The sequence below is a fragment of the Emydura macquarii genome, unplaced genomic scaffold, assembly GCF_026122565.2.
Source record: "Emydura macquarii macquarii isolate MOO-44397 ecotype Brisbane River unplaced genomic scaffold, CSIRO-AGI_Emac_v2 contig_2473, whole genome shotgun sequence".
Taxonomy (NCBI): Eukaryota; Metazoa; Chordata; order Testudines; family Chelidae; genus Emydura; species Emydura macquarii.
The window spans coordinates 3,679,295-3,952,247 of NW_027132610.1; the positions used below are offsets into that span (position 1 = coordinate 3,679,295).

General features: G+C 41.5%; 4 protein-coding genes and 1 long non-coding RNA gene across 11 annotated transcripts; 2 read left to right on the forward strand and 3 right to left on the reverse strand.

Annotated features, from left to right (window-relative positions):
* Nucleotides 1-13,971: 13,971 nt before the first annotated feature.
* On the reverse strand, nucleotides 13,972-79,877 carry LOC137162931 (gap junction beta-6 protein). 5 transcript variants are annotated; one of them, XM_067562841.1, is made up of 3 exons: nucleotides 77,945-79,877; nucleotides 44,717-44,791; nucleotides 13,972-17,450 (listed from the first exon to the last, which is right to left on the reverse strand). In XM_067562841.1, the coding sequence occupies exons 1-3, from the start codon at nucleotides 78,133-78,135 to the stop codon at nucleotides 16,637-16,639; spliced, it is 1,080 nt and encodes a 359-aa protein (XP_067418942.1). In that variant the 5' UTR covers nucleotides 78,136-79,877; the 3' UTR covers nucleotides 13,972-16,636. The 5 variants fall into 5 exon arrangements, 3 of the variants coding, with proteins under 3 accessions (XP_067418942.1, XP_067418943.1, XP_067418944.1); XM_067562842.1 differs by lacking the exon at nucleotides 44,717-44,791; XM_067562843.1 differs by lacking the exons at nucleotides 44,717-44,791; nucleotides 77,945-79,877 and adding an exon at nucleotides 28,968-29,354.
* A 144-nt stretch (nucleotides 79,878-80,021) lies between these two features.
* CRYL1 (crystallin lambda 1) lies at nucleotides 80,022-153,456 on the reverse strand. The gene is made up of 8 exons (XM_067562844.1): nucleotides 153,298-153,456; nucleotides 150,152-150,259; nucleotides 138,192-138,318; nucleotides 119,822-119,983; nucleotides 118,944-119,138; nucleotides 96,833-96,938; nucleotides 84,717-84,823; nucleotides 80,022-81,955 (listed from the first exon to the last, which is right to left on the reverse strand). Exons 1-8 carry the CDS (start codon nucleotides 153,336-153,338, stop codon nucleotides 81,842-81,844), a joined length of 960 nt encoding a protein of 319 aa, XP_067418945.1. The 5' UTR covers nucleotides 153,339-153,456; the 3' UTR covers nucleotides 80,022-81,841.
* Nucleotides 153,457-171,994: 18,538 nt separating this feature from the next.
* On the forward strand, nucleotides 171,995-240,480 carry IFT88 (intraflagellar transport 88). Of its 3 annotated transcripts, XM_067562845.1 has the most exons (27): nucleotides 171,995-172,118; nucleotides 173,799-173,894; nucleotides 175,324-175,386; nucleotides 177,014-177,070; nucleotides 180,223-180,276; nucleotides 180,981-181,044; nucleotides 181,122-181,191; nucleotides 184,680-184,770; nucleotides 185,481-185,585; nucleotides 187,295-187,397; nucleotides 188,317-188,431; nucleotides 188,534-188,765; nucleotides 191,200-191,270; nucleotides 192,637-192,723; nucleotides 196,001-196,100; nucleotides 204,529-204,615; nucleotides 205,768-205,954; nucleotides 207,026-207,134; nucleotides 208,262-208,412; nucleotides 212,615-212,730; nucleotides 217,704-217,756; nucleotides 218,916-218,981; nucleotides 220,378-220,484; nucleotides 225,451-225,511; nucleotides 229,256-229,306; nucleotides 234,202-234,300; nucleotides 235,131-236,564. In XM_067562845.1, exons 2-27 carry the CDS (start codon nucleotides 173,805-173,807, stop codon nucleotides 235,250-235,252), a joined length of 2,511 nt encoding a protein of 836 aa, XP_067418946.1. In that variant the 5' UTR covers nucleotides 171,995-172,118; nucleotides 173,799-173,804; the 3' UTR covers nucleotides 235,253-236,564. The 3 variants fall into 3 exon arrangements, with proteins under 3 accessions (XP_067418946.1, XP_067418947.1, XP_067418948.1); XM_067562846.1 differs by lacking the exon at nucleotides 229,256-229,306; XM_067562847.1 differs by lacking the exons at nucleotides 229,256-229,306; nucleotides 234,202-234,300; nucleotides 235,131-236,564 and adding an exon at nucleotides 240,155-240,480.
* Nucleotides 240,481-243,809: 3,329 nt separating this feature from the next.
* LOC137162808 (uncharacterized) lies at nucleotides 243,810-252,715 on the reverse strand. The gene is made up of 3 exons (XR_010922504.1): nucleotides 252,656-252,715; nucleotides 244,895-244,991; nucleotides 243,810-244,086 (listed from the first exon to the last, which is right to left on the reverse strand). It is a non-coding gene; the product is annotated as an uncharacterized lncRNA (long non-coding RNA).
* Nucleotides 243,925-257,919, forward strand: IL17D (interleukin 17D). Its single transcript, XM_067562730.1, has 2 exons — nucleotides 243,925-244,193; nucleotides 255,840-257,919. Exons 1-2 carry the CDS (start codon nucleotides 244,048-244,050, stop codon nucleotides 256,156-256,158), a joined length of 465 nt encoding a protein of 154 aa, XP_067418831.1. The 5' UTR covers nucleotides 243,925-244,047; the 3' UTR covers nucleotides 256,159-257,919.
* Nucleotides 257,920-272,953: the final 15,034 nt, after the last annotated feature.

The window sequence follows — 272,953 nt, forward strand, 5'->3', positions numbered from 1 at the left end:
AAATAGTTATATCTTCCAAGGCTTCCCCAGCCAGAAACAAAGTTAAAACCAGTATCGGTAATAATGCTCTGGGCAGGACTTTATCACACCCCCCCTCAGGCAGGCCCAGATTTATTTATTGTTTTAATGAAATTGGGATGCCTATAGTGTTCCAGTGTTAAGATCAGGAGTGTCTGAGCAGGAGAATTCATAAAGGAGTAAGAGAAGCATTCCAAAATGATAAAAATTGCAAAGTGTGGCCTTGTGTTGATGAAAAACATGAAGTGGGGGAGAGGGAAGTCTTTCATTTTTGTTCCCGTGGCAAAAATATCACTATGATCCCTCTTTCATTTCCTTTGCAGGCACTTCCACATTAGATGGGCCAATCCTCCCAGGCTGGAGTCTGGGTATCAGGAGTGTCCAGCAGTGGGGCAAATGATGGAGGGCCATGGGAGAACTGTTTGGCAAAGTGACACCCGGGAATGAAAAGCACTTTGAATACAAGAGGGAGAAGGAGAACGGGTCACAGTTCAAACCATTACAGGCCTCCCCATTCCATGTTTTTTGCACTTCCACTTTACTGTATACAGCACACTTGTTACTTATGATTTGTGACCTGTCAGCTGGGGTACAAATAATGCCTATGAGTTTGTTACTTGTTTTTTCCCCAGCCTGGGTTAATTTTGTTGTTGAAGTGGTTTGGCTGTACAAGAGGATATTTTGTGGGTGCTTACCAAGGAAGGAAGAGCCAGAAAGTTGTGCAGTAAAATTTTAATAAAATTGTAAATCTCACAACAAAAAAATTCAAATCATACTACTCTAAGCCCACTATAAATCATTATATTCTTATATACACCAATACACTGAATGTGTACTGTGGATGTAGATATAGAGCCAGCATAAATCACTGTACACCTAGTCACGGAGTGGATAGTGTGTAGCATACATAGCCCTATACACTGCACAGGTAACTATATACCTATATGCACATTAAAATTTAGTAAAAAATTAACCCTGGTCTACATTTACTGGGCGATTCAGCGGCAGTTGACAGGAGTTACGCAAGCTATGCAGAGTAGCTTGCATAACTCCTGTCCACTGCTGTGCTTCCCTTCTGCGTGCCGTCATCACTGCACTGCGCCAACGGGAACCACGTTCCCATCGACGCAGCGCTATACCACTTGAGGGGGTGGTTTTACTGCATCGACTTCTGGATCGACTGAGCGGGTCTTCACTGATCGCTCAGTCGATCCAGACAGGTCGATCTGACGGCGGCGACTTTGCCACCGTCAGTGTAGACAGACCCTAAGTAACAGAGGAAAAATGTAGTAATACAGGGAAAATTTATGAAGCTGGTTCAAACCATTACAAGCCCTCAGTGTAGCATCACACCTCATTCACCACACCCTGCATTGCAAGGATCGGGGCATGTAAGGCAGCCCGTATTTCCCCTGCCTGTCTGGACTGGATCTCAGTGATGATGGGGCACTTTCTGGTTGCCTGTACCCGGCCTGCAAACCAGCAGTCTTGAGACCCCTCCATGCGAAAATAATTGCCTTTAGTCTTGCAGATATGCAGCAGGCCACAATCATATGGACAGCACTGGCCACACTAACATCCAAATGGTTTTGTTGGCAGTGCCATTGTGCCATCAGCCTGCCCAGTGCTCACTCTACCTACCACCATCCTGCAACTGCTCAGTGTGTCATTGCACTTTCTTCTGCCAGACCCTCTGATGTCAAGGTAGGATTTCACAAGCCACGGCAGGAGTGGGTAGCACACAGCCCTTACTAAAAATAATGGGCACTGAAACCCAATTTATAACAATGTCATTAAGAGGTAATAAGGCCCCCCAGCTTGTCCCAAGAAGTAAAGGTTAGACTGTCTCAGTCCCCTGGCAACATGCACCGTTCTAGTACTTCCCACAATGGCATTCATGAAGTTGCCTCTGTGGTCAACCCAGGCCTGCAGAACTAGGGAGTGGAACCCTTTGTAGTTTACATAATCTCTTGCTCCTTCTAGCAGGCAAACTATGGGTACATGGGTCTATTGAGTGTGCATTAATTATATTGCTCACTTAAGAATTCCCAATTAGCACTCTGAGGTTTGGTAGGTTCTTGTCACGGGATCAGGCCTGGCGTGATTAGACTTACTATTCCGTTGGGAACCCTGACATGCACAGTTGCAACACTCACACTTAGGGAAAGTTTCTGACTTTGCACTATTTGTATTAACACTATTAACAAAATCACAAACACTCAACCCAGCAAGGTAACTAGAGATAACACAGAATAAGTGTCTGAGCAGCCATATACTCACGCCATTCCTTGCACAATAACCTGAAGTGTTAGTCATTATCTTCCCTCTCTTCTTCCTCTTCCTTGTTACCATCAGCAGTGACTGTCAGCCTGGCACCTCCCAAGGCTCACAGGCCGGGATACAAGTTTTTATAATGTGTTATACTGACACCACTATGCCTAATGCATATACAGTCGGGTTTTCATATCCTTTTCCTTACCTATATGTCCTCACCCTACTAATGTTGCGGTGCCCTTCTCCCATAGGTTACTAGGCCTATTACTTCAAGTTCATTAGCCTATATGTCCACTAGTTACCATGGCATTCTTGTGGTCAGACAGCTGCTGATGTTCCTAACTTTATAATGTCTCAAGCTGGTATAAACTAGCATCTTGTTGTGACCTGTCAGCAGTTTAGTCATACCTGTGTATTACAGAATTCTGTCTTGTGATAGCTTCTGATCTAGATTCTAGGGTTACTACTGGCCAGCTGCTGCTGCTGCTCAGGCTTTTTGGCCCTTATGCCTTGTTTAACTAAGCTATTGTCTTACAGGCCTTGAGGCTTGTAGGCTCATTGCCTAACGTTACTGCCTTAACTGACACCTTTACCTTGCCTAGCAAATATGTATACTTATAGACTACAGTGGCCCCCCCAGCCAGTTGGGGAAACCACAATCTAGGAAAGCCTGCTAGTATTTTAGGAATATTTCTAATGGCCACCACCTGCTGACAAGTCACAGGCAATTACTTCTCCATGGGGACTGGGGAAGCCAGACAAGTTCTCCCACAATACACCATCAACCGATTCCTAGAGCAGCTCCAGGTGGTGCAGGAATATGGTCAGTGGGATATGTCCTGGGACATCTTAGTGTGAAATATGTGCAGTCACACTGTGCGGTATACAGTGGTATGGTGTGTGTGTGTGTGTGTGTGTGTGTGTGTGTGACTCTGCAATGTGGCCTCTCAGTGGTGAGTGTGGTCAACAAGCAAACAAGGAACACACCCATTGTAGATACACCCAGACACAAGTTACTGGGCTTAGTCAGGACGGGGGTAATTAGGTGAAATTCTTTGGCCTATGATTTACAGAAGGTCAAACTAGAGGAATTAATCTTCCATCTGGCTTTTGAATCTGAGAACTTCAGTGGCACAATGGGAACTTAATCGAGATGGAAAAGTTGGTTTGTTGCTTTTCTTTCAGGCCTTCTTTATAATTCATGAAGATGCATTAAAGGGCACAAGCCCAGTGCTTTTCTTTTATTGGTCATCTTTAATTGTATTAGAAGTCGTTATTTTAAAAATTAGAAGTTAAATCCTATTGAGGAAAATAGAAAGGAGCATAAAGTCTGGCAAGTCAAATGTACAAATCTAATTAGGCAGGCCAAAAAAGAATTTGAAGAACAACTAGCCAAAGATTCAAAAACAAACAGCAAAAAAAAAAAAGTAAAGTACTTCAGAAGCCGGACGAACCAATCAATGGGGCCACTGGATGATCAAGGTGCTAAAGGAGCACTCAAGGAAGACAAGGCCATTGCAGAGAAGCTAAATTAATTCTTTGCGTTGGTTTTCATTGCAGGGGATGTGAGGGAGATTCCCACACCTGAGCCATTCTTTTTAGGTGACAAATCTGAGGAACTGTCCCAGACTCTGGTGTCAGTAGAGGAGGTTTAGGAGTAAATTGATAAATTAAACAATAATAAGTCGACAGGACCAGATGGTATTCACCCAAGAGTTCTGAAGGAATGCAAATATAAAATTGCAGAACTACTAAGTGTGGTATGTAACCTATCATTTAAAATAGCTTCTGTACCAGATGACTGGAGGATAGCTAATGTGACACCAATTTTTATAAAAGGCTCCAGAGGCAATCCTGCTAATTACAGGCTGGTAAACCTAACTTCAGTACCAGGCAAATTGGTTGAAACTATCGTAAATAACAGCATTATCAGACACATAGATGAACACAATTTGTTGGGGAAGAGTCAAAATGGCTTTTGTAAAGGAAAAACATGCCTCACCAATCTGTTAGAATTCTCCAAACATATGGCCAAGGGTGATCCAAGTTACTGTACTTGGACTTTCAGAAAGCCTTTGACAAGCTCACTCATCAAAGGCTCTTAAGCAAAATAAACTGTCATGGTGTAAGTAGGAAGATTCTCTCCTGGATAGTAACTCGTTAAAAGATAGGAAACAAAGGTTAGGAATAAATGGTCATTTTCAGAATGGAGAGAGGTAAATAGTGGTGTCCCCCAGGGGTCTGTACTGGGACCAGTACTGTTGAACGTATTCATAAATGATCTGGAAAAAAGGCTAAACAGTGAGGTGGAAAAATTCGCAGATGATACAAAATTACTCAAATTTTAGTTAAGTCCAAAGCAGATTGTGAAGGGTTACAAAGGGATCTCACAAAACTGGGTGACTGGGCAACAAAATGGCAGATGAAATTCAAGGTTGATAAATGCAAAGTAATGCACATTGGAAAACATTATCTCAACTATACAAACAAAATGATGGGATCTAAATTAGCTGTTACCATTCAAGAAAAAGATCCTGGAGTCATTGGGGATAATTCACTGAAAACATCCACTCAATGTGCAATGGCAGTCAAAAAAGCTAACAGAACGTTAGGACCCATTAGGAAAGGGATAGATAATAAAACAGAAAATAGCATAATGCCACTATCTAAATCCATAGTATGCCCACACCTTGCACACTGTGTGCAGTTCTGTTTACCTCATCTCAAAAAAGATATATTAGAATTGGAAAAGGTGCAGAGAAGGGAAACAAAAATGATTCCGGATATGGAACAGAGAGAGATTAAAAAGGAGGAGAGATTAAAAAAGACTAGAACTTTTCAGTTTGGAAAAGAGACCATCAAGAGGGGACATGATAGAAAATCATGAATGGTGTGGTGAAAGTGAATCAGGAAGTATTATTTACCCCATCACATAAAACGAGACCCAGGAGTCACCAAATGAAATTAATAGGCAGCAGGTTTAAAACAAACAAAAGGAAGTACTGCTTCACAGTCAGTCTGTGGAACTTGTTGCCAGGGGAGGCTATGAAGGCCAAAACTATAACAAGGTTCAAAAAAGAATTAGATGCATTCATGTACGCAATTAGCCAGGATGGGCAAGGATGCAACCCCATGCACTGAGCCTCTGATTGCCAGAAGATGGGCGTGGACAATGGGGTGGATCACTTGATGATTGTCTGTTCATTCCCTCTGACGCACTTGGCATTGACTACTGCTGAAAGACAGGATACTGGACTAGATGGACCATTGGTCTGATCCTGTATGGCCATTCATATGTTCTTTTTATTAGGAATTCCCCAACAGTTCATTCGGTTCTGCCCAGACATAGAATAAGGCTTTAGCTACACTACAGCATTAGGTCGAGGTAAGGCAGTTTAAGTCGACCTAACTCTGTAAGTGTCTACACTGAAATGTCGCTCCCACCAACGTAACTCACCCACTACACCAGCTTAATAACTCTGCCTTGTGAGACATAGCACTGAAGTCAATTTAGTTAGGTTGACGCAGTGTCAGTGTAGAGAGTGCATTGCTGACATCGACTGTTGCTGACTTTCAGCAGCCATCCCACACTGACAGGTAAATTGGAGCAAGTGCTCTTGGGGAGGACGCGCGCCACTGACACAAGGAGTGTAGTGTGGACATGCAAAAGCATGCAATTATTGCCCTGCCGGTACGTCGCCGTAACATAGGTCAAGTTAATTTTGTGGTGTCCTTGTCCTAAAACAGGCCCGCTGCCCTGATGAGTTTACAATTTGAAAAGGCAACATAGAGGGGAGGACAGCGAAAAGGGATAGAACAGAGATTAGATTAGCTAGGACCTCTGTGTATTTTGTACTAGCGAAGCAATGTTGTAACATGTCAAGCTAAACATTAGCTGATAAAACTAGATAATACTTAATCCTGCTTCAGTGCATTGGGTTAGACTACCAAAGTCTCTTCCAGTTCAGCATTTCTGTGATCTGTGAAATCAGCCCTGCTCCCCTAGGTCTGAACAAAGTACATGAACCTGAGTCGCCACTGTGTATGCATTTTTGCACCCTGTGTATGCATTTAACCCTTTGCAAACTGAGGGTATGTACACACTGATGGCAGCAAATTCGCCACTGTCAGATCGCTCTATCCGGATTGATTGAGCGGAAGTGAAGACCCACTCAATCGATCTGGAAGTCGATTCAATTAAACCACCTCCTCAAAAGGCATAGCACTGCATCGACGGGAACACATTTCCCATTGGCGCAGCGCAGTGTAGACAGCTTGCTAAAGGGAAGTTACGAAGTCAATGGAAGTAGCTGGCATAACTCCTGTCAACTGCCGCCAAATTTCCAGGTAAGTGTAGACTAGGCCTTAATGTAAAATACTACTAGTCTGATTTGAAAGCATTTAATATCCACTTTTCACAGGCTTGGATGACTAAACAATGTGCAAGGCAGTAGAGACTTGGGCCCCATGTTTGTTTCTAAGGGCTCCAATCCAAAGCATATCAAGTCCTTCTCCTTTCACTTTGAGTCATCAAGCAACAATCCTGGAGCATTTTCTATAGCAGTCAGTGGCTATTTTGCTCAGTTGATCCAACAAAAATGGCTGGAAATGCCTAAAATGAGTTTAAAAGAGGGACTAAATGTCAAAGGTGTGTCAGTTAGTACTGCACCCAGATAGCATTAATTTCTGTACAGGGAGGATCCCTGATTAAAGGCGCTAATTATTTACCTAACTCACAAGAATGTTGTGAAGTGTCACTAGATAATGTGTGTAAAGGGCTTTGATGATGCAAAATACCACACGGTACATGCTCAGTAGTTATATGGTGTCAGGTGCTGACACACCTTTCTAAGGGCCTGAAGGTCCAAACCTACTGAAGTCAAACTCAATGGGAGTCTCCCTAGTGATTTCAGTGGGCTTTGGATCAGGTCCTAAAATTTTAATGCAGCTGCAAAATTTTATTATTGTAAAATACTGATAATCTCCTACAGCTATTGTAGGAGGTAGAAGCGGAAATTCTGGGCCTATAACAGGCCTGAAATACAGGCCCTGCAGTACAGGGTGCCAGGATGGCAGATGAAGGGAGTGCCAAGCCTGTCTATGCGCCTGACTTGGCACATACAGCGCAGAAAGCTGACTGGTGCCCTTAGTAGGACTCAGGATCTCTGAGTCAACCCTCTGCAGCTGCCCCACCCTTTCCCCTCCTGACACAGCTGCCCTCTACGCACCTGTGTTTTCTACAAAGTTCATGCTAGCAAAGATTTTATATTTGAAGAAACCCACTCTGAGCTGCACTTGTTCAGTGTGGGCAACTTGAAAAGAGCAGCGTTACTCCACTGCTGGCAGGAACTGTAAAGTACAACAAATGGTAGGTCAGGAGCAGGAGAACTGCTATTCAAAAAGTCACTGATTTCTTGTTGGAAACAGCACTAGAGCCAAAATTTGGCTTTAGTAGAATTCAGAAATCAGGCCACTTTTATTCAGGTGCCTAACTTTAAACACCCAGCTTTGAAAATGTAGCGCTGCCTGTGGAGATTTGATAAGCATTGCCTTGAATGTGTGACAGGCTCCTACACCAGAGGCCCTACACGCGGTGTCAGTGGTCCAAGATGCCTCCATAGTTTCTGGACTGGTGATGGTCTCTGCTTCTGGCATTGGCTGAGCTGTCATCAGCACTTTTGAAACAATTGGTTGTTTCCTTCCTCCAAAACACTGGTTTAAACAGCAGAGTAACCGGGTGAAAGTTAATGGCCTGTGATATACAGGAGGTCATGTTAGAAGAGCTAATGGAGCCTTCTGACTTTAAACACGCTGAAAACATAATATATTTCGGGCCATTATGAGTCCACTACCAGCCAGTCCCTTAAGGAACTAATGTTACATAAAAAGTGTGCATTCCCACAGCTCCAGTCTCCATTGCAGTAGTAGAACACAGCCATGTGTTACTGTCATTTCTACCCAAGTGATCAGTTTATATCAGTGCATCAAAAAAGGTGTTTTCAGGGAAAGCCACCAGCTTTGTGCCTTGGAGAAGTTTTCTAAGCTCAACATGTCATGAGAGAAATGCTTGGAGGCAGAAGCTAAATCCAAGATGGGATAATCTGCAGCCACAGACTGTCATTCTCCCATTCAGAGGATATCCGTGGACCTGTAGTTACCTGTGAGTTACCACATGTTATAGCTTGTCCCATTTACGCAACCCTGTCTACACACAACTATGGCGCTCTGAACAACGCTGGATGCATGCAGTTTAAATTGCTAGTACTGGAAACGGCTTGCAAACATAGGGAATGACTGAAGGACAGGCCCATATGCAGTGGTGGGTTCTGGTTCAGAAGCTGGGAATAGATAGATGGCAAGAAAAACACCATTGGGTGAGGGGGCCCTAGCAGAATTGTGGAAAGGCATTGGCAGACTAGCAGCCCTTGCTGGTTCTGTTGCAGCACTAGCCTGTATGCACACGCCAGAGCGATGGTGTTACCAGCTGAGTGCTTTCAAGGGTGCTCTATATACCCTCCTGGTCAGGCTGGCCAACTCATGTTACGACCGTCACCACCTGAGAGACGGGAGTTGTGTATGGAGGGTGTCAAGTTGCTGGAACACTTGAGTTATAATCTGATAACTCGTCAGTGAAGACAACCAACTAGTGAGAGGATACGTCCATGGATCCCACAGCCAGTAAGGAACCTCCAGCAGGCATCAGGTGACAAAGATGAGAGTCAAGGTAACCTTTAGTGATCCGAGTCATCAACTGTTACTTTTGCCGTGAATCAGCTAACTCGGTCCAACTGCTGGCATTTAAAGAGAACAGCAATTATAACATGTGGGTGCAAAGTAATGGGCCTCTATTGTCAGCTATAAAAAATCAGATGATGTCTTTAACATAACCTGACTTGCAGAGACCCCCCGGTTACAGCAGAGGGCAGCACAGAGACTTGACACAGGTTTAGTCTGTCAAGCACACCTGAGTCGGCTCAGAAGTAGAGTGACAGAAAGTGAAGTTGGGCGTCTCTGCTGGTTGTTTTATAAAGGGAGTAAAACAGATGCCAGCATCATTTAGAAACAGAAAACTGATCAAGAAACCTGTCTGAGGCAATCTGGGGCAGTAGTTTAGTGCCGCAGCAGATGATTTATTATTACTCATGTTTAGCATGGTAGGGATCAACACAGCTTGTCCACTGCCACACCCCCTGTACTAGTATGGTACAAACACTGAGCAGTGGCCGGGCCCGGCCTGGAAGAGGTTACACGCTAACTAGATTGGGCAGACACAGGGTGGAGGGGAAGGGCAGGGCCCCCACATGGGAGGAAACAAGGGTACACTTTACTGGGGCCCAGAGGCCCTGGGGGGGGGCCCAGCCCAGGCTGCAACCCCCATTACTATGAGGAAAAAGTTTTTCATGGCTCATAAGACTGTATGTATGGGATGAGGGATTGTGGTATGTGTGTGTGGGAGGGAGCCCGTGTTACAAGTTTGTACTGGGCCTGAAAAAATTATGCTTGGGCCCTGGGAAAGGGTCTTGCACATAAGTGATGTGATGGTCTGAAACCATCGTGCTAATGCCATAATTTTTATTTAATGCTTTGTAAATGGCTTTGCTTCTTGGGAATGAGCTAAATGGGAAAAAAAAAAAAAACACAAAGAAGGGAGGGAGGGAGATGAGGGGGGGGAGCATGCAGGGCTGGTGGAGTGAGACTGAGATGGGAGGGGATGGCGGGGAGGAGGGGGTTTGGAGGGCATAGCCAAACAATTCAGGGGAAAGACTGCCCAGAGTGAAAATAGTGGCAAACTTCCTGACACCTTGATCAGTATCCAACAGCCCTTGCTGAGGTTTCTGCTTGTGCGTTTCTCTGTGATTTCCTCCTCCCTCCCTAGCTGGTGACACCCTGGATTATGGTTCTTCCACAGGCCCACATAGGTTGGGGAAGGGAGATGCCCTCAGAGGAGGAGCTGGTCACCCCTGGACATATGATGGGTCAGCACATGGGCATGGAGCTGCTGCTTGAAACCATGGAAAGTATCTTACGTTAATAATGCACCAGAACCATGTTAGCATGTGCAGCGGGGAGGGATTTCCTGGAAGCATTGCTAGAAGGAAGGACGCCCCCTGTCAGCCATGCAGTAAGTGCTGGACTTTTTCAGCTGCAAGGTGTTAACTTCTCCCAGCGGGATGATGATTATGATGATTATTAGTATTAACACATAAGAACACTTTTCAGCTTCAGAGTACAAGAAATGGCCATGTGCTGCGTGGAACAGATCCAATGGGCCAGCTTCTCCAGCATCCTGGGGGTCCATGTGCTCCAGTGTACAGATACAAAGGGGTGGTGGGGAGCGAAAAAAAACCCTATGGGGCAGTCCTTGTGTAGAGTGCTGCTCAGGCCCTCTTTGCCCTTGACTGTGGGGTGGGCCTGGCTGGACAAAAGAGGGCATGAATGATGAGGCCCTACAATCCATGGCTGCTGGAATGAATCGTGTGTGTTCCTGGCACCCTGCGTAGTTTAGTGTGAATTTAATGCTTGGTTGAAAGCCCTGGCGATGCAGCTCTTTATTATCAACAGGAGATGTTGTGAATGGGCAGCAGCAGCCCAGGTTTTCCCCAGAGAGAGAGACCCATCAATCTGCCTTATGCCTGGCCTGGAGGAATCATTTCCATGGGGTGAAAGGGTAGTTGAATTTCCATGCCAATTCCTTCCTTGGGTTCACTGCTAGGACATCCACCAGCATCGACAGTGTTTGTGATGGGGCTGCTCATCTGCTGGAAACTAGACTGAGATCATCATAGTCTGGGGCTTCCAAGAAGCTCTCAGCTTCTAAAGTTATGGGGACTGATGACCTAAGCTATGGCAGCCCACCACATCTGTGTCTGGAGGGAAACGAGGGCATGGTATGGCCAAGTGAATGTTTTTTACCTGAATATGCCCGTTTCAAATTCAGTCATTCCATCTGTGTCTGAAATCAAGATCATGGCACGCACAAAAGAGAGGAATAAATGCCATATAAGATGAGTTCCAGAGGGGTAGCCGTGTTAGTCTGTTTTTAGCAAAACAGCGAGAGACCTGTGGCACCTTAAAGACTAACAAATGTATTTGCTCATAAGCTTTCATGGGCAGAAGTTTCTTAGTCTTTAAGGTGCCACAGGATTCTCGCTGTTTTGCCATATAAGCATTACTCCAGCAGTCATATGTGCCACTAGGGGCAGGAATAAACCTACTGGGCCAGATTTTCAGACTGGGTTGCCAGACATCTAAAATGTTCAGTTGGAGTGGGATCTTACACACGTTTCCCTTTGACACATACTTCCATAGGTATCAAGAGAAATTACCTGAATGTTGTTCTGTCCCATCTCCAGCTAATGCTGTTTGATTTTTTTTTCTGGCATTTGTCTTCAACTGTTAGCGAGGCAAGAGCTAGAGGATTTACCTTAGGCGTACAACACAGTGGTTCTCAAACTTTCTGTATTGGTGACCCCTTTCACACAGCAAGCCTCTGAGTGCAACCCCCCTCGTCCCTGTGCGCACCTGCCCCTGCCCCCCCTGGGCTTCCCACTCCCCTTTCGCCCCTGGCCTCCAACCCCTGCACCCACCTGGGGAAACAGACCTGCATGCATGGAGCGGCTGGTATTGCTGCTGGCTCCCACCTTGAAAGCTGCTCCTCCAAGCACCCCAGAAGGAGTGAAGGGGGGAGTGAGGAACAACGCCAAGGCTCCCTGCATCCAGGTCACTTTCCCCACCCGGGCTGTGTAAAGGGAGGGCAGAGAACAGCAGCTCCTGTTGCTCGCCTCACAGCACAGTCCAGGTGGGGAAAGTGACCTGGATGCAGGGAGCCCTGGCATTGCTTCTCACTCCCCCTGCCACACACACACACACACACTTAGGAGGTCACGGAAGAACGTTCTGAAGGAAGACAGACCCTGACTCAGCCAGTCTGCTGGGCTGGCTGCCCTGAGGTTGTGGGCCCTGGCAGCCCAGGAGATGCAAGGCAGGGAGCTTGGCAGTGAGCACTCCCCAGTTCCCCATTAGCCTACCAGCCAAGCTGCAGAAGAAGGTGGATCCCATGGCCAGGGTATTGCCCTAGGACTTGGGAGAACTGGGTTCAATTCACTGCTCTGCTACAGACTGCCTGTGATCCTGATATAGCACTTTGCCTCAGTTCCCACCTGTAACATGGGGCTAGTAATAGTACATCTCTATGTCACAAGAGTGTTGTGAGGATGAATCCATTCAAGATTTTGAGGGGCTCAGATACTGTAGTGCCAAAGGCCATATGAGTACCTCAGATAGATTTGGGAGCCAGAGCTTCTAGGCTGTTATCTCCCCCACCAGGCTGTCTGCTGAACAAGCATGCTGGCGGGAAATCAAACAGGTTTCTGATGGCATTTCAGTGAAGGTCTGAGTGAAGCTTAATATGATGGAAGGTAATTTTAGATAACTGAGAGACTGGATAATTGAAGGATGTGTCTGTGCAATTAACAGAAAGTCAGGGAATTTCGTTATTTAAAGGCCTATGGTGTGCAGTTCAATATTACATCATTCACAACTTCAGAGCCAAATTCTCCTCTCACTGACAGCTGATCAACTCTGTTAAAGTCAGTGAATTTGCCCCCTTGTAACTCAGCAGAGAATATGCATCTTCATTTATAAGACTGAATAAAGACTAGACGGGAGCGGGGTATAAGTACATTAGCTTCTGGCCTACCCACTTTCTGCTGGAAAGCAAGAAGAATACTGCAATTTATGTTATGAGTGGAGAGTGAAAAAACCACATGCAGAGTTATTGCCACATCTAATTTAACTAGTTTACACTTTTATCTAAATCATGAACTTATTGAATGCCCTATTTAAGGTAAGCCTAGTGGGAGGAAGGTACTTTGACTCTTTCTGGAAAGGTTTATTTAAGATTATTTCAAGCAGATTACTGAAGATGGTTAACGATTATTTCTGATAGCATCTAGCTGACCTTACTTACCAACAACATGTGACTCGTAGATGAAAGACCACAGAGAGTATCTCACTGAAGAATATGACTCTGCTGCAAAAGCATCCCCATGCAAGCTTGTTGTATGTGGTGCTGTCTGAACTCTCTCAGTGATCTAGGGCCATGTTGTGTCATCCATAGGAGAAATATTTCTCCATTTAATAGGCATTCACAAGCAGATCCTCATTAGGTAGGTATTTTCAGTGGGTAGAGGGAGCAATTCAAGCCTCTGTAATTTACAGTGTTGCTTTTATCCCAGTTGCCCACAGAGAATCTTAGAAATGAACAGCCGCTTTCTTCCACCAAAGAGTCCTGCCATATCAAAACACCAATCCATTGATTCCCCCAGTAGAACAGAGATTGTGAGTTAGGGATCTAAGCTCAGTATCATTCATTAGCAGCACCCTCTGTTCCTAGTGATTTAAAGAAAAGAAAAAACCCACCAACCTCAAAACACACTTTAAACTGCTTTCTGTAGTGACCCACTCTAGTCAGTTTAAGGAGGATCACCATAATAAACCCATGGGCCCAACTATGCGGTCATTTACACTAGTGTAAGAGAGTAGTAACTATTGAGGTCAGTGGGTTTACATGTTTATACTGAAAGGAGGAGATTCACACCCTTTGGGTGGAGACAGAAAAGCACTGACCTCAGCATTGCTAATACTTGCCCTGTTATTCTGAGCACTGTACTGCTCTCACCATTATAGCTAAACTCCAGCAAAGTGCTCCACCACATGGTACATGCATACCAGGTTAACAGGCTAGAAACATGCTGCTATAATCCTGACCCTGCTCCCCAACCCAGGAAGAAGCCATTCTGCCAGCTATTTACAGCTCTTGTCACAAAGGGGTATTCTGTGGTGAAGCTAGAATGGAAGTGGGTATGGGCCATATAGGTTCTGCTTGTATGGCCCCTAACCAGGAAATAGCTCCTAGGAATATTTCCTCCTCTTCTCCCTCCTGGGGCTGTAGGTGTGGTCGTTGCTGGCCAGAATTTGTGCCTATTAATGAAGCATTTTTTGTTTGTTGTTGCGTGCACACGCGCACTCACACAAGACATTTCCAACTGCAGACAAAATTTGGTAGTAGGATTTTTGTTGGTTTAGGGTTTTTTTTTTTAAGTTAACTGAAGTATTTGAAAACAGGGAAAGTGAAATAACTCTACATGTAAAAATCATGATTCATCAACTGCTATAGGTCATTGGCAAAATCTTTACAATGCTCACATATAAACTTTCACGTCATTGCACAAGATTACAGCATGTCTTTTATTCAGAAAACCTTGTACAGATTCTAGCCCTTTTCCTTATACTAGTGGAGACATTGCTTCATGCTAATTCCAACCAGATGGCTCCTAGTTTCATAACATTTTGTCATTTTCAGTCTACAATTAAAAAAAAACCCAAAAAGGTTCCATAATTATATACAGTACAAGAAATGCATTGAGAAATGAACAGAAAATAAAGTAGGCTATTTCCAGAATATCTCTGATTTCCTAACATTGGCAGTATGCAAGGTAAAATATTAAACAGATATTTACAACAGATCAGCTAGATGTTTAAAGTTGATACATTTATATTTTATTAAAATGGCATTAGCGGTTACCTCTGCTTTTCTGGTAAAAATAACAAACCCCACACTACTCAGTCATACACTATCACTCTCTAAACATGGAATTTCAGACCTTACAAAAATACTTTAATTATGCATTCACAAGTAAAAACATCTTGTAATACTAGAATATCTAGCCTGGAAAAAGTTTGTTCTCACTCCTGTTGAATGTATAGTTTTCAGGACTCACATTCACATAAAGGGTTAGATTCACAAAGGGACTCAGGTGCCATATTTTAGGTGCTCATGACCAATCACAAAAGCACCATTCAGCTACTGCTTAACCCTGTAGGTGCCTAGGTTTCCATCTGATGTCACCCCACAGCTAATGAGCTGCTTGGAGCCCTACTTTATACCTAAGCCACAGCAAGATTCTCAAACTAGGGGTTCCCCTGCCCATCTTGCCAAAGGAGACCAATTTGGTAGGCATGCCCAGAGCATGCCTAACCTGCACAAGAATCAGACAGAGATGTTGGGGCCTGGCTGGCAAGCGTGCACCCTTCCAAATACCCAATTGACCAGTAGTTAGGGCACTCACCTGGGATGTGGGAGAGTTCTTCTTAAATCCCTGTTCTGCCTAATTTGGAGCAGAGACTGAAACCCAGGTCTCCCACCTGGTAAGAGTGCCCTAGTCACCAGGATATACGGTATTCAGGGGTGGGTCTCTCAGTCTACACGGTGTTAGCTTCTCCCAACAGGATTTATATTATTATTATTATTATTAACACTTACATTTAATAGAACACTTTTCCTCTTCAAAGTACAACAAATGTCCACATTGTGGAGCACTTCAGTGTAGATGCTTACTACACCAACGGGAGGGGGTTCTCCCATCACAGTAGTTAATCCACCTCCCCAACAGAGGGTAAAATCCTTCCACTGACCTATCGTGATCTATACCAGGGTTAGGTCATCTTAACTATGTCACTAGCTATGTGGATTTTTTCACACCCCTGAGCGGCGTAGCTGGGTCAATCAAACTTCTTAGTGTAGGCCTTTAGTGTAGTGGACTCAGTCTCTCCTCTTGAAACTGTATAAATAAGTCAGTAGGCCCGTGATTCTACAGCCCACTGAACGAGTCTCCTACATTTCAGGGGAGACCAGGCAGAGCAGGGATTTAAAAATGGTCTCCCACTTCCCAGGCGAGTGCTCTAACCTCACTGGGCAGTTGGCTAGAATGGGGTCTATCCTGCTCTTGTTATGAAAAGGGGCTGACCTGGCTTAGGCACCTAACCGCAGAAGAGGGTTCAGGGCCAAGAATCCTAAGCGGACTTAGGTGCGTATGCACCGTTGAGGATTTGGAACCTAAGCCCTGCCCTTTTCCTCTGCATTTCACTTCTGCCTAGTTTAGGCAGCTCCCCACTAGCATGCTGGCTTCAGAGAATCCCCTTCTTAGTCGCCTAACTCTCCCTGTGCATTGGGAATTGCACTGGGAGCAAGGTGCCTAGGTGTTGCAATGCTAACTCCCAAGTCCCTTCTGTGACTCTAGCCCAGAGGTACTAGTGAGTTTCTGCTGGTCATAGTTGCCTTGTTAAGGATATTCTTATGGAGACAGTTTCCTTTCGAATCTTTATGTAGTTCTCACATTTTTATGCTGCTTTGACTTTTTTTTAAACTAAATATTTAATTCCCACTTGACATAACATATTAAAACCTCACCCCACTTAATGGTTTAATGTAGCTGATTTCTTTTGCAGCTTTTTAAGAGGAATATTCACTTCACACCAAGTGACTCCTCACATTTTCATCACCTTAGCTGCTTGGAAATCCTCTGACTGTGTTCTGACAGCTATCAGATATTAGCTCATTCATTTCATTTTGTTTACTTTCCTCTTTAGTCTCATGGTTGGGGTGATGTCTTGGAGATGCTGCTTTGCGAGACCTTCTAAGGAAAACCTTTATCAGCAGATAGCAGAATTCAGCCACATTTAACAAAATGCAAATACCGGACACAGCAATCATGAAAATCGTGAACACTGTCTTTTCAGTGGGTCGAGAAACAAAACAATCCACTGTGTTGGGGCACGGCCACGCATTGCACTTCACGAGGCGCGGCATCCGGAAGCCATCGTACATGAAGTAAAACGCATACATAAAGAGGGCTTCAAAGATTATTCTGAAGAAGATGCTGCTGGTGTAGGTCCACCACAAAGGGCCCTGGATGTGAAATCTTTGGGATTTTATCTCTTCAATGTCTTTGTATTCGCAGGTTTGCCCTCCCTTTCTGAATTGTCTTTTCTTCTCATGCCTTCTGTATGCAACATGCATCGCCACCAGCAGTGCAGGAGTTGAGACAAAGATGAGCTGAAGGGCCCACAATCTAATGTGAGAGACGGGGAAGAAGTGGTCGTAGCAAACATTTTTGCATCCCGGTTGCAGGGTGTTGCAGACAAAATCATTTTGTTCATCTCCCCAGACTTCCTCCGCAGCCACCACCAGAATCATAACACGGAAAATGAACATGACAGTAAGCCATATCTTTCCAATACTGGTGGAGTGTTTATTTACACCCCCTAAAATGGCCTGCAATGTTCCCCAGTCCATGGTCTCGTTTGAATCCTTTGACCTAAAAAGACAAAATAATACACCAAATGATCCTAAATCTTGGATTAGGATTCAACGTCATATGTCTTGTATCACAAGTTTTATACCGGCAGCATATTTATGGGCTATAGTAACTTTTTCACAACTTCTTGGCATACATCTTACACTGTCACTACAAATAGATGTCACAAAGATTGTCAATAAAGCATTACTAGTTAATACCATACTAGTTAGGCGCCTTAGAGAGAGATTCCAATAAGCCAGCAAGCTGAGTGGGGGAGCTGCCTAAGCAAACCAGAAGTGAAAAGCAGAGGAAAGCTTACAGCCAGAGCTTCAAAATTATTTATAGGCCTAATTCTCATTGGTATGGGCCTCTAGGCACCTGACTGATGGGCTAGAAGGTGGTACCTATCTTTGCTCAGGATTCTCAATTCTAAAGCCTCTCCTGGAGTTAGGCAACTAACCTAGGTCAGCCTCTTCTTCCAGGAAAAAAGAGGGCGATTGCCCTAAACTATTGGGTTTAATTGGGTGGGTCACTCATCTGGGGTGGGAGATTCAGGTTGAAATCCCTGCTCTGCCTTATTTAAAGCAGGGACTTGAACCAAAGTCTCCCACACCCCAGGTGGGTCCCTAACCATGTGATTACAGAGTCACTCTCTGGCCTTTGGATGTGGGTGACTTGGGTTCAGGTCCCTACTCCATATGGGCCAAGTGGGGATTCAAACTTGTGTTTCCCATATCCCTGCTGACTGCCATAACCACTGATTGTGGGGTATTCGAGTGCACAAATGCCCACTCAGCCTGAAAAACTCCCAATCTGTTCAACCCTAGCTGTCTTTTGTGTTGGGCCCAATCATAGAATCTTATGATTGGAAGGGACCTCGAGAGCTCATCTAGTCCAGTCCCCTGCACTTATGGCAAGCCTAAGCATTAGGGATGTAGTAGTAGTAGGTGTGCCTAGAGCATGCTATGGGAATTGGGCCCCGTTGGTGTAACAGGCAGAGTTATGCCTATTTTGAGAATTCCATGGGGCCTTAGATGTGATCCAGGATTTTCGGCAGCTCATTAGCTATGAGACAGCATCAGGACAGGCAGCTTTGCGCATGCCTTTTATTTCTTACAGGATAAAAAGATGCACAAAATGTGTTAGAATCTGAAAAATATTGTTTTGTCAGTTAGAACCCTAGCAACATTTTCATTTGTAAATGCTGAGTGGGGGGGACTAACACCAAACCCAGCACAAAATGAGAGTTCGCACTGAGCTGGAGAAAAAGTTTTGAATTTGGTGTACACTCAGTTTTCTCCTGAGATTTTCTCCATAGCCCTGAAGGAAATGGGTGAAGAATGCCTATACTGGGCTATTGGTTTTTATAGAGATTTTTATTAGTGTAATACCTTCAAAAAGAGGAAGATCCCAGGAAAAAAATAAGCAGAAAAAGAATGAACCAAAACAAAAAACTTTTCACAAAACTAACTTATTGGGGTTCCCCACCCCTGCCCCTCCCTTATCAGTGTCAGGCATCATCCTTTGGAAGTTCTCACTCCACATTTTGTCTTGGCTCTGAAATTTCTATACCAGGAGACTTCTCTGATGCTGGTTTTATTTTATTTATTTATTTATTTTTAAAAGGACTTTCTAGACTGTCAGCTCTCCAGGTCAGGCTCTTTCTTTGTTAGTGTCATTTACAGCACCAAACACATTGTAGAAGGGTCAGTACAAAGTCCAGTCGTAGAGCTGACTGGAAAGTGAAAGTCCTCGTTTGTGAAAAATGTCAATGTTTCTAAAGTTTTTTTTTCCATTTTGATACAAGTGACACTCGGCCTTGTGTATAAGGCACTGGGCTAGAACATAGGAGACCCAAATTCAAGTGTGTCTGCTCAATTCTGCTGGAACCTGCTTCTCCCATTTCCCAGGCCAGTGCCCTAACCACTGGGCTGCAATATCGGTCTCAGATAAAATTGTTGTTGTATCAGACCTGGTTCCACAAAACACTCCGGTTTTGATGGAACAGCATTTTCCATCAGAAATAGATTTTATCAAACAATTTCTGACCAGCTGGAGTGAATACAAATAGCAAAGAACTTGTCAAAAATAGCCCTGGTGGTTTAAATGAATCCACATTCATAGCATTGCTAGAATATCACACCTAGCAACACCTTATTAGAATCACTCGCTCAGAGATTCACGGGCACTAGGACAAAACCTTAGTGCCAACATCCAACAAAGATCATTAACCCTGATTTAGGTTCTAAAAGGTACAGGTCCACTAGGAAACCAGAATAGAAGAAATACTATCAAAAGAATGACAGTTATTCCAATTGCAAATAGGAGAAAACATTAGATTTCAAACCAAAAGCAGCTGGCAATATGCCAACATAATAGCAATACCATCTGCGCCAAGGTTACAGGTCACAGCCAGCCATGATGGTCAGAAAGCAACTGACGAAACCAAAGAGGACTACAGCTTCATTTCATGAGGATGTTCAGGATGTTGCTAACAATTCTCATGCACTGACAGAAGTAACCCATGCCATCTAATCACTGACAAGGAAAGGCACCAGGAGCAGCAAACAGGTTCACCATAGCAAATCAACCTTTGACTGAGCAGGCCACTGCAGAAGGAATGTCTGTGAACAAGAAGCAGCCATGTGATCAGCAAGCCGATGAGATACCAGTAGTCTAATAACCTAGAGCTCCACTTCAACAATTTCCACTAGTCTGAATTTCATTGGTTGGCTATGTTCATTTCTGGTTGATATTATAGGTGTGGTTTAAAAATAAAGTAAATAAATGGGAAAATAAAACAAGAGCTATTGGATTGGTGGATACTGACCTGTCATGTAACACGGCTATAACCTTTTGTAAATCTGATCCAAGGTCACATGACATGGGTCAAAAAAATAAGGCTCAGTCTCCTACCAGCAATCTTTTGTGTACCCTAATTTCTAGGCAATACCAAAAACCCTTTTGTTTTCCTGGTTAAATACAATTGCATTGTGAGTTGGAAGCTACTGCACAGAGAATAAGTAAAAAAAAAAAAAAACCAAAAAAAAAAAAAACCACTTAGGTAAGTCAGGGAAACAAGGAAATTGAATTTTGAAGAAAATACAAATTTTTATTATTGGAATTAAAGGTAATTGCCCCTTACAGATGGACATAGTATATGGCATTCCAAGTAAATCTAGAGGATTTAGTGGGATTACTTCCCAGATGCAAGTTTTTAAAAATACTTCTTGTCCATTATCTGCAGGCTAGAGATCAGGTTCTTTCTAGACTGAACTAGCCCTGTGTTGAGACGTGAAGAGTTGCTCCTTCAAGACTCAAGATGCTGAGTGAAATTCCCAGGAGTGCTCAACACCTTACAGAATGGAGCCCAAGTCACATTATTTTATCTTGCTAAGTTATTTTACAGGGGCAAAGTAGATTTTTCATAAGTCTGATCATATAAAAGAAAAAGGCTCCCTGGGTAATACCTCATGGCAGCACACTGAAGATCCTCAATCCATAAAAGATTCTTCAGAGGATATTTCATCAGATTTCTGAATATTTAGTTTTACGTCACCTGTTCTCTTATTTATCATATTGCATGATTTTTAATCAAGACTGAATGTCAGGATTTACCTTGGGGATCATATGTTGCAACTTCTCTTCTGACAGTGAATTTACAACTGAGTAATTTTTTTTTTTTTAATCTCTGTAAGGCACTCAGCTATGTATTGTGAATCTTTCCTTGATGAGGGCCAGATCCAATGTTCTTTAAAGTCTATGGAAAGACTCACGTCAATTACAATAGCCTTTGGACAAGGCTCTCATTGAGCTTTAGATATTGGAATGTTGTAATTGCTTTTGTTATACAGATTAGAGATGCTTCTCTACAGCTAAATATATAGCATTGAAAAAAACCACAACTGCCTCATAAAAGTTTGCTGCTATACACACACCAGTTAATTTGTCCTTTCTGGATTCCACCAGTTTCTTTGCATTCCCAGTTTTGTTTGCTTTCCTGCATCTCTTCTCCTGCTGTCGGTTTCCCTCTTCTCCTCTTGTCTCTAACATAGTGGTCTCCCAAATTTTTTACCACCTGCCAACCTTCCCCCTGTTTGTGCCCCACCCCAGTTGGGGCTGGAAGTGGAGCCACGGTTGAGGCCAGGGGCCAAGGCAGAGAGCGGGGCCGGGGTCATGGCTGCTGCGACCGCGGGGGGGCCAGGTGCTGCAACCAGGGGGCCGTGGCTGGGCCAGGGGCCAAGTGTGCAGCCAGGCCAGGGACAGAACTTGGAGGGAACACCACCCAGGCTCACTCTGCCCCCTGCTCCCCCTGTGGTGGCTGGCCTGGGCCCAGCCACACCCTCCTGAAATGTTCCTCTGCACCACCCCACAGTTTGAGGACCTCTGCTCTTCCAGTTGTTTCTCATAGCTCCTCTAATTCCCTCCACATGCCCTGTTTCTTAGGGCAGGTCTACACTTAAAACACTTCAGCGGTGCAGCTGCGCCATTGTAGCTCTTCAGTGAAGATGCTACTACACCGACAGAACTGCTTCCCTCATTGGCGTAGCTAATCCACGTCTGTGAGAGGCAGTAGCTACATACACCAGGGGTTAAGCTGGTATAACTGCATTGCTCAGGGGTGTGGATTTTTCACACCTAAGTGACATAGTTATACCAATGTAAGTTTATAGTATAGACTTAGCCTTACTTGGTTGACTGCAGTTTCTCCACCTAACCCTATTTTTCTTTCCTGCCACAACACCACCACCTCTCTCCCCTCCCCTTCAACCTCCCAAGTCTCATTATTCCTTTTGCTGTCACCAAATCTCTTTTGCCCCTTCACCACTTAAACACTCATCTCTCCTCTTCTCCTGAAAGCTGGACCTGCCATCATCATCCTTTTGCCCCTTTCCTCCTCTACTTTTCAAGGCCTTTCCTTAACTCCTGCTTCCAGTGATTAGACTACAGTCACCACCCCCTTAGCAGATGCCCTTCTGACACCATTAAAAGAGGAGTACAGCAGGTGATCTTTAAACAGAAGTTAACAATATAGCTTCAACAAACCAGTTGTTAGAGATTGCAGCATATGTAGACATGCTGGGTTTGTATTAATAAAAGAGACAACAAAACTGTATTCTTTTCATGTATACCTAACTTGTGGAACTCACTGCCACAGGGTATTACCCAGGCAAATAACTTACTGGTAACATTAAAAAAGCAGCATTGTAATATTTGTTTGTATTACAGTAGCACCTGAAGAACCAGTCGGGAATGGTGTTTTACTGTCTTATTCTGAATTTGTACAGCACCTAAGATCTTGCCCTTCTCCTCACACCTACAAATACGATCCTGATTTACTCATTTCCCCAGACTTGCGTATGGACATGGATGATATTTATGGTGCCTCCATTGTCTAGTCAGGCTCAGGTTTCCTCGGCTGTCAGATGGACCTTGAACTGCCCCTTTGTTGCCTTCATCAGCATGCTTTTAGATATTAAAGATGAATAAGGATAGCACCTGCAGTTAAACCAGCCATCACAAACTTAAGTGCATTATCAGATGTTCAATAGAAGCATTTGGCATTGGGCAGTGTCGGGAGACAGGATTCCATACTGGATTCTCTGTCTTGGTGTGGTTAATTTTTTCCATCAGCAGAGCTTTAGAATTGCTAAACTACTTAGGATCCCAAATCATTAACAGAATGAGACTGATCTTGCAACCCCCATTCAAACCAGTAGTTCTATGGTACTCAGAGGGCTGGTCTGCACGTCCAAATTTTACCACCATAACTCAGTTAGGGGGTGTGATTTTTGCCAAAATCATTTCTGGTAAAAGCCCTAATGTAGACACAGTTATAATAATATAAAGGTGCCTTATACGTATAGCTTATTTCCATTCCCAAACCTGAATAAACGATACTGATATAAGCACTTTTATACTGGTATACCTGCTTCCACACGAGGGGCGGGATTGCCATTTTAACTCCACAAATAGTTCCACTGAAACCAACAAAGCTGCACATGTGGGAGGGAGAATAAAGAGGGCAGGATATGGCCCTGAAAGAGTCCAAATAAATACAAAAGGACTTAGCAAACAAAAGGACATCTTTCCTTTTTTTCTTTACGGAGGAAGGATTGCCCAGTGGTTATGACATGACTGAATCCCTGGCTAAATTTCCTGCTATGCTACAGACCTCCTGTGTCACACTTAACCTCTCTGGGGCTCAGTTCCCCATCTGGGAATTGCGGGTAGTAGTTTTTCCCTCCCTCACAGGAGTGTTGTGAGGATATATATATATACACACACACACACACACACACACACACACACACACACACACACACACACACACACCTTCAAGTGAGATGCTCAGACACTATGGCAGTGACGCCCATATACGTATGTAAGATAGATGGATATTTATCGGCCACAACATGAATTCAGAGGTTAGTGTCTCTCCTTCAGCAGTTGAGGACACTGCTCTCACCTAAAAAGAAAATGAATCTCCCTATGTTGCTTTAGTTTTAAGCAGCATCTTCTGTTGTGGAAGACAATTTAAACACTGAACTCAGGCTTTTTAGCTGCCAAAACCTTTCTGTTCACTCTGCAAAGAAAATTGCAGCACTTTGTAATTCTGCTGCTGTATACTGTGGAGAATCAAACAGTGCCAACTGGAACACCCTTAACAAAATGCTCAACTATTATTAAAGAATTGAAGAGCAGTTGATAAAGATCAAAACAACAGTCCCATCATCTTAAGCAGGATTAGTTCTCTGGCAGCTCTCAATTGCTCCTCTACAAGTACAGCTCTGTCTTCAAGTGAAGGCAGCTGGTAACTGACAGAAAGGTAAATTCACAGCAAATTTGCAATGACAGGTGGGGATCACAAGATGCCTGATTTAAATCAGTGGTAGGCAAAGTCCACTCTGTCTGCCCCGAGTACCTTCCACTGCCAGAGTGGGATAGGTGCAGGCTTGAGCATTAGCTGCAACAATATATTTCCTTTATTCTGCTTCTCAAGCACCTTTAGTCTCAGGAAAACAAGTGCTTAGTGTACTAATTAACCCAGATGCAGAAGACTCAGAGATAATTAGACCTTTACTTGCTGGATTAAAATGTAACACTGCAAAGCATGTGGCAAGCAAATAGATGTTTGTCAATTAATTATTTACTAAATAAGGGCTCAATCCTGGAAGATGAAATGTCTTCAACTCCCATTGTGACTCAGCACCGCAAAGGATATCCACAGAGCCTTACCAAATTCATATCTAAGAACATAGATTTAAAGTGAACTTTGAAGAGTTTTTAGAAATACTTGCCACTGTTTAATTCACAGTTACGGGGCTAGTCAAACTACTATTGCTTGGTGAGCGATGCCATTAACTAATATTTCTCCACATAAAAGCCATTCTTATTATGCAAAGTAGAACACAAGGAATGCGGATCTCACTTGAAGGCATGACAAGGCAGAAGAATTCTTGCCTGAATTCAGCCAAGCCACTGTTAAATTAACCATGTTTTTTCTTGCAAACTTATTTTTGCAAGAGTTCTGAATTCCCCAAGACAAATGCACTACGTCTGTAAGTGGGTGCAGCGCCTCTGAACTCAACAGAATTATACTTGCCTGCTCTAGCACTGAACTGGGACCTCTGGATCCATCTCTATATTAGGCTGTCAAGCTGGCAACTTATTATTTGATTAATTCTATTTAAGACATTCATAAAGATTTTGCATTGCTTTAATCTTCTGTGACCCGGTGTAATTACCTGCACTGATCAGGTCAGTGTTTCCCAAACTTTTGAAGAACGAGTGTGTATACACACACCCAGGATAGCACTCCCACATTTTGGGAAATGCTAATTAGCCTATGTTTTATACCACAGTGTGGTATAAAAGAATTCTTCGGTGGAGCTAGCACTGTCTACACAGGGACTTAGGTCAGTTTCACACTTTAGCTCAGGGGTGTTCGTTTTTCACACCCTTGACCGAGGTAGTTAAACCAACCTAATCTTCTACGGTAGACCAGGCCTCACTTTTCTGGTATAGCTTATATACATCTTCCAAAGCCATCACCTGATTTATACAACAGAGGCGTGTGCAACAACACAGTGGCATACCAAGGGGGGGGCAGGTCCCTGGGCGCTAGCTTGCGGGGGGACACCGGTCTGGCCCTTCATGATGCACAGCGGGGGGGGGCACAGGAGGCTCTGAGGGGCTCTTAGAGTCTCCTGCGCCCCCCACTGTGCGTCATGAAGGACCGGCTCAGCACACCCCCTGAGCCAGGGGGTCAGGCAGCCCCATCCGAGCCAGCACCGGGCTGGAGTAGGAGAGGCGGGTGCTGCGCAGGAGGAGGTAAGTGGTGTATTCACCCCCTCTCCGCCACAGGTATAGACCCCCCATCCCTGGGGCTTCTGGGTGGTGGCGCTGTCTTGTGGGAGCCAGGAACTCCTCCTGCCTTGCATGGGGAGGGGTGAATAAGGCCTTGGGGGTGGGCAAATGCAGGCTTGGCCCCTGGGCACCAGAAACTCACAGTACGCCACTGCAACAGCAGTTCACAGCAGAGGGCCAAAGATCAGAAATTCTAGGGGGATCTGTCTGATTATGGGAGGGAGGAAAATGCTGTCAGAATATTAAAAATAATTATTTTTATTTTTGATGTGAAGTTTTGTCCTCCTGAAGTGTGCCACGCTGATAGTCTTGGGAGACTGAAATATTCCATTTAATCACAGAACTCCTGCAGCACAAGCTTCCCTACAATGCCCTGCTAACATGCCACTAGCCCTGTTTGGAAGAACCATCTCTCTCCAGGATTGCGGCATTTTGCCAGGGCACCGTGGGGATGCTTGCACTGGCGCCACCCAGTTCTCTCAGCTGAAACTAGGAATCAGAGTGGTAGTTTGTGTAACATGTTTATTAGCATTTCTCCAGTGCTCATCACTACAGCATTTCAGCACCTTGCAAATATTAATACATTTATTCTTCCTTTGAAGTATTATCTCTCTGTTATAGACTGGGAAATAGACAACAAGGGCTGGATTTGAACCAGCACCCTCAAAATGAAAGACTCCCATTACCCACTCCCTTGAACCACCCAGACCCTTCACTCAGAACCTTTCTATGCTACATGAGGAATACTGATGGAGCATAGTGTATTGATGGAAAAGGAAATAGAACAAAACCAGATTCCACGGTCCAAAGACAGGGGTACTGAGACCTGATTGCCAAGAGACCTTGTCTGGGATAAGGCAGCTCTATCTAGTGGGTCTTGGGGAAGTTTTCAACCACTATCTACCTCAACTGCCTATGATCTAGGGCCAAGTACAGCAGCCTTGTTCAGGCAGGATTCCTGCTGATGTCAACAAGAGTTTTGTCTAAGTAAGAAGTTGGGACTGGGCCCTAATGTGACTTCAGCCAGCCACCGTGACCAGGAAACCTTTATCCTAGCTCACATTTTTCATTTCCTCTTTCCTCAGTAAAGGAGAGGAGTGGTCTAGTTTGAGCTGGGGTAACGGTGCAAACAGGACCTGTCCATTTTACTGATACAAGCTGGTTTACCTTCATGAGAATCTCTTTAAAAAACAAAACAAAAATAAACACATTGTAGCATGCCACAAATTACCTTTAATTGCTGTTGCCTTTATATTGCTTGTTGCTTTGGTTTAACAGGTATTTCAAATATTGTGCATCCAAACTTTGTATGCTGCACAATTCTCTGAAATCATGGGCTTGTGAACTTAGACACATTGCCCCCTGTTAAAGGATTAGCGAATAGTAACAGGCGTGTTTAAAAAAAGTAAGTCTCATGAAAAATTAAATGAAGGCCAATCTTTAGATTTAAACATTCCCTGAAATGCCTGCAGCCCCAAACCACCAACATTGTATAGTGCAGAAGAACCAGAATGGAAACAAAAGAGAAGCTTACTAATCTATTTACATTTTCCAGGCTGAGTAAAGGAATGAAAAAGTAGGATATTTTAAATGTTTTCATATGTAATGCTTGCAGCGTTCTAGTACCCATGTCAGTCCCAGGATGAGAGAGACAAGGAGAGTGAGGTAATACTGCCTATTGGTTGAGCTTCTGTTGGTGAAAGAGACAAGCTTTTGAGCTCCACACAGAGCTCTTCGTCAGGTCTGGGTCTCCCATCCTTCCGCCTGCTTATAGGTAAAGAATACACATGTTGTGTACACACACACTTTGCACCTCTGGAGAGCCTTTTGTACAAGAATGTCAAGGTGATATACAAGCAATAATGAATTTAGCTTCCCAATGCACCTGTGAAGTAGGTAAGTATCATTCTACCCAGTTTTACAGATGAGGTTAAGTGACTTTCCCAAGTTTACCTCAGACTTCCTGTGCAACGCCCGGAAAAGAATGCAGGTACCTAGGTCCCAAACACAAAAGACTATCCTTCCTCTCAGGAATTTAACAGAACATTTAATCTATGGACAACGTGTCCCTTCAAGCGCAGCACTGGAGTATTTTGTTTTTCCTGGGTTAAAGTTAGCAGCGAGGGAAAGAAAGTTAAAGACAAGAGATTACAAAAATAGATACTACAGCAAGACGCCCTTACAAAACAATCGATTTAGCAAACCTGTCATGCAAGTAATTTAAAAACCAGTCTTTTTACAAAACTCAGACAGACGCTTCACCCTGTTTACCTTGCCCTTTGGATGCTGAGTGCATCACAAATCTTGTCCAGTTTAACTAAAACCCTGGATACTTTCAACACACAGGGCAGGCAAGACAGTCTTGTTGACAGAGGCGGAGACCTTTTAAACTAGTTAAAAGCTGCTCAACACCACGTAAGAATCGAATGGATTCGATTTATAAAATCATTCTCTGACTCCGGGCGCATGTGTAAACCCTCAGTGGAATACAAGAGAGAATGCTGAGATTCCCCGAAGTCCAACAACCCCTGATGTCTAAGGCTATCCGGAAAAGAGGATGGAAATGCCTGGGACGGGTGTAAGAGGCAAAGCCAGGGTGCCAGCCAACCCCTGGGTGCCCGTGGGCAGCTGAAGGAACACACAGAAGGGGCTGGCGGAAAGAACCCTTCCACTGAACAGGACTGAAAACCCCGAGGCCATGCAAAGTGCACCCGGGACAGACCGGGATGCTGATGAGCCTCGCAGGGAGGATTCGGATTCGGACTCAGGCAGCTACCAAAGGAGCCGCCGAGTGGGACGGGTTTACAACCGCTCGAAGGAAAGCCCAGGGCTTCGCGGCGCCTTTACACAGAGAGGGGCCCGATCCTTCCACCCCTCCGCCCGCCTCGGCCGGTCTCCACTGCTTGCCGAGTCCGAGCCGGCAGGATCGGGCCCTAACAACCCTTAGCCACAGAGCGGGAGTTTGCTCGGTTCCCCCCCGAGGCCAGTAAGGGGATAAGAGCTTGTCCTGGCAGACGCAGCCCCAGCGCTCCCCGCCTCGCCCCAGGCGGCCGCTGCCTCTCGGGGCTCACGAGAGGAGAGACGGCGGCCCCCAACGCGCAGGGCTGGGCCCGAGCCCGGCTCCCCGCGCCGCCCTGCAGGGAGAGCGGCACGGCGCTCACCCACCTGTGTCAGCCAGGCGCGCAGATGAGAGCCGCTGTGCGCCTCGTGCGCCGGCACCATAGGCGGGCGGGGGGCCCACGGCGGACGGGGCAGGAGGAGCCGGCTCAAGCCCAGCCGTGCGCGGTCCTTGCTCTGCCCGCGGCGCTCGGTCGGGACCTCTCCTGCTGGCTCGGGTGTCAGTGACTCGACGCCTCCCGCGGAGCTTTAAGGTTCCTCCCTCCCAAGCGCCCCGGCAGCTGCTTTTAAGTTTTAACCCGCCCCTGCCCGCCTCCGCCCCTTGCAAAGCGCCTCAGCGCGGGGGCGGCCGGAGAGGACAGTCCCGAACTCCCGATCTGCAGAGCGATCCGGGCGGGGGCATTTCCCCCCATCTGCCCGCCCAACTCCAGCCGTTCTGGCCCCGCCCAGGTCCTGCTGCTGGCCCCTGGCGTGGTACAGGGCGTTCGCCAGCTGACTGTAGAACACCTGGTCTGCAGTGGCCACCCAGCCCTGGGCCTCTGGCTGGCCAATTGGTTTCAGTAGGAGCGAGGCTGTCCAATGGGGTGATGGGGGGCTAAGGTCAGGGGAACTTTCCCTCCTTGCCTAGGAGTCAGAATCAGGTTATTTTTCAAATTAATCCTATCATTCCCCATTTGGCAGGTTTGGTACCACTCCCCCCCTCCCCCCACTCCACTCACTCCCCAAAGAACAAAACCTTGGAAATGCTACAGCCCTTTCAGGGAGTTACCTCTCCAAATTCAAACTCTCTGCCTCTAGAAGAGAGGGGATTAGCCATTTGCTCCTTTCACCATAGGTTGAGCAATGACTGCACCTCACTGGGCTTCCTCCCTGCCAGGACAGAGTCTAGCGTCCAATCTGGATTAAGAAAGACTACCTCCTGCCCAACTATTCAAGCCAAGGACAGGGAGGCTGAATTGAGGATTCACAAAACTCAAGTACTGAAGGCAGGTAGGCAGATAAATGGCCCACTGCTCACTATAGTCAATGGGAGTCTTGACTGAGTGCTGAACTCTCCTCTCAGGATGGAACACCAATCAAAATTTCTCCTGTCTTCCTTGAAATTGCCTCAGCGTAACAAAGGAAAATCTTATGTGAGCTAAAGAATTCTGATTTGGACTATCAAATCTCCCAAAGTGGATTTGCTAACTGACTTTTCTTTCTTTCTTTCTTTCTTTCTTTCTTTTTCTTTCATTTTTAAAGATACAAGGATTGAATCCCTTTATCAGGGTTTCCTCTTCCTCCTCCAAATCTAAATATTGAAATTAGCATTATTTTCTCAGAAAAAGTGACCTAGGATCAACTCCTGGTTTGTGAATTTTAGTCTCTTTTGGGTGGGAAATGTATTGGGATTCTGAGGTTTACTGTGAAGGAGACTGAGCTGTTATAGAAATAAATTGAGAAATAAAAGTTTTCATCCAGCCGCAGGAACATCAGACAAGGCTGTGGCTCATCCAGTTTTCAGTTCCCATCAAAGGATAAAATTGCTGATGAAACACTGTATTTTTCTTATCCATAGGGAACAAAATTCCCTGTCTTTGTACTTTCAGTTCCGTATCGCACACATACACTTTATGCAATTGTTTAAAACCCTTTCTCCTTCCAAACAAAATGGATCAGTCTGCAGCACGTCAAGAAGAACTGTAGCTGACAACACTAGCACAGTTCCCCTTAGTTTTGGATTAAGGATATGTGTTCAGACTTGCCAGGAATACCAGCATAAGGGCCCAGATTATCAATACCATCTAACTAAATTCCTCTGCCCTTCATTTACAAAAATAACAAATAATCCCAGAGAAATGTTCTATAGCAGCCAATACATGCTAGCCAATATCAGTAGATCAAGCAAAAAGAGGTGGGAATGCCTAGAATGAGCAATTTGATCATATAGCATCATTCCAAATTGTCATAAATTAAAATCAATAGAGATTTTGCCATTCACTCTAGTAGGGTCAGGATTATGCCCACAATTTTGTGACTGCAGACTGAACTAGACAAGAAGTAAATACTTGGGACCTGATCCTTCTCCTAAACTCATTGACTTCATTGGGAGTCCTATATGCGTAGAGTGCCTGTGGCATCAGTCCCCTAAAATTCAAGCATATGTCACAAAAGGATGTATTTTCTTTAGAGCCATGAACTTCTGTAGCAACATGCCCTTGCTTTGGAAGAGAGGAACCCATTTCCTAAAGTAAAAAAGGTATAAAATGAAATCTGGAGCTTTCTATACTTGCTGTGTGGATCATTTGCTAATCACACCGTAGCTTCATTAACAGATGATGGCAATTTACACTAGTTCATTAATTTCCCCCCTTGCCCCCCAATCAAACCTTTTCATTCAAAGGTGAACAATGGACCTTTCAGCTGAATTGGCGGATCTTGAGAAAGCAGGGCTGTTTAATCTATGGGCAAGTCTACACTACAAAATTAAGTAAACTTAAATTACATCGACATACAGCCACCACAGTGAATTAGTTTTACATATCCACACTACGTTTCTTGTGATGGCCCTGCCTGTCCCCACCAGGAGCGCTTGCACCGATTTAACTGTCAGTGTGGGACGGTTTCTGAAAGGCAGCAACAGTCGACTTAAGTAGGTTGACCAGATAGCAAGCGTGGAAAATCGGGACATGGGGTGAAGGGTAATAGGTGCCTATATAAGACAAAGCCCTGAACATTGGGACTGACCCTATAAAATCAGGACATCTGGTCATCCTAGGTGTAAGCAACTCAGTGTCTACACTGACACTGCATCGACCTAACTACATCGACTTAAGCGGAGGTGGAGTTATTAAGTCAGCGTAGTGGGTGAATTGCATCGGTTGGAACTACATTATAGTGTAGATGCTTACCGGGTTAGGTCAACGTAAGGTGGAATTAACTCTGTAGTGTAGACCAGGGCTAAGTCTTCACTGCAAAAAAGCGATAGCTTTTCCTTGTTGAAATAACACTGCAAGGTAGGCTAGGTGAAGTCAGCCCTGGGTGAGGATATTGAGCTGACCTCATCTCGTAGACAGAGCCTCATCTTGTAGACAGAACCTTGTCTCCACTAGGCTTTTACAGCTACTTAGCTCTCATCTTGTAGACAGTCTCATCTTGTCTCATCTTGCAGACAGAGCCTTGTCATCTTGTAGACAGAGCTTTGTCTCCACTAGGATTTTACAGCTACTTAGCTAACATATGTTAGTTATCCCATGGTAAAAGCATCTCTTTTGGCAGCAAAGACAAAATCTTTAGTCATATTCTAGGTTCAAAAAGCGACCAATTGTTGGAGTAATCTGGTAAGCACTATGCATAGGGTGGATGAAGGGCTGTAATTCTCCTCTGCCTAGCACTTTTTGTCATCATTTACATATGTCTACAAAATGCCAAGAGGGTGTAAAATGTTACAATTCTAATTTGGCAGCGTCCTACACCTATATTGCAGGTATATAAATGACTATGCAGGGTGCATATTGCCCAGACCTGAAGACCAGCTCTGTGTAAGCTAAACAGCTTGTCTCTCTCACCAACAGAAGTTGATCCAATAAAAGATATTGCCTCATCCATCTTGTCACTATAGTATGCAAGGTGCATGACAGCTAAGAACTGGACCCAAGGAGAACTGTGTATTATTATAGTCAAGTCAGAAAATCTAATTCTAGTGAGTAGAAAGTTAACATGGAATTGCTGTGGAGATAGGTCACAAGTGCACTTTCCTCTGAGAAACATGGTGGGTGAGATAATATCTTTTGACATGGCTACAACTACCCTTTTCTCTGACATTTTATTAGGGGCACCTAAGGCATTCATGTGGAGTTAACACTATAGGCTAACTGTTCCATACAGCGCTATTAATATTGTCTGTTTCATTGGTGAGTTATTTTTCTATATAATTTTGTTTAATTTTAATTAGCAGGAGGTCATTTCTGCATAAGTATAATCCACCAGTGCAGATGGACTAGCTAGAAGGGTCAGGCACACAATGCTCACTGGGCTTTTCACACACACACAGCAAATCACAGCCAAGTGTTGAACCCACAAATGACACCCAAAGAGTCACTTCCTTTTCAGTATAATTACTTTAATGACAACATGCAGTATCATAAAGATCTCCTACATAATGCACTATTAAAAGTCACCTGTTTATTACCCATTATGGCTCAGACATCATAATATTTTACATGTGGTTCAAACACCAATGTTCGTGTGAGGAGTGCCCGATTTTTCCCAGCTGAAGTAGCCTCCTAGGCAATATGCCTGGAACCTTAGGGCTGCACCTAATTTGAATAGAACGGAGCAGATTGCAGTCACCCTTATCTTAGATATGAGGTTGTCCTCCCTCAATGCTCCAGCTTGATCTAAGACTGTGGTCAAATTATCATAGTCCACACAAACACCATGTCTATACAGAGAAAAAAAGGTGTATTTTGACACCTCTCAGCTAACACGTTAGTCTTAGTGCAGACAGAGCTGAAGGTTTATTTTGACCAGCTAACGTGTTAAAACTACACCTTGCCCTGTCTACACTAAGATTTTAACATGTGTTAGCTAACGTGTTAAAATACACCTTTTGTCCCAATGTAAATATGGCTCTAGAGAGAGGTATAAGGTGTTCTCCTTTGGTTCATGCTGGGAAATAAATATGTCTATGGGACTTGTCTATATGGGAGAATTGCATGTGTTTAATCAAATCAGTTTAAATTCACACATTAAGTTAAACTGATGCTCCTTTCCCACAGAGACAAGGCCTCAATCTTCTCCTTCTTCCTAACCATTTGGTGTATAGGAGGAAGAGAATATTTGTAGAGGAAAGGAGGGGAGAGCCATCATTCAGCCATATGGAGGAGAGAAAAAGGCCTGTTCATTACACAGCTTTGAAATGTTGGATAAGTAGCTGATTAATATTTTTAACCAAAATTTATACTGGTGCAACCCATATTGTGGACATATTTATACTGCTATAAAAGTGCTTTATACTTAGTCTTGGATTAGATTTTTATCAGTAAATGTCGGTCAGTGTCAATTTCACTGTACATACACACATACTGATGAAAAAATATTTGTATCAATAATAACTGAAGTTTACAGATAGGCAAAGTAAGAAAAATCCTGCTTGAGAACTTAGTAGAGTTTGAATTTAGGATATTTTACTTTGTATCTTCTGACATGTGATGTTGACAATTGGTGTTGTAATGGTTATAAAGCTTTAACTTTTTGAATCTCAATATCGTCCACATTAAATAATTATTGTCTGACATCCCCTCAGCCCCTCCATAACTGTGAAAATTTAAAATAGATACAAATTGGGGAAAAAAGCTTAAACAATAAACAGTATTATCTGTCAAAATTATAAAAAAAATTAAAATTGAATTCTGTCAAACTGACTTACAATCGTATAGATTATTCCCATTCCCTTACTCCTACATTGATATAACTCTGTCCACACTAGAGATTGTACTTCATTAACTCTACTTAAAGTGGTACAAACTTTAAGCACAGACAAACCCAAAGTAGAGGAGAGAGGATTAGTAGACCTGAGGGAAAGGGGATTTGTTGAAGAAAAGGCGAGTTTTAGAGGACTGGCACTCTTAAGAATAATCTCAACTGGGCTCTCCAGAAATAAGAACATTCATTCTGAACTATGGTCATGACCAACATACCCAAAGGAATTGTTTGCCCAAGTGTAACACCTAAACATTCACTTCCTTCTCAATATAGTCACCTTAATAACAGCTTGTATTATTATAAACCTTCCTTGTGTAAAACACAATTAAAAATCACTTGTTTGTTAATTACTGAGATTCACTTACTGTACCAGGTAGCTCTCAGTAACACATGATGAGAATATGTAAACTCTTCTGAGCTGTGGACGGGTTAGGAATGGAACACAGTATCTCTCTGCAGATGTGTAATTGGGAAGAGGTGGTCAAAAAACCAGAAACTTGCAAACCCCAGTTGCTTTTTATCTATGATCAGTGGGTTACTCCTGATATTTACAGACACCAGACAGTTTAAAAAACAGTTTTAGTGGGCCTCTAAGTACCTTGCTGTTTAACTAGCAAGATGTACAGGTTCTTCAGTGATTTGTCTTCATGATAACTACTAGCATCTGATATTGCTAATTCTTGGCATGAACATCTCACTACCAGCTCAGTCAGCTCCAGCTGTTCATTTCTTTTATCCCACTACCTGATGATTAAGCCTCTCCCTGCACATAGTAAGCCATGCTCCCCAGACACTGAACGCTGACAAGGTAAATATAAAAGTAGGTTATCCTTCTTCATAAGGCAGTGTTGTGGTGTCCTCACCTAGAATTGAAGTTGGTGCTAATGATTTATGACTGACAGCTCTGGTTACCAATTGTCAGCCTGTTCTGAAGGCTAAAACTTCCTCCCAGCTGCATCTTCACCCTCAGATAGGCTGGTGACCTGCATGATACTGTTAGCCAGTTTGGAAGGCTGGTGGCCCCTTCCGAAATTAGTGAAGGAGGAGGGGTTATTATAACTGATTTCTTCAGACCTGCTGCCAGTCTGGGACACCCTTCTCCTTTGCACTAGAAAATGAGGAGCAGCTGGAGCTGTCATCACTAATGCAAGGTTGTCTCTGTGATATTTTTAATGAAGCAATCAGCTGTATCATTCCTTCCTCTACTCTGTGGCAGCAAGCCAATCTCCAAATGTACTCATGGAGGCACCAAGCTGTTTTAATTGGTTCATCGTTCCCCACTTTGACTTAATTGAAGCATTGTAACCCAATTCAATTGACAGATTGCTGCCTCACTGGACTGACTCTACTGACTGTCACTTTAATTCACTGTTCCCCACTAGTCACTGCCCCGCCAAGTTCTTAACATTCCTATCCCGGTGTCTGTCCTCTACCCTCTCGTTCCCTCGTCTTTCCCCTTCCACCATCTCTCTCTATTTGACCCCTATTCTCTGCTCTCTTCGTACGGCTCTGCTTTGCCACAATAGCTCTCTCCCCACCACATCCTCTGCCCATTCTAAAAGTCCTCGCATGTCTCTTCCTCCATTTCATACATTCTCAGTCCCACCTCTTCCCATAACTCTCTCCCTTCTACCATGGCCCACAGTAACCAATCACATCAGCCTCCTTCCCTTCTCCTGTGCACACTGGAACTCCCGCTCCAGCTTCAACAAGCTGTCTTACAGTTCACTACCCCCACATTGAAACCTAGCTTTCCCCTCGGCTTTGCTGGCTGCCCTCGTCTAGTTGTTTCCCCACAACTCTCATATTGCAGCAGCTCCTGCCACTTCCAATACTTCCCTGCACCCACTAGTTTGCCTCCTTCAAAGCACCCTCTAACCAGCTTTTCTCTCCCCTTCCCCAATGTATAGTTGTTATCTACCATTCTCCTGGCTCCTCTTCTGATTTCAGCTCCTGGCGCTTCTTTCTTCGTTTCCTTCCTGTGCTCCATTCTCACCCTTTGGGATTTCAGCTCCCATGTTAAAGATCCCTTCAACTCTGCTACCTGCCAATTTCCCCCCCTCCTAACTTATTCATTCAGCCTGCAGTTCTGAAGCAGCTCCCCATCCAAGTCCATGCTGGGACTTCTGACCCTTCAGTTTACACCCAAAAATGTTCTCTGGATGTTTCTTCTCTCACTGAATTTCCACTCTCTGACCAACCCTGATCTCGCTAGGCACTACTTACTTTCCTCTCCCACCCCCACCTCATCTCCTACTTTTGTGAGCTCCAAGTTACAATATCTCTGACCACCCTGACTCTCTCCACCTCCTACTTTTCTCAATATTCTCCCTCTCCTCAGTTGAGTCCATGGCCTCTACCTAGAGCTCCATCCTCTTTCTCATCTCCACTTGAACTCCTTTTCTTCTCCGCTCTCTTAGGCCATGTCTAAGGATAAACAAATGTATGTTGTTACAAGGAGATACTTATCATGTTTTAAAATTGGAGTGTAGACAGGGCAAATTGTAATTTTACCTCTGTGTAGCTGATCAAGATGAATTCCAGGCTTCCTTCTAGGGATCTCCTCAACCAGCTGAGTCAAGATAAAAACAAACAACTTGCCCTGTCTACACTATCATTCTACAATGTGCTCGCAATCACTAGCTAGCTCTATGTAAAGCCACATTGTATTTCCTAGTGTAGACATGGCGTTGTTGCAAAAATCATGGTTCACACTTTATATCCACCTCTTGCTCCACATTGCTGAGCAACTCTGGAGAAAGTCCAGGAGGCTGGGACTTCCTGTAGTGCACATCTATTCTTACACAGTGATCTATATTGCTCAGAAGGCAGGTTGGTGCCTGCCTTTTGTAACCCCTGGAACAATTTTAGGGTGTGTGGCTTCATTCCCTGTTGCCTCTCCTTCATCTTTGATTCTCTTTAAGCCACTTCCCCCAGTGGTCTCTTTCTGCCCAGGATCTTAATTTTTTCAAAAAGAAAATTGACTAGCTGCACTGTGCTTTCATCTCCCCCTTCTTCTCATTCATTCCCTCATCTACTCTATCCCACCCCGGCTTCTAATCTCAAAGTGTCCTACACTCCAGTGCTAACTCTTCCACCTGCTACTCAGCCCCACCTCCTCACCTTCCCCTCTTCTGTCTCCCGCATCTTCACCCACTCCCTTTCATCTCCTTCCTCTCTGGCTTCAAGCATTCCATTGTTTCCCATCCTCATTAGTTAATGACAATAAATGATTGGTCTTTGTCTCTTTTATACTATCTCTTCTTGTATGTATAGATAGTTATCTTCCCTCCCTGCTGTCTTAATTTCCCTTACCAGTGAGCATGCCCTATCTTAGTCTATGTGATTTAGGAGCACAAGTCCCACTGAAAGTTCTCCAAAGTCATTTTGGCACTTTTGAAAATTCCACCGATAGGCCTCATTTTCACCAAGCCTTATATAATTCTTTTTTCTCCTCTGAATTCTCTCCAAAAATTAAAAATTTGTCGCATTTTTAAAAAAATGTGGTGCCCAAACCTGAACACAGTTCCCTAATAGAGGCCTCTTCAGTGGTGAGTAAAGCAGAATAATTAACCTGTTTACACCCAATTAATATAACCTAATATGACAGCAGCACAGTACTGACTCCACCCTGTGGTTTGTCATTCATTCTAACACCCATTCTTGTTCCCATAAATAGGAACTGGCTCAACAGTGTTCCCCCATTCTCAGGTGGTACATAAAAACAGTTACTAGCCTTTTGTAACTGTTGTTCTTTGAGATGTGTTGCCCATGTCTATTCCATGTTAGGTATGTGCGTGCCACTTGCACAGTTGCTGGAGATTTTTCCCTTAGTGGTATCTGTAGGACCGGCTCTAGCACCCTCAGGGGTTATGCGCATATGTGCCGGTATAAGGGGTGCTGCCAGCGCCCACCCTCTCAGTTCCTTCTTAGTGACCGTGATGGTTGCTTGGAATGACCCCCTTGCTTTTGCCAGGCTTCCCAGTGGTTTGGACTTTGTTATCTTGTATATAGTTTATAGTAAGCTTTAGTTGTTAATTAGCATTAGTGTAGATAGTGTAAATAAAGTTCCCATCGAGGGACATTATACTAGGGACAGGGCCTGCCCCAGTCTTCAGGCTTCAAGTCTTGTGCTTTCCGTAACAAGCCCATGTCAGGGAGCAACTCGCATTTGAGCTGCTTAAAGTGCCTTGGGGAAGCTCACGTTAAGGAGAAGTGCAAGATCTGCATGGGCTTCAAACCGTGCACCCAAGAAGACAGGGACATTTGTCTGAAGGCTGTATTCATGGAGGCAGCACTTAGAGCATCCTTGGAGCTGTGCTGCTCTGAATTGGCACTGAGCACTTCGGCCTCTATGCATAGTACACCACTAGCACCATGATCTTCCTGGCACCGTTCACCATCCCCGCTGCCGAGGAAGAAGCACAGGAAACAGCACACTGAGGGATAAGCGGGAAGCAGCCGACGCAGTGAGGCCTGTGATGGACCACTCATCCTCCCCAGAGCCAGGGTCACTTCCAGCAACTCCACGTAGGGCATTGAGCCCGGTCCGGGACCCACCTTCGACTTCTGAAAACAGTCGTGGCGCCCTGCGCCTGTGGACCCCTTCAACGCTGGTGGTTTTCCACACTGCAAAGGACTTGATGTCCCTCTCAATACCACCCAGACCTGAAGACTCCTTTCCAGACAAAAGGGTGCAAGGGCTGGCGACCTCTACCATGGCATCATCTGCATGGCACCTCCTAGAGGAAAGCCCTCCATGGCCCTGCCACTGCGATCGTCAACCTGACACCACCTGCAGGTGGACTGTTCCACCATAGTGTCTGAGAGATGAGCCCTCTTCAGAGCCTGAGGAAGAATCCATTGCCCTGCCGAAAGGGCACCGGTACCCGATTTACGCACTGGACTTCGGTACTGGCCCTGCAGCCAGCACCTAGTCACTGGCCCACTGGCCAATGCAATGGCAATATTGGAACCCATGGTGGTTTCTCCTGGTACCAGGACTCCCCTCCCAGCTGTCATACTCAGTCATGTCCAAGAGACGAGCCACTGTGTTGTCCCAACCAGCACCAGACCCCAAATCTGTCTTCAGCCCCAGCACCGAGGTCCCAGAAGTGGCCCCAATGGAGGTGATTAAGGTGGAGGAGGAAGGACCAGTCCCTCCTACGGTGCTAGTCTCATCCTCGTCATCCCTGGACGAGGCAGTCACAGGTCCTGCTAACCAACTTCCACCAGACGACTTCACGGCCCATCAAGAGCTCCCGAAATGGGTCACTACAAACTTGGGGCTGGAGGCCAAGGAACTAAAAGAGTCCACTCACAGCCTGATTGACATCTTGGCTGCAGCGCCTCTCCCCCCACCAGCCCAGGAGGCAGTGTTGGGACCTGTCAGGGCACTATGGCAGACCCCTTCTTCTCCGCTCCTGACCTCAAAAAGAGTGAAGAAGAAATATTATGTACTGGGCAGTGGGTTCGAGCAATTGTACTATACTATTTATAGCTTTACTTTGAACATGCTGTTTGTGTTACTATGGCTATGTCTATGCTACAAATTACTTCGGTATAACTTACATCACTCATGGGTGTTAATAATCAACACCTCTGAGCGACGTCAGTTATACCGACCTAAGCACCGGCGTAGACGGAGCTTCTCCCACCAACATAGCTGCCACCTCTCATGGAGGCAGGAGTTATTAAGCCACTGAGAGAGAGCTCTCTCCTGTCAGCTTAGAGCATCTTTACCAGAAGTGCTACACCAGCGCAGCTGTAAATGATGTAGTGTAGACATAGCCTTTTGCTTAGGCTTCATTCTGTGGAGGGACTAAAATGACTGCATTAGACCTGATCATATGTAAAAAAGAAAACAAATTAGTTTTAAAAAAAATAAGCCCTCTTAAGATATGAAACAAAAACCATGTTAGGTACAAGAGCCATTTTTCAATGGTCAGGTTCAACAGAACAATAGCAGCACCTCAGTTCCAGACATCCTCCATTCAGAACTCCAAGCTGACTGCTCTCTTAGATTTTATAGCACTCAGCACCATACTATCTCAGCACTCTGTTAAAAACAGATCTGTCTGCCAATGCCTGCTCATTTTCATTTTATTCCCTCTGACATTAGCTAAATGCTTGTAACTCTTTTATGAAACTGTGTAAAGCATCATGAGCTACAGTCTACAGTAGAGTCTTGCAGCAGGGCCGGGATCCTGCGGGTCCCGCAGGGCCCACTGCCATAATAGCGGAAGCAAGACAGGAGTGGGGTTAAAAATAGTCCTGCTCGTCTGTAGGACAGATGCTATACAAAACAAGGACTGATAGTCAACTTTTAAAGGGAGGCTGGATCAAGTCCTAGAGTTGTAATTTGTGCATGGATTTATGGGACCCAGGAGAATGGGATCCAAATCAGTCCTAAATGTGCCTTGATTCACGTAGGCCCAGATCCTCAAATGTATTTAGGTTTCTATTGATTTCAATGGGAATTTAGCAGCTAAATAAATAATACCTTTATTTGAGGAGCTGAGCCTTAGCTCCTTAAACTGGTTACTCTCTTCTTCTATGGCTATTCCTATCACATTGTTATACGGCCTTGCTGCTCTTTATCTGACTTGCCAATTTTTTTACATATGATAGGTTTTTGATCAGATCAGATATGGCAGCTGTGACCAGACCAGACAGCTATGGCAGTTTCCTACCATATCATTGGGAGACCTTATTGAATTATGTTTAAGTATCTTTGGAGTCCATTGAATTAAATGAATGGTTTATGTATTATTGTATGTAACCTCTCAAGTGGGGGAGGTGTCTAAATGTGAGACCCGGGAGGTTCAAGGACTGTACTGGACAATATGCCAGGCAAGAATGGACTTTTGGAACAAAAAGCACAAAGCGGTTTTCCTGGGGAATATCTAGGGGAAGGTGAATGCAAATTCCCCACCTCTAGTTACACAAAAAAACAGCTTTTTGAAGCTACACACTGAGGTGTGGGCCATTGTCTGCTAATTATCTGTTAGATAAGGCCAAGATCAAAGGCCCAAGCTGTATAAAGGAAAGACTGAGATATTCCTGGGGGTTCTGGTTCTGAATCTGACACAGTTATGACCCTGTAACCATGGAGAAAACACAGTTGTGGATTTTGAAGGACCGATACCTACCAGAGCCCGAGGTTGGAGTTGGGTGATCTCTGGTAAGCTTTTCAGCATGCTTATAGGTTCTTTTATTGTTTTTACTATGTTTCTCTGTAATGCTTTCACCTTAAGAATAAATGTGCTTGCTTTGAAAGAGCTGTGTGGTCATGCAGGCAATCATGCTGTTAATATCCTTTGGAGAGAAAGCACAGTCCAGATGCTGGCTTGTTGAGGATGTCTGGCTTGCAAAGGATATCACAGTGTAGGCAGGGACCTGTGCAATCTGGAAAGAGCCCAGTCAGGAGGGAGAGAGACACATGTCTGCTCAAGAGAAGCAATACCTGAGGAGCTGGGAGCCTAGAGTGGCCCAGGGATGGGGAATACATATACAGTTGCCCTGATCTGTGACAACCATTATGTTATAGTCACAAGAGAAGATCCTTGACTTTGGCAAAAAAATATGATTATGGTGATTGAATATTTTCTTTGATCTCTGACTTGTGTTAAGCCTGAGTGCATATTCACAGCTGAAAGTATTATTATTCACAACAAAATAACTGTAGCTATCATGGGTGGTAGGTGGGGGACTAACTCTGTCAGTGATCACGTCTAACTTCCCCAACTTTCTGGAGGATAGATAAGTGAAAAACAAAAGACTAAGGGATAGATCCTCAACTGGTGCCAATTGTCATACTGTATCTCCTTTGACTTGAAATGGAGCTCTCATATAATCTACACCAGCTGGGTACCTTCCCCTTAATACCTGAGGGCCTGATCCTACAAAATCGTGCATACTCATGTGAACAGCCACAGGGACTACTGGCATAAGTAAATGTATTCACATATAGAAGTGTTTGCAGAATTGATCCCTAACTATGGAATGCCACCTGTCATGGTGATATCACAGTGCAATAATCAAAGTTACAGCTGTCCTAGTATATGAAATCTCAATTAAAATCTTTGACTAAATGAGCACAAAACAGAGTAGTCAGTAATCTCCCTATCAGAAAGTGGCTCTAGTGGTCAGGAATGGAAAATCTATCTGAGATCCCATTTTTTCTCATTACCTAAAGCAAATGTTTACCAGTGTTTAACTTGTTGCTTACTCTTATTTTTTTCAGGATAAAGAGCAAAGAAACTATCCTGTTATCAGTTCCCAGCTTTCCTGCAATGTTCAGTTTGAGTTCTGTGTTCTATTTCTACCCTTACAGACTATGAGGCTTCCAAAATGTTGCAATAGTTTTCTCTTTACTATCTATTTTTCAAGGAACAAAAATTACATATTAATCTCATTTTTGGCTTCTCTCTGAAGGGAACTCTGACAACCCGCAGAGAAAATAATGAACAGAACCTTGAATATGTGTACATGCCTGAGCTACCACATAGCCTTATTACTGTCACCCTTGCCCTTCCTCACATCACCCTATATCTGTTTTTGTCCCCACTTGTGTCCCGTCAAATCTAGACAGTGCACTTTTCAGGGTAAGGACCATATTTTTTATTTGTTTTTGTGAAGCATTTGTTAAAATTAGTTACCACACAACATGACACTGGATTTTTTGATTCCATACAGTTTTACATCAACCACAAGTCTTTGTTATGTGCTAGATTTTTATCATGAGCTATTTCCAGCATCTACACATTGTGCTGGCAACTTCTATTCACAGAAATATCACAGAAGCTTTAAAAAAGCACTTTTTTTTTTTGCAAAGCACAATATAGAAAAGATACATAAATAGAAAAAATATTGCAATATATAGGCACATTCTGAGCTTTCTTATTACTAATTCATTTTTTTCAGAGTAGTTTTCCCTTTTAAAATAACTCTGAAAAATACAGATTCATTTTTCCAGGTTCAACCACCATAATCACAATTTTTCAAGATAAGTGGGTTGAACTTTGTAACAAAACCTAAAACTGAGCCAAAATACCAGCTACATTTTCCAGCTCTTCATATAATATCGTCCCATTCCTACACACACTGTGCCTAACTTTAAACATGAGTAGTCCTATTGACACAAAGGGATTACTCATCTGTTTAAAGTTAAATTTGCAGGATTGGGACCTATATCAGAGGAACAAAAATGAGTTGTAAAAAGATTGCAGTGCAGTCCTGAATACCTAGGACTGGACTGTAAGTCCTGTAGACTATACGAACATTTTTGTGGCCATGTAAGGTGTTATAGGATGACTGCATTGCCAAGGAAGTTGATTGGCAAACCAGGAAAGATTCTGTCATGTGGCAAACAGCATGGATTTTTCCCTAAAGTAATAAGTAATACACTAATTATTTCCAGAAAGTGGTATCTTATGCTGGTTAGGATTTGTGTTTTCATTAACTTTTTTTGCTGTATTTCATCATCCTCTGTATATCTGATAGGTATTAATTATTATTATTATTATGTTTATTATATCCATTGTGTTAGCACCTAGCAGCCCAAAACAATGATCAGGGCCCCACTGTACTAGGTACGATAAAAACAAATAACACAAAGATAATCCCTATTTCAGAGGGATGGCAAATCTAAGATTTAGACAGTGCACAAAAAGGCACTGCTCAATCCTGCAAGGTGCTGAGCACTCTGGTTCAGTTCAGAAAAACACTTAAACTCGTGCTTACCTTTAAATAGATGAGTAATCCCTGACCATCTAAAATTGAGCTGAAGATGTTACCTTTCATCTACAGTAGAAAAGAATTGAGTAATAGTAATAAAATAATAGCTATTAACTTTTCCTGGCCAAGACACATGTTTATATATATATATATAGAGAGAGAGAGTGATCCACTTAATAAAGAGGCTGGAGAGCCATTTTCCCTAGAGTTTATGATGAAATGCCAAATGGGGAGGCCAAGGAAATGATCTAATTTTCTAAATTTTCTAAATAGACTGTTTATACATCACAACAATGTCAATAAGTGGGAGGAAGGAGGAGACATATGTCATAATAAAAACAATGAGGCATGCAAACTATGAGCTACTCCAATTGTATGTCCTATATGATCTTTATTATACATTAGTAAAGTGGAATCAAAGACAGATTACTAGTACAGAAGGAGGGAGAGAGTTTCTTCAATTCACACAAAAGTACAGAGCGATTTAACAGGATGAAATCAGTAAATTTCCTCTTTAAAAACTCAGCATTCATTAGCATCTGTTGAACAAAGGTAAAAATGTCAGTTGAAAGGGAGTGTCAGTAATAACATACCTGCTCTCCCACTGCTGTGCTTTCAAAGAGTTGTAAAGAATGAAAACTGCAATTTTGCCTGAGGAAAGTGGGATTCTGAAAGTTAAAAAGAATTGTTTGGAACGTGAGATGAGTAAAATGCTTTCCTTAGAAACTCCTGCCTCCTGATCATATGCTGATGTGAGTATAATGCTTAACTCGATGGTTGCGAGAAAACAGTCAGTGAAGACCTCCATGAGAACTTTTGAGGTTCATTCTTCAGAAGAAGAGACTTGGAGACATGTAAGAATAGGAGAACAAATAAGCATACAAAAATTTGGGCAGGTCTTGCTCTCAAGAATGTCTGCAGGGAGCTACTTACATTTCCCTCTAGGCAAAGGAGTCCTGGTTTATCAAAAGCTGCATCCTTTACCTTCCAAGATTTTTAAATGCAATATTTTTGCTAAATTTGCTGGGCTTGAACCTGTCTCTTTTGCCCACTCTGTTACCTTAAAACAATCCAAACAAAAATGAAGCAGTACTAACAAGGTGTGAGCTAAGCTTCACAATTCAGTTAAACTTTCCATTCCTCTCTTGCACTGGCATCATGTCTATTCAGATTGTAAGCTCTTAAAAGAAGAGATCTTGTCTTCTTATCATTTAGAAAGGTGACTAATGCACTGCTGGCGTTATACAAAAGATAACTAATAATTATGTAATATTCTCTTGTGTCTTTTTGGTCCAGAGCAGTTAGCCAGTGTTGGGGGCCTTGAAAGGTTGTTAGGAGGAGAAATGGATGATAGAGTCAGGTATGGTTTTGGTGCAATCCTGCTTATTTACAACGAATGTACACAAAGTCCTGTTTCCTTGAACACCATAAGGACAAACAATACCAGGCAGTTTCCTTGCTCATAACTTCCAAACCTGTCTGTCCAGCCAGTTCTGTGTTCCAATGAACTATGTCTCTCTGTTACATCTCAGGACCACTGTCACAACTACATCTCTTGTTATCTGCAGCTAACTTTCTCTTGGTTTTCTCATGGCTTTTGGCCTCTCACACACACAAGCTGCAACCAATCAATCCCCAAGATCCTGCATTTGTAATAAGTCTCCAGGGAAACCCAGGGCTTAGCTTCTGCTTAGGACAGGGGTGTCAAACTCATTTGCTATGGCAGGCCAGATTTGAATTAAATGTACTTCAAGTGGGCCATAAATCAAAATACTAGGCACTTTTGGAGCGCTGTGTCTTGTGCTCCATGCGCTGCTGCCAGAGTACACAGATCTCATGGCAGCACGCAACACCGCAAGATCTCATGGCATCGTACTCTCTGGCGGCAGCGCTACAGAGCTCCTTCCGGTCTGGAAACTAAGGTCTGGAGTCCTGAAGAAGCGCTCTGTGTAGCTCAAAAGCTTGTCTCTTTCACTAACAGAAGTTGGTTCAATAAAAGATATTACCTCATCCACCTCACCTCTCTTATATCCTGGAACCAACACAGCGACAATAACACTGCAATTTAACTAGATCTGTAATTTATCTATAGATCAAAGACATGCTTGATGGCAGCCATTAGCACGTTCCAGCATAACAACATTATATTTGCATTTGCCCTTCTCCCACTTACTATTGCACTACACAGTGAAACCCGTACAAGCAATGACCTTTATAAGGCAAACACCTGATTAACAGACTGTCCCAAAATCTGAGTTCAGCTCTGCTACACCTTTATTAGGTGGCCACATTGGTGGAGCAGCCAATTTTTGTGGTACCTTGCATGAATGTAACAATTCCTGCTCTTCCCTTTCTTTCTTCTCACCCCTCCATTTCATGCCCAAATATTGATACCAGGGAGGGAGAGGAGGTGTTTACGATGGCTCAAGCATGTAGAACTAAAGATCAGCGAGATGAAACTGAGCACAAGAAAATGTGAGTTTGAGAATGAAGAAAAATAGATCTTACAGTGAATTTTACGACCCTCTTAAAGAGAGTGGTGGAAGATCTGTAACAAAAGTAATTTAAAACTAGACTGAGCAAAGCCCTTGAAAATATACCACAATAGATCCTTTCCCTGGGAATCAGTGGATTAACAAACTAAGGCCTGGTCTAACCCTAAAAATTAGATTGACTATCTTCATCACTGAGGGCTGTGAAAAAATGTCATGCCCCCAGTGCAGTGATTAGGTCAAAATCCTTGGTGTAGACACAGCTAGGTCGATGGCAGAATTTTCCCCTCAACCTAGCTACCTTCTTCCCTCAACCTTAGAGAGGTGGATTTACTACATCGGCAGAAAAAGCCTTCCGCAATATACGTCTACGCCACACCGGCATAGCTGCAGAGCCACTGTAGCTCAGCCACTGTAGCACTTGTTGTGTAGACATAACCCATGTGAGCAAACACAATAATACAGTGATACAACATCACAGCACGGTCTCTGTTCATTCAGGAGCCATTTCTGATAATACTGCTTGGTCTGTGATTATTAGTAAACGCTTGGTAATATGAGACCTCACTGCCACTTGGCTCTTAAATCTCTGCAGCGGGAGTGAGCCTACACTGCGAAGGGAATGGATTAGTTGTGCTAACACCTGCAGCATTACTATGGAGCACAGAAGTATCGCATCAATGGAAACCTAGAGCTGCTCTTCACAGCAGCAGTGTCTTACAGAATAAGCTACCTGCTAGCATGAGATGCAACTCGGATTGAATTGATCACTGGTGAGTTGTAAAGAGGGGACAGTTAATGGGTTTGTAAACATGCTTTTTGTGAGATTGCCAGACGTGAAGAGTCAATGGGAATACTAGCTAGCAATAACAACCAGCTGGTTCAGATTGTACAGTGATTTGGATGGATTAATCTGAAGCACACAGCAGCCAACCAGAGTCTGTGCATCCGTGTGTACACCAAGGAAATGTGTTTTCAAATGGGGTGCTTTTGACAGCTGGGCATGGTAAGAAACAAGCGGTAATATACATAAATTATTTCAGAGGAGCCAGCGATGCCAACATGAAAATGTGATGCTGCAAACACAGCCAGTCGCTGCCTCAGTTACTTTTGTAACCTAAAACCAAGACACAGTTTAGCAGAGGGCACCTACACTCACGCACTCACCCCTCCCTGGTATTCTGACGCATCCCATTCCTCTCCCACAACCGCTCACCACACACTCAACCCTCCTTTCTCTTCCTCTTCCCCGATCCAACCAACCAAAGGGGGGTTAGAAGGATGTGGCAGCTGGCCTCAGGTTTCTTACAGCCTGGGGAACAACACTAGGCTTTTCCCTGGTCCCCTTTAGGGAATGAGAGAGGCTCCAGCCAGGAAAACCAGCTTGAGCTTTCTCTCCCCTTTCCCACAGGAGAAAGTGGCCAAAGCCTCAGGCATCTCCTCTTCATCCCCAAGCCCAGCGAGGCCACTACTGAAGCAGGTGATTCTTCTTTCTCATTCCCTTTCAGAGGCCAGAAGACACAATGCTGCTAGGAGGGCATTTTTTCATCCCTCATGGCAAGGGCAGTAGTTTTCAAGTATCTGGGAGAACGGCATACACTGGGGTAAGGATTCTGGGAATTCAACATAGGACCATGTGCAGGGTGAGTGGGAGCACTATTTGGTTCTTCCCTCTGCTCAGGCTCACATACCACTGAGCTGGCCACAGCTCTGAGCTTGTGCTTCATACAAGGGACTAGCCCATAGGGTGAAGGCCTGGTTGCCCCATCAGTTGAAAAGATGACTTGTTTTCCCTTTCACTGGTGTTCCCACCCGGTGACCATTATCTGTATCAGAAAAACTTGAAGACGGGATCTTTGGTTCAGGCAGCCAAGGCACAGCTGTGTCAGCTCCACAGCTTTGCAGTCACTGAGGGAAGGAAAAGTCTGTCACAAGAGGAGATCCTAGTCCTGGGTCCCTCGGGAAGGGGCAAATCCTTCTTGCTTGTCTATAGCAAGGAAGACCCTGAACACAGAGGGACCTGAACAGTTCTGGGGAAAGGGGAGCAGGATGAGGACAGTTTGCCAACAGGATTACAGGCCTTGGGTCCCATAAAATACACCACCTGTGTTCCACTATGGAGGGAAACTTGAGGGGCAGGCTGCAGGAAGGGTGTGGTCAGAGGATCTGTGACCATACTTCTTTATTGACCCAACCTGCCCATGTCTCTGATGGGGGGAATATCAGGCACAGGAGCTATTATAACCTAAGGCAGGGCTCGACAAACCCCAGGTGCCAGGTCGCCATGGCACCTAGAAATTTAAGTCTGGCGCCTAGTATTTGTTTGGGGGGAGCGGCCGCCGCGCTTTGGCCAGGGCGCCACTGCGCCCATGTGGCAGGACTGGGACGGAGGAGCATGGCTGCTGCTGCGCTCCAGCCAGGGCACCCTGCCGCTGGGCCCACATTGTGGGAGAGGGGCGGGGGCGAAGGGGAGGGGCCGGGAGGGGAGAGTGGCTGCTGCGCTCCAGTCAGGGTGCCCCGCCGCTGAGCCCACGTTGTCTGGCTCCTTAATTTTTGGGCTGGCTCCTAGCTCCAAAACAAATTTGTTGAGCCCTGCCCTAAGGTTACAGTAGTTACCATGAAGTGGCCTGGTAGAGAAGATTCCTCAGGATTTACTTGGACTGTAGACTGGGTCTGGCCAATACACCATGGTTCTATTCTACAAAGTGATTCTGTAAGACTGGCAGCTTTTTACTCACCAGATGTGTATGTTCAGAATCACATCTGCTGACAGTAGTAACTTCACATAACTTTGTACCACTTTTTACTCTTGCTAGCTAGCGCTGCACAGCCAAAAGAGCTGACTGTCAGAAATGGCTGACAAGGGATGGATCACTTGATAAAGGCCCTGTTCTGTTTATTCCCTCTGAAACATCAGGCACTGGCCACTGTCAGAAGACAGCATACTAGACTAGATGGACCATTGGTCCAACCCATTATGGCCGTTTTTATGTTCTTACGACAGATAGTGTCAAATTCAATTCCTTCTTGTACATCAGCAGCAAGATGGAAGTTCTAATTACAAGCCCCATCACTTACAACTGTGCAAGCCCACTAGAGGCAATAAAGTTACACAGGTGGCACCAACGGCATAATCTGGAGACAACGAGGTTACACAGGCATAACAGGCATTTCTACGGAACATTGGAAGAATTTACCAAGGGTTGTGTTGGCATGCGTCATCAATGGCAATTTTTAAATCAAGATTGGATGTTTTTCTAAGAGATCTGCTCTAGGAGTTATTTTGGGGAAGATCTATGGCCTGTGTTACACTGGAGGTCAGACTGGATGATCATAATGGTCCCTTCTGGCCTTGAAAGTGAGGGCATAGCCTGGCCTGCAGAATATGTATTACCAGTATTAATGATGATGCACAAACTGTAAAGGACCCAGCTCAGGTCTCCAACCCCAGAATGACATTGCAGGGCTGGCTGTTAGAAAAACCATCCATTTACTTGTCAACGGAGCACATTTTATCTGGAGACACAATAAACAGGGAAATCCCCAGTTCCATTGGGACATGGAGCTCGGGACTATCTGTGCGTCATGAGACAAACAAGTGTCAACCTCCACGTAACCTGGGTCTATTTGGCAATCCTGATGTTCTACATTCTGAAAGAATTAGATTGCTACACAGATGCACACAGCAGAGCAGAAAAAGTTGGGGAACATTCCCTATGGGCCAGTAAAGCACATTCCCAACTCTTCCTGCTATTTGAAATGCAGCAGAACAACAACGGAGGGTGTGGCTTTCCCACATTGCAAAATCCCTGCCCACTCAGAGGTGTGTTGAGTTGAAGGCTCCACCCAGGGGTTTGGGAGTACTTCACTCTTGTGCTAGGAAAGAAGACTTCAGGAGTTTTTATTGTGAACAATTACTGCCCAGTGGTGATTTTCTACAAGGTAAAAGCATGTCCCTAGTTTACGTGTATGATTACAGGTATTTTGAATTGGAAGCCTTATCTAAACAGAGAGTGTACCTTCATGTTATCAGGGATTAGATTTATGTGTTCATATGTCAATCAAACACATTTTGTGGATGGAAATTCAAAAATGTATGTAATAAATGAAACAATACCGACGAGTACATAGGCACTGCAAAACCTGTTCAGACCCATGGTTCATCTAGTCCAGTATCCTCTGTCTGATGGAGACCAACACTGGATGCTTCAGAAGAAGATGCAAGAAACCCTGCAGCAGGCAATTATGGGATAAATTGCTCATAGGGGTATGGAATACTGAAATAAAATTGTAAACTATTATTTTAATTGCTCAGGTGTACCTGGCCCTGCTTGCGGGAAAAGGGAAGGGGGGCTCTGTGTACGGAAGCATGCAATCAGATTCAGAGTCAGATTGCAGAAAGCCAGCAAAGGCTAAGACGGGGTGTGTTGTGCCTCTGGTTTAGGGGGCAGCAGGGGATGTGCCTGGGATCAACTAGAGGTTTGTTTTGCCCTGAAACATTCAGGTTTAACGGAACAAGTTAATAAGAAGATAAGATTTTTGCATTTCTATATTCAAGGTTCTTTTTAAGTAGACTATTCACTAGAGTTTCCATCTTTGGTGAGGATCTCAGGAGGCAGGAAAGGTCTCATTCCACATAAAACTAAGAAAAAAAGAAAAGCAGCTTTTATCCTTGTGGTTAGAGAGTCCTTCCAGAGAATGATCAGCATTCTTAAGACCCCTCCTCCTTTCCTACCCTGAAGGACCCAAGCTGCAACCACAACTCCTTTAAGCAGGAGAGAGGGTGAGATGCCCTTCAGCTCTTTAACCGGTCATTGGTGGGTCATTATCAAGTGACATCAATGGTATCAATCGGCACTGTATCTAGAAGGGCTGAACAAGCGACCTCTGCAGCGTCAGAATGAAGCCTGAACTCTCCCTGGCACCGCAGAACACTAATAAGAACACTACGTTCATGGAGCCCTTTCTACTTAAAGATCTCAAAGCCCTCTATAAACATTAATGAAAGGACCCTCTCAGCCAGGGCAGTGTTCTTTCCTTGGGACACAATGAAGCCCAGAGAGGTTAGATAACTTGCCACAAGAGATCTGTGACAAGGCCAGGAAAAGCACCTAAGCCAACTGATCCATGGACCTGTGTTTTAACCCATCACCATCCTTCCTCTAGCCCAATCCCATGAAGTTTTTATCACTCCTTCCTCTTTCTCTGCAACGTACTGGGGAAGAGTATGTGATTGTCATTAATGCACAGGGCTCATATTCGGCCCTGAACTGCATGGATGCAACAAAACTGTCTAGTAGGGCTGCATGGATGCAACCAAGGGCAGTGGTTGACCCACTGTGTCTTCTTTATATCAGGCATCTTTGCCTATCATACTAAGATGCCTCTTATAGCACAGAGCCGAAGGGAAGCAGACTGCAGGGAGAGGGAAACCGAATATAAACATGTGTTAAACAACAGAATGTTGGCTCTGTTGGCCCATCCCAGTTCAACCCAACAATTTTCAGGTGCATTTGCATGGCTGAGAGTTTGACTGGCCCCTCCCACGGCTGCTGACAGTGTATTGCTGGCAGCAGAAGTTGTTTTGCTCTCCCTGTAGTCCAATAACTGCCCCTCTCCCCTTAGCTGTGTGCTGGCAGAGAGAGATTAGAAATGAGACAATGATCATGGCCCCCATTCCCGCTTCCCTCAGTGTAGAGATAGGAATGAAGAATGTCCTGCCAGTGGTATCTCTGGGCTGGCCTGCTGGAGAAAACAGAGAAAATAACCCCTCCTCCACTGGCCTCATAGGAATGGCAATGCTCTCCCTTGTTCCCTCCAACAGACAGCTAACTGTTGGTCATTACCCGTCATCACATTCTAGAGGAACCACCCCTGGCCCTGAACCCTACGACTCTTCTCTCAGCATGGTCAGAGCAGCTGCTTAGCTTGACTGCTTGGGAGGCCAATGAGTAGGCCTGATGCCAGCCAAGGATCTCCCATGTCCTGTTCTGTGGGGTAGATGGCCTGGTTCTCTCCCCCACTCAGCAGCAGGGGGACAGGGCAGGCCCTCCCAGTGCTGCTGCCTCTGCTCTGTAGGCTCATAACCTCACTATGGAGTTGCACTGTGCGTGTCCAGGAATCTTTCCAAAGATGAACGGGCCAAAGAATATTCTTGCAGAGTTGAAGTAGGTGTTTGTCAGGGGTAGGTCCAAACTAGAGTCGCTTATTCACTTGATCAGTATTAATATTGTTTTCTCCATCTGACAGCCCACGGCACTTCAGTCTTAGCCGGCGAGAGCAGGATTGGCAGGACCAGGAGGAGACTTTCAGCCTCACTTATGCTGAATAAAGGGTGATGATAGGAGGGCTGGCCATCATTACTCTTCCCATCCCATGAAGATCACTAGAAGATTGGGGTTGGCAGTGGGTATACTTGCTGGCTGCTGGAAGGATGAGGTTCATGAGAGCCATGGGCCAGATAGCCACCTGACGAGAAATGGGACCATGGGGACATGCCAGCCAGCCATCCTAAAAGAGCTTTGAAAAAAATATATAAGGTCTCCAAGCTGCCCCCACCAAGATGATAACTAAAGGTATGGGTGAGGTCCCATTGCCTGTTACTGAGAAATATTCAGTGGTCCAATGGCTGAAATTTGGCTGTGCATAGTGTTTGAGGGCCAGCACACAGGAGGATTGAAATATGCTGTATCATCTCCATACAGCAATTCAAATACAAATTTCAGCCATTCCCCACTATGGATCCATAACAAAAACAATATTCTGTAAGAGAAAACCCTAGGAAATATGTAGCGCACATTAACACAATACAATAAAAAAAAAAAAAAAAGAGATCTGCTAGCCTAAACTCAATCCTTCATGCCCAGCACATAAAATTCTCGATTGTCCTTTCAAAGTGTGTATAAGCCACTTCCCTTTACATGCATGGCAGCTGCACAAGCACGAAAAGAAGGAAACAGGAAATAGGCAACATCACTCAAAACAAATAGTTCAGTAAAGTCTGATTCTTACATGCAAAGTTCTAGAACACATTGCACTAGTGAGGTCATTATATATAAGTGACTCATATTTCCCTCTTCTATTGCTCAGCTAACCATATCTGAACATACAGGCTTAAGCCTAATTGATGATGAAAGATAATCTGAGTGATATTGAAATGCACATGCCATGTGGGTGTGGGCTTAAATCTCTGAAGTATGCCAGCTCTGTGCTCTGAGTAGTCCAACCTGTAGGTTCAGGATAGGAACTTGCTTTTTTGCTCTACAGTGAGTTAGCCAGCTGGTTTATAAGAGCAAACTCGAATCCTGCACTGTCTCAAAAAGCTACTCGTAAGACTGCCATTTAGTAAAATTGAATTGAAATGAGGAGTGAAATTGAAATGTCATCTGGCAACTTCATTATTGAGCATAAACCAGTGTATAAATAGAACTGTTGTGATCAGGGATTGCTATACTGAAATGAGTTACTTTAAACTTTAACCTACCTTAAAATGTCTTGTTATCTTCCTTTACTTGGCTTTTGTCACATCTGAAAGGACAAGTTAAAATACTGGTGTGCACTAAAGTCAATCTTTAAAGTCACCTAAGGCTTGCTCTCTTCTAAATGACATATGATCACAGGCAAGAAGAAGGTGTGGTAGCTACACGCTTGCCCCTTCAGAGATGTTTTAAATAAGGTGAGTCAAACATGTCTCTTCAGAATGTCATTATAAAACAAGGAAGCAGCTGATGAGTAAGGGCCTCAGACAGATGTAATTAACCTTACTATATATATATTTTTTTTGAGATGGGCTTTCATTCAGGTGGTAATAATGATGAAATTCCTGCCAGTGGTGCTAGACCAATTTGTATAGTGGGGGTGCTGAGGGACATTGAACCAAACTGTAAACCCTGTCGATGATAGAAACCACTTCAAGTCAGGGGGTGCAGCAGCACCCCTGGTTCCAGGGCCTATGATTCCTGCAGGTCTATGAAACACCAGGAACCAGTGAATGCAGAAGCTCCATTACAGCTGTTTGGACTTGCCCCCACCCTGCTTGGAGCTCCTGTGATCTCTAGGATACCAGCCTCAATATCCTCATCTCCTCCCTTTTGCATAAAACATGAGTAGTTTGTATGTGCTGCAGTGGGAAAGAGGACAGTCAGGGGGGAGTGTCTAATCCACCACCATCATGCCGCAAAGGATCACCGGCAGCATCCTTTTCCTCACAGCCTCCATTCTCTGATGCCTGATGTGTTTCTCTGGTTATTATTTCTGTAAGGCCATAGGTAGAAGGGAGACACCACAGCACAAGAATAAAGGGAACTCTGTACTTGGGGAGCATTATTGATAGCTATTGAGACCATGACTGCTACTTCACCCTGATTAGGGTTGGTAAATTACAACTAAGCTTTGTGGCAGCAGTTCTTTGAAGTTTGATAGTCTAGGAAGTATCTAAGGTTGAGGAATCCACGGAGTCCCACCATTGTGCTTTACTGTGTATCCAGCCACAGTCCCTTGATAATGCTTTGAGATAAGTACTTGGGGTGGCATCCATGAAGGGACTTAGTGTTGCAGTGGTGTGTTTCATAGTGCCTAACTACCACTATAGTAGCATTTAATTTCAGGAAGGGGAACTACACAAAAATGAGGAAGTTAGCTAAACAGAAATTAAAAGGTATGGTGCCAAAAGTGAAATCCCTGCAAGCTGCATGGAAACTTTTTAGAGACACAATAATAGAGGCTCAATTTAAATGTATACCCCCAAATTAAAAAACATAGTAAGAGGACCAAAAAAGCATCACTACAGCTAAACAACAAAGTAAAAGCAGCAGTTAGAGGCAAAAAGGCATCCTTTAAAATGTGGAAGTTAAATCCTATTGAGGAAAATAGAAAGGAGCATAAACTCTGGCAAATGAAGTGTAAAAATATAATTAAAAAGGCCAAAAACAAATTTGAAGAACAGCCACTCAAAGACTCAAAATGAAACAGCAAAAAAAATTTTTAAGTACATCAGAAGCAGGAAGCCTGCTAAACAGCCAGTGGGGTCACTGGACAATCAAGATGCCAAAACAGCACTCAAGGAAGATAAGGTATTGTGGAGAAATTAAATGAATCCTTTGCATTGGTCTTCATGGCTGAGATTGTGAGGGAGATTCCCAAACTTGAGCCATTCTTTTTAGGTGACAAATGTGAGGAACTGCCCCAGATTGAGGTGGCATTAGAGGACGTTTTGGAACAAATTGATAAATGAAACAGTAATAAGTCACCAGAACCAGATGGTATCCACCCAAGAGTTCTGAAGGAACTCAAATGTGAAATTGCAGAACTAGTAACTGTGGTATGTAACATATAATTTAAATCAGCTTCTGTATTGCATGACTGGAGGATAGCTAATGTGACACCAAAATTTTTATAAAAGGCTCCAGAGGCGATCAAGGCAATTACAGGCTGGTGAGCCTAACTTCAGTACTAGGCAAATTGGTTGAAACTATAGTAAAGAACAGAATTACCAGACACATAGATGAATATGATTTGTCGAGAAAAGAGTCAACATGGTTTTTGTAAAGGGAAATCATGCCTCACCAATCTATTCAAATTCTCTGAGGGGGTCAACAAGCATGTGGAAAAGGGTGATCCAGAGGATATCGTGTACTTAGATTTTCACAAAGCTTTTGACAAGGTCCCTCACCAAAGGCTCTTAAGCAAAATAAGTGGTCATGGGAGAAGAGGAAAGGCTCCTCTCCTGGATCAGTAACTGGTTAAAAGATAGGAAACAAAGGATAGCAATAAATCATAAAATATTAGAGTTGGAAGGGACCTCAGGAGGTCATCTAGTCCAACCCCCTGCTCAAAGCAGGACTAACCTCAGCTAAATCATCCCAGCCAGGGCTTTGTCAAGCCACAGCTTAAAAACCTCTAAATGGTCAGTTTTCAGAATGGAAAGAGGTAAATAGTGGAGAGAGGTAAATAATGGTCCCAGGGGTCTGTACTAGGACCATTGTTGTTCAACATTTTCATAAATGATCTGGAAAAAGGGGAAAATAGAGAGGTGGCAAAATTTGCAGATGATACAAAACTATTCAAGATAGTTAAGTCCAAAGCAGACTGCAGAGTTACGAAGGAATCTCACAAAACTGGGTGACTGGGCAACAAAATGGCAGATGAAATTCAAGGTTGATAAATGCAAAGTAATGCACAGTGGAAGAGATAATCCCAACTACACATATAAAATGATGGGGGTCTAAATTAGCTGTCACCACTCAAGAAAGAGATCTTGGAGTCATTGTGGATAGTTCTCTGAAAACAACCATTCAGTGTGCAATGGCAGTCAAAAAAGCTAACCGAATGTTGGGAATCATTAGGAAAGGGATCAATAGCAAGACAGAAAATATTGTATTGCCTTTTTATAAATCCATGGTACGCCCACATCTTGAATACTGTGTGTGGATCTGGTTGCCCCATCTCAAAAAAGATATATTGGAATGGTACAGAAAATGGTAACAAAAGTGATTAGGCGTATAGAAAAGCTTCTATTTGAGGAGAGATTAATAAGACTGGGACTTTTCAGCTTGGAAAAGAAATGACTAAGTGGGAATATGATAGAGGTCTATAAAATCATGAGTGGTGTGGAGAAAATAAATAAGGAAGTGTTATTTACTCCGTCTCATAATACAAGAATTAGGGGGTCACCAAATGAAATTAATAAGCAGCAGGTTTATAACAAACAAAAGGAAGTATTTCTTCACACAACACACAGTCAACCTGTGGAACTCCTTGCCAGAGGATGTTGTGAAGGCCAAGACTACAATGGGGCTTAAAAAATAACTAGATACGTTCATGGAGGACAGGTTCATCAATGGCTATTAGCCAGGATATGCAGGGATTGCTGTTAGCCAGAGGCTGGGGATGGCCGACAGGATGGATCACTTGATGATACCTGTTCTATTCATTCCCTCTGAAGCACCTGGCATTGGCCATTGTCGGAAGACAGGATATTGGGTTAGATGGACCATTGCTCTGACCCAGTATGACTGTTCTTTTATGTTCTTAACTTTTAGGCACCGAGAAAAACAGTTACAACACTGAGATCCACAAAGCCGAGTTAGGTGCCTAGGCTCCCTATACCATGGCTGGGGAGAGACAGGCACCTGAGAATGCGCTCCAGAAAAGCCAGCACACTAGGTGAGGAGCCAGTGAAGTTGCATAATGGGAGATGCTGACGAGAAGGGCGTGTGCTAATCCCTGCCCCCTCATGGGACATAGATAGGCATCTAATTGCAGGCTGCAGGGATCTATGATCAGGAGCTGCTGCTTGGACTCAGGTGGCTTAGACACATAACCCACTTCCTGTGGGAATGAGATAAGTGCCTGCCATACTCCATGCAGAACTGGGGAGGGGGGGGAAGTCACCCCCTTATTACTTTTAGCCCAGTGGTTAGAGCACCCACCTAGGACGTGGGAGACCAATTCCCCCCTCTCCTCCTGCCAAAGTGGGAGAAAGCATTTCAACAGGGATCTCCCATCTTTCAGGATTGCTCCTGGACCGCTGAGTTATGGGTTATTCTGAGGTGGGGTTTCCTCAATCTCTCCTGTGGAAGTTCTTCCACTGTAGCTAAATAAGGACAGCCACTGGAGCAGGGGGATGGGACCCACGGTCTCCCACCTCCCACGTGGTTGTCCTAACAATTGAGCTACAGAGTCATTCCCTCACACGCTCTATTTCTCTGGCCCAGCGACAGTTCCATTGTGGGTAAATACCTACATAGTCATTGGGCTAGAGAGAGAAAGAGAATGTGAGAGAGTGACTCTGTCACCCACTGGCTAGGGCACCCACCTGGGAGATAGGTGACCCAGATCCAGTCCCCCTCCTCCAAACACTCTTTCATTGTTTAGCCAGTGGAACAGCCTCAAGAAGAGAGATTGAGGGAGGCCCCCATTGGAAGAGACCAGTGTAGTGGTTAGAGCAGCCTTCTGCGAGGTCAGAGACCACTGTTCAAATCCTTGCCCCTCCTTTTGCAGAGAGGGGGGAAATTGAACCTGGGTCTCCCACACCCAGCTGAGCCTGCTAACCACTGGGCTAAAGCATATAATGTGGGTGGCACCACTCCCTCCTCTGCCTCAGTTTTGAATGGGGCCCAATCCAGGAAGTGTGCTCAGAGGATCGGGGCCCACACGTGACTTAGATGGCTGAAGGCCTATCTTCCTTCAGCATGCGAATTGCTCTGCAGCGTAGTCAGGAGGGCTGTGGGGTAGGCAGGAGAGAGGCATCTGGACGCCTAGAGCGGGGCAGCAGTGCGTATGCCCCGGGGTCTAAACTGAGGCAGGTAGGGAACCTTTACTGCAGAAAGCTAGGTGCGCAGTGAGGTTAGGCATTGGCCAAGAGGGAGTTTTGTGAATCACAGTGGTGCTGAGCATAGGGGCTGAGGTGCTTAACTTTGGAATTTAGGCACCTACATTGCTTTGTGGACCCCATCCTTGGTTCTTTGGGGAACGGGGGCATCTCCTCACCTACTGCTGCTTCCGACCTTCTGCATTTCCAGAGAAACAGCTGATGATGAAACTCAGATGCCATGAAACGACATATAACAACACAACAGTGCCCAGGCAGTAGGAACTGAGGAAATTCTGCACGGTGGGAGAAGCAGCCAAGGGGAGTGTGAGCCTCTGACAGGCATACACAGAGCTATGAGGCCTCTGAGTGATCTTTAGCAGTGACGGTAGGATCTCATTGTGAGGAAGAATTACAAGAAAAATGAACAATGATCCAACCATTCCCACTAAGCAGGGGAATTCTGAGAATGCAAAAGGCCCTGGGCCACTTACTGGCAAAGGCAAATTGATCCAGAGAATAGAAGGGGGTATTTTTTTCAGATTTTGTTTACTAGGCTCAGGGAGTGCACAATAACTATTGTCACTTCTTCCAAGACACTAAATAAAGATGGCTCCTTCCCACGCTCCTGACCGCATGGGGTAGGCTCAGCCATTCAGGAATCAGAAGTAACACATGACTTTAAAAAAATATAATTTTTTTTAACAGAGTCATGGAACACGATCAGTGGCATGATATGAAAGAAGAGGCCGCTCAAGCCACGCCTTTCACTTCACTGAGGGGCAAAATGGCATCACCCTAACTGCAAAATGCTGCAATACACATACACAGCCACGTACATTGTTGTGTTCTGTATAGAATGTGCAGTTGCAACAGCCACAAATAGGGCATGAAGAATGGAGACAATTGTTACATTTACTGCAAAAACAACGAGAGCTCTGTAGCACTTTAAAGACTAACGAATTTAATTTTAGCAGGCATAAGCTTTCGTGGGCTTAAGCTCACTTTCTCAGATGCAATTGGTAGAAATAATACAGCAAATATTGGCAACATATATAGGAGATCAATATATACATATCCAAAGGCATAGACAACAATGGGGTAGGTGGATGAAAGCTGGGTACTTGAGGCCTAATGACAACCATTGAGTAGGAGGTGAGAATGGATGATCAGATCAAATTACTTCTTGTAATGAGATAGCCATTCCAAATCCCTGTTTAAACCCAGTTTGAATGCATCTGAGGAAGTGGGCTGAAGCCCATGAAAGCTTATGCCTGCTGAAATTAAATTTGTTAGTCTTTAAAGTGCTACAGAACTCTCGTTGTTTTTGCTGTATACAGACTAACACGGCTACCCCTCTGGAACTCTGTTACATTTACTGTATCCCTAATCATAGCCAAACATTTCATTTTCACATAATTCTGAGCTCAGGTGCTGTGTGGAGCTAGGTTATGCCCAAGAAAGAAATGACTAAAGCCTGGTCTACACTACCACGCTGGGTCGACGGGAGATATGCAAGCTATATAATGTAGAATGTGTATCTCCTGTAGACTTACTTATGCTCCCTTACCGCGGCATCTTCACTATGCTGCGCCGATGGGAAATGCCCTCTGGTCAACGCAGCGTTACTTTTTTCCAGGGGGTGGAGTTACGGCATCAAACAGAGAGCACGTCCAGGATCGATTGAGTGGGACTCCATTGGCCGCTCATTCGATCCCGCTGTGTCAATCCGTGGAGCCTGACGCAGGAGAATCAATGTAGACATACCCTAAGAAAACTGTTGCAGAACAGAGAGCCAAAGCAACATGGACTGTCTTAGTATTTGCATAGCACTTTCTTTTGAATGATCTCAAACTGATTTACAAACAGCAATTAAATCACACAACACTATTATGGAACTTCATTCATAAATTTGCAGGACCGTCGAGTTGCCAACGCTCACATTTTATCACGAGTCTTGTCAGATTTGATGGTTTTCTTAAAGCCACAGTCTCTCAGGTTATGTGACTATGTAAGAATCTCAACTTTAATTTTAAAAAAAGGAAACTTATGGACCTCATGGTTGAGGATAAAAGCTGGAAACTGACCTGAATATATCACAAAGGCTCAAAATCAGAAGACAAACAAAGAATCTGACAGGTCTTTATTTTTAATCTTACGATTTCTAAGCCAATCTCATGTTTTTTCAATGCCTGTGGTTGGCAGTACTGAAGTTATCACGGTGCACAGCAAATGCCTTCCTGATTACACAGCTCTTAATAAGGAGGAGCCCGTGCAAGTGCCTATTCCTAACACACAAAGGGATTATGAGGAGACAGTTGGAGCATGTAATTCAATAGATCAGGGGTGGCCAAACTTACTGATCCTCTAAGCCATACTACAATCTTCAGAAGTTTGAGAGCCGGGGCATGCCTGCCAGGCCTCGGGGTTTCAGCCCTGTGGTGGGACTTGGGGCTTCTGTCCCACGCAGCGTGCCTGCCGAAGCCCCGAGACCCAGCAGGTGCCTCCCACATGGCTGAAGCCTCGAGACCCCCCCCCCTCCCTGCAGGGCTGAAGCCCCAGCAGGCGCGCCCCATGGGGCAGAAGCCCTGAGCCCTCACAGGTGCCTCCCTGCTGGGCAGATGCCTATAGTTCCACCACCCCACTGCAGGACAGAAGCCCTGAACTCCCCACCCCAGTCTGTTAGGCAGACAATGGGGCGGGAGCTCAGGTGGCTGCACAAGCTGCACTTTAACTGTAAAAGCGCCACATGCGACTCCTGAGCCACAGTTTGGCCACCCCTGCAATCGATGGCCTACGGCAAAGTTTCTCAGCCTGTGGTACGCGTACCCCTGGGAGTACGTGAGACACAGGCAGGGGGTACGTGGCAAAAAACCCAGTGAAGGGAGGCGGGCGGCAGCCGCCAGCTTCTAGGGTAGGCGGGCAGCAGCCGCCGGCTTCCTGCCCAGTCCCACCTGCTAGCTGGGATGCCACCGGCTTGGGTGGCAGCCACCCACTTCCTTCCCAGTCCCAGCTCCCAGGTGGGAGCCCGGCAGCAGCCTCCTTCACCCTGTGATCTGGGCTTGCAGTTGGGTGGCTGCCACCCCTGCCCTGGCTCTGAGCTGAGAAACAGCCTCCCGTGCCCTAGCTTGAAGATGGGCAGCAGCTGCCTGCTGCCTGCCCACATCCCCGGGTCCCAGCCTGCGCGGAAGCCTCTTCTGCCCCAGCTCAGATTGGGTGGCAGCCGCCCACCTCCTGGGCTGGCAGCCAGATGGCAGCTGCCTGCAACTTGCCCAGGTGGCAGCTCCCATCCCTGGCTCAAAGCCCGGTGCCCAGAAAGCCAGGTGGAGAGCCCAGCAGCTTGCCCAGTCCTGGAGCCGGGCTCTACCCAAAGATTTACTTATCAATTCCACTGCTCTAGCTGAGCAACTATGACAGCTCCAGATTTTACCAGTATAAAAATCTTAAGGGGGCCCACACAGTGTGATTTGCCCCAGACCCGCACTCTCTCGGGATGGCCATGGGGAGCGCTGCTATCCACTCTGGTGGGCCGCTACTGTCTGCTCATACCTCACAAGTTCCTGCCTGTGTGAGGAGAACACCACGTGACCCCACCGTCAGGCCATAGTGATTGGCTGGCGTTGACTTTTGCTCCTATATGGAGGAAGGGGAGGAGGAAGGAGGGGAGAAACAGCAGGGGGTTTTGTGATCTGCCACAGCCACACAGCACTGCAGAACTCAGAACTCTCCTGCTTAACGAGAAATACAGTCGTTCAGCAGTAAAGGGGAAAAAGATTGCATTTCTCAGAGTGGAAAACTGAGTGTTGGGGTACTTATTAAAATGTTCAGCAGTTAGGGGGTACATGCTACTTAAAAGGTTAAGAAACACTGACCTATGAGGCTTGGATTAAGAGTTCCAAAGAGAGGCCTCTGATGAACTGGTACATTCATATGAGTATCTTTCCTATCATATATTTAGTACTCTTAATACATTTAATAACGTTTAACGGTTTAATTCTTCCTTTAATTCATTTATATGCCCGTCCTCAATCTCTGTCCAGATAGCATTACTGCCAGTTATCCATAAAAAGTCCATCCAGAAAGGGTAATGTGCTTAAACACTGCTTGTTATTATTAGACTGTAAGCTTTCTGAGGCTGGGACTCTCCTATGCTGTGCTTGTACAGTGCCCAGACAATGGGCATTACTGCCCAGTCCCACCTGGGGCCTTCAGGCAATATTGCAATACAACTAATTATTATTTCTCTTCACACTACCTGACTCATCCTTAATGTTGCAACAAATCACCGAAGTCTTTGCAGTCTGTTGCTTACGCGGTGCCATGTACTAGCTCTTCAGGGCAGAGACTCGCTCTGTTGTGTCTAGCACAATCATAGAATCATAGGAATATGGGGCTGGAAGGAACCTCGAAAGGTCACCAAGTCCAGCCCCTGAGCTGAGGCAAGAGCAAGTAAACCTAGACTATCCCTGACAGGTGTTTGTCTAACCTGTTCCTATAAACCTCCAAGGACGGGGTTCCCATAACTTCCTTGGAAGCCTGTTTCAGAGCTTAACTACCCTTGTAGTTAGAAAGCTTTTCCTAATATCTAACCCTTTCTGCAGATTAAATCCACTACTTTTAGTCCTACCTCCAGTGGACATGGAGAACAACTGATCACAGCCCTTTTTATAATAGCCCTTCAGATATTTGAGGAGTGTTATCAGGCCCCCCTCCATCTTTTTTTCTCAAGACTAAACATGCCCAGTGTTTTAGCTTTTCCTCATAAGTCAGGTTTTCCAAACCTTTGATCATTTTTGTTGCTCTCCTCTGGACAATCTCCAATTGGGCCACATCTTTTTCAGAGCATGGCATAGCTGCACTGCCCAACAGCAAGGCAGGAACCTGATTGTGACTCACGCTCACCCTCTGGTTCCTGCTCTCCCTGCTTTGCTGGCTCAGCTGTTCTAGCTGGCACCTTGTGAATACAAGCCAAGGCTCCATGCACTCACTACCCCTGCCCACTCACTTCCTGCTCACCGGCACCAGGCAGGCAGAGACTAGAAGTAGTAACTTGCTAGTGCAGAGTCTGGCAATCTAGGAGGTCTGCACAGGGGAATAAGGGCCTTCTTTTGCTCCCTTAATCCCTTGCACAGTGCTTGGGGGCTCATGACTGAGCTTAATGTGAATAATTTTGTAAATTAACTAAAAATCAATAAGAAATAAACTAGGTGAAGACTAGTGTTCTTCTACCTCCAACTGGGAAGGCAAGATTGATGACAGTCTAATATGAATTAAGGCAGTGGTTCCCAAACTGTGGGGCACCCCCCAGGGGGGCATGTAAGAATGTTCAGGGGGGGCACAGCAGTGCCGGGTCAGCCCCCATGTGGGGTGTGGAGGTAGCACCACCCAGCCCCACTCTGCCCTGCCGTTGGCCCCCAACTCCCGGCCACAGCCATGCTCTGGGCCCCGAGCTGCAGACTTTCTCCAGGCTTGTGCTCCCCCAGCTCCGGCTCCTGCGGGGTGTGTGTGTAGACTGGATAAGGGGGGGCATGAACCAAAAAAGTTTGGGAACCACTGAATTAAGGTCATTACCTTAGATTACATGGAAATTGTGCCTAGCAAAGTACTCCCAAGAATGGTTTCTAACTTTGATACAATAAAGTGGCATCACACTTCTGCCTCAAAGACTCACTGCAGGTCAATGAATTCTATATAGATGAGCAAAGGCCTAATCCAACACCCATCAAGCTCAATGGAAAGACTCCCATTTACATTGGTGAGAGCTGAATCTGGCCTGAAGGAAGTAACATGATAAAAAAAAGCAATGATAACGAATTGTATGATTATTGAGGACAAGGGCTACTAATAATGATAGGACCCAGATATTCCTGGATGTGATAGTTGACAGATTTCTTCACCAAACAGTCACTGAATCAACAACAAGTGATGCCATTTTAGATTTGGTATTGGTTAGTACCAAAGACCTCATGGATGAACATTGTAGAGGACAACCTTGGTTCAAGTGATCATGAGTTAATTAAGTTTAAACTAAATGAAAGGAGAAAGAAAAACATCTGCAACTTGGGTCCTCGATTTCAAAAAGGCAGATTTAAAAAAATTAAGTGAATTAGTTAGAGAAGTGGATTAGCCTGAAAAACTCTGAGGAGGCTTGGAATTACTTTAAGTGGAAATTACCGAAACTATCTGAATCCTGCATCCCAAGGAAGGGGAATAATTTGTAAGGAAGGGTTGCTGACCAAGCTGAATGAACAAGCATCTCAAACAGGTTATTAAGAGAAAACAGAAAAGTCTGCAAGGAATGGGAGAAGGGATGGATCAGCAAGGAAAGTTACCTCTTGGAAGTCAGAAAGTGTAGGGGAAAAGTGAGAACTGCCAAAAATCGAGCAGAGTTTTTATTAAAACCAATAGTAAAAGGTTCTTTAGCCATATAAATAAAAATAAAGGAAAGAAGAAGTGGAACTGCCAAGCACTGAGGATGGGTTGGAGATTAAAGATAATCTAAGTATGGCTCAACATCTAAATGAATACTTTGCCTCAGTTTTTCATAAGGGTAATGAGGAGCTGGAGGGTGGGGGGAGGGGCAGGATACAGAAGTAGAAATTACCACAACTGATGTTGAATCCAAATTCAGACAGTTTAATTGGACCATATCAGGGGACCTGGATAATCTCCCATTCAAGAATATTAAAGGAACTGGCACATGAAATTACACGACAAATAGCAAAGATTTTTAAAGAATCTGTAAACTTGGAGCTTGTGTCCTATGACTGGAGAATTGGAAACATAGTACCTACATTTAAAAAACGAAAAAAAAGTAATCTGAGAAACTATAGGCCCGTTAGTTGGAACTTAATTGTATGCAAGGTCTTGGGACAAATTTTGAAAGGGAGAGTAATTAAAAACATAGAGGTAAATGGTAATTGGGATAAGATACAACATGATTTTACAAAAGGTAGATCATGCAGACCAACCTAATCTGCTAAAAAGTTTTGCTATCAGTTGGAAGTGACAGAGGAGAAAGACTACGTCAATCACGGGACCACATACTATAATTTTACCATAAATTGACAATGTTATTCACTTTTCCTGTTCAGACAGTGTGACAACAGAGGCCCATTTGTGTTTCACTACTCCGTGTCAGCAGCTCCTATCAGGCCCGACATACTACTACACCTCACACACAGGTGTCATGATATTTATTTAAACAGTGACAGGTAATATATAATTTAAAATCTACCACCACACTGGTCATTAATGTCATTGTGAAATGTTTGTAACAACTAGGTAGATGAAATTATTGATACTCTCTGATGATATGCCCTGGAGACTGTAAACAGTCAGGTGACAAAACAAGTTTCTTCTATATGAAGGGGAAAGAAAATATGGTGGCAGATGCCCTGTCCAGGAGAGAGGGCTCTGAACAGCTGCATCTGGGTCAGCCAGAGGATAGCCCTCCTGCTCCTTTGGAAGGAGAGGGGTGTGTGACCCCAAGAGCATTCCAGTGCCAGAGGGGAAGGGACTCATTGGTATCAGGTAGTGAGTTCCAGCTGGCCTGACCAATTCAGTGTGCCCCTAGTCACTATGGTTACAATCTGAATCTAAAAGGTGTCATGGAAGAGATCATTGGAAAACTAATAATTCACTGATCATTTATATTCTCGTACAAAAAGTTATGAACATATGGTGGAATTATGACTGAAGTGTGTTTAAGCCAGGCACGTCAGGGAGAGTTGATAAACAGGTCTCCCTTAGACAAAGGGGTGTGTAATTGATTCTCTGAACAGCCCCGTCTTCAGGCAAAGACAATGAATTTTTACATATTAGGTAAACAAAGCTATTAAGGGAACAAGTGGGGGAAGAAAAAGCATGGAACTTCTTTCATCACCAGACTCAATGTGGCCTTTCTCACAGCTTGAATAACTTTACTTGGAGGGTAACCCTCAGAAGAATCCATTTCAAAGGTTTACTGGTCTAGAAAGACAGGGGGACTGAACCTCAAGTGATACGCACTTGAATCAACTGATTGTATAACATATTATACTGTATTATAAAAGTGTAGAGAGTGAGCTCTTTTCTGGAAGCTGATGACACACTGATGATTAATATCATTGTGAAATGTCTGTATTAACACTATATGAGAAAATATGGCTACTTAATGATACTAGGCTTTAAAGTATGTGGCCGCACAGGGAGAAAGAGGTTCCTTCCCAGAAAGGAGAGAAGGCGGCTATTTACCTGTCTCCTAGGTAAATTAAGCATGGTGGAATCAAAACAATGGAAGCTCTATTTACATACAGGAAGGGGAAAAAAACAGCATGAGGTCATCCTGCCTCTTGAAACAAAGTCACTGAACATTGGAAGTTATAAGCAAAGACAGAAGCCATCTTTGGCATCCCTCACTGGACAGACACAAAGGAACAAAGCTCTTGCAAGCTGCGAAATATAGGTTAAGCCCATGCTAACATTCTTTACCTAACTGCGTGCTGTCACACTCTGTCCCTAATACCTTTTGGTTTTTTAACCACATTTCTCTGTTGCATCCTGCAAACTCTTCAAGGCAGAAGATTTATCTGGGTGTTTGTACAGTATGTAGTACGATGGGACCCCAATCCTGAGAGAGGATTTGTGCACTACTTCACTATAAAGAACTACAATAATAATTAACAATAATTAAAATAACCAAAATTTTTACTCTCAGTTTATAAATATATTAATGGGTTACTTCCCCCTTAACATAAAGTAATAAAAATAATATATAAAAATAATCCAGGGATCAGAGATAAAGTTGTGTTGTGATCAAATATGTTTCTTTTTGTAGTGGATAAGAATAATGTGTTTATGTGGGCACTGTACCATTTATGATGTCCTTAAATATCCATTTCCTTGCCTTTAATAGCTATATTTTGCAAAAGTAATAATGGGTAACCACATTGCTGTCATTTAGAAACCTTAACTTTTTTTTTAATTAATGTTTTAGGTTTTAATATACACATATATAAAGTCATCCTTAACCACTGATATATAATAGGGGGTGGGGATATTACTTTTAATTCCTTTTTCTTAATTAAAAAATGAAGACGTAATTCTGGTTTATGGAATTATGCAATTCTGTTTTACATCACTTTATAAACTGCAGAAGGGTTACACACAAACCCTTCCCACTAACCTATGCAATTGCACAACTGTATTTTTCCACAGTATGATAGGTTTTAAATGACATTGCACTGTAAATACAGGAAAAACTTAGTTCTGGTACTATAGCGTGCTGGAATGTGGCAGGTACAGATCAGTGCCGCTCCAGAGAACTGCAGTACTCTATACTATTATGGAGATCAATTTTAATAGCACATAAATAATTTTTAATCATCACTTCAGAATATTTTCTTTCCAACTTATCAAGCAGCTACCTATTCCTCAAGGAAGATTATCCATGTGACATTTTAAAAACTAAGCCATTTGAGATATTTGTGTGCATTAAAAAAAATACATGAAATATGGGGAAAATATGTATTCTTCCTGCTTGCCTAATTGAAAAACAGCTGAATGGACCCCACTGCCCACACACAAATCACTTTTGATTGGCGACCAGGTATATAAAATTTCAATTCAAAAGGAAAAATTTAAGAAAAAGTGACAACAGGAGGTTATAATGAAAGTTGAGATATAGCTTTGCTATGCAGTTTCCCTTACTTGGTATCTATATGCAGTGTACAACTTGTGCCTTCACCAGCAAGCATGTCCCCAAATGCCCAAAGTTTTCATTGCATGGGTTGAATTATTGAAGCACAGTGAAACTGTGTCACGCATTTTTGTTAGTGGCAGCAATTTCACTTCGAGCATAAACAAATAGTTCTTGGGAAAGTTAAAATGGATTGGTTCTTTTTTTATGATGACTCTTAATCTCCACGCAATTCCCCAGAACAGTTCACCAAATGCCAAATAAGAAGCTGGATATGATTCAGCAGTGTGACCTGTTTGCCAAGAAGGTTAATAGCATATTGGGCTGCATTAGTAAGAGCATTGCTAGCGGATCGAGGGAAGTCCCCTCTCAGCATTGGTGAAGCCGCATTTGGAGTATTGTGTCCAGTTTTGGGCCCCCCACTACAAAAAGGATGTGGACAAGTTGGAGAGAGTCCAGTGGAGGGCAACAAAAATGATTAGGGGGGCTGGAGAACAAGACTTATGAAGAGAGGCTGAAGGAACTAGGCTTGTTTAGTCTGCAAAAGAGAAGAATGAGGGGGGATTTGATAGCAGCCTTTAACTACCTGAAAGAGGGTTCCAGGGAGGATGGAGCTAGGCTATTCTCAATGGTAACAGATGACAGAACAAGGAGCAATGGTCTCAAGTTGTAGTGGGGGAGGTCTAGGTTGGATATTAGGAAAAAAATTTTCACTAGGAGGGTGGTGAAGCACTGGAATGGGTTACCTAGGGAAGTGGTGGAATCTCCATCTTTAGAGATTTTTAAGCTGCACCTTGACAAAGCCCTGGCTGGGATGATTTAGCTGAGGTTAGTCCTGCTTTGAGCAGGGGGTTGGACTAGATGATCTCCTGAGGTCCCTTCCAACTCTAATCTTCTATGATTCTATGCCAGTCCCATTTTAGAAGACACAAAACCTCGTGAGTAATGACGACACATGGCAAAGCTTTCTTTTGGAGATGGGCCAGCCCAAGGGTGACACTCTCACCATCAACAGATTACTGGGCTGCAAGAACTGTGACCCACATTACTATTTTTATTGGGGCAGCACTCACAATGTGCTGGGGCTTTCCAGACAGACAAGATGGCATGGTCCCACATAATAAGCATTTATGGGTATAGCTTTGGCAGAATGCAAGCAAAAGCCGATGTTTAAACAAATCCCATGATACAAAACAAGATTTTCAACAGGGGATAAAAAAATATTTAAAAAACCCAAACCTAACTACTGAAAAGCGAGATCCTTCATCACAAGTTCTGAAAGGCAAACTGGCATATCTCGTGAAAGTAATCTGTGCTTGCTCCCAAATTGTTATGGGCTTGGTCCAAAGCCCATAGACTTCAATGGCCCTAAGTGATGTGGAGAGCCTCACATGAGCTAATTTCACCCCAAGGGCTTGTCTACACATAGTTTTGTGCCACTTTAACAATATGTGTTAAGAGATCCACAGAGCCCCTAGTGTGGACCCAGTTATACCAGTGTAAAAGTCGGAGAGCAATACAGCAGAGCACAGACAATCCAGGAAGTTTTTGGAGAGTGTTGTGGACAATTTCCTGGTGCAAGTGCTGGAGGAACCTACTAGGGGCCATTCTCCTCTTGACCTGCTGCTCACAAACAGAGAAGGATTGGTAGGAGAAGTAGAAGTGGGTGGTAACCTGGGCAGCAGTGACCATGAGATGGTTGAGTTCAGGATCCTGACAAAAGGAAGAAAGGAGAACAGCAGGATAGGGATCCTAGACTTCAGAAAAGCAGACTTTGATTCCCTCAGGGAGCTGATGTGCAGGATCTCCTGGGAGGCTAATATGAAGGGGAAAGGAATCCAGGAGAGTTGGCTGTATTTTAAAGAAACCCTATTGAGGGCACAGGAACAAACCATCCCGATGTGCAGAAAGAATAGCAAATATGGCAGGCAACCAGCTTGGCTTAATAGAGAAACCTTCGGTGAACTTAAACACAAAAAGAAAGCTTACAAGAAGTGGAAGCTTGGTCAGATGACTAGGGAGGAGTATAAAAATATTGCTTGAGTATGCAGGGGTGAAAGCAGGAAAGCTAAAGCATAACTGGAGTTACAGCTAACAAGGGACGTGAAGGATAACAAGAAGGGTTTCTACAGGTATGTAAATAAGAAGAAGGCAGCCACGGAAAGTGTGGGCCCCTTACAGAATGGGGGAGGCAACCTAGTAACAGATGATGCAGAAAAAGCTGAAGTACTCAATACTTTTTTTGCCTCTGTCTTCACAGACAAGGTCAGCTCCCAGACTATTGCACTGGGCAGCACAGAATGGGGTGGAGGTGAGCATCCCGCAGTGCTGAAAGAACAGGTTCAGGACTATTTAGAAAGGCTGGACATGCACAAGTCTATGTGGCTGGAGGCAATGCATCCGAGGGTGCTCTGGGAGTTGGCTGATGTGATTGCAGAGCCATTGGCTATTACCTTTGAAAATTTGTGGTGATAGAGAGAGGTCCTGGACAATTGGAAAAAGGCAAATATAGTGCCCATCTTTAAAAAAGGGAAAGCGGAGGAACCAGAGAACTACAGACAGCTCAGCCTCACCTCAGTCCCCCAGGAAAATCATGGAGCAGGTCCTCAAGGAATCCATTTTGAGGCACTGAGAAGAGAGGACGGTGATCAGGAACAGTCAGCATGGATTCATTGGTCATATCTGACCAACCTTATTGCCTTCTGTGATGAGATGACTGAATCTATGGATGTGAGGAAAGCAGTCAAGATGATATACCTTGACTTTTGCTTTTGATACGGTCTCCCACAGTATTCTTATTAGCAAGTTAAAGAAGTATGGGTTGGATGAATGGAGTATAAGGTGGATAGAAAGCTGGCTAGATCATTGGGCTCAACAGGTAGTGATCAATGGCTCAATGTCTAGATGGCAGCCCGTAACAAGCAGAGTACCTGAGAGGTCAGTGCTGGGGCCAGTTTTGTTCAACGTTTTCATTAATGATCTGGAGCAGTTTCTCAACCTTTTAAGAAGCAAGTACCCCCTAACTTCTGAAAATTTTAATAAGTACCCTAACACTCAATTTTCCACAGGATTTTATATTTACAGACTAATGTGAGCCATATGTTGGAAGAAGGACTGAGTATATAAGGCCGTGATATGACAGATGTCAGATCTAGTGTGGGTAGCGTTACCACCTTTACACCAGGGGTGCACAACTCAAGTATGTATCTACGCTAGAGGTGATGTTGGCCAAAGCTAGGAGGCATTGAGCAGCATGCCAATGCTGGGGAATATAAAGTGCCGTGCCAAATTTTTGGCCATAGGTTTGAGAGGAGGAAGGGGTGAGAGAGACAAGGAAGGAGGGCGAGAGAGAGAGACAAGAAAAGAAAGGAAGGAAAAGCTAGAGCAGTGAAATTGGCAAGTTTTCTGGGCACTGGGCTTTGAGCCAGGGAGGGGGGCTGCCACCTAAGCAAGTTGCAGGTGGCTGCCACCTGGCTGCCAGCCCGGGAGGTGGGCAATTGCCACCCAATCCGAGCTGGGGCAGAGGAGGCTTCCGCACAGGCTGGGACCCCGGAATGTGCGCAGGCGGCTGCTGCCCGTCTTCAAGCCTGGGCGCGGGAGGCTGTCCCTCAGCTCGGAGCCAGGATGCGGGTGGCTGCCACCCAACTGTGACCCCAGCTCACGAGACGCAGGAGGCTGCCACCAGGCTCCCACCTGGGAGCTGGGACCCGGCGGGAAGCAGGGGGGGGCTGCCATCTGCCTTCCCCAGAAGCTGGGGGCTGCCGCCCATCTCCCAGCTCAGAGCTGGGACCTGGCAGGAAGCGGACGGCTGCCGCCCACCTCCCACAAGAACCGGCAGCTGCTGCTCACTTTCAAGCTGGGAGATGGCAAGAAGCAGGCGGCTTCCCAGGACTGTGGCGGCTGCCACCCGCCTCCAAGCTGGGAGCTGGGACCGGGTGGGAAGCGGGCAGCTGCCGCCCGGTTTCCCCAGAAGTCAGCAACTGCCGCCTGCCTCCCCTTCAGTCTGTTTTTCCCTGGGTATCCCCTGCCTGTGTCTCGTGTACCCCTGGGGGTATGCATACCACAGGTTGAGAAACTATGATCTGGAGGATGGGGTAGATTGCACCCTAAGCAAGTTTGCAGATAACACTAAGCTGGGGGGAGTGATAGATATGCTGGAAGGTAGGGCTAGGATACAGAGTGACCTAGACAAATTAGAGGATTGGGACAAAAGAAATCTGAAGAGTTTCAACAAGGACAAGTGCAGAGTCCTGCACTGAGGATGGAAGAATCCCATGTATTGCTGCAGACTGGGAACCGACTGGCTAGGCAGCAGTTCGGCAGAAAGGGACCTGGGGGTTACAGTGGACAAGAAACTGGATATGAGTCAACAATGTGCCCTTATTGCCAAGAAAGCTAACGGCATATTGGGCTGCATTATTAGGAGAATTGCCAGCAGATCGAGGGAAGTGATTATTCCCCTCCATTCAGCACTGGTGAGGCCTCATATGGAGTATTGTGTCGAGTTCTGGGCTCCCCCCTATGGAAAGGATGTGGACAAATTGGAGTGTCCAGTGGAGGGCAACAAAATGATTAGGGGCTGGAGCACAAGACCTATGAGGAGAGGCTGAGGGAAATAGGCTTGTATGGTCTGCAGAAGAGAAGAATGAGGGGGGATTTAATAGCAGCCTTTAACTACCTGAAAAGGGGCTCCAGGGAGGATTAACCTAGGCTGTTGGTCCTGCTTTGAGCAGATGACCTCCCAAGGCCCCTTCCAACCCTAATCTTCTATGATTCTATGAAAGGTGCCTATACAGGAATAGTTTATTTCCATACATTTATGAATAAAAACATGTACAGTTTAGAAATCAATATAGTTAAAAGGTACCAAAACTGTGCGCAGACCACCCCTAACATGACAAAAACTGCTTAAGGCAGTAACTGCCTTTTGATGTAAGTGTATACAGCACTCAGTATAGTGGGGCTCAGATCTTGATTGAAGCTTTTGGCACTACTGTAATAGAATTAATTAATAATAATCATAATCTACTCAGGATAGTTTTACAATGGATTTTTATAGACCTGTTAAAAAAAAGATAACCCCACTTATATACAGGGTTTTTCTGGATGCACATGGAGTAGAGCGTTTTGCCATCCACATTACAGGCTACTGTTTTTTAATTTAAAAAAGGAGGGCAAATCTGTAGATGAATGTAGAGTTTATGTACCTATATTGTTATTGAATACAGACACATAATTTGTTCTCAAAGCACCTTACAAAGGTCAGTATTAAAACCCCATTTCACAGTTGGCGCCAAGGAGTCAGAGAGGTAAAGGCCCATATTTTTCAAAAATGGCCTGTAATTTCATTTTTTGGGTGTCAATTTTTCAGACCTAAGGCCTGATTTTCGGAAGTGATGAGCACCCACAATGCCAAATGAAGCTGCTGTGGATACACGAGACCTCTGTAAAATCATGCTCGGGGTATCTACAGGTGGACACTCAAACACAGAGGCACCCAAAATCAGAGGCCATTTTTGAAAATCTGGTCCCCAGTGACTTGCCCCTGGTCACAGAATAAGCTAGTTGTAGAGATGGGAATAGAATCCTGGTGTCCCCACTAACCAGAGCAATTCTGAGTGACGGAGCAATACTGAGGCCTTGTTTACACTACACAGGCTCTGCTGATACAACTAGATTGGTATGGTGATACCAGCAGAGCCCCTGAATGTAGACCCAGTGCATGTCAACAGAAGGAGGAAATCTGCCAGTAAAGTATTGCCACCTCCCTGAATGACACAAGCTATGCTGGCAGAAGCTTTCTGCTGTCGGCATACCTGAGTCTACACTGCGAGTTTTACTACCACGACTATGTCAACTAGGGGTGGGGCTTTCTCATACTTCCCGATGAACATAGCAATGTCTACAAAACTTTGTACTATAGACCTGGCCTGAGTGATTGCCACTGCTTGCAATACACTCTTGCCAGTGGGGCATGCAACCTGCACAACTTTTCCTGTTTTTTTTTTTAAACTACAATGTATGAGCTCTTGAACTACAATGAACTACAACGTTACCCCTCTTCTGAAGCATACTATGTCACCATCAGTGCAGAGCAGAGGGCTTTCTGGGACTTGTCTTACCAGATTGTGCTCTTCTGTGATGCCACAGCAATTTGAAAGGAGGAGGACTGAGAAGGCTGCAATGCTGAGGCACAATTTTCTGAATTTAAAGGGATGTTAAAAAAATGCTTCATACAGGTGAACAGCCCAATGTGCAAAGCCCCCAAAAAACTAAACTGTTTGATGCATTTGCAAAACAACCACATTGAATTTTGTAGAGATGCACCCTTATCCGCAGTGCTACAGGCCCTGAGAATGTGCAGAATGAGGCATGCCCTTCCCACACTATAAAAAGTGTAACCAGCCAATTGTTGGAGTGCTGTCTACACAGGGCTGTCAACCCACCTGCACTGATCAACACTTCACCTGCAGCTGCCCTCTAGTCACCCGCTATCAGATTGGAGCCTGAAACTGTCTTCAGAGTGGCTCAAGATAACATATCAGCATGTGTAAATCATGAGTGCAAACACAAATTCTTGGTTTCAGCTCATTCAAGGTTACCTTGTTTTGCCTCTAATGTGCCCTGGTGCAGGACACAAACATTTTTTTCTCAAAATTTTTATCAAACTACCAGTTTTGCTGAGTTTTATATTTAATATACAGATTATTTTCTGGTCTCCAGTTTATACAAGATATCTTGAATCTCATTCTCCATTGCTCTGCATCTTGTGGCACCATACGTACCTGTGCAAAGTGTGTGTATCTACTCTTCTCATTTGATAGCATTGTACAATAAAGGGATGAGGCAGTGGAAACTCAGCCCTCCATAAGACACCTTCCCAGTGGGATGCTGTAGGTAACATTTCATTCCTTAGTAACATTAGGATATCCAGCTAAATCTTGTCTCAGGAGTGTTGGTCTTGTGCAGTTTGGTTATCTACACTTAAGTGCACAAGTTCAGATTGTGTCTCTCTCTCCTACACATAGACAATCAGTTATAAGGATCAATACAAATTTCTCCCATTTGATCCCCACATCTAAAATGATCTGTCTGTGAGACTCACTAAACTGTGAGTTTTCCAGATCAGACATATAAAGAAAAATCTCTCTTTTGGAAAGGTGAGCAAAATTTTCAGGAGAAGAAACGTCAATCAAACTAAAACTGGCTTTAATTAGCAGCCTATAAAGCTGTACCATTGTCTAACTCTTACTGAGTGGCCACTGAAAGACAGAAGGATTTTTTCCCTTACCTTTGAAATTACTGAAGAAAAATGAAAGAAATCCTTATCAATTGGCTTGAGCCAAAGCCCATGAGCGTATGGGTATGTCTTTCCCTTGTCTTTAGTGAACATTGCATTGGGACCTACACATCCTTACAATGGAAAAAACCACTGAGCAATATAAGTGAGGAGCAAATATATCAGCACATATGTGGACTGGATCTTGTAAAGTGAGAGTTAACTCACACAGCTAAATGACCACTTCAAGTGGTAGGCAGTAAAACTAAATTCCATTGTATATTTATTTAGTTTAGTTAACCCAGCCAGCTTCTGCAACGGTCTCTAGTCATGGTGCTGGTTCATGAGAACATAAACTTAAATTACATTAGCAAAACCAAATCATTCACACTTAAATTTCCAGATCTTTGTCCCTATGGAAACTCCATTTGTATGAGGTTACTGAAATTACTCATGCTAAGGGAGTTTACGTGATTACATGCCATAATGAAATGGAAGCGTGACATGTCATTGCATGCACAGCTGGGACTGATCAGGGCTTCTACCTGTTGAAAATCTGAACCTTAAGATTCAGCAGGTAGAAGCCCTGGTGAGCACCAGTTGTGCCACTTCCATGAACATTCAAAGCGATAGGTAATAAAGATGTCAGGTTTTCTTTGAAGAAGCAGATTACTATTGTTTTTTATTTGCCCTTTTGTCCCCAGTTTACATGGTCCGAGGAGTTTAATTTCCAAATAGCAGTTATGCAACCTAAACTAAAAGAAAGGTTTGGACGTGAATATATTATTCCACCCTTTCAGTATGAAGCAGGGAACAATTCTTCTAATAATTTATGTAACATACTGAAGCTATCATTTGAATATGGATTAAAACAAGCACTTAAACTGGTAAAATTAAGAAAAATGTAATGCAGTGAAGAAATAAATTAATGAATGATGTAGAATTACAGTGGTTGCATAGACCTAAACTGCCCAGAAAAGTGATATACAACTTTAAAATATGTGATTATATAGAAACCACAACTCAGATATATTTTCCTTCAAGATGATCTCAGAATTCATGGAAAAGAAGTGTCTCAAAAATACGTTTTGTTTTGTTTTTTTAAATAATATGATCCCAAGTAGAAGAATCACTCACCTTGTTTCTTGCATGTACAAAAAAAAGATGTATAGTGGCAATTGGGATATTTATCATAGTTGGAGTTATTTTCTTTTGTTTTGTGTTTTGTTACTGTTCAGAAAAAAGAACTGGAGTATGATTTTGTTTTGGTGATAGTAGATTGTAAATGATTGAGGCAACTGTTATCTATTTATATAATACTCAGTAATATTACATTGCCCTATTATGTTATTTAAACATGAATTGTGATGTATAAATATGGATTACACTCGATACACAGATCAGGTACAATTTATAAACACATTTCTATATTACCTTAAGCAAAATCCCTGATTGGATGAAAGAAAGGGCACAAATTAGACCAGAACTATTTTAATTAAATTGATTCTCCCTCCCTCCAGAGATAATTTCAGAACCTGGGTTTTCACCCCAGACACACAGTCCAGACATGATCACTTGTTTTTTCTCCAGCTGGGACACTCTGGTGTTCTGTCCCAGCAGGGAATTGCTAGTAGAGCTACTAATATTAGATATTAAAAGTTCTATCAACTATCTATTTAGCTTTGGAAGCACTTCGTGGTGGAGAGAATGGGGAAGAGGGAAAGGAATGGGAAAAAGGAAAAGAGAGAAAACAACATTGGGAGAAAAGTCAGAAAAGAATGTTTCCTAGCAGAGAAAGGAACTCATTAGCCTGAGACCAATTCAGACACGGGGAATTGGCAGGGGTGATAAGTGATTTGATTTAAGGTAAGAAAATAAATGGAACCTGAATCTTACTTTTAGAATTTGTTCCCAATCTTTGGCTACTTTTGGGACATAGCCCCATGCTGACAAATCTCTGAAAGTAACCCTGCTCTACAATGGAAGCTAGTTTGGTTATTTCCATACAAAAACCCACCTTTAAACAGAGCTTCCCTAGAAGAAAAGAAGTCCTACCCCTACCTCATAGAAGATCCTCTCTTCTCCACAGCAGTTTTCTGGATGCCTCTGGAAAGATGTGTGTCTTTGGATGGGGCAGTGTGACAATATAGTATCTCTTCTCTGTCCTCTGACCTTCTTCCACTGCTCTGGCTGATAGGGGGAGGGAGGAGAAAGGAGAGATGCAATCCCAATGTGAATGCAGCATTTAACATTTACCAGGTGTTGCACTCTCAGGGGATTACCACACCATGGTGGAGGGACACTTACTAACAAGGGCTTTTCTATTGAAAAAAGTTGCAAGAGTTTAACTAACTCAATTCAAAATCTATCTAAGACAGTAGACGTTCATTAGTAGGAACATACCGGTGCCCTTTTGCTACACTGCTCCTAAGTGGCTGTTGTTGTTATGAGTGTTGACAATTCACAGTAGGGAAAGTGTTAAATGGGGAAAGAGCAGCCATTGTTTTTACAAGGTGGTGTTGCAAACAAGCATCTATTGTAAATGCTCTGAACCCAGTTTATCCCTTCCTAAAAATTATGCCTTGCATTGATAAATTACCAAATTAAGCAAAACTAGTACAAGAGAGGATTAAAATGGTGTAAGTGCCTCTACATAAAGGCATTTTAGTTGATTTAGTTAAATCTGTGAAACCAGGCCTAAATCAAGTGAAGCTTCACTATGAGTGGAATGGGAATGGGAATAGAACAATTCTCAAAATTCGTTTCACTCCCCTCTATGGCGAGTTTCACTAAATACAGGCTCAGTAAAAGGGGTTGGAAGGAAATAAAGAGCCCTAAATGAGACTGACAGCTTTGTTTTGCAGGCATGTCCTTGCACACAGCACCATCCTGCCTGAAACACACCAAGAGGATTCTTGTATATCTAAATAGCCTGTCTACACATGAGAACAGAAAAGACAGACGGTTCCTGTCTACAGGAGGCAAAATGGAAGTCAAACAATGGTTGGCTGTAGCACTGAGTATTTGCATCTCCTGGCAAAACTCTGTCCACACCCCAATGCCATCCTAGGAGTTTTACAAGCATTGGGACCACTGACTGGTAGTGTTGGTGTAATGTAAACATGTCCTCAGCAGTGTAGAATGTCTACGCTACTGAGGGCATGTCTACACTACACCAACACCGTTATGGCACCGCAGCTGTGCCACTGTAATTTAGATACACTTCCTACATTGACGGAAAGGGTTTTTCCATTGATGTAGATATTCCACCACTCCAAAAAGCAATAGCTATGTCGATGGAAGAGTTCTTCCTTCTACCTAGCCACGTCTACACCAGTGGTCAGGTCAGGCCACGTCTACACCAGTGGTCAGGTTGACCCACCTAACTATGTGGCACAGGGTGTGAACTTTTTAACAGCCCTGAGCAATGTGGCTAGGTTTTTCTAATTTTTAAGTGTATACCGGGCCTGAGACTATACCAGAATAGTTATGTTGGTGTACCTATGTCGGCGTACGCTCGCAGTGTAGACACAACCTACACTGATGGAAGAGGTTTTTCTGTCACGTGGGAACACCACGGAATCCCTCTTCCATCAACATAGCTGCATCTATCCCGGGGATTTTGTCAACATAGCTACATCAGTCAGGGGTGTGGTTTGTTCACACCCTGACCAATGTGTCTATGCTGATATAATTTTTCAGGCTTAAGTCTTTTGTTCATGTTGATGGTTCCAGGGCAGCCTACAGTGGTATTTTCAGAATGGATGGGAAGGCAGAGGTGTTGGAATCACACTAATACTGTCACTCCCAAGAGCTCTATGCTACTACATAGTATCTCCCTTTCTGGCCACTGTTCTGCACTGTGTCCCCTTCCCAGGCTTTCCATGAGGCAATTCGACAAGAAGTTGCTCACTGCTATTTAATGCCTGGCACTTGCCACAGGTGACAAAAGTGCATATACTTGGCCACCAGCATCCATTTCTGAGTGACTGCACATTATTTCTTGCTACTTTGATTCCAAACTGACCTCAGCAACATTTTAATCGGCATACTTCCCCCTAACAGAGTGCACCATCTCAAACCAATGTTCAGTGTAACCAGTAAAATATCACACAGGACCTTTTTGGAAGACACCATATTTCATTACAACCTTTTATTCATAAGCAAAGAACAGAAATGGAGACAGATATTTGATGATGTGATAGATTTGCAAAGATTTCAAAACAAGCTAAAGCAGAGCAACTAATCAACTAAGACATTATGAGGCTGTTATTGTGGACATGCACATCACAAAAGGGAACTAATCTTATGGTTAAAAAGAGTTATTACAACCTTCTGTGACCCTGTCTAGTATAGGGAGAAAGTGGTTTTTAAAATTATATTAGCCAACAGAATTTGACCACCATATAGCATAGCTTCACACTTTATATATTATGTTGTAACGTAGGTTACAATATGACCAGCTACTGGAATTTTAAAGATGTTACACTGTGGCTACTTTAAGTTCTATGTGGTATTTCACATCATTCTTATCTGTTGTTTATATTACCCTGGTGCCCAACCAAGATCAGAGTCCTACCATGCTATGCACTGTAGAGACCCATAATAAGAGACGGTCCCTGCCCCCAAAGAATTTACAATCTAAATAAACAAGACAATGGGTGAGAAAAGAAACAAAGGCACTGAGAGGGGAAGTGACTCACACAAGATGACACAGCATGTCAGGAGCAGAGCTGGGAAGAGAACCCATGTCTTCTGAGTCCCAGATCAGTGCCCTGTCCAATAGACCCCACTGTTTCTTAAGTTAGTGAACTCAATTTAAAAATAACTCTAACCACTTTTTTCTCTCTTCTAGACAGGGTCTAACTGGGACACGCTAATTTTAGGTAGTCATAAATCACCAATGACATCAAACTCTTCACTTTGGTTGGGGCAAAGTCATGCTGTCAAGTGCACAGCCTGAAAAACAGGGTAGGACTGATGAGTTCTACAGGGAGCTGGAGGGCAGGGAGGGATTCTGCTCTATTCTTTTCAGGTACTTATACTATGTCTAGCACGGAGAGCCTAAGGGAGTGGAGAGAGAAGGGAAAGTAATTCTCTCACATAGACTGTGGAACAGCTACAGAGCTGGGTTGCAGTAACCCCTGAAGCTATTGTGCTCGTATTCTGTGGAGAGAATGGCCAGTGGATCCCTCCTCTATCCCCAAACATATTCTCCCTGGGAGTGGTGCCGGGAGGTTCCCTGTATGCATTCCACAAATTCTCCTCTCACTCAATGTAGTCCAATTAGACAGAGCTCACTATGCCCACAGAAGCTTATGGGGAGCAGAATTTGTCCCATAATGACAAACAGCTGATGTTTGCCTGTTCCTGGATCCCAGCAAATGCAAGCATTGCTGAGGCTACATAGCTCCAAGCAAGATTATAAAATATATCATTTAAAAAATTATTGTGTGCCTGTCTATTATACAGTATTAGTAATGTTGATGCTAGCTAGTATTAAAGAAACAAGGTCGGTATGGTAATATCTTTTATTGCACCATCTTCTGTTGGTGAGAGACAAGCTTTCAAGCTTACACAGAGTTCTTCAGATCTCTCTCACCAGCAGAAGTTGGTCCAATAAAAAATATTGCCTCACTCACCTTGTATCTCAATATCCTGGGACTGACAGGGTTACAAGTCTGCATAAGCTAATCTTAAGCATTTAGAGTAAGCAGATAAAAAGTTTTTTATGAATTAGTTTCTTAAGCAGTTCCTGTCACTAATTAATAATGTAATGACAATCTGGATCACATTGCGAATCAGCCTCTGCATTCGCACATGGGCAAAAATCATTGCTTGTATATTGAGTCATGTGTTCTGCACCAGCAAATAAGATTTTTGCCTGTAGAAATGAATGCACTCCCTTTTGTGGAGACCTGCCAAGAATTTGCCCTTGTGTATTAGAGAGGATGCAACTCAGTTGGATTTCATTTTTTTTTTCAACTTGGCAAGATCCATGAGACATTCGTCTCTCCACGCTCTCCTAGCATTTAGGTGTTCCGGATCAGCTGGAGTATTTTCACTCATGGCCTGAAATAAAGAAAATAGAAGATTAAATCTCACGTTGCATGTTGGAAATTTCTTACTAAGATTGTTTTTGTCTGTTCTCTTTTCTCTTCAAATTAATATTCATGCTGGTAATTGTCATATGGGTTCTGATTCTGTTGACAACAGGCAGTAGGGTCACAAGGACCACTAGTTGCCTGTTTAAATCCCTTGCCTGTTTAAGACCAACATGCCTCTTTTCCAAGGAAAGGAAGACATTATTAATTCATATCTTTTTTTTGTTTTTGCAGGCTGTTCAATCCACTAGATGGAAATTATTTAATCTCTACGGTGGACAGTGAGGAGTTGTACTTGGAGGTCGGCGCTCTCACCTTTCACCGTAGTTGGGAGAACATTTTGGCCTAGCGTTGGTAGAGAAAGCTCAGGATATGTCTACACTAGAAACGCTACAGTGGCACAGCTGTAGCACTGCAGCTTGCGCCACTGTAGTACTGTAATGTAAACACTCATTATAGTGAAGTAAGAGGTTCTTCCATTGTTGTAATAGATCCATCTCTCTGAGAGGTGGTAGTGAGGTTGATGGAAGAATTCTTCTGGTAACGTAGCGCTGTCTACATCTGGGGCTTAGGTTTTCTTAACTACATCTAGGCCTTGTCTACACTAGCGCTTATGCCGGCAAAACTTATGTCACTCAGGGGTGTGAAAAACGCACCCCTTAGCGACATAGTGTAGCCATGTTATGCCGACAGGAGAGAGCTCTCCTATGGACATAATAAAACCAACTCAATGAGCAGTGATAGCTATGTCGGCAGGAGAGCGTCTTCTACAGACAGACATAGTGCTGTCCATACAAAGGCTTATGCCGGCAAAACTTATGTCGCTCAAGGGGGTGTTTTTTCATGCCCCATGAGCAACAGAAGTTTTGCTGACCTAAGTGCTAGTGTAGACAAGGCTTAAGTCTATCAACAGCAACTCAGCATTAACCTGTCTGCTTCATTTGCCCATGAGACAGCTGTCAAGTCCTTCTGACAATACCCTTTTATTAACTAGGAAGGAGGAGACCCAGACTTGGCTTTTTAAGCAGCTAGATACGTGCTCTAATTCAAGTGCACATGTAGGAGTTTGAAGACTTGATTTTTGTTTACTCCTCATAAACCAAATTTGTGAAGGTGTCACATTTTAGGAGTGCAGCCTTAGAGAGATACAATTATAAGGTGAGGCACATCCAAGAAATGAAGCTATCACTTTTTGCAAGGGTGGGGTCAGGAGCAAGCTAAAGTTATTAAATAGGATCCCGGTGCTAGAAGCCATGAGAAGGTGACAGGCTGTGCCTAAAGGCAAAAACAATAGTTAAAACGAAGTGCAGGAAAGTGGACCTTAGTGTTTGAGTGCAAAGATTAAGGTCCTGTCGATCTATACGTGAAATGGATCACCAGAAGAAGAGCAACAGTAGATAGTAGGCCCATGCTAGTTGCATGTTACTGACTGATGTGCTCTCAAAGAAGGAAGTATTTCTGAAAGTGCAGACAGACCCAAGGCCATCTTTGCCAATAGGAGTGCCCACAGGTCAGAAATTGAAAAGATGAACAGTGAGCAGTATAATGAAGGCTGGATAAAACTTGAGACCACGTCATTTGCAGCATGGTTGTTGCCATTAATAATAATTCACAAGTTGCAGTTATTCTAGAGCAACATGGGGGGCAGAAAGTAGCATAAAAAGTGTTTAATGATTTGTCCTTTGGGGAAGGTTCCTTGTAAGCCTAGCTTTGTCACGGTCTTTGATGAAGCACGAGGCACAAGGAGACAGAGAATCAGCATGAGGCCAAAATGGAATTTGGCATGGAAAAAGGCCACAAAACCCTGTTTCTATGCTTTTATTTATAGAGGCATTAAGAAGGATGACAGAGAGAAAGGCATGGCTAGCCATATACTGTTGTTTCCTGATTTATATTGATGCAGCAATAAACCCATGTGGTGATACATCTGAAATCAGATTGGTGGAGAACTCGGATGCAAGATAAACCACCTGGGCACCAATCCAGCAATGCACACAAGCAGGTGCTTAATTTAAGCATGTGAGTAATCAAGTTAGCTATATGCCTACATGCTTTGCTGATTAAGGCCTTGACAAGAATAAAAACAAGAAACTGTTACCAAATATTATTCATAACATGTCACATAGGTATGCCAACAATCAGACCTCCAAGCTCTGCTCATCAGAACAGGTAGATGGGAATAAAACACAGAAAAAGCATATATCTTACTGTTGTGTACACCCACTAATTTGAGATTCATCTACATTGGCTCTCAGAGTTCTACCAAGGCATAGTGAGTAGCTTATAATAATGCTACTTAGCTCTTAGATAGCATTTAAGGATAGTTAAGCACTGGAACAAATTACCTAAAGAGGCTGTGGAATCTCCATTATTGGAGGTTTTTAACAACAAGTTAGACAAACACCTGTGAAGGATGGTCTAGATAATACTTAGTCCTGCTTCAGTGCAGGGGCTAGACTAGATGACTTATGCAGGTTCCTTCTAGTTCTACATTTCTGTGATTTTTCACCTATAGATCTCAAAGCACTTTACAAAGGGGTTTATATTAACATGTAAATTCTACTTCAGCATTTTCAATCGGTCCAAGTGCATACTCTGACTGAGAAATACAGAGCAGAGATACTTCTGAGAGTCAATCAAACAAGTGATCACCACAAAGAAATTAAAGCCAAAATTTGTTATTTTGATGGTCCTTAGGACATCACATCAATCCAGTCTTGTACACTCACCCGACTGATTTTCTGCTCAATTTCGCCTGAAAATTCTGGCACTGGTCCAAAGGTTTTCAGAACACGTATCATTCCTTCACGGTATCTCTCACAATAATTTGTCATTCCTAAAACCGGGGTGAAAAAATGTATTTGGTCTGTTGCAGAATACAAATTCTTACAGTTTGTTTCAATAATATAACCTTGTCCTCAAGGACTATGGAAAGGAATGTGTGACACAGATCTTTAAACAATTAGAAGACTCGTCCTTTTCTTTCAGTCACCCAAAAAATGAGTATTTCACATGTCACAAAAATAAGTATAAACCTAGTCCCTGCCCCCAAAAGTATGGAATCTACAATCAACACAGCACCACGAGGGAGGGTCACAACTCAAGCTGGCTGAAAAGGGGAAACCCCTTTCCAGAACACTTTTCATGTTTTTAAGAAGAAGTTTAGTTCCAAAAAGAGATGAAACGTTAAAACAAACTTTTCACAGAAAGGGATTTTAAGAAAAATTCCACTTCAGGAAAGCCTAAACAGAATTTTTCAGCTTTTATTTCTCCCTCTCTTAGGATCAGTAATGATGGGCCTATGCAAGGATATCTCAAGACATGATCAGACAACACTCAAATCATTCATTAGGCACTACCGTAATAGCAGCACAAAGTTCTTCCTCACACTACAGTGGATCATGGTCTTGTCTACACTACACAATTCTGTCAACAAAAGTCAGATTTCATTGACAAAGCAGTGGAGATATACCGGTTACAATGCTTCTCCTGCTGATTTAACTCTCCTGCTATGCTGACAAAATAAAACCACCTCAACAAGAGGCATAGAGCTTTTTGTGACAAAGTTAGATGGATGCAGTGTCAGTGTAGACACTGCTCTTGCTTCTGTCACCTTAAATGGCCTCCAGGAGGTGTCCCACAATGCCCATTTTGACCACTCTGGTCAGCAGTTTGAACTCTGCTGCCAGGTACACAGCCATCCACCCCTCCCCCTTTAAAGGCCCAGAATTTGAAATTCCACTTCCAGTTTGTTCGGCATGGAGCGTTCACATCGCATCTTCCCAGCTGACAATGCTGGCTCCCTGCGGCAAACACTCTCCCACCTAGAGTTCACTGGATCTGCTGAGTCTGTGGGGAGAGGAGGCTGTGCAGTCCCAGCTCCGTGCCACCCATAGGAACTTTGATACCTATGGGCAGATTGCTCACGGCATGGTGGAGAAGGCCACAAGCAGGATATGCATCAGTGCCGTGTGAAGATCAAGGAGCTGTAGCAGGTGTACCAGAAGGCCAGGGAGGCAAACTGTCGCGTTGGTGCTGCGCCTAACACCTGCCATTTCTACAAGGAGTTGGACGCCATCCTCAGCAGCAGCCACACCTCCATCCCAAAGAGCCCCGTGGATACTTTGAGGAAGCTGGAGACAATGGCTAGAGGACTTAACCCTGAGGATGAAGTGGTGGATGAGGAAGTGGAGTTGGAGGATGAAGTGGGGCAGGGTCATCTGGTAGCGTGGCAAGCCAGGACCCCTTCTTGACCCCGGAGGGCTCAAGGAGGCATCTAGCTTCTTGTCTAGTCCCAGCACACCAGCTCTAGCACGCATGATGCAGGGGGAGAGAGGGACTCCAGTAAGTGCTCATTTTGATTTGATACTGTTAATTTATGTGAGGTAGTGGTGTCCTTTGTTTTGTTATATGTTAGAAGTGGGTTACAGGATAGAAATTTACAAGACTTGCTGTGTTTGTGTATGCTTCCCATTCCCCTATGCAGCTACACAGTCGGGACCCTGTGGAAAAGAGTATTAATGCACACTGAGATTTCATGGGAATCCTCCAGAGAGATTTCTAGGAAACTTTCCTAGAGGTACTCGCCAATCCTCTGCTGAAGGTTCCTTGGCAGAGCTGCTTTGTTTCTTCCCCTGCTGTAGGAAACTTTGCCACGCAAATCAGCAATTACTTCTAGAGAAACCAAAACAGCACAGAGGTGAGCAGCATAGGGACCTGATCTGAAGCCACACTCATGCAGGAGATGCACCCTGGCATTCTGGATTACCCTCATGAGTGAGGTGTCGGCTTTGATCACCCCTGCCTGTGGAAAATGGTGCCAAAATTTACAAGAGCATCCCTACGAGCTTGCAGTGATCCCTTCTGGAAACCATCCAGACCCTTTGCCCCATTTTGGCCCTTCCCCTATCAGGTCAAACTCACCATGTTTAGGGCGCTAACCTAGCTGTGTGCTTAGCAAGGGAGAGTGAGAAAGAGGTGTATTTAACTATTATGAGTCAATGCTATAAGTGCCTTCACAATACAGCCTCTGTTCATTGTTTCTTGTGCTTTTGTAGATGTGCCCTTTAGGGGAAACCCCTACACACGGCGGAGCACCTGTGTCAGATAAGAAGGCAAACCAGAAGGAGGAAGGAGGACATGTTTAGGGAGATGCTGCAATCATCTGATGACAAAGAATATGATCACAGGGCGTCAAGAGAAATAATTAAAAAAGAAAATGGAAATAGATAGCCAGGAGAGGAAGCAGAGCAAGGAGCGTATTTTAGAGGGCCAGGAGTAGATGATAAAACTAATGGAAGACCAAACAGAGATGCTGAAGTCACTGAATGTGCTTCAGCCACAACACGTGTGTGTTTGCCTCCCCCTGCAACCCATACAGAACTGCATGCCGTGCCCTCCTCAAACTCCCCTAACCCCCATTCCTTGCATGTTACCAACATGTTGCAGTATCCCTTGCACTGCACCCCTTTGGACAGGTTCCCTAATGACAGCTGGATTTACACACAGCTATGAGAGTTTCCATCAGAAGAGAGCTCCTCAGTGTCATGTTCCTTCTAAGAAATTGAATTCTGTGTATTGATTAGTGCTGTTTAATAAAAATGTACTCACAGAAAGAAAATGGGTCTTTATTTTGGTCCTACACACTGGAATTCATACACAGTGGCAATTGGCACATTTGCAGAATACAATTAATGCTCAGGAAGTAATCATTATAAGGGTCATAAGTAAGCAAAGCCTGGCTAAATGCATTACAGAAAGATACATTACTGGGGCTCATTGCCAAAATGCTACTTCAAAGCCTCCCTGATTCAAATAGTCCTTCCCCTCCCCCCCTTGAGTCCTTTAATAGTCCTAATATCTGGCTGCTCAAAATCACCTGCTAGGCCATCTGCCTCAACGCTCCAAACCTAGGAAAACTTTTCCCCCTTAGCTTCTCAAATGTTATGCACAGCCAGCTGTTGTTAGCATGGGAATATTTTCCCCACTGGGGTCTAACTTGCCAAAAAGTGAGCCTTTAATCTGCCAAACACACATTCAACGGTCATTCTGCATCTGCTGCTGAGCCTCTGTTGTTGAAGCGTTCCTTGCTGCTGTCAAGGTTCCCAGTGTAAGGTTTCCTGAGCCATGGGAGTAAGTGATAGGCTGGGTCTTCATGATCACTATGGGTATTTCAACATCCCCCATTGGAACCTTGTGGTCTGGAAAGAAAGTCCCCGCTTGCAGCTTTCTATACAGGCCAATGTTCCTGAAGATGCATGTGTCATGCACCTTCTCTGACCACCACACATTGACACCCGTGAAACAACCCCAGTGATCCACCAGCACCTGCGATTCTATGGGGAAGCACCCCTTTCTATTGATGTGCTCCGTCGAAAGATGGTATCAGGCCAAAATCGGGCTAAGCATGCCATCTATTGCTCCGCCGCAGTTAGGGAATTCCATCGTCACAAAGTCATCCACTATTTCATGCTCACTGCCAAGAGTCACAGTTTTTCGTAGCCGGATGAGATTAATGGCCCTGCACACTTGTGTGACTGCAACCCACACGATGGACTTCCCAACTCCAAGCTGATTTGCAACTGATCAGTAGCAGTCTGGAGTTGCCAACTTCCACACGGTGATCACCACGTGCTTCTCCACCAATAGGGAAGCTCTCATTTTGATGCCCTTGCATCACAGGGCAGAGGTGAGTGCTGCACACAGTTCCACAAAGTTGGCTTTGCGCATCTGAAAGTTCTACAGCCACTCCTCATCATCCCAGACCTGCATAACGATGCAATCCCCACAACTCAGTGCTTGTTTTCCGAGCACAACAGCAGCAGTTCACCATGTGCAGTTGCTTTGTGAATGCCAAAAGCAATCTGGAATTGTTTCTTTCCATGGCATACAATAGGGCAGACTTCATGGATTCCTGTTCAGATTCGCAGCTCATAAATACTGCATGATCAGCCCTGTTGTGTTCATAACGCTTATCACAAGATCGGAGAGCAAGCTGTATCCATGCTTTCAGACAGATGGCAGGCGCACAGTTTACAGGGACTGTTGAAAAACAGCACACAACATGATCAGAAGCCCATGGAATGATGGGACGGAGAAAACTGCATCATGGGATGGTGAGCCCACACACATGATGTACTGTGATCCATTCCCCATTCTCACAACTTCTAGTGGCAAAAGGTGGAGAGTTGCATAGTGGGATAGCTACACATGATACACTGCTCTCTCTCTCGATGCAAGAGCACCAACGATGGATGTGCTCTGCTGTCACAAGGAGCATTGTGTGAACATGCACAAGTAACGTAATTATAGCGGTTTATGATTGTCGGTGTAACCTGAGTCAATTTAACTCTGTAGTGTAGACATGGCCTACGTTTGGGAAGCTCTCACCTTTTGCTTGATTGCCTATGGAGCAAGAGTCTAGAAGTTGATTAAAACTAGTCCCCTACATGGTAGCACAAAGCACTTCACCATTAAACCGGTGGGCATAATAATACAAATCATCTGTCCTGTTGAGTGAAATGTATTAGTAACAAGCATATATTTCAACTATAGTTGAGTATACAAAGGCCATACCCAGCTATGTTTTATGAAGCCCAGCAAAGACACTGACTCTGAATCATTGTTTGTGGTTGATGTTTCTTTTTCATGTTGATATTTAATGCTTTTTACATTGCAAACCCTGTTCCCCACAACTCTACCCACCACAAGAGATTTCTAAAATGAGCAAGAATGCCCACTAGGGGTAGAAAAATCATACGCCACACCATGAAGTTGAGGGCCATGTGCTTCCCTTAATCCCCATGCAACTCCTGCTGACACCAGTTGAAATCCCAACGGTGGATGGTGGACAGCATATAACCCTAAAACTGTATATTACTGTTTTCACTCTCACACTAGTCTCTCATAGTCTCAACATCCTGCACAAGTGCTAGAGCGCTGCTTCCCAAACGGTGGGTCCCAACCCACCACTGGGTTGTGGGAAGAGTCTAGGTAGCGTCATGCATGTCCTGGAGCTGCTCTCTGCAGCCCCCTTTCCCCGACACTTTCATCACCTGGGCAGCAGACACACAGTGGAAGCGCCTTTGGGACACGCGCAGGATGGGGACAGGCTGTTGACTATCTGCTCACTGTTCCAGCCACTGCTGCTGGTGCCCTCATCCTGCTCTCACTTCCCCTTGGCAGTGGACAGCGGTGTGGGGAATGGAAGCTAGGCAGCGGCAGAGCCAGCAGCACAGCGGAAGCAGCTGAGCCAGCGAGCAGACAGTCAGCAGCCTGTCTGTGCCCCAGAAGAGCTCCCCCACGTTCTCACTCTTCCTGGGCAGGGGTCAACAGCATGAGGAGCAGGATCTAGGCAGCAGCAGCATGGAAGAAGCAGTTGAGGCCATCAAGCAAACAGGAAGCAGCCACAGGGAGAGAGGGACTGGCGGGGGTGGGCAGGGGGTAACAAAAAGAGAGAACATGCAGTTGGTGGCTCGCCTTAGTAAAAAGATTGGAAACCACTGTGCTAGAGTTAGCAGTTTTAGGGCTAGATTCTGGTTTTGGTTTCACTAGCATAAATTCGGAGTAACTACACTGAAGCAACCAAGATCAAAAGAGCTCATAGAGTAGATCTATTCCCCCCACCACCACCACATATGCATGCCCACCCCCGCCCCCATTTTATAAATTTAGATATTTTTAAAAATTATATACATGACAGTTTATTCTCTTGTTTTACAGCTGATTTTTCATAGAGACTAAAGTAACTCTGAAAGCTTAAAAACAAACATATTATCTTACAGAATTTGGACAAACCTCAACAGAGTAACAGATAGCTCATTACACATACAAGGAGGCACTGTGTGTATTAAAATAATACGGTAATAGATAAGTGAGGAAATGACTCTGAAGAACTACAGTGACGCTTAGGGAAAGGGCCGATGGCATTTCTGTGTGGTGGTACCATGCCAAATCTTGAAAGGGCCAACTCAGCAGTTAGGAACCTATTGGATTTGAAATCAACATTCATCATCATGATGTTAAGTTAGATGTCCTTATGGTACTTCCCTTGTTAAAAAGAAATTATGGGATTCTTTTCTGTCTGTTCCCATTCAGTTCTCAAGTGTCTGTCTCAGTGCCTGTTAGTGACTTGAGATTGGCATTTGTTCTGTATTCAAGGCTATTGGCACAGTACTGTACTTTCATATCTCTTGCTATCCACACAGGGCTTGAGAAATAGGGCAAAGTGACCTAGGCAATATCCTTTGGTTAGTCAATTTGCAATGGGGTAAAAAAAAGAAGAGAGAGAATGGGAGGGAGGGGCTGGAACATTTCCAGGTGCGTGGTTTGTAGGAAGATCTTAGGGTATTCTTCCCACTAAAAACCAAACAAAAGAAACTAAACAAACTGTCCTTTAGCATCATTGGCAATCACTCGCAAACAAGTAAGACTGTCTTCCAGGGATCTCAGTAGTGGGTTCGCAGGTTGCTCCATAGCCCAATCCTAGATCCACATGTCTTGTCACAATAAGGACAGGTGTTTCCAGGAGGGATAGGCACAGTGTTGCTGCATTGAATGTTCTGATGGTCTTTCCGCTTGTTCCTCTTTTTCTTCTTCTACCTGTCGACGAGCTGTTTCAAAGTGTTGAGATCCCTCCGACAAAACCTTCCTCCAATTTGAATGGTCCTGGGCAAGGGTCTCCGAAGTATTGATGTCAATGTTGCACCTCTTCATATTTGCTTTCAAGATGTATTTGAAGTGCTTTCTTTGCCCTCCGCGACTTTGCTGACCTTCTTTCAGCTGTGAGAAAAGGATTCTCTTGGGGAGGAAGGAGTCAGGCATGCGAACAACATGACCTATCCAGCGAAGTTGGCTTTGGATAATCATGGCCTCAATGCTGGTAGAATTTGTTTCAGCCAAGACGCCGATCTTTGTAAGTCTATCCTCCCACCTAATCCGAAGGATCTTGCGAAGGCGCCATTGGTAGTACCTTTCCAAGCTCTTGAGATGTCTTCTGTATATGGTCCAAGTTTCTGAGCCATACAGCAGAGTTGGGATAACAACGGCACAGTAGACCAAGAGCTTCGTTTCAGCAAGGATGGCATGATGTAAGAAGACTCTCCTACTCAGACGTTCAAAGGCTGCGCTCACACATTTCAAGCGGTGTTGTATTTTCACATTGATGTCTGCCTTTGATGAAAGATAACTTCCAAGATAGGCGAAATGATCCACATTCTGCAGCATTTCTCCGTTGATTTGAATGGTTTATTTCTCCATTTGGAGCAGGTTGATAAAAAACTTGCGTTTTCCTGATGTTTGAAGTTAGGCCAATAATCTCGTAGGCTTCTGAAAATGCATTGAGAACGGTTTGGAGATCCATTTTATATTGAGCAACAATCGCACTGTCATCCGCATACTGGAGCGCAACTGGGGAGATGTCCTCTAGCAGTATCCTTATGATGTTGACCTCTAGCAGTTTCCTTATGAATCATGTTCTCCTCTCCCAAAAGAGAAAAATATTACTCCCTTCTCTTCGGAAATAAACCCATCTCTCCCACACCTAAAATTTCATCCTTCACCTCCCCCAAATAATTCCATTTTTATCCTCATTAATTCCTCCTGTATTCCTTCCTTAACTTCTCACCTCCCAGATCCTATGCTCACTCCCTCTTTGCCAACTGACCCAAAGCTAAGCTAGGAGTCAAAGGAGCTGCTAGGGTGGATTTCTGGCTGAAGAGAGATGCTGGCTGGCTGCAGGCTGCTGCTGTTGGGTTGGTGGGATCTGCTGGGCTAGACAGACTGTAAGAAGAAGGGAGAGTGCATCTACACCTCACCCTTTCCCCATTTGTTGCAAATTGGAAGGCGATGCCAGTGCTGTGGGTCCAGGCGATCTATCCTGGGGAAGGAAGGGAGACCTACACTGCCAGTTCTCACACTATCTAAAGCAGTGTTGGAAGAGCCAGGAGAAAAATGGCACAGCATTGCAGCCGATGTCCATGGGTTACAATGAGGCATGGCATCCAGCAAACGATGCTGTTAAACTCTCTCTGATGAAAGCAGTCAGTGGCAGCCTGAACCTGTCTGCTTGATGCTATGTAAGCAGGTGCTTCACACACGCAGCCAAGGCTTCAGCAGGACTGGGAGTGGATCAACACTCCCTATGATAAAAGGAACTGAGCAACCAGGTAAATGCACTGTTGTCTGGTGTCCCCGTCCAGGCCTGCACTCAGTATGTGATTGTATTTTTTTTTTTTAAGGAGAGAATTATAAAGCAATAGATTATCCACCTACACGATTCTCCCTGTTTTATTTTGTTCTTTAATGTTAAAATATTGCTTTTGCCAAATGCTGCTGCAAACCTGTTGTAGCATATTCTTTTGTATGAGGGCTACCAGTCTGCACGGTCATCCTCTTCTGTTACAAAACCTTTGCCTCACCTGATCTATATCACTAGCAGTCAGAAAGCAATCTTAGTATTCATCTACTAGGGGGATACATTCTGCTTTGACACAGTCAGCTTCTTCAGATTAAAAAACAAACCACAATGACTCTACAGTGCAAGGTATTACTAGAGCTGGTTTGAAAAAGGAAAAATTTGTGACACTTTTCATAACAATTGGTGTTTCTTGCAGAAGAAAAGAGACAAATGTGGGTTATGGTGGATGAACAGATGCCAAGGCCGGTCACTCTGGAGAAAATGTAGGAAAAACACCTTGTGTGTTTTGTACTCTTCCCCCCGCCCCCCCCCCCCCTTTTTTTTTTTTTTTTTAAATACTTACTGGAACTTAAACAGCACTGAAGGAATGTGAGGTGTAAGATTGATGGTCTAAAAATGAATTACATTTTTGTAATACTAAGAATAACATTTTATGGATGTCCAGGTATAGTTTGGCCTCTGAAATCAGCCTAAAATCTTCTGGTGCTAACAAGGATTCTTATGATAACCAGAGGCTGTTGGGTGTAACGATGTGAGTTAAGTGAGAACGGATAAAGCTAGCTCCTCACAGCACAGATGGCAATGGCAAAGGGGAGCCTTCGCTTTCTTAACCTGCTTAAATAACTCGACAGAAAAGACCATATTCATCTGAACAGTTTCTTAGGGACCGAGTGCCTGATCACAAGGTTACTAGCAAACTGAATACTCAGACACTTGTCAATTGAAAACACAAACCCAGTTGAGAAACACAGGCATGAGCGATTTTAATTTCATGAATGAAAGAAAAAGTTAACAGAAGAAGATGCACACAGCTACTGTGCCTTGCCATTTCGTTATCTGTCTTTTCTTTTGGTGCTGTACCAAGCTCACAGAAAATGTCTACATGATTCATATGCTAAGTTGTAAAGCTCTGAAAAGAACGGAAAAACTGCAAGAATTCAGCAGATCAAAAATGAAAATATCTAAAATGGACCAGAGTGGAGATGCAGCTTCGCAAGAGTAGGCAATAGCAGACAATCTAAGTGGTGTTTAAGTTGTCTGGCACGCAACTGGATTGGCAAATTTAAGGATCTATATTGAAGATCCATAATTCCATATTGGTACCAAATCTGCCTATTCAGAGAGTAGAAATGTAAGACAAGTTACCATCATATGACTGACTGAAGATATAGACTAAGGATAAAATTTATAACTGTGCCATTACAATCTGTGATTAGTTCACTACTGAGTGATTATATTTCATATATGTTCTTGGTTTTCAGTGCTTTGATCTTTATTTTTTGATATTTTCACCTTTTATGTTAACTTTATTTTTTAAAATTTTGTACCACCACCTTTATTTTCTGTAATTTATCATTTTTGGGGGTTTATTTTATTGTGGTTAATAAAATTTACAAAATTCTACAGGTATCTTAAATCTGTACCTTAGCTAAGCAAGCTCATGTGTCAGGGCTTCAGCCACCCACCTGCAGGGGTCAGGAAGGGATTGCCCCAGTGTATTCAGGGAGTTTTATTTTTTAAAATCTCCTCCTTCTAAAGCATTGAGGATGGTCCTTGCTGCAGATGGGACACTGGATGCGTGAGCCAGAGCTATGAGCGGGCAATGAGCATTCTCTCTCTCAGGTGCTTGACTGGCTGATTCTTGCTCACATGCTCAGGGTCTAACTGATCACCGCATGGCAGGTCAGGAAGGAATTTTCTCTCAGGTCAGATTGGCAGTGACCTTCGGGGTTTTCGCATTCATCTGAAGCGAGTGGATACAGGGTCACTTGACAAGATTATCTGGGGTATATCTCACTTAACCATTTCTTGTCCACTGCAAGGGCCTCAGGCACTGGTGCACCATTCCCTCCTATTCTCTGTCTGTGGCATGTAATAGTTCAGCCTCCTGTAGACTGTAATCCTTTGGTCTAATTTCGGTTGTTGGGTTTAGTGTGCAGGTGCTGGGTGGTGTTGGCAGATGATCTGGTGGTCTCTTTTGGCCTTAATGTTTATGACTAACACAATATCTTAGAAACCTGTGAGAAAAATCAAGTGGTAAAGTTAATTGATCAACTGAGATGACTTTGGGCATTGTATATACCACTTATTGTACTCACAGCACCTAGATACCTTTGCCAAATTGGTATTGATGTGAATTAACCTAAAACCCCTGCACCCACCTAGAAAGAGCGATCATGTAGTCACAACTCAGCCTCTGGTGAACTTTTCTGTCTTGTTCTTCTGCTCCTGGCCCTAAAATCATGCTGAATTACACGTATGGGAACGTTTCCAAGGGATTGGGACAAAAATTGGGGCAATTAGTAATTTAGCCTAAATTACTGAGCTGAAAATCACAAACTTAATCTGGTCTCAGAGAAAGAGTTGCTCAACATCCACCTCCTTCTGTGACAGATATGGTAATTTCCTGCAATATCCTTGAAAGCCCATATTGTATTAAGTTTATGTATTACATCGGGTGGGACTGCCTAACTTTGCTGGGGGGAGATGAGACAGATCTTTGGAGTCCATTGCTTTAAATGAATGATTTATGAATGATTGTGTTCTACTCAAAGGGGGAGGGCTACTACATCTCCTCCAGGAACTAAAAACAGTGGGTAGCAATTAAGGAAAAATCAGCCAAGTGTAGCCCCCTCAGAGAGGTACCACCTCCTGGTAGAAACGCATATTATACCAGTTCAAATTACATTCTCCAGAGATCCACCAGACAAAGAAAGGATTTTTGGATAAATAGCCTGAGTTTAAACTGACTCAGGGCCTTCTTTCTGATCCAGAAAATGGATAAGCGGGGTGGCAGTAATCCTTGTGGAAGGTTTGGAAAGAGTTGGATTACTGGGGTGCCATAAAATTAATGGGTGACCTCTGGTAAGCTGTTAGTATGCATATAGGAACTTTTATCGGTTTTTATTATTGGCTTTTATATGTTTTCTCTGTAACACTATTATCTCAAGAATAAAGAGGCTTGCTTAGAAGCTGTGTGGTAACTTATTACTGTAGAAAATACCCTGGTCATAGCCTTCTTAGAGAAAGCAAAGGGCAGGCATTGGCCTGTTTAGGCAGAAGACTTGCTGGGGACCACAGTGTAAATCCATGGAGCTCTGTAGCCTAAAAACCCCCATCAGGAGAGAGAGAGAGAGATCTAAGTCTCTGCCAAAGAGAAGTGACGACCAGGAGCCAGAAATCTTAAAGAGGGTGCCTTTGAGGGACCATGGAAGGGAAATACAGGTGCAGTTACCCTGAAACTGTGAAAGCTTTCATATGATTTCAAGACTTGAGACCTACCTTATTATGAAAAGAGAAAAGAGATGAGACATTTAGAGTCAATCTTACACTGGTGTGAACTGTTAAGACAGTATTAGCAAAGCTAAGTAAGAAATCATTGCCTTGGAAACTATTATATTTAAGTCTTAAGAGAAAAAAATTGCGTACCTTCTGCATTGAGATGCATCGTTTCAAGCAGCCCTATAAATGCATACCGCATTCCCAATCCATCAGACATCACAAGATCTAGATCAGCAGGAGATACTACTCCTTCCTAAGTGGCAAAAGGGGGACAGAAAAATCTCAGTGCTAAGAATTTTATAGAATTTCATTTAGTTTCTTTATTTAGAATATAATTTCTTATAGCAAAATACAAACTACTACCACTAGAGATAGTGAATAATTCGCAAATAGAAAAACAGATCCCCAGACACATTTCTCTTATGACTGGACCTATTATTGTTTAACATTTATATTAATTAGCTAATTGAAGAGGTGGGGTTTTTTGCACATGGCATATATGATTGTCATGTTTTAGCACCAAATTATATTCTTTGTAAATCTGAACAAATGAGTCTCTTCTGTGATTCCATGGGCTGCTTAGGACTGTATTTATTTTTAAAAAGGAACCTGAAAGAGAGATTAAATTGCTTGTAAGTTCTGTTTAAGTGTATTAATATTTTATTTATTCCCCTCCCCTTACCCCAAAAAAACAAAAAAATACGGGAAGATCAAAAAACACAAGAAGTAATGGGAAAGGAAAGGAAATGAAAGGAGGCAGTGATGGGAAAAGAGAGTGACATCTCGTTTTCCATCCACTGCTGATTAATCAAAAATGTCTAAGAAGTCAGACCAAATCTTTTCAAATTTGTCTGAGGTTCCACTTCTCCAAAATGTTACTCACTCTTTTCAGGGCTGCCAAGTCGCTAGCCGTGCTTCTACCGCTGTCTGCTCTTCCACCTAAGCAACTGAGTGATTTGGTTACAAGCAGTGCTCTAGAAAGCCAACCTTCTGTGGATGGGATATATCCCGAAACACAGTTTGGGAAAATAATTTTTAAGGAGATATCCATTATCCATTTTTAAGTAGATATCCTGTCTACTTCTAGCCAAAAGGATTGTATCCTGGGACAGTCCCAAAACATGTGAGCCGTGCGGCTCTGGTAGACCCACATCTCCAGCAGCAGTTTGTTTTGACAAGGCCCATGCACTGTAACTTATACAAAAACCAGTGTGAACAAAATATAATCTTCTGCTGGATCAACCTTCATCATAAATCAACAGTACAGTTATTAATGTGCTGCAAGGCAGCTCCCCACAGGCTAGGGTTCAAGATATACACAAATCTTTGTTCAAGGCCTGGAGCAGACAATTTAAATTAGGGAGGTTCTTTTGGACAAGGAAGTCAAAACAGGATTCAGCTGGTAGGCTGAATCTATGGAGCTATCTCCACATCAACAACACTTCTGAACTCTCTGGTGCTCCCAGCACATCGGGACCAAATATGTCCTTCAAGAGGCTTAAGATGAAGGTAATGCCATGCAGCTGGACTAGGTAAGTTGTAGTGTCATTGGAGTGACTGGAATGGCAGAAACTGATCCTCTGAGACCAACTGAGAGACCAAATTATCCCCTTGCACATCCACTCTCTCCACAATAATGGTTTCTTGTCAGCTTTCAATAATGGGCTGCCCTGAAGTACAGCCTCAATGTGTAAGACGGGATGGAATTTAAATTTTCTAGTCAAACTGGCCAACATTTGTCTGATTGCCAATTCCATAGGGGACATTATCAAAATATTAACACACTGAACTCAGTATTTCTGCCAGTGGGAGGGGATGGACCAATTCCCGTTCCAGCAGCAGCCAGAAAGAGGTCTGCTCTGTTATGCCTGGAGCCAATAGGCTGCAGGGCTAAGAATACGGGCTCTGTGATAATGATCCAAGTTGGGGTAAGTGAAGCCTCCAAATGTGATTGGGTGTTGCAATCTACACAAAGCCAGTCTTGGCCTCCCACCCCCCGAGAAATATTTTTAAAATTTTGTTTTCCTAAAATAAAACTGAGGAACAGTAATGAGGAGACCTCTCAGGATATACAGTATTCAGGGAAGCACATTCACTAACTTGTCAGACCATGTTCTATTATTTATTTATTACATCTGCATATTACCAATTTTACTTCACTTTAGCCATTATGTGCTTTTCTCAGGAGGTAGGGAGCAAAGGAGATGATATGATCAGAAATACTATCATTGACAGAACCTGATCAAGAGATTATTTTAGCAAAATCCATATACTGCAGCAGAAGTTCTGAACATAGGAATTTTAGCTAGTGTACGTGCTCCTCTCCCCTTTTTTCCTCTAGCATTTATCCCCTCAGTTGGTGACTCTTACTGCAAAAAAATCATTTTGAGAGAGGGGGCAGGTTTCTCATTGACCCTGAAGCCACCCCAAGGAATTGGCTGGAAAAAGATGATTAAACAGAGACAATGCAGCTGCCACCCACTTAACTGGAAACTGGTTGCATCATGTATGCAACTTGCTCAGCCTCAACCTGCCCGGGTTCTTGAGTTCACTGCCAACCTCAAGTCTCAGATCTGGCAGGACACCAGGTGTGTGAAATTGAGAACCTCCTTATTGAAAGCTCAGCACAGCAGTTACACCCATAGGGTACACATCCAAAGAAGCCATCACACCTTCATAACCAGCTGCGACAAGCACATCATCATGTCTTTTTACAGGTTACAGCGTATTGCCTCAAAGCTTTCCCTGAAAATATTGTTTCCTTTAGGAGGATGTTTCTTGCCATCACTCAGATTAGAAAGATAATTCTGAACTAAGACCATGTTCTATCCCATTCTATCAAACCAGCCCCCTTCACCTCAACAGACTCCTAACAAATTCTTCTCCTGGCTGCTGGGAAGGTAGAAGAGTTGTCCAGCTTCTTCTGCCTTCTCTCCTCTCTCACTTTTTGAGGTGAAGGGGACTCTACTCTCCTCCCTACCTGGTGGCTCTCTATCTTCCTACCTCTTTTCAGTGGCTGATAAGGTTTGGTGGATAGGAGGAATTCCTTTTTATTACTCCTTCCTCCTATAAAGCCTGAGCCTGTGAGCACCTTCAAATCTCACTGCGTTCAGTGGGAGTTAAGGCACTCAGTGCCTGTCACGATAAGGTCCAATGTGAGGGTTTCCCCTGTCCTTTTGCTGAATGCTATAATTCAATCGCTAACTGAGGTCCAGAAACAAGAACTTCATTGCAAACCCCATAAAGGTATAACAACAGGATGTTTTACCCATAATATCAGCTACAAGGCTGGGTAAGTATACAACCACTGAAAAGCAAAGAAATGACAAGCTAAGGACACCATAAACTTTACCGTTGCTCACATACTAGACCAGCACATCCTCAACAGAGTACAAATGCAGATTTCATCATCACAGCCTTAAAAGGAGCCCTTTAAAAGTCTCAATGTTAAATCTCAATCGGCTAGCAGGTGTTGATAAAGTTGGAGGATGTAGTACTCAGCTGATTCCTTGTTGCAGGGGGCTTGTTAACACCACCCTGTATATCAAGGAAAAGGTCAGACAATTATTTATTTTACAGTAATGCCTAGAGTCCCCAACTAAGGTCAGGCCCCTTCTCTGTTGGGCCCTGAAAAGATTACAGTCTAATTAGACAAGACAGACAATGGTGGGAGAAGAAGAATGATCTCCATTTTATAGACAGGGAACTGAGGCAACAATGAAGTAACTTGTCACACAGCAAGTCTGTGGCAGATTTGGGAACTGAACACAGGTCTCCTGAGTCCCAGGCTAGTGCTTCAACCACAAAACCATGTTTCATCTCTAGAGCATATTACAATCACACTTTAAGCTGAAACAGTTTTTAAGCACTCCCAGCTGCTTATGGAATTTTTGCATTTGCTGTCTGGGACAGTTCAGTGCAACCAAATTAACTGCCCAAAACTGTTTGTTAATGCAAGTAGACTTTGGATGTAAACATAACAAATGAAAATGTTCTAATAAAACATGGAACTTTGATTAATGTTTAATTTAAATTAAAAACTGTAACCATAATGTTACAGTATTTCACTCCAGCATCAAACAGGATTCTCACAACAGCTCTGAGTCACTGTGAAGAAAGAACATAAGAATGGACATACTGGGTCAGCCCAATGGTCCATCTAGCCCAGTATCCTGTTTTCTGACAGTGGCCAGTGCCAGGTGCTTCAGAGGGAATGAACAAAACAGGTAATCATCAATTGATCCATCCTGTCGCCCATTCTGGCTTCTGACAAACCGTGGTTAGGGACACTTCAGAGCATGGTTTTGCATCCCTGTCCATCCTGGCTAATAACCATTGATGGAGCTATCCTCCATGAACTTATTTAGTTCTTTTTTGAACTCTATTATAGTTTTGGCCTTCACAGCATCCTCTGGCAAAACTTTTCACACGTTGACTGTGCATTGTGTGAAGAAATACTTCCTTTTGTTCATTTTAAACCTGCTGCCTATTAATTTCATTTGGTGACGTCTAGGTCTTATGTAATGAGGAGTTAATAACTGATGTAGAGAAAGTAAATAAGGAAGTGTTATGATTCTATAAACCTTTATCATATCCTCCTTTAGTCATCTCTTTTTCCAAGCTGAAAAATCCCAGTCTTATTAATCTCTCCTCATATAGAAGCTGTTCCATACCCCTAATCATTTCTGTTGCCCTTTTCTGTACCTTTTCCAATTCTAGTAACATTTTCTTTGAGATGGGGTGACCACATCTGCATGCAGTATTCAAGATGTGAGTGTACCATGCATTTATAGAGGCAATATGGTATTTTCTGTCTTATTATCTATCCCAGGGGTGGCCAACCAGTCAGACACGAAGAGCCCAAAAATAGCTACAGATACTGCAAAGAGCCACATTTACCTTACCCTCTGCTGAAATTTCGCCCTGATCCGTCAATTTCAGCAGCAATTTGTCAATTTCACTTTTCAGTTTCCCCTCCTTTGCCCTGATCCCTCAATTTAGGAGGCAGCTCGTCAATTTCACTTTTCAGTTTCCCCTCCAAAAGTTCCCCCTGATCCCTCAATTTCCTGAAGCTTGTCGATTTCAATTTTCAGTTTCCCCCCTGATCCCTCAATTGGCAGCAGCTTGACAATTTCGCATTTCAAAGTAAACTTTTTTGCGTCCCATTCAATGCGCGGAGCCCCATTTGTAAGAGCAAAGAGTCGCATGCGACTCGCGAGCCACAGGTTGGCCATCCCTGATCTATCCCTTTCCTAATGATTCCCCACATTCTATTAGTTTTTTTGACTGCCACTGCACATTGAGTGGATGTTTTCAGAGAACTATCCACAATGACTCCAAGATCTCTTTCCTGAGTGTCAGTATTTTCCTCAGAAATTGAAATTAGGGGGGATGTTCAAATTTATGGGGGGGAGGAAAGGTGAGGGTCGACAAAGAGTGAGACCATGAGGGTGAAGGTGGGCTGTACTGCACCATAGTAAAAACTAAAAAGTGTTTCACAACCATTTTATTAGATTTAACTCATGTTTTTAAATCATCACACAAATAAAAGTTGGCTATGCAAGCCTACTATGAAGCACTACATCTGCATCCTTCTTGGTTTCTTGTTGTAATTTTGCACAACTCTGTTAATGAACTTCTTGAATGCAATGTGTTCATCTTTGGTGGCTTCTCATGTGTCTGGCACTTCCAGTCCTTCATGATATGCTCGTGATCAGGCAGAAGGCGACTTCTTTCAGAACACAAAATTCTATTCATTGAGGAAAAAGAACGCTCAGCTGTAGCTGTTGTGACTGGAAGTAGCAAGAGATTAATTCCTACTTCTTTTATTCCAGGAAACAGCACAAAGACTGGGTTGAAACACTAGTGATGATAAAAAAGTTGAAGTCAAATCTTCATTCATTCATTCATTCATTCATCATATGACATTCTACTGTGTTCATATTCTCAATTCTGTCCTGATCACATAGCAGCCCCATTGCTTGTAGTGCCTCATTCCACTCAACTGTCAGTGTTTATAAGATGGGTATCTGTAAAAGTTATGTAGAGGTTGAGTAGAATCCAGAAGTCATTGTTATCAACGTGTAAGAATTAAGTCTATATACTTTTTCAGCTGGCTTAACAAACACTTCTTGTCCTCTTCACTTAAGGATTCTATATAAGTGCCTTCATTAGTCAACTTCTGGACTGAAGTCTTTGCTTCTTCCAAAACATTTTCAATGGATATCTCTCTGATTGATCCAAACGTAGCTTCTATTGCTGGACAAAGGTCTACTACTGTTGTAGTAGATGCCTGCATGGCATTATTTAATAACCTGAGTGGTTTCAACAGTAGACTTACAAGAGAAAGAATGCTGATAATCTTCTCTGAACTTAGTAGCAAAAGTAGTCCACCAGCCTCACTATTTAGACCATGTGTCTGGGGTTCAATTTACAGGCATTTAACTCTTCTAATATGTGGGTTTTCACAGATGCAGCCAATGTGTATTCTATAACTGAACGTATAGAAATGCATCTAGTGGCCCACCATTGACATCAGGACAATGTACACAGCTACTTAATACTTCATGCCCATTTGCATCAGTACATCCATCAGCCATGTATGCACATTTTTTGAATGTGGTGAGAGAGTTCTTCACTTTTCAACTGCTGAATCTTTCACTGTTGCACTGTGTACTTCTAACCAGTCAGTTGAGTTTCTTGCAGAAAGAGAGTGAGTATTTGCCGGTCTTGTTTGGAACCAGCATCCAACTTCGGAATTAACATGTGACAATGAACCACTGGCCTCCAGTTTGTAGTGTGTGGTATCTCTTGTTTAAATAGACAGTATGATGCAACAACCATGTTTGTTTGCATTAACTCTGTTGTGTCTCCAACATTCTTAATAGCCTCATTAAGGACTTCTAAAAGTGGCTTTGACAGTGACTAGCTTATAAGGCTTTCTGGATGTAGATGCAGTTCAGAGGCGTGGTGTTTTGAAGCCTTTTCACATAGGTTGTTAACACTAGCTTTGCTGATTGATCTAGCAAACCAAGTTCCTCCGCTTTTACTATATAAATCCATAGTAACCCACATCTTCAATACTGCGTGCAGTTCTCATAGTCCCATCTCAAAAAAGATATATTGGAATTGGAAAAGGTAAACAGAAGATCAACTAAAATGATTAAGATATGGGACAGATTTCATATGAGGAGAGATTAAAAAACTGGGATTTTTCATCTTGGAAAAGAGACAACTGAGAGGGGATATGAGAGAGGTCTATAAAATTATGACTGGTGTGGAGAAAGTGAATAAGGAAATGTTATTTACTTGTTCACATAACACAAGAACTAAGGGTTGCCCAATGAAATTAATAGATAGCAGGTTTAAAACAAACAAAAGGAAGTACTTCTTCACACAATGCACAGTTAACTTGTGGAACTTTTTGCTAGGGGATGTTGTGAATGCCAAAACTATAACCAGGTTCAAAAGAGAACTAGATAATTTCATGGGAAGATAGGTCCATCAATAGCTATTAGCCAGTATTGGCGGGGATGCAATACCATGCTCTGAGTGTCTCTAGCCTCTGTTTGCCAGAAGTTGGGAGTGGATGATAGGGGATGGATCACTCGATGATTGCCTGTTCTGTTCATTGCCTCTGAAACACCTAGCTTTGGCCCTTGTTGGAAGACAGATTACTGGGCTAGATGGATCACTGGGCTGACCCAGTATGTCCATTCTTATGTAAAAATTAATTATAATATAATAATAAAAATGTTTAACACACAAGCTCCCAAAATAACGACCTCTTGAGATAGTGACTACATGAGATAACAACCTTGGCAAATAATTGCAACACTGCTCTACCGAACCCCATGTCGTCCCGAGCTTGCTGCGTGATGGCATAGTGGGATGACCAAGCCCTTCCATTGCTCTACACAGTTCTTCATCACAGTTGCTGAGTGCATGAAAGATTGCCCAGTATCCTCGCAGTGTATCTCATCGTGGATCATGGCTTGCATCCGAGCCTGTTACAAACAGGCCGGGGCAGTGCTGTCAGCCCACTCTACGAGAGCGCAAGTGTCTTCAGCGGCTTTCCTGCCTCATGTGCCCATACAGGATATCTACAGAGCCGCTACATGGTCTTTGGTCCATATCTTCACATCCCACTATGCCAGCATGCAGCAAGCTCGGGATGACACAGAGTTTGGTAGAGCAGCGTTGCAGTTGTCACGCCCATGAACTCCTTCCCACCTCCAGAGGTACTGCTGGTAAGTCACCTAATTCGGAATGGATATGAGCAAGCACTCGAAGACGAAAGAACGGTTACTTACCTTGTAACTGTTGTTCTTTGAGATGTGTTACTCATGTCTATTCCACAACCCACCCTCCTTCCCCTCTACTGGAGTTCCGGCAAGAAGGAACTTGAAGGGAGCGGGGCCGGCAGCACCCTATACAGAAGCGCATTCATGTGCCCCTGCAGAGAGCGCTAGAGCCAGCCCTACGGATACCACTAGAGGAAAGATTTCCAGCACTGGTGCATGAGGCACACACACACCTAATTCAGAATGGACATGAGCAAGCACTCGAAGAAGAACGTATATTTATAGAAGTTTCCCAGTCACAAATCTAGCATTCTGGAGCAAAGTCACTAAAACATAGTCCAACAAACAATGCTCCTATAACATGTCCCTTCCTCCTCCCTCCACTGCACCTCATTCATAATAGCTGTCCTTGGTCAGTGGAGACCCAGAGTTCAGAGGTACTTTCATGTGAATTCACCTCCCACCCAGGGGAGAGAGAGAACAGAAGGCACCTTGCTTCTTCCTCCAGCCACTCATCACTTTGTAGGCCGCTTGCTCTGGCTGCTGTTTGTCATGCTACCATTCACTCAGCCACTCAGTTGCCAATGGCCTTGCACTATCACCTTCTGCTGCCACCTGCCACTGTGACATCTGCATGTCGGTCTCTTGCGGTTGCACCCAGTTCTCAATGATTTCAGCTCTCAGTGGGTGAATCTCATTGCTAGTGCAGGCTGGCTGTCTCTTCCACAGAATCACTGTCCCACAGCAGGTCTAAGCACTTAGACCTGATTATCAGTGATTTCAGTGGTCACTTAAAAAAACCCAAAAGACTCTTTATGGAACCTAATCAGCTCTATCTTTCACAGGGGAGAGCAGCAGGTCAAATAGTATCTGTGAATCTTAGGCAGAGCCCACACCACCAAGCAAAACACCTGTCCCCCACTCTCTCTGTCTCTCTCCCGTGGGATATGGCATTCAGACCTTACTTACAAATCATAATATGAAATTATTAGGTTGGCCAACATCACCAAAATGAATGTGCCGACATTGTCATAAAAACGCAGCTATGTGAAGAAGCTGGTCTATGTTCATACTTTTCAAACCTATTATGCTTTTTCAAGTACTAATATTTTATCATATACTCTATATGCTTTTAAAGTGTGTATTAATGTTTCAATTTCAATTCAAATTTCCAATCAATGACTAAATTGGAAACATTGCATGTAATTACTTGATCACGGGGGTGGGAGGTGATGAGGAAAGACAAAGCAGGTGTACACTCCCTCCAGGGGGATTCTAGGGAAATCCTGGCTGAGTGGTAAAAACTAATTTAGATCCCATCATTTTATATATATAGATGGGATTATGTTTTCCAATGTGCATTACATTGCAATTATCAACATTGAATTTCGTCTGCCATTTTGTTGCCCAGTCACCAAGTTTTGTTAGATCCCTTTGTAACTCTTCGCAGTCTGCTTTGGACTGAACTATCTTGAGCAGTTTTGCATCATCTGCAAATTTTGCCACCTCACTATTTCTCCCTTTTTCCAGATCATTTATGAATATGTTTAACAGTAAGCTAATTTTCAAATAAGAAATAAATCAGTCTTTCTGCTACTTTAGATGCACCAGTTTCACAATGCTGAGTTATGATGAGCAATACATTCAAAACCATTAAACTATGGCTCCTCTCTTAGTTCATATCTTCCACAAACTTTGTGGCTCGCTGAATCTGAAGTTGCTGTCTCATCCAGTCAAAATGTTAATAACAGAAATAGATGGCCTTCTAGGTAGATGCATGACAGATTCCTTCAGCTGAGGTTTCACGTTACCCTGTGAAGGGGGCTCAGTTGTTCAAAGAAAAATGTTTGCTTCTCTGCTGCCAGACAGAGCTCCTTAAAAACAAAAGCCTTTGTTTTCTTAGCTTTATCACTTCTTCAGAGATTAAGGACAATCAAATAAGGAACGGGCTTGACTAATTCCCTTAGGGAATGTTCCTGCTTCCATTTAAGGTCAGGGAGAGTGTTAGCTGGTGGAATAAGGGGGAAGAGAAAAAGCTGTAGTCAGCAAGGTGTTTTCCTCAAGGGTTGGTACTTATGGGAAGAAGATAAACAAGAAAAACTACCAACCCACAGTGTTGGGGTGTGGAACACAACCTTCCTGAAGGCATTCTCCCCTTCTGCCTTCCAAGCAGCCAGTGATAAGGCTTTCTGATGGGCACTTATGCAAATAGCAACAGGAAGCTGAACTACAGTTAAATGCTTGTTCACCAGGAGCTGGTAGTAACCCTGCAACATGCATTGTCATGGACTTCACCGGCAACAGGATCAGTGCCTTAGTTAGATCCTGCTTTCACCACATTTGTTAATGACGTCTTCCTGATTATATTGCAGGGCCTTTGCTCCATCCTTGACCTTTAAGCTGCTTGCGATTCCACTAATCACATCCGCCTTGGAATTTTATTCTCCTTATGCTGCTGTAATACAGTCCTCTCCCAGTTCTCCTCTGATCTATCTTGTTGTTCTTTCAGTGCCTTACTATTGAGAGGTCCTTCTTCCCTCTCTCACTGTCTATGAGGGTCTCACAGGGCTCCATCTCTGGTCCCTAACTTCTCTCTCTGCACCACTTGGGTGGGTGAGCTTATTCACTGCATGACTTTAACCATCCATCCATATGCTTATGACTCACAAGTCTAGCTTTACCGCCATTTCTTCACTCAACCCCACATCTCAGCCCATCTCCCTGACAATGGCATGTCAGCAACTTCCCTTTTACCTGGCCAAATCTGACCTTTCCTCTCAAATCCTGCCTACCAGTCTCTTGCTTTGTTGACAGCATCACCAGCCTCCCTCAGACCAGTATCTGAGAGTTGTCTTTGACTCAGTCCTTTCTCTTACCGTCTTGTCCAAATCTACTGCTCTTTCCTCCACAACATCGTCAAGATCCAGCCTTTTCTCCTTGACCATCACTAAGACTTTCATCCAGGCCTTCATCTCCCAGATTGACTACTGCCACCTCCTTCTTTGGCCTCTCTGGAACCTAGGTCACCTCCGTCAACCCCATTCAAAACACAGCTGCTAAGATCATCTTCCTGTCCTGTCATTCTGACCATGTCTCTCTTCTCCTCGATCTCCCCGCCAACTCTCCCCTTCTCCGTTTAATCACATTCAAGCTTCTTGCCTTTATCTTTAAGCCCCTGCACAGCTCCACTGCTCCTTCCTTTTCTGCTCATGTGCCTTACTGCATTGCCCCTTCATCCACCCCACTTCTCAATAACGGTAGCCTCAGCTATCCAGTTGTCCACTTTCTCCACTGGCATCTTTGAACCTTCTTTCATGCCACCCCTCATGTATGAAACACCCTTCACAAATTAGTCAGTGATGCCACTACCTTGTCCTCCTTAGTCTGTCTCATAGGTCCTCTGGGTAACACTGTAATACAAATAAAACAGCAGATAATAATGATTATAGAAATAAAGAGCCCTGTCAATATCCAGGGAATGTCAAAGCTATTCAATTGAGAACGGAGAGGTACAGAGGCTAGGGAGTAAAGCCAGTGCACTTGGTTGTTATGAAAGCTAACTGAACGGACACACACTTACAAAAACAACTTTGTCTTTGCAAAAGTCTGGTAACAAAGGCCCAAATGCCGGTTCTTCCCTTCTGTTTTTTTAGACTAGAGCCACAAGAAACTCACAGAAAATAAACTGAAACAAACTGCCATAGGGGCTCATATAGAGGAAAATTAGAGAATCCTAAAATGTACACTCAAATTCCATTGAGAAAAAAGGTTCTAACTAGGAGCTCAAGTCTGACACTGCTTAGTGTGAGCGGATCATTACTTCCTGAAAAACTGCCTTGTTACTCCTCACAATTTCTGTGGCTATGTCGTATGAACCACTCCGAATACCAGCTTGGCATTTTTAATAAGACCTTGGTCACCAATTATCTTAAGGAAGACAGTCCTCAATTTTCAAAATAAGACCAAACTATCTCAAAGCTACTGTTGTAATACATAATCTTGAGTGTCACTAGCAGGAAGAGTTCCCCACAGCTTTATGGATATCCTTTGACTAAGACAGACAGAGTCCAGCTGACTGATTTTGCAGTAGAGTCCCAGGCTACTATACAAAGGTGCAGTACAGAGGTTCCACTGTTATTTATACAATGCTGCAGATGTGCACAGAGTTTAACAGACAAATAACATTGGTAGGTCCCTGCCCCAAGGATCTTACAGTCTAAATTAGATTTAACACAGAGAGGATGATAATGGAATAAGATGAAAGGATGAGGATTACAACAGCGAAAAAATGTTGAGGTATGCTAATTGTTTCTCCCTTTTAAAAATGTTAAATTTGGGGGGCAGAGTGGCAGTGGAGAACCAGGGCGAGGGTCAGTGAAGAAAGGCTCTTTGATTTCACTTTCCCACAATAACCTCTCAATCTCACCAGTATCCTCCCAGTTATATTTATAATACCTATTGCTGATCTATATAAAAATCCCAACAATAACATTAAGCTTGTTCCTGCCAGCAAGACTGGGAGAGACAGATGCTTCTGTGTTAACTTCTCATAGAAGGCACCCAGATATCATGGTGACCTTGAAAACCAAGACACAGACAGAGAGCTGGAGCTTGAAACATACTGCCCAAGTATGACAAAAGTGCTCCAGGGACTTCCATAGGACCACTGTGGCTCTGGAGTAAGGGAAGGCAAGTGATACTGAAGTGCCAGTGCCACAAATGCTTGTGTGATTTGAGTGCTGCTGTGATATATAAGTTAAAATAGTGTTAACAAAGGGATTTCCTCCCAACTTTGAATGTTCTGCCTCTTTTGTCAGACGCAGCATATTACTAAGCATCTCATTGCAGGGGTCTTGCCTCAAAGTGGCTGCTGGCAGTTACTGGAGACTGCTCTTTTGATCAAATGGTAACGCTACTGCTTTTGAATCTAAGGTCTAGTCTACAGTAGAAAAGGTTTGCTGGTAAAGCTATAGGGGTAAATTCTACTAATCTAGATGCAGCAAACGGTTGCTTTTTCCAGTAGAGCTTTATAGCAGCTCCCCAAATGAAATAAACGGTGGCATATATCACACCCTTAACCAACATTATTGTACTAGAAAAAGTTTTAAGTTTAGACCTGGCCCAAAGCTCCCTATCTCAGTTCCCAGAAGAGGCAGAGTCCTCAACAGACTGAGGAAGCAGTTGTTTGCTTAAAATGGACTGATTTAATATTGTTAGAAGGACCATTAATGTATTCTTCAAGTAGACTCAAGACATTTCATGAAGACTGCTGGTGTGTCTAGGTACATGTATGGCCTTCAACACCGTAGCTTCTAAGCATATGGGAATACAGTACATGGATGTATATTTTATTTATGTATTTCTTCAGCACCCACCACAACCAAAGCAAGCCATTCAAAAAAAAGGCTCCTTTTGACAGATGGCTAATTAAAATTATAGTCCCCATCCGCCATAAAAAGTATCCTTAAACTAACACGGTGATTTGCCTGCGTCAAACAGGCAAATGCTCCGAAGGCTGCCAACAGGTGTTCTGGAAAATTCTAAACTTATAGTTCCTTTGGTGCTTCACAATAATAATTGAAAACAGGATTTATTCAGTGCTAATCATTTTCATAGATGGATTATGTGCTGTCCTTTTGGAACACTACTTTGGCAGAGCCAATCTCTGAGCAAAAAGGAAACTTGCATGGAAAACCAGAACAACACTGCAACTGTACCATACTTAACTATACCCCAGCTGAGGTACTACCTAGAAACTGAGTGTGACAAAAATTGTGATCATTGGGCCCCTCAATAATGCTTCCAGGACTATTCACTAACCATTAAAAACTCTGTTGAAACCTTTGAGCCCTTTGGAACTAGGGAATTTGGAGGGTGCGCAGTTGTTGGGGGTGGGTGTATTTGCAGGATCTAGGTACCCAAAAGAACAATAATACCCAATTTTCCCCTGGAGCATCATTTCCTTTGTGGATGTTTTGCGGCATGCTCCTTAAAAGCAAATCTTACCTAACAATACTAGTCTAAGCATATTTCCCTTCCATTGCCCCAAAGTAGAGCAGTATTTAGAAGACTGTAATGAAGCCATCGTTCATGCTGAGAAGCATGCTGAGTGGGCACCTAAAAGCAAAATATAATAAAACATGCATGTTCAAAGTTGCCATGTTACTCATGCCTTTCTGGTTAAATACGTAAATTGCTTGTATTAACATTACACAATCTGAGTTTTGGATGCAGAACACAAACATTCTTGCATAGTTGGCTCAGGAGCATTTTGCTAACTAATAATGATGGTACATTACTTTTAAGTGTTGCATCAGAGCCATAAAACCCAATTTCAGACACTTATTTTACTGCTGAGATAGTTTCATGTGAAAAATTCCACTGAAACTGAAGTCAAACAGTTTCCAGTTTTCTGGAATTTTTAGTGGAATATTGTGATAAGAGTGTATGTACTCCACAACCATCTGAACAGAAATGGAGCTAGACCTTTTAATGCAACATGCCCGGGGGGAGGAGCCTTCAGGTGTGGCTCATTAAGAGACAATCATAAAATGGGTGCAGAAGGGGAAGAGTGGCTTTTGGCAGCAAAAGTCTGAACTTTGTCTCTCATGATGAATGCACTTAAAAAAAAAAAAAAAAAAAGGAAGGGAAGATGCTGGTTGGCTACTTTTCTGGCTGCAAAGGAAAGAGTTACAGGGTGTCTTCACTGTACCATTAGCTTGTGCTTTTGGCATCTGCGTCTCAACACCTGGGTCAGCCTAGCCCAAGTATGAGCATTCCCACAGCAAACTAAATTCTACAGGCACAACTGTGTCTTCACTATTTCTGCAATCTCAGTGCGAGTCTGGGGGCACAGTCCATGAATCTTTTGGCTGAGACCTCCAGGATTCTTTTCCAGTCAACACAAGAGAACCTGTCTGTCCTTCGGGGGAACTGTGCGAAGGGCACTGGAGTACTATCAGCACTTGAATGATTTTTGCTTGCGTCATCATTCTAAAGTGTGTGTGTTTGTGTGTGTGTGTGTGTGTGTGTAGGGAGGGTATGTTGTAGCCCAAGTTAAAGTGGAGCTCTAGCTCTAACCCACCACTCAAGCTGAGTAAGCTAGTCCAGGCTTAAAGCACCATCAAACTCAAGTCAGATATTTCTCTGTGTGTATGGTAGGGGAGGTTGTGCTAACACCCAGTTAAGACCTCCGGTTAACTGTGCAGTCAAGACATACCTAATGTGTCAGATGCACAACTACTGTAAATCAGCATAGCTGCATTGAAGTTAATAGAACTCTGCTGATTTGCACCAGGTGTGAGTTTGGCCCAAAGTATTTATCTGATCCTGCTGACATAGGAACCCACTTCTTTATTTTTTTCCCCCTGCTACAGAGGGAAGATTTAGCGAGTCAGATTTTCAGAAGTGCATGTACCTGATTTGATACAAATTCTGATGTATATATGAAAACCTTGATTTGTGTACACGTACACAAACACACGCGCGCACACACCCCCTACCTACCTTCAGGTGTGTGTATGCTTGTGGAAATCTAAGAATCCATACTGTGCTTCTGAGTTTACTGAAGAGAAAGGAATAGCCTATTTGCCATGCCAAGAAAGGGGAGATCACATGGTATTCACCAGCCTAAGAATAGGATCCTATTAATTTAGAAATCAATGTTCTTTTTTGATCATCAGGGAATAAGAAGCTAAATAATATAGAATCGGTCTCCTCTGGAATAAGGGCATAGCCCACTATTTCTGGGGTGGTGATCATTTTAAATAATTTTCTATGTTAAAAACATGCATCTTTTAATATTTATTTCTGAATTATCCAATCAAGTTCTGTATTAACTAGAAGGCGCCCATCTAACATTTAATGGTCATATAACTACTATGTGCACCTAGAAGTACTGAAGCTGTAGAACTTTTTACTTTCTAAGTTTTCTAATTTCACGGTGGATATCACAATGTAATGTGCTGAGGCAATGGGAATATGTAAATTTTGACCCAGAGAATGGGTAAAAGCATAATCAAATGTAGACTGAAACATCTTCAGTTTGGAGAAGAGAATTTATGTGTATATGAAACTCACACACATTGCTGAAAGGTCTAAGTCATGGAAAGCTAGCACTGAAATTGGATCTACAATGCACCTGAATCTCAGGTTGGTCAAAAGCAATGAAGGTATCACTTCTCTTCTGTGTGATATGCATGTGTTCTAAATATTCAATTTTAACAGGGTATCTAGAGTTTTGCGAGGTTCAAGAATTCACAACTCAACTAACTGAAATATATGAAGTCTTCAAAGTTTTGCCCACAAAAACTGTGCTTATTTATTCTAGAAACACCAAGGCAGATTCTCAGCTGATGTAAATTGTCAGAGCTCTACTGGACTCAGCTAAGGATCTGCCCCACAATGTCTAGATTTCCCTCTCTATGTTGGAGAACCTCAGCAAGATCATTCAAAGGCCTGCATGGGAATATCATAAGAGGATGACATCTGAGTTGTACCTCTCCCAAACCCTAATTAAGGCCTCCAGAAAGGAGAAGAGACTTGATATTCCTAATGTGGAAAAACAAGCAGGATATTTTGAAAGGATATCTTCATCATCATAAGTGAGGGGGAAAAGGCAAAAACTCTAATTTTGCTTCGCAATTCACCTTTAAAGGGATTAGGAAATGCACAAAGTAAACAACTTTCCTTAGCTTCTCATCCCTTTAGAGCAAAGAAACAAATAAAATGCTAACAGGTTGTCTAAACTGTGTTGTCAGTAATTTACTCATACCATTATCTTCTCTTAGTTGTAACCTTGGAATCATTGGACAAAATGATTTTTTGTATTAAAACTCACCTCTTTTATAATCTACTTTAAAATAAATATTCTGAATCTCTCTTTAACCCCTGATATTGATTATTCATTGTAGCACTTGACAAGAGATACCATTTGTAACATTTCCTGGAGCATGATCATTGCAGGAATGGTGGGATGGGATGGGGTGTATGAATCTTTCTAAACCAGGCTCTGGAAGGCATAGAGGATGGACCACTGACAACATCCTCAGCTCCAGAGGAATTCTTCTTTTTAGGACAGTATGATTAAAAAATTTCTGTCTCCCCTGGCATACAGTGCATATTTACAGAGGAATAAGATTATTTGTTTAATCATGCACATGTATTTGCATTGTTTCTTTAAGTTTGCTTTAACCACAGCACAATATAAAACGAATGGTAAAACATGTCCTAAACTAAATCTTCTCCTACTTGCCATTTTGCACTCATGTAAAAAGCAAAATACTGGGAATAACATACATCCCTCAAATCACATGCAGGATACATCGCCAAATGTAATGAAGATAAACATGCCTAAGTGTTAAAGATCAGAACAGGGCCATAAGCTTCACACATTTGATGGATCTGATATGTATGTTCATTTCTCCTCTAAAATGTTCTGATATTTCTGAACTGAATTCTGAACATACACCCGATAGACATAGGCATGTGCCTATTTATTTTTTGCACACGTGTTAGTGCTTGCAGGATCAGAGCCTAATTTACACTGTTGTCTTTTCACTGACATCAGTAGGATTGCTTCTGTATAACTGAGCAGAATTTGGCCGTGTAACATAAAAGTGCCATAAATGAGTTCATCCAAAGTAAGGATCACCACTGAAAAATAGCATAAAGTGAAAGAAACTGCACCAAACTTAAACGAGTTAAATAATTATATAGTTTTTAATGACAGCTGTGAAATCAGATTTCACTTTCAAGATTTCACTTTATGGGCTAAATTATGGATCCCCCTGCCAGGGTGCAGTGGATAAGGAGAGGTCACAGGAGGCATCCAGATTCTAGATACAACATGCCCTTGTGCGCTAGTCTGTTCGATCAGCCAGCAAGCCCAGTGATGCCCTTTGACCCCAAGCAGGCCTGATCATTGCCCTACCTCGCTCACACATCTGCTTGAGTTAAGCAGCAAGTTGTGTGAGGCATGCAATATTTCTTTATAAAGAGCAGTAATATTGCCAACCCCAAGAATTCAAAAATTATGAGTCAGGCTCCTCAGCGCCCTTCCAAAATCATGCCATTGGCATTACACACACACACACACACACACACACACACTTGGGGTTCTTTTAATTTGCTTTTGAACCTTTAGAGTTGACATTTCAAGTTTTTCTCCTCATTCTTGAGGACTAAGAAGTGACTTTTTTTTAAAACGAAAGCTGAGATTCTAACATAACCTGACTCCTAGAGCTGAGGCATTTAGGAAAACACCAAGAATGGCATAACTGGCAATAAAATTGCAAACATTGGCAAGACAGTAGCAGGGAAAGCTAGAAATCCTAATGTCCCAATAATGCTTGAGTTATTCTATTTGTATAATCTCACAGAATGCAAATTTAGTCACCAAATGGTTAAAGATTACAACCCTAATTGTCTGAAATATAGTTATGTTATAAGAAAACAGAGCAGGGGAGAGGGGACTTGGAGGTTTGGGTGAAACCCAAGCAAGCAGGTTTCATGCCTCTTTTTCAGCACCAGCTCCTCATTGGTCAAAGCGCAACTCACATTTTTGCACTCTCTAGTTTTTTTTAAAATTAAAGTGAACTTTGTAACAATTAAGTAAGGAACTTTCCAGTTCTTAACACTTTACTGTCAGCATTTTGTCATATGTGGCCAAAACTTTCAGAGTTAGGCACCTGAATCCATATTGGAGGCACAAAGTCAGAGGTCTGATTTTTCAAAATGCTGACACCCATAATTTACAATGAATCCAAAGGGGATTGGTGTTCTTACCATCTTTGATAATCCGGCCATTTATTTTTCATGGCTAAATATATTTATTGTAGATGCCCAACTTTGGGCACCTAAATTTGAAAATTTTGGTCATACATACACAAGGCCATGAACAATTAAAGTTCATCATTTCACAATAACCAGAATTTTGGGTATTCAGGGCAATGAGCAAAAGTTTTCAGCTATGGGAGCAACATGTGCATAAAAAGCACAGCCATGCCTACAATATCATGCATGTGCCTCCACCGTCCAATGTGTGCCTTACAACTGATTTGCATGTGCAGTAATTCACTTTGGGCCCACAAGGGTATTTGCATTCCCAATTACAGATTATGTGAGAGAAATAGGTAACGTGTACTTTTGTGGGTACACCAACAACTAAATGCTTGGCTATCCCAAAGGAATCCTTCAAAGAATGTTCACACATAATTAAGGGAAAGCTCATTTAACACACTCCAACTCTCAGTTTGGTTTTGTACTTACTGCTCCAAAGAACTTCCAGAAAAAAGTAATCAAGCTCTGAGAGGGAGAGGCAATTCTTTATGAATTATCTTTCAAATTACTTTAAAATTGTGAATCATTAAAAATTATCTTAAATAGCGAGCATTCGGTACTACCCAGCTCCAGGGTTTTAATGTGATGCTTACATTACTAGAAACACTAAACTCCCGGGGGGAGGGGGCAGGGTGGGATTATTTAGCTCTCCAAGATCTGTTGGAAGCACCTGGAAAAAAAATAGCTTAGAATTGTGGACTCTGTATTTTGATCAGAAGTTCAAAATATGGAGAAAATCCATCCAAGTATAGTCCCTGAGGGAGCCAAATGCTCTCCTGCCCCTCTGACCCCATCCTCATCCTGCCGAGTCTCTTCATTGCCTTTACATCTCTTTCCACATGTAATTCCTCAAATTCCAATCCCTCATTTCAAGGCTCCCCAAAGCACTGCTTTCCCTACATTTACCACTCACACCGCTCTGCTGCTCAGGCTTTATGTTATGCTAGTTCTGCTTCCCTTCATGTCTCTTTCCATCCTCCAGCACCTCTTTGATTTTTCCAATCTCTCCTCTACACTTGTAATAACATCTTCAATCTCATGTGCCACGCAACCTCCATCTCCTTCCTTCAAATTCCTCCTCAAAACTCACTTCTTAATGGACTGTTGAATGGTAACTGACCAAGTATAAATAAAACAGATCCATCCACTACCCACATACAGTCTAAGGACCACCCTCCACTATCCAAGATAACAGACTAAGGACTCTTCAATGTCTATTTAAAGGTCCATAGTGCATCTGTACAGCACCTAAAAATGTCAGAGAATCACGCCAGGGCAAAGAATTTGCAGGTACTGAGGGTTTTGGTGGGAATGGATTTGACTCTGTCTTAGGTATTTATAGACACGTCACCATGGTACCCAAGCACTTACTAATCTACATAGTTTATTAATTGTGTGGACACCAGTAATACAAGCTTCTCTATATAAAAGAGAACTATAAAATCGTACAATAAAGTCACTGGGATCTGGGAGAAGTGTAGAAATTATGACAAGTATAATGGCAGACAAAAGTGAGACTAGGTGCTGAGAGCAGAAAAAGACAAGCATGATTAATATATGCCAGTAGTAAGGCCCTTAACTTTCCAAAACTCATTCCCACTTGAGACAATTATCCACTAGAGAGGAATGCAAAACTGCAGGGAATATACACTCACTTACGAGGCTGCTGGAAAAAGTGAAGGCTGATAGTCTCCATGAGGGCTCTGATAGTGAAATTGAGGAAAAGTAAACAAAAATATACCCTAAACTCTTCCAGCATGTAGGGAATACATGAACCAAAGATTCCAAAATGGCCCTATGAACTTCTGTCCTTAGAAACTTGAGCACAGCCTGACATTTGTGGATAACTGTTCTGTTCCTGGAAGTTAAACTACCAAAAATTTAGACACTTCACTACATTTCACTCTCTCTTGATTTGAGACAGAGTAATTGTCTTATTATCCCACTTAACGCAAATGGAGGACAACTTAAGGTAACATATCTGAGGGGAACCTACACCATAATTTGTGGCAATTAGACTCATAGCATTGTTAAACTTTCTTCTTTAATTAAAAAACTGAAATATCCTGTACTTCAGAACTTCAAACACTGTTTTGTTCACTATTTGAACTTGTTTGTCAGAATTATTTGTTTATAAAAAGTAATTCACATTATACATTAAACGTCAGTCAATACCCCGCAACATAGTATAAACTGGTTGCTGCCTTCTTATTCACCTCCTGATCTAACCTGTTACATAGTACTACTGTCAGAATTTGAACAGAGGTTGTGCATCAGTTATGGGTAAAATGAAACCAGTAAATATAAAATTTGTAAAGCGCTTTGGGATCCTGAAGGATGTGTGGTAGATAAACATTTAGCTATTATTATTCTAATTATAATGACTTACAAACTTGAGATTCCTATGCTTTTTAATTTTTAAACAGCTTGAGAAATCAGAATGTTCAAGAGGAAAAAACAAATGGCCCTGTTCAAAACACAATTTAATCTCCCACACTAATATTGGGCATGCTACTCATCTCCTTCTGCTGAAAGGTCATCTTTGTGGCATAGAACATGTAACTGTGGGAAAAGTTGCAGTGCCACAAACAGATGATTATGAGCTGAAGTCTGAATGGGCAGGAGATGGAGAAATCTGTCTTTGAATGCCAATATCAAATAGCTACCTGAGAGAGGAATTCCTGAAAGGTAAATGGATTTCTATTTAAAATATTATTTTCATTATGCTTTCACTGAGTGCAAAAAGCATGCCAACAATATTCTGAAAGCAACAGGAACTGAAAAGAGACAACCTGAAAATCAGTATTGTAGTGTCTGACTTTTTAACCTTGCTCTTCTGGCTGTGTTGAAAATGACAGTATTTTGGAACAGCTCTAGTGTTTCTCGTTTTGCTATCACTTAGCTTTTCTGTCTCTGTCTTCAGTATTTAATAGCATCAAAACCTTTAATTTTTGTAAAATTTACCTACCTGCCTTTATTATCATGTAATCTAAAGAGCTGACTGTTTAATAATGATGAAGATGGAAATCTAAAAGAAATGTAAATACTATAATACTGTTTGTTTGTTATGCCTATAAAACGAATAGTGCATGTAAAGAAAATGAAGTTACACATACACCCACGAGTCTCCATGCCTCACTAATAACTGCATACTGGAGGCGGTTCAGAACAAACCCATCTATTTCTTTGGTTAATCTGACAGGTGACTGTCCAATCTTCTTCATCAGAGCATAGGTGTTATCCACTATAGAAGTCTCTGTTTCTGGATGGGGAACCAGTTCAACCAGTGGCACATAATAGGGCGGATTTACCTTGATGTGGACCAACAAAAATTTTTGTATTAATTAACATTGTTACATTGAACCAATTAAATGTAAAGCATCTTTCTACATGTACAATTTTATAACAGAATGGGCCTTTTCCAGTAAACACGATGGGCTAGATTTTCAGAAGTACAGGGCACTCACAAAGCCAACTGACAACAAGAATGGCATGCACACCACATAGCAGAAAATCAGGCCCAAGGTGCCAATTCCACCCCAGTAGTATCTCCACTGAAGTCAATGGAGTTACACCAAGCACAAGTTCACTCCAATGTTATCAATGTACTTTATGCCAATTCAATACATTCATTCATTCCTAATTTTCAAAAGTGTTTGTTTTGCAGATGCAGATTATAAATAACATTCCTCTTTTCAAGCACTTCAAAGGAAAGATTTTTTTACAATAATTTTGCTGTTGTCATAAATGAACTACATTTTCAAGCAGTCTACACAACTTCTTTTCAAGATTCATTTATTTTACTTATTAATTTATAACATACTCTGCATGCATTAGTGAATACCACATAAACGCTATTCCGAAAAAGCTACAAGACAGAGGGCCTCCAAAAACTACACCAATTCTGTGAGCAAAACCACCCTGGCATTAAAACTCAGATTAAACATATAGGATTAAACATAAAGCAATTAACAGAGTCTGTTGGAGTACTTACAGGATGTGCCACAATGCACTGCTTCACATGTTTAAGGCCAGTGAATAACTTAGTAGGCAAAAGTGTGGAAGTTGAGCTGCTTAGGATAACATCATTATTGACAATAAGATCTAACTGACCAAAAATCTTCTTTTTTAATTCTAATTTCTCTGGCGTGCATTCCTAGAATAAAAAGTAATAATAACATCATTAGAAATCCTCCAGTTAATACTAGTTACCAATACATTTATTTATTTTTCCATCATATATATTGAACCTTCCAAAGAGATCTAGGCACCCAAGCAAACAATCTAAAATACTTATGCAAACAGATTTAGATGTGCCTGCCAGACATAGTACTCTTCTCAGTTCAACTCATCCCCTTAGGACAGGCCTACAGATATGTCTACATGAGGAAATTGACAAGCATAGCTATATAGTGGAATAATTCTTTTGCTATGGATATGCCAATATAACTTCCCCATGTGGATGCTCTATTTAGGAATAAAAGGGACTTTATTTTAGAAATAATTACTTATTCGTCAGCATAATTCTGCTATAGCAATGCAGTCAATCTCCCTCTGTAGATAAGACATAAGTGAACAGATATAAACTGCAATATGCTTTAAAAAGTAGCCAAACTCAGGAGCTATAGGACCAAAGGTGAGGAAGCAAGTTTCAGAGATCATGACCCTGCACTGGAAATGTCTGTCGGAGGTCCTGAGACATGCAAATCTAGGGATTGTCATCTCAAGGTCTCCAAACCTTAATGGGCACTGTAGGTCAAAAACAAAACCCTGCATGTTTCCCATAACTAGCTGGAAATGAATGCGTCCTGTGGAGCACATGTATGAAACTCCGCTAAATGGGTGGACAGCCGTGTTCTTCACTAATTGAATTTTTTAAATGGTCTCCAAGTACAACCCCATGCACAGACTAGAAGTAATCCAGACTAGAAGTAACAAAGGCACACAGGATGACTATCCATACCCAAGAGCAAAAGTTGCAACTTCTTTGCTGAGTGAAGATGCCAAAAAAAAACAAAAAAACAAAACACACACACACGCCTCTTCTTCACAGACTATGGTTACTCTCTGGACACCCAAAAGCAGGCAAGATTCAAACAGGATTAAAATTCAAATGTGAATTTCTGTAACAAAAAGCAGGCCTATCCCCTCAAAACAAAGGGCAGATAACATTTCCACCATCATCTAGGGTCAAAGCCCCTGCCCATTAGCATTACTCCCCAGTGCTACATTATGGGGAGAGATGGGGAAGTAGGCTTACATTTGGTTTATATAACTTCAGATGGACTCTCTGTGGATGTACTGGGGTAAAGGTTTCCATCAGACTGAATATAAATGGGTTAAAAAAATCTTTTTAAAAAAAAAAACCAGAATTTTACTAAGCTTTAAGTAATAAAATGTCCATGACTCAGAAAGGATAAGCAGGGTCATTTAAGAATGATAGATAGAGCCCATTGTAATAAATCCCATTATCAAAACAAAATGATACTCTGCTTGTAATTCCTGGATCAGTAAAGCTAGCAAATTGGTTAAATTTAAATAGTTTCTTTTAGTAACGCCACAGATGAAGAGAACTCTGCAGATACGGTTCAAACTAATAAAAGAGTTGCACTGAATTGCTTTATTGTGAGAACTTACTGTGAGACTCTGTACCTGAAATACTATGCCTTCTTTCAGATCATATGATAACCAAAGAGGTAAAGCTCAAAACTGTAGGAAATCCAAACCAGCTATGATTATGTAAGGTTTTTGAATGGAACATTTGCTTGAAGTTTCTTTTATAGTGACACAATTGTATTCAATTTGTTGGGCCAGTAGAATAAAGTTTCTGTCCTTGTGAAGCATGGAATTATTTTCTCAGTCAGGGATACTGATTCCCTGAAGAACAGAGAGAAAACTAAGCCCTAAACAATCTATTAATCAGGAACTTCACTTGTTGTCAATTACAAAACTTGGAGAAGTCTGCAGCTGTTCTGTTTACTGAGAAAAAGGAGATCAAATAATAGGTAGATAAAATACAGTATTAAACCCATGATATGCTCTCTGAAACAGTCAGTGCAATAAGGTTATAGTTCACCTGAATGCATTTTAAGTGACACTGTATATACCTTTGCCTTCTCTCTCCCCCGCCCCCCACTTTCTTTTTTTTTGAGACTATCACACTTCTTATTTGCTGCAAACAGTACACCCTTATTCCAAGGCTTTAATGCCTGAATAAGGTTACTATAACCCAACTTGCAACTTAATTAAGCCTTGCAATAAACATATTTTGTAACAGCCTGATGAGAACAGGCCAATCTGTTGGCTTTCAACAACAGTGCTCTGGAGAGGCTGCATTGTACAGAAGTTTGCTAAACACCTTGTAAAGTTAAATCAACTTCCATACAGTGCAACCTTTTCAGTGAATCTAAAATCTCTGTGAATCAGAAACATCAGTTCAAACAATTCAGAGTAAACACATGTCCAGGCTGGCTCCACCTACCAATTTAGAGCCTGATCTTGAGAGATGTGGCAACTTTAATAAGGGTAGCTGTACACAATAATTTTTTACCTTTAGTTAATTGATTGCTATGCCTCAGTCTCAGGTAATGCACAAATATTTGTATCCCAGAACAAAGGTCTTTAAAAACTTAACTGGAGGTAGCTATCAATTAACTAGAGGCCAGGAAGTTCTAGCGCAGAAAAACCAAGATTGAATTACCTTGTGCTACTTTGCTACATTGTGCATTCAACAAACTTTTAAAAGCCTTTTTCAGCCTTCATAACCTTAACATACTGTACCTGCCAAAAGCAAATTAATGCATACTATGTCAATGCCTAGTACTCTATATCAGCTAGAGGTATTATTGATACTGTCTTCTGATACTAGATCAATTCTTTGTAAGACAGAGCAATCAGGACATTCTCCCAGATCCTCATTTTTATTCAAAACTACTAAACATACATATTTCAAAAACTCAATCAGTGGTTTTTTTTGTGGTTAAGTCTTAATTTTAATGTAAAGTAATGCACGACTGTCTGTTAAAATAAATGTTTCATGGCTGTTAGAATATTTATGGGCCGCTTTCATTAGGATTTTCATGTTTAAATGTGTATGCCTATTCTAAAGTTGCTGTTTCCGCCATGTGCATGATAGTTATCATTATTTAGTATTTGTATTGCGGTATCACCTCAGTGCCCCAGCCAGGGACCAGGGCTCCATTCTGTAGACATGGAACATGCCAAGAAGTTCCTGCCCCAAAGAGCTTGCAATCTTGGCTCTGATCCTTCAGTGGTGCTCTGCCTGTGCAAACGGATCTGAACCCACAGATCTCATTGCAGGATTGGGGCTACAATAGTCCTAAACACAATTTTCACTATGGGCTTGTCTATACAGTTGGGTAATGTGCCCTGTGAGGATGTGATTTCTAAAGCACACTAATGAGTTGCACATTAATTCGTCTGTAAAGACCCTGCCACTTTGCATTAAAGGTTCTCCAGCATGCTTTAAGAAGCATCTTAGGGAACCTTCAGTGTGCACCGCAGGATCTACACAGACCAATTAATGCGCAACACATTAGTGCACTTTAAAAACACACCTCACGGTTCGCTTTGCTGCCCTATTTTTCTCTTGGATGGGTTGAACTGTTCTTATGTAATGGAGACTCTCAGCTTCTAACCTCAAAGAGCTGTTTGTCTTTTCTTAATGAAAAACCTGGGTGGGCGGGGGAGCCTTTCAAAGGTAAACCACAAATCAACATTGCCAGGGGCATAATGTCACCCGAGGTCTTCCCTTAACCACTACCTCATTCTTCTGCTTTTCAGTGTAAAAAACCTGATTGCAAGAGGTGCTGAGCACAGTTCACAGATGTTCCCATTGACTTTTACTAGCAAGGGTGCTCAGCACTTCTAAAAATTAAGCCCATAATGTCTTTCCTGTGGCTATGAGAGGAACTGCCGAACCAAGGAAGCTGTGACAAAGAAATCATGATCATTTTCAGATGATTACAAAGTGTACTCTGGTTATGTGAAGTTAGATCAGGGTTTCCTTACACTACAGGCTCTGGCAAGGTGGTTTTTCACACATACACATTACAGCAGATCATTAATCTCTATGGCTACATACAGCAGCACTATTGTGACAGGAGCCTTGTCCAGTCTAGCCCGCACCTAGTGGGACACTTGTTGAGATGCAGCAGTGAATGGAAGGATTAAAACACAAGAAGGAGAGATCCTTATGGTTCTGAGACAGGCTCCATAAACCCCACCAGAGAAATAAAGAGAGGAGGCTAATCACTTTTCCCAAAGACCTTCATCTTCCTTCACAGATAAAATCCACTCAGAAAAACAGTGTGAAAAGATAAACACAGAATTCAATCACAGTTATTGTTTTATTATCAAACTACTGAAATAGTTAAAAAAACAACCTGGATTTAAAAACAAAAGGCCTGATAAGCATAAACCTACATAAAGAATATGGAGCCATCTTATCAGTGTATTGTAAAGCACCACCAAATATTTGGAAAACAGATTTGGAAATTTAGTCACGAATCCCTTGAAATTCTCTCATTGTGTCACTTGACTATAGAGCTTGTGGTTACAGTAAGTGAAAGATAATTCTGTAAAGCTTCAGCATATTTTAACCAGAAAAGTGACCTCCTGTTGCAAACCAGCCACTTTGGAAAGAAATAATGTGCACCCTCCAAAGTTATGTCAAGAAAGAGTCCAAGCTGAGCTCTGCGCAAATTAAACTTTGTAATTTATGAGCAAACTCTGGTTTTCTTCTAAAATTAGCATTTAAGATTTTGGGTGGATGGAGGCTAGGCACATATCTCTAAATGGCAGTGGCAGTAAAGGAGTACATCTATATTTTGACTAACCCCTCCAGTAGGAAGAATTCATGTGTAAGAAATGAGATGCATGATGAGACAAACTGCAGAATGCATGCATTCATTATCAAGTGGGTCAGAAAGGTACTGACAAAAGTGGATTCAACACTACAGCAAACAGATGGTAGCACATACAGTTTCACATATTCCAGTGAGGAAGAGGAGAGTCTAAGATCCATGCAACAGAGCCATGGAGTCCTGACTAGCCAAAGTGCTTACTGGAAAAGGGGAGATTAAGCGGAAGTGTGATTAGGCTGCACATCACAAAACAGGATGCTCACTGAAACAGAAGCCATAATCCTACGGCTGCCGAGCAGTGCCGCAGGTTAAGCTCAGCAAGGGTCCACCAGAATGCTACAGAGGTGTAGTCTATGACCAAAATCACAAGCACAAAACAGATTTGTATCTGCATGGCACCAGTGACCTGAACAGATTATGATCAGTCATAATAGGTGAACCACACCTAGATTTGTCTGTGTGTCTGAGCTAACAAATTTTCACATTCTTTTTGGAAAGTGATCAAATGCCTCAAATTAACCAGCAGAAAGAATGATTACTTACCTTGTAACTGTTGTTCTTCAAGATGTGTTACTCATGTCTATTCCCAATTAGGTGTGTGCGCGCCACATGCACCAGTGCAGGAATTTTTTCCTGTAGTGGTACCCGTAGGGCTGGGTCTAGCACCTTCTGCAGCGATGCGCATATGCACCCATATATAGAACACTGCTGGCCCCCTCCCTCTCAGTTCCTTCTTCCCAGAACTCTGACTGAGGGGAAGGAGAGTGGGTTGCGGAATAGACATAAACAACACATGTTGAAGAACAACAGTTACCAGGTAAGTAACCGTTCTTTCTTCTTCGAGTGCTTGCTTATGTTCATTCCCCATTAGGTGATTTACCAGAAGCATTCCTGGTGGTGAGCAGGAGTTCATAGACTCTGTTTGACAGCCAAATGCCTGTATTTAGACCAGCTACCAGGAAAATGCAACTACTTAGGATTCCCTTACACTACCCAAGCTGGTTGGATGAAGATTCTTGGTAGATAGTTCTTAGAGATGAGGCCAGATTCAGCAAAGCAATTAAATCACATAGAATCATAGAATCATAGAATATTAGTCCAACCCCCTGCTCAAAGCAGGACTAACCTCAGCTATATCATCCCAGCCAGGACTTTGTCAAGCCTCAGCTTAAAAACCTCTAAGGATGGAGATTCCACCACCTCCCCAGGTAACCCATTCCAGTGCTTCACCACCCTCCTAGTGAAAAACTTTTTCCTAATGTCCAATCTAGACCTCCCGCCCTGCAACTTGAGACCGTTGCTCCTTGTTCTATCATCTGCCACCACCGAGAACAGCCTAGCCCCATCCTCCCTGGAACCCCCTTTCAGGTAGTTAAAGGCTGCTATCAAATCCCCCCTCATTCTTCTCTTTTGCAGACTAAACAAGCCCAGTTCCCTCAGCCTCTCCTCATAAGTCCTGTGCTCCAGCCCCCTAATCATTTTGGTTGCCCTCCGCTGGACTCTCTCCAACTTGTCCACATCCTTTTTGTAGTGGGGGGGCCCCAAAACTGGACACAATATTCTAAATGCGGCCTCACCAATGCCGAATAGAGGGGAATAATCACTTCCCGCGTCCTGCTGGCAATGCCCCTCCTAATGCAGCCCAATATGCCATTAGCCTTCTTGACAACCAGGGCACACTGCTGACTCATATCCAGATTTTTATCCACTGTTACCCCCAGGTCCTTTTCCGCAGAGCTGCTGCCCAGCTCATCGGTCTCCAGTCTATAGCTCTGCATGGGATTCTTCCTTCCTAAGTGGAGGATTCTGCACTTATCTTTGTTTAACCTCATTAGATTTCTTTTGGCCCAATCCTCCAGTTTGTTTAGGTCACTCTGTAGATTAACTTTAAGATGAAGGCCATGTCTACAGTAGAAGCACTTTACTTTAGGTACTTTAGGTACATTATAGTACATTATATATATGTACATTATGTATATATACACACATTATGTGTATATATATACATACTACATTATAGTATACCAACAAGGCACTCCTAGTATGGACACAGCTATACCAGCAAAGTTGAGCTACGTACCAGTATAGTAAAACCATTTCCTCCCCAGTAAAACAAGCTATACTGGCAAAGTGCGGTTTTGCCAGTATAACTGCACATATACTAGGGACATCTGCCAGCACAGCTATGTTAATCTAGATTCACACCTCTTCGCACTCCTGATCGACATAGCTATCCAGGCACAAGACTATAGGACTATAGCATGGCCCTGGCCAAAAGCCTGGTCTGCACTTCAAAGTTTTACCAGCATAACTATATCAGTTCAGAGTGTATTTACCAACACACTTATGATGATAAAAGCCCTTGTGTAGACACAATTATACTGGTATAAGGAACTGTATACCAGTACAATTTACTTCACTTTGCTGAATTGGAACAGACTACTCTGGCATAAGCACTTTTACACCAATAAAATATCTACACTGGGGTGGTGTTACTTTTTTGTTGTGGTGGTTGTTGCTGCAGCTTTAACTATAGCAGCATAATAGAAGTAGCAAAACTTTTAAGTGCAGTCAAAGCCTATGAGTGCTCCTGTCCCTATTCAGGAAAGAATTTAAGCATCTTGGGTAGTGTTTTCAAAACAACTAAGTGAATTAGGAACACAAGTTCCACTGAAAGTCACAGTCTTCCCGAGGTCTTTTTGGGGAAGCAGTGCTGACTTCCGCTATGAAATATAATGCAGAGTCAACTAAATTCCTCCAAAGAAATGATGTTCCAGGAAAGATGTAGTTTTAATTCAAAAGTACCTGCCCATTGCCTAAATCAGAGAGCGCTTCTAGAAACCAAAATAACTGTCACGATAACATACAACACTTTGTCTGTTATGAGTTGGATTCTCTCTAACACACAGTGACAAGATTTGTGCTGTGTGGAGTTTCAGTTCTGTGCTAATATCTTTAAATTGCAAGACAATTAAAGTCATATAGTGGTATCAATCATTCTGTGTCTCTGTACAACCCAGGATAACTGAACTCTTCAAACAGAAAGCCAGAGGCATTCCAGGGAATCCCCAGGAGTCTCTCTAGATCCACACAATCAGACCAAATCTTGTCACTGTATTTCTACATAAAGGCTCTCTAAGACTCAGCCATTCTTCTCAGTCTACACCATCAAAAATGTTATCCAAGCCCTCATCATCTAACAACTATTGCAATCACATCCTCTCTATCTTTGATACCTGCAGACTTGCAATCGTTAAGTCCATCAAAAGTGCTGTTGCAAACGTCATCTACCTAGCTTGTCAATGTGATCATATCACCACTACTTCTCTTTATATCCCTCTACTGACTTCCCATTCATCAGAGCACCAAACTCAAGCTTCTTGTCCATACCTTTACAGGCCCTTCATAATTCAGCCCCTCCCTTTCTATCTATGCCCTGGTCTACACTTACCTGGAGATTCGGCGGCAGTTGACGGGAGTTACGCAAACTACAGAGAGTAGCTTGCGTAACTCCCGTCGACTGCTGTGCTTCCCTTCTGTGCGCCGTCTTCACTGCACTGCGCTGACGGGAACCGTGTTACCGTCGACGCAGCACTACGCTACTTGATGGGGTGGTTTTACTCAATCAACTTCCTGATCGATTGAGCGGGTCTACACTGACCACTCAATCGATCCAGAAAGATCGATCTGGCAGCAGCAACTTTGCCGCTGTCAGTATAGACATACCCTATTACTTCAATGTGGCCTTGATCTCCACCTTCATTGTGCTGTATTTGTCATTTCTGCTTCTCCCTCAAACATCTCCTGCTTTCACCCATGCCACCCCTTACGAGTAAGAAAAAAAAATTCCTGAAATAATCCAGAGCCACTGCTTTAGGTTACTTCAAATCTTTTCTTAAGGTTTACCTCTGCGATGATGTCTATAAAGCACTGCCAGTCACCAGTGCATAAGCAGGTAATGAGCTGAACCCTTTGCTTATTGCGCATGAAACTTGATCATTTTATTATCATCACACCTCACACTGCACCCCATTTTTTGTCTCATGCCACTGTTGTGGATCTGTCTCTACCAGAAGTTGTATTCCCAGTTATAAAATTTTCTGAAACCTGTTTAGTCAGGATTTTTAGATGATCTGTATTGAAATGCTTTACCTGCTGCCAGTCCTCTAAAGCGAATTGGATACTGTATTTAGACTTCCAAGTCCCCTTACTATAAGTAATAACCCCAGCCAGAAGAGCCCTGTAAGAAAGTAGCTGCCCTAGCAGGCAGGGCAGAAGGATGCCAAGTGGAAGGATAGAAAGTTACATTGCAAATTAAGCACCTGCAGCCCTTTCTTCATTTGGAGAGCTCTCTGGTAGGATAATGCAGATGGAGACTGCCAAGGCGAACAAAAAGTGGAGCTTTCATACAAAAGTTACATACTTTACAGCTCATCTTAATGGGATAATCTCTAAATCAAATTTGTTTACCTACTTGTCTCTCACAAATGAAAGAAAAAAACTCAAATCTGGTTAGGTGCAGATGAGCAAAATTTAAAAGTCAGAGCAATTAATCCTTGAGAAAAGACTTGATGCCAAAAAACCCCCAAACAAACAACTAACTACACTGATTAATTATTCCTTCTAAACATCCACTCGAGCCACATCACTCCCAGGTAGTGGGTTCACCTAAATAAAATTTATGATCAACATAAGGGATCCATCAAAATGTGTGCATAATTTCACATAACTGAGTAAACACGCAATCTATTAATGTAACCTTCTCACTCACAGCATGTCTAAAAAAGGGATTGTAATCATTTGGGGCAAGGACCATCTCATGTCTTATAATTTACATTATAAAGTGGCTAATACATTTTTGGACTCTTTATAAACAATACACTTTCTGATCAATCAAGTTGACATCACTCTGCCCATCACTTTCCTTATTTCCAGAGGTAAGTAGGTACAATATGGTGCAACCCTCTAGAAATGGGCACCTTATAAAGAGAATTGTGTGTGATATTAATTTATAGCACTCCAACTCTTCTAAATCAACATAATGACTGGTCAATTACAAACTGGTAAAATTTAGAGCAGCCTTAGGGCTACAGTACATAGTGCCGGGGGCTGTAGCCAGAATTAGAAACTCTCAAAGGTGGCTTAAATTCATTATTGTGATTCCCCTAATCCTGCATTCAGTGCATAACTGAGGTAACAGAAAGTCTGGCCTATAAAGTGTATAACCATATAACCCAATTCTGTGTCCTCGATATTGACCATAACCAAGTATGAAATGAAACCTTTCTCCCACCAGTCAAAATTTTCTACAGACCATTTCATTTAGTTTTGGTTTACTAATGAATCATATAGGATTTAGATCATTGTGAGTCTAGTCATCATATATCCTTAGGTAAGCAAAAATTTGTATCAATGCTAATAATTTTCAGCAGTGAATAGGGGAGAAGATTTCCATAGTAACCAGAGTTTACTGAGTAACACAGGGTATTTACTGGCCATGAATGAAGAGTCTTTAAACAGAGTTCAAACGAAGATATTTTTGCAGATACATGAGATGTATATAGGAAAATAATTCTAAAGTTATCCCCCCCCCCCCAACAAACAAACAAACAAACAAAAACTACATAAGAAACAGCTGGCAAACAAGTAGAATATTGTTTGCTCTTCTAGTATTGCAAAACAGCCAGTAGATTTTATACAAAAACTCTGCACGCTATTTATCTTTGTAATGTGATTTGGGTGGGTGGATTTAAGGCTAAAGAGACTATTTCTGCACAAATGATAGACATGAGGACATATACTTATTGCCCCCACCCAATGCCCACAGGTTTAATCATTTTTAGCCATTTTATAATTACATTTATTTAGGTGGCATACTGTATTTCTTATGGTAGTTAAATCTTTCTTATAATACATTTTATCAACTGCAATATGTGCCCATTCCTTCTGCAAAAAGTATCATGAATAAAACTGTAAAAATATATATATTGTTGGCAAATGCAATTTTCACTGCCAGTCTAATACATGGTTAAGTGATGGATACACCAAAATATATCTAAACTTATAAAAAGAAAAGAGCACTTCCAAAGATTTACACTTACTTAAATCAATTAAAACTTTCAGCATTGTGAAAATGGGAATACCTTTGGATTTTTCCACTGATGTGCTTTCTGGGTTTTTCTGTTTTGTTTTGTTTTTAACTTAAAAAAATTGCAGATAAACTTATTTGTATACATTTTATTAAATCTTCAGGATATACAAGATAGTTCAGCAGTGATTGATTTAAATCAAGAACAGGAGAAGGCGTGCCAAGACTGCAGAATACACCACCATAGTCAAGTTAATAGAAATCAGACAGTGGCTTGTCTCCACGGAATGCCAAGCACACCTTTTTCAATATTTCACTGTACAATTGTTAGCAGCTGCACCGTCTTCCTGCCGAGTAACGACGTTTGTTCCACAACTGTGTTTTATTTTCTGTACGATGCACAATGTGAACGGGTGGTGTACATTTATGGTATGATACAAATAAGCTGCTTCATGTCATGTCTAGCAGTACACATGCAGGAGTGAAAACTTTACTATTTTAGAGAGTTTTAAATATTCTACTGAGATTAATATTCTGTATCCCTGTCATCTCTTTAGCCAGCTGCCTTGGTTACTCTGGCTCAGATTCATCATGAAACGGGAGGCACCTTATGCCTGCTTCAGCCCTGAGGGCTGTTCTATCTCTCCTGCCCTTGCTGCAGTAGCTTCTAAGGATGAGTATACAGTAATGCTGAGCCACAGGACCGCCTTGGCTACTCCCCGTATAAATCCTAGAAAGCCCTGTATAGAGGTATTCCCAAGAGGGCCTGATGGCCCCTATGCACTGATTAAGGCAGTGCAACAAGGCTGTAGCACAGGGATGAATTCTCCTACATTAATTAATCAAAGAGAGAGAGTTTCTACACCTACAGTAAAAAACATTACAATCTAAAAAGTCCAATGTCCCAAGACATTCCAGGGCTAGAAGTAATTGCTGTGTGTTGCACCAGAAAGCTAGCAGTCTTGTTTCCATTTACATAAAGCTCCCATTTCAAATGATTCAACATGATGAGATAACTGACTTTAAACTTCAGGACTGAATATTGTTTGTCTTGGGTATCAGACCAATATCAGGGTGTTGGGACAGTGGAATTTGTAGGGAAAGAAGAAAACATTTTTCTGTCACATAGTCAAAAATCAAATAAAATAAATAAACAAAATAACTACGAAGTAACTGTTGGAAATGATAGACATTCGTAATGTTGGAAGCAGTCTCAATGGAGATGGAGTTGCATGTTCCAAAGTGCATGATAAATATATGACACCACAATTCATCTCATGGATATCACCTCTACTTATGCAGTATAATGCACACATGCAGCTATCTTAATGAAGCTTTTGTTTAGCAATACATTATGGATTCACAGATTTTCAGGCCACCAGGAACCATCATGATCACATAGTCTGAGCTCCCGCATAACACAGGCCATAATTTCAGGATTGAATGCCACTATGACATACCAGGGTACAATTCAAACTAATGAGCAGCACGATCACCCCTGCCCTGTAGCTGGAGATGCCCTTTACAACGCCTTGCTACAGGGTTCCTAAAATTTCAAATACAATTGTAACATATAATAAAAATGTTGTATCGAAGGAACAGAGCCAAGACATAACATTCCTGCAAATATTAGTTTTTCTCCAGGCAAAGAGAAACAAGGAACTTGATAGAAAACAAGTTAATGCATGCTTTTACATTCAACAAGTTGAACTACTATAATCAGCAGCCAGCCCACCTGAGCAAGAATTTTACCATGGGGACTGGGTTCGCCAACATGCTACTCTACTAAGGTTCAGAGAAAGACTCACAATAAATAGCCTAGATTAAGGACTGAGATCATTGACAACGTAAACATTGCACTTTGTGAGCTGTATTTTGTAATGCCAATGGTTTGGGGCCTACCAGGGTAAAGCTAGGAAATGTTAGATTTAGACTTGTGTTTTTGTGTCATGATATTTCATGCTAAAAAGTTACTCATCTTCTTCTTCCCTAATAAATTTCTGTTTAAAAGATCATGGTGGTCTTAGATTGTTTGGGGGCATATTAATGCAGATCCATCCCATGGGAGATAAATAAGCAGAAAGCCTCTGAAGAGAGAATACAAAAAGGAGAGTTTTGGTATCTAAAATCAAAGGGGTTCTCAGCCAAGGCAAGGACTAGAAAGGTCTGTCTCTGATTGACACCAGAGCTGCACCTGGGATAGTACGTGGCAAAAACACAACGATCAAGGATGAGAAAATGAGACAGAGCCGCATATGGGGGCAGAATGACAAAGAAACATTAACACAAGAGGAAGCTACCATTTCCATCTGAAGTAGGTTAAGATATAGGAAATGTAGTTCAGCCTCTGAATGCATGGGAAAAGCAAGAGGCTTTAACAGTGGTACGGTAAGTCGAGATCAGTGAGCCCCATCTGACCTATGCCACTCACAAGTCATCTGCTGCAGGAGAGCCAATAAATAGCAACATGAGGTGCTTATGCCACACCTTTAAATCAGGTTGAGTGTGTTGCATCTACAGCATTCCCAGACACTCATCACATAGAAGAAACAAAACTCAGTCCGTAATTGAGATACTTCCTGTCGGTTCTTACAGAAGTGGAATAACAGAAGCCCAGGAGAGAGAACTGCTAACTCCTTAATGATCCTGAACAAGGCTCAGAATCTATAGCCAAATACAGCATTGGAAGAAACTCCTACACCTGGTCTACATGATAATAGGTTGGAAAGACTGATGAAAATGATGTTCAGGAGGGAAACAGTTATATGATTTTAGCTCACTGCTACAGTATTATTTATTTGGTTACTTTCTTTTATTATACAGGTATTATAAAGCATCCATTAGAGTGTTGGCCAAACTACTTGTTTTTTTAATATAATGACTAATTCCTAACTCAGGTGCTGCAAGTCTTCTCAAGGCTAAAGAAACAAAAACAACTACTCAGATATCCTAAATGTTTTAGCTTATACTACTGTGAAATGTGATGCTTGCTAAATACATGAGCTCTTAAAATGACAGAAAAATCTCTACCATATGATACTGTACAGATAACACTAACTCATTAAGGTGAAATCCAGAAACTCGGAAGAGACATTTTGTACTTTTCCAGTTCAGAACACAAATAGGCTACCAGTGTTCTAGTTCCTTCAATTTCAGATTACTGTACTTGAAATCGTATGTCGTTCAGAGCAAGTAACTGCCTTAAAAGTTTCTGTTTAACTTTACTCAATATGAAATACAGGGAGTGTATGAGGACACTAATTATCAGAACAACTTTACTTAACTAACCTCTCCCCTCTTCCGAATCTAAGTTGTATCCTTTAATATAGTCAATTAACTAGACAGCTAAAGTACTTTACACATATATAAACAGAGACAAGATGGGTGAGGTAATATCTTTTATTGGACTAACTGCTGTTGGTGAGAGACATGCTTTTGAGCCTCTCATATCCTGGGACCAACAAAGTTACAACAACATTGCAAACAAGTAACACACATGATCCAGCATGATCTTATGCAGGGACATCCTCCTGAGGATTTCAGGTTGCTTTTTTTTTTTTTGAGTGGGGGAATCTTGGAATAGAAGAGAATGACACAATAGTAACTGGTCATTCCACAGCCCCAAACTCATAAAATGTATAAGGCTACAGTCCAAATCGAATACCAGGCTGAAATCGGCAAACAATTTGATGCTTTAGCCCTACAGATAAAAACTTTGAACACAAGCAAATAAGCACTTTGTAGGACTGTTTCCAGTCTTCTGTTATGGATGCCACCAACAAAGCGCTGGGGAAAAGGCATCTCAGATCCAAACATCAATAGATCAGTCAAAAGGACCTGGATATCACAGAAAAACCATGTATGACTTGCTTAAACACGACCTACTGCGAATACCTGCTCCTCAATACTGTGCATTACACAACTTTAAAACAGGACCGTAAGAAGTTTTGGGCAAAGAAGGCTCAATTGATGGAAGATGCATCAGCTAGAAACAACTACAGCACTGTCTATAAAGAACTGCACAACTTCAAAGCCAGTCCACAGAACAAACCCTCCTTTGTCTAAGACAGACACGGTAACATACTCAACACTGAGGCAGAATGTTTGAGTAGATGAAAAAACCTTCAGGAGCTTCTTAACTGCCCCATCTGAGCTGTTGATCTGAGGCTCCAGGAGCACACGAACAGTCCAGCGATAGCCCCCCATGTAACTTAGAGGATGTCACTGTCAAGGAGGTTCAAAGTGCAGCCTGTATGCTCAAGAATGGCCATGCTGCCTTATAGCTGCCAAACTGATCAAGCAGGACAGGAATTCCATCTTGGAGCGTCTGACCCATATTATCAGCAAAGTATGGATTCATGAGAAACTACCTGACGACTGGGGATGTAAAAATTCATTTAAAAAAAAATCCGTTTAAACGTTCTAAAAGTAGAACGTTTAAACAGTTAAACATGGGGGGGAGGAGTTGTGCTGGGATCTGCCCATCACTGCCAAGAAAGGGCTGCCTAGCTGCAGCTCCTCCGCTGCTGAGCCGCAGCTGGGCAGCTCTCGCTGGCGGGGAGCTGAGCTAAGCCGAGCCAAGCCCCGCTATAGCTATCCCTCCCTCCTGCGGCTACCCTCCTGCTGGATTCCATGTCTCCCGCGAGCCAGAGCTGCCCAGCTGCTCTGGCTTGAGCTGAGCTACGGCTGCCCCCCCGCTGGGCTCCACACTTCCCCTACCCCACCTCACCCCTCCAGCTGCTCTGGCTTGGGGGGAACCCAGGGTTCCGCCCCAAGTTTAAACAGTAATCAGCTGTTTAAAACATTTAAAACAGCTGATTACCATTTAAATGTTTTAACGGTTAGGCTTTTACATTCCTACTGATGACTGGTGCCAGGGGATTATTTTCTCCCACTTTGGAAAGGGAAAGGCAATGCTCTGGTGTGCTCCAATCACCACCACATCACTTTGTTTTCCATTCCAAGCAAACTATTCCCACTGGTTGTTCTTGAACGTGGTAAGCCTGCCTAAAGCAATCTCCAGCATCTACAGCAAGCCATATTAGATGGATTGAGAATGGGATAACTGACAGATCTTAAAAAGTAGTCATCAGCAGACAGACAGACAATGATCACTGAATGGGGGTGTTTCTAATGGGGTTCTAGAAGGATCTGTACTAAGCCCAACACTAGCCAACATTTTCATCAATGATCTGGAAGTAAATATGTAATCACTGCTGATAAAATTTGTGGAGGACACAAAGATTGGTGGAGTAGTAAAAAAATTATGAGGCCAGGGTAGTCATACAGAACAATCTGGACCACTTGGTAAACTGAATCCATTCAAACAATGTGTTTCAATACAGACAAATGCTAAGTTATCCATCTAGCATTAAGGAATACAGGCCATACCTACAGAAGGAGGGACTGCATCCTGAAAGCAGTGACTGAAAAAGATGTAGTGATCATAGCAGACAAGCAACCGAACGAGAGCTCCCAGTGCAACGCTGCAGCAAAAAAGCTAATGCAATCCTTGGACATATAAACAGGAGAGTAGGAGTTGGAAGGTGAGGTTACCTTTGTACACAGCACTGGTGATACAGACACTGGAACATTGCATACACAGTTCTGGGATCCACATTTTAAAAGGGAGGATGAAAAACTGGAGAGGGTGCAGAAAAGAGCCACAAAAGCAATTTGAGAGCTGGAGAAAATGTCTTACAATGAGAGACTTAGGGAGCTCAGTCTGTTTAGTTTACCAAAAAAAAAAGACTGAGAGGTGACTTGATTAGAGTGTGTAAGTACCTTCCAGGGGAAAAAATACTGAGTACTAAAGGGCTCTTTCATCTAGCAGAGAAAGGCATAATAGCTGGAAGCTGAAGCCAGACAAAAATCAAATTAAAGATCAGGCACAATATTTTAAACAATGATCATCATTAACCATTGGAAGAAACTAGTAAGAGAAATGGTGGGTTCTCCACATCTTGTCGTCAAATCAAGACTGGATTCCTTTCTGGAAAACATGCTTTAGTCAAATACAAATTTTTGAGCTCAATACAGGGGAAACAAACAGGGTGAAATTTAATAACCTATGATATACAGGAGGTCAGACTTGATCTAATGGACCCTGCTGGCCTTAAATTGTGTGGACCCATGAATAACAGGAATAAATTTTATTGAACCAAATAAAACATTCTAAAGTAAGAAAATAGCTGCTCTTTCGATAGCTTTCTTATGCAACACAATTCTTCAAAACCAGTAAGATGTGATGTTCCCCTGCTAACCTGGACAAAATCCACTTCACTCTACTTGCCATTACACTCTTGATGGAGTCTCAGAGCACACCTGTGCCATCTGCTCTCCCTATAACTTCAAGGCCCACTGGGCCTTGTGATTTGCTCTGAGCACTGGCTTTAAAGCAGAGTCATTTTTATTCTGCCTGTTGCCTCAATATCTGAGCTACTGCCTATGAGAAATCAAATTTAACCAATATTCAATTATATTATCCTCTTTGAGAGTTGGTAAATCGTGGAACACTACCAAAAAATCTAGATTGTTTTATAAAACATCAGGAACAAAACCATAAAACTAAATATAATTGTTTAAAAGGGCATGAATGCTGTAGCAGTTGTAGCATATACATGCTCTTTATTACTGAGTTCTATTTCTTCTGTATTGTTAAACATATCATTTGGTTTGTGATATTATAACATCCTTCCCTCAAAAGTTATTCTTGGAAACCCTTTCATTTTGAATCTAAAAGTTCTAGAGTTTCTGTGAAACATGGACATTTCACCAGGTTTCTCCCTCCTTGCCTTTGTCCAGCATATATAAAAATTGAGATTGACCACAGGAAATAAGAAAAATTATCCAACATATAATAATGCAATTCCACTGACTCATTACAACATATAAATGTCTCCATTAAATCCCAGCATACTGGAAATAGTGTATTTGTAATTAACTTTTTTATTACTTACAATAAGAGGACGAAGTGACAAATTCACAAGTGACATAAATGATGTGACAAGTTACACCATGGCTGTAAGTGGGCTAGAAAACTTAAGTAGTACAACTGACTGTTTGGTATTCTGAGGCCTAAATTCAGCCCTGAAGCTGAATTACTATGAGGTAACATTTGATTCGAAATGATCAAACTTTGCTAATGGATTGTAACAGAACTTGGCTAGCAAATATTATTATGAGGACAAATAACAAGGGGTCAGGATTTTAATATTAGCTGCATGATAACTTTTCTTCAAATGAAAATGAGTTAAGCAGATAAATGAAGAAATATATATGTTTAAAGTTTACTGCTTCAGTGTGTATTCAGTCATTTGTCCCCCACTTGAACACCATAAAATATTGCAAGTTTATCACCTTTGTTCGAAATGGGAAAGTCCTCAACTCACCTGAATGAATATTGCACCCTCTACTGCTGCCTTTAAGTCCACAGAGCCACTAATGAGAGACAATTGCTTCTCTGCACTCAGTGTTCCTTTCAGCATGCCTGACTTTTCCAGCTCCTTCATTTCTTTGCTAGTGAAAACACAGAATATGCACATAAATTTGTTACATCACATACTCTTTTTACCAATTGGCAACCACTTCTAACCAGTCTTTGAAAACTAAAGATGTTTCTTTGAAAAATCTAACTATATTTCTGTTATTTGGCAGTGCTACTTTATGTGCTTACATATGTTTGATAAGTTTAAGTGTATGGTTAACAGTTAATGCTTCTCAGGTGGAGGAGAGAAAAGAGATAAGGAGAGCAGAGGTGAAAACACTAAGGAAGGAGGGGTGAAAGGTACACGACCCCTACACACAGCTTTTTATTATCTTAAATATGTACTCCTCAGTGCGGATCTAGAATTGCTCTTGGTTTCATCTATTTTTTAATAATCAGACATTGTGATCCTGCACCACTGAAATCAACAAGATTTTACATTGAAGGCAATAGCAAAAGAGGATCATGCCCCTACTGTGGGTGCACTGGTGGTAAGAGTGAGGGTCAATATATGTCCATCCTGAAATGTACCTGCTATCACCAAGTTCTGTGCAGAAATGTATACTACTACACATTAAGTGTCTGTATTTTCAGACAGAGCAATTTCTACAGAAAGAGGGAACACACACTGATGCAGGAATGGATTGTAGAGTATCAAGCATGATTTTATGGAAGTGGAGGTCTGTTCTATTTTAAACCTACTATTTCATGTGTTTATAACATGAAGTTAACTATGGTTTGTTTTAGAACTTAGTACATGGTCATAACCTGAAAAGTGGGCCTTTTCTATTTAACCTTTGCTTTCTTAGGAAAAAAATGTCATTGTTAGAGGAATCTTCTACTCTCTTATAACTCAAATACTTTTTGTGTTTTTAATGCAATTCTGTGGGCTTCGACAAAGCAGTTACTTCCTCTATATGCTGTCCCTTATGTTCCTTCTCCAAATCAATTATCTGAGCCACTATTCTGTCTTCCTTCAAATCTCTTCTTAAAATTATTGTCTATTGTAATGGTTGTGTTACACTGCATATTAACACATCTAGGAATAAGGAATAGAGGCCATATCTACTGCATTGGGGGCTCTGTCCTGCAAGACAGTGATGTTGAAAAGGACTTAGAAGCCATAGCGGACAAAACAAATCAACATGAGATGCCAGTGTGATGATAAGTAGGGCTAATGCAATCCTTGGATATATAAACAGGGATTTAGACTAGGGAGGTGTACAGTATCTATACTCTTTGTACAGTATTGATAAGCCATGTACAGTAAGGGTGTCCATATTTTTAAAACACTATTGAGAAAATTGGAGAGGGAGCAGGAAAGAACCACACAAATGATTTGAGGGCTAGAGAAATTGCCTTATAGCAAGAGCCTTAAAGTGCTCAATCTGTTTGTTCAGTTAATCAAAAAAAAGACTGAGATGTGACTTGATTTCAAGGTCTAAGTACCCTCCCAGGAAGAAAATACTGGGTACTGTAAGGTTCTTTAGTCTAATGAAGAAAGGTATAACACAAACTAATGACTGGAAGCTGAAGTCAGACAAATTCAAAACCAAAATAAGACACATTTTTAACAGTGAGGATGATTAACCTTGGCACAAGCTACCAAGACAAAATCTTCCCATTACAGTATCAAAGAGAAACTCCTCAACCCCCCTGATTTTTGTACATCTGCATAGAACTCAAATTGCAAAAATTGAAGTAGTTAAACCCCATAGAAGCCCTACTTATGAACTTTAACTCCAAATATCCCCAGTGGACTATAAAGAAGGTGGAATTGTTATTATACTAGAAAGAATAGGTGAGGCTGTTCTTGCTTGGAAGATGCAAGATGTCTGCATGTACTCTGGCTCATCATTTTTAAAATAACTTTTTCCTATTGGCTTTGGCCTTTTTTTAAATTAGATTTTAAATAATTTTTGTAAGTGACTCTGGGTAAGATTTTCTGTACTGTGGAATCGACAATGCCAACAAAAACAAAAAGAAAACAAGATCACTGACACAGTGATTTTGAGCTTCCAGGCTAAGAAGTGCAAATCTAGGTGAACAGCCAGAGACATTGCATTCCTATTCTCTATTGAGCATCTGTACTAAAAAAAACAACCTGTAATTCATTCTTTGTTAAGGGAACGAAACCAGAAGTCTGAAATGAGAACAAAACATCTGGGGTCAGTCTGGCTTGCCACTCCCTGTAGTTGCTTAAATCGATAATCAGCATTAGAATTTACATATTAGTCTATGCACATTTTTAACCTTCTGCGAGACTTTTTATTCCATTCGTAAATTCTTGCCTGTTTTGATTGCAAGTGCATCCACAATATTGAGAGTCCTCCATAAGTATGAGAGAAAATGGCGGTTACTTACCTATAACTGGAGGTTTTTCAAGATGTATGCTTCCTATCTATACTCCACAGTGGCTACGCATGTGCTCCATGTGGCTGAGACCAGAGATTTGTGAAAGTAGTGACTGTTGGTCCGCGCATGTGCAGTTGTTCTCCTCGTCCTCTGAACCAAGGGTACAAAGGGCAGCACAGACTGACACCGCTCCAGTTCCTTCTTTTACCACAAATCGGATGGGATTCGAAGCAGAGAGGAAGGAGTGAGGGTAAAAGTGGTCTCTTTGGGCACAGAAAGTTTCAAAGGAAGACAAGGCCCAATAGAAGAGGAGATTGTGAATATGGCAGAGTGAAAATATCCTCTGGTGAGGTAAAGATTTCAGTTCCTTCTGCAGCTTGAGGAGTTCCTGAGGTGGGAACCAATGACTCAGATGTGTCCAATGGTCTGGTACTCAGAATATCTCACAGGGAATGTGCTGAAATTGTCAAACGGGGTTCCAGCATGGAGCTTCCAGATGAAACCACTGGGTGCTGATCTTTTTGTTTGTGGGACAGAGCCAGAACCGGTACTATTGGATCTTCTTCCTTTGAGCTTTTTCCTTCTTGGATGGAAGGTGTGTGCAGACCTAATTCCTTAGGACCTGTGTTCAAGGACTCACCTGATTTAGACTGAGATGGGGAGGGAATCCTTTCCTTAGAGGCACAGATCTGTTTGAGGATCTGCCCTTATGCTATGGTCATGTCCCTGACTCTCCTGAGAGGGTTTCTTAGGCTTAAGTGTTTTGCCTCTACTCTGGAGCTTGTGCTCAGAAGAGCATTGCTCGCAGTCTGTACAGAGGGATCTCCCCGGCCTCGATCCGCCTGCTTCTGCAGGTGGAGCTCTTGTCCCTCACAAGACTGAGAAAGGAATGGACCCGCAGATGCTACACTTGGTGGCAATGTGAGCCTCCCCGAAGCAGGAAAGGCAGTGTTGGTGCTTGTCACTGATGGAGAAGGAACAGGAGCAGGAGACACAGTTCTTAAACCCCAGGACTCTTGTCATAGTCCTCCTTGGGGAGAAGCTCCCCAGGGTGGGAGACTAAACTAACTATAAAAACACTAAAACACTAAGTCTCAACTTACCAAAAACCATTTACAATATGTATTTACAGTGGAGGAAGACTGTAGTGGACACAGAATTCTGACTCAGGCCACACAGAGGTAAGAAGGAACTGGAGAGGCATCGGTCCACACCACCCTTTATGCCTTCGGTTCAGAGCACAAAGAGAGCAACTGCACACATGTGGACCAATGGACACTACTTGCTGCAAATCTCTAGTCTCAGGCACATGAACCACATGAGTGCTCACATGTGGAATACATACAAGAACCAGCACTCGAAGCAGAATCAGACCTTTTCTGCCTGAAACTTACAGCTGCTTGGAAATTCTCTGACAGAATATTTTTCTGTTAGAAAATACCAATTTATTGAAATCAAAACATTTCAAACTTCCAGGCTCCTGGTTCCCCTTCAGCCCTCTAGGTTCTTTCTTATACGCTGCTGTATGCACATGGAGCATCATCTCTGAACTAACCCATCAGGCCACTTCCTTTGTATCCTTATTACCCAGCCTCAAGGCCCATTTCTACTCTTGTCTACCAAAAAGAAAAAAAGAAAAAAAGCCAACTAACAACGGCTAACTAGAGGTCAGTTTGAACTGATATTTATTAAAAACACTCCAATAATTCAAAGACACCAAAAGGTGCCCACAGCTACTCCATATAGTGATGGGAAGTTATTACGGTCATTTTTGTCCTCTTTTTTCCCCTTCTCATTTATGGTTTACCTTAAATTGTTAATTCTTTGGATCATGCGCTGTCTTCCTAGACTGGAATCTCTTTTTAGTGGACAAGGAAGAGAGATTTTCTATGGCCTTTCTAATTCATTATACTAGTTTTAAAGCGTTTGTAATGCATTGGTTTGCATATGTACAGTATTGTGCACCAATGACCTCTGCTGGACAGAGTGTTAATTCTACTCACAGACTCATCTAGACTCATTGATTTTAAAAGCCAGAAGGGACCATAATGATCATCATTTTCTGACTTCCGGAATAATAAAGGACACAGAACTTTGCCCAGTAATTTCTGCATCAAGGCCATAACTTCTGTTTGAGCTATAGCATATACCTTTTAGAAAAAGATATTCAAACTTGACTTAAAGACTTAAAGACATAGAAAATCCTCCACACCCTTAGGTAAATGATTCCAATGGTTCATTACCCTTACAGTTAAAAATTTGCACTTTATTTCCAGTTTGAATGTGTCTAGTTTTGGCATCTGGTAGATTAGAGAGCCCTCTATTATCAGAATTTTTCTCTGCATGCAGGTATTTACAGACTGTAACGAAGTCACCTCTTAATCCTTTTCTTGAATAAACTAAATAGATTGAGCTTCTTTAGTCTCTCACTGTTTCTCACAGGTTTCCAGACCACCACTCATTCTTGTAGCTCTTTTCTCAATACATTTTCAGTTTTTTCACATCCTTTTTGAAATGTGGTACTAGAACTGGACACAATATTCCAGTAATGGTTTCACTGATGTCATACACATTGTAATACCATCTCCTGCCCCTACTTGATATTATTTGCTTATACACCAAAGGATTGCATTAGTTTTCTTACCTACAGCACTGCACTATAAGCTCATATTCAACTGGTTATCAACCAAGACACTTAAGTTGTTTTCAGTGCTACTGCATTCTAGGATACAATCCCATTTCTTGCGCGCGCACGCGCACACACACACATACAAACACACACAAAACCTTTAATTAAACTGGTGTAATTTATTTGTAAACTTATTTTGTTAAACTGCTATAAGCCAGGTTTAAATCAATGTAAAACTTCACCACTCACAAAACTGGATCGGTTTAACCAAATCAGTTTAAAAAAGAGAGTCACATCTTTAGTTAAATCTTTTGTTAGCATCTTTAGGTTTAGACCAAACCTAAGTATCTGGGAAATCCCTGTACTAAGCTGAGTGAATCCTGCCTTTTGGAAGCAGAGAAGTCCCTGCACTGTTATGTATTACATTCAAGGAAAAGTCTTTAGAGCCAAAATTTTGCTACCCATCGTTTATTAAATACAGAAAAAGAGGGGTCACCACAGTGAGGCCTGAATCAATTTTGGGTTGGAGCAATATATTTTTTTATTATTTATATTACAGTAGCACCTAGAGGCACCTACCAAGATCAAGACCCATTATGCTAAACACTGTACACATACTGAGCAGGAGACAATCCCAAACCTAAAGTGATTTCAATCTAAGCAGATAAGAAAGGCAAAGGATGAGAATGTAACAGAGGCCAAAAAAAGTGAAGTAACTGGGTAAGGTCAAACAACAGGTCAGTGGCAGAGCTGGGAACAGAACCTTGGTCTCCTCAGCCCCAGTCTCATGTCATATTTATTAGATCATATTGCCTCCACTCCATACGACCATCACCACTAATTATTAATAATTAGCTCTTTACATCTTCAAAGTTCCATACAAATATCCTCACAAAACCCCTTGTAGAGCAAGTAATTACATATTATTTTCTCCATTTTACAGATGGTCAAACTAAGAAAGAGAGGTTAGTAACTTTCCAAAGGCATTAAGAGTGATATATTAATCCCATGCTTACACACTTGCCCAGTGCTTCAACTAGACTAAGCCAAAAAGAGATTCCTGAAGTACCCTGAAGTTGAAGGTAAGGAACAAAACAACTCCTGTTCAAACAAAGCGGGTGACAAAGGATTAAGAAATGTGATATAGCTTTCTGTACTTTTCCACAAGCATTTAGTATTTTCATCTACCCTCAGAGAGGCAAGAACATTTTGGCATTGCAAAGTGCACTGTATTACCACATTTGAAATTCCATTGCTGATTATTAATATTCACATTATCAATCTGTCAGATGGAGACCATTTTGAGGTATGTAACAACATATCTTATTCATTATAACTGCTTTGATTGAACTTTCTCTGCCTTGATGGACCGTGCCAACCCTCTTCCTCCCCTCCCCTCATAGGCTTTTCACTACAGTTCACTCCACACCTGCTCCTCTTACTCTCTTCTCCCCTCCCTGCCCCACACACCTCCCCCTTCTCTTCAATGTTCCCTCTCTTTTTGCGTCTCTTTCCATTTAGCATACCCCCTCTGAAATAAACCCACACCCCCCAGAAATGTGGAACTAACGTGACTTGCTGCCATCACATTGTGCACTCTGCTTTTGTGTTTTACCCTCGCCCCTACCCTGTGTCCATCTTGTCTATTTAGATTGTAATTCTCTTCAGGGCAAGGACCATCTATTACCCTGTATTTGTACAGTGCCTACCATCTCAGGACCACATTCTTGGCTAGGCCTTAGGCAGTATCATAATAAACAAAATTAATTATAATAAGATACACTGTCAAGTTACTGGCTTTAATGATAATTCATTTTGCACCTTCCATTATCTGTAGAAGCTTTGAAAAATACAATTCCTAGCAATACTGTCCCTTCCCACTTCTTCCCTCTGAAAGCTCTTGAAATTATTACAGTTGTATTGTGTATTTCTTGAAATGTATTAATTAGCTACTGCTTCTGATCAAGAGAATAAGAGACCAAAAAAATGTTGTTGGTTTTGGAGGTGGGCAGTGAGGGCGTTATCTTATGTTAAAAGGGAAGGCTACTCTGTTAAAATTTTCTATGTCATAGGAGCCCCAACATGACACTAGCAGCTCCCACCATACCCCTCAGGGCAGCACTCTGTGGATGGAACCCTGCACAGAATTTCCCACGGTGAGCCACCAGCATCCTGCATGAAGGAAGCGCAACAGAAGCCACGTTCAGCAGCGTTAGGGGCAAGGGCTAGCCAAGCCCAAACCATGAGCCAGGACTTGAGGGACATGTAGCTATAGCAGTCTGCCTTCCTCCTTCCAGCACCAGGGGGCAGTACCTTTACACAGATAACAGCCTGACTGCAGCAATTCCAGACTCTGAACTCCGTTTTGCAAGACTGATTGTTTGGGTGACAGATGGGAGACAGTTGTGTGGGATGAAGGGATGTGTGGAGGTAACTGGGAAGAGGGGTAAGTAAGGTCAAGCTCCAGTGGCAACTTCACAGCCCCAGACCGTGGTGACATCAGAGCTTACATTCCATAACCAACTAATGGAATTTCTGTCCTCTTCTGTCCAGTGGCTGCAAGGACCCATCCTAGGCCTCTGGACTGCAAAAGAGAGCAAAAGATTCTTGAGACAGGTCCCAAAATGCGTGTGTGACAGAAGGGAGGAGTTAAGATGTTAAATAAACAACTTTCAGATAAGTTTAATCAGGAGCACTTCACAAAGTGACATACTTCTCAGGATATCTCAGAATGCACTCTACTTATTTGAGGAATATGTGGGAGCAGGGAAGGAGGGAGACAAAAAAAAGAACTCTTATAAAATATATACATTATTTGTTCCTACTTATTTTGCCAATAACTTACTTTGATATAGTGAGGAGATGAAAGATTACTGTCCAATATTTTACCACTCAAGATTCCATAGGAGTCTGTTCTATTGAAATTTAGGCTTTGGAATTCTTTTTAAAAAGTTAATTAATTGAATATACAGAAAATAGTGTTTTATTTATATCAATTAATGTTACCCAATCTTGCCTTTATACCTCTAATTTTAGCTGAGGTGCAATTTTGTAAGTAGTATCCTTAAAAAAATCAATACAATGATACATGGGTAAAAGCCTGCCCCACACAGCTACAATCAGAATACAATGTTAGTTTCTTCAAGAAGAAACACTGACCACAAAACTAACCACAAGTTCCTTAGTCTCCTCTCTTTTTTCCAGCAATTCAATTTTTTGTTTACATTATTTTTCCTTGTAAGTTAAATGTTGATGTGGAACAAAAATTGCTCCATAGAACATGAATAAGTGACCTAATGGAAAATACCTGTCAGTGAATGGTACATTTCCTCATCAGGTCTCATAATATAGGCAAGATCATCCTTTTTCAACGTTTCTTATCTCAGTTGCATAGTTAAGCAGTGCACAGTCTGATGCAACACTTTTGAAGTGTAAACATTTTGTAGAACAGAATATAAATCCATATCCATGCAAAGTCTTTTTGGAATCTGACTTCCCATTACTGTATTTAGCTTCCTTCTTGCCTTTTCGTAAACAAATGCAATATACATGAGTTCTGTGTTTAGTCTCAGCAATAGGATAATACTTGCTCTTCTAACTCCCCTAACTTTCAACTTTAACACACTGTCCTCAAAGAATACTGTACTCATAAACCAAAGGGGCTACCACTTTCAGGAAAGAAATTTAATGAATGGCAAAAAAGTTACACACTTTCCACAGCAGGTTGCACTATTACTGAACAGAAAGAATGAGAATGAGAATTGTTTTGGTGTAGAATTCTTCATTAACTTGTCCATTCAACTGAGCAGTTTTAGGTTGTCCCAATATAGTGAATTCTTGTTAAGATGCTATTACTAATGTTAGTTCTAGCTGTGTACATGTCACTTTTAGAGCATGACCTTCCCCTTTTCCTCCCACTTCCTCTATGTTAGGGCTCTAACTGCTGTGGGCCTGATAACAATTAGTTAGGCAGGAAATCTGTCTTGCTTACTTATGCCTTAATACATTCCTGTTTCCTTACTTTATGCTGGTGTGCCCCTTGCTAATACATCTTCATATTTCCAGTCTTGTCACAGTAGGCCAAAATTACATTAGTTATTTGCTAGCATAGAACTACACTATTAGTCAACACACTCACCAAGGGCATGCTTTAAATTTTCAATACTGACATTATCATGGAGGCAGCTTTGTTGATATTCTAGTTCCACCTGGACCTCCTCTCCTGTCACAGGGCTAGGTATGATGGAAATAATTTAATTTACTTTGCAGATGCATACATGATAATTAATATCCATTGTGTAACACTAGCATAAAACTTGAAATACTTTCTTCAAATATGCTTTGCAAACCATTACTCTGCATTTTCCTTTTATAAACAAGGTTTATGACCTAAAAAGTGATGAAATAATGGCTAATACCCAAGTTTTATTCCGTTTCTTTGCACAAGAAATTTGGCATCTGTAGTCATTTATTATTTTTAAACACATTGTCTCTTGGTAGAAAGAGTGATCTGCAATTTTTGTTGCTATACTCAAATTTCTTATGGTTTCAAACAGTTGCATACAGTAAATTCAGGGTATATACATCATACAACAATAGATATTTGATACAAAAGCTAATTATAGTGGAACAAAATAACCTTTCTTCAGTTCCAAAGCTGTGTAACATGATAGATACGCTGAGGTCTTACCCAGTCTGCTTTTAGAGGAGTTAAAAATAAGGAAAACCCAATAACAACAAATTCACAAAAAAGTAGCTGTCAACTTGTTTTGTAGGAGACAAAGTCATTGCATTCAACAACACCATGTAAAAGCATTATTTTTACTCAGCTTCCACTTTAAAAAAACATTTCAGCTCCTGTAGCGGAAACCAACATCATAGCAGTGGTTCAAGAGTAAATTATAGGAATCTGCTATAAAGCCAATGTGTTAAGAGTTTTCATGCTAAAATGTGAATTTTAACTATCAATATAATTTGTACCATCAAAACATCAGCTAATCTAACTGCACAATCTGTTCTTAGTCATATAAGTATTTATTGAGTTTGTGAAACTCATTATGCCATCTACTTCTATTAAAATATGCTGTATCAGTGTTAAAAGAAGAATTAAGTCTTGACACGTATTGCCTTTTATTTCTGAATGCCAAATTGCTGTGCCACTGTAGCACTTCAGAATAGACACATACTAAAGTAATGGGAAGTGTTCTCCCGTCATTGCAGTTAATCCATCTCCACAAGAGGCAGTAGCTAAGTCAACAAGCATTCTTCTGTCTATACTGTGAATTTTTCACACCCTGAGAGACGTAGCTATACCGATGGAAGTGTTCAGAGTAGAGCAGCTTTTACTTCCATGTAGATACTCTAACTCCCTCACAGTCACCACTGATGTCTCTAATTCAGAAAGACTCAACCTGTGACCCTAACACCACAGGCAGTAATAATTTGTGACACCACAAGTGACTGTCCTGGGTTTGGTGAACACGCCACTCACTCAGTCTGGCAACCATGTAGTGGGAGAAGCTTGAATCAAGAGACACTGGATCACATGGAAGCACATACATCATCAGGTAAAAGGACTGGAGGCAGTAGGAGCCATCCTCAACCCCCCAAGAAGCCAGTGAAACTGCAGAAGAAACTGGGGAAGGAGGTGGTAAGAGGGGTGACAAGAGGTGGAGGTTAAAAGGGGCAGAGAAATAGCCCCACTCCCACCCAGAGCATCAATCAGAGTTTCAGGTAGTCACAAAATAATTGTGGTATATAGGTATTTATATTGGGTTATGGTGTCACCAGAATGTAAGACGTTATTTCAAGTCACAACAAACATCACAAAGCAACAACAAAATGTCATACCTACAGTAAGTGGATTCATCTCCAATCATGTTGCCCAATTTCTAGTTTACGGCTAGACAATGCATTTTAGCACAGGCCTGACTAAAACAGTGGTGCAGTGAAGGAGCACAAGGAGCCACAGAAGACATTGTGCCTTTCTGCACACCCTACTTCACTGGTGTGTAACCTGCGACAATGCTTTTTGGTTCATATTACTCTCCCTACACAGCCAGCTGGCCACATTCCACCCACCAGAACCATGGCTCAGCCTACATGTCACTCCTCCACTTGCTTCGTTGGGATGTAGCCTCTGGCTCTCAGACAAAGTAGAGAGGAAGGACAGAGAATATCTTACTGCCCCGCTCTCTCTCCTGTACGATCACATAAGGGCTAGACTGTGACTAGCCCTAAAATGGCTCACAGTTCTTTATAATGCTCCCTCATTTTAATTAACCAATATCTGAGGCACCAGTAACACTTGCTACCTCGCTAGTCACCCCTTCTGCCAGTCTGTTAATAGATACAGAACACTGAAGTCGGTAGTGATCATTGAGGAACACCACCACAGACATCCTTCCCTGCTGAAAACTGGATATTTATTTAGACTCTGCTTCCTTCTCATTCAAAAGCCTTTATGTGCATATGTTTTCAGCCTACTATTGCAGTGTGGTTCCAAATCTCTCTTGTGCTCCTTTCCTTAATTATGAAATCACCAAGTTTAGAATTGGGGAGTGACTAAACCCCAAGAGTCCTGTGGGCCACAGTTTTCAAAAATAGGAGGTTAAGCTCTATATTCACCTTTAGGCACCTAAGGATGGTCATTTTCAAAGCACCTAAGTGACTTAAAAGCACAATTCCACTGAATTCAATGGTACTTGTGTTCCTAAATCACTTAGGTACTTTTGAAAATTAGCACCCTATTAACTAACTTTAGGCTCCTTTTTTTAAAAAGGGACTGTGGTCAGAATATTTTCATAATTGTAAATGCTAGACCTGAACAGATTTATGTTGCAGTGCCAGTTTATCTCAGTCCAATAAATCAGATGACCTACCTAATGTATTCCAGAGCGCTTGTTATCTGCTGTTGCACAACATCATAAAGTTTCACTTTGAAGCCTCCACCAGCAAACACCATAGCCCAGCTGCGACCAATGAGTCCGCTACAGAGGAAATAAATAAACATTAATTTTTGTAACTACATAGTTCACTTCTGCACCATCAAAAGGGTTGTTGATTTAAATGAGTATTGACTTTTCTTATCTGGGAAAAATGTGCACTGAATGCTGTAGACGACAACATGGCCTCTATTTTTCTGTACACCAGTATGATAAGTTATACGAGTAGTCAACTAATGCTGAATAGCCAGCAAAGTATTTTGGGGGTGGGGGGAAATTGAGAAGAGGAAGGGTGAAGAGTTGGACGAGGGGAGGACATAAAATATTTTTTTTTATTTAAACTGTTAAAATCAGCTCTCAATGATGTGACAAGTCACTGAAAGCAGAGTACTCTGTTCTGAGCTACAGATCCTGGACAGTGCAGTACAAGAGGTACTGCGAGGGGTCAGAAAAAGGACAAAGGTGGTTTTAAGGCATCTTTGTGTCCTTTGAATACTGGATGCACCTCTAAACTTGAGTTAGAGCAGCCTAAGAACTCCCATGCCAAGACGTGCCACCATGCTGTAGCCTGTGTAGCAGAGGTCAGTCAACAGCCTTTGGAGAGGTCATGTCACAGCTTGCAGCATGCATGGTACAAAAGAATGGAAATGAGCACAATGATAGTTCGTATTTCTATAGCATCTTCTCTCCTAGGATCTCAAAGCGATTCACAATTAATAAATTAAGCTTCCCAATACCCATTATCCTCCTCTTACAAATAGGGACACAGAGGTACCAAGTGGTTAAATTACTTGACCAAGGTCACACAGCAAATCTGTGACAAAGCCAAGAATAGAAACAAGATCTCCTTACTTCCAGTAATGTGTTTTTTAACTATTACACCATGCTTCCTCTCTTGTTGACAGACAGGAACAGATCTTGTATTTTCCTTTGAACTGCATGACTGCCACGAACTTGGAAAGTTTCATTCTAGAAGGCTATGTGACCAACAGTGACGGAGGACATGGGGAATGAAGGAGAAAACCAGCAATAGATCAGGGGGCAAAGGAAAGGTAGAAGAGATAGAAAACTGGAAAAGTGCTGCTCCAGCCTTCAGGTAAAAAAACAAAACAGGAAGCTTTTCAAGGAGACAGAAGGAATCAATGGAAATAACTGTAACAAAAACAGAATTTAACTGTGTGTTACATGTTGCTGAGCTGGCACAAAGCTGTTCTCTCCTCTTTTTCTGAAGAGGATTCCATTTAAAAAAAAACAAAACCCAGTTAAATAAGCCCAATTCTCATCAACTTCTAGGCAGTTTACTGAACCCATGTAGATATGGAATTAAATCTTGTTAGCCACTGTGGTCTCCTTAGATCATGGTTATTATTTTATTTTCAATTAAAATATTTGTCAAATTCTTCTTAAACTGTAAAAGTGTTAAAGACTTTTTTCTTTTCTTTTTTTAAACAAAAAAAAGAAACACTCCAATGATATCCCCACCCCAAGAGCATACACAAGATGCAAGAGTGATTTTTACATCCTTTTTTGCCATATACTAACTTAAGGAAATTTGAAGTATTTTAATATGTTCTATGCACATCCTTTTGATTTGAAGACACAGTGCCCCTTGTAAATATAAAACCTGTACTTTAAGAAAACAAAAGCAATACAAATTTAAACAAATAAACCAACAGTGAACTTCAAGTCTGTAGAGAAGAGTGTTCATTGTATCTTACTATTTTGCACTTTCAATATTCAATATAAAGGAGAAATCCATACATTGTGATTTCTTGATCCTAAGAAAGGAGTCAAGTTTTGGCATACTTTTTAAAATCTCTATTCCATACTTTGACTAACACACTCAGAGAGCATTGCTCATGTAAGATGTCAACACGGCATTGGTGCTGGAGGGATCCAGGGTTTGGCCTCAGTTTCAGGCAGCTAGTGTGCCCACCCCTCACAACATTCCCACACTTTGTCTTGGTTAGGCTACATCATATGGTTTCACTATGCATTTTGTACAGACAGGACAAGGCCTTTTGACCCTCAGCATACCAATGGCAAATGACAGGTAGCTAAATGATGGGTAACTAAGTGTGACCAATAACCACTAGTCTAGTCACTGTTATATGACTGCATAAAGACACATGCCTAAAAATATAACACACACCTCAAATGGTCTCTCAAAGTAGACAGCAGAGTACTTTAGCCAGTCAGTAGCAAGTGTGCACTTACAGTTGCTATTCAGAGCCATTGATAAATCTGAAATAACTGGAAAAAGCTACTTTTTAAATAAAAAAGCAAATCAGTTTTACCTCAAAAACAGATTGAAATGAGACTTGCATTAATGTCTCAGTCCCAAAATGCTACTTCTTCATGTATTATTGTGAAACCGCCGCACCTTATCTCTTTATGCTTTATGACCATTATATAAACCTGAGCACAACTTTATTCACCCACACATAACGCAAACAAAAACATGGGGGCTTGTGCTTCACAATAAATGAATATGCAGAAAATGAGCACATGTTCACAGAGACAGAACTATAAAAAGGTTTAACAAAAGAGACTACACTGGACTGCCCCACGTTTTCATAAGGATCCGAATTTATCAGCAACAGAATGAAACCCAAATGCATTAGACCAAAAGTTTTCCCAACTGGAGAATAATTTTAAAGTTGACGCCATTTATACTAATTCTGCACAACTTTTGCACCATTTCTCATATAGCTGCACAGTGTCTAATACTGGTAGAAGTGCTATAATACGGGAGGTAGAAAGATGGTATAGTTTATAGTTGGTTATTCTGTTAACATCTTGTGGTATCTGGCTGCTGTTAACAGAAGCCAAAAACTAATGCAACATTTTGTGCCTGCACCTACTGGCAGCACATAGACATCGTCAGGAATCAGTATCAGCAGCCCAAACTCCAGGGCTGTGGATTTACTGGGGGGGTTAAGGTGAAATGGCCAAACCCTTCGCACTTCCCTGGGGTGTTTGTCACCAGAGCCCCTCGTGGCTCTCAGCACAGCTGCTAACTGCTCCCTCTGGCCACTGCATGGACCCTGCCTGCGAACGAGAGAGAGCGAGCTGGAGTTTACCTGCCAATCACCACCACCTGTCCCGCCTGGGTAGGCTCCATGTCCTGCAGGGACCCCTGCCCCAGCAGGTGAGGCGCTAGAGCTGCAGGAGCGGGACGCACCACGAGACCAGTAGAAACCTCCCTCCCTGTGGCAGCCTCCTGCCTACGGACGCTCTGACCCCATCCCTTACAGCAGGATGTCACAGCCTCTTTGATTGGCCCCCTGTACAAGTGTTCCTATTGGCTCCCGGAAGGGCCCCTAAGCAGCTGCTCCTATAGTCTCTGTGCCACTTACCCAACGGGAGGAGAAAAAAGGGGCGGGCCCGACAACCAACTCACCCGTAATTAACAGACGTTAGGAGAATGATTCTCTTCCGGGGTCATTGTGAGAACGACTTGGGAGGGTGGAATTTGGAGGCAGAGAGTCTCCAGCAAAGTTATCTTTGGGGAATCCCATCTCCCAATCCGTACCACACGCCCCCAAACACCTCCACACAAAGTCCCCTAGTCTCAACTCCTCCCCCATTACACACCCCCCCCAAATAAACCTCACTCCCATCTCTTCTTCCCCCCTAACTCCTCCCCCCACTCCTTGCCCCCAATGTTCACATCAGCTCCCCCTTGCAGATGAGGCAGGTGCCTCTTTTCTCTTCCCCGCCCACCCTTCCCTGGGCAGGAGGATGCCCTGCAAACATCCCCTTGCCTCACCCACCAGGGCACTGCAGTCACTGCTGAGGCCCAGGGCACCACCAGCTTTGAGCAGGGGGTTGGACTAGATGCAGGTCCCTTCCAACTCTAATATTCTATGATTCTATGATTCTATGCAGGGGCAGGCAGGCAGCATGCTGCTCCGGAGCGTGGGCATGGAATTCCAGCCGTGACCAATAGGCAAGAACAATGGGGCACATGCCTCCCCAGTTGTTCTGCCCTGATTGAAGTGCCTCAGGCACTCTCACACCTTGTTCTCCCTTCCACTCTACCCCAACACGGTCATGCCTACAAAAATGGCAAACTCCTACGCTTATGCCATAAAATGTCCATGCAGTATAGGCAGGACTTGAGTGTTTAAAGTCCTTTGAAAGGGCTATGCACCTTAAACGGCAAAGTATTCAGGGTATTTACCTCAGAAAGAGAAAGAGCTGAGTTGACCTTTTTGTTTAAATTAAAAGTTCCCAACAATGAGATTGGTAGGTCTTGTCCGAACACAATGTCTGGACAGAAAGAAGTACTGTAGTTTGTCAGACCATGTTTGTCCTCATTTCCAAATGAATTATTTGTCTGAAGTCTAACCAGTGATGTGCTTTAATAGCAGTTCCATACCGAAGTTGAGACCTTCAAAATTCATTCTGTGTATTTGTATGGCAGGAGAGGTTTATTGTTTTTAAATAGTAAGTTTCTATTAGAACTAAGAAAAAAATAATGGAAATATTTCTGTTGATCTAGTTTTGTAAACATGTATTTTAAAATACAACATTTTTTGACTTGATAATGTTCATTTAATGCCTTCAACTGGTTTACAATATCATTTGTTCCTGCTGTAGTGCTGCATCGCCTACTACTGTGCACTAATCCTATGGAGTCACTACTTGTCTGAGCATTCAGTTTTGTAGTCTTACACTGGATGTTCCTGAAAAAGAAACATAAAAAGGTTAATATTTTAAATTCATAGATTTAAGGAACGGGAGGGACACTGTGATCACTGAGTATGGCCTTCTCTATAACACAGACCTTAGAACTTACCTCAATTAATTTTTGTTTGAGCTGAAGCCTTTCTTCTAGAAAAATATTCAATCTTGATTTTAAAAATGCCAATGATGGCGAATCCACAACAATTTGCATCTTATTTCTAGTCTGAATTTGTCTAGCTTCAATTTGTTCCAGCCATTGGATCATGTTATACCTTTGTCTGCTATATTGAAGAGCCCATTATCAAATATTGGTTCCCCATGTATGTACTCACAGACTATGATCACGTCACCATTACCCTTCCTTTCGCGCACCTGCTCTTAAAGGCTATAGCACTGTGGTATTAGCATTACAGCAGTAGTTGAGATGACACTTCTGTTCTAAGCACCTATTTTCAGAGCTCATAAATTTCAGTTAAAAAATATTATACTCAGTCAAATGTGAATGTTTGTTGTTTTTTGGTAGAGTCTGGTGAACCTCTGTTGGGGTAATTCACAAATGGCCTAACACAAAGAACATTTTTTAGAAGTTGTTTTTACATTCTGTTTTTTATCCTCCAATAAATTAATTAAAAATTTCATTTTCTAAATGTTGTTCATTGTGCTTATATGATTACAGAAAGGTAATGTAAACAACAAGATAAAACCACTCTGGTATTATTTTGTCTTCGTTCAAGGTTGTACTTAAAAGAAAAACGAAATACTACATAAAGTGACAAGAATGTGTGCTTCAGAAGCCCATTGTGTTTGGGAGGTAGAGTTTTAAAAGTAAATTCATCATCCCCTTTTGGTAAATTATTGAGCTATATCTTCCAAATGTTAGTCTAGGTTATTTGGGACCAATCTCAATTGTGACAACTCCAACATCAGCTTTTGCAGATGGGCAGGGCAGTGACTATATAGTAGTGAATTTTATGCCATTTTACTGTACTCAGTGTAATAGAGGTATTGGAGCCTGACCGCATACTCATTACCCAGGCAAAACTTCCACAAAAGACAATAGATTCTTCTGTGTAAGGACAAGACAATAGGCATATTTCCTGCTGTCACTGATGATCAGTCTAATGCTTCCACATGGCCAATGAATAGATAGATGGGCAAGAACTGAAAAAAGAAGAACAATGAAAAGATTACAAGAAAAAAAGGAGGCCATAGAATGTGAGATTTTCAGGGTCAAAGTGACAGGAGAGAGAGTGGAATAAGAAAAGAAGAGTTCCCTTGTCGGTCATGGCATTAATATATGCAGGCCCATTAATTTGAGTAGATGGCTGGTGACTCTTCTCTTTCCTGTGAACCCTTTAGAAGGATCAGAAACCTTAAACCTATTTAGCCAGAGATGTGGTGAAAGATTCTGGGCTTAATTAGAAAAAGAAAGCAGGGTTTATCCTGAAGTATGAGATGTCCAAGTGGAGCAAACATGCACTCACCATGTTGGGCGTTCTTTTCTTCTCTCAGTATAGAGATTCTTTCTCCTGAGTCTAGCAGCAGTAGGAGCAGTCTTTCATAATTCCATTGACAGCAGCAAAGATGACCACTTCATTATTTTTGGTATGTGTTCTCTGTTGAGCATGCTCCACTTCTATGACATATTAGAGCAAAAAAGCTGCTACTGGCTGGAGACAGTAGGCAGGATCTTATTGTAGGGGGAGGAGCTAGGGCTCTTTAAGAGTAGCTTGGATTAAACAAAGCAATGGGTAGAGGTCAGGAAGGTATTACTTTAAACAGGCTGGAGTGGAAATATGAAAGAAAGTAAAGGTTTGTTTCCTCCCAGGAAAGCAATAAACCATGTGTCTCTGAAATACAAAGTCTTTCTTAAATTAGGAAAAAACTTACCAAACCCGTTGGAGTGGAATGAAAACAAAGGCATAGTTCATATATGTTAAATATTAAAGGCATTACTTGGTAACTAAAGCAATCAGAAAGCGTGTGTTTCAGTTGAAGCAAACTAAGGTATGTTGCTAGTGACAATACTAAAAGCTCAGGACAAAACTGATCATGCTGAGGAGTGACAAGTTAAAATGCTTTTGTTTTAGTAACTTTATCCATCTTTTGAAGAGTTAAATGTAGCCAGTACCGCTCAATGGAAATGATGTGATTCTAACTAATTACCAATATTACACGTAAAAATACTATGACCCTGACAAAGGCTGTCTACATGAGGCAAAAGAGCAAGTGTAGTTGGAAGGTAGATGTTACAAAAGACATGCTATAAATGTGATTTAACACAGCTAAAAGGCAAGGAATAATACAACTATTTAATTTTTAACTATTAATTTGTGAAAAATATGTCTTAAAGATGGATTTCCTTTTTGGATAATGTCTTCTTTACATACAAACTACAACACAAGCACTGTTCACAATCAAGGTCTTTTTCACTATGTATTTTAGACTCATTTATTTATTTTCAAATTCCATATTGGATCAGTTTATGTATGTAGCTAAAAAGTGAGACTACACTGAATTGCTGGTTGGAATAGAATACTATATACCAGGGGTGGTCAAACTGTGGCTCGTGAGCTGTGTGCGGCTTTTACAGTTAAAGTGCAGCTCGTGGAGCCCCTCATGTCCCCTCCCTTCCCCATTCTCTGCCTACCAGAGAGCTTAGAGCTTCTGCCCTGCAGCAGGTTGGTGGGGCTAGAGGATTCTGCCCACTGGGGAGGTAAATTTCGGGGGAAGGGGGGATTTCAGTAAGTTTGGCCACCTCTTCTATCTACACTAGATTAGCTCGTCTCGATACTATATTACCATGATAAATTTTGCTTTTATGCTGTATATTTTACTTTTCTATATCTGTTTTAAAAGTATCTGTTGTTGCCCATTTTTAGTATCATATGGAAGACATGAAAAAATGTCATTGAAGTACTCCCTCATTAAAGGGCCCAATTCTGAAAATATTATTGGGCCTAGAGTTTACTATTGGTACCATGAATAGTTTTATGGACTCAGTACTATTTTCTGACTTTTATTCTCTTAAATTAAAAAATAAAATAATATTAATATACTTCATAAATAAATCTATTAGAAAGCCAGGATATGCAAATACTTCCTACCATTATTTTAATTGGGACATATCAACAAAGCTTTTTTTGTACAATGTTGCTGTAGTAAGTAACATGCATTGCCAGCTCCTCTTTCATGGCTTGTTTTCTTTTGGCTGATTCTTAACCCTGCTTTGGCAGCCTCATGTTTGACATTGGTAGTGGTCTTTTTCATGGCATCGTCATCTGTGTCCAACAGAACAATGCCATCTGCAAAGTCAAGATTTTGAAGCTTTCCTCTACTCCAGGGCTCTCACCCAGTGATATGCAGAGGTCTTCCAAGGGATGTATCAATTCATCTAGATCAGTATTTCTCAACCTGGGCATCACAAGATGGGTTGAGGGGATCACAAGTGTAGGTGTGGCATTTGGGATTGGAAACCACGCCACAGGGGGCCCTGCAAAGTTAAGTTATCTGCTTCAGCCCTGGGTGGTGGGACTTGGGCTTCAGGGGTACAATCATCTGGAAAGGTTGAGAACACTGCTCTACTCCACATATCTCTTGTATCTTCCTTTGATGTTGCTTTTCACATCACATAATCTATCACAATGCAGAAAAAGAGCTACACTTCAGTGATGATATCAAGCCAATTGGTCTCTCCACTTTCTGTCCTTACACAGCATTTTGAACCTAGATACAGCATCTTCGCCAATGATACTATATTTCTACAAATTCAATATTGTTGCAATATCTTCCATAGTGACTCTGTGTTAATGCAGTCAATTGCTTTGGTGAATCTATGAAATCTATGAAATTAAAGACTTATCTTTTCTGGCAAGCAAGCACTCTCTCAGTCAATCATCTCAAGGTAAAGATGTGATCTACACACAGTCTTTTTGGTCTAAAGCCTGTTTGCTCAGTATGCAGTTTTCATCTATGACCAGTTTGATTCTGTTCAATAGTATACAACAGAACACTTTTCCAGGTGCTGAAAGTAGAGTTACTCCTCATCAGCTATCACAAACCAGTTGTTTATCTTTCTTTGGTAATCTACAGATCACATCTTTCTTCCAATCTTCTGGGCAGACTTCTTTCTCCTAAACTATATTACAAAGTTTATGTATTTCATATACTATCACATCTTCATCATCTGTAAGCAGTACTCTTATCTGGAACAGGTGGTTTGTCATTTTTTGGCTGCTTAATAGCTTTGTCTGTCTATTTCTACTTCTGACATTTCTAGAAGTGACATATTTAATTCTTCACCTTCTTCACATCTATCAATTGGAATTGTTGGCACTTCGTTAAAATGTTCACGTTAACATTCCTTTTGTTCTGCCTCCATTTTTAACAAGCTTCCTTCTTTTGCTTTTGCAACATCACTGTGATTCTGGCACCATGATGACAATTCCTTTCACACCTGAACAATTTCTCGCAGTCAGCTTTAACTGATGCTTCTTTGACTTCCCTCACTTTTTTGTCAAGTCATAACTTCGCCTGCCTCTACACACTCCCATTGCAGTGTGCATTGTTCTTCTTGTCATGTCACCTATGCTTGCCTCTTTTTTAAGGCTTTTCTTTATTCAATCAATTTCCATATGCCTGGCTGTATCCACTCTTTTTTTCTTGGTCCAAGTTGTAGCAACTTCCTCACAAATGTCTCTAAAGTGAGACCATTTTTCCTCTATATCATCATTCATTACCGCTGCTCTTGAAATCCATTTGAGAGCTGGATTTTAAAATCCTTCCTGATTCCTGGGTCAGACTGTTTCTTCATATCAAATATCATCTCTCTTTTCTTATTTGCTTGCCTTTTTAGCTTTATTCTAACTGCTCCAATACCAACATGAGCAGCAGAATGGTCCCACTATAGTGGGGAACTTTCCTGCCTTATACACTACCCCGATGGAATTGGCTAGTGACAGGACCTGAATTCTCGCTCCCTTTCACTTTACCCTGGGCCTGCTTGACTTCAAGGATTCCCCTTCCACTCTCCTGTGTGGCAGAGTCCTTGTAACCCAGACAAGGCTGGGCCCAGGATTCCTGGGGGGCTTGACCCTCAATCTTGTTGTGGTCACTTAGGACAGGGGTTAGAATGTCCCCACTCTGGGGTACTCTCTCCACTCTGGATGCTTTCCTGACCCATTGATCATTGTATATAGTTCAAAGAAAATACAAATTATTAAATAGCAACCAATTAAAAAAAATAAGGAAAAATGGGAAAGGTTAAAGTAAAACAAGTAACCCTGACCTGTGAGCATGGGGAAACCACAAACAGCGTCTCTGGAATGTAAGAGAAATTCAGAGTCTATTAATCACATGTTCCAGGCTTCCTTCCCAAGCCCTGGCTGAGCTGCAGGTACACAGCGGGTTGGACACTCGCCCTGGCAGTGGCCACATGGCCTCAGATTCTAGGTGGCAGGATCCTTCTTCCCAGCATCGGTCCCTCCCTTCAGGGTTACGATCCCCCTTCAAGTCTGGCCTGCAAGAACTCTTGGCTGGTGGTGTCTCCCTGTGCTGGGCCCTCTGCCTAGGGTCCCCCTCACTCTCCTCAGTTGCTCACCGCACTAGGCTCCAGACTGCTCTTACACCAGTTCCATTCTGCCTGTGCGCCACTGCTGCTCTGCCTCCAGCTCAGTTCTCTGGGCTGCTTCTCTGGCCCCTCTGGTTCTGGCTGCTGCAGCTCTGCGCCCAGCACAGCTCTGCTCCCTGGGGTGCTTCTCTGGTTCTCTCTGGCTCCTGTGGCTTCGGCTTCTGCTTTCTCCCTAGTTCTGGACCAGGCAGCTGCAGCTCACACAGAGAACAGGACCCCAGGCCCGACTCCTTCATTGGCCTGCTTGCCCTGTCAATCAGGCTGACTTGGAGTATTGACCTCTCCCCATTGACCCTAGGGACTATCAGTTTCAGGATCTTGATTTCACATAGGCCCTTCCTCTTTCTTTTGGTACTAGGAGAGAGTCAACCAAAAAACCCACTAAGTTTCAGTAGGGGGACAACAATCCCCTTACAACAAGACAGCAGTTGCTTCCTACATCAGCACTTGTAAATGTGCATGTATCCAGCAGTAATCATCTCCACTGTCTGCTGACAGCAGTGTGATCCAATTATTTCTCAGTAATTCCATCATTTGACTTCTATGTTAGTTTGTGTTTTCTGCAATGAGGGAAGAGTGTTCCCTAATACACAGATTTTATATATATGCACAGCTCAATGATTCTTTTGAGGTCATGCATCTGCCCTTCAACTTTGTATTCACTCATGCAATGCTCAAATCCAAGGTTGTTTTCTGTACATAAAATGTTATGAAGACATCAGTAAATAACGACTTACATGTACCCAAAACTTCATGGGCTAATTGTGCCTGATTCTCCACTTGCAGAGGGTGCAAGCCTACTCCTCTAAAAGCAAGTGTGGTTGACTCTCTCCTAGTACCAAACAACAAAGTACTAGAGTAAAAGAGGTGAGTACAGAGTAAAAGAGGTGGTTAGAAGTAAAAAGGTATCCTTTAAAAACTGGAAGTCAAATCCTACTGAGAAAAACAGAAAGGTGCATAAACTCAGGCATGTCAAGTATAAAAGTATAATTAGGCAGGCCAAAAAAGAATTTGAGGAATACTAGCAAAAGCCTAAAAACTAACAGCAAAAAAAATTTAAACTATATCAGAAGCAGGAAGCCTGCCAAACAATCAGTGGACGATTCAGGTGCTAAAGAAGCACTCAAGGAAGAAAAGGTCATTGCAGAGAAGCTAAATTAATTCTTTGCATTGGTCTTCACTTCATAGGATGTGAGAGAGATTCTTATACCAGAGCCATTCTTTTCAGGTGGCAGATCTGAGGAACTGTCCCAGATTGAGGTGTCAATACAGGAGGTTTTGGAACAACTGATAAATTTAACAGTAAGAAGTCACCAGGACCAGATGCCTTACCAATCTATTACAATTCTTTGAGGGGATCAACAAACATGTGGACAGTGGTGATCTAGTAGATGTAGTGTACTTGGTTTTCAGAAAGCCTGTGACAAGGTCCATCTCCAAAGGCTCTTAAGCAAACTAAGCAGTCATGGGATAAGAGAGAAAGTCATCTCTTAGATCAGTAAGTGGTTGAAAGATAGGAAACAAAGGATAGGAATAAATTATCAGTTTTCAAAATGGAGAGAGGTAAATAGCAGTGTCACTCAGGGCTCCAAACTGGGACCAGTACTGTTCAACATATTCATAAATGATTGGGGGGAAAGAGTTTAAACAGTGAGGTGGCGAAGTTTACAGGTGATACAAAACTACTCAAGATAGTTAAGTCAAAAGCAGAATGCAAAGAGTTACAAAGGGATCTCACAAAACTGGGTGAGTAGGCAAGAAAATAGCAGATGAAATTCAATGTTGATAAGTGCAAAGTAATGCACAGTGGAAAACATAATCCCAACTATACATATAAAATGACAGGGTCTAAATTAGCTCTTACCACTCAAGAAAGATCTTGGATCATTGTGGATAATTCTCTGAAAACATCTGCTCAATGTGCAGCAGTAGTCAAAAAAGCTAACAAACTGGTAGGAACCATTAGGAAAGGGATAGATAGTAAGACAGCAAATATCATAATGCCACTATATAAATCCATGGTATGCCCACACCTTGAATACTGTATATAGTTCTGGTCGCCTCACCTCAAAAAAGATATATTAGAAATGGAAAATGTACAGAGAAGGGGAACAAAAATGATTAAGGGTATGAAGCAGCTTTCGTATGAGGAGAGGTCAAAAAGACTGGGATTTTTCATCTTGGAAAGGAGGTAACTAAGGGGGGAAATAAGATAGAGGTCTATAAAATCATAAAAGGTATGGAGAAAGTGAATAAGGAAATGTTATTTATCCCTTCACATAACACAAGAACCAGGGGTCATCCAATGAAATTAATAGGCAGCAGGTTTAAAACAAACGAAGGGAAGTACTTCTTCACACAACACACAGTCAAGCTGTGGAACTCATTGCCAGGGGATGTCAAGAAAGCTGAAAAGTATAACTGGGTTCAAAAAAGAATTAAGTAAGTTCATGGAGGATAGGTCCATCAATGACTATTAGCCAGAATGGTCAGGGATGCAACCCCATTCTCTAGGCATCTCTAAGTCTCAGACTGCCAGATGCTGGGACTGGATGACAGGGGATGGATCACTGGAAAATTGCCCTGTTCTGTTCATTTTCTTTAAAGCATCTGGCATTGACAACTGTCAGGATACTGGGCTAGATGGACCATTAGTCTCACCTGATATGGCCTTTCTTATGTTCTATGGTGCAGGAACTGAAAGGGAGGCAAAGGAGGGCTTTGTACTATTTTTGTTTCTCCTCATATTCTAGAGCACTCCAGCTATGTCCTCACACCCTCGGCACATTCCCTGTAACAGGCCATAAGGCTGAAGGAGGGCAGGTAACCGTTCATGGACTCCCAACTGCCTTGAGAAACTCACCACACAAAGGGTATTTCCAATAGCTGGCTACAAATCATTTATGCCACTAGATTAGTGTAAGAGGAATGTATTGCAATGATCAATAGACCTATAAAGTTTTCTGTCAAAATAACAGTGTAGGATTGTTCACTGTTCTTTTCTCTATTTTCTGTGTAGTTTTGAGACTCATGGTTAAAATAACATATTTTTCAAAGGGAAAGTATTTGCTGTTATCTATGCACTGACACAAGGACCAGACTGTCCAAGGCTTTAAGGCAAGAGTGAGGTAAAATTGATTGTAGAAATCCTAACAGTGAGATCTCCTCTTCCTTTCTTAATACTGTGGCTACTGGAGCTGTATATTTTCATTTGGGTTTAAATCTTTACTCAGTTTTTTATTTTTGAAATTTTGGTTTCATTGTGCATATTGTCTCTGGGCACAGTAGATCTGGTTCTTTCTTGCAGCAGCTGGTCTAAAACCAGCAAATTCTCATCACAGAATGACAGCAGGCTAGCTATATCCTTGCAAGAAAATTTGAAAAAGAGTAAATGGATAACACAACTGCATTAGCTCTTAGCTGCACTACAGAGTTTTGTTGACAGAAGTCAGCTTTCATCAACAAAACAATGGAGATGTATACACTACAATGCATGGAGAGCTCACATTGCAGCAAATGCCCTCCTTCTTGGAGCACACCAGAGTTCTTGGATCTGCTGGGTTTGTGAGGAGGAGGCGGCTGTGCAGGTCCAGCTCTGCTCCAGCCTTAGGAACCTCAATACCTACAGTCAAATTTCTCATGGCATGTTGGATAAAGGCTACAAATGGGACACACATCAGATAAAGGAGCTGAGGCAGGCGTACCAGAAGGCAAGGGAGTCAAACCATCACTCTGGTGCTGTACTGAGGACCTTCCGCTTCTACAAGGAACTGGACGCCATCCTTGGTGGAAAATGCATCTCCACTGCCAACGGCCCTGTGGATACTTTGGGGTGGGGGAGCTGGAGTCACCAGCCAACAACGGACTCAACCCAGAGGACAAAGTGGTGAATGAGGAATTGGAGTTGGAGGATCAGATGAAACAGGTGACAGGGTCATCTGATACCATGGCAAGCCAGGACCTTTTCTCAACCCCAGAGGGTTCAAGCCAGTCCCAGCACTGTCTCTGGCGTGCATGATGCAAGAGAAGGGAGCCCTGGTAAGTGATCATTTTGAGTTGATACTGCTTGGTTACATGTAGTTGAGCTGTCCTTTTCTTTGTTACATGCTAGAAGTGGGTTAAGGGATAAAAATGTTCAAGACTAGCTGTGTTTGCATGTGCTTCACATTCTCCTGTACAGCTACGCAGTGGGATGGAACAATATGTTAATGCACACTGACATTTCATGGGAATCCTCCAGAAAGATCTTTAGGAAACTTTCCTGGAGGTACTCACCAATCCTCTGCTGACGGTTCCTTGACAAAACTGCTTTGTTACTTTCCCCATTGTAGGAAAAATTTCCCATGCCAATCGACAATCACTTATGCAGGTACTGTAGTGGCATGCAGGCAAGCTGCATATGTACCTTGTCTGAAGCTGCTTCCATGCAGAAGATGCACCCTTGCATCCTTGCTTACCCTCAGGAGTGAGATATCGGTTTGTGTGACCCCTGCCTGTGGAAAATGATGGCAGGACTTACAATAGTATCCATAGTCACTTGCAGTGATCCCCATAAAAAACCAACACCACCCTTTGCCCCATCTTGAACCCTCCCCACCATGACAAACTCACCATGTGAGCTGTATGCTTGCCAAGGGATAGTGAAGAGAAGGTGTATTTTACAAATATGATTTGACGCTGTGAGTGCACTAACAATCATGCTTCTGTTTATTGTTTCTTGTGCTTCTGCAGATGTGATCTTCAGGGGAACCCCCTACACACCAGCAGAATGCCTCCACCAGATAAGGAAGTGACCCAGGAGGAGCAAGGAGGACATGTTTTGGGAGGTACTCCCAATCTCTCAAGCTGCAGAACAAGAATGAAGGGCGTGGAGAGAGAGGTAGTTTTAGAAAATATGAAAATAGAGAAGGAGGAGAGGAAGCAGGGGCAGGAGTGAATGTTAATGGGCCAGGAGTGGATGATAAAAGTGATGGAGAAGCAAACTGAGATGTTCAAGTCCCTAATTGCACTGCAGGCAGAACACATGCATGCTCGCTTACTCCCCCGCCCCCCATGCAACCCATACAGAACCACTTGCCATGCACTCCACATACTTCTCTCACACATTCCTTGCATCTTCACAGCCCTTGACAGTACCCTCTTTGGACAACTCCCAAAACAATAGCTGGAGTTATACACAGCTATGAGAGCCTCCAGGTGGAGGGTGTGTGATGGGGTCTCCTGAGGTACAACCTGGGACCAGTGTACCGCTGTGCCCCCTTAACTCTCTAGCCTGGGCTGTCCCTCACAATGCTTTGCTACTGAGCAAGCAGCCTGAGCCAACTCCTCCAGGTGCTGTTATCACTCAGCCCAAAAGCATGTGAAGCCCCACACCCAGCTAGATTGCATGAATGCTCCCAGAGTCATTCAAGAAGCTCACAGAGAAAGGCACCAGCCAGTTCACTCCAGCCCCTTGCCTTGCACCCCAAAATTGCCCTGCTCTGCCCTATTCAGAAGCCAGACCAGGATACATTTATTACCTAGTCTGCCTCCCCCCCAAATATGGGGGAGGATATACACCAGCTTTTGTTAACTGAGCTGAGATTTTACAAACAAACACACTGTTTTAGTTAAAATATAAAAACAGATTTATTAACTACAGAAAGATGGATTTTAAGTGACTATAAGTGGTAGACATAAGAGATCAGAGATAGGTACCAAAGAAAACAAAGATAAACACATAATCTAAATCTTAAATCCCTAACACTAGGCAGTATCTATTCTAGATTAAGCAGTTTATTCACCTCACTGAATGTTACAGCTCTTCCATACACAAGCTTCTTCCTGAAACTCGGGACTAGTCTCCTGATGTAGTCTTTAACTCTAAGTGCTCTCGTTGCTTCCAGAGTAGGTGGGGGAGGAGAAAGACCAAGGCATGCAGCCTCCGTTCCTTATTTTATATCTTTTGACCATGTGGCCAGTAGACATTAGTCCAGGTGGGCTCTGCTGAGTCACAAGGTTGCTCAATCCCATGCCCCCATGTGAGTGAGTCAGACTTGAGCAATCTCTATTGTATAGTCTTGTGCAACTGTCACTGTATTGTAAATACTTTGCTTATAACTCCATTGCTGGTTGATGGCTGCTGATCCCCCTCTGAGTGAGGATGCCTGATCTGCTGTTACTAGCAAGCCGATTACATTCTTCATTAACAGCAATATAGCTTGTTATATACTAGCAATACACGTATTTTGACAAAATAATGGGTTTTAGCAGATTATGACCTTTCACTAGATATCCTACATGGCATGCTTAATATGAATTATTACAACCATACAGAAATGATGAATATGGAGTTTACAGTGTGCCGCTTTGAGGTATAGTATGTCACAGAATGCTTTTCATTATTATCTCCCTTTCAACCAAACGTTTTCTGTGTGTTGTTTATTGCGATTTAATTTAAAAAACCCTGTTGGAAAGATAATCTTTATTTCTCTCCTACACCTGGTGTTTGATGCTGGAATTAATACACAGTGGCAACTGGCACATTTGCACACTACAAATAACGGTCTGTATGCAATCATCAAAATTTACATGCAAGGCAGCAAGTTAATAAAGCATGGCAGAATGCTTTATAGAAAGACAAATTACTGGTCCTCATTGTAAAAATGGTTCCTCAAAGCCTTCCTGATTCAATTAGCCCCCCCATTGTGCCTCTTTAATAGCCTGGTATCTGGCTGCTCAAAATTAGCTGCCAAGCAACCCACCTCCATACTCTACTCAAGGGGAAACTTTTCACCCTTAACCTCACAAATATTATCCAGTGCACAGCACGCTGCTATGACCATAGGATATTTTCTTCATTTGGGTCTAACCTGCCATAAAGGAAGTGCCAGTGAGCTTTTAATCTGCCAAACGCACATTTAACTATCATTCTGCACCTGCTCAGCCTATTGTTGAAGCACTCCTTGCTGCTGTCCCATGTAAGGTTTCATGAGCCATGGAAGTTAGGTGCACACTGGGTCTCCCAGCATCACTATGGGCATTTCAACATCCCCCATTGGAATCTTGTGGTCTGGAAAGAAAGTCCCTGCTTGCAGCTTTCTGTACAGGCCAGTGTTCCTGAAGATGTGAGCGTCATGCACTTTCCTTGATCACCCCACATTGATATCAGTGAAACAAAGCCAGTGATCCACAGGCTCCTGCAATACCATAGAGAAGCATCCTTTTCTATTGATGTACTCCATCACAAAACGTTCCGGGGCCAAAATTGGGATATGCAAGGCATCTATCACCCTGCTGCAGTTAAGGAATCCCATTGCTGCAAAGCCATCCATTATTTCATGCACATTTCCAAGAGTCTCTGTCCTTCATAGCAGGATGTGATTAATGGCTCTGCACACTTTTGTTAACGCAACCCCAATGATGGAATTACTGACTCCAAACTGATTCACAACTGACCAGTAGCAGTCTGGAATTGCCAGCTTCCACACAGCGATCACCACGCACTTCTCCACCAAGAAGGCAGCTCTCATTTTGGTGTCTTTCCAGCGCAGTGCAAGGGTGAGCTCCGCACACAGGAAAATGGATTTGCACAGCCTAAAGTTCTGCAGCCACTGCTCATCATCCCATACATGTACCACGATGTGGTCCCACCACTCAGTGCTTGTTTCCTGAGCCCAGTACCGACTATCCACTGTAGCAAGCTGTTCTGTGAATGCCAAAAGTAATCTGTTCTTGTTTCTTTCCATAGCACACAACAGGGCAGGCACCAAGGATTCCTGTTGAGATTCAGAGCTCATGAGATACTGCATGATCAGTTGTGTTGTATTCATAACACTGACAACAACAATAGAGAGCAGTGCAGGATCCATCCTTTCTGGCAGAAATGGCGTGCACACAGTAAACAGGGGCCGTTGAAAAATGGCACAAAATGCAGTTGGAAGCCCACAGAATGAGCAGACAGAAAAAACTGCCTCACGAGAGGTTGAGCCTGTACCCATGAGGCACTGCAAACCATTATGCTGTCCCACAAGTCCTAGCTGCAGAAGGTGGTGAGTTGCACAGTGGGATAAACTACCCACAGTGCACGACTCTCATTGTCGATGCTAAAGCACTAACTGTGGATGCGCTCCAATGACAGAAGGAGCATTGTGTAAACATGCACAGGTGATGCAATTATAGTGGTTTATGATTGTCGGCATAACTTGCATCAACAAAACTGCAGTGTAGACAAAGCCTTAAAAAGAGGAGAGATGGGAACAGAAGAGATGTGGGCACACAGGATGAAAATATTTGAGGAACAATCAAATCTTGAATTCTCAATTTCCATAGAAAGATTCTGAAAGGTTTTGTGTACTCTGGTGAATTTTAACAACTGTATTTAGTATGTTGCAAACATTCACTCATTAATCATTAGAATCTTCCTTGTGTGGTAAGTAAATATCATCCCTATCTTATAGATAAGCAAACTAATACCAAAAGATTAGGGGCTTAATTCAGTCCTCACTTACATGGGTACAGTTCTCACTGATGTCTAGGGCCATTAAATCCATCTAACTTGCGGGTAGAACAGGCTACTTGACCAAGGAATCATTATAAAAACTGGGATTAGGCCTTGTCTATACAACGAACATAACCATATTTAAACATGTTTGTGGCCAAACCACATAATATCTTTTTTAAAATTGTCTCTAAAATATATAAAAACAATACAAGAACTCTATAAACAAACTATATTTTGATTCTGGTAGCTATCTAGACTAAAATATAGTTCCCTATCATGGCTATAGCCGTGGAGGGGCTATGCCTTATAAAAAGCCATGAACTGAACTGAACTGAACTGAACTGAACTGAACTGAACTCCCATTCTGCCAAAAATCAGCTAGAGGGAGGGACAAAGAATGTTATGATCTTTCAAAAGACAATAATCTGATGACAAACTTTCAATCATAGCAAACAGTTTATACCAGTTCATTCGTTCAAAGATATATTTGTAAGGAAAGAGGATAGAAAACTACATATTTTAAAATGAAATGGTGGGGAAGAGGGGCAGGAAGAGTTGTTGTGGGCTTTGCAGGGAGAGTCTAGAGACCAGTTCCTGATTGGGCCATTTATTTGCAAAATTGTATTAGCTTAAAGGTCCTAGATTGTGAACTCTCTAGGGCAGGGTTTCTCAATCTGTGGGTCATGAATCGTGATAAAAAATTGAATCACCAGAATGTGTCAAAGGGCCATGGAGGCAATGGGGGTGGGGAGGAGAGGAGTTGGGTCCTGCCCCCAGGGAGGTGTGAGAGGCTTGGGATGGAGGGGGTTCAGAGCCTGTACTTATGCCACAGCAGCAGCTCCTGTGGCTCCTATCCTATGGAGCTGACTGGGATTGGCTTCCCACTCTGGGAATTGCTGTCTAGTGCAGGGGTCACAGCACTAAAATTTGGCCCTGCAACATGATGACTGAGGGCCAACCACACCCAATTTGAGTGAGTGGTGTAACCCCATGTGCCATGTCGCAATGCCACTTATACAAATTTGGCAGCATCCTTTCAATTTACCACATGCACATTCAACAGTTATCCTGCACCAGCTCAGAGAGTAATTAAATCATTCCTTGATACTGTCTAGTATTTGGTGTATGGTTTCATGAGCCAGGGATGCAAAGGGTAAGGCAGCTTCCCCAGAATCACTTGTGGCATTCCAGCAGTGCTAATGTAAATGTGTTGGTACAGGGTAAATGTCCTTGCTTACGTCTTTTCAAAAAGTCCTGTATTGCTAAAGATGTGAGCGTCATGCATCTTCCCTGAGTGAAACACCCCCAGTGAGACACAAGTGCTTGCATAACTATGGACAGGGACCCCTTTCTGTTTATATACTCAGCAACAAGGTGGTGGGGGCACCAGGGAGCAGAATCAGGCTATGCAGTCTGTCTATTACCTCACCACACTTCAGAAAGCCCTTTGCTTCAAATCCCCTTATTATTTCCTGCACATTGCCCAGAGTCACAATACTATGCAGCAGGACATGCTTAATAGCCGTGCACACCTGGACGACAGCCATTCCCAACATGGATTTTCCAATACTGAACTCATTGCCCATTGATCAATAGCAGTCTGGAGTTGCAAACTTCTGGAACCCCCTTTCAGGTAGTTAAAGGCTGCTATCAAATCCCCCCTCATTCTTCTCTTCTGCAGACTAAACAAACCTAGTTCCCTCAGTCTCTCCTCATAAGCCTTGTGCTCCAGCCCCCTAATCATTTTTGTTGCCCACCACTGGACTCTCTCCAACTTGTCCACATCCTTTTTGTAGTGGGGGGCCCAAAACTGGACACCATACTCCAAATGTGGCCTCACCGATGTCGAATAGAGAGGAATAATCACTTCCCTCGATCTGCAGGCAATGCTCCTACTAATGCAGCCCAATATGCTATTAGCCTTCTTGGCAATCAAGGCACACTGCTGACTCATATCCAGCTTCTTATCCACTGTAACCCCCAGGTCCTTTTCTGCAGAACTGCTGCCTAGCTCGTCAGTCCCTAGTCTGTAGCTGTGCATGGGATTCTTCCATCCTAAGTAGAGGACTCTGCACTTGTCCTTGTTGAACCTCATCAGATTTATTTTGGCCCAATCCTCCAATTTCATTCTCATGGCTTTTCTCTCAACCCCCTCCAATGCAACAACATCCTTCTTCAGATTTGAGCACCAGAGCTGCACACAGTAGTCCAGCAGCAGTTGCACTACCAATGCCAAATACAGAAGTAAAAAAATCTCTCTACTCCTCCTCAAGAGTCCTGTTTATGCAGACCAGGATCGCATTAGCTCTCTTGGGCACAGCCTGGCACTGGGCACTCAAGTTCAGCTGATTATCCATCCCCCCAGCCCCACATCTTTTTCTTTGCAAACTGAATGTGGGTCATGGAGGAGCGCCTCCCTTTTGTGCCTGTTGTTCCCTCCACTTTTGTCTGTTCAGCAGGGCCAGGTTGCTTGTCTGTTGTGTTTTGGGGCTGGGGGTTGCCTTTGCTGAAACTGATAAGGTTTTCCACGTCTGAACCTGCTTAACCTAGCTTTTTATCTAGCATTGTCTAGCAGGCGGGAGGAACAACTGCCACAGAAACAAGTCTCCAACAGGCGGTGTCTGCAGCTTCCCAGACATGGCAGAGCTGCAGCGGGAACCCCTGGGACTGGGCTAAACCGGGGCTCTAATAACAGCATAGCCCTGCCTAGGACGCTGCGGAGCTGCACAAGCCCCTCACCCTCAGACCCACGCCGCTGTTTGCTGAGCCATCCGATTGGAATCACAGCAAGCAGCCAGCCCAGCTTCAGACTTGCTACTGAGCATGCTCAGCTCAGCAGAGTCTAACAGGAGGCGGATTCTGACGCCACCCAAGGGCCGGGGCTCGCGCGAGTGGCTCCCGTCTCTTAGCAACGGGACGCGCTGCCCCCCCCCCGGCCCGCTCCGCTCGCCGCGGTGCATTATGGGATCGCGTGCCTATGGGGTTTTTCGGTGTGTGACTGAGTGGGACCCCCCCGCCCGGAGAGTCGCTGCGGCGCGGCGCGGGCCCGTTACCGGCTCCCCTGCCTGCTCGCGGGGCCGCAGGGCGGGCTCGCGGACAAGGTGGGGCTGCCCGGGCCGAGCGGGAGCGCTGAGGAAGCGGCCTGCGGTTGAGCTGCTCCCCTCGTGCCCAGGCTGGGCTCGGCTGTGGCCGCCCTAAGAAAGGCGGTAGCGGGACGGGCACGGCCCGGGGGCACCGTCCGAGGCTGGCCGGCGGCTCCCTCTGGCCGCACGTCAGTACTAGCGCGGCAGCTGGGTGTAACCGCGCCCTTACATGCCTATCGCCATCCTCGCCCTCCAGTGCCCTGGGCCCTGTTCTCGGACTGGCTCTTCGGGCAAGAGACCCGGGCTCCAGCTGTGTCGGGCTGTACCCTAGGCCCCCCCCCTGGGGCCCCCTGTGCTCCTGCTGGGGTAGGGACTGGGGCTCCCCGCGCTGGGCGAATTCCACCCGTCACCGTCTCTTTGTGTCTGGCCTGATGCCGCCCGGGCCAGGGTGAGCGCTGTTCAGCTATAGCAATGTGCGAGCTTAAGTGGGGAGTCTGTGCAAAAGCAGAGACAGCCTTCTTTCTAGGACCATAGGAACTGCCTGACTAGCTAGAGCCGTGTTCCTCCACCTTTTAAGTAGCAAGTACCCCCTAACTTCTGAAAATTTTAATAAGCACCCCCAGCACTCAATTTTCCACAGGATTTTATGTTTACAGGCTAATGTGAGCCATATGTTAGAAGAAGGGCTGAGTATATAAGGCTGTGATATGACAGATGTCAGATCTAGCGGGTAGGGTTACCACCTTTACACCAGGGGTGCACAACTCAAGTATGTACCTGGGCTAGAGGTGACGTTGGCCAAAGCTAGCAGGCTTTGAATAGCATGCCAATGCTGGGGAACATAAAGTGCCACGCCAAATTTTTTGCCATACATTTGGGAGGAAGAAGGGTTGAGAGGGGGGGGGGGGGAAGTAGTAACTGGTAAAATCTGGGGCTGTCATAGCTGTCAATTTCACTGCTCAGCTAGAGCAGTGAAATTGACAAGTTTTCTGGGCACTGGGCTTTGAGCCAGGGAGGGAGGCTGCCACCTGGGCAGGTTGCAGGCGGCTGCTGCCCACCTCCCAGCTAGGACCTGAGACCGGGCTGGAAGTGGGTGGGTGCCGTATGCCTTCCCCAAAAGCCAGTGGATGCCACTCGCCTCCCAGCTGGGAGCTGGAACCCAGCAGGAAGTGGGGGGCTGCTGCCCACCTCCCCCAGCAGCTGGCAGCTACCACCTGCCTCCCAACTGGGAGCTATGACTGGGAGGGAAGCGGGGGCTGCTGCCCACCTCCCCCAGAAGCCAGGGGTTGCTGCCTGCCTCCCCTTCACTCTGTTTTTCCCCCGGGTACCCTCTGCCTGTGTCTCACATACCCCCATGGGTACACATACCACAGGTTGAGAAACTATGAGCTAGAGTACTGGGCAAATTATTAGTCCAGTTTCCTTACCCTTGGTGCATCAGATCAGCTCAGAAACTCTCACTTCAGGGAGGTTGTTCCTTTTTAAACAGGCTAGACTTCAAATTGACTATCTTCCTTTAAATCTGCTTTGAAGCTTTGTGTCAGGGCTTCATTCAAAACCCAGTGAAGTCAGGGTTTGATTTCAAGGCAGTTTAAATGAGACCTAAATGTGTAGTCCTTGTGAATTATAAAACCTTTTACAGTTGCAAGACAACTTATGGTAATGCTGACAAAATATTTGGCATAATTAATGTTTTAGGTAAAAATGATGCAAAATGTGCACCTGGCACCTAAGGCAGATGAAGATGATCTTTATTCTGGCTACAATGACTATAATCCTACCTTTGACACAGAGGTAAAACTACTTATCATTTCTAAGTTATGTATGTAGACCATATATTTGTGTCTGATATAAGGCAGCCATTACGGGAGAGTTGGCATTCTGAGGGTCCTTTAGATATAATCAGAAACCAGAGTGCATTACTGCAGTGAAGTCAGTTTTCTGCTATCCAGATTTATTCAAAGTCTCTCAGAGATCATTTTGAGTGGTTATGATTTCGTTGGTGGCTTTCTATTCGGGGATAGTCTTCTTATGCACCTTAAACCAATGTCTATTTGATGTGATTATAATTTATGAAATATTAAATTGTTTAAAAGCAGAGGTCTAGTAGGTTTGTATTTTGGCATCCAGGGTGAAGTCCTAGCCCTATTGAATTATATGGGAGTTTTGACATCACCTTCAATAAGACCAAATTGTGATTCTTTGTCAAAATTACGTATTAAATTGAATAAAAATCACTAATTTATCAAAATAAAATTGTTTGGAAAATTACTATTGCATAAAGTCATTTAACCCAATAAAATAAGAGGGCAGACTAAGCATTCAGTTAATAGCTTCTATGCAGTGTTGAACTACTTGAATGTCTTAGGTCCAGTATTCTAGAACGCATTTCTTTTCCCCTAAAACTGTCCCTCAAGTATTTTTATGATTCTATTATTTCATGTATAAATAAGTGATGTAAAAGACATAATAGGTCATCTAGTCCATTGTTCATTATAGTATATTTTCAACATATTATTTCCTCCACAATAAATTGGGAAGATTATACTACATCCTGCATGTTTAAAAATATAAATGCAAAATTTCCGCTATATTTTTGTTTTAAAATTGGCTCGCTGAAATAGAAACATGAGATACATGCTAGGATCAGTTAAACATTCAAATTAGTGCCTGTACAGCCCTTTGGACAGAAATAAAAATGTGTATGATAACTACTAAATATTATGAATCAAGCTCCATTTTCTCCCAATGTTTTACTATTATTCAATGGTTACTCTGTTTTGACATTGCTCTGTGTAAATGAAAAGTTCTTGATAAGTTGTATAATCATATCTCATTGACACTACAAGCTAATTTGGCAATATCCACGGGCATCAGAACACAGGGTCTAGTGCCCCCACAATGGAAATATTGTGAGGGCTCCATCTCCACATATACTTGTACATGGGTTGTGAGGAGGAGGCAGAGGCAAGGGTCGGACCAAGGGGGCTGAAGGGACTGCTGTGGGACCCCAAATCAGGCCTGGGAACAGATAGGAACCCCCAAGCTCCCCTTCCCAGCCGGGAACCAAATCTCCCTCCCCCTCAAGCCAAGTCTCAGTACCTCCCCTCACTCCCTCTCCTATTCATCATCTCCCTGGCAATAGTAAAGTACTATAGGAGCAAATGACCTATTTTTTTATTTGTCCTCTTTGGGTAGTTCTTATGTTTTTGTTTTGTTTCAGGATTTAGAAAATGACACAGCTTTTCAGCAGGCTGTAAGAACCAGTCATGGTAGAAGACCCCCAGTAAGTACATTTTAAAATATATTCTAATATTTTTAAACCTTCTCCAGAGATCTGGGTTCTAATTTTGGCTCTGCCATAGACTGCCTTCAGACAAGTCTCAATCTCAGTGCATTGCTAAAATGATGATAGAACTTTTAGTCACTTATGTGAGATATAAGGTCCAAAATTAGTAGAACTATAGCCTCTGCAATTTTAAAAATTTCCAGTATATAGTAAGTATAGTTCTTATACATGGATTATTTCTTAAATATTTGGATGGGGAAAAGTGTGATTTTAGAGGGGAGGGGGAGAGAAGGCATCTCAGTTTGCAATGTGCATCTGTCAAGGGGTGAGCTTCTCCAGCAAACCCTCATATGTCCCTCCCTTGGGTTCTTTCAATCAATTATCAGATTTCCATTGGCTCAAAAACATGCACCCACTTTGTGGGGTCTGATTTATTAAGCTTTCTATAAAGTGTGACTTACCTGGAGGAACTAATAAAAGTCACCCTGCTCTGGCTTCTTATAAGAGACCTGGTCAGCTCTTTGTCCCAGTTCAGGAGACCCACTCCTGGAGTTGAGGTTATGCTTCAGACAGTCCTTACTGGGACGGTATATATTCATGAAAAAGTCAATCACTCTCTTTGTAGCAGGAGCCCAGCCCTCCTCCTTGGGGCTGAGATATAACTTAGCCAGCTGTAGAACCTTAGGCAGCTTCTACCTCAGCTGGCCCCTTTTTCCTTAGTTAATTCTGAGGCTAGGAGGATCCAGCAGGCAGCCTTCTCCCTACTTACTCAGGTGCCATCTTACTCTCTGCAGCCATCTCCCCAAGATGAAGGCGGAGACAGCATTTATGCTGGTCCCCTTCTCCCAGCTCATTCCCAGTTGGTGGAGGGATGGCGGAGCCATGCCCAGCCTTCTCTGCAAGGCTCCTGCCCCAAGCCCTTAAAGATACGACTACAGATATTTCTTCCAGGCACTGTTCATTCCCAGGACCGCTTCCTTTACATATCCCCTCTAAGTCTTTATGTTGGATCTTTCAAAGCTTTGAAAGGGCTTTGCCACATGGCAGAGTGGGCTGACCACTAGGCACTACTGCCTTATTCCTATATGGTAAAATAAGGCAGATATTGATTAGAGTCAAATGATAGGTTCTAAAAGGAATCCCCACATAGTGCATCCAACCAGAAGGAAGCTGGCCTTAACATGATGCCTCAAGAGTGGGATGGATAATGGAGTATAATATACAGAACTCTGGCATGTTTTTGCAATTTAATTTTATTCACATTACTATGATTACTTTTATTTAGCTATGACTTCAAAATGCTTACATCTTTTTGCAAAAGAAGTGGAAAATTGACATGTAGACCCTACTTTTGAAATGTATATTCTGTTGTAGGGACTGTGAGTTTCTAACAAGAACTGAAACTGTTAAGGACTATGTGCAATTTAATCACCAGAAAAGTAAATATTTTTAAAAGGGAGATACTGTTTATACAAATAAAACCAACATGGAAAAATCACTATAGAACTTTCTGTACTTTTTTTAAAAAGCATAATCATTTCTGTGAACTCCTTTTATTAATCTATGTAAAAAGACTGAGTAATCACCTTTGATTAATTATGATTGCTTTTTTTTTTAAATCAAGATAACAGCCAAAATTCCAGGCACATCAGCTTCACGACCATTAGCTACCGGGTTTGGGGTAAGTTTTTGTTCTGTGTGTTAAACTTAAGCAAAGAGAAGCTCTACCTGGAGTCTTGAGTCTACACAACCCTATAAATCCTACGTACAGTGTTGTCTCTTTTTGTCTCAATCCTTTCCTCCAGTGAGCCACTCATTGTTGCTTAATTTTGAATATCAGCAGCTATGCACTTGGACAAGGCACAGTTACTGATTTTCCAAGATAAACAAGAGTGCTTCCTATGTACTGTATCAATTATCCAACATTAAAGGTTTGATTGAACTTGCATTGAAATTGATGGGAAGATTTCCACTGACTGCAGTGGGAGTTGGATTGTACCGTTTGTGTTTATGTGGTGGACAGTTTTGGAGTATGCTATAGAAATTGCATAAGGTAAATTTAAAATTTAAAATTTTTTTGAATTTTCAAATTACATTTAATTTTATAGAAATATTTCTTTCTAGTTCTTAAACCGTAAATATAGACAAGATTATTTGAATGTCTAGCTAATTGTTAATGACTTTAATTATAGGTATTTTTATGCTTAATTTCTCTTAGGTCATCTTGTTGATCCTGATGCCTTTGCAAGATTGTTCCTCCCAATTTATTCTTGAGTGCTTTGAATCCAGTCCTATTTAAATAACTCAAGCAATGGAACTATCCTTATGAAACTATTCCATAGTCCATTGGACTCCAGTTAGGAAATTTTTCCTAATAGCCCTAATTTTCCTGTTGTCTAATTTGATCCCATTACTTCTAGTTATACACTCTTGGAACACCTTAACATTCCTCATCCTCCTCAATGTTTAGACTCTAAGTACGTGCTTCTCTAGACATCTATATTGCTTTAGTTATCTGTTAGGCAAGCTTTCTGGTTAGAATTTTCAAAAGCACCTAAGTCCCTTTGAAAGTCACTGCACTGCAGGCTTTACTTTGCTCTCTGTCCCTTGATCTGGATACACCCCTTTACTAGATTATTTTTTCCCAGTACTCATAGTTGTGAATATTTGGTGTAGTAATTAGTGGTGTTTGGAGAGGTTACTTTGGTAACGAGCTGTGAGCAGAGGGCCAGTTCCTAGGGTAATGGAAGGCTGGCATTATTATTTGTATTATCATAGCAGTTAAGGGCCCCAGTCGTGGACCAGGACCCTGTTGTGCTAGGTGCTCTACAAACATGGAACAAAAAGACACTTCCTGCCCCAGAGAGTTTACAGTATAAGGCAAGAGAAAAAAAGATATAAACATACCAATGAGGAAGTACAAGGAAGCAATGAGACAAAATGGTCAGTATGGCAGTGCTGTCTCAGTACTCCAATAGTCTAATTGTTGTCAATGTTTTTGTAGACCTCATTGCAAAGGAGAGTTTTAAAGGGGGATTGTGAGTTAGCTTGCAGGTGTTTACAGGGAATTTGTCCCAGGCATGAGGGACGGATTTGGGAGAAAGCATGAAGGTGCTTGAAAATTTAACAAGTGGGTGATAGAGGCTGACATCACGTGCTAATTGGTGGCTTAAGTCAATTTTTCAATACTGAAAGAGAGATGATAGGTAGAGTGATAGGGATAGGTCGTGAAGGTCCTTGAAAATGAAGACAAGCAGCTTATGTTTGATACAATGGAGAAGAGGAAGCCAGTAAATGAACTGTCAAAGGGAATCGAAGAGAGGGGTGACATCGACAAAGCAATGGGCTTGGAAAATTATCTTTGCAGCAGTATTATGAATAGATCTGAGTGGGAGAAGATTGCATTTGTTAAGGCCAGAAAGAATAATAATGCAGTAATCGAAATGCAAGATAGTGAGAGACTGGACAAGTTTTAGCCTTGTGGCTAGATAGAAAAGTCCGTATCTTAGATATGTGATGCAGAAAAAATCTCTGGTGGGACAGAGTTAAAGTTGTGGTGCAGGGCCTATGGTTAAGGTTAAGATTCTGTCACAGGTATTTTTAGTAAAAGTAAGGGACAGGTCATGGGCAATAAAAAAAAATTCTTGTAAACCCGCTACCTGTCCCTGATTTTTATTAAAAATACTCTGGGGGGGGGAACTAACTGTCGGAGTGATGTTGGAGGCTGACCTCCAACAACTGCTCCAGCCCCGCTGCTGCTCCTGCTCCAGCGGGGCAGACCCAACCCTGGCCATTGCTTCAGCCCTGGGGTCGCTGCTCCGGCAGTCGCGGGACTGGCAGCTGCTCCAGCCCAGCCACTGTGGTAAAAGTCCTGAAGGTTCTGGAAAGTCACAGAATCAGTGACTACAGGACTGAATCATATCCTTATGTATGGTGTATGGTAGTTATAATAATGGTAAGGTGGGAGCCTGTGCATGGAGAAGTAGATGGTCTTTACTATTAGATGGCTTAACTTTTCATTTATTTGCTTTCGTGTTTGTTACGCATGCAGCAACCATAACTGTTTATAAATGAAGATATTTAAGTGGCAGGGAAGGGGGGTAAAAGTGGATCTGCTAATGGAGAACATACTATCTATTAGTTGTTGCAAATTAACTTTTATATACCTTCTCTGTTGTAGGATAAAATCTGATAGAAAAGCATAACTCAAAATGAAGAAGTTTTTATGGGCCTCATTTATCAAGTTTAGGTACAAAGCAAGCATATAACTTACAGTTATTACATGGACAACAGCCAAGGTGCTCCTAAACCTAATTTAAAAATAAAAACTATTTATTATACCAGGTCTATCAGGATGCATCTCTCTACTTGTGTAGAGAGATTGTATAGATTAACAATTTAAAAAATAAAAGTAAAAAACATTAGCAATGAAAAGTACAACTGCCACGGACAAATTTCAACCAGAGACTATTAAAAACTTATGAACAGAAACCAAACAAAAAGCACACAGAAAATTTAAAGGGCATAAAAACTAACACTCTGAAATTTTACAAGGATCGTCTTACTTTTAGAGAAAAACAGGAATTTTAGAACTCAACCATAACTATGGAGTCATATGAGATGCCTCAATATTTATGACCTACAATGTAAGCATATCCTGCCTTAGTGAATTCAGTGGGAGTTTTGCTATTGACTTCAAGGGGAGCAGGATCACATTCTAATGTAGTACATTCATGAGACAGAAAAAATTACATATTTAAGTATTTATAGTTGTGATTCTAAACTTCTAGAGTAAAAAAAGAGTTTATGATCGTTAACTTTTTATTTCGGTAGTCAAAGACTGCATTATCATCATCAATGGGAAGACCAATGACAGGAGCTATACAGGTAATATTTTATTATTTACTTTGAGTATGGGCTCAGTATGCTGAAGTTATACTACGAATGTTCTCAGGAGGTGGATATGCTGACTCTTTGCCAGCGGCAGACTCACCTAAGCTTGGGGTTTCCCAGCTATTGAGTTACATCTGGTCTCCAGCTATCTTGTGCCCCTTTCAGTTGGATTGGCCAGGACAACCTGACCCATAATTTCTTAGGGCTCTCAATCCTTGCTGCCCAAGAAAAAGAGATTGATTTCAGACCCTGAATTCTGACACTCCGAATGGCAGGATGTTACAGCACATTACAGAGCCACTAGTCTAACAGGCCAACTCTTAAGAAGAATATTTTAAAAATAAGAGATAATTATATGGCATACATTAAAATTATTGTCAATAACAACAACAAAAATTAGGGTTATCTATGTAAAAGGGCATTTGGAATAAACTAACCTGAAAAAGTTTGTAACATTTATTACTTAGAAATAATTCCAGTATGTATTTTGCTACTGTAGGGTCTGTTGTGGGTTGTGAAAGACACTGGTCAGTTAAACAAGGCTTACTAATGATATTAGATCAATCTTATCAACCATAAAGCATGCTTTTGACTTATGTTCCAATATGTAACTTATCCCCCTATTTTTCCCCCTTTTTTTTCAAAATATTTTCAAGCACAAAAATGTCTTTTTTTTTTTTTTTTTTTTTAAATTTAAGGATGGAGTTGCTCGACCTTTGACAGCTGTGCATGCAGCAGGTTACAGTAAAGCAGCTTTGAGAGGTAGGATTGATAGAATTCACTGTCTGTCAGAGAAGGATATTTTTGTACAGTTCTCAGTGCCATGTGTTAATTTGCAGGTTCCGTATTTGATCCCCTTGGTCAAGCAAGAGGTCCTGCTCCTCCTTTAGAAATGAAAAATGAAGATACGTATGTAGCCACATTTTTGTTGTTCCGTTTTGCAACAAATGCTTTCAGTGTTCTTAGAAAAGTCATCAACAGCATGGTACTCAGAAAGCTTAGGGGCCAATTCTCTCTCTGCAAGATGTTGAGGCCTAGATCCTGTAAACATGCACATGCTTAGCTTTACTAGATTTCATAGACTTCAAGGCAGGAAGGGAGTATTAGATCATCTAGGCTGTCCTCCTATATACCACAGGCCACTGTCACCCAGATACCCTTGTATTGAGTCTAGTTATTTGAGATAGACTAAAGCATTTCAGTCCTTGGGAAGCTAAACAGTTATTTAGTGAGGTGCCACCAATGCCCGAGGCTCCTGCAATGGCAAGGAATTGATTAGGTGAGAGATGCCCAGATGATCCTAGCAGGTGATCCACGCCTCATGCTATAGAGGAAGGTGAAAACCCCTTAAGTCTCCTGACAATCTGGCCTAGGGGAAAAAATTCCTTCCCGACCCCAAATCTGGCAATCAGCTTGACTCTCAGCATGTGAATAAGAAATGCCAACCAGGCATATAAGAAAGACGATTCTCTGTACCATCTCAGATCACAGGTCCACTTCATTTAGTATTCCGTCTCCAGCTGTGAAACCCATCCCCACCCCAAGATATGTCTGACCAATTGTTCATCAGGGCAGGAGATTCCTTTCTGTTCCCTTCAGGTGACCAGCAGTAGTCCTGAATCATGGAATTTGATTATTTTCATTGTCTTAATGTGGAGCTGCCAGTATTAAGAGCAAGCTGAGGGCAATGCAGTGATCTTGTTTTCTCCATGGCCTATGGAGGAAGGGGATGACTGGGGAATTAATAGATTCACAGATTCCAAGGCTACCATGGACCTCCATGACCATTTAGCCTGACCCCGTACAGACATAGACTGTTGAATTTCTCTCAGAAGATGGATTAAATAATATCTTTCTAAAAGATATCTAATCTCACTTTGATTACTCTGAGTGATAGTGAGTTTACCACCTCCTCTGGTAAGGTGTTCCAGTACTTAATTTCTCTCACTGCTAAGAAATTGCATCTTATATCAAGGTTGAATTTGCCCGACTTCCACCCACTGGATATTACTAGGCCTTTGTCAACAAGGTTGAAAAGCCATTCCCACATGTAAGTTCCTATACATAATGATTATGTCACCTCTAACCTTCTGTCAATAAATAGGCAGAGCTCCTTTAGCCTCACATCATAAGGCTTATTTTTCAGCCCCTGGATCATTTTTGTGGTCCTCATTTAAACTCTCTCCAGATTTTCCACATCCTTCTTCAAGTGTGGACACTAGAACTAGATACAGTATTCTGGTAGTGGTTTTACCAGTGCTCTGTAAAGAGGCAAGGATCATTTACCTACTTCTACTTGATAGTCCCCTTTTTATGCCTCCAAGGATTACAATATCTCTTTTTGCCACAGAATTACCCTTAGCGCTCATGTTGAGGGAATTATCAATGATGACCCCTAAGCCCTTCTGAATTATTGCTTTCCAAGATAGAATCTCCTATGCTGTAGGTATAACCAGCATTCTTTGTTCTCTTATATAGTGTCTTGCATATGGCTGTATTAAAATGCATTTTGTTGGATTGTGACCATTTAACTAGCTGATTCAGATCATTCTGTAACAGCAACCTATCCCCCTTGTTATTTACTACCCCAGCAATCAGTGTCATCTGTTGACTTTACCAGAAAAGATTTTATATCATCTAGATTGTTGATAAAAATATTAAATAATGTTGGACCAAGAACTGTGAGTACCACCATAAATAGTCCCACTGATTTCAAGTAAATTGATTTCAGTGCAACTACTTACTGTTGTAAAGTTAAGCATGTCAATAGGTTTTTGCAGGGTTGGGGTTTAAGTGTGATTCCTATTAATGTCATGGTTGTTATTCATAATATCGTGCAGAGAGAAAATAGGATCTCTTGTGATTAAAAAAACAACAACTAGCTTTCCTCCCAACCCCCTCTAGTATTTTGTCCTCTGTCTGTGGCTCAGGAGCCTGAATGTAGCTGTGGTCTTTGTCACCACAGAGTGCTGTGGTACATAAGAGGATCAGATCTGTTAGAGGACTGGAAGAGTACTTGCCTTTTTGCCTACAAGGGATGCCAGTGGTGCTTGTAGTCCTATAGCAGAAATTTCGGAGTATCTTCCTGCTAGGAAAGTCACAGTAAATTTCACCACTTCTTCCGTCTGTTCCTTCTTTCCAGGATCTCATGACCCAAACAGATTTCCTATATGCCAGAACTGATGTGGTGAATATACTAACCTGGTGTAAATGTTGGATGGTGCTGGAGACTTGGCACAGAACAGATTGGGGAGGAGAAATTCATGCTGGGCCATTGGGCTTCCTGAAAGCCAGGGATAGCAGGATATGCTGCAAGAGGAGGAAAAATGGAAATAATCAAATTAATACTCAGTTAATTTATTGGTCACAGATGAAATAATCCTGGATTAGTCGCAACTTTTGATAAAATCTGTGATTTTGATTAAAAGTACTGACACTGTTTAAAAAATTATCATTACAAATTTAATTTCTACTTTTGATTAAACTACCTCTTTAAAATAGTACACATGTGTTATGCCAGGCACTGCTGCTCACAGCTGCCTGCAGATTCTGGATACCAGGTGAGGAATAAACAGGCCCACACCAGTTAGGTAAACTTATCTTTAATCACATTTTATGCTCCAAACAGCAACTGGAGACTCTATGGCGAGCTGCGAAGCAGGCTGCCAGGGGATTTTGCCATGCAATCCAAGTGGATTCATGGCCGAGTCTCGTTGCACAATTTGCATTTCAAGCTTTTATACAGCATTCTCTGAGGAACAGCAAGCATTGGCTAATTTACAGCACCTGACCTTGCTTCCTCACTTTCCTCCTCTTTTGGCACCACAGACAAATTCACACGGCCTTGCACAGCCTGTTTACCAAGCTGAGCAGTGCCTCTTATCAAACCGGTTCTGACCAGGCCCGTCAAGCCCCTATCTCTGTCCAACACGTCACAAATATCTTCCGCGGCCTACAACATGCAATACTGGATTTCCGTTGGATGCTTGAAAGTTTCACCTAATGCATGTATCTATACTATCTTTTCCCAAACAGCTCAAGCTGAGCCTTGAAATGTATATTGATCCCACTGATTACACTAAGAGGGTTAGTGCCCAATAACCCAAACCTCTTTTCCGTCACTAAACTAATAGCTGAACATGGTATAACTGCAAGATCTTCTCTTTATTTTCTTCACTAGCTTTCATTACTGATAGAACCTCGGATAGGGCAGTAACAAAGAGCCACTTTTAAAATTGGGTTGTCCCTTAAGAAATGTCAGATGCTTTGGTATATTAATGACACCCAAGACAACAGTGATGCATTCTTTTTAATAAACTATCTGCAAAAAAGCTTTATTTTTATATCATTACTGGTATTTATATATGACAAATGATCCATTATTTCCCTAATTTTAGTCCAGAAGAAAAGATTAGACAGTTAGAAAAAAAAGTGAATGAGTTGGTTGAAGAAAGCTGCCTTGCCAACAGCTGTGGAGACTTAAAATTGGTAATTTATCTGGGTTTCATTTGTTTTTTATTATTATTATTATATGCAGGACACACAAATATACTTTTTAAATTCTAAATTGACTTTGCATTATGACTAACAACTGGAAATTTATTGAAAATTGTTTTAAGTTAGGTTGTCTTAATTTTGATATTGTTATGACTGATCTTGTAGTTGTGGTGTGCATTGTCACAAAGGAGACAGAAACTTGATGCTTAGTGTGTGTCTCTCTCTCCTGTCCACCCAAGTCAGCGATATTTGGATATGCTGGAGATAAAGTGCTTAACATTATATAACGTTAATCACGCTGCTGCTTCGTAGTGTCTTAAGATCAGGTTTTTAAAAGTAGTTAGGCCTAAATATCTTTACAAATCTGGCTTTAAGTAAAATGGTATGACTGATTTTTGATTTTCATACTTTGTTTATAACATTACTTTTCATGCTCTTTTGAGATCCTGCATTAATAGTAGGGTGACTACTAGTGCATTATGGAGGGTGCATTGCTGAATTTTCATTCAGAATATTGTTTTAATCTAAACTTCTTTTCTGTGTAATATTGCTGCTTATCTGCTGTAAGTTGTTTGCATATGTTCTGGGTGCATAAATAAAATATGTATGAAAATAATGTCTTCATTTGTATTTGAAATATACAGCAATGGTCTTGAGTGGGAAGACAGAAGGCAACACTAAACTGTAATATCTGTTTTAAGGCTCTGGAAAAGGCAAAAGATGCTGGAAGAAAGGAAAGAGTGTTGGTGAGGCAACGTGAGCAAATTGCATCTCCAGAAAACATCAACTTAGATCTTACTTACTCAGTAAGTAATTACTCAGTAAGTGCTGAAATGTCTGTGTGTCTGACTAAGATTTGGGTGTAAAGTGTGCTTTCCAGTAACGTGCCTTTTTAATGAAATTCAGTCTGCTCTAATGCACATATTTTGTTTGTTTCCAGAACAACTTTCCAGATCAGATACATTGTATATTTAGAAATGATTTTTAAAATAATTACTGTAATTATGGAAAATAGCAATTAAAGGGTACCTTTTTGTTGTTAACATTCCTGAAGTTTATGATATTTTTAAAATTAAGGGTTTGTCTTCAGCTCTTTAAATTGCTGGTAGGCTTTAAGAAAATATTATGTAGAGTCCCTACCCAAATATTTAGGGAAAATTTAAAGTTGTACTCTAGTTAATACTGTACTGGCAGTATTTTACTAAGAAGATGTCAAGCCAGGCTAACTTGGTAATTTATTTGAAGGCAGGTTAAAAAATAAAGATAAGAAAGTGGTGGATGTAATTTATCTAGATACGGATAAGCCTTTTCTGTTTTTCTTAATAGCATCTTACAAAAGTCACCCTTCGTGAGCAGATAAACCACAAATAGGGGCCTATGCCTTGCTGAACTATGCTAAAAATTACACACATTCTATGAGTTAAAAAAAAACAACAACCACCTTCATAATCTAAGTTCATAATTTACTCATATTTAGGCCTAAAAAGTAACACTAACTGTGAAGGGAGTTCCTTTGCCAAGGATAGCTTCCTCTGAATAGGTGGGTATGATGAGGATCACGATAGAAGTATACAAAATAATGAACATTATAGAGTAAGTAGGTAGGGAACTTCTGTTCATTCTGTCTCATAATACAAGAACAAGGGACATTCAATTCTATTGAAAGTTGTCAAGTTCAAACCAGATAAAAGGAAATACCTCTTTACTCCACAAACAATTAGACTATGGAACACAAAATACATTTGCAGATGATAAAATCCCTGTTTTATGTTTGTCCCATGTCTTCTTAACAGCTTATGTGCAGACATATTTAGATGCAAAATGTTTGCTATCTCTTCTCATTTTCCCAATTATCTAAGGAAGTATGAGAGAGACAAGGTGGGTGAAGTAATCTCTCTTATTGGACTAACTTCTGTTGGTGAAAGAGACAAGCTTTCAAGCTATACAGAGCTCTTGTTTAGGTCTGGGAAAGGTACAAGGGCTTGTTAAGCATACGAAGTTAACAGGTGGCAAGAAACCATTCAAAGTGAAGTCGGTTTATGAAGTTAAAACAATCTGGAACCCACAAACTCTGCTTTGTCCTATGACTGCAGAGGTGTTAATTGTCAACTTCATTTTGAATGGTTTCTTGCAACTCTTTACACTTAACAATCTGTTACATCTTGTATTTAGCTGTGACGTTCTGATTCCTTTCCCAGACTGAAGAAAAGTTGTGTGGAGCCTGAAAGCTTATCTCTTGCACCCGCAAAAGTTGGTCCAACAAAAGATTAGTATCTTATCCACTTTGTCTCTCTCCTATCCTGGAACTAATATAGCTTCAGTAGCACTGCAAACAACTAAGAAAGTACCTTAGTAACCAAATATATTGAAGTATCTATCTATCTATCTATTGATTGATTGATTTTACGTATTGAAATTTTTCTAATGGCTGCTTTGATTCAAATTGGTTACTTTTGAGAGAGGGATGTGGTTTTGTCATGTGTTCACTTTTTTTTTTCTCTCTTTTTTTCTACAGGTTCTTTTCAACTTGGCTAGTCAATATTCTGCTAATGAAATGTATGCTGAAGCACTAAATACATATCAAGTCATAGTGAAAAATAAGATGTTCAGTAATGGAGGTAAGTTACAGACCAAAATGCCTGATACTGATGGCAGCACATTCACTAACCAGCTATTTGACTTTACTTTTGAGATGCTGAGCACCTCCTGAGTGCTCTCAACTCCCATAGAAGCCAGTCAGAGTTGACAGCAAACACCACCTTGTAATATCAGACCATGGGTACTTGGATGATTTGATGTGGTTTAGTCCTCCAGCTAATCCAAAAAGTCTTCCCTTTCCAAGCTAAGCATAAGTCCAGATAAAAAAAAATACATCCTTTGCTCTCCCTGGGCCATACTTCATCCCTGCTGATGCAGTGTTGGTCAATAATTATCGTTGTTTTCCGTCCCTAGCTTAAACAGTTCAGTAGTCCTTTCCATCATTGTCTGCCCTGGTTTTCCTCCTGTTGATTGTGAATGGGAGGTTCTTTCCCATCCTCTGGAAGCCCCAGCCATGGGCCCCAAATTAAGAAGCTAACACTTCCCATCCTGAGCTCTCTGTGCCACTTCCTTCATTCCCTTCCTCCCACTCTCTCCAGTTTCCTTTTGTATCTTGCCTGTCTCTAGGTCTCTTCCCAGGCTGTTTTCCCACTGCCCCTCCTGATCTGCTTCCCCAAGCTTTCTCAGCAGAGAATACAACAGCAAATCCTGTCTCATCCCTGATCTCCTAGACTGAGTACGGAGCTTGTTTTATATAGTCCTTCCTTTCCCAGAATCCCTTGCTGTCTCTCCCTGAATTCTCTCCATTCTGAATGGAAGTCAGGAACAGGCTGTTCTGGGCCATGCCTGAATTTAAAGGGCCAGAAGACCCTGTTACACACAGTTATACATAAAAAGGTGCTTCTGCAGTCTTACTGATTCAAAATTTGCATGAGGAGGAATGGGATGAATATTGTTTAAAGACTGAAATATAGCTCATTCAGTTTATTTTTGTGATAGGCAGACTGAAGGTGAATATGGCAAACATTTATTTAAAACAACGAAACTATTCAAAAGCTATCAAATTCTACCGTATGGCTCTAGATCAGATTCCAAGTGTCCATAAAGAAATGAGGTGAGTTTATACTGTAAAAGTTTTGAAATTCCTTATTTGTTTTATACATACTGTAGTACATGATGATTGAAAATATAATTTAACAATGATTTCTTCGATCAGGATTAAAATAATGCAGAACATTGGAGTTGCATTTATTAAAACTGGACAGTACACTGATGGCATTAGTTCATTTGAACACATAATGAGCACATCTCCAAACCTGAAAGCAGGCTTCAACTTGATCCTTTGTTATTTTGCCATTGGAGAACGTGAACAAATGAAAAAAGCTTTCCAAAAACTGATCACTGTTCCATTGGAAATTGATTATGATGACAAATACATTTCACCAAATGTAAGTATGAACTAAGCAAAATCTACAAATTTTATTTGCAAAGAGGGAAAATTCTGAATGTTGAGGAAAAAGAATCCTTTGTATATAATGTGTACGTACATGTCTGTGTACATATACACACACGATGGTGTGATGTTTTACGAGCATGAGCTGAGGATGGCAGTACTACTCACTAGTAATAAAGCTCTTGAAAACATTTCTAAAATAGTTTTTCTGGAAAATGTGTGTATACATAAAATACATAGTTGTGTGGTGTATTATAGAGGTTTTATTGGCACTCATTTGGGATTACTTACTCCTTTGTCATTTTTATTTATATATTTACATAAAATACTTATGTTAAAATAATAAAAATGACAAATCAATGAGTAAATTATGCAAATTATCTGAAATGAGTGCCAGTAAAATCTTTAATACCACAGCACACACATTATACAGAAAAATAATTTTATTAAAGTTTTACAGAGTTCTATAAAAGTTCTATAAAACTTTAATAAAATAAAACTTTAGTTTATTGGAACTATTTTTTTAAAAATATTCCTCCACCAATAAAGTTAGGCTTCCTTGTACCATGAGGCCAACTGTTCACAACTCTGAGATAAGAAAAAACAACAAATAAACTTAAGACACCTTTTAAAATAGTTTTTCTATTCAAGGTTATGATTTTCTAGGGCTATAAGCAAGTCCTCTATATTCCATGGGAAAGATGTGAATCTCTTTTTCTGGGGTAAAGCTCCATTTCTAGCCCTATGGCATGACGACATAATTGATGTAGGACTAAATATTTCTTATCCTGCAATGCAGCTCGGCATAATTTTGAAATAAAATTCCACATTTGGTAGAAAAGAAGAAAATTTTTGTGACAGGTTGATTTAAAGGAAAAAGAGAACCTCTTTTAACCTACTCAGAAGTTTGTTGTTTTAGAAGTAATCTCAGACAACTGGATTAATGGGCAGAATGCAAATGAGTGCTCAAAGGCAAATCAAATTGATTGATCACACAGCATGATGTGGATTGCTTGCTAAACTAAACATAAGCAAACAACATATGTTTCAGTGTGGCCAAAATGTTAAGTCATTTCTAGGAATAAAGAATGTAGGCCTTATTAAAAGGATGGAGGGGAACTATCCTGGGAAGTAGTGACTGAAAAAGACTTGGGGATCACAGTAAATATTCAGCTGAACATGAGCTCCCATTGTGCTGCTATGTCCAAAAGAGCTAGTGCAAGCTTTGGATGTGTAAACTGGAGAATATCAAGTAGGAGTAGGGAGATTATAGTGCCTCTGTATTTGGCACTGGTGTGACTATCCCTGGAATACTATGTCCAGTGGTGTACACAATTCAAAGAGCTAATCTATTTATTTTATAAAAAATGAGGTTCAGAGGTGACTTGATCACAGTCTATAAGCACCTGTATGAGGAGCAGAAATTTGATGATAAAAGTCTCTTCTGTTTAGCAGACAAAGGTATAACAAGATCCAATGGCTGGCAGTTGAAGCTAGACAAATTCAGATTAGAAATAAGTGCAGATTTTTAACAATGAGGGTAATTAGTCATTGGAACAACTAATCCAGGGTTGTGGTGAATTCTCCCTCACTGGAAAGTTTTATATCAAGATTGGATGTTTTCCTAAAAAAACATACTGTAGTTCACACAGAAATTCTGAGAAGTCCAATGGCCTCTATTATACAAGAGGTCAGACTAGATGATTGCAATGATCTCTTCTGGTTTTTAATCTGTGTATTGATGAGGTATCCTCAACAAATACATGGAGCATGTATACACACACACAATTGCTTTTTTAGATATGCTATGTGTGAAACTGACACAAGAGACTGACTTCATGACTTAATGGACTCTATAGATGGAAAAGACTTATGATTATACATAAAACCTGAAGACTGACCAGATCTATTACGTGATGTAGTCGGTCAGACTCCCTTTCTGCCTTGCTGAATTGGGGCCTTTGTGCAGCACTTAAGCATGTGCCTAACTTTTAAGCATGTGAGTCGTCCCATTGCTGTCAATGCTTATTTACCTTGCTGAATCAGGGCCATAGATTTGATACACAGAGTACTATAGTTGGTAATCTATGTGGTTAATCTGAAGTGTGATCGACATACAGTAGCAGACAAACAGTATAAGGTTACTAGTCACAAATGTAATTGTTTTTACTTTTGTTAATCACAACCATTAATTAATTATTCCAAAGGTCTGAGGATATCAACCTATAAAATGGTACACAAATTCTTTTGAACATAACAAATTCTTTGAAAAATGAGAGTCTAATTATTTAACTGAAATATGCCTTTTTAAAAAGGTATAGTATATAATATGTCAGTTACTACTTATACTCTGTATTAATATACGTATATGACTATATCTTATATATATAAACAAACATTTCCATAACTTATTTTGTTATTTTTTTTAGGATGATCCACATACTAATCTATTGATTGAAGCCATTAAAAATGACCAATTAAGGCAAATGGAACGTGAAAGGTAATACTGGAAACATAGGTCCCTATCCATTCCAAATATGCCTCCATGGTTGCTAGCCCATGGAAATTGCCATCAGCCTTCCAAGCTGCACAGCCCGAGAGCTAGTCCTTATTCTGGATGGGATGGTTTTAAAACACTACATAAATTCCCCAATAATGACCATTGGGCTGGTGAAAGTGTCAGGAGACATACTAGATATGCTAAAGCAGGTGGGCAGTTTTTGTCCTAATAGGCTGAAAAACTGCCAGGGAATAAGATTTTAAGGGACCTTCACAAACCATCGCTGTGTCCTTGGCTAACAACTCCATTTTGAAGCCCAACCAGGGAAGAACAAAGGCCCCCATTTTTCTGAAGATTTCCTTCATCTCCTAACTGTTAGTTAGGAACTGGGGAGGGATTTGGTTTAAAATAAAGAAGCAGAAGGAGAAAAACCTGGCCCTTGGTCACAGTCCTGTGCATCCCTAGGGAGTGGGATAGAGATGATGAATAAATGGAGAACAAGAATTTGTAACACACTTGTGTGTATGCATGTTCCCCATCAGTGAAGCACACTGCTCAGGGTTTGGTTTTTTGTTTTTTTAATTTTCTGAGCCCTGTCCAAAAGCCTCCCAGGATTGCATTTGAGTATGTTAGACCACTGCAAAGCACCCAGCATATGTGGCCTATTGGCACTTAAAGGTCATATAAAGGTTAGACTCTAGGGGTATTCTGCACAACAGCTGGGAGCAAGCCTCCCAGCCGGAGTAGACAGAACTAGCAGGGATTGAGTTAGCATGCTAACAATAGCATTGAGAACACTGCGGTTCCATCAGAACCAGGGGTTGGGTGGGCTTGACAGCCCAAGCTGCCATCAACCGAACCACAAAGTCCACACTGCTATTTTTAGCACACTACCATAAGCCCCGCTATTCTGAGTCTATCTATCTGGATAGAAGGGTCACTGTCAGTCGCAGTGTACACACTATTATCAGATCTAGTCGCAGTGTACACATTATTATCAGATCTAGTTTCTGTATTATAAATCATTATGCTCCGATCTCATTTGCTAGGGTATGATTGTTATGTAATGGTGTATTTTAGTGACTAACATCTCTCTTGGATTTATACAAGTCTCACAAAACTTCTGGTCCTAGGAAATACTGTAGCATTACTGGCTACCCAATCTATATATTACTCATTGAAAGGCTTAATATTATCCTTAAATCATACCATTATTTTACTGCTGTCTTGGTTAAACAATATAGATGATGCTCAGGCTTAGTTGGTGAATAGCGATTCAAGGCCCAGGATAAGTCAATAGTAACTTTTTGATGTTTTCATATATTCTTATTCTAAACACTGATATATATCTGTTTTAATTCCTAAGGAAAGCCATGGCAGAAAAATATATCATGACAGCTGCTAAATTGATTGCACCAGCAATTGAAACCTCCTTTGCTATAGGCTATGACTGGTAGGAGACAGTTCTCTTCAGTTTAACTACGCATGCCAATTTCTGTCCATAATTATAAAACCAAGTTCACAAATGTAGAAATTGAGAAAATGTAGCATTTGAGTTGCGCTTCTCAAACAAAGCACTCAAAGTACTTTGTCTGCCCTGAAAGCAATGCCCTGAAAAAAATCAGAAATATATTGTGCTTTATCCATCTACAAAACAATTTAATTGCATAACAGACCATAGAAACTCAAATGTCAATCATTTAGCTATTGAGTTGCTTTATGACTCTCTTTACCTTCATACAAAGTACTTATACAAGAACCTTAAAAATTCCTGATGATGCAAATCACAAACAAAAGGCAGTCGTTCTGCACTGTTCACCAAAGATCTGAATGTGACATGCCTGAACACATACAGTGTCATACTCCTCTGGTGCTAATGACTTCCCACAGGATCAGAGCGTCTGATTCTGTGTGCAAACCGATTGCTTAAATATTACTGGACAGAGCTGATCTTGGCTCCATATATAAACCTTATATGCCTAGATCATGCTATTAGAACATTTACACGACAAGTGTAAAAGTTAATGTGGTGATAGAGCAGCTCATTTGTATCAGAGATGCATATGTATTAAATACTGTATATTAAAAGTTTTCTGGTACACATTTTTCATACTCTTCTCAAGAAGAGAAAATAGTATGTAAGCTCTCTACATGGACAAAGTAAAGGTATTAGGGAGCCTTCTCAAAATGCAATTTGAACTCTACGTTTCTAATGTATGAAGGATATTGTTTGTTTATTTAACTCTTATAATCTTGAAAGGTAATCTGCTCTCAAACCACTGATATGTACTTACATTTTCAACTTCACCAGAGGAAGTGTTTGTGTGGAATTTCCTTAGTATTTGAAATATTTGTAATATGGAAGCGAAGAAAGCTTGCTGAGGAAAGTGGGTTTTTCCTCTACCCCTTTCTCCTGCCCATAAAAATGAAAATAAGTCACCATTATTAATGATTTATGAATATATACAAGCAGAGGAAAATTTAAGACTTGCAGATCCTGCAGTTACATTTTGTTAATAAACCTATCTATAGATAATTTAAAAACAAATAACCTCTTACAGTATAAAAGTGTTTAGCCCACAATGTGGTGTTTGATGATTAAATAATAGATAGACCCCTATTATTTCCCTAGTATAGCTGCACTGGCTACTCAGCCCCTAAAAAAATATGTTTGGTAAGGAGTGGCTTTCCATTGCTTAAGATATTAGCAAGTCAAATTTGCTTCTTCTGCATCTAGTGTTGTGTTCAAAGGAAGCAAAATAATAGATTCATTTATTTATTATGCATTGTGTATGTGTGTATAAATACATATTTATTTATCTTTTAGTTTTTATTCAACTTTCCCTGATGTTGCCCCTATTCACTAAATACCTGCCGTGGATACACATATGCCCGTCGTCAAATATTGAAAAAGAAAAGTTATTCTTTATACCTAAATAACATGACAACAATGACAACATTACAGATATTCACTAAGTGGCTAATTAAGTGATTTCTGATTAGACACATTAGATGGGTTTGTGTATATTGGGGTAGATTCACTTGTGTGCTCTAGCTGCCTTGCACAACTCCGGCCACACAAAGACATTGAAAATCTATCTTAACCAGACAGTTGAGCTGGGTTTTCAGCTACTTTGCAATGAGTTCATGGTGTATTACAGCTACACATGTGTATTTTAGCAAATTAATTTTCTTTAGAGAAATTAAGGAGACATGGATATTATGTAGATTTCTTAATTTGTTACTGAAGTGTCTCAAACTTCAGTTAAAAAACGTTCATGCAACTTACTCACAAGACAATTCTCTGATGTTCCTCCATAAGAGAATGATAGAGTATTCAGGTCTGTCTGTCTTTTGATTAAAAAGGTTTTAACGCTGGCCAGCCAAGTATCTTTGGCCTCTTCTCTCATAGCAGACTGTTTTTATAATGTTTTCAGTATAATCCCTTTCCTTTTATGCCAGGAGGTATCTATGGACTTAGTCTGTGGAGAGGTGATTCACATGCCAAACAGATGGCAAACAGCATCTGCTAGATTTGGTGTTGAAAAGTTATTTAACAAAGCCAAACAAGGCAGTAGCCAAACCTGCAACAATAAAAAAGCATTCACTTCCAGCTCCTAAAGAAAATGAGAGATTCCAGAGACATACTAGAGAGGGGTTTCTTCAATCAGTTTAAGTCCCGATAGTTTAGAGGATCAGATGTGTATGTAATACTTAAAGATCCTAGCCCATACTACCAGTTCTTTCCAGAACACAGCACTAAGTAAAGCCCAAAGAAGTGCTGATTGGAAGAGAGTGCCTCAATGGATGGGAAGGTATGAATGTTCAGTTCCACGTCAGCTTTCTTTTCCTGGTACCACTGTATCAAAAGTAATTAAAGACTGCCCTGGGGGAATGAACAGGAAGAGAGGATGACAGTTTAGCATCATGCAGTTGGAGCTTGAGCTAAATAAGTAGGGTTCTAGAGATGATGGTGTCACACACAAGAGGGATTGAGCTGAGATCAGGCATGAGTAATTTATAACTAAAAAGAACTGTTCTGAGAGTTGTTGTTGTAAGATATTTGAAAAATAGAGTTTAAATGTGTTGCCAGACTCAGACTCTACTGTAATGTGGCTGATGCTATTATAATGTCTGAGAATATCCTTAGAGATTTTTTTGTATTTCACTTTGCATACAGTACACATTCTCCTACACAACTTCTGGGACATGTATACCATTTTTAATTAATTTATCAAATCTATACATATTTATTTTTTAGGAGTTATGGCACTGTACTACCCAGGGGCCAAACTATAGATATGTCCTGAGCTTTGTACAATTTTGCCACTACCAATTCTTACATAGAATCCAAAAACCAAATTTAATTAAAAAAAATTCTGGTCTTCAAAGAACAGAGCCAGGACTTTAAAAGCAAAACACTGAATTTATTATCCAGCATCTATTTAGATCAACATCTGACCTCAGTATTGTGAGGGATTCTCAGTGGTGAAAAACAGCATTCAGTTTAGAAGCTGAAAAACAGAAATGGAAATAGTAGCGGAAGAAAGTGTTCTTTAAAACATTTGGAAACAGTGTATGTGTCTGCAAAGAGGGGAGTACCTAACATAGCAGAGAAACTTCCTCTAGATACTCATGTATACTGCTAATTAGTTATCTTCAAAAGTGGCATTAATGCAGATATACTTTATTTATAGTAATTAATTTGTGTGGATTCCTTTCTGTTATAGGTGTGTTGAAGTAGTAAAAGCTTCCCACTATGTAGAGTTAGCCAATGACCTGGAAATAAATAAAGCAATTACATATTTGAGGCAAAAGGACTTCTATCAGGTACGTACTTTTTAAAAACATTTTTATGAATATTGTATTGGCAAAGGCATCTTAGGGTATATCTGCAATGTAGCTGGGAATAGATGGACTCTTGCTAGCTAGCAAACAAAATAGCACTGCGGATGTTGTGGCATAGGCAGTCGCTCAAGTCAACCACCCAAACTTTAGGCCCTGTGGTTTCGGACAAGCTTGGACTTGAGTGGCTAGCCGGAACCACTGCCTATGCCACAATGCCCACACTTCTATTTTTAGTGTGCCAGCTCTGCTCAAGCTAGTGTGACTACCTGGACTGAGAGAGACACGTCCAGCTGCAGGGTAGACATACCTTTATAAAGAAGCAAGGCCATATTTTTCCAGCAAGAGCTTCCTTTATAATAAATTGCTCAGAAGAACCTTTGTAAAAGTGTTTATGTTTGTCTTTATTAGAATAACTCTACATAAAACATTGATTTAGGAGGGCTTCCCCTAAATTAAATTGGTCAGTTGTCACAGGAGTTACTAGAAGACCAGAGTATGAGCAGCTGTTATATTTTTGCTTGTGGTATTGTAAAGTGATTCCCTGTCCCCATTCCTGCATATTGCACCCTGTTAGGGTACTGTAATCTGTGTCAGAATTGCAGTCCATCTTCTTGTCCTTCCATGCTAGTTCCATTGAAAAGGCAAACTTAGGAAATAGAGGTAAGGCAGTGGCCCCAAGAATTAAACACAGTAACATGTTTATAAAGGAAGAGTGTGTGTTTAGTCTTTCCATACTTAAAGTAGACTTTTGTGAGCACGGAGTGAGAGGGATCTGTCTTTACTATGATATTTTTAAATTAATTTTACTGGGACAAAAAAATGAACTTTAAAATACATATATTTTAATAATAAAAGGTTTTAGGAATCACCTTTCTGTTTGTTTTGTATACTAAAGCCTTGTCCATACTCAAAGTAGCATTGGTTTAACTAAAACCAGTGCAAACACTTGTATGGACACTCAGATTTAAACCAGGCTTATTTTTAGAATAATTCTGTTAGGAATCAATATAAACGAAATATAAGTCAGTTTTAAATTGACATAAAAAAGTATCCACTAAGGAGTTTGCACCAATTTAACTAAATTAATTTAAAAACTCACCTTCAGTTAAATCCTTGCAACTTTGTATGTACGCAAGGCTTTACTAATTAAATTATAGGAAAAATATATAGAAGGAGTACAGCTCCTGACTGACTAAGAATTGTGTGCTTCCTGTTAGCTTTGTTTCCCTGTCGTCCCCTCTCTCACCTTACCCACTTGTCTCTTCTACCTGGTAGGTCTTGTCTTTTAAACTGTTGGGTAGAGTAGAGGCTGTCATTTAGCATGTGTTTGTACAATGGGGCCCCAGCCTGACTGGTTTCTGGTTTCTACTACAATATAACTTTTAAATAATAATATAGGAACCTCTGAAAATATACTAGTTTTTTAAATAAAAAGTGCTCCCCAGATTGCTTAGCTACTTTTGGTTCTTGAGCTATGTTCGTACTTACACAGATACTTATGTGGCCTCTATCACCATAGTATCTGGGCATCTCACAGATATTAATGAATTTATCATAGCAACATCGCTGTGAGGTACAGAAGTATTATTGTTCTCATTTTATAGATGGGGGAACTGAGGCATAGAGATATTAAATGACTTGTCCAAGGTCACACAGAGTGGTGTCCTGAGTCTGGTGCATTAACCACAAGACCATCCTTCCTGCAGACCATCTCCTCCTATAAAAAAACAGTAGTGATTAATTTTGGGGGCTAGTGCCTGGCATCTATTTTCTAAGCCTGCCCTTTCAGTGGAACTACCAGGGAGGGGCAGAATAAGCCACCGTTGTTCTAGTGCTGATGCTAATATTATGGGTGATTTACGTATGGATGTGTAGGAGCCAATAGGGAGGATCATCCAATAGGGGCACTTACACAGATTGTCTTGAATATATAGATAATCCAGATAAAGTTATACTCACTCAGAGCATCAATATATTAATATGCAATATTTCACAATATAGGTATATTATTCAAATGCTTCATCTATCCCCTTTGATTTTACAATATGCTTTACTATTTTGTAGTGTAGAATAGGATCATTTAAAAATTTTGAAGGACAAATATACTCTGTTTTGTTTGGAAGTTCAAGGAATTGAGAAAAGAGGCAAAAGTATTCCTACTTTTTCTCCACAGACATACTGCAGACCTTGCTTTTCATTTCTGCCTGTTAGGATAGGTTTCTATCTTTATTTTGGCTTTTCTCCCATTAGAATTTGACAACTGAGTCAGTGTCTAATGTGTAATGACAACAGCTGTGCAATGATTTGAGGTTTTAAATTAGTGACCAGGATTAAACTCTGACATTTCAAATTAGGTTGAATTTGAACAATTTCTTAGTGGAGCACAAAAATCTCACATGTTGATTGATGCTTTTTTAGATATTTTCATCCTATATGTCTCCGTTCATACATTCAGTGTCTTGATGTAAGATTAATTTAACAGTGTGTTTTTAAATATGTCATTTTTGCTTTCCTTTCAACATTGCTACTTTCGTTCTGTCTCTCGCATTTTATTTGATACTGTAAGTATGAAGAGGTAGGTACAGTATTAAAATATGGCCCTTGCTTAGCTTTAGTCTCCTAGAATAGTTTGTAACTTGGCAAAGTTTCCTTGGTTCACCTATAATAAAAGAGCAAGTAAAACAGTACTTCTAGTGGAAGTATTATGAAGGTTTCGTGTTTCATTTACATACTCAGTCTTACCACCTTCCCATTTCCTGACACACAAATAGGTTAACCCTAGAGGAATTATTTCAGGAGAACTTTATTTTATCATTCAGATTCTAGGCCATTTTCTTGTATTCTTATATTCTTTCTTGTATTCAAATAATGATGTCTGGTTGCTGATTTCTATGATACCCATTTTGAGGGAAAAAAACTTAACAAAGAGCTACATCTTACTATATATCATACCTAGGGTTAAGATTCTGTCACGGGTATTTTTAGTAACAGTCAAGGACAGGTCACAGGCAATAAACAAAAATTCACAGAAGCCACGACCTGTCCCTGACTGTTACTAAAAATACCTTGGGAGAGGAGGGGAAAACAGAGGTGTCTCTCCAATCATGCTGCTCCAGTGGGCTGACCAGCTGATCAGCTGTTCGGCGGCAGCAGCCTCGGGGCTGGCAGCTGCTCCAGAAGTCCCAGAAAGTCACAGAATCCATGACCAAATCTTATCCTTAATCAGATTCTAAACCATGCAACTCTCCAACTGCTGGGTTTCTCTTGAGTGTCCTGTACTCAGAACACCATTTTCCTAGTCCTTAACAGTTCAGTGTTTGGTGTCAAACAGCTGACATATTTCAAACTGGCTGCAGCTGCCATAATGAGGCACTGGAAGAAGATCACCATGGTGAAAAACCTCTGGAGTCACCGGATCTAACCATTTTTGTGGAGCAGAAGTTTCCTCTGCATTGACTTCTCAGGTGTATTTGTTTACCTGCTCTTAAATACCCCGAATGGTGTTGCCTTACCTCCTTCCCTCTGCAGCTCATCTTATTCCCTAGTGTCTAACTTAATTCTTTTTTTAAAGAAGGTGCTTGTAGTCTCTCTCATTCCCATTCCCTCCATGCTGCATTCACTAGCATGCATTCTTACAGTTGATGTAGCGAAAGTGTTAGCAGAGCAGTGCAATATTGTCCTGTGATAGAACATGGCTTCTGTGATGTTACCCAATTCTGATGATCTACAATACAAAAGTCCTGAGAGAGATTTTGGATCTGTCTCTCCCCCCATCTACACGTACTATTGGCTGGGGTACTGGGACAGCTGCCCATTGTGTTTCTTAACTCAATATTACCATTTTTTATTTTATATTTTTCTTTGAAATAAATTTTCACTTCAAAAATGAAGTGATGTAGAATTTTATAGAAGATGAGGCAAATGTTTGAGACAGATGGAAGACGTTAGTGCCTTGTGTACCCATCTGAGTGATAGAATGAGAAAGCAGAATGTTGACTATCATTGTTTAACTATAGCAGATTCACTGCCTAAAATGAAAATAGAAAAATGGACAAGAAATTAATACTAGGGTGTTTTAAAACAGAAACCCTACTGTCTTTGTTTCCTACTAAATTATTAAAATTGTTGGAAGCATAAAGAATGAGAGAAAGGCATCAACATAGAAGAATCATTCAAAATGAAAAATAAGCAACTATAGTATAGTATAGTATGTTGGAGGATCTTTTAATTGTCTTTTCCAACCTGTTCTGCAATACTCAAAGGTCTACTTACGCTTTCCGTTAAATAAATTCTATACTTCTTTCATACTGTGAGTCCAATGAATTGCCTGTACAAATTCTGTGAATATAAAAGACCAAGTATCTGGATGATGTAAACTCAGCCAAGAAGCCTCTTTTTTCAATTGTTCTTTTGACACAACTATATTAACAAGACAATGAGGAGGCTTCCTGTGATCTGACTGCTGTTTTATTATTCTTAGTGCCTTGATATTGGGGCTTAACCTGGGCAAAGCAAATAGGAAGCTCAGAAAAGAAAGCTGGATTTTTGTTTTGAAGGGGCTCATTCATGATCATAGTATACCCTTGCTCATCCATACTCACATAAGTGTAATGTTCATAATACATGAGTGAATCATTTTCTTAAACTGGATACCCCTTACAAATGCAAAGATGGGCAGCTTTGCATCCTTTATTCTGCACTGCACAATTAGAAGTCAGGAAATGTGAAAAGTTAAAGTATAATGCACTACCTTAACGCTGCAATTGTACATGTAGCTATTATGATAAGTCTTTACTCATGTGATCATACCATTTCTCAAATACATAATGAAAAAATGCATTTTTCTCTAACTTTAAATACAAAAGTATAAGACAACCTGTGACTATGTCATTAGAGAATGTTCACAGAGACCGTATACACATAATATGCTCTTCCCTAACTTTCACATTTAATAGATTTCAATCTTATCTTTGCATTACTCTAGTATTTTATTCAAATAAAAAATATAGAAAAGTGGTCCCGTTCCATGAATAAAGGCTTGGAAAGAATTTGATAAAATTGAAAAAATTTGCTTCATCTGAACAGCAAACTCAAGAACAATTGATGGGATTTTTGCTTAAACTTCCAAAAAACCCAAACAAACAAACAAACAAAAACCAACCCAAAACCCCACACCATCATTCACCTGTGTCTGAAGAACAAACATGGAAAATCTCAGTCCCCAAAGTAAACTTTTGAGGTCACAGTGAAAATCTTCAGCTACTGTAAGTATTATGGGTGCAACTGAATGCTTGCTATGATACACATATTGATGCAAACATTAAAATTAAAAAAAGAAAACGAAAAAAGTAATGATTTTGAATTCACCTTAAAACAACACAGAAAATTTTGTGTTTCCATACTTTACATCTTTTCAAAAGCAGAAACAATGTAATTATGACATAAAGATGCTGTGGGAGCTTCACTTTTGAATTTCTTGATCTTATGCAGTCTTAGAACTGTTTGCATATAAATCAAGTATATTTTTATCTAAAATTACATGTCTAACACCTTTTAGCAGTGTCTCAAAGAGCTTTGCGAAAATTCATTAGTTAAACCTCACCACAGCACTCCTCTATGGTAGGAGAGTAGGTAAAAGAAAGCATCTTGAGATTACATGACTTGCTCATGGTTACACAATTAATCTGTGGCAGACACAGGCATAAAGTCCAGGACTCCTGGCGACCTGTCACCTGTTCTAACCATTTGACACACTTCCTCTCTGTTTTTCCATAAATTATAAGGGAACATACAAAAGAAATAAAATTACAGTTGTGAGATTTAAGCATTATTTCTGTTCTCTGAGGCTAGTACAGGAACTGGTGAACTTCTGGAATGCTGAATCACTCTTTTAATTGAAACCTTATACAGAATTTGAGATAGGAATGATATATTGTGAAACAGTAGCAACAGTCTGAAGTCAGACGACAGTTAAATCATGAAATATTTTTCATATGAAGGACTCACATTCTCAAGAGCATTATTAATGTTAGTAGAATGGTAGCAACGGGAGGTCTCTGAGTAGGATTGGGGCCTCATCACTCTAGGCATTGTACAAATACATAGTAAGAGTGTCCCTGCCCAGAAGGCTTTATAATCTAATTTAAACACAAGATTTTATATACGAGAGTAGCAGTGATATGAGCACAAGGTTATGTGAACCAGATAAGTGCACAATTGGATTGTTTCAGGTCAAAGATGCAAATAAAGTGATAAGTAAAAACGATACCAGAAATCTCTACTGACCATCTACCTAGCCATTTTCAGATGTACTTACATATTGTTTTAGAATAATCTTTGTGTATTAGTGGTGTTTTGAATCTCTCTCAATTTACAGGACAGTTTTGGTATACAATTTTAAAGCAGAGCACTGGGATCTAGCCATGCAAGTTCTACTGCCGTTACTGGGAATCTACAGTTTAGGCCAGGTGCATTACATTTAAACTTAGCCCTTGTACATAAATAACATATGTATAGTGAAATCCTATTATAAGGGTTGTTTTGAACAATATGTGTTTTGAAGGTTGTCTCCAATTGACCATTATCCTCAAGATACATAAATAGTGAAGTTCCCAAATTAGATGTTTATATAGAAGCAACATTTCCACCGTGCCATGATAGAATGAGTACTGCTAAGACATTTTAAAGTGAAGGCATGTCATGGTTTCATCTGGCTCACACAATCTGTAATATGCTTTACCAGCAACTGAGCAGCACCCAAAATCATGTGTAAACTTCTTTTCTCCCTTTGAAAAACAAAGAAATTACTTCCATTCTAATCTTTATAACCAAAGGTGCCACCATATCAGTAGAAGAAAAGGGCAAACAGCAGCAACAATAGGAAATGACTTTAGGAAAGCAACTTGATACGTATAGCTGAAAGGTCACTAAACCAGAATTCCATTGTAACTGAGATGTGCAGCATGAACTTGACAAAACAATTTAATAGTAGAATACTTCAGACATAACATTATTGTACCTGTAGATCAATGGGACCAATTCTTTCTTGATTCAGTCAAATACATAGTGAGAACCAAAGTCTTTATAGCAAAAGTCTTGAGTTTCAAAGCCCATAAAATCTGAATTCATACATTTCAAAACTATTTCCTTGACTCTGAAATTGGTGCTTTTCTTTAGAGAATTCTATATAATTAGAAAAATGTTCTGCTTTGTATTAGTTTATACTTCTTTTGTAGTTTGCTAGGGGCAATAAACTTCAGCTAACTGCATATACTTCATGTGTCCTTTTACACTTCATTAAGTCAGGCGTTTTGTGTAAAGTAATGTAAAAATAGCATGTTCAGGGTCATTTTAAAAACTTATGGTTTTTACCCTTGCCTTGGCACCCCAACATAGAACTTTATTCATTCACATTATATGATAAGTAAATTCAAGGTTTTAACTTGTGTAGGGGAAAAGGAGACTTTTTAATTGTGCAAATAGTGAGCTAAACAGAAGTTATTACATTTGCACTGATGTAATGGAGAGTAGAACTGAGTCCATTATATCATTCCACAGTTTATGTGCATAATATAAATATTTAATAGAAACTAGCCAAAGATTTTGTTATGTATTTGGTCTGTAGAAATAAACTTTCTTATATTGTTTTAAAAAATTGCCCCCTAGTTTTAAATATATTTGTTAGTGTATTTATTATAATCATTTTCATTACTCTTTTCACACATCAGCATCACCTAGCCAAAGTTTATGAAAATCATTTTTCATGTACGAAGAGATCTGTAAAACTCCTTAGATTTGCATATATATTGTCATCAATCTTCACTTCTCTGAGCATTTTGTGTAATATTAGAAATGAAAGAGATTGGCCATTTCTGTTATAAATAAACAAAGCAAAATTTCTGTTTGTTCTCCAACCCTACTAACGTGTCACATATTTTTTGTATCATTACATTCATATCTTTATGTTTTGTGAGTCTTTAACAAAAAAAACTGTTCTGTAAAGATACAGAAGGAAGTGGAAATATTTACACAATAGTTGACAAAAAGAAAACATGTCAGTGAAGTTTGTTGTTTTTTTAATTAATGGAACTTCTATGGAAAAGGGTGGATAGCTGAAGAGAAAGTTCAGGTATTTTCTAAATCTAATCCATTAGCTGGATAACAAAATTGCCAGTACTTGTGAGAATTTTTAAAGTACCAAATATAAAATATTCTGCAATAGAAAAGCTTATGTATAATTGTTGTCTAAGTAGTAATTAATCAATTGCTAAGTAGTAATTAATTGGTCATAGAAATCTTAAGTAGTAATTTTAGTTGTTTATTACTGTGTGGGTCAATCCTATGTTTTCATGAAGGAGCAGTCTGAGTAACTTTATTACAGTGTCGTAAATTGCTTGTAAATTAATTCTAGGCTGTGGAGACTTTAAAAATGTTTGAAAAAAAGGATAGCAGAGTAAAAAGTGCAGCTGCAACAAACCTTTCATTCCTTTATTATCTGGTAAGTTTGCCTTTTTATTTTTTGGTTAACTATGAGCTCAGAAAAGCCTAAGCTTAAGTAGCAATTTTTGTATCTATCTATATATTCTGTTTTAGCATTAAGAGATAATGCTCATGAAAATGAGAGGTAAGAAAAGACTCATTATTTTAACTAGTCGATGTCTGTTCAAAGCTTTGAACTGTTAAGTACTATGCAAGAACAAAGTACTTTTTCTTTATTATAAATGTTAAATATTTAAATGTCTACTGTTGCCTTTACTTCCTAATTGAAAGTAGGGGCTTTGAGAGTGCTCTGCTCATGACAAAGGTACAAGAAGCAGAGCAGACAGAAAGGAGAGTTCCAACTGCTTATGCTGTGACCCACTTTCTTGGCAGCAGCAGCAATTAGGGAGTGGGTGAAGAATTCCTGCTGCTGCCAGGAGAAGGAAAGAGACGTAGCTAGCCCCCGCTAGGATAAGAGACTGTCTTCCCTCATGTGGATGATGTGAAGTTGAATTACTTAATGTTCATGAAGCTCTTTATATATGTATGTTCCAGTGATTATTTGTTCCCTGGCTTCCTACTGCCATTGGGCTCTCAGAATGTATGTGTCCAGCTGCCGGACCTGTCAGCCATTCCTTGTCTTCTACTGGGCTGACATGTACTCTTACCTCCCTATTTCTCTAGCAGGGTTCTAGTCATCTCCACATCAGTAATGGGGCTATGATTCCACCCTTAACTCCCATAACTAGACTTGGGGAGGAGTGGCATTTAGACCACTGCTCTATGCTGACATTTAGAACACTGCTCTATGCTATCTGCTCTGCCTCAGTGATTAATATTTATTTTCAAGTAGACTATAAAATAAGTTCATGAAACAGATTCCACACGGTTTCCCCCTACCTTTCCTGCCGATATAAGGAGCAATCCAGCATTGGGAGGGAGATGGACAAGATGACAATATAGGTCTCACTCTGTAACTTTCAAGTTTCTATGACCTGAAATATGTGAGTGATCTGTTTTCTACAAACTCATAAAGAATAGGGTTAGGATTGAGGAGTATGAAATATTTTTTTTAGATTGCCATTATATTAACTATCATGAACTAAGGTTAGCGCCAAAGAAAATTATTGACTGACAAGTAAATAATATACTATATGTTTTGTTTATGCAGGAAAATGAATTAACACAAGCAACCATCTATGCAGATTTAGCTGTGAATTCTGATAGATACAACCCATCAGCTCTCACTAATAAAGGAAATACTGTGTTTGCAAATGGAGACTATGAAAAAGCAGCAGAGTTTTATAAGGAAGCTTTAAGGAATGATTCCTCATGCACTGAAGCACTTTACAATATAGGTAATGTAGAGGTGTTTGCATAGCTTAGAATTTGAATAAAGCTAGTACTAACGTATTTGAGATTCTAGTTTTCAAATTTGTCCTTTTTTAAAATGTTAATTGAAATTAAAATATGTTCTGTCATTTCCATTGAACTGTTAATTATTTTACTTGACTAAGATATAAAGTGAGATAATATCCTTTGATTCAGACCTCTTCCACAGAAACTCTGCATCCATATTACTCATCTGCTCTTAGACTAATTGATGTTAGTAAATCACTTTGAAGATTAAAATTGCTGTAAGTGTTAAGTACTATTTTCTATTCAAAATGTAGGTTTTGGATAGTACTACTCAGCCAAATTATTTCCTCTTCCCCTTCTGTTACCCCTTATTAAAGGGATGGTGTTACTTACAGCTGTGGGCCTTGACTGGAATCACAACCATTGCCCTAATCAGCTTTCATTCATCCAGGTCACACTATCTGAAAAGGACTCTCAGGATGATTCTCAAGCAAGCACCAGAGCAAATCTACCCTTTCATTTAAGCACAGAATGAGATGCAATTGAGATGAGGGAGTGACCATTAGAGAAAGTGCAGTTGTTTTGCATTTACTTCTAAGCAGTGATGCAGCTTGCTTTTTTAAAAGGACTGCAACTTTTTTTTTTAAAAGTTAAAGACAGTTTTAAATACCACACCTGCCTTGAATATCTCTGTGCTTTACAATCATGCTTTCCTATTTAAAAAAAATGTTCTCTCTGTTGTTGCTTTGTGAAAACTCAATATAAACAAGGGAAACTGACCAACTGTCTGTACAGGCAAAACAGTGAAATTGACTATGCACAAAGGGCTGTCAAAGGTACAAATTAAACAAACTGAAAACAGAAAAAAAATATTATTTCAGTCTCTCTTATGTGTTCCCTATTATGATAATATAGGAATAAAAAATTCAGACAAATATTTTTAAGTTGATAGCATCCCTCTCAATACTGCATTTCTGTTTCATTCTCCTTGGTGATTCTGCTAAAGTTACTATGACTGTACTGATGTTTTATTTTGCTTACTGAATTCATTTTGTAACTTTTATTTTTAGGTTTAACATATAAAAAGTTAAACAGAATAGAGGAGGCTTTGGATTGTTTTCTGAAACTTCATGCAATCCTTCGAAACAGTGCCCAAGTTCTCTACCAAATAGCAAGCTTGTATCTTTTGCCGGGTACTGATGACAATTATTGAATTTAGTCTACATTAAAGGATTAGATGAGATTAGTCTTAATCATGACAAAATTGTTTTTTGTATGGCTAAAAAAATTTACATTTAACCAGGAGGCATTCATATATTTGGTATGTAAAAATAAGGCCTAATCCTGCAACCCTTATTCTGGTGAGCAGTGTCAGTCAAGCCAGTAGACTAACACACGAGGAAGGCCTATTCGTATAAGGATAATTAAGGTTATGGAGAGCCCTGTAACCTTTTAAATATTCAACTGACGTTATTTTGAAAATAATATAACAGATATAAGCATAATGGAGTAAAATCGTAAACAAAATTTTATAGTTCATTACAGTGAAGTTCTACTCTGACAAGGGAATTTGAAAGAATAGCTCTATAGTGTTTCTTGTTTATTGTCTCAGTGGCTTCCAGACTAAATCTGCTCAGTTTACATGTAATAACATAATCATCTGTCAATCCTGCAAACAGCCTGGGATCTGAAAGCCAAGTTGGCGTCTTTCTTGGCTCTATGCCTCATCAGCAGTAAAGATTCTGCAGTCAGAACTTAGTTAATTATTCTGTTGATGATGTGCAAACCAGAATAGAATCCCATTGCTGTATTGGCTCAGCACTTTTAAGTTGTAAAACTTATTATAGTCAGAAAAATAAGCAGATATGATCCTAACTATACACAAGGGGTGAGGTCCTCACTCCTGCTCCCTCCCTTTACGATGGGTTAAAGCACTGGAGTAGCCTAAAGGGGTTCTAAAGCCCTGGTTCTGGCTGGGAGAGTATTCCCATGTATTGACAGTGGATAAGATTGCCTTCGAAAGACGCCCTGGCGAGCTATGACATGGGGGCATTCTGGGAACAGGGCTGAGAGTAGGAGTGTGTCAGGGAAGAGCCACAGTACATCATTCTGTGGAGATTATGAACAGTGCTGTCCTGTAAATGTGCAAAAATCCCAAATATATATGTCCACATTGCTATGTCTGGCAAATCTTTTCAACATGCAAGTTTTGGATTACATTTACATTATATAACGTGATAAGAATTCCTCTTGATAGACCAAAATATGATCACCATTTGAATTGTCCTTAACTGAAGATACTTCAGATATGAAATAATGGAGGATCCCAACCAAGCCATAGAGTGGCTCATGCAGCTGATCAGTGTAGTTCCAACTGATTCACATGCACTGTCAAAACTAGGAGAATTGTATGATAATGAAGGCGATAAATCCCAAGCTTTTCAATATTACTATGAGGTATGTGACCTATGCATTTTCTAATATTTATAGAAATGAAATTGTGCAATAGGCACATCTGATAAGGCAATGTTTATTTAAAGTAGTATTTAAATTGTCAAGTGTATGTATGGAAAGTAAGGAGAATCAGACACTTTTCTTAGGAAACTATAATTTTTGTAAATAAAGCACTTATTGTCAGATCTTTATAATAAGGAGAATGCTGTGGGATATTCTGATGTAAGGCTCCCTCAATCTCTCCTGTTAAAGTTGTTCCTCTTTAATTAAATAATTTAATAATTAAATATGAATTGGGCCAGTGAAAGAGTTGTAATGATTCTATAGTCTAATGGTTAGGTCACTCACCTGAGAGGTGTCAGATCCCTGTTCAAAGCCCTTCTTCTCATCAAGCAGAGGAGGAGACATTGAACTGGAGATTTCCCACATTCCAGGTGAGTATACTCTAACCACTTCTAGAAGAGTGCTCCTCCTCCTCCTCCTGCTCTGCCCGCTGGACCCAATCCAGTAGGTGGCCTCTGAGCACACCTACCAGATTAGACTCTGCATTTGACTTAGGTGGCTGAATGGCTAACTTCCCTTGGTTTGTGAATCACAAGCAGAGATAGGCGCCTGCCTGCCTGCAGCTTGGGTTTAGGAACCAAAGCCTCCGGGAGGGTGGGCGAGTTAGTGCACACACCTCTCTGACTGGCATCTCCTATTGGCTATCTTAGCTGGCTCCCTGTCTAGCATGTTGGCTTTGTGGATTGCATTCTAAGATGCCCATTTCTCCCCATTTATTACATAGGAACCCATGAGCCTAACTCGGGCTTTGTGGATAGCAGTGCTGCTCCTGAGATTTTCTCAGCACCTAAAGACTTGTCTACACTTACAGAGCTGCAGCTGCGCCACTGTGGCACTTAGTGAAAATGCTACCTATGCCAACAGGAGAGCTTCTCCCATTGGTGTAGGTATTACACCTCCTTGAGAGGTGGTAGGTATGTCGACGGGAGAAGCCCTCCCATCAACATAGCTCTGGTCCACTCTACAGACTTTTGTCAGTATAACTGTGTCATTCAGGGTGTGGATTTTCCACACCCTTGAGTGATGTAATTATACCAACATAAATGTAGCATAGACCAGGGCTAAAAGTGAGGTGCTGGAAGGCTTAGCATCATGATACCTATGTCCCTTCATGGATCAGGGTCTTAGAAAGGCCATGTCTACACTACCACTTATGCTGGCAAAATTTATGTCGCTCGGGGGTGTGAAAAAACATACTGTTGAGCGACATAATTTTGCTGGCATAAGTGGCAGTATGCACAGCACTATGTTGGCGGGAGAGCTTCTCCCGCCGACATAGCTACTGCCTCTTGATGAGGTGGTTTTACTGTATTGACAGGAGAGCAGCTACACAAGTCATCTTACAATGGCGCAGCAGAATCAGTACAACTGTGCTGCTGTAATCTCACTAGTGTAGATATATCCCTCCTCTTTGTAAATCAGAGGTGAACCAAAGCCCCAGCAATGCTGATAGGAATAAAAGTAAAGTATATGATATTCTTTTTATGGAAACTTACTAATATGAAATGTGATTAAAGTGACCAGTATCTGATTATTTGGCAACTTTTTCTTACTTGTACTAACTAACACCTAGATCACCAAGTTAATTAATGTTTGTACAATACAACCTCCTGTGCTATATTGATGTGCATATCTTTATTATGCAAATAATTTGCAACAATAATTCTATTGTTACCTGCTTCTAAGCATTTTTTTGTTTGTACAATTCTGAACCTTTTTTTAGTACTCAGAAATAAAATTCCTGAAGTCCTGACTACCTATGGCCATTAAAAGATCCCATGGCATTTTCTCCAGGAGAGTAGGAATGTTAAACCTGGCAAAATTCCAACTCTTGTATTTACATTCTGGCCTACTGTACCTAAATCTCTTCCATAGTGACAATTAGATAAATTATTCTTCACTTCTTGTCCTAAACTCTTTTGTAGTTTGACTGGCATTGGTAAACATGACACATACTTCCCCATAGTTAGCTTTATTTTAGAAGTAGGTAAAATTATTCTTTAAATTTATACATACACACATATCCCACCCCCATTTCCGCTCCCCAGATCAATGTTAAAAAAAGATGCATTTGCATTATTGTTATAGGCCCTGATTCAGCGAAACACTCAAGTGTGTGCCTAACTCTAAGTATGTGCTTACTCGTATGTCCTAGTGAAGTCAGTAGAATTCACAACCTTAGAGTTAAGCAGATGCTTACGCACTTTGCTGAACGAGTCATACTGATCTTACTGATACATTGTGGCAATTTTCACTACTTATAATGTCAAATGAATGCTACCTTCCCACTGTACCTGTAAACTGTGTATGTGTCTATAATTGTCTTGAAACTGTAATTATATTCTTGAAATTGTCTACTTCGGCTGAAATGCATTCTATAAATGTAAGCTTGTATTTAATTGTACAGCCCTGTCCACTGAGAATCAATTTTGGTCTTGTTGAATGTTTGCAAAAATGTTCAAGTCTCCAATTGAAAACAAATAGAAAATACATAAGTTTTCATAATTGTTTAAACTCTTCTACTTTTAAGGAGAGGGTACCTAATACTATCAGCATACAGAATGTAGTGAAATAATGAGCGTATGGGGGAAGCATTCTGAGGTCTTCAAGCCAGTCACAACTCCAGATTTGATAGCGTCAAACAATATAGAATTGACTGGAGTTCAGTGACTATACATTTCCTTGGAAAAATTAAAAGAATAGGGTCAGAGCATGACCATATAGTATAAAAATCATGCTTCCAATTTATGAAATATGAAGCGAAATTTTGTTGGAATGAAGTTTAAAAGTCACAATGCCTCATTTCTGTTTTTTTGTCTAGTTTAAATTTGTCTTATTCCAAACCCCAATTTTTCTACTTTCTGGTGCCAATTTTAATCCAACCCACTTGGTTTGAAAAAGAAAAAAGAAAAGGAAAAGTACATTTCCAGATTTTTTTAACATTCATTCCAAGGGAATTAATATTAATGGAATAATTAATGTTTTGTACAATGCCCTTTGAGAAATTTCCACTTGATGTCAATAGAGCACTTGTAGCAAATTTTGTCTCTGATAAATCCAGAGATTAGTCCTATTTAAAAAAAAACCCAAGGGCCCTCCAGCGGTAAAACTAAAAATCAGCATTAATCCCAAGATTAATTAAAAACAGATTAGAAATGTTCCCGTGAAATAAAATTGATATGTGTATACACTTGACTCTCTTTTTCATACTTTGAATTAGTTTAGAGCTTGTCCAAGTATAGGACTGACAGCTGTGTAAACTGGCCTCTATCCACAGAGCACATAATGCAAGGACCCTTAGCACTGTCCTTCCCTGCACTACTCTGACTAGGTGCCTCCTCACTTCTGTTCTGAAAGGGACCAGTCATAGGGATGACACAGAAATAGTTCACTCACCATGCTTACTTTTTTCCTGGGCATCTTTTCTGAAACTACCCAGAAACGTGCCAATTGAGAGGGTAATTTTTGTGATGCCTTTACCTTAGTCTCATTCCTGTTCCTATCAGCCCATCTCACATATGTCAAGCAGTCTTTCAGGTTGTAAAGTCAGTGGACCACAACCATCACTGGTATAACTCTGAAAGGCAATGGGGCTACATTAAACTGGAAATTAATTTGTCCCAGTATTTTTAGTTTCTCAGAAATGGCTATTTTTAGTCTCTTATTTTATTTGTACAAACAAATGAAAATTTTTATAATAAAAAATGCTTTTCCATCAGTTTTCCAGCAGATTGCTTTACTATCTGAAACTGATTAGTGTAATTTGATGTAGAAACAACTTGCTTAGCATTTTAATTAACTCATTTACATACAGTAGTAATCTAAGAAGCCAAACTTTTTTTTGTTGGGAAAATACTCTTTTGTTGCTGCTAACCATACTAAAACAATAATTCTAGTAAGGACAGATGGAAAATGTGACAAACTCATCTCAGGTAACTCTTCTGAAAAGTATTTTGTAATTACAAAACCTGGCAAGTTCTCTTTAAGGATTAGTTAGTATAGTATGATGCTTTCATTAATGTTTTACATATTTTTGGCATCTGGAGAGTTAAACACTTAAATGAGTAAGATATTCCAGAAGTAAAATAAAGATGTTGTTTATCACTAAAATTGTGTTTCTTTCACCTTCCTTATTTTGTCAGTCATATCGGTATTTCCCTTCGAACATTGAAGTTATTGAATGGCTTGGAGCCTATTACATTGATACCCAGTTTTGTGAAAAAGCCATTCAGTACTTTGAAAGAGCAGCGCTTATTCAGTAAGTAATGATTGTTGTTATATGTTTAGTCAAATATCTTGTATTGAGATTTTTTTCTTCTTGTAATTATATCTCTGAGACATGATATGTTAATTGGTCATAAGCTACATCAGCATTAGATACAGCTTTAGGTATTGGTTCATCAGGTTCCTTACCTTATTATTTGTTTGGAAGAGTGTTTTTTTTTTTTTTTTTAATTAGGCAACTCCAGTGCAAACAAAAGTAAAAGACTTCCTTTCCATGGTTTCATCATCTGGTAAAGACTGTTGATTCAACCTCAAACAAAAGCATCTTTCAGCAATTAACTTTGATTCCTTGTTCACATTGTTCCTATTCTCATAAAAAGAGTGGCATTGCAGAAAATATCAAAAGTAAATAAATCCACAAACTGTACAGTATAAACAGCTAACAGTGGAAATATGTTGACAAATCTAATTTATTCTGAATTTTATATTCAGAATGCAGTACATTTGACCATACTCAGTAAAACTGTGTTTTTGGTAGAACATTTATGCTCTTCACAGAATGAGCTACTTAAGGTAGTCTGCATATTTTATTCTAGACTTACAAAGGGAGTTTAACATACAAGTGACCAACAAGTAAAAATTTGGCCAAATTTGAAACTGGAGCTCAGAGTTCAACTGAAATTATTTATAGCTATAGAAAAATACTTGTTTCCTCATAAAAAAAAAAAACCACATACATATTTCTATGTGGAATTTATGTCAACATAACCCCATGAAACCCACAGGTAGTACTTCTATCTCTGTGTGTGGGGGGGGAGGGAATCCTATCCAAAATCAAACTGAACCAAACTTAGTTATTACTTGGCTTGCTTATGGTGATCTAAAATTTGACCTACTGTGTGATTCATGTATGGCACTCAGGTTAAAATGCCCCTGAAAGTTACAAGGAACTATTCATGTGTTTGGGCAATGCAGATACCATTAAAAGAAAGACTGTACTACAGAAAGGATACTAAAAATGCAGCAGAAAATGAATATTTCAATTGAATGGGCAAAGGTTACAGATGTATTAAAAATCATAAAAAGAAAACTGAGAGTTTAAAATAATTTAAAACGAGGTTAGGGTTAAATGTAATAAAAATGAAAAAAGGCAAGAGTTAAACTCAAGTGCTTGTGTAAATTATAAACAAAACTGCAAAAAAAAATATACAATGACGACAAGACTTCACATAAGTGCAAGTGGAGAGTGCAAGGTCATGCATTTAGGGACTAATAACAAAAAATTTTGCTATAAACTGGGGATGCTTCAATTGGAAGTGACAGAGGAGGAGAAGGACCTGGGCATATTGGTTGATCACAGGATAACTATGAGCCGTCAATGCGATGTGGCTGTGAAAAAAGCTAATGCGATCCTAGGATGCATCAGGGGAAGTATTTCCAGTAGAGATAGGGAGGTTTTAGTACTATTATACAAGGCACTGGTGAGACCTCATCTTGAATACTGTGTGCTGTTCTGGTCTCCCATGTTTAAGAAAAGATGAATTCAAACCGGAACAGGTACAGAGAAGGGCTACTAGGATGATCCAAGGAATGGAAAAGCTTATGAGAGACTCAAAGAGCTTGGCTTGTTTAGCCTAACCAAAAGAAGGCTGAGGGGAGATATGATTGCCTTCTATAAATACGTCAGAGGGATAATTACCAGGGAGGGAGAGGAATTATTTAACTTCAGCACCAATGCGGACACAAGAACAAATGGATATAAACTAGCCATCAGGAAGTTTAGACTTGAAATTAGACAAAGGCTTCTAACCATCAGAGGAGTGAAATTCTGGAACAGCCTTCCAAGGAGAGCAGTGGGGGCAAAAAACTTAGCTGGCCTCAAAACTGAGCTTCATAAGTTTATAGAGGGGGTGCCTAATTAGGGACAGCCTAATTTGGCAATTAACTAATCTTTGACTGCCAGCAGTAAATATGCTCAATGGCCTGTGATGAGATGGCAGATGGGGTGGGTTCTGAGTTACTAGGGAGAATTCTTTCTGGTGTCTGGCTGCCCACATACTCAAGGTTTAGCTGATTGCCATATTTGGGGTCGGGAAGGAATTTTCCTCCAGGGCAGATTGCCAGAGGCCCTGGGGTTTTTCGCCTTCCTCTGCAGTATGGGGCACGGATCACTTGCTGGTGGATTCTCTGTACCTTGAAGTTTTTAAACCATTATTTGAAGACTTCAGTAATTCAGTCATAGGTTAGGGGTCTATTACAGGAGTGAGTGGGTGAGGTTCTGTGGCCGGCATTATGCAGGAGGTCAGGCTAGATGATCATAATAGTACCTTCTGACTTTAAAGTCTATAATTTAAAAAAATTAGGCAAGGGGTAAGCATAAATAACCAAACAAATAAAATAAAATGAAAATAAAAGTAGAATTAACAGTATTTTTGTCTATCACTGCCTTGGCAAAATTGCTCATAATTTGTATTCTTTCCTCCCACCTTTTGTCTGCTTGGTCTTTGTAAATTCTTTGGGGCAGGGATTCTTCTGTGTGTTTGTACATCACGTGTACATTGTGGGCCTTAAATTCTATTTGGAGCCTTTAGGCACTAGCCACAGCACAAATAAATTATTATTATTAATACTAAAAGCACAAGCCTTGGTTTAAGAAATGCTCTACTGATCCAGAATATGACAGCTTACCTTCCAGGCAACATGGTAAGCAGGACTACATAACCCTCATACTGAGACATTACATTGGTTGCCCATTGAATACTTGATCCAATTCAAGGTCATGTTCCTGATCTCTAACACTGTCAGCTAAACCACCTTTATCCCCCTGATTAGGACCTTCCACCATAGCTACATTCCTCATGAATAGTAGAGCTGTCTACAATTCATGAGAGATGGAGACAGCTTTCTTGGTGGCTGGCCCACTGCTGTGGGTTACTCCCTTCCTCATGAGACCAGAACGACCTCAAATCCCGCCATCTCTAGGATGACATACAAGAACTATCTTGTTAACTTAGTTTTTCCTTTACAGAGAATAGTGAAAGTTGACAGCAAAAACCTTTCAGCTTGTAGTTAAGGTTGAGTCAGTATATTTATGAGACTTTTCTACAAACTTTATAACAAGAAAATTACAAAAGAATCCCAAACATTAAATATGTAAATGACTAGTTAAGATAATTTATAGAAATATTCCATTTTCTCTTTTGCCTTGAAGTCAGATCTACATAGGAAACTCCTTGCATTTGAAGCCCCATTTACTTACATATACTACTATATAGAAAGTCTAAAAATATAATAATTGAAATTAAATCCTAGTGCTTAGAATGAAGTTCTGCTTTCTCACTGGTTACTGTATTTGTTATTAATTGCAAGGAAAGGATTGGTACTGTAAACAAAAACAAATGCAGCAGCAACATGCAGCCCCAGACACAACAGACACAGAAAGAGGGGAAGGAAAAAATGTTTGTCAGAATGATTATGTACAGTATTGGACATTGCTTGGTGACTGAAGTCTAGTTGTTTGCCTCAAGCCTCAATTTCTCTGGCTAATATAATTTACTACCAGGAAATGCCCAACCCATTAGTTTCTTTTCTTAAATAAATAGCTTTAAAAAACAGACAAACCAGTGAAAATATCTGTAAAACATTGATTTAAAGACTTGCTAGCATGCTGTTCAATGAAGCTGCTGAACACCTTAAAAATGTGTAATGTAGTCAAGCTATTGGATCACATATGTTGGCACTCAGGCCATTTTAAAACACTGGAAAGAACACAGCTGAAATTAGAAAAAAATCATACTGATTTCATAATCTTCTTCTGGTGCAGACCTAAACATTTAAGGCCTCATGTTCTAACCACGCTATGCATAAAACTTTGTGCATTGTATATGGATTGTAAAGTATCTGTGAATTATTAGCATATGAAATTCTTGATTATTGTGTGTAATTACATTATTTGTGAGAATTCATTTTCCAAGGGAAGGAGTTGTTAATTGTAGCTAACAGAATATAAATATTTGGGAACTTGCTTTGTGCTAAAACTTGTTCGTGCTATTTGCAAGTTGTTAATCCTGAAAATAGACCACAGTAATGTAGCAGCCGTTTTTCTGCTGATTGTAAATAAAATGATATTTAAATGAAGCTTTGCCTCAACCCCAATCCCTACCTCTCACTTCTGTTTCAGTGGAATGTTAATTCCAATCATTCACTAATTTTTTATTTAAATAACCTCCTTTAATTTGCATTTTAAGATATATTTTTAAATGAATTGAGAAATTGTGCTTTTGAGAAGCTTGCAGGGGCAAATTTAGCAACATGTGCAATTCAAACAGTAGTGGGAGTTGTGAAGCTTAATTCTGTGCCCTAAAAAGGTAGGATTTTCATACCAAGCTGCCTAATAATTTTTATTATAATGGAGATGTTGGGTGCTCACTTGAATTCCATTGCTGTCTACAGTAGGCACACACGTGCTGCAAATGAGAAATATGAAGCAGACCCTGTGTCTTTCGTAAGAGTACTTTGCAGAGCACTAGACTGCAAACAAACAGAGATTGTTTGGAGGTCAAATTGGCTTGAGCTGTGGTTGAATAAAAAATAAAATAAATAAATAATGGATGAACAGTACAGCAAGAAAAATGCTAGATTTTCACTAGAGAAGCCTCCCTACAAATTGTTAGTATGCAATATCTTCTAGGACATATTGTCAGACAGGACTATACAATCCAAAGAGCTTTCCACATGTGATTTTTTTCAGTCTTGTAGAATTGACATGGAAATTTAACAGCCCACACATAGCTTTATCTTTATTATTTTTTAACTGGCTAATAAGGAAAAAAACCTATTAGGTTATGTGACCTTCCTAGAAAAAATTCACCCTGAGTGAGCCGAAAATTAGAATTTTGTGAGGCTGGTTTAATAGTGGATCCACACCAATACTTTGAATTTCACAGAACAATTTTTCTATTTCATTATTTGCTGGTATACTGAATGTTTTAATTTATTTATATGCAGACCAACACAAGTGAAATGGCAGTTGATGGTTGCTAGTTGTTACAGAAGAAGTGGTAAGTATCCCTTCCTGTTCTGTGATTTTTATTTTATAATTGGTTTGGTTTTTTTACTTTACATGTTTTGAATTTGTATTTACTGATCTTTTGTACATTTGCTCTATGAGTTCCTGGTTCTAAAATCTCCTTAGCCAATAGCATGCTTTTGCTTTGTGAATTTTCTATATAACAAAGCATGACCTTCCTTCAAGTCTTGGATTTAGTTACTCATATTTGTACTGATTTATACTTATGAGTGGAACGGTCATATACAAGTAAAGAGAACAGGCCAAACTAGTGTAAATAGTCATATTAGATTTTATTTATGTCAGAGCACCATGTGATGTAACAATAGCCAAGTAGGAACTTTCCAGAGTTGCTCAGCAGTACAGACCATATTTACAATTTCTGTAGTGGATACAATTTCTAATTGAAAATGTAAATTGTACAAACAGAATACACACTGCCTCTTCAAGACTGAGCTCTCATCTGTTGTTTTTTGTAACTGGGATTCTACAGTCTGAATCTGCTATTGATCATAACCACCCTGGGACACAGACTGCATCTTCTTCTTTGTTTTGTTTAGCACCAAAACACAATTAAGACGTTTAATAAGCAATACTTTTCTTTCATGCTGTCCCATTGTTCCCACTCTTTTCCTTGTTCCTTCAGAGCCTTACAGAGAAGAACCCAATAGCAAATTTGCAGATTTTCTTATGCTGTTTGCCCAGTTACCTAATTCTATGGGATGGGAGAGTAGAAGCTGGGTGACTATGTGAATTGAGAGATAAAGTCAGCACCGATCCAAAAACCAGCATAGAACAGCTTTCCCATCAGAGAAGCAAGACAGCTTGGCTACCATTATGTTCCTTTGGATATGCTGGCAAAATCCCCAGTATATCCTGCCAGCACATTCCAATATAATTCGAGCCTAACCCAACATTTTTTTAATGGATTTTTTTAAATGTTCAAGACCAGTCTTAATTATTAATAATACGTAATAATATTAAATAGGTAATAATTGAAGAATGCCAAATTTCACTGTATCATTTGTGATCTAGGATTATTAAAGCATGCACTCTTAAAAATAAAGCAACTGAAAAAAGCTGGGGGATGCCAAGTCGCGTCAGTTTCTGGTCTGGTTGTGTGCCATTGTGTGTGTTTATTTTATTTGCAGGTAACTACCAAAAAGCTCTAGATACATATAAGGATATTCACAGAAAATTTCCAGAGAATGTTGAATGTAAGTTGTTTCACTGAGTGGTGCAACTTTTAAGGTAAAGGAAACTTTACACTATATTGAATATATCTATTAGTAATCCATATTATGTAAGTATTTTAAAAATAGAAAATATTCTTACAGCCTACCTTCTTTCCCAATACTAATTTTGCACATTCCTTGTGACAGCTTTAGGGCTTGACTAAAGTATTGAGGGCAGTATTGAGGAAAGAAGATGAAAATAAACTTACTTAACGACTTCCTTCCCTCTACCCTCTTGTAGTTTTATAGCTAGTTTGAAGATTATAGCTAATCCAGCACCAATCCATAATACTAGGGATGCAGTACACAACTGCCAGGAAGGTAGTTCATCATTCCACTGTTCTGTTAATTTGTAAAGGCAATGTGTCAGAAGTTCTCTCATCTCCCTGTGCTTCATCAGCTGTTGTTACATCACTTTTTAACTAGTTGTTGAGGTTTTCTTCTGGTTACTGGTTATTGATAGTTTAGCGTGGTATTTAAATAGGTGTCATTCCATGTTGCTGTGCACATAGAAACAGTGGCAGCTGTTTTCCAAATTGGGGATTGTGGCTCAAAGGAGTTCTCTCTTCCCGTAGTTCTTCCTATTTTATCATATAGACCTGGTCTACACTGAAAAGTTGTGTCAGCATGAAAAAAACCCACACCCCTGACTGGCATAGCTGTGCTGACCAAATCCCCAGTGTAGATGCAGCTGTGTGGATGGAAGAGGGCTTTGTTCAGAGTGTTCCTACAGTGACAGAAAAACCCCTTCTGTCGGTGTATGCTGCTTCTACACTATGGGGCTATGCTGGCATAGCTATGCTGGTATAGCCTCCGTAGTGTAGACTACCATAACCACATTTAGCCTTCATAATAATTTTTAAACTCTACAGATTGATATTAATCCTTTATATAATATGAGTTTAGCTGTTTCTGCAGGAGCTAAAAGGCCACCCACCATGCATATGAAGTGCTGACTCAAAACTTGAGCCATTAGAAAACATTACTATGCTAGTACCCATTCTTTTCAGATCATTTAGTACTGATAACTTATTTTCAATAAAATGCTATTGGGGAATGGTTTCTCAATAAGAGTTTAGCACTTGTATAATGCTTTTTATTTTCAAAGCATTTCATGGACACTAAGTAATTAACTTTCACAACATCTCAGACGTTATTAGCCATTCTACAGTGAATGACAGAAGAATTATAATTGCTTGCATAAAATTCCAATCTGAGTTGCTGGCATTAGAAAGCAGGGGCCCTGGATCATTCGTCCTGTGCTGTATCCAGTAGACCATGCTGCTACTCTGTAAATTCAGTTTTATTAGGTTGAACACACTTATGTTTTCCTCTGCTTTCAAGTCCTCTTCTAAATATATTTTTAATGTACAATTAGGTCTACGGTTCTTAGTTCGTCTCTGCACAGATATGGGGCTGAAAGAAGTTCAAGAATATATAACGAAGCTCAAGAGAGTGGAAAAATTAAAAGAAATAAGGGAACAGGTATGTTTGTTTTCCTCTGTGAAAGTGGATTTGTTTTCATTTTCATTATGTAACTTCACTGCTTAGCACAATAAAAGGTAAAATAGTGTGTGCTAGAGTATTTTAGCCTAGCTAGAGTGTACCTTCACTTCCTGGTTTACAGAGGTTTAAGTTTGTTTTGCCTTAACTCTAGGATTCCTTGGTTTTCAGATGTTTCAGTATAGGTGCATTCTGGAAGGGCAGGAGGCACAGCTAGTCAACCTTAACCAGTCTGCCTTAATGAAGATTTTGGGCAGTGAATTTTGCTTGGTTTTTGAAGAAATGGTGGTAGTGAAGGGGGCATGACTGGAGGGCACAAGGCGGCTTTCTGGGAACACCTCACTGTCGCTCAGCTGCCAGCTTCATGCCCCCAAGTAGGGCTGGAGCATCAAGGGCACGTAGGAAGGTGGTAAATATAAGCCTGTGAAGAAAACATCTATCCCTACCATATGGTGGTAGCAAAGATGATAGAAGGAGAGTCCCAAAGTCTGTACTCCACTTTTGGGATTAGCATAGGGAGAAGGGCTTCTGCACAACCCTCTGCGACATAGGAGGATTGCAAAAATATGAAGTGACTCATTCATCTCAAGGGGATGTTCTCAGATGAATCCAATCACCCCATGGAGATTAATACTGCCTGACAACAGCTCTTAAATGGTGTGAACTGACCCAGTCATCTCAATGTGTATTCTCTCCTTGCCCCGAAGTCTACATCAGACCCAATCATGAAATACCAGTTTTTAGGACAACATATTATGCACATGGATTTTAGAGCAATTTGAATACTGAAGTTAGTTCCTTATTGGGGGAGAGGGCTGGCTGTATCAGAGGAACCTCTTGACTAAATGACTCCAAATTTACCCTCAAGAAATATTCCCTGGCCCCTGTTGGTGGCATACCAGTATTCAAGATAATCTCACTAGATACATATATTTCACAGCATGTTGAAAACGTAAAGAAGCTCCTAATGGTGATTGGGAAATCCTTCTTCAAATGACCCCATATTTGCACCAAAAACCCTGCCCCAGCCCTTGTTGCAACATACCAGTTTTGAAGACAATTTCCCAAAGCACGTGGAATGTAGTGCACTTAGAAAAATTGACTGCTGAACAGTAAACAAGGCTCAGCCTTAACTTTGGTGGTGCTGCCAGCCCACTACAATGACATTAGTAACTAAACAGCTAAGCAGATAAAACATTACCTTTTCAGAGCACAGCTCCAAGAGGTTCTCATTGAAATAAGTTAAATTGTTTCTGCTTTATCTCTAGTGGATAATAGTACATGTTACAAACACACTCTCTTTGCCACAACATGAAATAACCGGCAATCTCTACTCAGGAAAGGTCAGAGAATAAATGTGTATAGAAACTGGATTAATTCTTAATTGGGGGGACGGAGGTCCCCAGGGTTGGAGAGGTAATTACTCACTTGCATGCAATACCAGCACTACTTTTTCCTGAGTTTTTAATTATGCAACATAGGCCTGCAAATATAAGAAACATAAAAAAAGCACTTTTTTCCTTTTTTAAAAAAATACTCACTTTTTAATGCAAATACCTTTTTTGTTTGGTTGGGTGTTTGGGGTTTTGTTTGTTGGGGGTTTTTTTTTGTTTTTTTTTAACATCTTTACTTGATAATGTGAACCTGAGTTTTCTGGATATTTTTGAACACTTTCTACTTACGTGCATTAAACTACTAGTGAAAATATTTAAACAATTAGATTGTTTAACTTAGTTGTTTAAGATTATAATAATGCATCAGTAATGTTAAAAATATGATATTTCAATGCAACTTTCACTTGATACATTAATCACTGAAAGTCCAGGGACTAGCTGCTGAATACTATATCTCCATTTAATCACAAGATAAGTATATAGAAGCACAAACTCTAATACAATCATTTTATACTGGTATGGTAATTTAACCATAACTTAGAGAGGCTAATTTGCAGATGACTAGACTGTTATGTTCATCACGACAGTGCATACAGTACATGATCTGTCAACACCAGCATTGCAATGCAAAATAAGTGTATCTCACTGTGATTCATTTGTGCCTCTCCAACTATTAGAGTTGAGCGCCATATCTCTAGAGTAAGTTAATATTTTTCCCTTTTATAACAGAATTTCAAAACCAGTATTTGCTGATGAGCTGCAGATCTGCAATTCTCTCTTTGAATTTTCGCTTTAGGTTCTCCACCATTTTTTATCTTGATGTCTCATTTCTATCACATGGTTTGAAAAGGTTTAAATTACCAGGCACTTTTGCTCCTACCTGTTCTATATCTAGTCCATCAGGAGGCAGCTTCTCCATAAGTCCCATATGCCTTCCTCAAAGTTATGTAGTTCAGAAATGACAAAACTCACCCTTTGTTTCCCTGCTAGACACTGATTTCAATCTGCAAAGAAATGCACAGTTCAGTTATTGCTCTCAATTTCCAACAGCAATTTAAACACAGTTTCCCTTCCTCAATATTTCAAGCCATGATCTCTTTACTGCTGTGCCAAGTAGTAAATAGATAATTAAATACTTGTGTAACATGCCCTGCTTTTCACTACTTCTTACTAAGGGCTTGTCTACACTTGGAAATTTACCAAAATAGCTAGTCTGGAAAACTCCTATGTGGCCACTCTTATTTTTTAATACGAGTGTCCACACAGGGGCTTATATTAAAATAACTATTCTAGAATAGCTATTTTGGTAAATTTCCAAGTGTGGACAAGCCATTAAAGTTCTCCAGCCAAATACCTGTGAACATCTGTGGGGTTGGTCTCATTCCCTGCAGAAATTTTTCCCCTGGTGAATATTTACCTGAATATTCCTTACTACATTAAGATTTTACTCGTATTTCATTTAAAAGAGATGCACTTACACTGATACTAGTATACAAATTCACAAAACCTTATTGGCACTGGTTCATATGCAAGTAGTAGCACTGCATATTTATTTCTCAAAGTGAATTTAATGACTGAAAATGAGGGTGTGACAAGCTATGACATGAATCAGGGATAATATGTATTGACACCATATGATTTTTCTCACAGTGCGTCTCAATTCTAATATGCGACATATTTCTGCTTTTCCAGTCCTAGGCCTCTCTTGACCAGAGGCTGCCAGTTGTGCCAAAAGGAATTCTGTCATCCACATGGAAGAAGGATGTCACATTTACACTTGTGACCAATTAGAGAATTTGATCTTGGATTTTCACAAAAGAAATGCCAGTACATAAAACCTACTTATTCCACATTAGACCCACTTCCTTCATTTTCAGTTTTTTCTTTTAAATTTGCCCTTAAGTTTGAAACACTCTAGAACTTTACACAGTGCTGTAGGTAATGAAGTTGGACGGCATGTGCCCGCACTTTGTATGTTTTACAGTACTGTACATATCATTTAGAGGCTGTTAGGATCATTTTGCAGTTACTCAGTCTCCACAATTTTTTGAGAACATTTTTGTTTTCAGTTATACATGACGCAGCCATTAACTGGAGATCTAGATAAATTAAAATCAAATAATAAAAACCAGGCACAAAGTAAAAGTAGATCCTTTGCATAACATTAGTTTGCAAAAATTTCATGAGGGAAATAAATATTTGAAAGTAAAATAGATATGAATTTACTTACATCTTTAGGGCACTTTGAGAAGATTGATTATGGTGGAGGTAGTAAAAAATCCACAGACACTGTTATATTTATAGCATAAATGATGGCTAAGGCCCCAATCCTGCAAACCATCATGCAGATGCTTAACTTCATGTGTGTAGTCCCATTGAGTTCAAAGGAATTACTCCATTGGAATTTATGCTTCATGCTTTAAAGATAAATATGTGCATCATGTTTCCAGGATCAGGTCCTAATAGGTTAAGGCCTTAAAGAACCTCAATTAATTTGTTATTACTGAATCTCCATCCAGCTAAACATTTTCAACTAATATTAAAATAAATTGCTTAGAAAAGTAATTTTATCTCACACGTTCTAGGTTTTCAGCTAAGGCCTATATAGTCCACACATTTCTTTTTTAAAAGGCTTTTAATTTTATACACTGAATTTAGATAGATAGATTTTTTTTAAAAAACCCCCAAAAAAACCCCAACAACTAACAGATGGAGGCTCTAAACATCAAATCTTTGCAACTGTCCATCAAAAAGCACCATATTGAGATGTATATTTTCTGTAATTGACAAGATATATGCATCTGAATATTGGGATTTCGAAATGAGAAGCCCAGTCAATCGTGCACTACAGAAGTATTGCTCAGACAAAATAGCAGTAATATTTTTAAATAATCCTAAAAATAACACAGCTGCAAGGTGTTTGTGGTCCTTTCCTCATTCCAAGACAGTTGACTTTTTAAACATAGTTTTATAGTATTTACCATTGCCTTCATGTTAAAATCTAACACTCAACAACAAATTAAATTACCTTTTTTTCCTGACATACCGTGCTGTGCCAAATATTAGAAATTTAAGACCTATAGGGTAAATTTTTTTAAAATTTTCCTCCTCCCCACTTGAATCTTTACAATAATAAAACACTTCTTGGATTTACAAGATGTTAGTGGGCAAGTATTACTTTGAACTTGTGTAGAAGGGGATATCTTGAGTATTTTTTCAGCTGTACTAACGAAAGCTTCATGTAAGGTATTTTTATATATCTTTCTTATATAAATGTTATCTGAAAGAACAGATTTTATTGAAATTTTTTGTTTGAACTTTATTAGTTCCATGTAAACATTGTATTTAATACTGTTTTAATGCGACTTTTTGTACTGCAGAAATAAGATTTTAGTTACACAATAAAATAATATTGCTGTAATTTGTCTAATTTAATGTTTTCTGCTTTTATAGCAGTAAATTGAATTTTGAGCTTCAGCAATTATATCTAATATAATTATGCTAAATAGGGCTTTTGTGCTTGTTCCTTCAAACATGTTTCACTGTTGCTCTAGCGTGTTAAGTCTGGCAGAGATGGCAGTGCACGTAGCCGCAGAGAAGGGAGTGCTGGCGGGGGTAAGTACTTGGAATTCATAACTTTGCTTAAGTGTTAGAGCTGTCAAAGTTCTAAAAGAGAAGAGTTTTTCTTAAAGTGTTGTAAACCCTTTTATATTTACACAAGTACATATTGAGTAATGCATAAATATTATTTTCAAACTTCACTCACATTTTTACCTCCTTTGGTCTTAATATCCTGAATATTATATTTTGCTCTGTAAAATCCCCACTAACATAGTAGCTTTTTTGTTTTGTTTTGGGATTTATATTGCACATAGAGGTCTCTCAGTTTTCCTAAGAATAAATTTGTGACCTATGCATAATAGTTTAAATGAACACTCTTTGAATGTTAAATTTTGGATGAACACCACTTATTTTAAAGAGTCACTGTGAAGTGTCCACAGAAAGAGAAAAAATAGCTATAAGAATAGGTTTGTAAAATGCTTCTGTGAATGGTTTTTAATTGGGAAGATTTTGGACATGACCTGCAGACACTTCCTCACAATCCTAAAACTCAGAACTGGTTCCCTGAAGGAGGAGTGAAATAATCAACAATACTGGAACAGAATTCAGACAGATTTACAGTTCAGCATAACCATCTTGATTTACATGGGATTGAATTGAATTGATTGAATTACATGGGATTGAATTGGGATTGATTGCATCCCTTGATTTACTTGGGATTGAAAAGCTGCTCTGCTTGCCTTCTCCCTGACTCTCCAGACCTTTCCCACACGAGGGGGGAAGGACTGAAGGAAACCATCACCTACCATCACCCAAAGTGCAAAGGACACAAAGAGGTGCATTTAAAATACATTTTGGGTTGGTGAAGCATCCTGATTCACTATTATAAGAACTTTAGGCCACTATGTACTTTATTTAAGACACTTCATTTCACCTCTGATATCATGTAAAAAGGAAGTATTTAATGCATGATCTGTGCCTCAGATATACTGATGTGTGAAATAGTACTAAAACAATAGAAATGATGTATTCAGTGATATTGGAGGAATTGCTTGTGTAGTAATTGTTCTTCCCACATCTCTAACTTACGACCAGCGAAATATCAGCTGTAAATCTGTACAATTTGACTGATGTGGTATAAATTTAACTAAGCTGCTGACTAACAAGTACAAAAATATTTGTAGAGTAATTAGAACCTTTGCAGCTGGATATAGCAATGCCAAAACCTTTCACTATTTCAAAATAGAACTACTTATACAAGATTTTTCTGTACTAATCATTCTTCCACATAAAAATTGCCAGCTTTTGCAACTGGTTTTGTTTTACATGTTCACTCTTTTTAGTTCAATTTGCTCTTCTAGCAATCTGCACCATTGTCAGAATGTACAATAACCCTCAGTAGCTTTTAAAGTGCAGTTGAAAGTGTGTGAGTGAACATTACATATTATGCATAAATATGTGCACATTTATTAAATATCCTTACTGTAAAATTTAGTGTATGACCTAAATAGCTAGGAAAAACAGAGACACAAGGTGGCTTAGGTAATATCTTTTATTGGACCAACTTCTTTCGGTAAAAGAGACAAGCTCTCGAACGTACATGGAGCTCTTCTGTGTAAGCTCAAAAGCTTGTGTCTGACAAACAGAAGTTGGTTCAATAAAAAATTCTACCTCACCCACCTACTCTCGCTAATATCATGAGATCAACACAGCTACAACAACATTGCTTATAGGAAAATCAGAGTTAGGATTGCCACTCTATCCTTATCCTTGTTTTGTGTATTGCAAAGGTCAGACAAAAGCATAGGATTTATTTATTTTTAATGTTTTTTTTTATTTATTTAGTAAGTTTTAACAGGTTTACAGATCTATGCCATGTAAATATCAATAACAAAGCAATAATCATAACAGTGAGCTCTTGTGTAGGGACATTATATAGGAATAGAGTTATCAGATCTCTGTTTAACAAGGTGTTATGATATTACTGAGTAAGCATATTACAACATCCATGACATGTCTTTTTGTGATTTTATAAAGGCAAGTGAAATCTCTGATCACATATTTAACAGACCAGGCATGTTGATCAAAAGTTAATTTACAAAAAAATTGGTTAAATGTGCTAGTGGGAATCTACTTTGTCTAGGCAGGAATAAATGATAACCAAATATCTAAGTATCTATTTGTCCTCAGTTTATTTTGTTGGGTATGTAATTGGTGCACTGATTTTTTCCATAACAACCTCCCATTTTTTTGAACTATTCCTCTAGAGTTAGGCTAATGATAACCTCTCACCTGAAAACGAAAAATAGTCTAACAGCTACTAGCAGATGAGAGGTTAATTCTTCATTTTCTTGTGTGTGACCCTTTCTGCTAGGAAGCCCCAGGAGGATTAGCATATTATTTTGTGCACAGTAATAAGCACCAGGACACAGTGTATTATCCATCTCTATGTTCACATAAATCCCATTAACCATTATGCACAGAGATTCAGAGAAGAAGCAGGGGAGATGAAGAGAGTAGTAGCCATAATTCCAAGTTTACTTGCTTTTGGTGATTAAATACAATTTTTAAATCAAATTAATAAAATAGCTTAACCTGCTTTTTGTACTCAAATCCTTTTAAAGGTTTTTTCTTTTTGGTTCTTTAAGCCAAAGTAAAGAAAAGCATCCCTTCAATCAATATTCTATTGTATTATAGAGGTCTATAAAATCATAACTGGTGTGGAGAAAGTAAATAAGGAAGTGTTATTTACTCTTCTCATAACACAAAACCTAGGAGTCACCAAATGAAATTAATAGGCAACAGGTTTAAAACAAACAAAAGGAAGTATTTCTTCACAAAACGCAGTCAACCTGTGGAACTTCTTGCCAGAGGAAGTTGTGAAGGCCAAGATTATAATGGAGTTAAAAAAAGAACTAGATAAGTTCATGGAGGATAGGTCCATCAATGGCTATTAGTCAGGATAAGCAGGGATTGCTGTTTGCCAGAGATTGGGAATGGCTGACAGGATGGATCACTTGATGATACCTGTTCTATTCATTCCCTCTGAAGCACCTGGTATTGGCCACTATTGGAGACAGGCTGCTGAGCTAGGTGGACCATTGGTCAGACCCAGCATGGCCGCTTTTATGCGCTTATGGTCTATTGACATTTTGGATGGACCCAAAATCAGTACAGTGTGAATGGCTCTGCTAGACTAATTACAGTGATGACAGTGATACAGATTACAGTGATACTAATGGCTTTTTAGTAGAGAACGACAAATTGCTCCTTTGGAGATTAAAGTGACTTTACCTTCACTGGAAGGTAGTCATTGACACAGAGAGCTGGTTTGGCTCTTCACTGTATGTTCCATTGTTGAATAAATAATTAAATGACGGCATAGAACAAATACAGTTTTCATGATGGGCAGTAACGTCTTATTTTAAAATTAAATGATAAATTGCTTTTATTACTATTTGTACTGTTCCCAGAGTAACATAGGCAGAACTTATTTGCTGTCTGAGAAATGTTGACAGTGGTTCTTTACTGCAAGTGCTTGCTTAGTCTTTCCAATAATTACACAAATAATCTTACTTAGAATTTATACTATTAGCGGATAAAACCTCTACAGAAAATCCTTGCTTCCATAGAGTTTCCATTGTCATCCTTTGTCTTAACATTATCTTTATATTTTTCTTTCTTTCTATATTCCTTCTGTCAACCCAATGGTTATAATAGGTTTGTGAACTTGTCCTGCTTTTGGTTTCTTTTGACTCTTTCTTTGCATGATCTCCATCTTTCCTCCAATTTCTGCAGCTGTCTTCTCTCCTGAAAATAAGTGCAGTCCTTTCTCAGAAGTGCTAAAAGGTCTGTGTAAATTATTCTCTAATCAAGTGCTATGCATTTTTAACATACATTTTAATTTAATTTTACAGCTTTTTCCTTGACTAGATAGACAGACAATCAGTGGCCATTTTGGTGAAATTTGCTGTCATCTCCATAACCCACAAGTGGGGAATGCCTATTAAAGCAAACCAGGTTTTCTGTCAAATATAGACGAGAAATCTCACCTCTGTAAAGTAAGCATAGTTGTGCTAAAATGCATTAAGAGCCAGCTCCTGCATTGAAATTCTTCTGTTCAGTGTGGGGTCTCAAGATCCTACAGTCTACATTGCAAGATTAAATTCCATGGAATTGGCCAAATTACACATATACAGAGTGTAAAAAATATAAAAGTGTTATGTGCGAAGAGAACTGTAAGATGTAAAATTTTGTGACAGAAGTTTTCACTACTTACCAATTGTATTATAAAACTCACAGTGAGCAAAATTATTAATTGCTACCCACTGATGGCCAAGTCCTGCATTCCTTACTAAGGTTAATACACACTGAGGGCAAAAGATTACCCCAATGATAGGTAGGAACAACTTTTCCTCTCAATCTATGTTGAGAACCACCAAGGATATGGAAGTTTTGCTTGAGGAGAAACTTATAGGATTAATTTATAGGTTTGACTACTCCAGTAGTTTACTAAATATGATGTTTTTAAGATTGAAAAAATCCATGAGAAGTGAATACGTACTTTGTGTTGTATTGCTTATATAGAAGATGCAAAAAAGTGTTCTACATCATTTTATGAATTTTGTGGCCATGCTTATTCCATCTTACAGTCATTATTTTTTATGTTTTGCTAGTGGATATGCACCCCATTAGCACTGAAGTCCTAAGGTCTTTACTCAGTTTTTTCCAGAAAAATAACCACCCCATCAGTGGTGCTGGAACAATTTTTATAGTGGAGGTGCTGAGAGCAATTGAACCAAACTGTAAATCCTGTATATGATGGAAACCACTTCAAGCCAGAGGTGCAGTAGCACCCCTAGGTCCCTCATTCCAGCACCTATGTAACCCAGCAGAGTTTTTTGGAAAGCTTTCCTTTTCTGAGCTTGTGTGTCACTCTAAAACATTTATTTAAATATAGCATTCATTTGAAAGTTTTGAAATAAAGATCTAATTTCAATCTGTGAGTAAAAGCTTTATTCTGAATAATTAAAAGGGAAGTGATGAAAACAAAATGGGTCTTTTTATGTCTATTAAGAAACAAAAGGCGGGGTGGAAGTCTAGAAGTCCAGAAAGGAAGAAGAATGGGTGGAGTCATTGCTAATTGGGAAGAGCATTGTTGGTTTGGGATGGAATCAACTCTCACTGGATGTTGAAAAAAAGGAGTGGGTGGAGTTGTGAACAGTTAGGGATTTCATTTGCTAGAATCTAGCTAACTTCTGGAAGGTGGACATCTCACTTATGGAAGTAAAACTTTGGAAGACAGGACAGTTGATTTTAGAATTATATCAATTATTAACAGACCTCCACTTCTGTCCAGCCACCTCATCATCAACAGCATGTTTTTAGCAAATTCAGACTGGGTTGGTCGAAATTTGGAAATCGGCTAGGTGTTGAACAACCACACAAAATTGATAAAAGTGTATTAGTATCTAAAGGCAGATACAAAAGAGTGGTAGGTCTAACTAGTTAGTAGAATGGGGACTGTTCTTATAATACTGTTTTTTATTTTGAGAATTTAAAGTTTTTCATTTTGTACAATGCGTGCTGTTTCATAAATATGCAGACAAAGTGAGTGTTGTATTTAACTTCAGAAAACCTTCTTTTTTTCAGTCCGCTAGTATGTTTTTTTCAGAAAAAAATGGTTTCTTGTGTTCGAGTAGCTGTGGTTTCCCTATATTTTTATTCAGTTACAAGTCCCATTAACTTAATGTCATGAGAATTTTGCCTGAGTAAGGATCAAGTAAAAGCTACATAAGACCTTAGGATTTAGTCCAAGAGGCCTTATAGTTAAAATTGCTCAATTTAGAGTGCTAAAGTACAGTGGATGGTTTATTTATAGGAGAGACAAGGTGTGTGAGGTAATATCTTTCCCTGGACCAATTTCTGCTGGTGAAAGAGACAAGCTTTAGAGCAACACAGAGCTCTTTTTCAGGTCTTCAGTTTATTTATAGTCTGTTTGTCAGTACTTCAGGTTTTTCTAATTATTTTCAGCTCATCTCCTGCTTTTCTGTTTATATCAAATCCTGCCACTTCTCCCTCACAATGTCTCTAAACTACATGTTACCCTTTCCCTCTTAACTGTCAGAATCCTTTCACATCACCTTGATTTTCTTTTATCTTGGCTTCAGAAACCTCCTCCTCTCTGACACTAACCATTAAATCTATCCAATTGCTACCATTAGTATTGTCTAATTGTCCCAGCCATGTCATTCCCTTCTTCATATCCCTTCCTTTTCTCTCACTTTCACCAAATGCAAATTTGTTGTGTTCAGAGTCATAAGGCCTTATTATTATTTGCATTACTGTAACACCTAAGTGCACAGATCCTACCTACTCTCTCATTTCTCCCTGAAGACCTTTTTTTTCCCTCTTCCAATTCTCCTCTTCACACCTTCTTCCATACTGCTTGCCACTCTCTTCCTAGCCCCTGGGTCTTGTCCAAAGCACTTTGTAATCAGTGAGAGGCTTTCCATTTACTTCACAGAGCTTTGGATCAGGCCCTTCACATCCCAACTGATGTCTCTTTATTCAAATCACTCAACACACACTTTGTCCATGAAGCCTTTTAATAGGAATCCACCAAAGATAGATATATATAAAGCCCTTCTCCTCACCCTAAAAATATATTTGGGTATATATCAGTGTCTGACTTAGATTATATGTTCTTTGGAGAAGAGGCAATGTATTCCTATAGGGCATGTGAAGGGTTGAGCACACTGCACTCAGCCAGTAATATTAGAGTAAAATAAATATTTGTCTTCCTTGGGGAAGAATACATTTGTAAAAATTATAACAATTTATGAACAGAACTTTTGTAATAAATATGGGAATTACAATTTGTAGCCAACTCCCAAATTCATAGCAGTTGCCTGTTCCCTTTCAGCTGGAACATTTCTAATAACAGCATTGTTGCATGTTGCAAAGAAGTATAATTATGTTTGGCTGCATGGCATAAACTGCTCTGTAAATACACCAATCCAAACAAGAGGCATTTTCTCCTGGAAGCAAAATACTGAATCACGAATTGGTCCAGCAGACAAAATTGAAAGCTTCCTTTAAACTGTGAAAAAGACTTAAGGCTGCCCTGTGAATAGACTGTTTGGAGAGTCTGGAATACTGCTGTGGCAATAGCATGTTAATCTGAGTGTGTCTGTGTACTAGGCAGCCATCAGAACAGTCACATTCCAGGGGGCCCCGTTGCAACTGGCCTGTGAATAGAATGTTTACAGCAAGATACAGGGCCAAGATGTACTGAATATAGGAACTGTGCCTGCCAGCCATGCTAATAGCACATGCCACATAGACTTTTTCGAAGAAAGGGAAAGTAAGTGTTCTGGATTTAAGCCTGATAGTGTCTGACAGGTGGATCACACCAATATAAGAATAGATTACAAGCAGGAAATGTTTGTATGCATTGTAAAAGAGGCATCGTTTGTAGAAACCACGTTTTAATCTATTTAAACCTTCAAACATTACTTTTCCTTAATTTTAATAGATGTTTTAAGATGTTAGAATTTGAAGTTAAAAAGATTTAACATAAAAAGTGCAACTGTCCCACAGAGGGAGTGAGACTGTATATTTTGACACATTAACGGCATGGCAGCCACCTCTCACGAGCACCCCCTTTTGGTGGGATGTGTATGTGGTCTTTCTGGTCTGGTGACCCGTCAGTGGTTCCTTAGGCATGTTTTCAGTGACTCAGCCCTCCGGCCGAGTCACTCACAATCCACGAGCAAAACAAGACAAACCCCTTCGGGGGTATACGGTCCAATCAGGCCTTTCTCAAAAGTCTTCAGTATTGTTCTGCAGCCCCCTCTCGGCTCAGTCCCTTAACAGTCCAACAAGGCCCATCACGGTACCCTCAGTTGGGATCTGGTTCCTGCTCTGGGAGGAAACAGCACCCGTCGGCTTCCTCCCTGGAGGCTCTTCACCTGCCCATTTAGTACTCTGACCCCAGCTCTCCAGCTAGGTCAGTCTCAGTTTGGCGCCCCTTCTAGGGGTGTAAGCAGCCCTTCCCCAGGCCTGTTTGAACTCCCTTTTTCAGGCCAGTCACTTCCCCAGTGGCTGTTGGGGGTATCTGGGCCCACCCACTTCTCTGCGTCCCAACCCAGGGACCCTCTCAGTAGCAGCCATGTGCCACGTACCTCTAACTAACTGCATTTCCCTGGGCCACTTCCCCATAGCCCTTATCTTTCGATGAGTCCCAGCAGCTAGCCAGGAGCTCCCCCAGTCCCTACTAGCACTGAGCTGTCCTTTGTGCTGCACTTTTCTTTGGCCAGCCAGGGACACCCTCTGCACTCCTCCAGCTCCAGCAAGGAGCTGCCTGTTTCTGGAATCTGTCTGTGTGCCCCTCCTTTTTACAAGGCCCTGATTGGCTGTTCCCTGCAGTCTCTGATTGGCTGCTTCCACTGCAGCCACTCTAGTGGCCATGGAGGACATCTCCACTGCTCCTTTCTTGGGATGAGTGTTGCAGGACACCGAGGCCCCAGCAGGGAGCCGCTGGGCCAAGTCCACTCCATCGCATACACACACACAGGTCATGTTTTTAGAACTCAGACAATTTAACATGATGGCCATCAGGAAATTAATAGCTTAAGATAAAAAATCAATCATACAAATTAATCCAATTTCAATTTTCTATCTTGCTTTCATGAAGTCATATGTGACAGTGTTTTATTGTGTTTTTCTCATTTTTTCCCCAGATAGTGGTGGTAGTGCTAAAGGGGAACGACTCAGTGCCAAGCTAAGGGCCTTGCCTGGAACAAATGAGCCCTATGAAAGCAGTGGTAATAAAGAAATAGGCAAGTGGACTGTAGTACCTTCTCAGCTGCCCCATCTTGCCTAGACAAATGGAATGAGAAAAATAATTGCTGAAAGTCATATTGAATTGTGCAAATTATGGAAGCATTTTCATCATGAAACATGGATGAAAAATGGTTATAGCTTCTTAGTTCCCAGGTCTACCATAAAATCCATTAACTTATGCTTGTATATTGTCAAAGGAACATATCCATTTCAAAAAATGATTTAAACAATTATATCTGCTCACTGCAGTACTCTGCCACTTCTTGTAATTTTACAATCACACAGTCTTATTTTATTAAGGTGAGCTTTTCAAAGGAGCCTAAGGGAGATAGGCACCCAAATCCTAATGAAATTCATTAATGCCTGGAATCCCTTACTGAACTCATCCATCACTCCCCTCCACCAGCCCCTTCCCAAAACATATTTCTCTAAGTCTTTTATATTAACTACATAGCTGTAATAAAACAGTGGAAATAATTTTGAAAAGGAATCTCTAGCCACCAGAATACATGCATGACCGCTATTCCTCATCTCCTCTCTGTGTTATCTCCTCCTGTTCTTGATGTAGGCCCCAAACCTGCATTCACCTTTACACCTATGCAGAATCCCATTGACTTCAGTGAGAGTCTGCATATGGTTTGAGCTAGTAAATCCCAATGCAATAAACTCTTCAGGGCAGGAAATCAATGTCATTCTGTGTCCTGTAAAGCATCGTGCACATCTATAACATGCTACATGTAATTCTTGATTTTAGTCTCATGTGATTGATACAAGCTAAGCTTTATTTTAAAGTAATTTGCTTCAACTCTTTTCTTTTGAATCCTAGATGCTTCCTATGTAGATCCACTTGGACCACAAACAGAGAGACCAAAAACTGCAGCAAGAAAAAGAGTGGATGAAGATGAGTTTGCTGATGAAGAATTAGGAGAGGATTTGCTTCCAGAATAATGTACAGTACAGGCAAACATTTGTTTTTTTCAAGTTTTAACAGAAAAATATTCAGAGATGATAATTTTGTATTAGAATTTGATAAAATGTTTGTGAAAAATTCTATTATATTGTATTTGTAGTAATGTATATATAATAATTGTGAATTTGGAATCAACAGTTTCTATTATAATAAATAAAAATAGTAAAAAAATGTGAGTTTTTTGTTGCTTTGGTCATGCATAAAACCAGTGTGCAGGCACTTTTCTAATAAACTGGTTATGAATTGTAGCATGTTTAGAAATCTTTGTTTGCAGAGATCTTATACATTGTAATAGTATCAAGCATAGATGTTTTTTCAATGATTTACATTGTTATAGCACCTTTCAATGCAAAATATCTCAAAGCTCATGCAAAGATGGGAGTTTCACAAGCCTAATTTGAATGCAGAATTTATTTCATAATCAATATGAACCGATTTACTTTAATACTGTCACACATTACATTGTCATCTTTAAGGCCCAATTCAGCAACGCGAACAAGACTTAAGCACATTCTTAAGATCAGGCTTAAATGGTTTGCTAAATCTGGGCCAAAATGCAGCTACACTCACACTACAAAATTGGCACTTCCTCACCCAAGCAGTCAGCTCTTTCGGTGTTTAAGAGGCAAAAAATCTTATTTTTGTCATTTTACTCCTGTTAGCACAGCATGTGGTCAGATAGCGTTGGATTTTATTCTAGCATATGCATCATCAACAGAATTGATAACTAGATTTCAGTTGCAGAATCTTAGTTATTGGGAATGGTGCCCAGGTGAAAAAAAGACTGATTTTCAGAACCCAGGTTGAGTGCACAGAGCTGACAGTTAGAAAAAACATCATTTTACTTGTGAACCATGGAGTTATTGAGGTACTATACAATAAAACAGCATTGTGGGACTCAATGATTTACATTCACTTTTCACAAAAGTACAATTAAGTACTAGTTATAGTTCCAATATTTTGTAAAAAAAAAAAATTTAAGTGGGAATTAAATGGTGTGGAATCAGTTTTTAAACTTCATATTTGACTGTTTAGATTTAGTATTTGAGCCTTAAACATCAGGGGTCAGTCTTTTTACAATTCCATGATTTACAACTAGGTTACATTTCCCTAGTCGTCACCCTGTGTTTGGAAAGCTCCTTCCACTTCTGGCTGAGACATTCTTGTCTAGTTTAAAATATATATCCATAGTTCCTTAAGCTGCCTCTGCAGTAGATCTTAGATGTATTATTGGTTGTAACTCTGTGTGTGAATATAACCCTGGTGGGTCTTTATTATTAAACAACTGCAACATAAGTGTCTGGTGTGTTTTTCTATGGCACAGTTGTACCCACATGCAGCCTTTCAGCCAAATGCAGCTGTCAGAATCCACAGATCATATTAGCTTTCCACTCAGAAGCATGAGTAGATCACTCTGTTAGGGTGTGACATGGGAGGCAGGTGACTGCAGAGGCTCTGGGAGCTAGCTAGCCCTTACAGTAGGAAAAAGACGACCCCAAGTGTCTGGATTTAAAGTGAACTGTGCCAAATCTGAAATGTTACCTATACATTTGCCAGAATCTGAAAAGCAATTTCTCTAAAAAACATTTGGGCAGCAAATTCTATAAGATACCTGGGAATTCAAAGCTCAAACAACTTCGAAGAGCCCTATAATTTATATGTCAAACAACCACTTCAGCAAATGAAAGAAGATCTGGAGCACAGGGGGAGGGGGAGAGTTTACACCTTGTTTGGGAAGAATAGCCACAGTGAAAATGAACATTTTTGCCAAGGATATCTTGTTTCAAAAGTTTCTGTAATCATCCCAGATAATACCCCAGCAGAACTACAGGGGATATTATTACAATTTAAATGGAAGAAAAAAAGATCAAGTGCAGAGACTTTGTACAGACCCATTAAACAGGGTGGACTAGCTGTTCCAGATATTTTATGGTGTTATCAAGCTAGCTGCCTCACAGCAGCAGTGTATTGGGACTGTTCTAACCCAGCCAAACAGTGGGTCTTTATTGAACAAGAAAATTGTGGCAGTATAAACATTGTTAGGCTATCATAGGTTAGTAACATAAATAAATCACACCCTCAAGAAATGTATACACATCCTTTGGCAAAGACTATTCTATGGGTGTGGGATAAATTACAGATAAAATAAGTTATTTTCCCTCATCAACAACCACCTTGCAAACAATACTGAATTTAAATCACAAACTGAAGAGTTTTAAAGACTGGGTGAGCTGTGGGATACAAATGCTTGGCCAGCTAGTCAGTAAACAAACTCTTGTAACTTATTTAGCGTTCAAAACTAACTTTAACTGGCCCATTCTCCCTTAGTATCAATACTTTCAAGTTAGACGTGTTTCTCAACTTAGTAGAAAAGCTGTCTTATACAGTAAGCTAACTTTAATAGATGGGATGGCATCTGGTCAATTAGGAAACAAAAACTAACATTTATATCAATCTTTGCAGACAACTTTTCTAACAAAAAGTGTGACACACTAGGAAAAAGATCTTGATAGATTAATTACCCCACAAGAATGGGGTTTGATCTGGAAAAGAAGACCAGCAACCACACTCTATACCACAAAAGAATTAAAGAAATTTTCTTTAAGATATGGTTTCAGTGGTACCTCATACCAGTCAGGTTAAAATATACATAAGAGATTGGAATGGGGAAAATGTTGGAGAAACTGTGGTAAAAGAGAAGATTTTATTCATATACAGTGGCCATAAGAATGGCCATACTGGGGCCAGACCAGTGGTCCATCTAGCACAGTATCCTGTCTTCTGACAGTGGCCAATGCCCCATGCTTCAGAGGAAATGAATAGAACAGGTATCATCAAGTGATCCATCCAGTTGGCCATTTCCAGCCTCTGGCAAACAGCAATCCCTGCCTGTCCTAGCTAATAGCCATTGATGGACCTATCCTTCATGAAATTATCTAGTTATTTTTTGAGCCCCATTATAGTCTTGGCCTTCAAAACATCCTCTGGCAAGGAGTTCTGCAGGTTGACTGTTCATTGTATGAAGAAATACTTCCTTTTGTTCATTTTAAACCTGCTGTCTATTAATTTCATTTGGTGACCCCTAGTTGTGTTATGAGAAGGAGTAAATAATAGTTCTTTTTACTTTCTCCACACCAGTCATGATTTTATAGACCTCTAGCATGACCCCCTTAGTCCTCTCTTTTCCAAGCTGAAAAGGCCAAATCTTATTAATTTATTCTCATATGGAAGCTTTTCCATACCCCTAATTATTTTAGTTGGCCTTTTTTGTACCTTTTCCAATTCCAATATATCTTTTTTGAGATGGGGTAACCAGATCTGCATGCAGTATTCAAGATGTGGGCGTACCATGGATTTATAAAGAGGCAATATGATATTTTCTGTCTTACTATCTATCCCTTTCCTAATGATTCCCAACATTCTGTTGGTTGTTTTGACTGCCGCTCCCCACTGAGCAGATGTTTTCAGAGAAATATTCACAATGACTCCAAGATCTCTTTCTTGAGTGGCAACATCTAACTTAGACCCCATCATTTTCTATGTATAGTTGGGATTATGTTTTCCAATGTGCATTAATTTGCACTTATCAACCTTGAATTTCATGTGCCATTTTGTTGCCCTGTCATTCAGTTTTGTGAGATCCCTTTGCAACTCTTCACAATCTACTTTGGACTTAACTATATTGAGTAGTTTTGTATCATTTGCAAATTTTGCCACTTCACTGTTTACACCCTTTTCCAGATCATTTATGAATATGTTGAACAGTACTGGTCCCAGAACAGACCCCTGGGAGATACCACTATTTACTTTTCTCCATTCTGAAAACTGGCCATTTATTAATCTTTCACATGCTTGTAACAACGAGGCTATTAATGGCCTCTCATTGGAAAAAGATAAATAGGCCAACTCTAGAGAAATGGTTCAAAAATACGGGAGATGAATGTAAAAATTTGGAAAAATTAATGCATAGCAAATCGTATTTCTATGATTACAGCCCCAGTCCACCTTCTCATTTTTGCGAGAAAAGGAGTTTGTGTGTTTGTAGGGATAGACTTCCTGGGTGTTGGTCCACTTAAGCAGAGGCTTACCACCAGAACAGACTATTTATATGCACAGGGATGCTCTGAGCCTCCTCTGTGTATATCTCCAGGAAACTTTCATGTAGGGTACCCTGCAATCCTTTGCAGAAGGTTTCTGGGGAAGGCAGCCATATTTCTTCCATCATGGAAGGACACTTTTCCTTGCCACTCTGCTATTAAATGAGCAGGCATCATTGAGGAACACAGCATAGCAGCATAAGGGCCAGGCCTGTACCCAGATGCTTGCAGCAAATCTTTCCTTTCCGCCTGTGTTACCCTCAGAAGACTGATATCACACATGGTCACCTAGGGAAGATGGTGCAAGTTTACAGTACCTGACCAATATAGTCACTGTGTGTTATTCCCCTGCCATGGACAGTGTCCTGGGACCCAACACAGACAATTTCTAGCCATGACGTTGTCCTGGGTTTTAGACATCAGGGAATGAGTGCCCCTATGTTTTCTCCAGTGACACTTCACCCACACCCTCCTCCAATCCCTTTGGACCACCGCCTCCCAAACCAGTCTTTGGGATGGTAAAGGGGAGCCCAATGATCCTGCTTCTTGGTTAAGTGTGGATTGGGAAATTTAGTGCTACAGAGACTTCCCTATAATGGATGTAAGGACCCCTTATTTACCCTGGCTGGAACGCCACTCCAACCCATGCAATAGGTACAGATTGGTTTGCGGGTCTGACGTTGCCTTGTGAATATGAAGGGGAGTTCTTTTTACATTGTAACATTGCTTTTCATCCATGGGAACAGCTAACAATGAAAACTTTGTGCTTTGCTTGCCTTACAGTGGACAGCTCAGCCTTCACCCCAGCTTCTACTCCTGCAGAGCACCTTTCCCAGATTAGAAGGTGAAAAAAACCTCGGGATGACATGTTCAATGAACGTCTCCACAGCTGCTGACACAGAGCTCAGAGCCTGGAGGATGTCACTGTCAGAAAAACTGAACATGGACATGGAAAACAGAAAATCAGCACAGGAGCAGGAGCATGCAACGCAAGAGGAGATGTTGCATATTATGAGGGATCAGTCTGACATGCTGAGGCGTCTGTGGCAGAGCTGCAGGAAAAGGATAGACTCCCTCTGCAGCCCCTGCAAAATGCTCAGCAAACAAGCTGTTTCCCAGCCCCCACCTCCAAGCGCTCTAGGAGGAGGTTGCGCAGGATGCAGTACATGCTCCACTCCACGGCAGTGGAGGGGAGAAGAAAGAGGTGACAGTCCCTTTAAGAACTGGGAATGTGCATGCTTTGCTGTTTGCAGTCACCCTTTGTTCTGGATGCCCTAACAGCTTTATGAGAATGTTAAATTATCTTCCTTCCTCCCTCCCCCCTCCACTGTAACGGCTCACCAATAAAAATTTACTGCTTTAAAAAAAATTACTCTTTATTTATTGAGAGCTCAGGGATTGTCAGCGGGGGGAGAGTGGGAGGGGAATGATAGTGAAAAGGTGGGGGATGGGAAGGGAAGGCACAACATTGATAGAGACATACATTACTGCAGTTCATTGCAAAAATGGGTTTTCAATGCTTCCCTGAGGTGCAGCACTCCACGGTTGGCTCTCAGCATAGCACTGGTATGTGACTACTCAAAATTTGCCTATCAGTCTCTATGACCCAACCCAGCGGGAAACTTTTCCCCCTTTGTTTCACACACATTATGGAGCACACAGCAGGCACAGATAACAGTTGGGATGTTGCATTCATTGAGGTCTAACCTAGTGAACAAACTGCACCAGCATACCTTTAAGCAGCCAAATGCACATTCCACCACCATTCTGCACTTGCTGAGCCTATTATTGAAATGCTCCTTCTCGCTGCCCAGGTGCCCGGTGTAGGGCTTCATTAGCCAGGGGAACAAGGAGTAGGCAGGCTCCCCCGGGATCACTATTGGCATTTCAACATCGCCAATATTTATTTTTTGGTCTGGGAAGAAAGTGTCCACCTGCATCTTTTTTAACGGACCTGAGTTCCTAAAGATAGACACGTCATGCACCTTTCTCGATCACCCACCATTGATGTCGGTGAAGTGTCCCCTGAGATCCACAAGGGCCTGCAACACCGTTGAGAAGTATCCCTTTTGATTTACCACCTGTGGCAAGGTGGTCCAGTGCTAAGATAGGGATATGCGTGCCATCTATCGCCCCGCCACAGTTTGGGAACTCCATTGCTGCAAACCTGTCCACTATGTCCTGCATGTTTCTCAAAGTCACTATTAATGGCCCTGCACGCTTGTATCACAGTAGCTCTCACGGTAGATTGACTGACTCCAAATTGAGTCCCAAGTGACCAGTGGCAGTCTGCGGTAGCTAGCTTCCACAGAGCGATGGCCACTCGCTTCTCCACTGTCACAGCAGGTCTCAAGCGAGTATTCATGCGTTTCAGGACTGGGGATAGCGCTGCGCAAAGTTCAAGGAAAGTGGCCTTTCGCATACAAAAGTTCAGTAGCCACTGCTCATCATCCCACACCTTCATAACGATGTGATCCCACCAGTCACTGCTTGTTTCCCTGGACCAGAAGCGGTGCTCCACCAACTGAAGATGCTGCATGACAGCATGCAGCAAATAGGAATGGTTTCATTCTATGGCTTGTAGCAGGGCAGCTTCAGTAACATCACAGTTTTCCTCACTATGGATCCTGCCTCAGCCTTGAAAATACTGCAGGATAAGTCCAGAGGTATTTGTGATACTCACAATGATAGTGCACAGTTGAGTGGGCTACATGCCTCCCAGCAATGGTGTGCGCGCGGCAGAGACGGGTTTGGAAAAATGGCATGAAAAAACATTCTTCTGTTTGTTTTGGCCAAGAGGGGAGAAAGCACATTGCAACATGGACGCATGACAGCCTTCCCACAAAGCTCTGCAGGTCGTTGCACTGTGGGACAGCTACTCCCAGTGCACTGCTTTGATTATCGATGCAAGCGTGGCTGGTGGGGACACAAACTGCTGATTCAATGTGCGTGGTGTGATCACACATGTCCGACATTGTAAGCTCGGTGGGTGAAAGTCAACTGAAATTAAATCGACTTCACTCCGCAGTGTAGACATACCCTGTGTTTCCAGGGAAGAGCTACTATCTTGAGCTTCCTGGATAAGCTACATTTCAGACAACAAAACTGACACTTTGCAGTGGGACGGTCACATTGTGTGTGATAACTAGCTGGCTTTTGAGTGAGATTTTCAAAGCAGTGTAGGGGATTGACAGCTTTTAGATTAGTTTTAAACATATTTTAACTGAGTTTTAGAATCAGCAGGATCCACGCAGCACATGTGCACGGGCGCCCAGGTTTCTCCAGGGGCTCTCTTTGTTTTCCATTGTCCAGGCTGCAATTTGGGGCCCCAAACGCGCCAAATACAGCAGGATCCAGGTGTCATAACTGGATTTTTGTGGTGCTGGCGCCTGTTTCTAAAACACTAGGTGCAGTAGGAGCAGCTGGACTTGTTCCCCGCTCGTGCATTGGAGTGTGGAGGTTAGGGGCCAGATCCAGCGGCAGCCAGATGCTGGATCCACGTTTTTGCCCTGCTGAGGCCCTGGATGCAGCGGGACACGGGTTTGGGAGCATCAGGAGCAATCCAGTTGGGTCTCTATTTTGATGGTACCATTTAGGGAGCTTGGCTGGGGCTGAAAACGGGCAGCATCTGGCAGGATCCAGCGAGATCCAGCTGTTCCCCCGCTCCGAGCACCGTCCTTGGGTGTTTGCCATATTCGGACACGGACTCACGGATCCCCAGATACGCCGGGGGGGGGGGGGGGGGGTGTGGGGGGCGACGCGAGCTCGGCTCGAGGCTTTGAAAATCAGCCTCCGCTGTGAGCGTCTAAGATGTTCTTGGCACCCGAGGCCGGGGGCGATGCAGCGAGGGAAGCGGGGCACTTGTCCTACAGCTGCTCCCGCGCCTCCACCGAGCCAGTCAGCGGCACGAAGCTCCTGAGCAAGGCGCCGCGTCCATCGGCCCGGCGCCGCAGCCAGCCCGGCTCTCCCGAGCCCGTCCCGCCATGCAGCAAGGCCAGGTAAGGGCGGCAGGGGGCCGGGCCGGCGGCTCCCTGCCCGGGCGCTAGGGACGGCAAAGGAGCGGGCAAGACAGGCGCCGTTCTCGGTCCTAGCTGGCGCCTGCGGGCTCCTCCCGCCATTCCGTCCCCTCCGGCGGGGCTGGTTCCGACCCAGAGGTGCAGCCGGGGGCGGGACCGGGGGAGACCGAGCGGCGGGGGAAGCTGGAGCAAGCCCAGCAGCTGAGCGCCCCGCTCGGTGCCAGGAAAGCGGCGGGGGGCGGGGGGAGCTCGGCGGCACCTGACCCTGGTGTAAAGAGCGAGCGGGGGGGCACCTCGCAGCCAGCGGCTGCGCCCGGGCCAGCGGGGCGGGGAATGGAGGGGCGCGCTGCCGCCGGCGCTGCGCTCGGTGCCGGGGACACCCCGGTGTGTGTGTTCCGGGGGGCGGCTGAGCCAAGGGGCCGTAGGACGGCAGCACCCCGCCGGGGATCAGCGCCCGGCAGGGAGCAGCAGGCGCCGCCCGTGTGAACGCGCCGTTTCTGCCGGGGGCTGTTCCAGGTCTGGGCGCTGCTCGCCGCTCTTCTCTTCGCCGGGCTGGGCAGCCCCAGAGCCGAGGCCTTCAAGGTGAGCAAGCGGACTCGAACCTGCGCCGACCGGCCGGAGGAGCTGCTGGAGCAGCTGTACGGGCGGCTCAGCGCCGGCATGCTCAGCGCCTTCCACCACACCCTGCAGCTGGAGCCGCTGGAGAAAGAGCATAACGTCAGCTGTCCGGCAGGGGGCAGAGCAGTCAGCGACAAAAAGTACCGCCTCCCTATCAACCTGCACAGCGTCTCCCCCTGGTCTTACAGGTGACTAGAGCGGCTTTATCTACTTGGCTAGTCTCCCCCGGTGGGACAGGCCCACTGTAGGGGTTATGGGGGCCCATCATTGCTGTTAGCGTCTTCCCAGGCTGAGTTTCTTGTCAGATCGGAACTGTTTCCCTGACACAGGGGCTCAACAGAGGCCTCTAGAGAAGGAAGTCTGGAAGCAAGACTGGCTGTCTTCCTAGCTAGAAGATAGGCTCTAGCCCAGTCAGAAGTTATGGGCTTGATGTAGAAATTGAGGTGAGGCTCTGTGGTGCATGTTGTGTAAGAGGCCAGACTAGATGCTCATAATGGTCCTTCTAGGCTTAAAATCTATGACTCGAAAAGCCGGATAGTCCTTAACTAACACGCAGAAAGGTTCACGTGACTTTGCTGCCATGATTCTCCTTTTCTTGTATTGATGAGTAAGGACGTAGCTCCATTCAGGCAAAGCTGCCCGGCACAGAGATGTATTTAAGCATCATATTCTCTAGATCTTAGACTGTCTCACAATAACTCACACATGGAGTAGGGATGCTGGAACACAGGAGAGTGTAAGCTCTTGGGATGAAATCCTGACCCTATTGAAGTCAATGGGGCTTTGCCATTGGTTTCAGTGGGGCCAGGATTTATCCCTAACATTGACAATAGTGTCAAGGTCCCTTGCTCCCCCAAAGAAAGAGGCTTAAACCCACTCGTTTCCCCACCTGTGGTCATTGCTGACTCAGGAGTCACTTTGACTGTCTTTCGATGTCTCAGGCGGGTGCGAATGGCCTGGCCTGCTGCTCTGCAGTGATAGAAGCACTAAGTGAAGGACAGAAGGTGGGGTTCAATGGCACTGATTTTGGGGAGCGAGGAGTCATCTTGGGGAATGGAATGATTAAAAGATATTGGAAAAAAGCCAGACCAAGAGCTTGAAAGAGTTAAAATATGCTATAAAATAGTACAGTGTAAGGGGAAAATACAAAGCTGCAAGAGAAATGCATAAAACAGGTAGAAAGAGAAGTGAAAAGTGAACAAGAAAATGGAGTTGACATTAAGCTTTTTGCTCAACTAGAAAGTTTTCCCCCACCACCCCAAAGGTGGCACAGGGGGCACACTGCCCATGCAGAATCAGTTCCATCCTATAAAACTGGCACCAAGAAAACCCCCTGATTGTGCAGCTGTTCCATGGAGACTCATCCCTTTAAGATAGGCGGGACAGGATGTAGACAGTGTGGAAAGGGAACAGTGGTTATGAATTCCACAATCTTTCCTGATTAATAAACTGCACCTTGCAAAAGGAGGCATCTGACTGACTATCAGATCCTACAGCAGTGCAGAAATCTGATAACAAAAGAGACTGAGATTAAGGGACATTAACCTCTTCAGTGAAGATATTTGAATTTTCAGTACACTTATTTTTTCAATTACAGCAGGAAATAACAGATACTTTCATGAGAGAAATGTGGGCTGGAAATAGGATTTGATTACCTAGAATTTCACTAAAAATAAATAAAGGAAATCCCATCCAAGGTAAAGTTAAACATTCAGGAGGCATTTGGCCTTTAGCAGAGAAAATAAACTACGAAGAAAGCCAAGAGGAGCAGAATACCAGCAATGGTGGGGACCATTAATGTTTTAGATGATTACCTCAAAGAGAGAGACATTACCATACACGTAAAAAAAATCTGTTATTAAATAATAAAGAAAAGCTACTATATCCTAAAGTGCACACACATTCCAACTCATTATCAGCAAAACCATAGAGCTTTGTGTTTGGCTTTCAAGGTCTTCCATATGAGACCTGAAACTCAGAAATAAAAAGATGGTTTTCCTAACTCCTGGCCCAAAGACTGAGCCTGGGATCTGAAAGTTCAGCTGAAGTGTGGGTCCAAATTGTCCTCTGTGTAGATTACTCCTCTGTAGGGTTGGTAATGCCACCTGATCCTTCCTTTTGGGGCTGCCACTCTCACTCTGACAGACAGGGTTTTCCCACTGAAACTCAGTGATTTTAAGAGATCCAGAAAAGACCAGGAAGAGGAGTCAGGAGGCCCTGTGTTTTCAGAATGCATTGATTTAGGTCCAAAACCTCTATGGGAGACAATCCTGTTGAGTAACAAAAATATTTAAAAAAAACTAATTGTGCAAGAACGTGTGTGGACAGAGCATAACAATGAGATCCAGGGATTTCATAGCAGCAGGTAACCTTAGGCCAGCCCACTGTCCTGGGTTCTAAAATGCATCCGACTTCACCATCTGCCATGTTTACAGTTGTGATGTTCCCAGGAGGTGCCTTCACATGCCCTACTGCCAACACTGTCCTCAAGGGTTGACTCCTCTCTCTTATGATGCCGGGCCACAAACAAGGAAGTAAAGTAAAAATGGGAGTTTTCTAAAGCATTGAAAACAGGGCATAATCCTGCCCTCTTTACTTCTCTGGGATTTGTGCCTGAATAAGGAACGGGGGACAGGGTCCTTTATTTTCAATCTTCTATTGTGAACAATAGAGAGCTAAAAACAAGCCCAAACCCAAAAGAATTTGAATTTCTCTTTACATTTCATACGTGATCCTGTTACAATGCCCTGACTGAAGGACAAAGTCACAGTTCATGCAACACACTTGAAGATAAAAATACCACCTCATTAGTGACCTCCCATAGGTGGTTTACTTTGTGGCATGTTCTCTGCTTATTTTAGCTTAAAAAATAAACCCTACCTGAGATAAAAACAGTTCATTTGCTCAATGAGGCTTTTATAGACAAGCTAATATATATAGGAATATTACTGTTTCTTGTAAACATGGAGGATTTTTTTTTATAGCTACATTAAAAAATGCCCTGAAACCCCAAATACGTTGAAATACTGAGAATAGCACACACCAATAACTTAACTAACTCACATCCACTTATTCTGCCCTATATTGGTCTTACCAGGATGTTGGTCTACCTGGGATAAGAATTACCAAACCTGGCCTCAATCCTGCCATCGTATCTGTGTGGGCAGATTTCTTTGACTTCATTGGAGCTCAGCATAGGCATAGTGATCTGTTCACACAGCACCAGTCACAGGAATGGGACTAAAGGGGGAACAGAAAGCCATAAATCCACTGCCCTCTCATCCAGATGTCTCAGACTGCGCTGGTTAAACAGCTCCAACCTCTCTCTAGCCATTCGAGTGACCCTATGTTTTTAATATTTATATATTGTATTACGGTGTAACCTCAGAGGCCCAGTCATGGACCAGGACCCCAGTGTGCTCGGCCCTGTACGAACACAGAATAAAAAGACAGCCTCTTCCCCCAAGTGTTTATGATCTATTCTTGGTATAAAACAAGAGCCACCAGCTGGATACAATCAGGCAGGGAGTACAAGGAAACAGTGAGACAACAGCGATTAGTGTGATAGGCGGTGATCTCTGTACATCCTGGGCCTCCTCTTTCTCAAGTTTTTTGTTAGCATCATGGCAAAGATGAATTTTGAGGAGGGTTTTGGAGGAGTATAACGAGGTGGCTCTAGAGATGTTCAAGGGGGGGTTCCTCCCAGGCGTGAGGGGCAGTTTGGTACAAATCACAACATGTTTAATAATAACTATTGGTTATTTAGTTTTAGTTTTAAATCCCAATTGGGGCTCGTAATGAAGTTAGGAATGTTTTAAAGTAATACCCAATTGGAGGGGACTCCTGAGGCTGTGCTGCAAACCTACCTACAGTGACGCAGAAACCTAGGGGCTATTGCCTACCAACAGATCTCATTGGCAGGAAGCTTTTCCTGATAGCCAGCCTTTTATTAGGTCAGTAATCAGGTGCCCCAAACTGAGGGCAGTATTCAAGGTGTGGACACACTGATGCTGCGTGCAGAGGGACTGTCCCTCCCCTACTCCATGACATGATACCACTGAGCATGCAGTCTAAAAGTGCTCAGATTCTCACACACACACACACACACACACACACACACACACACACACACACGATCACCCTGACGCCTCTCAGCCTTATTGCTCTCCAGCTTTCTCTATGCCATTCAAGAGCTACATGACAGATTATTTTTGCCCGAGTGCATTCGCTTAGTTTTTCCGAAACTTATGTTTCTGCCCCTGATTTTAATCTCTCTGGGATCTGTTGTATTATTTCTCTGTCTTCATTTGACATTTGCAACAGCTCCCAATGCAACATCATTGGCAGATTTCATTAACATCCTTTTTATATCCTCTCATGAATAATGAAGAGGTTAAGTAAGTCAGGCCTAGCTTCAATCCCTGCAGTTCCTCCCTGGCCACCTGCCCCCCCAGCTCCGCAGGCTGCCATTTATCACTGTTTCTTGTTTAACCTTTCAGTTCACATGACAGCGTTCCAAGCCAACTGGAATTTTTCACATAAGAGTTAGAGTTAGTCAGAGAGAAACAAATGCTTTACTGAAATCCTAGTGTCTGACACTCACCTACAACATCCCCTCGTCCAAGTGTGTAATTCTATATGCACAGATACATTTTGAAAGCAATCAGTTTGGGCTGGCAGAATGCATGCACAATCCATCTCCAGCCTCTTTTCTTGTCTTTGCACTGCACTCATTACTACTTTCCTATCCTTAATTTGCGTATATGAAAGTTAAAACTTACATCATTTTTGGCTTGCTACTCCGCAGAAGCACAGGAGTTGCCAGATGGTCCAGGATCCTGCTGCTGGCAGTACCTAACTCGGGTGTGTGGGGGGAAAGGGATAAATTACATCTGCCTGATATTGAAATCCCATCCTGCTGGCCACAGAAGATCAGTAGATGACCCGCAGCATGAAGTTTAATGACCCGTATCACTCTTTTACCTTGCAAGAGCTGTAGAGAGACAGTAAACTGAAGTCACTATATTGAAGTCAGTGGGGATCTCACTGGCTTTGCTGAGCACCTAACAAGACGGGGCCCAGAATTATCCACTCCTTTTAAAAATGCAGCCAACAGCACAAGCTCCTGCAAACAGAGCCCTGCAGGTTGCTTGTGCTCTGGATAGTCATATTTCTATTCCAGGGCTGCTCTTTCTTTCTAATGATATTACATGGATTTGCATTGGGGTCAGCTGACATCTGCTTTTCGGAGGTGCTGCTGAGCCCTTTGCTCCTAGGTCATTGCTCTAGTTTAGCACTGCTTCAGTAATGTTGGTATTGGTGCTTGGTTTGCCACCTGCAGCGTGCTGCTTTGCCCTGAACAGGACGAGCTACCCCCATTTAAAGTAAGAGAAGCCACACACGTTAAACTTGTATCAACAGAGACATGAGCAGCTTTATTCATGTGAGGAGAGCCACTCAACACAAGTAAAGTGCACATGACTCAACGTTTGCAGCCTAAATCTAGGAATAATGGTTGATACCCTGTTCCCACTGAGATCCATGGCAAAACTTCCACCCGATAGAAGTAGGAAGGGGTGCATGAGGCATTCCACAAAGGCAGATATACAAATCAGATTTGTTTTTATCTGCCAGTATATAAATACTGTAATAATCACTTATAGCTGATTGATAGGAATGTATTCAAGTGTCTCTGAAAAACCCACATCTCCCTGATTCCCCCCCAAAATATAGAACCACTAAATCCCTCTCATCTCCGGATTTCCCAGTATAGCCTCTTCTGTGTCTGTCTCGTAGGACCCAATCCCGCACACAGTCTGCTTTTGCCTCCCCTATGCCTGGGTGCAAATGTCCACTCTAGTGGATCCTGAAGCAGGTTTGAGGCCTGAGACACTTTAGGACAGAAACTATCTTTATTTTTGTGTTCTGTACAGCATCCAGCATGTTGTCATTGCTAATGAAGTCATCTCCTTTTTACAATATACGTACAGGTTATGAAGTCAGAGTGGGTTACGTAATAAGATACACAGTAAGATGAATACATTAACAAATATTTCCAAAATTTCCTGAATGGGAGCTAAATTGCTGGGTTCCTCTTGGCTGTCCTACTCTCCTATTGAGTCCCTGCTGAATAACACTTATAAAACAAAGTATTTTAGGTCGGAGTCAGATGGAGTTTAGCTACAGCATCACCAGTTGTGATTTGACTCCTCCTGCTTCCCACTTTACACACAAAGAAGGTGACAAATTTCCTTTACTTTCTAGTGCCCTCTTCTTCTTACGACATGTACTTATTTGATCATGTAACCCAATGCTCATTCATCCCATTCATCCCTTGTTTGTGTGTTTGGGTTTTTTTACAAATGATTTCTCTCTATACAAAAATGCCAGGTTTAGTGCTCATGTATTTAAAATTCTAATAAAGTATTACAGGAGGATATCCATCTTCATCTTTGCTAACACTCAGGCTGGCTTAGAAAACTGAAGCACTTTCAGGAAAAAAAATATACAAGGAAAGGGACTTTTCTTGTGAATAAACTTCCTGTGATTTTTTTCAAGCACTATACCCAGGACATTTTACAGAGTTTAGCATTATCATATGATTCAGTGGAATAGCCCAGAGGTGCAGCCCTGGGGGAGGATGCAGCAGAATGCAAATTTGCTATTAATCAGATCTTTGTTTTAACGGATCTGTGTAATGATCACCTGGACCTAATCAGAGTTCTAGAATGCAGAGCATCATCCCGTTACTGAACATTCTGAACAATTTACAGGATGGAGATTTCAAAGCTGCTAGTTTTGTAATGGACAGGTACATCCTTCCCTACTGGAAATTTGCTAGGATTATTTAATTATTTCACTTTATATTTAATGTGTTTTACATAAATATCGGGTCAACTCACTGCTGGTGTAAATGGGCACATTGACACTGACTGCAATTCAGTGGAATTCCACATGCTCATCCCAGCACTGAATCTGACCCTGTGCATGTAAGGCGCTTGGAAAGTGCAAAGTGCATATATAAGCGATAAGTACAATTATGAAGATCACCTACAGGCACAGCAATATAGGACAACCAGCTCCTTAAACAACTCAATACTTTGCAAGCGTTGCTGCTTCTGACAAAGCATCCTTTCAAAGTTTGCAATCATACTAAGCAAACAGCAGGAAGTTTGCTTTTCATTCAGAGCTCTCAAAGCACTCAGCAGGGTCACAAGAAAGAGCAAGTCAAAAACTAGTCATATTTCACTAGCCACTCCAGTTCAGTACGAAATTTAAATTTATTTAGAAGAAAAGTTAAACACAGAATCTGTGTATAGCTCACTACTAGGAGGTTGTTTCTGTCTTCTGTATGTTTGGACTGCTGTCTAAAAGGCTAGTTAATGTTAACCACCAATAACACAGTGATTACATGGTCACATCTTCAGTCACATGTGGGAAAGCATTAATGTGAAATTAGAGCATGCCCCTAACCAATCCAGTACTGATACTTCCTACAAACGAATAAAATATTTTTAGTCCTTTTCTAGGGAAAGAAATGAATACATTGTGAATTGCAATATGGTGGATTGATGGAACTACACTGATTTACAGCAGCTGAGAACATACGTGTTCCCTGTACATGAATGTTCATGTTCTACACATGAAAACAGGAGCAGGTGCGCAGTGGCATAGATTGCATGGAAGGAAGACGTTAAAACTGACAGACTTTTCCTGACAGCACCATTGGTAATCTCTAAGCAATTCAAACCAAAGTCAGAAAGGAGGCAAAGCACAGAAAGACAACGAGGCTTTAGAGGAATGCTTTTCTCTGTTAAGCTTTGTGCTCAAGCCTCAGAAGCTTGGATCCAGATTCAAAGTACAGGGACACTTGGCTCCAGAGTTTAGTTTCAGCCCATTTTATGGAGAGAAAACAGCCATGAAGTTCTAGTCTGGCTCCAAAACCTTCCCATAATTTGGTTCCAGGGTTTGGCTCTGAATCAGCTCTGATTTTTTCCACTCCTTTTATTATCATGGAGCTAGGGTAGCAACCCCACAGTTCAGATTGTAAGACGCTCTCTATACAACACCCATTTTGATCCCCATTCTAGCTTTCTCAGGCCCCCCACCCCCACATACCCCATTTTCACATGAAATTTTACATGTGTACCTCCCTGCTTAGAGGATATTTTGGGGAAAATTCAGGGTGGATCAGTCAAAGTGCAAAAGAGCTAAAAACTCCTATCTTTGCATGAGGCACAGAGCCTCTGTTAGCCAGTCAGGAAGCACTTTCAAGGTCTCCCACAACAGCCGAATTCAAGAGGTAGATCTGCATGGCACAAGAAGCCTGGTCACACTTCCATGTGGGGTGAGGATTGTACATATAGCAATGTAGGAGATTAAGATAATTCATGGTTCCCATTTTGCTGGCCCATATTTTTTTTATTTCATGGTGAGCTGACTTCTGGTAATCCTGAAACACAGATTATACCCAGAAAAAGAAAGAAAGCATATTGCAGAAAGAGAAAGGTTTCCTGTTTTTGTAGTACTATAATACTGTTGACATTTGAATATAAAGGAGTTATTCATGTACTGTGGGAAAAGCCAACACTTAAGAGACAACAACATACCACGTGGTGTAACCCAAACTATGCAAATTGCCAAAATGTACCTTATGTGGGTGTTGAAATCAGTTGTGTTTTTGACTGAGGTGGATCCCTGCTGTCTGCCCCCAGTAACATGCTCCTTGAAATAGAGATATAGCAACAGGCTGGAGCTTTTATACCTGGGAAGTGGGTGTAACCCTTGACCCTGGACCTGTGGTGTTCTGGGAAATGTAGTTCAGGAAACCAGTGTGAAGTCCAGCATGTCATCTTACAACTGGTTAATTTAAAGAATGTAAGGGGATACTGAGTTACATGGTCAGTTTGCATCACACATGAGTAAATGTCTTCAGCCCTTTTTCAATGAAGATGGAGGTTTTAGCTCTCTTATAGGAACACAGGAGTTGCCAGATTGGATCAGACTCATGGTCCATCTAGTCCTCCATCCTGTCTCCAACAGTGGCCAGCACCAGGTGTTTCAGACAAAGGGACAAGAACCCCAGAGTAGGCAAATGTAAGATAGCCTGCCCCCCATGAAGGTCTAATCATGATCCCTTTTAATTAGAGTTTGGCTTAAACCCTGAAACATGAGCTTTTATCTCCCTTCCAATACTCTATTTTTATCATAAACTATTATAACTGGATATGCTTGTTACCCATATAAACATCCTACCTGACTTTGACTCTTTCCCTTCTTATTCATAGATTCCAAGGCCATAAGGGACCATTGTGATCATCTAGTCTGGTCTCCTGTATGGCACAGGCCATAGACTTTCCCCCAAATAATTCCTAGAGCAGATCTTTTAGAAACACATCCAATCTTGATTTAAAAATTGTCAGTGATCGAGAATCCACCATGACCCTTCATGAATTGTTCCAATGGTTAATTATTCTCACCGTTGAAAATTTATGCCTTATTTCCAGTCTGAATTGGTCTAGTTTCAATTTCCAGCCCTTGGATCGTGTTATACCTTTCTCTGCTAGACTGAAGAGTCCATTATTACATATTTGTTCCCCATGTAGATACTTACAGACTAATCACATCATGTCTTTGTTAAGCTAAATATAGTGATTGACTCAAGAAGCTCAATCTAAGGCATGTTTTCTAATCCTCTAATCATTCTTGTGGCTCTTCTCTGAACCTTCTCCAATTTATCAATATCCTTCTTGAATTGTGGACACCAGAACTGAACACAGAATTCCATCAGTGGTCGCATCAGTGCCAAATATAGAAGTAAAATAACCTCCCTGCTCCTAATCGAGATTCCCCTGTTGTATGCATCCTAGAATTACATTCCCTCTTGTACATCTGATTATCCACCATGACCCCCAAATCTTTTTCAGAGTCACTGCTTCCCAGGATAGAGTCCCCCACCCTGTAAGCATGGCCTACCTTCTTTATTCCTAGATGTATACATTTACACTTAGCCATATTAAAACACATAGTTTACTTGCACCCAGTTTACCATACAATGCAGATGGCTCTGAATCAGTGACCTGTCCTCTTCTTTATTTACCACTCTCCCAATTTTTGTATCATCTGCAAACTTTATCAGTGATGATTTTATGTTTTCTTGATCTCAATAACATACTGGGGCAAGGAGTTCCACAGTGTAATTCTGCATATACACTTTTCCTTTTAGGTGAGGGAGGGGTAAACTCCTCTGATAAAACAGTCTGAGCCAACTCAGCACAGGGAACAGTTTGAGCCCTGCCAGGGGCACAGGGCAGGCAGAAGCCTGGATCTGAGTAGGAGTTCTGGGCTATGGACTTTTGTTATAGTTTAAGTAGCCAGCTCTCCCTCAATCTATGACTAAGCCCTCGTTGCTTGGCTGATTTCTTGTAGGCGGCATAGCAGAATTGGCTCTTGAGGAAGGATTTGGAGGAGAAGGTAGTTAGCCTGTGGATTAATCTTTATTTACAAACTGCCTCTATCTAACTAACTGAAATTTTTATCAAAAAATGTATTCTAGGAAAATAATACACAACTGCTACATCATCAAGTAGTAGGAGAGGGCAACAAATAAAACTAAATTGGTTTCACAGCTCACCTCTAAGGGGGAACCTGGGGCTAGATTCACATAGGGACCTAGACAACTGCCTGCCTATTTAAATGCCATTGAAATTCACAAAAATACCTGCTCAGCTGCCATATAATCCTGACGGCACCTAACTGCCCATAGTCATCTAACTTTCCACCAATGGGCATGGGCAAAGCTGCCTAAGTCCTGACACTGTCCCACAGCTAGCAAGCTGCTCCATGCCCCACGCTCACACCTAAGCCCTGCAGGATTCTCATTCCTCCTCCTATCACACTAGCGGGGCCTCATCCAGCAGCTGTGCTCAGAGCACGCCTAATCCACATAAGCCCCACCCAGGGTGAATCAGCTTGGGAATTTCTGTGGCAGGCTGGCATGCACATCAGAGTCTGTCCAAGAGCCCGGGACCTCCAGTCTGCCTGATTTGGAGCAGGGACTTGACTCCAGAGCTTCTCCCTCCCTGGAAAGTCTCTAGTCACCAAGCTATTGGCCAGTCTGGAGTGCAACTTTCTCACTCTCTCCTATTGAAACTGTTCTCTTTGTAAAAATGGGAACAGCTTCAACAGGAGAGATTGAGGGACTGCACCCTGGAGTGCCCAATAGCCTAGTGGTTAGGTCGCTCCCGACAATGTGGGAGACCTGGATTCAAATACCTGCTCCAACTCAGGAGAGCTCTCACACCCTAGGTGAGTGCCCTAACCACTGGGAAATTGGGGGAAGGAGGAGGGGCTCTAATTTTTGTTATACAAAACAGCAGACCTGGCTAACGTGCTTAACTCCAGGAGAGGGTTCAGCAGTAATAAATGTTACCAAGGCTATTTACACAGTAAAGCTGTATCTGCAGAAAAACCTCAGTGAGAGACAGCCCCACGATTTTAACTAGTCAGAGTCACCTCTTGGGGTAGCTCTTACTTTTCTGCTGCGTTCAAGATTCAAAACAGTTCTACATCTGACTGTCTCACTCTCACATTTTTAGAAACTTAGGCCATTGAGATCTCAGTGCCTCAGACCCTGATCAGTTCAGTAAGCCACCCAACACTTTTTCTTTCCACTTTACAAATAAGCAGCACAACAGCCATAGCTACAGCTATTTTTCCTGGCAAAATCCCCAAAACATTAGATAATGCAATTTGATGTCAACATTTGTTACAATGTTTTCCAGATGGCTTAAATAAAAGCAGAAAATGAATCTTTATTCTTTACTTCCATGCAGAATTTCCTACGATCCCACAAGGTATCCCAAATACATTCCAGAAGCGTACTGTCTGTGCAAGGGCTGTCTCACTGGGGTTTACGGCGAGGAGAATTTCCACTTCCGCAGCACCCCTGTGTATATGCCAACTGTCATCCTACGCCGCACTTCAGGTTGTGCTGGGGGTCGCTATGTGTACACAGAGGATTACGTCACTATCCCGGTGGGGTGCACGTGTGTGCCTGAGCAGGAAAAAGAGGCAGACAGTGTCAATTCCAGCATAGACAAGCAAGAAATGAAGTTGTTGGTAAACCAGAATGACAATCCAGCATCTGAATGAGAAGCATTCAAGGAACCCTGCATACTAATTGGCTCCACATTGATACTTCACTGACGCAGGAGATTATAAAGCAACGGGGAAAATCATTTTGTCTTTCTAGTTATAACTGTTGCAGTTATAAGGTGGAGGCTGTGTTCAGTTATTCAGACATGTTAGTCAAGACATATGAAATAAGAAGGATCTTTTCAGAGTTCAGCTTCTTTACATTTGTTTTGTTTAGAGTCAAACACAATTTTATTCTACCATTGCTTATTTTGGGTGAATTTTATAAGGGGATATAACCATGCAACATGCTAGCTACTTTCATAACAAGCTCCTTGTTGCAAATACTGTACAATAATTTTATATTCTACTATTTGGTAATGCTATGTAAAAGTCACGTAACTATGGCACATGTACCATGTTAGCAGCAGAAAGGAAGACAGTAATTCTGATTGTTGGGGCCCTCCTGTTATAGTGCAGACTGTAAAAGTCCAAGTGATGTTCCTGGCTGCTACAACGTTAGCTATTTAGAGTCTACAAAATGGGAATCCTTTTCCACTGAGTATTTTTCAACTGTGTTGAATTGATAAAAGTCATCCATACAATACTCGATAACAGGAGACATTCTCTTTATTATTGCTCAATTCTCTGCGCTACTCTGAGTACAAACCTGCTGATAAAACAGTGACTAGAATGTTACAAAACTGTAATATTAACTTTTTTGATATGGTTTAAATCCTTCTAGTAGTAAAGAAGATACAAATATAATAAAGAGACTGACTCTGGCACACACGTATTCTACATTACACCCCATTCCCTGTCAACCTCTTAACTGTTAAGTCATGACAGCCGTAGCCTGTAAAGTTGCAAGCCTTGTCATGTTGACACTAAATCCCACTGAGGGAAATTAAATAGTAAAGCGAACTAATGAAATAACACAACTTGTGTTATTGTCTTTCCTGTGCATTATCAATCACTGGATAACAACTGGTGAAAGATTTATGGTTATGTAGTAGCATTTGGTCTTATGCCCCCAGTAGGCTACAGCCACTAGAGGACAATAAGATCTCATATGCTTGCAGAGGTCTGAAGTTCTAGTTGGAGGAACTAACAGTGGTACACACACATTGCTAATGCATCCCAGCCATATGAAAGACTGCATCTCTCCCTCCAGACAGTCACAAGGGGACATGATTCAGGCTGAATCAGCCAAGTGAATTCTGTAGCACAGACACAGCTAGTGACCACAGCCTCCCAAGGAAGCTGCAATCTCCAGCGATGATGGCTCTCTCAAAATGGGAGAGTAAGACAGAGCTTTTTCAGCAGGAGGAGCCTGATTGCGCAATTCCATTACAGACGAGCTGAGGACGAATGCACTTGTATAGTAATATGGTTGCTGCATCAACAACCTCAAAATTGTACTTGGTCCATGCAAGTATTCTTTATATTAGACAGAGGCGCCAAGAAAGCAAGATGCTATCCACCCCAATGTTCCTTTTCTTGTATGCCCACAGTACATCGTGGTAGTGCTGGGGAATAGGAAAGCCTGTGAGCAAAGCAGAATTTAACAAGCTGAATAAGCAGAGAATTAAAAATCACACTCCACGCGTGTCTCTTTTTGTCTTTTTATGTATAATGTTTAAGGTTAAGATTCTGTCACGGGAATTTTTAGTAAAAGTCAGGGACAGGTCACAGGCAATAAACAAAAATTCACGGAAGCCTGTGACTTGTCCCTGACTTTTACTAAAAACATTCTGGAGCGGGAGACTAAAGTCGGACTCTCACCAGGGGCTGACTGCTGGCTGCCGCTCCAGCTCCACTGCTGCTCCTGCTCTGTCCCCAGTGACTGCTACTAATGCAGAAGCAGCCGCTACTCCAGCACCGGGGGCTGGTGAGCCCCAGGCCACTGCTCCGGCCCTGGGCCACTATTCCAGCCCTGCGGCTGCTCCTGGGCAGGGGCTGACATCTACTTCAGCCCCACCATTGTGGCGGGCTGAAGCTGAAGAAGTCCCAGAGGTCTGCTGAAGTAACAGAATCCATGTCCTCCATGACAGAATCAGATCCTTAATAACGTTCACCAGGCTTTTTATAAATTGGCACGGTAAATCACTATTTTTGTATGGCAGTTAATCCAACTTCTTATAAATCCTCTAGAACATTTAAAACTCAGTAATTCTGTAATCCATTAGGAGGAACAAAACCCCTTCATGATATAGGCATGAAATGTTTAACAGGCTCTAATAAAGTAATATCCAAAACAGTTGTTTAACAATTACAGACTATCAGATCCCTTTGGTAAAAGGCTTCTTCAGGATTTTTGTTTAGATTATGCTGTAATTTCAGAATTCTAGATGCATATGTTTCTTCCCTAAGAGCTGCCCTAAATTTTGCAGGATATAGAGCTTGCATTTGTTATTCTTGCCCTAAATTTCTTTTTGACATTGTTTCTTTTTCACTGAGTGTGAAACTGATCCTTTGGGCTCAACCCTGTGTGAAGTGCATTCTTCACTGTTACAAGATTGCAAAAAAAAATTAGTAGTTGATAAACACCCAAAAAAAGGATATTTATCACCTAATGTGGAGGAGATCATCAGCAACATGCCCAGTTCATGGGGTTCTGAGTTAATTTCCATCACAAGCATTCTTTTGTCCAGACTTTCTTTGGGCACAAAATTTGGAATGTCTACCACAAATCAGAGAGAAAAGGTGGGCAACTTCCATCCAATCAATCATTCTGTCATTAAACAAGTACAATCCATAGTTGATGGACACTACATCCTGAAAGAAATCTTTCCTAGTCCCAGCCCCCTTCTGGTCTTCAAACAATCCCACAACCTCATCATCAGAAGCAAGCAAGACACACCAACTGAAAGTGGCACCAGCCCCTGCCAGAATAACAGATACAAAGCCTGTAGACATATCTCCACCACTACAATGATCAGCACCCCTTACCTTTCAAGATCCATGGGTCCCACACATGCCTATCACAACATGTGGCGTACCTCATCCAGTGCATTAACTGCCCCAATAACAACTATGTGGGTGAAACCAGACAATCACGACACTCTCAAATAAACTCACACAGAAAAAAATGATAAAAGACAAAATCAACATCTCACCCCTGGGTGAACACTTCACAAAGTGATCACTTCATACCTGACCTTTCAGTCCTCGGTCTCAAAGGAAACCTGCACATAGGCTAAGTATAAAATTAAAGAATTAAAGTTAGCTTATTGGTTAAGGAAATATGTATATGTTGTAAAGAAAGGTCTTGACTAGCAAGTGGAAGGAAGGCCTTGAAAATACTAAGTAATAAAGCCTAAACGAATAAAGTAAGGAGGATATCTGGTTCAAAGAATAACTAATGAAATAAGAGGAAGTTTCTAAAATGAAGGCTTCTGACCAATAGGGGTGGCGGCAAATGGTTTCAAATCAAACAAAGGGAATCGGTCTTAAAATGAGCCAACACAGCTCTTTCCCACCCCACATACCAGTGTTATCACCTATGTGAAACCAGGTTCAACGCAAAAGTTGTTGTTCCTCAGAAAGAAGGTGAAGAGCTAAGGAGAAAAGGCCTTGGGAAGAAAGAAGGTTGTAAATCTTATCTGGATTAAGCCTGTAACTGTCTCAGGTTGGTTTTTTTCACTGAAATCAGTAATTGGCAATGACATCACTTTTTGTTAAAAGGTATTAAAGGTCAGCTCAAGCAGGGATGATTTCTAATACCTGCCTGACCACAGTGGAGCCAACCAATATGGGTCTAAGCACCCCTCAGGTTTAGCCCATTTGTAAGCATCTTGATCAAATGCTTATAAATGTTTTGTTACAGTTTGGGGGTAGTAAATTGCTTATTAGTTATGGTTTTTAAGAGCAACTGAATAAAGAACCATTTGGCCTTTGGTTTAATAAAGGAATTTATGGTTAAATTAGTGTTTGGTGGTTTCCCAGTAATATTAATAATTTCAAATATTATTAATAATTCCAACACTGCGCAACACCTTCAAAAGATGAGCCTGGGAATTTAAATTCCTAACTCTGCTAGACACCAAAAATCATGGACTAAATAAAGACATTTATGGCTCATTACAACAATCTGTAACCCACTAATCCTCCTTTGTCATATGAGTTGTTAACTTCACCTCAAATGGTCTCTTGAAGCATGGGTTAACACTTTATCTGTTCCACCCTTATAGTTAACTGTGACACTCCAAGTACCTTTTCCACACATGAGGAAGAGCTCTGGGTAGCTCAAAAGCTTATTTTTTTCACCAACAGCAGTTGGTCTAACGACAGATATTACCTCACCCACCTTGTCTCTCTAATATCCTGGGACCAATATGGCTACAACAACACTGCCAACTACAACAAATCAATTATTGGCAGCCATGGATTTATTCACATGATGTGCAGGAAAGAGAATCGATTTCTTATAAAAGTAGCTCAGTGACTGTGGTGGTTGTTTTAAGTTGCTGTTACGTGGTGACTACCTGTTAAGCAATTCTCCAGTCTTTCAGGCACAAGCCATGAGAGCCGTTTCAGATTTTCAAATCACAAGTGCATGTTCTCGAGAGCCATTGGGAATAACAGGCTGAAGGAAGCTCAGGTAAGTGGAACATGATCTGGCCAATTCAAACCAAGAAGAATGCCAAATGTCTTTGCTTAGCCTTGAAAGTTTTGAGAATTGGCTGAATCAGCGGAAAGTATTAGACCAGTGCAAAATCTCAATGGATCAATAAATTATGTGTGCTGGAGGCCTGTTCTTCTTTGCGCTGTAACAAATGCAGAAAGGGTCTCCTCAAGGCTATAAGTGAGCTCATGTAGAATGTTGCCTGATTTACACACTGCCTTTATTAATCTACTTCTCATCCTCTTGTGTGAATAATTTGTTGGCTGAGCTAGTTTGCTTTCAAGCTAGGTGCTTGGTTTTTAGAACCATGCTGTCTGTTTTAGAGTGAGCAGCTGTTTGCTACTAATACTGATATGTAACATCAAAAGCATTTTGCATCTCCAAAGCACTGTGCAAATATTAATTAATCCTCACTTCACCCCTTTGATGCATAAGTATTACCAGCTCCACTTTATTGATGCAGCATTAGGGGCTTGAATTTAGCCATGTCTTTTTTTTGGAAAGTTATGTTATGGATTTATGGTAATCTGACATCAGCTGTGATGTGACAGTCTCCAGCTCCTAGCCCTCAGGTACCACCATTGTAGAGCTGCATTACATTTGCATGGAAGGGGAAGGAAAGTTCATTGGCATTACTTCAAGGCTCACAAATTGTTGACACAAGAAAGGCATGATCTGAACCCAATTCAGATCCAATAAATGCAAACAATTCAAAGCTGAAACTATTTGGCAACTGTAGATTATTTGATCCCCTTTCTGTTGTGCCAGGAACATGTTTTCTCTTATTGAGGTTGTCCCTGGAATAAATTAGGAGCTGCAAAACATGGAAAGCGCTCCTTGATAAAGAGACTCTTTTGTATAGTAAGAGCCTAAGCTAGACTGGAAAATTCAGGTCATGTAAGAAGATTGAGAATATCTTGAGATGCTAGTTTTGTTTCATTAGCCAATCACTATATACTGCACAGCCCAGGCTCAGCTACAGTGATCAGCATGCAAAATGAGCGACAAGAGAGGCAGCACAGCTGTGAGTGGATGTTTGTTGACCAGTGGTTTTTGGAATGTGGTGCTGTGACCCATTTCATACCCATGTTTTCTAAAGTATGTGCTTGTGCTTGAAGGTGACCTACTTATGAGGGAGTGGCACACAACCACCCCACTGATACAGATGTTTTGCACTTGCTGTGGTGCCTGGTGTGTTTGTGAACGTGGGCATGCACACGCATGCACCAGGTCTGTATCTATATGGCATTAGATGTGGGATGGACACTGCACCATTCTTCATGGCTATGCAATCTCTACCTTCACAAAAGCAGCATGGCCAGTCCTAGACAGTATTAGTGGCTGCACCACTTCAGAAGTGCCTAAAGGGTGTGCACAGAGCTGTGTTGTGACCTCTCACACAGGGCTGTTAGACCGTGCCCAAGGATACATTCCTCCTCAAATGCCACATTTTCATTCACATACACGACTGTGAGGATGTGGAGAGGCCCTTCTGCTGCCCAACGCCTGCTAATTCAGCTCAAGGGCTGGAGCAGCCTTTGATCCCACCTCACTTGATGCACATACTTTCATGGTCACAATAGTGTGAAATGATCACTGCTTTACTGCAACGAAGAGTAAGTCATGACGAGAGCTGGGCGGGGGGTTTTCAGGGGAACCAAAATTTCAGTATCAAGTTCAACAAATGTTGCATCAGGAAAGGCTTTTCCAGCCCACATGGAATTTGTGGTCAAAACCAAGAGAGGAAGAGCGTAGATGCCCACTCCAAAACAGCTGGTGATTTGAGCATATGGGAGCATCCCAGACGAAGCAGTTTGAACCAGGATCTCCCACTTCCACTTGCCCTGACCCCAGGCTAGTGGCTATGCTGAGGTGGGCATGCCTCTCTGCCTGATTCAGACCCGGGACTTGAACCAGGGTCTTTGTCACATTCTGGGGGGCAATCCAGCTCAGTGAGGGGCTGTGTCACCTCCTGCCCGGCAAGCATGGGTGCCTCACAATGCTTTAGTGCTGTAACTCCCAATCCAGACCTCTCAAAACCAGCCAAACAGCATGCAGGTCACGCCTTGAGTATCAGTATATAGCTGCAGTCCTGGTCCAGCAACTCCGACGCCAGCAGACACACCTGCCACACTATGGCCTCCAGCAACCTTGATGATTATTTACAGAGTGCCCCCAACACACTCCCCATCCCAAATGTTTTCCAAAACCTGTGTTCTGCACTGTTCAGTCCTCTCCTGGGCAGTTCAGATATTACAGATCCGTGGCCTCTGTAAGGGGTCAATATCCAACAGGTTGCCACTTTAATTGGAGTTACCCACAAAGTTCAGTTTAAACACAACACTGGATTAGTTTTGATTAAAAAGTGAAACATGTTTATTTAACTACAAAGAGAGAGATTAAGTAAGTACAAATACAAGGTAATAAACTCTGAAATGGTTACAAGAGAAATGAAGACAAAATGCTTTCTAGTAACGAAAGTTTAAAAACTAGACTTGGTTCAAGGTAAAATCCTTACCATATGTTCCCAGCAACAGGACTGACCAACTTCTCCAGCCAGGATCCGCCCCCACAAAGTCAAAGGGCTTGTTCCTTTGTTTTCTTAGGTGAAAGAGAGAGAGGTACAGAGAGAGAACCTGGGGTGTTTTTGTCCCTCACTGTTATAGTCCAATCACCCTTTGAAATGCATCTTCCTGAGGGTTACCCCTAGATAAAGGTCCTTCCTGCTGTGCAGATGGGGATATGGAGTCCCATGGTGAAAGCGATTCCATGTGGCTGCTTGCTAAAATGCAGATCGGTTCCTGCCCCTTCTTCATTGCCAAAGAATGGCCATTGACAGCTGATTTGTCAATCAACTTCGATGACACTTGGCTAGAGGTATTAGCTTGTCTTTTGTCTTTGAGGAACAGGTTTATCCCTTCCCAGACTTGTCAGGTAAACACATTTCAGTCAACTTAGATTCATAACTTGACATATAATGTTGCTACATAGATTTCACCATATTATTGACCAGTAAGTTATGAGTTTTCAAATGATATCTCAGATGGCATACTCTGTACAAAAATGATTATAACAGCATGTCAGGTGTGAACCCAGGGATGCATTCGGTCACAGTCTCCCATACCCGCTTGCTCTAACCCCCATGCTATTGGATATTCTGGGTTGGGCTCTCTTTTTTTCAGTGAAACACTTTGAACGGTCCTGGTTTGGTCCCACTGCAGAACAGCGAAATTTTTGAAATCTGGAACATTTTCAGGGAAAACAATTCCTCCTGCTCCCAGCTCCAGTTGCGAATGCTGTTATCCAAGCTGCTGTATAATCTTCAGTAAAGCCGTACCATTTAAATATTAAGAAGAATAGTGTGAAAGGTGAAGAGTCCTGCTCCACAAGGAAGCTTTTTTAAGAGCACAAAGCAATATTTCATAAAGCTTAGCATACTCTAAAGAGAAAAGCCAGTAGAAACTGACCTGCTGTTGAGCGTCCAATTACAAAAAGTTAAATTTATGCTCATCTTCATACTCATGTGTGAGCATAGTGCTTCTTTTCAAAGCATAAACAAGTAATCTGAATTACACATCAAAAGGTGACTGTTTTCTTGGTGGTGGGCGAACAAGGCAGGATGAAATTCAGTTTCACCACCCAGAAAATAGATTGTACGTTGAGCTGGGCTTCAGAGATGCTACTTTTTTTTTTAATATGAGTATAATATTGAGCTCAGTAAAACACCCTTACATTAAGAATCAGACATAAATGGAGACTAAAACCAATTGAGGACCTAAATGGTGAAGAAACAATTTAGATGCATCTGGTGATTGTAGCAGCTAATTCAAATTGCGGTTAAGGAGGAGGAATTTATCTAACTGGAAACCCATTGCTTTTGGCATGCAGATCTGTCCCATTTAAAAAATAACCAGTCACCTAGCTAAGGGCAAGATTTCAGTGAGTGACTAGGTATTGCCTTGTCTGTCTGCTTGGTGGTCTGGAGATTTGAGGTAGTGACTCTAAAACATGCCGCATGGTGAGATAGAGATCTGTGTGCCAATGCATGTGTGTTTAATGTTCTGTTTTCCTGTTCTGCAATTCTATTCATAAGTAAGTAATCCTTTGGAAAATAACTAAACCACAGCTGGATGTCACCTGTTCACTTTAATTTTTAGGGGAGTCAGGCTAGTGGTGAATGCAAGGAGGGGTTCTGGTCTTTGAGAGGCAGGGCTGTGTTGGAACACATGCTTGCAGTGACTCTCTAATGACCCCATTTCCTCACTCTGCCTTTGAGCAGCCCTCCTAGTGCACCTTTCCTGCCTAGCAATATCCATGTCCAGCCCCTCCCTTTGGGAAGAGACAAACCCAGGTCTTGAGGGAGGAACAAACAGCAGAAAACCTTCAGACACTCCACGCATGGAGATGGGGCCAATAGAGGTGGCATATGAGGGGTTCTCCCTCTGATGGAGAGGTGAGGGAGGACTCTTCTGGCTCCCACAGGCAAGACGAGGAAGTGGGAGTGGTCTTTTAGAAGTGGCAAGGAACAGGTATGGGACTAAGGAAGTAACTTAATGGGCAGGTATCCGTCTCCTAAGCACAGGTGGAGTTTGACTGCTATATTTGGGGGGCCAAAGCATGGCGCACACATGCATGCATACACACGTGCATGCTGAACTTCGTTACCTTTGCTCGCTGGCTCTCTCCTTCTGCCTGAAGTGGTACCTGGGCAAGCCAGTGCTGGTGGTGGGGGAAGGAGACAGGGACACAGTCCAGCTTACTGGGGAAGCCCCAGCTACCATTGGTGGCCACTAAAGCATTGGCTGCTGAAGGATGTTGCTGCTCTGGCCAAGACAACGCCACATGCAGAGGTACTGTTCCTCCCCCACCTATTCCTGTATCCCCTTCTCTTCCCCATCCTCTCCCCCATGGCCCCTGCCCCTCACCACATACCCCTTCCCCCCATCTTTTCCCTCCAACCCCCCTCCCCCCCCCATGGGCACTCACCATTGTAGGTACCAATAACATAGGGAAAGGTAGGAGAGAGGTCCTGGAGGCCAAATTTAGATTGCTAGGCAAGAAATTAAAGTCCAGGATCTCTATGATAGCATTCTCTGAAATGCTCCCAGTTCCCCACACACAATTTCAGGGTCTCAACGCGTGGATGAGACAATGGTGTAGGGATGAGGATTTTAAGTTCATTAGGAGCTGGGCAACCTTTCTTTGGGAAAGGAGGAACCTATACAGGAAGGATGGGCTCCACATAAACCAAAACAGAACCAGATTGCTGGTGTGTAAAATTAAAAAGATCTTAGTGGAGTTTTTAAACTAAGGGGAAGCTGATGGGTACAGAGAAGCACATGGTTCAGAGAGGGACATTCCTTGGGAAGGATCTATTAATGGGGATTCTCTATATCCTAGTAAAGAGGAGAGGACAGAAGTTGATTACAGGTTAGAGTTGAAGAGAAAGTCAAATAAAAGAGTCCCATTCAATTACATCACATGAAGGCAGACAACTAAATATGGACACATTTTAAAAGTGTTTGTATATAAATGCTAAAAGTCTAAATAATAAAATGGGTGAACTTAATTGCCTGGTATTAAATAAGGATATTGATATAATAGGCATCTCAAAAACTTGGTGGAACAATGATAATCAATGGGACATGGTAATTCCAGGGTACAGGAATGACAGAGTAGGTTGTGCTAGTGAGGGAGTGGCACTATATATGAAAGACTGCATAGAGTCAAATATAATAAAAAACTTAAATGGCTCAAACTGTACGATAGAATCTCTATGGATAGAAACTCCATGCTTACATAATAAGAGTATAGCAGGAATATACTACTGACCACCTGACCCGGATGGTGATGGTGATTGTGAAATCTCAGGAAAATTAAAGAAACTACAAAAACAGAAAATTCAATAATAATGGGGGATTTCAACTGTCACCGTATTGACTGGGTACATGTCACCTAGGGATGGGATGCAGAGATAAAATTTCTAGACATCATCAAAGACTGCTTCTTGGAGGAGCTAGTTTTGGAACCCACAAGGGGAGAGACAATTCTTGATTTAGTCCTAAGTGCAGCACAGGATCTGGAAGTGAATATAGCTGAACCACTCGGTAATAATGACCATAATGTAATTAAATGCTATTGTGGTGGGCTTCTTTGGTATTCCCCCCAGAATGTTAAATTTAACTTCAAAAAGGGGAACTACACAAAAATGAGTACCGTAGTGAAACAGAAATCAAAAGGAACAATCAAAAGAGTGAAATGTCTGCAAGCTTCATGGACACTTTTTAATAGAGGTGCAAACTAAATGGATACCCTGAATTAAAAAACAACAAAAAACTAAAAACAGTAAGGGGACCAAAAAATCCCATCATGGCTAAACAAAAAAGTAAATGAGGCAGTTTAGGCAAAAAGTCATCCTTCCACAATTGAAAGTCAAATCCCACTGAGGAAAATAGGAGCATAAACTCTGGCAAGTCAAGTGTAAAAGTACAATTAGGCAGGACAAAAAAGAACTTGAAGAGCAACTAGCAAAAGACAAACTAATAGAAACATTTTTTAAACTACATCAGAAGCAGAAAGCCTGTCAAACAATCAGTGGGGCCACTGGACGATCAAGGTGAAAAGGAGCCCTCAAGGAAGCAAGGCAATTATGGAGAAGCTAAATGAATTCCGTGCATCAATCTTCACTGCAGAGGATATGGTTGAGATTTCCCACACCCGAGCCACTCTTTTTAGATAACAAATCTGAGGAACTGTCCCAGATTGAGGTGTGGATAGAGTATGTTTTGGAACAAATTGGTAAATTAAACAGTAATAAATTACAAGGACCAGATGGTATTCACCCAGGACTTCTGAAGGAACTCAAATAGTTCAAAACAGTTCAGTTTCATCCATATTGTAGATTTCAAATGATTGATAATCCCGTGAGTTCAAGTAATTTTTGCTTCTAATCTGAAACCACATCTTGGTTAAGGTCTCCAATCTCACCACATGCTGTACCAAACGCAAGGTTGTGCCTCTTCTTAAACAATTAAACAATTGCTGACTTTAAACTATTTTCCAACTCCTCTGCGAATTTCCTGGCTTGCACTTTCAACATTGGACCAGACACATTTACATGACGAGTGACAGTGGATTTAAACCACTTGTAAGTTAGAAAATGGACTTCTTCATTCCAATTTTATCATGTTTAATTTTCTTTGAAGAGTTTGCATTTGACTCATAATCGGCGAAGATTTCTGCCTTCTGTCCTAACAGATTTTGGTTTCTGTTTTTCTAAATTCAAACTGTTGACAATTTGATGGCAACTAGTACCAGCTTCTAGGTGGGATATTGCTTTAACATGTTGTTTCAGTATAAGAAACATTTGGATTTGCATTTTTTCTTTTTTGCTTCTGTGTTGACTTATTTTAGCTTTGAACTGTAATTTACAGTAGTGTACACCTTTCGTTTCAACATGTTCACATCTTCCTTTCTAGCTCCTGTTTGTTCAATTTCAAGTTCAACTTCTGGTTCCGATTCATACGCAGACGGAAGGCAGAGAGGAGAGCAGTGACTGCTTACTAGGCACCCAGCTTTGAAGGGAGCAAGAAAATGTGGTCGCTGGTCACAGCTGACAGGCGGTCACTCTTCAGTTTCTTCACAGTTAAATTATAGGGGGAAAGTTCAATGGTCTCTGCACGTAGTTGCTTGTGACAGGTGGTCTCTCTGGCAAGGTTTTACAGTAGGTATTAAGCACAGCCTTCTTGACATCGTCAGTTACTAGCTTTAAACAGAGGGCCTACAGTTTAGTTCATCTTTCTATTGCTCCTAATATATTTAAAGAACCTCTTCTTATTTCCTTTTATGTCTCTTGCTAGGCATAACTCATTTTGTGCCTTAGCCTTTTGGATTTTGTCTCTACCAGCTTTGCTATTCTTTTGTACTCATGACAGACTGAATTTCCTACAATATCCTGAATTAACTTAATTGAATTAAATTAAAATCTTACTGAATTCAGATTAATTCCTTTGGGATGCTTTGTATTAAAAATGCAATTGTGTATGTGTATTGTGGAACTGTATGTATTTCATGGAAAAAGTAAATAGGAGTACAGCAAATTCACTCAGCTATAATATCTCCTGAGAAGCCCCACACCTGGAGAGGTTCTAGTTCAAACTGGATTCTCCAGGGACCAACAGCCATAAAAGAGTTTTTAGATAAATAGCCTGGTTTTAAACTGCCTCAGTGCCTTCTTCCTGATCTAGCAAATGGACAGGACGGCTGGTCCATGGAGGGCCCCAATCCTTAGGATAAGGGTGGAAGGACTGGGACTACTGAGATCCCATAAAACAGGGTGTTTGTTCTGAGATGAAGCTATGAAGAACTTATAACGACAAGGAATTCCGTTGGGTGGTGGGTTGAAGGACTGCTCCTCCTGCTGGAGTCCTCGTTAGGGTGAGCTTTGTTAAGCTTATTAGCATACATGTAGGTTCTTTTGTTTTTAATATATTTTTGGTTATGATTTTTACTTTAACAATAAAGTAAGCTTGCATACGAAGTGCTGTGTGATATCTTATAACTGTAGTAATCACACCTGTTAACTATTTTTGAGGAGAAAGCAAGTGGTTGTCTTTGGGTAGCCTGTCTGTGCTGGGAATAACACAATAGAGGCAGAGATTATGCAGCTTGAAAATACCCTGGTCAGAAGAAAGAAAGGTGCAGTTCTCCCTCCAGAAAGGCAACGATTGGGGAGTTGGAAGCCTGAGAGGAGGTGACCTTGTTGGACCGCTGAGGGGAAATACAGGTGCAGTTGGCCTGAACTGTGACACTCCTCGTTAGCAATTCATCCATTTCCTCTTTTTGTAGGGTTCCTTTTTGATTTTCAGGTATTTTAAGAGCTCATAATGGAGCCATATTGGTCTCTTACTATTCTTGCTATCTTTCCTTAGCATCAACATAGTTGGCAATTATGCATTTAATAGTCACCTTATGAAACTGCCAGCTCTCTTGAACTCCTTTATCTCTTAAATTTCCTTCTCTACCAATTATATGCGTTTGTTAAAGTCTGTTTTTTAAAGTCCATTGTCCTTATTCTGCTGCTCTCACTCCTTTCGTTCCTTAGAACCATGAAATCTATCATTTCATGATCACTTTCATGAAAAATTGCCTTCCACCTTCAGACTGGCAACCAATTCCTCCCTGTTAGACTCAAGACTAAAATAGCTCTCCTCCTGGACATTTGATACAGGAAGAACTACTATACCTAAAAAGGAAAAAATGTTACAATAATATTATTCAGAAAACGTAGCTGGGCTCAATAATATTGCCTCTCTGTCAGAAAGTGGAGTGGGGGGGTAGGATAGCTGTTTTGAAGGGTCGCACAGGAGCTCAGCTCAAACTTAGCTTCATGCAGCACTCTCTTTCAATATGTGTCTTTTAGTAACTACTTGGCACATTCTAAATGCTCACATATTTCAAAAATATATAAAGTGTGTGAATGAGGCTGCAGACCTGTGAAAAAAGGAAGTATATGATAATTAATTGAAGACTACCATATGCATACATACAAAGGGGCTGAACTAAGTTTGCCCAGGCAACTTTAATTCTGCCATTTTCTAACTTCTGAGTGCTTGATTATGCAACCTTAGCATTTCTTTTAGCATGTTTTATATAGTTCCTGTGTGTGTGTGTTTTCATGAAAATATGTACGTGTGTGTGTGTGTGTTTTCATGAAAATATGTACATGTATAGCTGCTAAAATTGCTGAGTGCTTTGGGACTTTTGGCTGAAAGCTACTACATAAGTGTAGCCAAAGAGCTAGATAAAATTGTCTTTTCTAATTTCCCGATGATCACAAATGTCTGGTATTCCAAAAGAGAAATGTTTTAATGAATATCTATTTTAAGTTTTGGAAGTACTGCCAAAGTCCACAAATATAAAATGTTACATCTGTCTATTTCCTGGTATAAGTTTATCAAGAGATTCCATTATGCTTCAGTAATTTTATAAATTCCAACTACCTCTAACGTATCTTTAAGGTGCTTGTATTTGTGGAATGAGTAGTAAAAAATTTTTTTAAAAAGGACGTTTGGAAATAAAGCAGCAAGTTCTTGTAACTACATACTTGACTCACCCTATAAATTGTCTTTACCTTAATTTTAAAAATCATAGTGCCAGCATTTTGTTAGATCGCTTTACCCAGACCAGTGGCTATGCACGATTTAACATCCCACAGTGCATTGTGAGCATTACTGCAGCGCACAGATAACTTATGCCCAGTTATTATATTACCTCAAACTGAAATCATATGAACACAGTATGAAGCAGTAAAGTGAATATTGGCTGGTTCCGTAGTACACAAAAATGGAATAGCCTCATTTGTGTAAAATTTTTAATGCAGGTCAAACTACCCCTATTGGGGAAATAAGTATTTTGTTTTTTTCACTAAAACGTCAGGTTTACAGTACCCCTGGAACAGTAATGCCTGGCTTAAGAACCTAAAATGGGCTCTTTAAAAATCCCTAATACATAACATTCCTAATGTATGCACTTCATTTCTGCAGAGAGCTGTTTAACTAGTTAATAAAACTTTTTTCCCCCAGAATAGCAGATGTTCATCATAGACCAATTTACAAGATGGGAAGCAATAATGAAAATATATACATCTTGCTACTTAAAGGAAATGTGGATTTGTTTTAACTATTCAGAAAAGATGAAAAATAACTGAAAATTTTAAAAATGGGAATCAATAGATAATATGCACTTGTTATGTCAAAATGAAATGGTTTCTTTAAAAAGTAACAGCTGCAAATTCCAAATTAATCCCTTTTCACTTATGCAAGTTAATTTTTAGGTGTAAAGTAACTGATAAATCTTAGCTAGTTCTGCTTCTGAAGAGGCCTCTCAAATTTGATTTTAACAATCCATCAATGACATAACTATTTTCCCTCTGCTCAAACAGTTATTGCTCATGAAAGGTGCCAGGTTGACAACCATGTGGACCAAACAACATGGCAAGTACAGTATAGACAGCTGTCAACCCCTTTCTGGGGGAACCATATTTAGGGGTGATAAATAAAACAACAGTCCTTGTACCTAATATTTGAGGTGGCTGCTGAAACTAATTAGTGCAAATTGTGATGGTGCTTTTCTGTGAGAAAGATACCTGTGCACTAGGAACTGGACTGCTTCCACAAACTCATTTCATCAAGGCCATCGAACAGCCATGGGGCACAAGAAGAATTTTCCTAAGGAGCGGGCCCACGTTACCTGTCAAATAGCAGAGGTCACTATACATGCGCTATGTCCCCAATTTCCTTGTCAGCGGGATCCCGTTTTATGCATGCATTGCACTCTGAGAAGTGTGTGCAGGACTGAATAAACCACCACAGGCTCTAGGCAAACATACACTTCTGGGTCCCTACCTTCTAATGTTAACAACAATAAATGGCTGATAAATGGAAAGAAGGGGGAAAATATACTTCGGTGTTGTTCTCACCCATACATGTTACTGCAGTAAGTTCCCATCCCAGCCTGTTTCTTTAGCCAGTGCCCTCCTGCCATTCCCAACAGAGCCAAGGAGAAAGTGAGTCTCAGCTGTGCGTGAGGCCCGTCTCTGCCCACTCGTTCACTGGTGCAGATCTGTGTGAGAACTGAAAGAATTTCACTCACGAGTGAGTGGTGCAGTGACCTGGCACATGGGGTTGTAACCCCACTCAAATATGGCCTGGCCACCCCTCATCATGGCAGAGGGGCAGCTGAGTCAAATTTGAGTGACACTGCCAATGTGACTGCGTGTCAGGGCGCAAGACCACTTACTCAAGTGAGTGAAGTTCTTTCAGTTAGCATGCAAATCTGCATGGGTTAAACAAAACAAAAACCAACATGTTTTAGGACACCCCCCCCCTTCCAACAAATCTGGCTCCCAGGCATGTGCCTCAGTGCCTGGTTTGCCTATGCATTAATCCAGTCCTGAGTTCATGGGCATGTATGAAGCTCCCCTTCACATTGTTGCACATGTCCTCATTGAGCTGCCATCTCTCCTCCTCGAGTGAGCCCAGAAGCAAAAGAGGTGGAGGAGGGAACATGAGGAGATAGTGGCCTGGCGTTCTGGGAAGTAGAAAGCCAGGTTCATGAAACTGCACTGCTGGAGAGACCAGGACCTCTATCTTTCCCGCCCAAAAGACCAGGACTGGCTTGGAGCAA

Excerpts from the sequence above, each read along its gene's own strand:
- LOC137162931 (XM_067562841.1), bottom strand. The coding sequence starts at position 78,135 with ATGTTAAATGCTGCATTCACATTGGGATTGCATCTCTCCTTTCTCCTC. Across the intron at positions 44,792-77,944 it reads AAGAGAGGATCTTCTATGAG|AATCCCACTTTCCTCAGGCA; the intron begins GTAGGGGTAGGA and ends TTTAACTTTCAG. Across the intron at positions 17,451-44,716 it reads GCACAGCAGTGGGAGAGCAG|GTCAAAGGATTCAAACGAGA; the intron begins GTATGTTATTAC and ends TTGTCTTTTTAG.
- CRYL1 (XM_067562844.1), bottom strand. The coding sequence starts at position 153,338 with ATGGAGCCTACCCAGGCGGGACAGGTGGTGGTGATTGGCAG. Across the intron at positions 119,984-138,191 it reads AGGGTGCAATATTCATTCAG|GAATGCACGCCAGAGAAATT; the intron begins GTGAGTTGAGGA and ends TTTTTATTCTAG. Across the intron at positions 119,139-119,821 it reads AGTGCATTGTGGCACATCCT|GTAAATCCGCCCTATTATGT; the intron begins GTAAGTACTCCA and ends GTCCACATCAAG.
- IFT88 (XM_067562845.1), top strand. The coding sequence starts at position 173,805 with ATGATGCAAAATGTGCACCTGGCACCTAAGGCAGATGAAGATGATCTT. Across the intron at positions 173,895-175,323 it reads ATCCTACCTTTGACACAGAG|GATTTAGAAAATGACACAGC; the intron begins GTAAAACTACTT and ends GTTTTGTTTCAG. Across the intron at positions 185,586-187,294 it reads ACTTAGATCTTACTTACTCA|GTTCTTTTCAACTTGGCTAG; the intron begins GTAAGTAATTAC and ends TTTTTTCTACAG.
- IL17D (XM_067562730.1), top strand. The coding sequence starts at position 244,048 with ATGCTCAGCGCCTTCCACCACACCCTGCAGCTGGAGCCGCTGGAGAAA. Across the intron at positions 244,194-255,839 it reads GTCTCCCCCTGGTCTTACAG|AATTTCCTACGATCCCACAA; the intron begins GTGACTAGAGCG and ends ACTTCCATGCAG.